This window comes from Castor canadensis, chromosome 15 (assembly GCF_047511655.1).
Source record: "Castor canadensis chromosome 15, mCasCan1.hap1v2, whole genome shotgun sequence".
Taxonomy (NCBI): domain Eukaryota; kingdom Metazoa; phylum Chordata; class Mammalia; order Rodentia; family Castoridae; genus Castor; species Castor canadensis.
The window spans coordinates 27,673,421-27,953,860 of NC_133400.1; the positions used below are offsets into that span (position 1 = coordinate 27,673,421).

Genomic DNA, 280,440 nt, shown 5'->3' on the forward strand with positions numbered 1-280,440 from the left:
CCCACAGAGCTAAAACCTTGCATCAGTCTCCCACTCAACTTGCTGTAGGATGGATGGCTGTTGTGTACAATGACCCTGACACTGGGGGGTTTTGGTTTTGGTTTCGGCCAGGCAAAATTTGCAAAATGTAAGCACTTTTAGATGGTGCAGTTCTACTGTATATATGTCCCCAGATAGGCCTAGATGACCTGAGAGGACACAGAAATGGTAGTGATTACATCTGAGCAGAATGGATTCTGTAGCACTTGTATACATTTTTATACTAAGAAATATTTTGGAAAGGTAAAATTTATGTAATAAAATTTCAAAGTCAAGAGCAAAAGCTATTCCAGACACTTGAGTTCCTCGACACAGCCTCTGGATTTGGTCTCACAAGAATGAGACTGGGGTCATGAATGCCAGCCATTTTGACTCTGAAGGTAAAAACCCCGAGTTCTGAAAGTTGTCATGTTTCTGCTTTTGGAATAGTTAAATGCCAGGGGAAGCCCTGCTCCACAGTCCTTCCCCTCTGAAGGGTGCTCTGGGAAAGCATGACCAGATCTCAGAGGAGGGTGGGGGTGGCCCTGTTGCTGCCTAATGTGACTATCACTGAACGTTCTCTTTAACCTGGCTGATTAAGGGCCTGATGCTCAGGCAGCTCATTAAGACAAACTTCCCCTTCCTCATGCTGCCTGACAGACGCAGCACATTTCTACAGGCATTGCCCTGTCATTTGAGAACCCCTGGTAGTCAAACATGGCAGAAAACTTCAGCCAGGTGACAGCTGCTCTTTCAGGGTCAACCCTTGTCAAATCTGAGTGTCCCATTTCTCCCTCAGACATACCAGCCTCATTTCACACCGTTAGACTCTTGTCTGTCTCCCTAGCATTTCAGGTTCAGAAGGAATCCCCTGAGATGGGGGGAGGGGTGGCTATCAACTGCGAAAGAACTTGTCTTCCTGCAGATCTGGAGTCCATTGTGGGATGAAAGATGCTTTTATTGGGATGAGAAAATCCAGATTGGCCTTTCGTCTCCTGGTGCTGGGACACCAGTGAAGTGCTCCTGGAGGCTCTGAGAAACAGAAAAGCTCTCTGCGCCACACAGAGCCCCTTTCACCCTGAGGCACTGGTCAAACCACGCATGGCAATTACCTCACCACCATCCTCAGTGGCAGGCAGCAGCTGCCAACTCCCCAGATGTCTCACATCCCTCTGAGAGGAAGTGAGGGGCACTGAGGGTGACTGGATGTGTTATCTACACTGGAGCCAGGCCAGCATGAACAGTGGCATCGGCTGCTATGCAGCCCCTTGCCTATGGCCTTCCAGCTCATCAGGAAGATGACAGCTGTGGGCTGGTTGGGGGGAGGAGGAAGGAAGCGCAGGCTGCTGGGGCCAGAGGCCTCCCTCAAGGCACTAGGGCCAGGGGCACAGAGAGCCTGGTAATTGGAGTGGCAGAGCTGCATTACCCAGCTCCTCAGAAGTCATGATGTGTTTCAGAAGGAATCACCTGCCAAGTGAGAGTGTGTGTTCCTTGGCACAAACTTGGAGCAGCGTGCAGCCATTCCCACCAAGGTGCATCATGGACAGAGTAAACCCACCATGGCCCCTACTTGCCTCTGGCCCAATGGCTGCTCCCTCTCTAGCCAGTCTAGGAGACTGGCTGCCCCTTCAGAAGTTCTGAGGAATGCAAGTGTTCCAGAAATGGCTTTCCCTAGCCCCTCAATGGCTTCAGCCAAAAGCCCTAAGTGTCAGGGAATTCACTGGAGAGCTCTTGTCTGCATCCCCGACTCACTCATTTTTACAGATGAGGACACTGGAGCTCTGGGGGAGACACAGCTGCCCCTCTAATAGTGACAGGAATGAGGGTCCATTCACCTGATGAGTCTTAGGCCATCCCTGGCCTTCCTTGCTTTGGTGTCTCCCTGCCTGAGGACCTGATTCAGCTCTGCCTTGGCAGAGATTTCTATCCTGGTTAGTCCCCGTGTGGTTGCATGTACCTGAACTCCAGGGCTGCGGCCAAGGACAAAAAGCAGGGGCACAGTTTGTGTTTCCTGAGAGATGGTAAAAGCAGTATATGCTCATGACTAATTTGAACCGTACAAAGAATCTAAGGTAAGATGAGTCACAGTCCCCCTTCCTCAATGCACTATGAGATGTAGTTGTCCTTCCTTCTGAGACTGACCGGGCCTTCTGGCACAAGCAGCCTGTTCCCACTCCTACCACTGTCACTTCTTGTTCTTGGGAGCCTGGGAAGTCCTGGCGATGGGGTATTTCTCAGGAAGGTGACACAGGCAGCGTGGTGCGTTGGGCGCTGCTTCCCGGGTGCTGGCATGCCTTCCTAGCTGTTCTACAGACGCCCTTAGGAGCCTGTCTGGAAGGTCAGTATGGGGGCCACCCTCACCCACAGATAGCACAGCTGGACTAGTTGGCATGGTTCAAATGGTAGAATGCCTACCTCATACGTGCGAGGCCCTGAGTTCAATCTCCCAATACCACAAAAACAAAAACCAGACAAGTACAACAGTCAGAGCTCACGTTGAGCGCCAGGGTTCAGACCACTGGCCACCTACAATAGCTGCTCATGAAGCATCTAGAATAGACTTGGAGGGGGGCACAGTAGAAAGCTCCCCACACCTTTCCCACAGGAAGCTGGATGTGCTGGATTTTAATTCACAGATTCTGTGCTGTACCGTGCCCCTCAACCCCCTTGGGGGTATGGGTTTGGGTGTGTGCAGGCAGCCGCTCTAAGGGCCAGTTTTGGAAGGGAGGGGAGATGTGCCACAGAGGATGGCGGGCGCGCACTTTATGTACTGGGTTTGGCAACACTGGTGGCTAATGGGTGTTGAAAGCTTCCAGTGGGCCTGGCAGCATTCTAAGCACGTTCTGTGTGCCATTTCACTAATCGTCCTAACACAAAATAGCAACTGCTATCCCCATTTTATGCATGAGGAGACCAAGGCAGAGAGGGATTAATGTGCCCAAGGTCACAAAGGGATCCCCCTTATGGTGAAAACAGATTTCAAACTCAAGCTGTTGAACTGCAGCACTCAGCTGATCTAAGTCACCTGCCATTTCCTCCTGGACTGGGAGAGCTGGAGATGCCTGTGAACATCAACTGTTGAATACTATACAGCAATGAAAAGGAAGAAATGGTGACGAGGTGCGACAGCATTGACGAACCTGCAATCTGTGTAGAATGAAAGCTAAGGCATGCCATAATAAGCACGGTTCCATTTACATAAAACTTTCGAACAGGCTAAACAACAGATTGTAAGATACAGCCTGGAGTTTAAGTTCCCTACACTTAGGACAATGCTCTGTCTGAAGGTGGTGGTGACAGGTGGGGACACAAGCCCTGGGAGAGCCACTTCGGCAGTTCCCAGTGTTGCTAGTGCTCTGTTGAGAAGTGTTCGCATGTGGATTTTTTAAATTACTTTTTATCTCACACACACGTTTAATATACCCTTCTGTCTGACAATACTTCTTGATTTAAAATGGAATAACATACCCTAAAAGACCTAAAAGCATATATAAACGCCAACACAGTGGTTGTGGGAGACTTTAACACTCCATTATCATCAATAGATAGGTCATCCAAACAAAAACTCAATAAAGAAATCCAAGATCTAAAATATGCAATAGATCAAGTGGACCTAGTAGATGTCTATAGAACATTTCATCCAACCTCTACACAATATACATTCTTCTCAGCAGCCCATGGAACCTTCTCCAAAATAGATCATATCCTAGGGCACAAAGCAAGCCTCAGCAAATATAAGAAAATAGAAATAATACCGTGCATACTATCTGACCACAATGCAGTAAAAGTAGAACTCAGCAACAAAAGTAAAGACAAAAAACATGCAAACAGCTGGAAACTAAATAACTCATTACTTAATGAAGAATGGATCATCGATGCAATAAAAGAGGAAATTAAAAAGTTCCTAGAAGTCAATGAAAATGAAAACACAACCTACCGGAACCTATGGGACACAGCTAAGGCAGTCTTGAGAGGAAAGTTTATAGCCATGAGTGCATATATTAAAAAGATTGAAAGATCCCAAATCAATGACCTAATGATACATCTCAAACTCCTAGAAAAACAAGAACAAGCAAATCCCAAAACAAATAGAAGGAGAGAAATAATAAAAATAAGAGCTGAAATCAACGAAATAGAAACCAAAAAAACCATACAAAGAATTAATGAAACAAAAAGTTGGTTCTTTGAAAAAATAAACAAGATCGATAGACCCCTGGCAAACCTGACTAAAATGAGGAGAGAAAAAACCCAAATTAGTAGAATCAGGAATGCAAAAGGGGAGATAACAACAAACACCATGGAAATCCAGGAAATCATCAGAGACTACTTTGAGAACCTATATTCAAATAAATTTGAAAATCTAAAAGAAATGGACAGATTTCTAGATACATATGACCATCCAAAACTGAACCAAGAGGAAATTAATCACCTGAATAGACCTATAACACAAAATGAAATTGAAGCAGCAATCAAGAGTCTCCCCAAAAAGAAAAGTCCAGGACCTGATGGATTCTCTGCTGAATTCTATCAGACCTTTAAAGAAGAACTGATACCAACCCTCCTTAAACTGTTCCATGAAATAGAAAGGGAAGGAAAACTGCCAAACACATTTTATGAAGCCACTATTACACTTATCCCAAAACCAGGCAAAGACACCTCCAAAAAGGAGAACTATAGGCCAATCTCCTTATTGAACATTGATGCAAAAATCCTCAACAAAATAATGGCAAACCGAATTCAGCAACACATCAAAAAGATTATCCACCACGACCAGGTAGGCTTCATCCCAGGGATGCAGGGGTGGTTCAACATACGAAAATCAATAAACGTAATAAACCACATTAACAGAAGCAAAGACAAAAACCACTTGATCATCTCAATAGACGCAGAAAAAGCCTTTGATAAGATCCAACATCATTTCATGATAAAAGCTCTAAGAAAACTAGGAATAGAAGGAAAGTTCCTCAACATTATAAAAGCTATATATGACAAACCTACAGCCAGCATTATACTTAACGGAGAAAAATTAAAACCATTCCCTCTAAAATCAGGAACCAGACAAGGATGCCCACTATCTCCACTCCTATTCAACATAGTACTGGAATTCCTAGCCAGAGCAATTAGGCAAGAAGAAGGAATAAAAGGAATACAAATAGGTAAAGAAACTGTCAAAATATCCCTATTTGCAGACGACATGATCCTATACCTTAAAGACCCAAAAAACTCTACTCAGAAGCTTCTAGACATCATCAATAGCTATAGCAAAGTAGCAGGATATAAAATCAACATAGAAAAATCATTAGCATTTCTATACACTAACAATGAGCAAACGGAAAAAGAATGTATGAAAACAATTCCATTCACAATAGCCTCAAAAAAAATCAAATACCTAGGTGTAAACCTAACAAAAGATGTGAAAGACCTCTACAAGGAAAACTATACACTTCTGAAGAAAGAGATTGAGGAAGACTATAGAAAGTGGAGAGATCTCCCATGCTCATGGATTGGTAGAATCAACATAGTAAAAATGTCGATACTCCCCAAAGTAATCTACATGTTTAATGCAATTCCCATCAAAATTCCAATGACATTCATTAAAGAGATTGAAAAATCTACTGTGAAATTTATATGGAAACACAAGAGGCCACGAATAGCCAAGGCAATACTCAGTCAAAAGAACAATGCAGGAGGTATCACAATACCTGACTTCAAACTATATTACAAAGCAATAACAATAAAAACAGCATGGTACTGGCACAAAAACAGACATGAAGACCAGTGGAACAGAATAGAGGATCCAGATATGAAGCCACACAACTATGAGCAACTTATCTTTGACAAAGGAGCTAAAAATATACGATGGAGAAATAGCAGCCTCTTCAACAAAAACTGCTGGGAAAACTGGTTAGCAGTCTGCAAAAAACTGAAACTAGATCCATGTATATCACCCTATACCAAGATTAACTCAAAATGGATCAAGGATCTTAATATCAGACCCCAAACTCTTAAGTTGATACAAGAAAGAGTAGGAAATACTCTGGAGTTAGTAGGTATAGGTAAAAACTTTCTCAATGAAACCCCAGCAGCACAGCAACTAAGAGATAGCATAGATAAATGGGACCTCATAAAACTAAAAAGCTTCTGTTCATCAAAAGAAATGGTCTCTAAACTGAAGAGAACACCCACAGAGTGGGAGAAAATATTTGCCAATTATACATCAGAAAAGGACTGATAACCAGAATATACAGGGAACTTAAAAAACTAAATTCTCCCAAAACTAATGAACCAATAAAGAAATGGGCATGTGAACTAAACAGAACTTTCTCAAAAGAAGAAATTCAAATGGCCAGAAAACACATGAAAAAATGCTCACCATCTCTAGCAATAAAGGAAATGCAAATTAAAACCACACTAAGATTCCACCTCACCCCTGTTAGAATAGCCATCATCAGCAACACCACCAACAACAGGTGTTGGCGAGGATGTGGGGAAAAAGGAACCCTTTTACACTGTTGGTGGGAATGTAGACTAGTACAACCACTCTGGAAAAAAATTTGGAGACTACTTAAAAAGATGGACATCGATCTACCATTTGATCCAGCAATACCACTCTTGGGGATATACCCAAAAGACTGTTACTCCAGAGGCACCTGCACATCCATGTTTATTGCGGCACTATTCACAATAGCCAAGTTATGGAAACAGCCAAGATGTCCCAGCACTGACGAATGGATTAAGAAAATGTGGTATCTATACACAATGGAATTTTATGCAGCCATGAAGAAGAACGAAATGTTATCATTCGCTGGTAAATGGATGGAATTGGAGAACATCATTCTGAGTGAGGTTAGCCTGGCTCAAAAGACCAAAAATCGTATGTTCTCCCTCATATGTGGACATTAGATCAAGGGCAAACACAACAAGGGGATTGGACTATGAGCACATGATAAAAGCGAGAGCACACAAGGGAGGGGTGAGGATAGGTAAGACACCTAAAAAACTAGCTAGCATTTGTTGCCCTTAACGCAGAGAAACTAAAGCAGATACCTTAAAGCAACTGAGGCCAATAGGAAAAGGGGACCAGGAACTAGAGAAAAGGTTAGATCAAAAAGAATTAACCTAGAAGGTAACACCCACACACAGGAAATCAATGTGAGTCAATGCCCTGTATAGCTATCCTTATCTCAACCAGCAAAACCCCTTGTTCCTTCCTATTATTGCTTATACTCTCTCTACAACAAAATTAGAGATAAGGGCAAAATAGTTTCTGCTGGGTATTGAGGGGGGGAGCGGGAGGGGGTGGAGTGGGTGGTAAGGGAGGGGGTGGGGGCAGGGGGGAGAAATGAACCAAGCCTTGTATGCACATATGAATAATAAAAGAAAAATGAAAAAAAATAAAATAAAATAAAATAAAAAAAAAAAAAAAAAAAAAAAAAATGGAAAATTCAGACTCCTTGGCTCTGCCCTACTAAAATGGAGATTCCTGGAGTCCAGCCTGTTAAAATAAAGATTAGTAATTGTTCTCTCTCCAAAAGATATAGTCTCATTCTCTTCCCCTCCCCCCTTACCCCCTCCCCCCCTTTTTGCTCTCCTTTTGTCTAAAGCCAGCCTAGAAACCTGCATGTCCACACCTTCTTCTGGGGTTTGGTGATTCTGTCACAAGAGAGCTTCTCCAGGCTGGAGTGAACAGTTGACGTGACACCTGTGAGTACAAACAGACCAGATGCTGCTGAGAGAGAAGAGAAACAAAGTGTCCCCTACACACACACCTCCCCCTCCCCTTCATTCCCCCCACACTCCCCCTCACTCTCCCCACACACTGCCTCCCACACACAACCCACCACACACACGCACACTCCCCGCCACCTCTTAAGTTCCCTCCATAGTTTCCATTTGCTGTAGCTTTTCTCTAACCTGAAATCATGGGGCGCTGGAAGGCAAGGGCAAGTGCATCCCGGTGTGGAAGGGGCCCCAAATTGTAAATCCACAAGGCGCTGAACATCTGGATGGAGCGTGAGCCTCGGAAAAATTGTGCCTCTTCGTATCCATGGTGTCCGAAGCAAAGTAAAATAGTGTCAGGGTGGGATGCAGAAACAGACTGAACACAAGCCCTTGTCAAAGGGTATAAGATGTCCCTGGAAGCCCCTGCTGTCTGTTGCATGACAGTAACAAATATTAACAAGCACCCCCAGGGATTTCCCAACCCTTGCTTCCGTAAGGTCTGGGATGCCAATTCTCCTGGCATTTGGGAGGAAATACAGTAAAATCAGTAGTCACTGTAAATCAGCCCACTAATGCCCTAGCCATCAGGTTCCAGGCTCTCTCCAAAGCCTCCTCCCATCCTCCAAGGCTGCCCACACGTGCACTTGAACATGAAGCATCTTGGACCTCCCTTCTTAATGTGGAAAGCCGACCTAAGCCGCCAGCCATGAGCTGCAGGGAAGAATTAGGGTCCCTCCTTCCCTCCACAGGGGCTGCCAGGGTCCAGTGGAGTCAAACCTCTGGGAGTGCAGGACAGATTCCATGCCACTTGTCCCTGAAGCTCCCTTCTGCTGCACTTCCGGGCTAGGTGTGTAGTGGACCAGATGGAGGAGAGAGTCAGTGTGTGTGTGGGAAGGGACAAGTTGCAGGTCCTGTAGGAATTCGAGACTGAGACATCCCGAACATGGCTGGGATCCCCAAATTCTTCTCCCTCATTCTAACAGGGCAGATGTACCTACATAAATGTTTCTGGCCAGACACACCTTTAGAATTCGACTCATTTAGCCAACGAAAAAAAAATGCCCAACATTCTTTCCCCGCACCCACCCTCACCGGCATCCTCATATAAGCTGGGCTTCCTGAGGCAGCTGACTCCCCACATACACACTACATGGGCCCCACTGTCCCTGTGGGCCTGGTCTCAGCTGTGCCTGCTGCACCCCACTCGACAGGGAGGCTGTCAGAGCACCACCCCTTCCCAGAAGGCTGAGCTCACCTGGTGGGGACATGTGGTGACACCCTTCCGCCCCCTGGGTGCTCCATCTGTGAAACCTCAACAAGGAGGACAGGAGCTGTGCACATCCCCTCGGAGACAGAGAAGAGGCTGGGCGAAGAGGCTGAGCTGGTGGCAATTTTCTCTGTTTGTGAACCGTTAGAAAGCAAAGTAGGTTTGAAGTTTCACTGTCCAACATGGTGCCACTAATCCCATGGGGGCTATTTAAATTAAATGTTTATTGACTAACATGAAATTAAAAATTCAGTTCTGTCACACTAGCCACATTTCAACTGCTATATTGGGCAGGGCAGATGTAGGGGATTTCAATTTGACAGAGCTGTTTTAAAAGCTTGCATTGAAGAAAATAAGACTATAGCTACCAAAAAGATGTACAAGGAGCAGAATTGTGTCCTTGATAAGCTGATTTGACCACAGCTTTCCCCACTAGTATGCACGTGAATCACCAAGTTTGTTAAAATGCAAATTCTCATCTAGCATGTCTGGGGTGAAAGCCTAGATTCTATATTCCAGTGCTGGTAAATTAAGGCACAGTCAGGAGAGAGCAGGTCATATTTATGCATTAACATATATCTGATCTCAGTTTCAAAAAGGATATGAGGTGCTTTACCAAAATCCATATAACATAAGCCCTGGGTGAAGGGGTGGGCAAGCTCCTCACCCCCACACCACTGCCACCTGCTCCATCCTGCTCTGTGGGTGGGGACTCTCTGGTTCCGGTCCCCACCCTAATCCCTTGCAGCTGTTCTCCAGCCCTGGGAAGCCACTTGTGGCAGAGGGAAGGGAAATGGTTATTTCGAGTGGGTCACTGTCTTCTGACCAGGAAACGTGGATGGCTAAGTCAAGGACTGGCAATGGGGTGGACCAGCAGGAAGAGAGCCAGGCCCAGGGGAGGGCACCCATGCAGCCATGATGGAGGCTGGGGTGGGGGTAATGAGGCAGGAAGGAAACAGGCCAGAGGTGGGGTACAGAGAATGGAGTTGCTGTCCTAGGTGTGATCTCGATTAGCTGGGGGGCGGGAATAAGATAGACTCAGCCTCTCCAAATGGGCTCCTGTGTCCCTGGCAACAGTGGTGTCTGTGACAGACACGGGGGCTGCTGGGAAAGGGGAGATGCCTCTCATTATGAAGGGCTGAGCTGGCTGGGCTACTGGGGTAACAGTCCCTCACTTCCAGGCAGGCCCTCCCCAGCACCTCCTTCCCGTCAGATGGCAGGCTTGGTGGAGACCTTACTTCTTCACTAATGTCTGCCCTTCCTGCCAATGGGGTCATTGCAAGGCAGTGAGCCAAGTGGATGTGACCTTCTGGGCTTGGAAAAGCCAAGTGGCCCAATGGTTAAGCCCTTCCCTTAGGGCATGCCAACTTGGCTTGAATCTGGGCTCTACCATTGACGGCTGTGCATCCTCAGGACATCATGGCCACCTCACTGAGCCTTCCCGTTTACAGATATGGGAGCTGTGACATAGAATGAATGTAACATGCTTGGGGCAGGACCAGCATATGGTAAGTGTGTCATGTGGGGCGTGTCCTGGTTGGCAGCCCTCTTAGGCCATGACGGTCTCTGCTGTCATACAGGGTACCAGGAGAGGAGAAATGATGAGCTCTTTGCTGGTGAAGAACATCCCAGAAATGCAGGGAGGACAGGGAGGAACACACTGGACTGTGTACCCCAAGAGGACAGACCTCAGCACCTGGATGGTACCCAGCACAGGGATAGCGAATTTTATGAACAAATGGAATGAAAGAATGGATGGATGAATGAGTGAATCCATGATGGTTCCCTGGAGTGTGGACCTGCCCTAGGTCCTGGCTGAAGCTGATTGGATGGTAAAATCCTGGGCTGGGCAGTGCCCAGACCATGGCCATAAGATTGCTCTCTGGGGTCTGAAAGGGGAAATAGAGAAGGCGGCAGTAGCAGCATGGGTTCTGGAGGTGGAAGTGAGAAATGGACCCACAGAGCAGAGGGTGGAGCTGGCCTCTCCCAGGCCTTCTTCCACCTCCCCAGCTGCCTGGAGTGGCCAGAGCAGGGAGGAGGTCAGCATAACAGACCATGAGACAGGAAGCCCCTGCTGTGTCCCCACCAGGCCCCCTCAGAGTGGCTTCCATGCGGGCAGGAGTCCACAGAGGTCCTGTTAACCCCACCATCATGGGGACTGGCAGGTGGACAGGAGAAGAGGGAGCAGTCCTTACGGTAGATAGTCTGAGAGCTGAGGGACAATACAGTTGACCCCGGAGAGAAGAGGGAAATGACTCCAGGCAATAGGAACAGCATGGTAAGGCCTGAAGGCTGGAGATTGTGTGACCAGGGTGCAGGATCAGCCAAAAGTTTCATGTGACTGCAGGGGGGAGGGGGAGGGTAAGAAAGGGGGTAGCAGGGCACTGCAGGAGTCCCCACTCCAAGCTTGCCCCAGCCCAGAGTGTCCACTTGGCACAACAGGGCACAGCTGTACCTGAATGACTTGTCTTCAGAGCAGAGTCAAGTGCCAGGCCTGGGGCCAGGCACAGCCGGGCTCCATCTCCACCACTGCCAGCTCTGCCATGGGTCTGCATGGCCCTGCAGCTCCCTGCTCTCCCTGGGTCCCATTTCCCCATGGGCTAGCTCCATGTTCTCCAAAGCCCTGTCTTTGACTCACAGGGGCCCTTGGGGCACTGGGGGCTAGTGGGGGTGGGCAGCGGGATGGAGGGGACATGACAAGTATTCTGAGGAGTAGGTAACTGTAAGGTGGGCGCCACGGTTTCTATAAACCCCTTCCACGGTCTAATGCACTCCAACAGAGAGCAGCCAACATTGCTCTAGATCCTTCCATCAGGCTCCAAAGAGATGATGGCTCCTGGCTGGGTGGCTGCTTTCCCCCAGAGACCCTCCCCACCATGGAGGAGGACCTAGGAGGCTTTACAGAGAGGCTGACTCCCGGCCTTGGCTCAGCTTTTCCAACAGCTGGGGGCCAGGGAGGGGGACTGAGCCCCTCTCTGGTGTCCTCCACCCTTCACTTCCAGAAAAGCTCCTTTGCAGAGGGTTGAGGGTCACATTTTACCTGTGGTCTTTCCTGCACATGTCCCCCATGAGTGCACCTGCTGGGCAGGTGCTGCTGCCCTTGACAGGTGGCGTGCTGAGGTTGAGGAGAGATAAGAAGTCTGCCTGATGGCACAGCTCTATGTTGTCAGCCCTGCAGGGGAGGCTTGGGGGGAGTGGTGGAGCAGCTGCCCGTTCTCAGGGTGGTGTGGTGTTTGCTGGCTGGCTTCGCTTGGGGACCTGGCATTGGGGACCACCCACCCAACCCACAAGTGAGGAGCCGCCATCCTGAGCTTAAGAGCTGCTTCCAAAGGGCACTCTAGAAATGTTCTCCAGAGGCCAGCCATCAGGGTCATATGTGGGGTGGTGACACAGGGGAGGCAGGGAGCATGCTGGCAAAAGACATGTTGGAGGAGTCAGAGCCTTGAGTTCAAATCACACTTCCATCTCCTCCTCTCTGCAAAGTTCCCAGAGCTTTGGTCTATAAATGGAATTGTGCCTCTCTCTCAGGGTGGGAAAAGACTAACCTAAGATGCCTTAATTGCTTATTCAAATAAATATTCATGGTGCACCTACTGGGTGTCCAGCACTGGGCCAGGAAGTAACGGAGCATGAGCTTCCCCACGGAATTTCCATGCTAGTAGGGAAGGAGGTGATGATGGTGGGGAGATGGATTGAAGCCAGCAACGGATGGAATGTGGAGTCTAAGCACCTTGGAGACGGTGGTGGGCAGCTCCCAGGCAACTCTGGGAAGAACATTCTAGATGCAGGGAACAGCATGTGCAAAACCAGGATGGACATGTGCTAAAGGGAGTCAAGAAACACAAAAGCAGAGTGTGTGGGAGAGAGTGGTGAGAAAGAGGTCAGGCGGGTGCCGGGATCAGCCTTCTCTGTGACAGTTCCACCAGGAAGTAGCTCTGGGCAGCTGTGGGAAAGCAGGCTGTGTGAACACAGGACACAGGGACTCTAACCCCACCCTTCTGGGCTAAGATTTGTGTCCTTTCTCATTTCCATTTGTCAGATGGACTCTTTCTTGGGTCCTTGGGCCAAGGCTTCCCCCACTGTGGCCTGTGACCCCCCATCCCAGGCAGGGTTCTGGAACTGGCGGCCACAGCCTCCTAAGTGGGGAGCTGTATCTGCTCTGGTGAGTTCAGGAGCATCACAAAGGGCCCTTTCACCAGAGGGCATTGTAGGGGACTGGGAGTGAAGTGACACCCTCCTGCCTGTGGGCATAAAGACCCCCTTTCTCTTCTGCTGAACCAGTTCTCAGGACGGGGCAGGAGAGTCTGTCCTTCCCTTTCAAAGGGCCCAAGACTGGGACCAGGCCAGACAATGGCAGTGATTTACAGTCTGCTTGGCTGCAGGGTGACTGCCGGGGTCACACTCACCAGCCAGAAGCCCCCCAGCTGCATGGAGCTCCCCCAGAAGAGAGCCCTGCAACAGATGGGGTGCCTGTCTAGGACTCCCCAGCTGTGGAGTGAAGGGGTCAGGTTATAGCTTTAGAGAGCTCCCCACTCTGCTGTTCTGCGGTTTGCATGGCCTCCCCTGGTAGAGAGATCTCTCCTCCCCCACTGGTCTACCTGGATTTCTTCCCCCTAGTATGTGTCAAGTCCCTTGCTGTGCTGGACAGAGACTGGCGCTTAAAGGGGGGCAGGAAATGGGGAGCACAAAGAGGTCTATCCAGAGGCTGGGTGAGGAGGGATCATGGTCAGGTATTGACCCAGCAGCTGAGTTGCCTGGGAGAGTGTGTATGGTGGGGCGATTACATGTGACCTCCCAGATGCAGGGACAGCAGATGCACAGGTGTGTGGGGGAGCCACAGTGGAGATGGGGCTGAGCAGGGAAGGACCACCTTGCACAAGAGCAGGGGCTTCTTCCAGAAGCAGTGGGTCCTCCCCAAAGGTCCAGCATGCATCCACACTTGATGTAGGGCAATGGGAGGGGGAAGGGGGGCCAAGGTTCAGGGGTGGCAAGAGTGGAGCCAGGAGGGCTCTGGGGAAGGTGAGAAGGTACAGGACCTGGTCAGTGATGGGGACCAACTTAGGACACACCTTCAAGTCTGACTTGAGCAGGAGCCACTGATGGGGCATGGGGTGAGCACAGCACAGGGAGAAGGGTGGTCTGAGGAGCTGGAGGTAGAGGAAGGGAAGAAGGGGCAGAGGTGAGGGAGAGAGGGAGGAGAAGAAAGAAAGAGCTGGAAAGCAAAGGAGACAGTAAGGGAAGGAGAGAGAGAGAGAAGGGAGAGAGAGAAGAAGTAGGAGGAGGAGGGAAAAGAGAAGAGAGGAGAGAAGAGGAGAGAAGAAAGAGAGGAAGAGAAAGCAATGGAAGGGGGAGAGGGAGGAAATGAGAAGAGATGGGAAGCAGGCAGAGAGGAAGAGCCCAAGGGGGAGGGAGAGGAAGGCATAGAGGAGTGAGCAGAGTGGAAGCAGAGCCAGGATAGCTGGGCTTCTTGTATCTTTCTCCCGTCCTCTCCTGCACCACTAGCCAGGCCCTGCCCTGCCTTCCAGTGAGGGACTCAAGACCTGGTCAATGCTGGCCTGCTTCAGAGGACTTTTGGGGGTGGGGCAGTCCTGCAGAGACTGGGTCCTCAGGGATAGAGTAGCTTAGGCCTTTCCAATGCCAGGAACTGGCCACTATGAACCCTCCAGGGGTGTGGGCTGCCTGGTGTTTCTGTGGGTTGACAGTATTCAGTGTGGTCTCTGCCTCAGTTTCCCTCTGCAAGGTGGAGCTGTGGTTAGTGACAATGACAGGGCAGGGTGTGGGCTCTGTAGCCCCAGCTGGGCTGGCATGATCACTGCCTATGTCCTATCCAGGTTGGCCTCCTCACCACCACCCCAGCCTTTGCTCCAGGAAAATCAAGGAAACGCTGCTGGAGGACAGGGGCGGAGGGTAGGAGCCCAGCTGAATGTTTCCAGGGAAAAACTGATCCTTCAATGGAACAGGCAGCTAATGCTACTGGGACCACTGCACCCCTCCACTCCCCATCCCACCCCTCCCGCCACAGCTACAGCCTCCAGTTCTTCCTTCCTCACATTCTGGCAGGGAGAGCCCAGCAGCTGGAAAAACCCTGTTCTTTTCCCCAGTGCCCACCCATAGTGCTCTGGACCCAGGGCGCCTGCATGTGTGCAAATATGTACATGAGTGTGCGTGAAAGTATTTTTTTTCTTTTGGCGAGACTGGAGTTCGAACTCAGGGCTTCGTGTTTGCAAAGCAGGTGCTCTACTGCTTGAGACACACCTCCACTCCATTTTTTCTTGTTATTTTGGAGATGGGGTCTCGTGAACTATTTGCCCAGGCTGGCCTCAAACTTCCTGATCTCAGTCTCCCAAGTACCTAGGATTACAGATGTGAGCCACTGGTGGTTGGTCTGTGTGAGAGTACTGAGTGTGAGAATGTGTGGGCATGTTTGTGACAATGTGTGTACATACAAGTGTGCAGGAATATAAATGTGTGTGTGCATGTATGTGTCGTGGGCATGAATGTGTTAGTGTGAGCATGGGAGTATGAGTGTATGCTTGTGTCACACGTGCACACCCACGTTGCTGCAGTCCAGAGGCAGGCGAGAAAGTGCAGGCTGTCTGGTCATCATAACCTGTGACCAGGGTTGGGACAGAAGCTGGGTGCATACAGAGTAAAGAAATGAACTTAAGCTGGACTTAAGCCAGGTACCAGTGGCTCACAACTGTAATCCTAGCTACTTGGGAGACTGAGATAGGGAGCTTGATCGTGGTTCAAGGTCAGTTGGGGCAAATAATTTACAAGACCCCATTTCCAAAAATAACCAGAGCAAAGTGGACTAGAGGTGTGGACCCAGTGGTAGAGTGCCAGCTTTGTAAGCTCAAAGCCTTGAATTCAAACCCCAGTCCCTCTGAAAGAAAGGAAGAAGGAAGGAAAGAAGGAAGGAAGGAAGGAAGGAAGGAAGGAAGGAAGGAAGGAAGGAAGGAAGGAAGGAAGGAAGAAATGGACTTAAGTTCATCACCTGGAGTCTGGTTGAGGGTTGTTGTTTTGTGGGGGGTTTTGTTGGTTTTTGTTTTGTTTTGTTTTTGATACAGGATCTTGCCATGTTGCCCAGGCTAGCCCTAACTTCCTGGGCTCAAGCAGTCCTCCCACCTCAGCCTCCCGAGTAGCTGGTACCACAGGCACTCCCACCACACCGGCTTAAAACCTCCATTTTGTTATCTGACATGTGAGAGTGGCATGTGTCCTGCCTCCCTAGGGCTGATGTGAATGTTGCAGAGAAGCAAGGAGGAAAGGGCAGGGCAGTCCCCGCACCCCTGGAGATAGGGACCACTGTCCCATGCCAGGATCCTGGTGCTCAGGGATGTGAACTGGCCCACAGTTTGCTGACCTGAGTTTGGAGCCCAGGTCTGACTGACTTAAGAGCAGTGGTGGCCCCAGGGTGTCTCTCCCAACTCCAGGGGTTGGACCAGGTAGAGAGCCTCCTACCTCTTCCTCCCTCTAGGGCTCTGAAACTCATCTCCTGCCTCTGGGAGTTGCCCTTCCCTTGCCTGTAGAACCCAACACCCTTTCCTAACAGAACATTCTGCTGGTTGTCCCAGGCTAAAACGTCCCCACAGGCCTCTGCCCAACTCAGGAGTTTGCCACACCTGAGGCCCAGGGCAGGGCTTGAGGTCTTGAAGCACATGGAGCAGAGCCCAGGGGGCCAGGCAGTGGGCTGTCTCTCTTCCCTCCTCCAAAAGGAACTGGCCCTGTGTTACAGAACACCTCCCTTCCACCCCAGTCCTCATCCTCCTGTCCTCCTCAGATGTGGGCCTCGACTGCATGCATGTGCTGGAGCTTCTGGTCTCTCCTCCAACCCTACCCCATTCCTGGGCATGGTTCCCTCCTCCCACAGGCTAGCCAAAGGCTCCTGGTCCTTCCCCAGCCCAATCTCTGCTCTGTGGCCCCTCTTCCCAGGCCCAACTTGCTTCCTCAGAGGACCTTCCCCCCTCCCCTCTCTATATAGGCAATGCCCTAAAATTTAGGATTTCTATTGCAGGACTTGGCGGGGGTGGGGAAGGCATAAGTATGAGGAAGGACTTGGATCCATTGATTCATCCTGAATATGCTTCTTGTGACCTTAGGCACAAGTCACACTTACTTGTGACCACTAACTTAGTTTCTCTGTCTGTAAAACAGGTACTTAGCTATTCATACGCATCCACACACTTATTTATCTATCCACCCATTAACAGATCCATCTACCGAATCATCCATCCTTCCAGCCAGCCATCCAGCCACCCACACATGGTACTGAATGTCAGGCCCTAGCACAGGGAAGCTGAGGCTTCTTCATGGCTCAGGAGAGTCAGATTTCTGAATCTTAAAGACCTTGACTTAAATGAGCACCATGAATACACGAAGGCAATGCTTCAGCCAACAGATCTGCATGCAGTCTCTCAACAGTCTTTACCCAGCCAAGCCCATAACAACCATCTTGTGCCACACCAAGGGTATCAGGTGTCACCAACTGACACAGGCCATAATGAGCTACCAGGCCACTGTGACCCAGGTAGACCAGACTCACTACCGGCACAGTGTATGGTTATAAAATTGGATGACCAAAAAGATCCTTTTATTTTTTAGTTTTTGGTGGTACTGGGATTTGAACTCAGGGTCTCATGCTTGTTGGACAGGCACTCTACCACTCAAGCCACTGCAGCAGCCCCCAAAAGCTCCTTTTAGAAAGATTATTCTGAAGGTTCGAGTATTTAGGCTTCTGCTAAACTCATCTTCTAGGGCTGGAAGTGTGGTTCAACAGCAGAGTGCCTACTTTTCAAGTCATGAAGCCCTGAGTTCAAACCCCAATCCCACTCCCCCTAAAAAAATAATCTATCATGCAAACCCTAAAGGTGTTGCCACAGTAGACCAGTTGGGGGAGGCTTCCAGGAGGAGGAAGGGTTGGGGTGAGCTCCTCACCAGTCGGAAGGTGACTTATATGGGCAAGAAAGGAGTGACAGTGGACAGGGCTGGAGAGAGGCCCTGCACACCTGCACAAAGGCCTGTGGCTTTCCCAGGGCCTGCCTGACCCCCAGCCATGCTGGCCCCCACCACCAAGAGAAAAAGAGATGGTCATGGCAGAGGGGATGAGGCCCGGGGCCTAGATACTGCCAGGCCTATAGGGAAGGTACTAGGGCAGGGGGTGACCACACTATCTCGGTGAAGGCCATGGAGTCAGCCAGGCCCAGACTTGACCTGTTGCCCTTCTTGGATTCCACTCAGTGTGCCTGATACTGTCAAAGTACCCTAGGGTGCCCATGCATTGGACACTTGGTGGATGGGAGCTCTCACTTGGTGGATGTGGACACTCCCCGTGGCTGATGCTATTCAAGTCTCCCCACAGCCCCAGGCTGGCAGCCCTCCCTTGTTTGCCATGCCTGGTGGTAGTCATTCCTCACACCACCCCAGAAGTCATTCCTCAGGTCACATTACTGGACAGACCTGGTGGCTTCTGAGCAATGCTGACGGAAGGGGACAAAGTAGTCTTGTCCCCTTGTGACTGCATTCCACGATAACTTTGATGCACTCACAGTCCCCAGGGGATCAGGCTGGGGCAGGATTTCTCCAGAGGCCACAGCTTTGTCCAGACTCTTCCTGCTCCATCTACCTCCCTCACTTTCTTACAGGATTCTTGAGATTCTCAGCAAACCACAGCACAGCTCCCATCCCAGGCTCTGCTTCTGGGGTTCTTGAACTAAGACACCCACAGAACTTACCTGCTGACTTCTCCTAAGGAATGATATCAGGGTGGGGGCATGGACCAGGCTTGGGGGCTCCAAAAAGCCTCCTGCAAGATGACATTTGAACTGGGGTCTCGAAGGTTGAGTGAGAATTGTTCAGCTCCACAACGTCTGTTATATTTGAGAAATTTTTCCTGATTTAATTTCTGAGGGGAGGGAAAAGAACAAGTTAGGCCAAAAGAACATCATTAGCAAAGACCCTGGGGCAGAAAAAGGCAGGCAGATTCCAAGGAGGGAGATGGCCTGCATCTGGACGGCAGAGGTAGGGAAAGGAGGAAGGGGGCGAAATTCAAAAGGAAGTTAAGGCCAGAGCAGAGGGACCTGTCACGATGCTGTGAGCTGGGCATGGCCGAGAGTCCAGGCCTCTGCCTTGCCCACACATGGTCTCTGAAGCTCTGTCATACTCAGAACCTCAGAACCATCAATCCTGTGCCAAGGCAAGTTAGAAATCTATTGAAGCTAGCACAAACAATGACACCCATTTACTGCCCCTGTCCTGGGGTAGGCCCAGGCTGGACCTGTTCTATGTGGTCTGAGTTCAGAGGCCTCCATTGATTGGGCCTGAGTACCGTAGAGGCCTCCCTGGGGAAGGAACCATTGTGGCCCATAAATAGGTTAGGTAGTCAGGAAACGGAAAATCCTGAAACACAATGAGGCCTGTAGCAGGGTTTCCTCTGGGCTGAGGTTGGCCAAGGAGGCTTGGGCTGAAGCTTCTTTGAAGCAGGACTCCCCGCAGTCAGCAGGGGCACTCAGGGCCCATCCTCACCCACTCAGCCATGAGGGCAGTTCAGGACAGAACTGGACAAGTCAAGACAGACAGGGAAACGCTGAGAGGACAGTGATTATGGGCCATTGCCCTGCTGAGCCCTGGGCAGCCAGGCTGGACCAGGGAACAGGGTGACTCCCCTCCAGGATCAGTGGGTACTTCTGCTGGGCCCTCCAAACACAGAAACCTGCACATCTCTGATGTCCCTGTCCTGGGCTTCCCCAGGGGCATAGCATGCACCAGACTGATCCTGCCTGAACCCCATCAATGGAGACCTGCTATGGCCCTCATCAGAGAACCAGGTAGTCTGCAAATGCAGATCCCTGAGAATTATATTAAATAACAAAAGCAAACCAGGTGGTTCATGCCTGTAATCCTAGCTACTTGGGAGGCAGAGATCAAGAGGATCGCAGTTCAAGGCCAGCCTAGGCAAATAGTTTATGAGACCCTAGCTCAAAAATACCTAACACAAAAAAGGGCTGGCAGAGTGGTTCAAGTGCCTAGCAAGCATGAAGCTCTGAGTGCAAACCCCACTAGTGCCCAAAAAAGAAAGAGAAAGAGAGAAAGGGAGAGAGAGAAGGAAGGAAGGAAGGAAGGAAAAAAGGAAGGAAAGAAGAATAAGAAAAGCAAGCTGGGGGCTGATGGAGTGGCTCAAGCAGTAGAGGGCCTAGCAAGCAGGAAGCTCTGAGTTCAAATCCCACTTCTGCCCCCCTCAAAAAAGAAAAAAAAAGCAATCTGGCTGTCCACACCTGTAATTCCAGTGCTCAGTAATCTGAGGCAGGAAGATTGCGAGTTCCAGGCCAGCCTGGCCTACAAAGGGAGACTCTGTCTCAAAAAGCTATACAGACACACACAAAAGAAAATAACCAAACATGATGTCCTATAGAATTCCGATATTATTGTTAAAATGCACACAAACTTACACGTCAGTGTGAATGCGTGTGTGCAAATGCGTGCACACAGGAAAGACAAGCAGGAAGGCCTACAAAACATCAAGGTTGTAAGGCTGCTGAGGATATGATTTTCTTTGTGCTTTTCTGTGCATTCCAATTTTTCTACAGTGAACTTTGTAACCCTTGAAAAAAGAAAAAAATACCATCCAAATCTTACCATGCCAGTTTTTGTTTTGTTTTGTTTTGTTTTGGCAGTATTGGGGTTTGAACTCAGGGCCTCCTGCTTACTAGGCAGGCTTTCTACCACTTGAGACACACCCCAATCCAGACAGAAAAATCCAAACCTGGCTTACACCTTGTGTGTGTGTGTGTGTGTGAGATACTGGGGTTTAAACTCAGGGCTTTGCACTTGCTAGGCAGGTGCTCTACTACTTGAGCCTCTCCAGCAGCCCTTTGCAGCTTTGACAGAAGCAGGGAAATACTGACCCCCTAATGCTGCAGGGAAGAAGGATACGCACTGTGCACATCAGATGTAAAGGATGAGAGGCTCAGGAAGGAACCACAGGGGAGAGGGGTGGCAAGGTGGTAACACTGCCAGGGTTGTTACCATGGCCCCATTCGCCTACAGCACAGGACAGTCCCCACACCGCAGTACACACTGGGCAGCGCTGTTCTGTACAATCTGGAGATTCTGGGCATGGAAGATGGTTTTATTTCTAACACATTTCAAAGTAACTTACAGATATCAATGTACTTCACACCTAAACAGTGCGTATCATTAACTAGAGTTCGGTATTTATTTATGGTTCCTTTTTGCCCCTTCTGAGTAAAATTTAGACATGGTAATATACTTTTTTTTTTTCATATTGTGGTACTAGGATAGAACCCAGGGTCTTGCACATGGTAGGCAGGTGCTCTACCACTGATCTACATCCCCAGCTCAATATTTTTATTCATTTATTTTGCCAGTTCTAGGGGTTGAATTCAGGACCTTGCGCTTGTTAAGCAGGTACTCTACCTCTTGAGCCACTTCGCCAGCCCTGCTACATCTCCAGCTCTAACTGCAGCAATCTTAAGCGTGTTGTTTGATTAGTGATGCCACATAGGCCCCTTCAGTTACCCTTTGCCCTCCTGCCCTCCTCAGTCACTCTCTGTGCCCCTGCCCCAGAGATCATCATTCTTATGTTTTCCTCATGGGTTAGTTTTGCCTATTCTGGAGCTTCTTATAAATGAGCTCATGCAGTTTGTGTGTTTGTGTCTGGTTTCTTTCATTCCACACAATGTCTGTGACATCTATGTCACTGCCATAGTTAGATATTTTATATCGCTGAATAGTGTTCCATTATAGGGAATTGCAAGTTGTTTATGCAGTCGCTCTTAGGAAGAAAGGGAGGGAGGGAGGGAGGAAGGAAGGAAGGAAGGAAGGAAAGGAGAGAGAGAGAGAGAGAAAGAAAGAAGACTGATTCAAGGCATGAGCTCTGTTCTCAGAGGTTTAGCAGTGTGGACAGACAGACACAGGCATCGGTAAGATTTGCTATGGTGGCTGGTAAGCATTCATTCATGCCTTTGTCATGCAGACTGTAAGTCCAATCACACCATTCCTCTGTTTGAAATCTTCCTGCTGCCCCTCCTCACTCAGGGTACAAACCAACAGGGCTTCACACGCTCTCACACAGTCTGGTCCCCTACAGCCTCTGTGACCTCACCTGCTGCCACTCTCCCAGGTCGATCTGCTCCAGCTGCTCTGGATCTTACTCCTCCATAACCTGCCAAGTGTGAGCCCTACCCTTTGTCTTTGAGAGTCCCTCTTTCTGGAATGTTCTTCCCCAGATTTTCATGATTTTTTTCCCCCTATACTTGATTCTGGGGCTGCCAAAACAAATGAACACAAAGTCAATGGCTTAAACAAAAGATATTCCTTTTCTCACAGTTCGAGAGGCCAGAAATCCAAAAATCCAGGTTGGCAGGTGCCAACCTGGCTCCAAGGGAGAATTACAGCCTCTTCCAAAGTCTACTGGCTCCAGGGGTTCCTTGGCTTATGGCTGCCTCTATCTTCACATAGCTTTTTCTTCCAAGCCTGTCCTTCCTCCTTCCCTCCCTCCTTCCTGCTGGGGATTGAAGTTAGAGTTTCAGTGTGCTATGCAAGTGCTCTACCACTAAGCCCATCCCCCAGCTCTGCTTCATGTGCTCTTATAAGAACACTTGTCATTGCATTTAGGGTTGCCTGAATAATCCAGGAGGATCTCATCTGCAAGAAGCTTTTTCTCAAATAAGGCTGCATTCATAGGTTCTGGGGACTGACAGGAGCATACAACTTATTTTGGTGGTGGGGGGGTGTGCACCAGTCAACTCACTACAGTCCACTCTCTGGTTCTCCAAAATTCACATGCATGGAATACATTCACCCCACCCCAACATCCCCCAGACCTCAACCCATTACAGCATCGAATCTAAATACAAAATTTCATCTGCCTATCATCCTCTCAGAAAAATCCCCAGTCTCATATCTTAATCAGGCATGGGTGAGACTTTAGTACATCCATCCTAAGGCAAACTCCTCTCCAATATGGGCCTGGGAAACTAGAAAACATGTTATCTGCTTTCAAAACACTATGGTGGGAACACACGGGGTAGATGTTTCTATTCCAAAAGGGAAAAAGAAGAAAGAAGGAATAAATGGGTTACTAGTTCCCAAGCAAGTCCAAAATCTGGCCGGGAAAAATCCCATTATGTTTCCAAGCCTGACACTAATTTCCCCAGGCATAGCAGCCATGTCCCCCAGCAGCTATCAGCCCAGCTCCTGTCTGTAGAATTTTTGAAGTCCAACAGCCTCCTCTCATTTTGCCTCATCTTTGTCCATTTTGGTCCAAACTTTCAGTGTTCTACTCATACAATGTTCTCAGAAACCTCATGGATCTCCCATGTATGTGGTGGGGAGCCATGCCACTAAACAAAGGCTTCTCCACAGATATTTCCTGGCTAAGTCCATCTCTCTTTCATCCCTGGCTTCTGCGGAGATGGTGGAGTGGATCCATGAGTCCCTTAGCAAGCAGCTTCAGCAAAACGTTTTCTAGCCTCTCTGCTGGCCTCCCTCCCAGAAAATGGTTTCCAACAGTGGATTTCATCACTTATTATTTTTCAGAATCTGGATAGGCCGAAAACTCCCTGAATCCATAAGTACTGGTTCCTTTTTGCTTAATGGTCCCCCCTCAATTTATTTCTTTAATCTCACACTTTAAGTACCAAGGAGGAATCAGGCCACACCTTCAATGCTTGGCCTGAAATCCTCCTCACCAAATATCCAAGCTCACTGCTTACAAATTCTGCTTCCCACACAAGACTGGAACATTTCAGCTGAATTTTCTGCCACTGTGGACCAAGGATCTTCTTCCCTCCATTCCCAATAGCTCCTTTCATTTCCTTCTGAGACCTCCTCAGAAATGCCTTTCACATCCTAGTTCCACCAACATTCTGTTCATAGCAAGATGTCTGTTCTGTAGGAAGACAAAATTCTATGTTTCCTAGCTTCTTTTTGAGCCCTCACCACATGTGTAACATTGTATTTCTACCAACAAACAGACTGGGCCAGGCAACACAAGCTTTTTCTGTTATGCATCTTCAAATCCTTCCACCTTTACTCACTGCCCAATCCCAAAGCCATGTCCTCATTTGTAGGTATTTGTTGCAGCAGCCACCCACACAAAGTCCCCAAATCTGTGCTGGTTTTCTAGGTATGCCATAACAAATGACCATGAATTTAAAAACAGGAATTAGTTTTTTCAGTTCTGAAGCCCAAAAGTCCTAAGTCAAGGTGTTGACCAGACCATGCTCTCTCTGAAGTCTCCGGGGGGCAAATCTTTGTCTCTTGCAGCTTCTGGTGGTTCTGAATTTCCATGGCTTCTGGGGGTTCTGGGTTTCCTTGGCTTGTGGTGGTTCTGGGTTTCCTTGGCTTCTGGCTGTGCCACTTCAGTCTCCGCCTTCATCTTTATATGGCTTTGTCCTTCTTGGTGACTCTGTGTGTGTCTTATAAGGACATCTGTCATTGGGTTTAGGGCCCAGTTGGATAATCCAGGGTGAACTTGGTTTCATTCACAGATTTTGGGTAACAGGATGTGCACACATCCTTTCAACCCATGACACTTCCTAGCATCTCTTTTGCCTTTACTCAAATGTTACCTTCTAAGGAAGACTGTGCACCCCTATGCCAGCTCCCATATCCTCCTTCCCTGCTCCATTTTCTCTATACTTACTCTCAGCCTGCATTGCGTGTAGTTGACTAATTTGCAGATTTTTATTGTCCACTCCTTTACTAGAATATAACTCCAATATAAAATTTTTTTGACCTTTTGAGGCAGAGTCTCACTATGTAGCCTAGGCCAGCCTTGAGCTTTCATGCCTCCTGCCTCCAGCCTCCTGAGTGTTGGGATTACAGGTGTGCCACCATGCCCAGTTTATGAAGATAGATTTTGACTAGCTGTCCTCTGTATTCTGAATGCCAAGAACATAGAAGACATTCTAGGTGAACAACAGGAAGCAAAGAAGGAATGGGTGAGCACATGGAGTGCCATGTTATGTGGTTTAAGAAGAACTTAAACCACAGAATGCAGAGGAAGAAGCTCTCATCCAGGCAGGCTTCTCAAAGAGGGTCTATTTGAGCTGGGCCAGGTGGGAATGGGGACAAATGGGGAGCCCAGAAACAAGTAAAGCACAACTGAGATCCAGAGGATGAGGAGCTGGTGGGCAGGGCCCCAGGATGGACAGGGAAGGAGAGAAAGGCAGGGTCCTCTTTAGCTTAAGGGCTGGCAGTCTCCCACCTTTGCTGATGTGACACACCCACCCCATGACACAGAGGAACATCCCTATTCTGGGCCTCTCCCATTGGAAGACCCAGTTTGATGACTGCCCCCAAAATGTGTGCAAGGAAAGCCCCACAAGTATTCTCATTGGCCATGTTCGTCAAGGTGCCCTGATGCACTGGTTGGCACTCCACTGGTTGCAAGCAAAAGCAACCCAAGTCATAGTGCCTTGGGCTAGAAGGGGTACTTATTGGCCCTGGTATCTGAAGAGTGCCAGGGCAGGTCTCCCCTGGTACATGAGTGCATTCAGGACTCAGTGGCACCAGTGATTGGTTTCAAGCCTCTGCTGAATTTTCCCGCAGTGGCTCTCAAGCAGTCCTTAAACCCAACACACACGCCCCTCAGGATAGCCAGATGGCGTCCATCTTATTGACCCACATGCTCATTAGAAAAAAGAGCTCCACCGGCCCAGTATCTGCAGCACACATTTCCACACGACCTTTGATGAAGGGGGCTTCAAGAAGACGGACAATTGACCGAGCTGTTTCATTGCACTGAAGAGCGCGGCATAACACACTCAGAAAACAACTGGAAGCAAAAAAAAAAAAAAAAAAAAAAAAAAAGAATGAAGATCATGTGATTAGCTCTGGACCAATCACAACGGCCTGCAGGATGGCGCCTGCTGATTGGTCAGCTCTGGACCATGTGACCTGCCTGGTCAGGGGGCGGGGCTAAGTATGCCCCACTCAATTGGTAGGAGAAGGAAGGATGGAGGTCTGCAATGACGCGGGTCAGAGCCAACTTGGGTCACTGTTTCTGGGGCTAATGGGACACCGACTTCCCGCACCTGCAGTATCCCAGGCCTCATCATCCCATCCAGGGAACTTCGTGTCGCAGAGTCGCAGCAGGTGGATGGCCCAGGGTGCACACGGCACGAAGCTCTGTTTCCACGCGTGCCCGGCGGCATAGCGCACCCTCTCGTGGGCACAACTGTTTGACAGAAATCTTGAGTGAACCTCGGCGTGGAGGGTAGTGGTGTCGGGGTTTTAGGGCAAGAGCCCCGGCTCTGGGAGTCCCAACAATCTAGGCCCAGCCTCGGGTTCCAATATGCCAATCAAAGAGAGAAGCAGGCCAGCACAGGTGGCTCACGGCTGTAATCTTAGCTACTCAGGAGGCCGAGATCGGGAGGATCATGGTTCGAAGCCCGGCAAATAGTTCGGGAGATCCTACCTCGAAAAAATCCATCACAAAAAAGGGATGGCAGAGTGGCTCAAGGTGAAGGCCCTGAGTTCAAACCCCAGTGCCGCAAAATAAGTAAAAACAAAACCTAACGGCACATTTGTGGACCAGTTTAGATCTATAACTTTTTAGTATGTAGGTTAAGAAATTGAACCTTAAAATATTCAATGGATCCGGCTGGGGATGTAGCTCAGTGCTAGAGCACTTGCCTAATGTGTGTGGCCCTGGGTTTAACCCACAGCACCATAAATAACTTAAACAGCACTTACGGTATTAATTTAGGGTCACGTATGCATTTTTTGGCAATACTGGGGATTGAACTCGTGGCCTAGTATTTGCTATTCAGGTGCTCCACCTCCTAAGTCATGCTGTCTCCCCAGCTCTTTTGCTTTTAGTTTGTTTTTCAGGTAGAGTCTTGAACTAACTTTGTCCTGGCTATTCTCGGGCCATGATTCTCCAACCTCTGCCTCCCCAGTAGCTGGGATTATAGGTATGCACACCATACCCAGCCACATGCAGTTTTAAGTCATACATTCAGTAGAACAGTGTATCACTTTAGAAATATAACTTTGTCCTTCTGTCATAATCCATTAAGCAATTATGATTTTTTTTGTTTGTTTGTTATTCTTCTGCACTCACACCTCTGAACTGGAGATGAACCCTGAGCCTCCCTTGTGAAGCAAGCATTCTACTAATCCCCCACCTTTTAAAAAATTTTGTGACAGGTCTCGCTATGTAGCCCAAGCTAACCTGAAACTCACAATCTTCCTGCCTCAGCCTCTCTAGTGCTGGGATTATAGGCATGAACCACCATGCCCAGTTAAGACAGACCTTTTGATGAATTCTCCAAACACAAGCCACCCACATAACCAGAACCCACCCAGCTCCCTTACACTTCTGCTCACCATCCCCTGCTCCAAGGGGAGCCGCCATCTTGACTTCTGACATTAGAGGTTCTTTTGGCCTGGTTTTTCTTTGTTTCCTCTTGATTGTATTTCCTTGTGATCTATGGGGTTTTTTTTAATGTTTTTTTCTTGTGGTTTTTATATAGTTAAAAAGTTGTCAATGTACAATATAAGCCTATTTGAAATTTTCACCATAAATCCCCACTGTACAACAAATACACCTAATAAAAATTTTTTTTTAAAAAGTTGTGCTGGCAGAGTGGCTCAAGAGGTGAAAGCAACTGTCCAGCAAGCATGAGGCCTTGAGTTCAAACCCCAGTGCCACCACAAAAAAAACCTAAAATGTCATGTTAGCCATTTTTAGGAGTGAATTCTATGGCAATATTTTCATTCTGTGTTGTGCTGCTCTGGCTGCTGTCTTCCACAGCCTATTACCAAACAGTGACTCTATAACCAAAAAGCCCCATCATGCCAGCCCTTGGTGATTTTTTTTTAATGGTGCTGGTGATCAAACCCAGGGCCTGTGAGTGGGTGCTTTTGGTGACTTCTAATCTACTTCCTATGGATTTGCTTATTCTAGAGAGCTCATACAATATTTGTACTTTTGTAGACGGGTGTGGTGGTACACACCTGTAATCCCAGCACTTAGGAGGTGAAAGGAGGAGGATCTCATGTTGGTGGCCAGCCTGGGCTACATAGAGAGACCCTGTTTCAAAAAATATTGCATGTTTGTGTCTATCTTATTTCGCTGGCATATTTTCTGGGTTCATTCATGTCGTGCGTACCAGAATATTTCTCTTACAGCCAGTGTACGGATGGACAGAATTTTGTTTATCCATCGCCAGGCATCTGGTGATGGATGCTTGGGATGTTTTCACCTTTTGGCTACTTTAGCCTATGGTTTGAATCTTAAATGGACCCAATAAGCAGTGTGTTAAAGTCTTGGTCTCCAGCCTGTGGTGTTATTGGAGGGATGTGAGGTCTTCAGGTACCTGTCCTTGAAGGGATATTGGGATCTCTCTCTCTCTCTCTCTCTCTCATGCTTGCACATGTGGTGCCGCCTCGCCACTGAGCCACAGCAGTGTTATCTCGGTGTTTGTTACAGAGAAGCACAGCCTGCCTGAACTTCGTAGCGGTGGCATTAGCAGCTCGTGGTAGGGAGCTGGAGTTTCACAAAAAAAAAGCTTTATTGCGTGCTGACGGATGAGGAGGTGAGAGGCAGGCAGCTCACATTTCTCTCCATTGGCTGGAGAAAAGAAGTTTAATTGTCCCAGTAGGGTAAAGGGGACAGAGAGGGCTGTGTGGTTAAAACCCAGAGCCTTTGTGGAACATCTGGACCCAGCATGCGGTCCAGGTGGGACTTGTGGGTGACTCTGATCTGTCCTGCAACTTTTGACAGCACCTTTACTTCTAATCTTGAACCACAAGGTCCTGTACCCCTTCCTCAGGTTCCAAGATCATTTTAGGTCAGGTCCTGGGGTGTGTGCCTGCATCCTGAAAAACAACTTCACCAGTTCTTAGGGTCAGGGAAGTTGCTGTTGGATGGCTCAGTTTCACCTGCACTCCTTTTCATCCGGGCCTCCCTTGCTCATATTTTTTATTCTTTTGTGCCATTCTACAAAGTTACAGCTTCTGCATTTTCAGTGCTATATAGTATTCTTTTGTTTGTATGTAATACAAATTGTCCATTTTGCTGGTGATGGACACTTGGTTTGTTTAAAACCATTGGCCACACAAATAGTACTGCTATGAATAGTCTTACAGTTCCTTTTCATGAGTAAAGCAGCTGGGCATGCGGTATGTCTATGTTTAGCTTGGACAGTTTCTATTTTTATCAACAGTATGTGAGAAGCCGGGTGTGGTGATGCATGTCTGTAGTATTCCAGTTACTCGGGAGGCAGAGGCAGGGAGATCGAAAGTTTGAGGCTAGTCCCAGAAAAAGTAGTGGAGAGACCCTGTATCAAGCAAAAAGACGACTGAGACCGTAGCTCAAGTGGGGAGCACTTGCCGAGCATGCACCGGATCTGGGTTCAGTTATCGGAATCACGAGAAAACCAAAAACTGGATGAGAGTTCCGATTGCGCCTCATCCTTGTCAAAAATTAGTATCATCTGTCTTTTGCACTTGAGCCATTCTGGTGGATAGGTTGTAATATTGTTGTGTCTCTCTCTCTCTTTTGGGTGGTCCTGGGGCTTGAACTCAGGTCCTTGCACTTGCTAGGCAGGCATTCTACCACTTGAGCCACTCCGCCAGTCCTCAGCTATCTTTTAAATGAAGTGTTAGCTCATCTGTTCTTACTACTATTAGTTTGTGGCAGTTCTCTACACATTGTGGCTGCAAGACTTTGTTGGACATGTGCGTGGCTCGTGTCTCCCCTCAGAGGCTTGCCTTTCCTTCTCGCAGTGGTGTCTGGTGAGTGGCAGTTCTTAGTTTTAAGGCATCGCTTTCTAAAGCACTCTTTAGAAAAACAACTTTAAAAAGTTGTTTGCAGTGTCATTTAACACTTGCAAATGTGAAGTCATATCCCCAGGAAAAATTACTCAATCTGTGTTAAATATCTTCCCCTCCATTTCTTCCCCAAGGAGTTCTATTGGGTGACCGCCATAAAAATCCCAAATTAGAACTCGCTGAGGTCATTTCAGGCTATTGTGTCTTCTCCAAATAGTACTTCCTTGTTTAAAGAAAAGAATCCCTAGGCAGCAGGTATTGGGAGAGCCTTGTGCCAACTTAGACACACGGGACTCTATCTTCTTCAAGGAATCTTTTTGGATATTGAAGCAAAAGCTTGCCTGACATTCAGGCCCTGTGGTGTGTGAGGAAGGACTCATTGCTCCACTGTCCTAACAAAAGAAGGTTGGAAGCCCAGGTGTCCTAATTGGGGCACATTCCTTCAGTGAGAGACAATAAGCCATTAAAAAAACAAGGTGAGGAGGGCTGGTGGAACGGCTCAAGTGGTAGAGTACCTGTGTCTAGGAAGTGCAAGACCCTGAGTTCAAACCCCAGTACTGCCAAAAACCCCAAAAAACAAGATGACTTATGCATGAGGATATTCTTAAGAGGAAAAAGGCAAGGGATGGGACAGCATGGGAACACTCACGCGCATCTCTTCTGACCTGCTTACCATCTCTTTAGGAGCAGGAAGGAGGTGATGGGGGGCTGAGGGGCAAGGGACAGTGTGACAGTCCTTTGCACACATGGGCCATTGAAAACATTATTGAATACATGTTCATTATTTACTCCAAAATTCTAGTGAAAGTTTTGAAATATAGCTGTTGGAAAAGGAATAAAGGTTTCATGCCAACGAAGAGGTGCAATCATTTTTTTCTGAGCCCTAAGTGGTTCCCTTCAAAGCCCTTAAAACTTCTCCCTGAAGGGGTGTGTAGTGGTGCACACCTGTAATCCCAGCACTCAGGAGACTGAGGCAGGAGCATCTCGAGTTCAAGGCCAGTCTGGCCAACATATTGAGACACTTTCTCAAAAACCCCAGAAGCCAGAACAAAATAACATAAACCATTTTTCTCTGCCTCTGTCCTGTTGAGGTAAGAACATGGTGTGGGACTTATCGGGGGGAGGCGGGAGTGACTTCTTTGGGGTCTCTTTTGCAATGGGAGGACCCTTGTGTAGCAAACTCAGGCCAACCTCTCCAGGGCTGCAGCAGTACACATAATATTTCTAGGGATCCATGGAAATAGTTCCAATTTTTTTTTTGGTGGTACCGGGTTTTGAACTCAGGGCCTCACACTTGCTAGGCAGGCGCTCTACCATTTGAGCCACCCCACCAGCCCTATTTTTCAAGATAGGGATTCACAAATTATTTGCCAAGCTGGCTTTGAGCCACAATCCTCCTGACCTCTGCCTCCTGAGTCGCTAGGATTAAGGCATGAACCACTGTTTTTAAACATCCATACTGGGTTATATTTGTTTTTATATCAACACAGTCACAAAATTTGTGTGTATGTATAAAAATTATACATTCACAATTTTAAAATTATGTGTATATATGTTTTTATGAGGAAGATGCTCATGACACACAGATGTGTCGAAAAAGACATAATGTGATTTCTGGGCAAACTTCCTGTATACAGAGTCAGGCAGTAAGCTTTTTAGATTTGGGGGATCATATGGTCTCTGTGGTGACCAGAATTCTTTGTAGCAGAAAGCAGCTAGAGGTGATATACAAGAGGCTGGGGACAGCCATGTTGCAACAGAACTGCACAAAAAGAGGTGGTGGGGGCTGGCATGGTGGCACACACCTGTAATCCCAGCTACTTGGGAGGCACAGGTAGAAGAATCTCCGTCCAAGGTTGATGGAAGCCAAGGGCGAGACCCTACCTGAAAAATAAAGTAAAGCAAAATGGCTGGAGTGTGGCTCAAGTGGTAGAGCACCTGCCTGGTACGTACAAGGCCTTGAGTTCAAACCCCACTTCTGCCAAAACCAAACAAAAACAAAAGCAAAACCCAGCTGGTGTGTGTGGGAACAACAGATGGTGGATACCCAGTAGTTTGGAGGACTGTGGTTTGTAACCCTGCAATTGGTGCTTGGTAAATGCCAGTGTTTATTGACTGACTGAATGCACTAGAGGGTTTGCTAAGCAGGCTTGGGCCCTGCCCAGTGACTGGTCAGGGTCAGTTTTCATGTTACCCCAGCTCCAGTTTTCTGTGTGACCTTAGACCAGCCACTCCCTGTCAGTAAGGAGGTGACACTGCCACTTGTTTGACTGTGTTGAGCATTGAGCCGTGGAAGCACCTGGAACTGGAACAGGAGATCCCCACCAGGCAGCCAAGGGCAGGAGCTGTGGGAATGCCAGTTGGCGAGAGAAGAAGGGGGTGGGGCAGCCAATAACAGTGACCCGAAACACAAACAGTCCCTAGAGAGGGGCCGAAACTCTCAGGCTGATGAAAACACACTTGTCAGGTTTCCGTCCTGCTGGGAGGCAGGACAGGGGAAGGTGGCCCCAGCTGGTCTCAGTTGGCAGTGCTGGCGGTGACCTGGCCCCTTCTGTGGGTGTGTGTCCAGCCAGAGGTGGCCCAGGGTGAGTACAGTGGATCAGCCAGGACATTCCCTCAGAGCCAGAGGTGGCATCTCAGGGGCCAGACCTCCTGCTGAGCAGGGAGCCCCATGTTCCCATCTTGCACCACTGCAATGGCCTGGTCAGGCCTGCTCTGTGGAGACCTGGAGGGAAAATTGGGAAGTGAGTGTGGACATAGACAACACAGTCCCAGGGGTTTGGGACCCTTTGTCCCAGCTGTATTAGGACACAGAAATCACGGTACATGGACCAAGTCACAGGCAGAGTGCTCCTGGGGCCACAAGGCGCACAGGATCCTGCATGGCAGCACTGCCACCCCCTCAGGCCTAGGGGACACGCTGGGTGGGAGGCGGGAAGGAAGGGTGTGAGCAGAGCCCAAGGGCTCCGTGGCCACAGGGGACAGAGCTCTGCTGCTGGGTTGGAGGAGGCGCCTTCCCCACTGGGGAAGCAGGACAGGGACTCCTGTCTCTCTGCAGCCCCTGTGTCCTGCCGGTGTCTCCCATGGTCCAACTTGACCCCGACCTGAGGGTGAGGGAACCCCTGGGAACCACAGCCCAGGGAACAGGCTGGGAGGTGGGACACCCTGAGGGAAGCAAATGGGACAAAACCTGGGAGAAACTGTGTTCTTGGTGGCACAAGAACCCGGCAGTGCAGGAACTGGATGGTACCGGCCGCAGGGAAGGGAGTGGGGTGGGGAATGGGATAACTTGTCAGGAATAATCCAAGTGAAAGCAGTACATATCCTTTGGCACACATCACTGGAATTCTGCTTGTTTTTCTTGTGTGGCTTTCTTTTTAGACAGGTTTATTGAGACATCACCACAATTTAGTAACATTCACTTTTTCATACACAATTCTGAATTGTGTCACATTCAGTCCCAGCCCCATAAAAGTGGGGCAGGGTGAATAGTTTCTTGTCCCCATCCTTTTGTAATCAGCCCCTCTACTCCATCGACTCCTGGGAAGCAAGCCGAGTTTTCTACTTCTCGTTTTTTGTCTTTTCTAGAATATTACCTAAAATAGAATCAAGCAGTGCGTGCAGCCTTTTAAGGCTGGCTTCTCTCACTTGGCACAATGCATTTGAAATCCACGCACTAGTGTTGCGAGCACCAGTGGAGTCTCCCTTTTCGTTGCTGAGTAATGTTTCATGGTATGGAATGGTTTGAACTTCTCGCCTCCACCCTGTATCAGTCAGGATCAGTGAGGCCAGGCTGCAGGAATGGCTCACCTGGAATGGAGGGGAGGTAGCACACAGAGCTGTTTCACTTGGGCTGTGCAGCCTCTGCAGGTTGTGGTCCTCTGCTCCATACAGACTCAGGGCTCAGGCCAAGTTGTCTCCTCCATCATGACGCCCACCATCCTGAGGGGCTGCAGGGGCCAGGGGCCAGGGGAGAGACTACAGGAGAGGAGAAGGAGGGTTGAAATCCACCTTTCTTCACCTGCATCACACTGCCGGTGACCCTTGTCACTTCTGCTTGTAGCCCGTGGGCCAGCCCTTGTCATTTGGACCTACCTAAGTACAAAGCAGTGGAGAGGCCTTCCTCTGTCCTCAGAGAGAGGGGAGAACTTGCTGCCTTCATCCTCAGTAATCTTTTGTTTTTTGAGACTAGGTCTCATTATGTAGCCTAGGCTGGCCTGAAATTCATGATCCTCCTGTCTCCACCTCCTGGGTGCTGGGATTACGGGTGTGTACCACCATGCCCAACCCCATCCCAAATGATCTTTACTATATAAATGGGTAGCAGATAAAAAGAATGAGGCAGATTTTTAGGGGCTCTGTGACATAGAAACACATAGACACATTCTGGAATGACATATTAGGCACGGACACAGAGGTTGCCTCTGAAGTGTGAGGGGCCTGGGTTTACCCTAACACAGAGCACGTGCACACATCGCACTTGAGTGATGAGGAGAGAGCCGTGACCTGCAGCCTCCTCAGAGCCAGAGACCCTGTCTAACTCTGCCTCTCGCTTTCTGTGTGACCCTGGGCGAGTCACGGGCTCCTTTTGGGCCTCAGTATCCCCAAAAAGAGAACAGAGCAGATGCCCCAAGGGGCCCTGGAGGGTCCTCCCTGGCCCATTCCTCCTGGCTTTGTGCGGCGGCAGCCCCTGGGAAGTTGGGCAAACAGAGAGTGAGACTCTGGCTGAACTCACCCTGTTCACTGTGTGCCTCCTCACGGGAGGACTAACCCACCAGACAGACAGTGGCACTAAGCCATTCTTTCTATTTGGGGATTTGCTCAGTGCTGGGGTTCCTTAGGCAAGTGACCTATCTCTGAACTACACCCCGGCCTACATTAGTCCATTCTTTTTTTGGGAGTACTGAGGCTTGAACTCAGGGCTTACACCTTGAGCCTCTCCACCAGCCCGTTTTCGTGATGTGTTTTTGAGGTAGGGTCTTCCTACCTATTTGCCTGGGCTGGCTTTGAACTGGATCCTCCCGATAGCTGCCTCCTGAGAGCTTGTTTGGAGGTCGTAGCAGGGGAGCACAGCTACTTGTATACCCTTGACTGAAGAACGGTCCTCCTCTATCGAGAATGGTCGTCCTCTTGACAGTGCACAGCTTCGGGAGGGACGCACATAGAGCGGTGAGGGAGGAAGGGGACATCCGCTTAGCCAGATCGGCCAAATCAACCCTGGCGATCAATGGGGTGACAGATGTCGCAGCCAGATCCTCTCATCCGATCTCTGCCTCCTGAGTAGCTAGGATTACAGGTGTGAGTCACCGGGGCCCAGCCATTAATCCATTCTTAAAGGTGCCACCTCTTGATCCCATAAAACGGCAATCACATGTCAGTATGAGTTTTGAAGGGAACATTCAAACCGCAGCACCCCCTCCCCCAGAAAAGCCCCGCTTGTACTTGAGCAGCTGACCCCTAGGTCTGCCACCCTGAGAACTCTGGTCCCCAGTAACGTCTCTGTGATCACCGTCCTTTGTGTTTTGACCCATTTTGATTTATACATCAAAGAACGCAGGCTGCCTTGTTCCCAGAAAGAGGCGAAGCGTCTTCTGCTTCCATGTCTGCGTGAAAGGCCAGTGAGAATCTGAAGAACAAAACAGTGGAGCTGGGGTGAGGCCGGAGATGGAGCTTGTGCTTTTACACCTTGCCTGACGCCCTGGGTTCCACCCCCAAAGCACAACCAAAGCAGAACACATTGACCTTTTCACAGTATCAAGAAAAGCTCGAAGGAGGAAGAAAAGCCACCCAACACAAAATCTAACCCCACCGCCTGGGAGTTTTCTTCCCAACTTTCTCCTGCTCATTTGCATATAAAAGCCACCTTGTTCCATTTCTTTCGTTCTGTTGTGCCTCTTTTGTTTGGATGGTACTGGAGTTTGTATTCAGGGCCTCACTCTTTCCAGGCAGGTGCTTTACCACTTGAGCCACTCCCCAAGTCTTTTTTTGCTTCAGTTATTTTTGGAATAGGGTCTCACTTTTTTGTCCCAGGACCAGCCTCATATTGTGATCCTCCTACCTATGCTTCTGGAGAAGCTGGAATGACAGGCATGCATCACCACGTTCAGCTTTTATTGGTTGAGAGCTGGCCTCAAACCACAATTCTCCTGATCTCCACCTCCAAGTAGCTGGGATTACAGGCACGAGTCACCACACCTGGCTCTATCATGTCTTTTTCATCTGCAATTGTAGAAAATCCATTTCCATGTTGCTGAATGAGCTATTTTCCAGAGTCTCCATCTCAGACTGTTGTGGGAGGTTTCTATTTCTTTTTTTTTTTTTTCTATTTTTTTGTTGGGGCTACGGTTTTGAATTCAGGGTTTTGATCTTGCAAAGCAGAAACTCTACCACTTGAGCCATACCTTCAGTCCATTTTGCTCTGATTATTTTGGACATGGAGTCTTGGGAACTATTTGCCTGGGCTAGTCTTGAACCATGATCCTCCTGATGTCAGCCACCCAAGTAGGATTACAGGCGTGAGCCACTGGCATCCAGCATTTTTTTTTTTTTGGTGGTGCTAGGATTTGAACTCAGGGCCTCATGTTTGTTAGGCAGGTACTCTGCCACTTGAGTCACTCTGCCAGTCCTTGTGTGGGATTTCATCAAAGACTATGCTGCACTTATTCAACTAGTGTCCCATTTTTGCTTATTTCCAGTTGCACTCCTTGTAAATAAAGCTGAGTGAAATTTTTTTGTACACAAAGCTTTCCCCCATTTTGGAAATTCACTTTCTTAGTGTTGATTTCCAAACTCTGCATTCATTTATGAAACCAAGCGAGATGGCAGGTTTGCAAAGCTGGGAGTTAACTAGTGAGCTAACTCACTAGGGAGGGTGAGCAGGGGTTACCCTTGTCCTAAACCAGTGGACCCCAGGGAGCTGGGCTGTGTGGCTTTCTAGGGCTCTAGCTCTGGCACTCACGTGTGTGACCTCACCCAGGTCCATTCCCTTTCTTGAATGCCAGACCTCATTCAGGGCCATTACATTTGGTTACACGTATTTGTTCAGTTACAAGCCATAGAAATATCAACTTAAACCAGTTTTGCTCCTACAGAAGAGTAAGAGGTACTGACTTCAGGTCTGGCTGCATCCAGGGGCTCAAACAAGGTCTTTTAAAAAAACAAAAAAGTCATCTTTTTGTCTTGTGACTCTGTTCCCTTGTGTGATGCTCTTTTTTTTGGCAGTACTGGGGTTTGAACTCAGGCTTCGCACTTGTGAGACAGGTGCTCTACTACTTAAGCCACATTTCCAATCCTTTTTCCTTTGGTTATTTTGAGGATGGAGACTTGCTTTCTTCTCAAGCTGGCCTCAAGCCATGATCCTCCAGATCTTAGCCTCCCAGGTAGCTAGGATTATAGGTGTGAGCCACCAGCACCTAGCTGTGCGATCCTCATTTTAAAACAGACTGTCCCCATGTGAGCACAAAGGCTAAAGATGACTTGCTTCAGTGCCCACCTCTGGCAGGGATGGTGCTGGGGGTCCCTCCTGTCTCTGGAGCTGGGGGAGGATCAGCCTTTCTGTAGGTCCTAAAGTCAGAGCAGGGGAGGAGCAGGGTGCAGCCAGGAGACGGGAAGATGGGAGCTGGGCAGGTAGAACAGAGGTCTGCTGTGTGCTCACATTTTAAGTCCACCTCCATGGTCCAACTCCGGGAACTGAGTGACCCCATTTTACAACAGAGGAAACAAGCTGACAGCCTGAGTAAGTTGCCTAAGCAGAGCTGGGCTCCAACTCTCCCCTCTGAGCACTGTCCAGAATTTTAGCTGGCTCACCCCTCCCAATGCCTTCTCTGATGTCCTCGAAGGTTCCAGGGCAACTCTTGCACCTGGCCCCACTCAGAGCAGACAGCTGACAGGTGTACCCAAATTCTATGGCCCTTCCTGGTGTCTGGGGATGAGGGGAAACAGCCCCCACTCTCAGGAACCAAAGCTGTTTGCTGGGCCCGCCCGCCGTGATGGTGCCTGCAGAATGGCTTTGTCTTGCCTGGGAACCTGGTGAGAGGCTCCAGGAAGGAGCTGGGGTGGCGCAGGAGAAAGCCCTGCAGATGGCAGGAGGGGACCTGAGGAGGGGGATCTCTTATAATGAGAGGTCAGTAGGCACTTTCTGCCAGAACCCATGTGGTTCCAGAACACTGACCAGGGCCGGAATCCAGGCTCCTCCGTGCCTCAATTTACCTACCTTCCCTGAGAGGCTTGAACCGAAACCCTCCTAGCTCTAAAATTCCTTGATTAGCAAAGAATCAACTGCTTTGCACTATAAATCAGTAAGAAGAAACTCCCTAAAAGGAAAGCAAAGGGGCCTGGGGCCCGGTGGGCAATCATCCTCTCCCCTTAAAAAAAACAAAGCCCAGCCCAGTGCCAGTGGCTCACTCCTGTAATCCTAGCTACTCAGAAAGCAGAGATCAAGAGGATTGCGGTTCGAAGCCAGCCCGAGCAGATAGTTCACAAGCTCCTATCCTGAAAATACTCAACACAAAAAAGGGCTGGCACAGTGGCTCAAGGTGTAGAGTGCCAGCTCAGCAGATGTGAGGCCCTGAGTTCAAACCCCAGTACTGCCAAAAAAAAAAAAAAAAAGGGTAAACAACTAACCTGTGAAAATAGGGTAATCAACAACCTCACCTACAACCCACCAAGTGACACTCATCACTCTGATGAAGATAGAAGCCTAGTCGTGGCAGACTGGGGACAAGCACTCAGAGACTCAAGGAGGAGCAGAAGCATGTCTCCTGGGAGGGAGACTTGTCCCTATATCCCTTAGGACACTGGCTACAATGTCACATCTAGGACTTTTTCTGAAGACAAGCATCTTGGGTGTTTGCAAAGGTATTTTATTTTTTTGAGACAGGTGTCACTATGTAGCCCACCCAAGCTGGCCTCAAACTCGAGATGCTCCTCCACCTCTGGAATGCCTTGCTCTGCAAGGGCAGTTTACTAAAACATGCAGTAGCTAGAGAAATATTCTCACAATCACGAGTCAGCTCGTGTTACCTGCCTCCCACTCCTTCAGATACCCCAGAGGTGTGTCAGCAGGTTTCAGCAACTCCATGTGGCCTCACCCTGCCCTCTCCCTCTCCCCGTGTCACCACCTCCTTGTCTCCTCTCTGGTGCTCAACTCCACAGCCTGGTCCAGCCTCAGGATCTGCCTGCTGGCTGCTGCCTCTATGTGGAGTGACAGCCCAGGAACGGCCTTGATGTCATTGCTCGCTCTCTGGCCTGACCCCCTGACATCAGTAGACACTGACTGAATGAAGGAAAGGTGTCCCCCAAAGGCCCCCACGTGCTAAAGGTTTGTCTCCGGGGTGTTGCTATTGGGAGTTAAGGAGCCTGTAGGAGGCAAAGTCTTAGGGGACATCTGTTGGTCACTGGGGCATATTGTGAGACCCCAGCTGCTTCTTTTTTCTCTCTGTGGCTCCCTGCCTCACAAGGAGGTGAGTGTTTTACTCTGCCACCACTCCCGCCAGGATGTGCTGTCACAGGCCCAAAGTAACCTGGCCATCATAGACTGGAACCTCCCAAACTGTGAGCCAAAACCGTCCCTTTCTCTCTGAAAGCTGTGTCTCAGCTGTTTGCTGCAGGACGGAGAGCCAGCTGACACGGAGGCCGGAGGCCGGAGGCCGGGACATGAGCTGTGGGGAAAGCAGCAGTTAGGAGCCGACTCCAGCCTGCAGCCCTGGCTGTGGCCTTGACCAGCTCCTTCCCACCCTGCGCCGCACACTCATCCCCTGTGGAAGGGCAGCAGCAGTGGGGAGCCCTGGAGACCTGTTGGCGACAGCCAGGGACATTTCCAGATACGACCTGTAACTGTCTGCTGTGGGATGAGGAGGCTGGGACATTGCAGGCGTGTCCAGACTGCATCCTCCCAAAGTCCATGAAGACTCCATGGAGGCCAAGAGCAGGGAAAGTTCACGGCTGCTCACCCATGTCACAACCATGGGCGTCTAATGCGTGCTCATAGAAACTCAAGCCGCCACCAAGTTAAAAATACCAAGTCCCCCCTCCCATCCCACAATTTCTCACCTAAGTGTCACGCAAGAGTAAGTGAATGAAAAGGCGGGAGACGCTATGCCTGCGCTGCGTGACCATCCCAGCCCCAAATACAACGTTTTAATATGCACTCCAAGAGAAGTCTGGACAATTTAAAGCTGTGAAGGCCAGCTCAGGCCAACGCAGGAGACCCTGTCTTAAACTGAAAGCACAAAGGGCTGGGGCTACCTACAAGCGTGAGGCCCTGAGTTCAAAACCTGGGTACTATCTCCACCTCACTCCCTCAGAAGAGCTGCGGCGTGTGTTTGGTGGGAAGGCAGAGGTCGCTGGTGTTTCTGAGTCTTTCTTGGCTTTTTGTGGTTTCCCTCGCAGCCTGAGGGTATTATCTTTGCAACCTGAAATACCCCCACCCGCGGCGCTGCTGTCTGGTACTTGCAGTCGGTTCTTGGAAACTCCAGATGTCCTCTGCTGTCTTAGACAGCACGAGCAAGGCTGCGGGTCCAGAGTGAGCCCCGGTTCCCGGACAGCATGTGACAGCTGAGGGGCACGAGCTCTGCGGTCCCGGGCTTTGCAGAGATGTCGAAGAGTTCTAGGTGGCTGAGAACATAGTAGGCTAAGCACAAGTCTGGATTCAAGGTGTCCTGGGACAGAAGTCAGGACAAAACAAAAACAAAATTCAACAACAATTCATACTGCCTTAAGAATAAAGGGAGTTTATTGCTTCATGCCACTGAAAACCTTAGAGCATCTGAACTTCAGGCATGGCTGGATCTAGGTGCTCAGATGAGGCCTTTCAGAATCTCTGTCTCTTCAGGGTTCTATTTCCCTCTGTGCTGGCCTCTCTCTGAGACAGGCTGTCTGTGTGGTGACAAGATGACCCATCAGAGGTTTAGCTCACATCCCAGCAGCGCAGCAATTTCAGGAGACAGGGTCAACTCTCCTAGCCAGGAAACCCTGATTGGCTAGATATAGGTTTCCTGTCCACTTTCTACCCCACTCTCTACTTGAGCGAGGTCTCCAGCTCCTTTTACTTTAGTTATTTTTCAGATAGGGTCTCATGCCTTTTGTCAGTTGGTCTCAGACCACTATACTTCCACTTCCACCTCTGTGTAGCTGGGATCACAAGCAAGTACCACCATACCTGGCTTGTTTGTTGAGATGGGGTCTCGCTAGCTTTTTGCTCCCACAGGCCTTGATCCTCCTGATCTCTGCCTCTGAGTGTCTAGGATTATAGATGTAAGTAACCATGTCCAGTCTTTTCTCGCTCACTATTTTTTTTGGTGTGATTGGGGTGTTCTTGAAGTCAGGGCTTCGTACTTGCAAAGCAGGTACTCCATCACTTGAGCTACACCTCCAGTCCATTTTGCTCTGATTATTTTGGAGATGGGGTCTTGTGAACTATTTTCCTGGGCAGGTCTAAACTGCGATCCTCAGCCTCCCCAGTAGCTATGATTTACAAGCATGAGCCACTGGCCCTCAGCTAATAATTTCTTTCTCTCTTTCTCTCTCTCAATGGTGGGGCTTGAACTCAGGGAATTGCGCTTGCTAGGCAGCGCTCTACCACTTGAACAACACTCCCCCCACCTCGTGCACTTCTGAACCATGCACTGGGTGCTGATTGGCTGGCCCCGGGTCACAATCCTGTCCACCACAAAGGGTGCAGGTTCAGTTCCCATGAACAGAGGGGCAGGGGGTTGTCCTCTCACATGGTGGGGAGCTCCTGGCAGAGGGAAGGGCTGCCCAGCAGAGCTCCCTTCCATCCAGTGGCTTGGGAATTGTTTTCTGGGAGGCATAGAACTGTCCTTCCGGGAAAGGCTGGGCTGGTCACAGCCCCCTGCCCTCAGCTTTTCCAAGGAACAGACAGGAAAGCCTCAGTGGGGTAGAAGGTGGGGAGTCCTGTCTGGGGGTCGGAAATGCAGTTCAAAGACTCAGCGAGGCCAGGCATGGTGGTGCACAGCTGTAATCCCTGCACTCTGGAGGCTGAGGCGAGATCACAAATTTGAAGCCAGCTGCATAGGGAATCTGTCTCAAAACAAAACAGTAACAAGAAAAACAAAGACTCAGGGAGGAGCAGTGACCAGACCTATCCTCTCTCTAGGCCTCCGTATTCCCTGTCTGTCCAAGGGGTTGATCTGGCTGAAAACCACAGGTTTTTGGATTGTGCTGAGGATGAAATTGTTGGGATACAGCTGCCATTCCCTCTCCCTGGATTCAGAATGATTTCTTCATGGCTTCCAGTTAGGAGGGGCCAGTAGCTGTGTGGAAGGGAAGAGAGGCAGCTATTTTTGGCCAGGCCTGAGGTGGGTGAGAAGTGGGGGTGAAGGTGTTGGGTCCTTGGGGAGGAAACCCGAGCTGGGCCAGGAGCCCAGGGGCGGAGAAGCTGGGCCAGGCTGTAGGGCTGAGCTTCGGGTGGGGCAGCCCCGCCCCCAGGGCCAGGCAGGGCAAGGCCTGGCAGCTGGGAGAGCGGGTGGGACAGGAATGTCCCTTCCCCTGGCACCTGTCCTCAGGCTTGTCGACTTTTGACCCCACAACACGGCCTGCCCCCACACCTACATTTCCAATAGGGGCATTAGTCATGAGGCACTGTGCACATGACTAAAAAAAAAAAAGTGTGCACACTTTTGTGTACAAAGTATAACTGTTAGTGCTGTTCTGTAGACTGGGACTTTAAGTTCAGAGAGGTGAAGTGACCTGCCTAAGAACATACAACCTGTGCCTGACAGAGCCCTGGTATCTGGGCTCTTCTAACAGTGGGCAGGCCCAAGGAAGGATGAAGACCAAGTGCTGGTGAGCCAGAGGTGGCAGGAAACTTGGCCACCTTGAGTAGGAACTGGGAAGCAGGAACCTCAAAAAGCCCAGCTATAATCTGGGCCTTAAAGAATCTGTGTAGTTGCATAGGATGAAAAGTGCAGGGAAGGGTTTTCAGAGGGAGGGAACAGCATAAGTGATAGCCAGGAGGCATGGAAGTGCAGGGGCTATTTGGGACAGGACAAGCAGCCTGGTAGGGGCCTCCTCTGCCAGTGTTCTGTGTCAAGAGTACTGGGCTGAGGTGGGGCTGCTGTGTCTGAAATGCCTTGAGGCCCAGGTTCCCCAGCATTTGCAGGATCACTGAGGGATGGCCTGCTGCTTGCCCTCTGTAGTTTCTTGAATTGGGGGGCAAGGTAGGGACAGAAGGCCTGGCAGCTCAGGGCCCTAGAGCAGGACTGGAGGACACACAGGGCAGGAAACCCTGCTCCTCTTGGATATACACGGAGAGTCCCGCTGGGCCTGGGCGGCTGTGGATGGACAGGAAGCAGGCCATTCCTTCCGTGGGCTGGAGAATAGCCTCTTGTGTGCACCACAACAAAAAGGCTTTTTTGCCAAATGGAGGGGAGGAAGTAGCCAGGCCAGTTCGGTCCAGACCCAGTCTGAAAGAAGGCTCTGTTGGAAGCCCTGGGGTCTTGGATGCATAGAACGGTCCCATCCCAATCTCCAGCAGTCCCAGTGGGCTGAGCTGCTGGCGGGTTGGTCTGGTCCCAGCACGGGATTCCCTAGCTGTGTGATCTTGGCCAAGTCATGTGTCTCTCTGAGCCTCTTTCCTTCTGAGTAAAAGGTGAGTGGGGAGCACACTGGTTGGCTGGAGACTTGACCACAACTTAGGACGTGCCCAGTGCCAGGCACTGCCACCAGCACCCTATAGTGTACCACCCTCGACTCATCCCCTCTGCCTCAGTTGGGGTGCATCGCTGCTTCTCTGCGGCTTCAGTACTGCGGGTTGGGGATAAGCAGGGGGTGCGAGCTGCACAGATGTGGAGAAAAATGGCTCCCAGGCAGCGCCACCCTGGGAACATCTGCTGGGGAGTTGTGGCCAAGCATGCGTCATCTTTAATATTTTAATCTTTTTAAAATTAAAAAAAAAATGTTTGGCGGTGCTATGGATTGAACTCAAGGCCTCACACCTTAATTCTCTTGAGAATTAGCAAAATGTAACCGCAATAAAGATATAAAGGGAATGAGGGCTACGAGGGGACCAAGGTGAGCTTAGGTCACAGTCACATTAAAAACAAAAGCAAGGCTCAAGCCGTAAGAGTGCCTGCCTAGCCGACGTGAGGCTCTGAGTTCAAAGCTCAGTACCACCAAAAACCAAAACAACTGTTTAAAGATGGAGGCTCCTGTGCAGTCCTGGAGCAGGGGCGTGGGAGAGAGGCCCAGCTCTCTGGACATGGAGGGAAGCAGCTCTCTTCTGAGATCCCCTCCTCCTGATGGAAACCCCCCAGTCCCTGGGGGAGGACAAACAGGGCTCTAGAGGTGGGTTGTGCCTGCAGCTGTGGGTTTCTCTAGGGGTCTCACAGAGCTGGGGGTGGGGTCACCTCAGGCAGTTTCCTGAGGAGCTGAGGCCTCTACGCTGAGCTCCAAGAACCTAGGAGAGAGAAACTGCTCCTTTCTTGTCCCTGGGACTACATTGCAATCCATCTATCAATGAGTGATAGATGGGCCACGGGGAGAAGCAGCCCTAGGTGGGGTTGGGGCTGAGAACAAGGTGCTTCCCTGGGTCCTCCCACCTACAGAACCAAGGCTTTGCAGGCCATGTTCTAGATGAGCTCAGGGCTTTGTGGACCAGCAGTGCTAACTCTCAGCCAGCTCCTGCACAAAGAGAGGAAGGGGTGGGGGCCGGGGACCCAGACTGCTCGTGATTGGGGTGAGGCCCAGCCAAGGACCATATGGGCTTGGCCAGACCATGGACATGGCGTCTAAGGCAGACAGTGGCTCACCAGTGGCCCACATGACAGCTCTGGGCAGCTCCTTCAAACATGGTCCTGGTGCCCCCCTCACCTTCTGAGCACAGTATGTGTCAAGAACTTTTGGAACCAAAGTGGCCCCATTACCTAACCCTGGGCTCCTGTCCAGGCTGGGTCTCAGAAACCCAGAACCCTGTCTGGCTCAGTGGCCTGGCCTGGCTCTTCCTACTTGTTCTAAATTGGACCATCCTCTGCCCATTCCCAGCAGGCTGACCAGGTCCCCTGCTGCTCCCCCCCTCCCCCAAGCCTTGGTCTCCAGGGCCTGTTTTCCAAGGCCATTGGGAAGGACCCCCATTGAAGTGGGAACACAGTCTTCCCTGTGTTGAGGGTTGGACACAACCCCCTGCCACCTGCAGGCCCTTCCCGCTGTAGCCAAGGCCTCCTACAAACAAGGCCACACTCGCCGGCTGTTCATTTAATCAGTACAGATTACAGAACTAAACGGATGGGGTGGACACCATCCCTTCCCCCAGACCTTTCTCCAGTTCTGCAGAGGTGGTGTGGCAGAGAGCTGCTGGGCCCCTACTCAGTGCCAGGTGATTATACTGCCACTTTGGGAAATGTCCCAATGACCTCGGGAATCCTGGGTGGCACGCCCCAGGGCTCAGGAGAAACAGAGGGGACAGAGCCGGCACATGGTACCATTTCCCACTGCAGCCTCAGCTGCAGAGGAAGGGAGAATCCCTCCTGGCAGTCCTCAGGAGGAGAGGACTCCCAGGCCACAGTGGACATTTTTTTTTTCTTGCGATACTGGTGAACTCAGGGCTTACACCTTGAGCCACTCCACCAGCCCTATTTTTGTGATTGGTTTTTTTGAGAGGGTCTTGTGAACTATTTGCCCCAGCTGGCTTCGAACTGCAATTCACTTGATCTCTGCCTTCTGAGTGGCTAGGATTATAAGCGTGAGCCACTGGCACTCAGGATCACAGTGGACTTCTTTGGGGTTCCACAGTCTGTGTGAGGCATGAGCTGTTGGCCTCTTTCCACAAGTGTCCCTGGCAGGGATTGGGAACTGGGGGGGAGGAAGCCCTCATGCATGGTACATGGGCACCTGTCTGTGGACAGTGTGGACACTGACCAGCCCCAAGGGTCCAGACAACGGCAGTAGAAGCCAGAGGAAGGGGGACGGTCTAAGACCCCCAGGTGGGCGGTGTGAGTGGGAGTGGGTGGAATGAGGCCCAGGAAAGGAACAGCTGGTCACAGCTGAGAAGGAAGTCTGGTTGTGGCACAGTCAGAACTGTCATTGGGGAGGCCTCTGTAGGCTCCCTTTGGTCCTTGGTCAGGCAGGCCAGGGCCCCTTCTCCAGAAACAGAAGGAGGCATGGCCCAGAGGTGTGTGGGATTTGCAGCTGGCCAGGGTGGGCATGGGTTCACTGGCACAGGGACCAAGGTTGCTGGAATCTCTTAGTGGGACCGGGATGGAACCAAACCTCAAGGCAACTCAGAGGCCAGTAGACCGTTCTCTGGCTAGGGGTGGCCCCTGGGTGACAGACACTTCCTAAGGGAGACCTGGGAGGATGGAGTCCCAGATCAGCCCCTTCAAGGCAAACACAGACACTGTTATGCCCTGCGGCTCAGGCTGAGGTGGGGCCAGACCAGAAGAAGCTGCACAGTCCTGTGCATCTTCAGAGGTGGGTCTCTGTCCTTCTTCCTCCGGCTGTGGCCAAGCCACAGGTGATTCCCTGTCTAGAGCAGAACCACATTTAGAAAACTCTAAGCAGCACCCCTGCTCTGGTCAGAAAAGCAGAAACAAATGCTCAGTTAAGGTGCCAGAAAGAAAAAAGATACCTGGGCATAAATAAACAAGAAGGGCAGAGCTGAGAAGGGGAGGTGTGCGGCCGGGAGGGGCCCCAGGGCTGAGGGAGCCCCTGCCACCACCCTGAGCACCAGGTGAGGAGGAGGAGCAGTGGGTGCGGGCGGGGTCAGACCCACTCCTGCAAGGAGCGCTTGCAGTAGAGCAGCATGCGGGGCGCACCCTTGCGCTGCATCTGCACCACCGCGTAGGCCAGGCCCAGCACGCACAGCAGCAGCAGCAGGGGAACGAGCACCATGACTACGTTCATTGTCCGTGCCACCTCCTCCATCTGCACCACCACACGGCTGCCCCCATCCTTGTCCTTGTCCCTGTCCTCGTCGACCCCGCCACCGACATCAATGTCTGTGCTGTCACCATCTGCCCCAGGTTCTGCACCCCCGTCGGGGTTGAAGGGTGGACGGGCGACATCAGGCCACCGGGGTCCAGGTTCCACGTGCTCCTGGCAGCCCATGAAGTCCCGGAGGATGGACTTGGGGTAGCCGGGCTCCATCCGCAGGCGCTCGTTGTCAAATTTCCAGTATTTGGTGCCCTTATAGAAGTAGGTGTAGGCTGTGGGGACAAACAAGCCAGAGTGGCTTCAAGCCAGTCCCACCCGCTGGCCAGAGACCCTCAAAGAAGACCAGGCCCCAGCTTTAAGACACCCTCCGTGGGACTGGGAGTATACATAGCCCAATGACAGAACATAGCAAATGTGCCCAGCCCAGGGTTTGATCACCAGCACCAAAAACAAAAGCCAATAAAAAAATCAGATGTGGTAGTGCAAGCCTACAATTTCAGCTACTTGGGAGGCAGAGGGAAGAGGATTTCAAATTTGAGACCAGTGTGGGTGAAGTTAGTGGAGACCTTATTTCAGAAACAAAATAGGGCTGGCAGTGGGTTCAAGTAGTATAGAGTCCTTTCCTGGCCCCAAGTTCAAAACCCCAGTACCAACAAAACAACAAAAAAAGCCAAATGAAAACAAAGGTGCTCAGGCAAAGCTCAAGCGGTAGAGAACTTGCCAAGCAATTAAGAGACCCTGAGTTCAATTCCCAGTACTGCAAAACAAACAAAATACCCTCTTTCCCTATGCATTTTCAAATTTGCCACTTCCCATCTTACAGCATGGAGCCAGACTGTGGTTCAGAGGGGCCTGGGTCCAGGGAATGACTAGAATCTCATACACAGAAGGGCCTACAGCTTGTGGCTAGATCTTAGGACCAGCTCTATACTATCCAATAGGAGCTGTGTGACTGTGCAACCTTGAGCCTGCACGAACCTGGGGTGGAACTTGACACTGCCCTGGCCTGGTTTTCTGGCCTTGGGCATCTTGCCTGCTTCCCACTGATGTTGGGAAGGGTCAGGTTGGGAAGCAAGGGGTGAGTCTGCACCCTGCTGAGCACAGTGAGATGAGAGCAGCCAGAGTGACACACCCACACCCAAAAGCCTATGACCAGCCTGGCACTGGCAAAGGAAGCAGTCTTCCCTAAGCCAGCACCTCTACAACTAAGACTCAGGGCTAATGATTTCCTTAACTACATTAAAGACCCCACCAGAGAAATAAGAGTCACAACTCCCTGTCACTCAGTGATAATGACAGAGACCAGGACGCTCTTCTAGGCGGATAGGTGATGCTGCAGGGGGACCCTGTCTGCTACACTCTGGGCCAAGCCCACCTCCCAGGCTCAGGGCTCTGACAGTTGCTGAGCTGTGCTGGTGACAGGGTGGTCTCAGCTGCAGCTCGACACAGGTCACCCTGGGGTGGCAGCTGTATCCCACAATACAGCTTCCTGATTGTGGGGTGGAGACCTTTTGCTCAAGCTGTCTGGTTTAGTTTTTCTATCCATAAAAAGGTGGTGGTAACAAGGCAGGGGTGGGGGGGGTGGCGGGAGAGCAGGAGGTCATGCTCAGGAAGTCCCTAGCCCAGAAGCTGACATGGCTAGCTCTCCTAGACACAGCATTGCAGTGCCAGGGGACATCAGCAAGCCCTGTCTCCTGTGCCTGTAGGGCTGGCCTGGTACCTGCATCGTTGCTCAGGAAGGCACCTTTTGGGGAGGCGGGGATCCCCTGCCAGACACTGATGGGCTTGGGGTAGCCTGGGTCTCCATGCTGCGTCTCCTCGTTGAAGCGCCAGTACCTGTGACCAGAAGCATCAGGCTTATCGGCCCACTTTGGCCGGACTCATCCCCCACAGACAGTGAGCTCCTTCTGGGTAGGCTAGAGGGTGAGGGGGTCCTGGTTAGGGTCTTCTCCCTCTAAGGGAAGGGACGTACTGCTCACCTGTCCTCTTGGAAGAAGAAGGTGTGACCTGTGGGCTCCCACCAGATAGCTGTGTCAATGCGGTCATATGGGATACCCAGGCCATAGCTGGTCAGTGGCTGGGGGTAGCCAGGCTCCAGGTTGGCTTCTCGGAAGAGCCAGTAGCGGTCACCTGGGAGTAGGAAGTCGTGTGAGGATGGGCCTGGGCTGAGGGGTGTGTGGCAGGGGAAGTGGGGGGGGGGAGGAGGGGAAAGGGATGTGACACAGAATCCATTCACATGCACTGTTGCCCATCTCAACAAACACATGCACACAAAATCACACTCATCCAACAGCACACCACAAAACTCACCCGCACTCATACGCTGGGCACTCGCAGACACCTGTGACCCGCCCGCTCCCATGCACAAGTCAGATGCTCACCCACTATACATGGGCCTTTATTCCCAAGGGAACCCGCACCCCCCCCACCCAGTTCTGGCGCAGAGAGTGGATGGGGTCTCTACCTAGCCTGAGGCTGAGGGCTGTGCCTCTGGAGCACCTGAAGAGGCCTCATGGGGCACAGCCCAGAGCAACCTTGCTTTTAGAGTGAGCCCAGCTCTGTTTCCCTGCTTCCCTCTGCCCTGAGGCCGAGGCTAGAGGTGCTGGAGACTTAGCAGACTGCTGCCTGTCAAGGCCTTTGTCAGTAGGAATTCTACAGAATTTCTGCCCAGTGGGCCCAGAGACCGTGAGAATCCATTCTTCTCTGCTGCTGTTGTTTTTTGGCTTCATGAGACAAGGCCTCACCATGAAGGCTAGGCTGGCTTCAGGCTCATTATCCTCCTGCCTCAGCCTCCCCAGTCCTGGGATTCTTGGTGTGTACCGCCACACTGGACTGGGAACCCATTCGTAGGAGAACAAGTGGCAAGGATGGAAAGAAATGAGGCTTCTGCAGCATCTTCTACTGCAGAAGATGGACAGATACTTTCTCCAATCTGGGTAGCCTCTGGACTCCAGGGTCCAGGACCTGCTGAACCTGCCCCTCCCTGCCCCCGGGCTGCCACCCACCAGCCCTCACTGTGCTGCCTGTGCTCTCCACACCCCTAGGAGTTCCCTCTTCCCACAGTGAGCCCACAGTGAGGTCTCTGGATGAGACACGAGCTGCAGCCCTTCACCCTCCTCTTCCCTAGGGCCAGGTGGGTCAGATGTCAGGGCCTGAAGGCTGGCAGGCCCCTCGACCCACACCTCCCCCAGCTCACCTTTAAAAAAGACAAAACGCCCATCTTGGCGCTCATATGCAGCACTGATGTCACTGGGCAGACCACGCCAGAAGTGGCCAATGGGCATGGGATAGTTGTCTAGGACACGGTTGTGCCGAACTCGCCAGAACCAGCGACCCTGGGGGTGAGGGGAGCATGTTGGTAGGCAGCATATGAAAACTGCCTTGGCTGGGGAGGCCCTGTTCTCACACCACCCCTCCCTAGGCCAGGAAGGGTCGGGGTGGAGGGGGTCACTGAAGTGCCACACAATACTTGGAGAGCCAAGACAGCCCCTATGGAGAGAGGTGGGCTGGGGAGTGGGCACCTAGGCTTGCTGTGTGACCCTTCGAAAGTCCCTTGTCCACTTGGGCTGATTTCTTCCTGGTCTAGGGTCTGATGTCCCCCAGGGGCTGCTCAGAGCAGGGATGGCAGGGGTGCCCGAGCAGCCAGGCAAGAAAAACTCCTGGCAGGCTGGGTGGGAGCTCTCTTGCCAAGCCTGGGCTGGGGGTTGAGGGACGCACTGGAGGACAGGGCCAAACCTTGAACACGAACATCTCCCCTCGAAGCATGGCCACCGTGTCAAAGTTGCCATCACAAATGTTGGGGCCATATTGGTCGGGTCGATCTGTGGCTCGGGGTTGGGCTGGGGGGCCTGGTTTTGGGGGTCTCTCTGGCTTCCCACCCGGAGGTGGTGGCTGTGGGGGCCGGGGTGGTCGGTGGTCTGGTCTGCCTGGCCGCCGGGGTGTCACAGTGGGGAGAGGCTGGGTGGGCTGTGGCTGACCATCTGGGGAGCCTGTAGAGAAAGGAAGAGAGCAAGAAGCCAGAAAGCAGCTTTCCCAAACCAGCCCAGATGTCAAGTTCTCCTACCTAAGAACCTGCAGCCCCAGGGCTCTAACCTGGAGAGACCAGGGCCCAGCGGTAAGCCCACCCAGGTGAAGGTCCTATGTGTCCATATCAGCTCCCTCCCACATACCCGCCATCATCCTCAGGCAGACCTGGACCTCTTCTATAGGGTCTCCTCCTTGGCCTCCCCACTGGACCCAGGAGGCTCAGAGACACCAGAACACCTGCAGAGGCAGGAGCACAGCTCTGGTACAGCACCGTGTTCATCTGGTTACCAAGTTGTGATTTCTGGGGATGCAGCAAGTGCCCACCAGAGGGGGTGTCAGTGTGGGCACAGAGCCCTGATCTTCAGAACCAGCCCTCAGGAGACCTCACCACTGCAGGCTTCTGGGGTGGGGCCTGGGTAGGGTGTGGCACCTGCCTCAGAGTCACTAGGAAGTACTAAACCAGAAACATTCAGGGGAGGCCTGTCACAGGCTCAGGCCAGGAGCAGTGGTAGAGGAGATGGGACCCAGGACACCCTTGGTCTAGTAGGAATACTGCAAGGTTGAGGAGGAAAGGAAGATTCATTACCTGTGACCCCCTGAGAGCCACAGCCTAGAGTCACAGTGTGGGCTCGGGGTCATGAGGCATGGCAGGGGTCAGGCATGGCATTAGCCAGCCCTGGGTTTGATTTCCAACACCACCACTTACTGAAGGACCTGGGCAAGTCACTGATGCTGACTGGGCCTCAGTCTCCTTATGGCCAGAGCAGGGACAGGAGTAGTACCTGTCTCACAGGGCTGGGGGATGAGAGAAGGCCACCATTGACACTCACTCACCATAGAGCTGCTGGATACCCCGGAGGTCATCCTCAGGCAGCTGGAAGTTGTCGGTGTCCATCCACTGGTAGAATGGTGCCATGATGGCACTGGGGTTGCTTGAGTGCTCCAGCCCTAGTGCGTGGCCCAGTTCATGCACTGCCACCAAGAAAAGGCTGTTCCCTGTGAGGGGGCAGATGGCACAGTCATTTTGGGCCATCCCAGGTCCTCCTGGTGGAGACCATCAAAGGCCTGCTGCCCTTTCTTCTCTATGGATGAGGCTGAGCTGCTCTGACTTGTGGCCTCTAACTCAACAAACCTTTGCTTTCCCATCTTCCCTGGGTGGGACAAGAGACCAAGGTCAAGTGCAGGGCTCCAGAGACCTGAACAGAGGAAACTCTCCCCTCCCAGATCGGCAACTGCTGAACTTGCTCAGAGGGGCCATGCCCAGCTGAGGGGCCATGCCTGCCCTATCCCCACCCTAGCCAGCTGTCCTCACCATGCAGGTCAGTGCTGGAGAAGGTCCAAGGCTCATCTGCATCGAAATGGGTGTCCCCACCCAGGCCAGGGCCGGGAAAATAGGCATGGGCCAGAAAGCCACCTGTGCCATCAAATGGTGAGCTGTCGCCATGGAAGCCAGAGGCAAAGAGTACCATGATGTCAGCCTCTTTCTGCCGCCGCAGCCGAATGTCGTCATAGGGTACCTCCTGGAAGGTCAGAGGTGTGGCCTGCTCCCACACTCGGAAGGCCCTGCGCACGGCCTCCAGCGAATTGTACCAGCCCAGCTTCTCCGTGTAGTTCTGGATGCTGCAGGTGGGTGAGGAGATGAGTGGATGCAGGGCCCTTGGGCTACTGTCCACTGCAAGCACATCCCCAGTGAGCACATAAGGCTGTCACTGTCAACCATTACTTTGATGTGAATTAGAACTTGGTCAAACCCAGTAGTCAACTCGAAGACCACTAAATAAGTTTGCACTGTGGCACACAAGCTGGTTTTAAGTAAGAAAGCCAGGAAGTAAGCAAAATGGGGTGCAGATGGCTGAGGGTAAAGAAACATGTGACATCATTTAGAATGTTGACCCCAAGATCAGGCAGACCTGAGTTCAAGGCTTGGCTCTAACTTTATTTGTGGAACTTAGTCTCTGAATTTCAGTTTTATCATCTATTAAAATGCAGAAGTGGGGGGAGTTGTCTTCAGGGGTCGCTGAGGATTAAGTGAATTAACTCATGAAGGATGTAGCCCAAAGCCTGTGCCCAGTGAAGTGTGAGAAGGCCACTACTCTCATACAAATCAGACTGAGCTTCTGTGTGCTGGACAGATTCTAGGAAACGTGAGGGGGACTGGCTTCTTGGATCATAGGTTCATTCCAGGACCTAAGGTCTAAAGTGATCACAGGAGGAGCTGTTATTTTTTTATTTTTGAGACAGTCTCACTATATAACCCAAGTTTGCCTCAAACTCATGATCCAACTGCCTCAACCTCCCAAATGCTGGGATTACAGGTGTACATCACTGTGCCTGGCAAGAGCTGCTATTTCTTGGGAGATAGAGATTAGAGTAGGCTACAAAAGAATGAAGCAGGAAGGGAGCTCTTGGGGACCAACCATCTGGCTGGAGGCACACTTGGCTCAGAGGCTTTTTGCTCAAGAACTCAGCAGAAAGGAGAACACCTGTGACTTATGGCCTGATACTTGATGGATGCCTGAACACACACCTGGCCTTCCCCCAAGAGCATACTGGTGCAGAAGCCCATGGAGCCACACGGGAAGGTCAGGGCTACTGGGAGGGACCGGCAGAGGCAGCCAAAGGGTCCCAGCCTTCCCTGGAGAGAGGCAGCCTAGACTGCAGCTGGGCCCATCAGCATGGGAGCAGACAGGATGGCCTTGGATGGCCCCACGGGGTGGGCTGCTGGGACAGGAAACATGAGGCTCAGCCCCAAGAAGGGCAGGACAGCTCCTTGGGCAGCTGGGCCCCTACCTGAAGGTCAGGCGGTAGTTGCTCCACTTCCTCCCGGTGAGGGCATAGCGCTTCCGCCGCCGCAGGTTGGCTTTCACGCGCACCCCGAACTGGTCTGGCACCCCACAGCGGGGCCGCTTCATCCACCTGGGCCATGGGTGTGGAGGGGTGAACTCCGAGCCTCCCCAGCATACCACACCAGCCTTACTGCCTCATCCAGGCAGTCACCTCCTGCCTCCCAAGGATCCCTCACAGGGATGTGACCCAGATGGGGAAGATGCTCAACTGTGATTTCTAGTCCTGAAACGATCCTGTTCTAGAAGACCAAGGTGAGAAGGGAGCCCTTCTCACCAGTGTCCCCCAAGCGTGGGAGGGGGGGCTTGTGAAGCCTCCTGTCCTTGGTGTGTCATACTCTGTGCCTCTCAAGGTCCTGTCATCTCCGTTAGAGTCAGAGCAAGGCTCAGCTAGGAGGTCCTGGCCAGGGTTGTGTTTTGTGCCTCACCTCCCGTTCCTATGCCTGTGGCAGACATCACTAATCAATCACTAAGCGCTTGCTTCCAAGCCTGGATTCCTCCTCTGGGGCTTTCTTAACACAGGCTTTGGGCAGCCATCAAAGCAAATCATTTCCTCATCTAGGCTTCTGTTTTCTGGAAACTCCACATGCTGTGGGGTGTGGGTGGGGGGGGGGTCACTGGAGGGACTCACGCCTTGGTCTCTTCATCGAGCACACCCGTGACGGGGATCCCATAGAAGCGCTGCATCTCTGAGAGGGCAGAGGCCAGGATCTGGGCAGAGCGCATGGTAGACATGTGGCGGCTGGGCTGGGGCAGGTAGCCATAGAGACGAAGCCAGTTCTGCAAAGAAACATGATGGTGTCAGCCAGTCCTGGCCCTCATACCTCCACACGTGCACAGCCTGCCCCAGTCACCGTACCACCTCCCCATCAGCTTGGAGGAGATGTCATGGACTCCCGCCTGTGACCATGTGAGCCTCTGCACAGACCTTCCCTGTCTGTTCTCACCCAAGAGAAAACAAAAGGCCTTGACAAGTTGGGTCCACTCAATTCTCTGCTTAGAACCCTCAAGACTTCCCAGTTCAGTGGAAAAGCCCTTTCTTCCAGGAGCTGCGAGGCTCCCCACGACCTGACCCCACATTAGTTCTCTAACCTCACTGCTACCCTCACTCCTACCATCCATCTGCCCAGCAGGCTCCAGCCTCAGGGCCTTTGCACTTGCTGTTTCTGTTGCTTGACTTGCTCTAACCCCCAGGCATTACTGGTGCAGCTTACATCCTCATTTCCTTCAGGACTCTGCTTCAGCATTGCCTTATGGGAGTAGTGACCTCTGACACCATTATGTAGAAAGGGTGCTGCTGGCTGTACCCTGTACTCCCCTCACCCCCACCTGTACTTATCACCGTCTGACATGCTACATGCTTCACTTAGGCTATTATCGTCCCTCTTCCCCATTTGGACAAAGCTGTGTCCATGAGGACAGTATATAGTAGTGACCTTGGTCACTACACTGGGCCCTCCAGGGTGGGTCCTTACTGCTCTAAGCAGCCTGCTAGGGATTCTCTAGGGTTCAGAATCTCTGCAGGCCTCACCAAGTAGGGAAACTAGCCCCATGACATTGCGCCCAGAAGACCCTAGCACTCCCAAGAGGAGGAAGATAGGCTCAGGCGGCCGCTCAGGCCCAAGAGGATGTGACAAGAGCCTGAGGTCAGTCCTGGCTCTGCCACTGGCTCTTTGTTGTCTCTGGGCCTCAGCTTCTCTCTGCAAAATGGGAACACTGGGGCCATTAAGGTGAGATCTGAGGGACCCAGCATCCAACACACAATGGGCATACTCGTTCCCTTCTAGAGCTTGCGGGGCAAATCTCATCCATCTGTCCATCCACTAGTCAGTGTGTCCATCCATCCTCTCACCCAATCATCCTGTGTTTCTGAGTATCCTGTCTATGTTAGGCACGGGGTCAGCCAGGGGCTATGGGGTACGTGGTCTTGCCCTCCAGGGCCCACCCACAGGGAAGATTTCACACTTATCAGCCCTAATGAGCCTAATGAGTCTGAGTAATGGTGAGAAAGGCAGCTCAGCCCTGCCCACCCCATACCCCCCAGGCTGAGAAAGCATTGTGGCCATAATGGGAGGTGGTAAGCAGAAGCCAGGGGCTGCCATGGGCCTTAGCCATGCCAGTGTGTCCTGCCCACCTTTCCTTGCCCATCTGAGTGACTCTGGAAAGGGAGGGCTCTACACTGAGGGCCCTGAGGCAGGAAAGAAGATGGACGTGTGGCTACGTGTTGGTTGGCCCTGCCTGTGCCCACACATTTGCCTGCCAACAGTGCTCAGTTCAGGTCCTTGGGTGACTGCTCCCTCTACGCCACCTGCTTACCCATGGATCCCAGCTTAGCCTTGCCCAGGCTTGATGAGCAGACAGAGGCTGAGCCAGTCACTGGCTGAGTGTGCAACCACCACTCTGAGGCCTCTTGAGGCCCAGGAAGCAGGCACAGCAGTTCTGGGAAGACAGAGACAGGCAAGGATGGCCTGGCCACACCTCCTTGCGCCTCAGCCCTTGGTCAGTAAGAGGAGGCTGACTGAGGGCCTGTGAATTTCTGCAAGGATTGATTACATGGGAAAGGGCCTCATAAATGTACAAATGACAGAAACCAGGGCCTGTCTCATTGTCCCTGGGCCTGCCTCCACCAACAATGCTGAAAGGCCTAGGCTCCCATGGGGGTGGGGTGCAGGGCAGCTGGGGAGGCAGGAGCAGCCCCAGCCCTTCCACCCTGCTCTTGTCCTGTGGTCCAGGTCTCCCCTTGGCTCTGTCAGCTGCTGGCCATGCCCTTCTTAGCATGAAACCCCCAAGAGCCCCTATGATGGGGCGGCAGGTCCATCTCTCTCATGGACACAGGTTTCCTGAGGATGTGTGCAGAGGGCAGTGGGCACCGCCAAAAGGTATCAAACAAGGTTAGGGGTTTGGCTGCTGACAGATGAGGGCACCTCTACAGCATCTATTTGCATAAGGTAAAAATATCTCCAGAATGCAATCACAGGCCAGCAAGGGGCTGATTAGCCCTGCCGCAGAGCAACAGGAGGAGGGGAGGCTCAGGCAGGGGTGGGATCCAGAGCAGGGGAGGAGGAGGGGAGGGGAGCTGGCCCGTCTGCAGTGAAGAGCCCCAGAGACAAGCAGAGGGGAATCCTTCAATTGTAGGGCCTGCTCAGGGACATCAGGACCATCCTCCTTAACACAGACAAGTACCCTGAGTCTCCAGGAAATAGGAGCTTCCATATTCTTATCAGCCTGGCTGGGAATCCTCAGCCTGCTGGTGACCAATGCCTTGCAACCACTGCTGGGGTGAAGAGTTAGAGGCCGAGAACAAGTGGCACCCCTTTGGGGTGGGGTTCAGAGGGTGGGGGGCAAGTAGAATGTTGGCCTTGACACAGCCCAGTGCAGCATCCAATGACAGCGCAAAGCTTGACTCTGGCAAACGTGCTCTGGCTGAACGCGAAGTGCCAATAAACCTGCCAGCAGACGCCACCATAGGGCTGTGGGCTTCTTCCCTTCCCAGTGTCAGGAGGGAATTTCCTACCACCCTATTGTGCTAAACATAACAGGCTCAAAAGGCGAGACCACGCTGGGGGCAAGACAGCTAGGAGGGAGGAGGTGAGGGGAGGGCAGCACACAGGTGCATAGCAGGCATTGCTGTCTCCTGGTGAGGGGGGATGAGGGGGGCAGCCTGCCCAGCTTAATGAGGTGCTTTGCTGCTACAGAGCAAAGGGCAGGACTGACCCCCAAGGTTGTAACTGTCTAGTCCCAAAGTGGGGGAGGGCTGTGTTTGGCCTCCCCTGCTCCTGCTGGTGACTGCAAAAACTGTTCCTTATACAAGGTGCCTCCTTTTCCTCTCTGTCACCCAGAGTCTCATAGCAAGGTGAACTATGCAGGTGAAGCTTTGTTTCTCAGGTGGGGAAGCTGAGGCTCAGGGAGGTCAGTAAGGAGCAGAGTAGAAGGAAAACCTGAACCAAGATCCATTGCCCCCTCCTTGAGGGCCACTGTCTAAGGAGAAGATGGGAGGTCCCTCTCTCCTGCAGGCCAGGGTAGGCTGCTGGAGACTTAGGATGGGGGTGGGGGGGGTGTCTCTCAACCATTTCTTCCTTGAGCTCCAGACCCCATCTAACAAGTGGTTGACCCCAGGCAAAAAGCCTAGGGCACCAGGAGTGACAAGGGGAATTCCTGGCTATAAATGCAGCCTGTGGGAATCTGGGTGGGCCTTCCCATCCATTCTCACCCACTCCTTTTAATGTCACCACCACCCCTGAAAGGTAAATATGAACCATTCCCATTATACAGACAGCAAGGTCCAGAGAGGGTGAGTTGCCCACCCAGAGTCACACAGCTGATATGAACTAGAACTGGGCCTGTCAGCCCAGGCTGTTTCTGAAGTGCCACCAGCTCCTCTTGGCTAAGGTGGGGACACTGGGCTCTGGCCCTTCTCAGGAACAGTGTCCAGAACAGCACTGGGAGAGGTTACCCAGTCCTCTCTGGCTGGGTCTGGGCACTGAGCCATGCTGGCCCTCCCCTAGGACTGCTGAGATAGTATGGACGCAGGCCTGCGGGAGGGGAAGACACCACCAGATCAATACTGTGCTGGAAATGGCTGTGGGGTGGGCAGGGAGCTAGAGCCTGCCACCACAGCCAGCTCCTCCAGCTCAGTCCCCTCCTATAGGGCCCTTATCAGGCCCTGGGTGATAAGCTGGGCTCTGTCTCTCACCAGAGCTCTCCCTGCAATCTGAGGAGCCAGGCACAAAAGGAGTCTTGTCAGGGCCACCAGCGATGGTCCAGCCACTAGATCTTTCATGGTCTTATGAGGTCCTTACTCGCAGTGATTTGTACCCCACACTCTGCTACTGAGGGCTCCTGGGAGCTAGCCAAGGCGCTGCGTGCCCCGTGCCCCGTAGTGCTAGAGACAGAGCAGGGGCAGAATGGAGTCAGTCTTGGGACAGCCGGAGTCTGTGCAAGAGGCAGAATAGGCAGGGCCCAGTTTCAGGCTGGAAAGGACTTCCAAGGCCATCGAGGCCAGCTTCCTCCCTGAGGCCTCCAGGGACCATCCAAGGACTCATCCAGCTTGCACCCCCACAGAGATGGCCAAGCAGAACTCATCCCTGAGGCCATGCAGGATAGGGCTAAGAGCTCAAATGACAACAAGGCCCAAGGCTAGCTGACCAGGCCATCCATCCTTGGTGGCAGCATGGTCCATGTTTAAGCCACTCTAGAACACATGTGCTTATTTGGGGCCTAAACCTGCCTCCCACTATGGGTCTTAAAAGAGTTGCCGGTGGGGACTGGGACTGGGTGGTGGGGGATGTCCAGTCAGGGGAAGCAGGAAGGAGGCAGCCGCCCAGCCCACCCCCGCAGGCCTTAACCTGAAGGAAAACAATAAGGTCTTTTGGCCAGTGGGCGGGCAGGGGTGGTGCAAGAAGAGGCCTTTTGTTTGCCAGGAGTTTCGAGGTTGGCTGGGGACCAGGCAGTGCGGCTTTACCTGCCCCTCCCTCCCAGGTGATGTCTCCTAATGGGACAGCCCATGGGGCAGGGCCTGGGTGTTGGTGGGTGGGGCCTGGGCTCTCACTGCTCAGGCAGTTCTAGCCCCACCCCTTAAACCTTTCCATCTGGCTCCAGCCCAACAGGCTCCTGCCAGCACTAGGCAGAAGTGGCTCTGACCTGCAGCCTAGCGCAGGGAGCTCTGACTCCAAGACAGATTGATCTGGATTCAAATCGCAGCTCTGCAGTCCCTGACTATGAAACTGGGATACCTTCTCTCAACTGGAGGGCTGTTTCCTCCCATCTAAATGGAGAAATGTAGCCCCTACAGGACAAAGGCCTCACAGAACCCCCTTGGCTATGAGAATTAGCATGGTGAAAGGTCATCGGAAATGCAGAAGCCTCTCTGAGCCCACTGTGTATGGCACTCAGAGTCTTGCAAGGAAATACAACACATTTCCCCAGGAACTGCATTAGGTAGAGACTGTTGATATTCCCGTTTTACAGATAGGAAAACTGAGGCTGGAACAGGATCAATGACTGCCAAGTGAAAATGCCACTTGCTTCTCACAGTCACTAGTTTTGTCACTATTTGGCATGTGCTTCCTATGTACCAGGTGACATGCTTGAAGGTGCTGGATATGGAGCTGGGGTCCCAGGAGAGTGGACCCAGATCCTACCCTCCAGGCATCACAGATCTGGCAGTTCAAGCATCTCCAAGGGCTGCCTCATGGCTGGTACTCAGGTTCTGATCCATCTATCCAGACCTATCCTATCCTGACCCCAAGGTCAGGTCAGGTCTTCCTGCTCATTTCTTCCTGTTCCCTCAAGGGGAATGGGGTCTGGTAAGAGGCATCCTGCTTTGTCCTTCTGAGCCAGGCCCAGCTCATACCTCTGCAAAATCTATGTCACCTCCTGCTGCAAAATCTATGTCACCTCCTTAAGAGGGCCTATTGCCATGGCCAATGGTCTCTAAGCATCCCCAGAACCCATTGCCTTCTGGGAAGCATCCCCAAGGAGCCCTATTTCCCCAGGCCTCAGGGGGGCTTGTCCACTGTGTCTCAGGCCTTGAGTGTATAGCTACCTTCAGGATCTCAGGTTCCAACATTTATCTGTGCGCTCTCCCAGGATACCCTTTTATAGCGAAGAGCCATCTGGAGTGTCCCCAACCCCTCTCTGCTTCTGTTGACTCAGAGTGTACATTGTCACACCCAGACAAGGCTGGCCATGGGGTTTGCCCCGCCTGAGTTCAAGCACTTACGTCTCACTTGGGACGGCACTGAAGATGCCAACTTTGGTCTGATCTAAGAAGCACTAACACCCCACAGTGACCACCATAGCCAGCCTCAGGCATGAGCCAGCTGGGCAGAAGCGGCAATGGCAGGGAATAATGGATCAGGCAACAAAAGGGGCATGGAGGGCAGCCATAACCAAGTGCTTTACAGGGAGGGGCTTTTCTATGCCCACAGCACTGCTGTTCTGAGCTGGCACCAGTTAGCTTTGGAGGAAGTCTTCATTGGGGGAGGGTCTGAATGTGTTTACACATGGCTTCCTGCCCACATTCATGGATGTCTCCCTCTTCCTTGGGGTGGGGCAGAGGAAGGTGTTTGTGTCCAGGGCTCACAAAGAACAGGTCAGGCCCATATGCTGCTCAGAGGAGCACAAAGGAGGTGGCTGGTGCATGAGGAGGGAGAGGGGAAAGGGCAGCCCAGGACATGGCAAGGGCTGTAGTAAACGCCAAGGTCCCATCAAATTCCAGTCCCCAGCTGGCACCACACCAGTTTTCCATGGGCCTTAACAGAGCATCTGGAGAGGAGCAGTGTGTTAGCAAAGAGAAGCAGGTGGGGAGGAAGGGAGAAGATTCAGTCTCTGTGGGTTCCCACAGACATGAACTCCCCTTTTCCTCAAGGGTGGGCACAGGAATCTCCACAGTTTCTGCTCTATAGTTGAGAGTATTGATACTAGGGGCCAGGGAGGCCACCAGGGGCCAGTAATGAAATGGGAGTAGAGATGAACACATGGAAGACATGACGCTGTGGCTCTCCATTCAGACCTGAGGTCAAAATGAGAACTCACAGTGACCTCATGCCTCTTTCACTCATCCTGCTAATGGCCAGGTAGAGGCAGGAAGACACTTGGGTCTGTTCAGGGAAGGTGGGTGTGTCATGCCTTTGTGGTGGTGGCACCACACCTGTGAACTCTGGCATCCTGAGTCACCTCCACAGGGCGGACTGAGAGCCTGAAGTTGTGCCTAGGGGGCAGGGAAAGAAACAGAGCTTCTCTGATGAAAACCAAAGGCATTTAAGTGGGTCAGGCACTGTAGGCAGAACAGGAGGACAGAGACTCAATGCGGGAGGGGGCAGGCTAGAATCTCTGACCATTTGGCCCTGAGCTACAGCTGGTACCTCAGCCAGGTGGACTCCAGAACACAGTGGCTGGAAACTGGGACCTGACATCCAGGGAGGGTGTGGGAGCAGACTCAGTGGTGGCTTCTCTAGGATGGAGCCTGGTGGATGCAGGTGTGCTGGCTCCTAGCATAGCACTGACCATCCTCCCTGATTCCTTAGCCTGGTGAATTCCTGTGGCTTTGACCCTGAGAGGGTGAAAGGGAGGGGAGAGGGGTTGGCTTTGGTTAAGCTGCCAAGGTGCTCCGAGGTGGTCCCAGCCATGAGCTGACCAGAGGTCAGCTGTGGCCACTCTGGGGTGAGGCCCAGAGCCCTTCTCCAAGGGGGGGGGGGCGGGGGGGGGCTTGTACCTCTGGACATGGTACAAGCTGGGCCCAGGAGTCTCTGAGCAGACAGCCTGGCCGCTAAAGCCACTGGATGTTTGGGCTTAGATCTGGCCAGAACTGATGGGACCCAGGAACAGCCTGCACCCCAAAGCTAACTCTGGGAGCTAGGGCAGCTTACCCATCTCCAGTCCTCTACCCAGGCCCAACCCAGGCCATCTCCCAGGAGTGAGGCTGTGCACATCAGAATCCCCAGCCAGGGCCATTACAGGTTTAGCATCATGGCCTATGGACACAATGCAGTCAGGACTCACATCAGGAGATGCTGAGCTGTGGGTACCCCCTCAGCTAAGGAAAGGTGGGGGTGCTAGAATTTCAGAAGCCAATGAAAGAACAGGAAGTGCCTTAAACCATAGATTCCAGCGCACCAGTTTCTAGTCCTCTAGAGGCCCACTCACAATGCAAGGCCACCAATTCCAGCTTGGTCCCATGGCTCCCATATGGACATGCCATCCCTAAGTAGATTACCAACTTCTTAAGGATGAACTTGTTACTTGAAATTCTTTGGTGCTGCACTCCAGTGGCAGATGGTCCCCACAGCCCTTTCTACTCAGTACCCGAGTCACAGGCAATGGGATCCACACCAGCAGGAGCCCCTTACAAGCCTCTGGCGGCTGCCTGGGTGAATAGTGGGGGTGGGAGGCAAGCTGGGTTCGGGCTGGGCTCCCTGAAGCTTTCCCTGGCCTTGTCTAGGAGGGAGGGCAGAGCAGGTGGGAAGCTGGTTGGGAGGTGAAACTGGAGCCTGGGAGGAATTCCCTGCCCCGTCCTCCAGGCTTTTATTAAAGCAGGGCGGGGAAGGGGCAGGCTTCTATCGGAAAAATCTTCCAGGCCTACGGGGGAGGTGGGGAAGCCGGGGAGGCCTGGGAGAGAGCACCCGCCAGGCTGCAAATAGAAACAACGCTCACACTTGCTGGGCCCGAAGCGGGGGCAGCCCAAGGGCACCCAGGTCGGAGCTTACCGGGGCCCAAGCGCAGAAGTGGCTCCAAGGTAGCCCTCTTATCTCCTGGGCAGGGAGCAGGGTCTCAGAAAGTCGGGGATGAACAGACCTTGCTTTTGCCCGGAGGCAACGGAGCTAGCACTGGGAGACCCCCCCTCACGCTGCCCCCGAACCGGAGGCGCTGGCCAGATTCCGCTCCTTGTCGGGAGACCGCGCCTGCTCACTCCTCCACCCCAACCAATCCAGAGAGCTGCCCGCGTTGGGACGTCAGACGGACTTCCAAAGAAAAGAAGAGTGAAGTCTATCCTCTCCCACCCCGGCCTCGGCGTAGGGAAACTAGTGGGAACAAGTGTCAGGAAGTGACAGGGTCTCTCACTCTGACCCCTCCCGGGCGCGGGGAGGCTTCCGCGCAAGAATACAAAAAAATCGCTAAAGCGCCTCTGCAATCCGAGTCTGCTACCTCGGCTGATCGCACCCTCCCCCCATCCTGATTAGCTGTGGGACGCAAGGTGTCACCTAGACTAGAGGCTACCTAAGCAAGAACGCTGCCCAACTCCTGCCTCGCCCGAGCGCCCCGGGTCCCAGCAGACCCCTCCCCACTCGCAAAGATCGCCGCGGCGCAACAGTCGGGCTCTCGAGGAATCGGCTGCCTGAGATGGGAAGGAAGGACCGGAGGCAAGGGATGGGGCGGCGGAAGCGGCTCCTGGGATTCAGGCTGTGGAGCGAGTCAGTGCCCAGGCAGCTGCAGGGTGGAGGGCGGGCGCGATCCCCATGCCCTCCAGGGTTTGGAAAGAGGTGAGCTGCAGAGGGCGAGCGGAGAGGGGAGCCTGCCAGCTATTCTTTTTTCCCAGTCCCTCATCGAGCCAGCTCAACCCCCACCCCGAACACTTCCCTCCTCCAGACCCCTGGCTGCGGGCGTGGCTCCCCTCCCTCAGTCCCCCGGCGAAGGGGCAGGGTAGGGGGTTCTTACCTCGGCATGGACTTCTGCGTCCTCGGCCGCAGCCCCACGGCCCAGGCAGCCCAGAAGCAGTAGTAGCAGCGGCAGCAGCCGGGGCGGAGTCCCCGCCTCCCGGCTGCCAGTCCAGCCGGGCGCGCTCCGATCGCTGCCCATGCTCTCGGCTCCCTGCCGGGAATGGAGCGCTGCAGGCGGTGCTCACTCGCTCGCCGGCACCGAGTCCCCGTGCACGGCTGGGCAACTTGCGACGCTCCCTGGCTCCCGGCCCGGGGGAAGGGGGGGTGGCGCGAGACGGACCTCTGGCTGCGGGTCCCTGCCGGAGCCGCTTAGGTCCCCTCGGCAAGTTCCCAAGCCGGCAGGGCAGGTCCGGGGGCGCCGAGCCCGCCAGCGGGAGAGGGGGCCGGCCCGAGCTGCCCGCCGCAGAGTCCTGCAGCCTCGGCGCGCAGCGCCCGGCCGGGCTCCCGGGAGCAGCGCAAGTCCCGAGCCTTTGTCTGGCTCAGCGCTCCGGCCGCCCGGTCCCGCGGCGCCCCCTGCGCGCCCCGCTCCCTCTGTCCATGCCCAGGGCCGGGCGCTGCCCAGAGCGCACGCCTCTCGCCAAGGGACTCTTGGCGCCCAATCGGGCCCGGGTCCCCAGACAGTCCTAGGAGGAGTGCAGGGGACCGGTCCGAGCGAGCGAGCGAGCCAGGGAGCAGGCTCTAGACGTCCCCGGTGAGTTCGGCGTGGCTCCTGGCGCTCCCAAGCCCTCCTCCTCGCGCGCTGCAGCGAGGCCGCTCTTAAAGGGCCAGTGTGCTCCCAGCGCCCGGACTCCGGAGGGCGGGGGATGGGGGCGGTACCCTAACCAGAGTCATCCTAGTAGCAGGTGCCAGCAGTGATGCCCCAGCAGGTAGGTGGCCCTTTTTCTCTTCCCTGGTGGTAGGCAACGCCCACCCTAGCCCGCACCGTGTCACTCCCATCCCTGCTTCGGGGGAGCGGGGGTGACCCCCTCCGTACTTGACCCCACTGGGAGGTAGGGCGCAGGGAAAGAGTAGTTCCCCTGCTTGGGAAGAATGAAGATTCCTCTCACCCGATGGTTGGGGAATGGAAGACACTGGAGCAGAAGTGGACGGGAAGGAGGACTGGGGAAGGGTCCCAAGTGCCCTGTTTTAACCTTTAAAAACAAAAAGCAAAAACAAAACAAAAACTTCTGGAAGTTGGTTGGCCCGAGGCCCCCTTTTCAAAAGCTCTACCGTGTCCTAGGTCCTTTTGACCCTTCAGTAACTTCACTCCGGCGCAAAGTGAGGGTTTGGGCGCAGGGCGGCGGACAGAGTGCAGGTTTAGGAGGGACGAGGTTCTGTGCCTGCGTCCCCACTTCCCTGCCTCATATGAGGATGTGGAAATTTACTTAATCTTTCTGAGCCTCCATGTCTTATCTGGAACGTGGGGCAAAGAGGGTTTGGGTAAGGAGTCTGGTTCCTGGTCTGCAAATATTAGGTTTCCAAGGAGAAGCCAGCCCCTACTTGGCTGGCAAGTGAAGTGCGACAATACGGTCGGAGGGTCGGCAAACCTTCCCATGGATCTTAAAGTGCCAGATTTAATTCGATTCCAGGAGCTTTCGAGATCCGGTGGGTATGGATGTCGGAGGCCAGAGCTACGGGGCCTGGGTCAAAAGCCCGCCGAGACTGAGCGTGCAGACCAAGGGCAGCCATGGCGCTACCGACTCGGGCGCTGGGTCGCTAGGTGAAGGTCACCAGCGGGCGCTAAATCAGGAGGCGGAGACTTCGCCTGCTCTCTACGGACCCGGAAATGGGAGCTTTCTTTACCTGAGGGCGAGATTCCCTAGAGGAGAGCGTCAGGACGTCCCCAACCCGCCCTACCTCCCGGAAATCGGAGACCAGGCCACACCAATGGCCTGTTGGAGCCTCGTGCTAGGTGAAGAAAAGCACCAATGGTAGACATTACCTGATGCCTGGATACATCTTCCTAGGGAAAGGAAGTTGGGGTTTGAAGAAAAGATGGAAGCAATTTCATTCATTTCCACCAACTAACGTCTCTGAGGCGTCCCTCCTGGGAAATGGGTTTCTAAATTCTCTACTTTGTAATTTGGTTTTGGAAAATGTGCAGTGGTCTTCAGAAATTAACAACAGGGGACTGGGGATGTAGCTTAGTGGTAGAGCGCTTGCTTAGCATGCAAAGCCCTGGGTTTAATACCTGTCCCCTCTCTCACACAACACACACACACACACACACACACACAGTTCACACAAGTTGTCTGTTTAACCACAACGCTTTGCCATCTTTTGCAACTTTATATCCAATTAAGAAGGCCAGGACAGTGGGCAAAGTTCTTAGAGGCCTGTGGTCAAACAGGTCTGGTGATTCTGGCGATTGTTTTCGCCCTTTGGAGTCCCTTTGGGGAGGTCAGTCCTGTCTTGAAACCGTTTCCCCTGTAGACCAGATGGCTGAGTTTCCAGTGATTGGTTCTGGCTCCTCCAGGTACTTTGGGGCTCCGAGATGGCTTTGTACCCCATTCATCATGGAGTGACTAAGTTTCTATCCTGTCTGGCCAGTGTCCAAGGCCTGAGGGGACCGGTGGGATGAGCTGGGAGAACACCAGCTCCTCCATCAACTAGCTTTAAACATTATCCACATTTTGCCAATATCCTTCATGTAAGGAAATACAGGCCCCAAAATGACCATGTGGAGAGGAGTGATCTGGCCAAGAGATTCTTTATTTCCAGGTGGGAGAGGGAGAGAGCAGGAGAGAGCCAAGAGAGAGAGGGAGAGAGGGGCAGGGGCTTAAATACCCCTCAGTGGGACTCAGCATGATCTGATTGGTTAGGATCTTATGGTTCAGGGCTGATTGGAGGTTGGGGCAGAAGGAGGGTTCAAGCTAGACTTGAGGCAGGACTGTGACCCTGGGAGGCAGGACCGTGACCCTGGAAAACAGAAGCTTAAGGGTGCAGTAAGAACTGAAACCTATCAGCGCCATTATTGCCAACACTTCATCTATACCCTGACCCCTCCACCACATAACACATACTTTTCTAGGAGCCTTTTGAATCAAAGCCTAGACATGGTATTTTATAGCACAGTTCCATTTTGGGACGCTGTTGTGGGGTGAGGATTTGTTTAGAAAGCTCTGGATTAGAAGCCAGGTCACTGGGTTCCTGCCTTAGCCCTAGTTTCCTGGGTGATCAGAAGCATGGTATCCCCTCTCAGGGTTTGTTTCCTTATTTGTAAAAGGAGGGTTCTGACCCAGCTAATGGGAGTGGTCTCTTGTTCAGTGAAAGAAAATTGCTGTGGGCTGAAACTAGGCCTTCGACCTGATTCCCCCAGCTGCCAGGCTCCAGGGGTCCCTCAGGCAGTGCACCAGGCCTACCATCAAAAATGAGTCTGAATCCAAGAAAAAACCAGAATAAACCCTCTGGCTTCACTCACTTTTAGTTCTTTGCTTTTATTCCAATTTTGGAGGTCACCTAACTAAGCAGTGTCCCCCACTGGTTTTGCTATAGATAACCTGCTGATGTTGGGTCATGACTGCCCAAGCTATTTTTCAGGACTCTGGAAGAGCTCAAACCAGTTGACACCAGGGGTCCATCGCTTGGGCCTACTCAGGTGCCAAATGAACTATCCATGTATAGGCCATGTTCAGTTCACTTTTCCCTGCCTCCAGCCACTTGTCCCCATGCCTCAGATCACCCTGCTTCTTTACCCTGGAAACACCCCTAAGCCCTATCCTTGGGGAGGTGGATTGGAGACTTGGGGCTCTTGCCTCCTCACATTTGGCTCATTGTTTCAGGGCAGGCAAAATGGGCCTGGTTGGGTAACAAGGCAGTCCTTGGGGCCCCTGGTGCCAAGACAAGGAATAACAAACAGGCCTAGGTAATTTCCCTCGCCCTTGGAAACTAAGCTGGGGTGGTCTGGAGAGGCGATGGAAAGGGCTGGAGTGCCAGGTGGAAACTAGCCAGTCAGGCTGGGAGATGACCATCCCCTGCCTTGAAAGGAACGCCAGAGAAGGAGGCTAGAGGTGTTGATTTTGTACCCTGCCTGGTGTGATGACTCCCTGTTAAGAGCCCTTTTTCTGTGGGTGGACCCCAGACCGCTCAGGTCTTCCTTCTGTCTGTTGGCTGCTGGCTTTCTGGGGCACATGTCCTCTTATGGAAGAGCGTGGCTGTTTCTGCACCGTCAGCGCGGCGCTTGCTGAGTGCTCCAGAGGCACACTCCAGGTCTGGGTGTCCGCCAAGCCTGGCCAGCCCAGCATCTGCAGGACGCCTGCCCGCCCCTCCCCCTCAGCAAGCTCTGCTTCCTTCCCCCATTGCCACCTTCCATTCTCCATTGAAGTGCCGCTTATTGATCTTGGCCCATTTCTCAAAGTGGCTGCACTCTAATTCTGTCCTCAGCCCAGCTGGTCATTTGGGAAACGCAAGGCTGGGGAGGATTCCTCCTCAGCACACCTTGCCTTCATTTCCCACTGTGAGCAGAGGGGCCAGACCTCAACTGATTCAACCAAGCACTCAATTCAAGGCCTGGCACAGGGCAGGTGTCAGTAATGAGGGTGGTGCAGCTGGAGTTGCCATATTGCCTGCAAGTTGGAAGACATGCTTGGCTCCTTGTCCCTCTCCAGCATGACCTCCAATGACAGAGAAACCAAGCAACTGACCAGGGTCAGCATGTCAGTATGGTGATACTGGGGAACAAGGTATGCATGAGTTCTTGGACAAGGAAAAGGCAGAATTGTGGGGGGCCCAGGGGAAGCAAGGGTGATGGGCCTGGGCAGGGCTATACCTGGGCTGCACAGAGCAGGAGGTGAGGCGAGGGCCATGTCAAGCCTTACAGCTGAGTTCTCATGCCCCAGGCAAGGCACTTAACCTGCTCGTCCAGTCGCCATTCCTATCCTTTCACTTTTCTCGCCTGGAGACCCAGATGAGAAGGTCCTAGAAAGGACTTAGTGGGGCTACAGCAGCAAAAAGTCTGTGTTTGTGCCCATGACAGATGCCATGCCTTAAATTGTGTGTTAGGTGCAGCCCTTTGTGTGCAGGCCTGGCAGACTGGGTAATCCCACCCTCCGTTTATTAAGGCATGTTGGTGCCTCTCAAGCCCATCTTGGGGGGGGCAGAGGAAGTAGTCTGTCACCTTGACCAGAAGCAATCCAAAACAAGACCCCAAATTTAAAAAGGCAATTTTTATTTGGTGAACATAATTTAAAATTATGTAACAAAAATATTTGTTCATCCATTACCAGAAACCCAGATGACATTTGGAGAGGACTGGTCCCCTTCCTGATGAAAAAATAACAAGCCTATGCATCCCAGCCCCTTCCGCATCCCTCTCCAAATGCCCCGGCCACTGCGGCTGTGGCAGAACTCTTGACTGGGGGAAGGCACCACTCTGCCTCCTTGGGAAAGTTGGTGGAAGCCAGAGGTCACAGAGTGTTGGAGGCCTGGCTTGCAGCCATTGCCAGGCCAAAATGAAACATCTGCTCAAGTTTCCCTAGGCACCTGGCTGGAGTGAGTGGGAGGAAGGAACGGAGAAAGCTGATGCTGACCACAAATTAGCACCCTGTGCCCCGGCCCTGAAATAGCCTGTGCTGGCACAGGGCAGGGGGAGATTAAAAGTAGATAAACAAAGATAGCTGAGCTTCAAGGGAGGAGGTGACAGACACAGGGAAGCCCCCTGTATCTTGGATTGATAAGGATGAGTCAGGGCATGATAACTTCAACAACTGGCGTGAAGCCAATGACATCAAAATACAAACCACTGCCAGGGAAGAAGGGGAGCAGGGCTGTTTTAGAGGGACCTCCCTGGGGATTCAGGCTGTGTATGGGCAGGCTTCCCCAGGACCCCTCAGTTTTCTCTTGGCATGACCACAGAGCAGAATTAGGAAGCTTAGACTGCCCTCTACTGGTGGTTTCTGGCAATGACCACAATATCAGCATCCAACCTGTAACCAAAAGGAACAGTTCTCCCTAACCAGTCCTCAGGAACAGTGAGGATGGTGGCTGGGGACTCTTATAGGGAGGCTAGGGGCAGCCCCATGGATGTTAGGAAGCTCCTCCACCTTGGCCTGGCTGCAGATGGGCCCAGGATAAGGAAGGCCTCTGGTGCTCACTTCAAAGGCATTGAGAAGAACTTGTTCCCAGACTTGCAGCGGACCTGCTCGGCATGTACACGTAACAGCAGCTCAGAGTCTTCAAACTCATCCACAATTTCCTTCAGCCAGCAGCCGAGAGAGGACAGTCATGTTAAAGGCGATTCTGAGACCCAGAGGAGGAGCGCTGGGCAATGGTGTGTGTGTGTGTGTGTGTGTGTGTGTGTGTGTGTGTGCGCAAACAAGCTGGGCAATGGTGTGTGTGTGTGTGTGTGTGTGTGTGTGTGTGTGATGACCCAGGTCATTCACTCATGCTGTGTGTGTGTGTGTGTGTGTGTGTGTGTGTGAGATGACCTAGGTCATTCACTCTGTTAAGTTACCTTGTCTTACCACCTCTCAGCCTTGTAAGGTCCAGTCTAGCCTATCGCTCCAACTTACAGATGAGGGTATGGATGCTCAGAGCTCTAGGTTACTACAACCAATGAAACTGAGATTGGGAGCCGGGCCACTGCAGCCCAAAACCAGAGCTCTTTGCTGCCTGGCATGGTCAGGCCAAGAGCAAGGGGGCTATTGATGATAGTCTATTTGACTTGCAAAAATCTTTTTAAAATCCAAATCAATTGCCAACATTGAAAAACTGGGAGTTTGCACATAAAAACCTGGATTTCTGACTTCTTTTGAAAAATAGAAATGCTAGCAGCACTGGGCCACATGGCTCCTTGGCCTCCCTGCACACTGCCTCCTCGTGTACACTGCTGCTTCTTCTCCCAGGCACTGACCAGAAGTTATCAAAATGTGACCGGCTCCGAGGGCTGGATGTTCCTTACACCTGGCACACTCCACTCATTCCCAATACCTGCCAGGCCCAAGCCTCTGACCGCTGAGTGACAGAGCCTGCAGCTTCCTCATAGACTAGTGTTCTAGGGCAGTGCACACAAATCCCTAGAGGTCATGTTAAAAATGCAGTTCTTGACTGGGTTACATAAGACTCCAATTCAGAAAACCTAGGGCTGAGGTTACAGGTGGCTCACACCTATAATCTTAGCTACTCAGGAGACAGATCAGGAGGATCGCGGTTGGAAGCTAGCCTGGGCAAATAGTTTGCAAGACTCTATCCTGAAAAAACCCAATGCAAAACAGAGCTGGCAGAGTGGTTCTAGTAGTAGGGCCTGCCTAGCAAGCCTGAGGCCCTGAGTTCAAACCCCAGTACTGCAAAAAAACCAAAAACCAGTAACAACAACAAAAAACCCCTAGGGCTGTCTAGCAAGTTTGAGGCTCTGAGTTCAAACCCTAGTATTGGCAGGGAAAAACAAACAAAAGACCTTGGGCTGGGATGCAGCCCTAGGTAAAACACATGCCTATGACATGCACAAGGCCCTGGGCTCCATACCCAGCACTGCAATGAACAAAGCAATTTTGCTGTTTCACTAGTCTGGGGTGGGCCAGAGCATATGCGTTGCTAATACAGTTCCAGGCACCGCTGATGCTGGTAGCCCAGGGTCCATGGGGGTGAGGGTCTCTGCCACATTCCTGCTTTCTAGGGGTACCCAATCCTTCTGCTCCCAGTGTCCATCCCAACATCTCTGGAGTTCAGGCCCTGTGCTCCCGCCTAGGAATTCACCTGTAGTTCCTGTAGGCATTGCCCTTCCAGCTGGAGACATGCATCACCCACACACCAGGCCAGACTGATGTGGAACGAAGGGTTCTGGAGAGGAAAGCAGGGAGGTGGGCCGTCACCCAGATGCCATGGCAGGCCCAGCCATCACAGCAGGTCTGTGGCACAGCTGTCAGGGTTTTCCTGGGATTTCCGGCCTGCCGTAGGTGAGACTGGACCCTCAGTGCTGATCCCTAGCATCTTGCACAGACTGACAAAATAGTCTAAGGCTAGTCTCTTGCTATGGACTGAATTGTGCCCCCGCTCCCATAATCACATATAGTGTGATGGCATTTGGGAGGTAATTACGCTTGGATAAGGTCATGAGGACGGGCCCCTAGTGACAGGATGACTGCCCTTAGAAGAGACACTGAGAGCTTGTGTACTTTCTTTTTCACCAGGGGAGGACACAGTGAGGGGACAGCTGTCTACAACCCAAAGCCCTGATCAGAAACCAGCCATGCCTGCACCTTGACCTTAGACTTCCAGCCTTCAACATGTGAGAATTAAATTTCTGTTGTTGAAGTCGTTTTCTGGTCTTTTATCGTGGCAGACTGAGAAGGTCTGTTTTCAGGGGCTTTCCTTTATGAATCATAGGAAGAATCATTAGCTCTGGTGATGTGGAAGAGAAACCAGGCTCTGAATCCACCTTCTGATCTAGAACATCTTAGCAGATGAAACAAACAAAACCCAAAAGGTCTTAAAGTTTTGAAGAAACAATAATTATCTCCATTTAAAATCATAGTTACGTTTCTCAACATGGTTTTTAAAAATATATCAACTAAAACAAAAATGGCTCTTTTAAAGCCTTAATACTCCACATACTCTGGAGGACACAGGGCAGATACAGTAAGTCACATGAAGCTACGACTCTTCCCAGAGAGTCAATTTTACTAAGTGTTGGGGACAATGACTTCTTAGGAACTATGAAACAAACATGGGTACATTATGGAGTAGATGCATATGGAAAGTTTTTTTCAAAATGCTAGACTTTGGATGGTTGCATCAGGCCACACCTGAATGCAAGGGTGTGTGGGCTGGCACCTGGGACAGTTTGCATGGGAAAGCTCTGCAGGGCTCTTTAGTTTGTTTCTAATGAGGGATTCTTTAAGGATGGTTTTAGTCCAGTTATTGATGGGCCAATGGAAAAGCAGTAGTCCTGTTGAAATAGTAATTGTTTCCATTCATTATCTGTAATCCTGTGCATTACCTGGTAGAAAGTGGTGAGGTCAAATTCCTCCATGACTCTGTCCACCTCTGAAACCAGGTCCAGGAACTGGCTATGCCCTGAGGTAACCTCGAGCCCAACAAAGGTCCTGGGGAGAGGCAGAGGTGGAGACAACATGGGCACAAGATACAACCTCCAGGAGCACAAGCCTTCCAAGCGGGAGCCAAGGATGCACTCAACAGGAAACCTAGAGGCCTGAGCCATGGCTGGCCTCACCCCCTAGTGATTTCCATGGAGCAGTCCCCATGCTGACTCTCAGACTCCTCTTCCTGTCTTTCAATCTTCCTCCGCCAGTTCCGATCGACCCCCATGTCTCCTTGCTTCTCTGGTGTCTAAGAGCCCTTTCAGGGACACCTTTACCTGCCACTGCTGTCTCCAGGGCAAGGGCTCAGGGTCTCTAGCTTGGCTCCTGTTGCTGCTGACTCCTAAGGTCAGCACCTTCTCAGGACTCTGCTCTCTGACACCTGCCTCCCTCCTATAAGCACTCAGCCATGCTGCATCTCATCATTAAACCTTCCTCTGAGCCCACATCCTCAGCCAACCCCCAGCCTCTTCTCAGTAAAACTTTTTAAAAATGTGGTTTGTCTACCCCCACCCCCTGGCTTTACTTCCTCCCCTCCCCTCTCCAACCCTTCACTAGAATGCCCCCGTCAAAGCGGCATTTGGAAACCTCCATGTTCTCAAAGTCCAGGGCACTCCTCTCTCCTTTTATGCGCTCAGCAGCATCTGACACAGCTGACTGCCCTCTTTGAAACCCTTTAGCTGAACAAGTCTGTGCAGCACAGAATGAAGGAAGCAATCAGCCCTTCTGGAGGTGCTGAGAGGAGGGGGAGGCTCAGTGAGTGCATTGGACCCAGAGGCTTGCTCTGAAACTGGTAATAATGATTTCCTCTTATGTTCATTTAACCTTTCAAAACCAATTGGTCTCATCTGAGCTTTACAACTGCCTAATCAAAGGGAGGTGTGTGACGCATGGAAACAGGAGGTCACAGGGGGACAGTTCAAGCCAATGGTTACACAAGGGCAGAAACTGGTTTCCGACCTTCACAGGCTTTTCCCCACACCAGGACCAATTTCCCTACCATTCCACCCCTCCCAACGCTCCCCAACTCTGTTCTTTTTCTGAATAAAAGTTAAGATTTGGGGGCAGCTGCCTTGTAGTTATAGACTTGGTTAAAAAACAAGTCAATCTTTGTACCAAAGAATTCCTGTAGTGACTCAGGCAGACTCACCTGGTTTTCTCTTGATTGGTATAAATCTTAACCCGGTTGGCAGTAAAGAAGAATCTGAAATTTAGAAGACCATATTTCAGGAAGGATTAAAAAAAAACAATCAGAAAAAAAATTTAATGTCTTAAAATAGCACTCTTAGCTGGGTATTTTGGTGCATGCCTATAACCTCAGCACTCAAGAGGCTGAGGCCGGAGGATCTCGAGTTTTCCAAGGACCAGTCAGGTTACGCCAAGTAAATGTTCTCCATAACCCAGGAAATCTCAAGGGACAGACTGGCTTCCTGTCCCTCCGAGACCAACTTGACAAGTCCCATCACAGAATAGGATCACTCATGGCCTCCAGGCCAAAGGTCTCAGCCCCAGCTGGGAGAACATGACACATAAGCATGCTGGGTATTCTCCCAACTTGTCCAAGGCACAAAATCAGGCAGTCCATCTTTGGAGCCCTCATCCGGCCTTCAGCCTCCTAATACACCTCTTTTGCAAGAAGAGAAGGGATGATAGAATCACCAGGAGCTTGGTTAAAATAATTTTAGAAAGAGCTCATTAAGATGTGTGAAAAATATTCTGCAGGGGACACTGGATATTTGTGTTCAGCCACCACCCCTACTTCATAGGTGAGCATGTGACACAGGTGTGGCCAATCAGAGGAAAGCATTCCCTCAGTCACAGCAAGAGAATGAGGGATTTGCTGTCCACTCTTGGTCAACTTGACAATCATACTCAGAGAGGCGCCAGTTGGCCCAGCTTCACTCAGGATGCAAGGCAGGAAACTGGCCAGCAGGGCGCACCAGATGCATGTCTCCAGAGGGTGTCAACCTTGCAGGCTTGGGGGCAGGTCTTTGGTCCCCAAGTAAGCAATGGAACAAGACACATACATTCTCCATGGGGACTAAAACTTCTTGCTGTGGCCCTTGGGCAAAGTTTCTGGAGGTCTCAGTAAGGTGCTTGCCTAGTTAAAAAATCAGTGTAAAGCAGGTAGGCCCAAAGCATGGCTTCCCACTAGGGGCCTCATCCACAAATCATTTTCCAGTCCTGATGCTGTGTGCATGCCAGTCATTTTCACTATGGGGGATGTTGCTGCTTACCCAGCTGGCTTGCCTCCTTTGTCTAAGGAACAGACCTCCAGCAGGATAAGGGACACATTCTCACATGGAAGGAGAGAGGGCTTTTGAGTTCCTTCCTTACAAAGGGAGAAAACGACACATTCAGTCATACTAAGGAATCATCCCCATGACTCCTGCTGAAAAGATTAGTAAACACCCTGAGAATGCTGGTGGCTTCCTTTGTCACTGTGAGAAGGAAGCCAACCCTAGGGGAGAGAGCAAGACAGGAAGAATCAGGTGCCATCTGACATCTTTTGGTCCCCTCCATCCACTCCTGCATGGAGTGTGACCTCTGAATCTGTCAGTCACACCCGCTGTATACTCCCCTATGTGTTAAGCCAGTTTGGGGTGGGTTCTGGTACTTGTGATCAAGATAGAATGAGTAATGTACATATGGCTCAATCAATTTGATAGTGGAAAAAAAAAAAAACACAGGAAGGCTGGGTGAGGCTGAGAGAAAAGCTTTAGTCCTGATTCTCTGGCTAACTGACTGGGCAAAGCAAATCCTTTCTCCTCTGGTCCTCAAAGGGCTTCAACTAAATGGGCAGTTTTCCAACTGGGCAGAGTTGCTCTTCAGAAGTCCTGGGCAAAAGGCCTCCTTAGCTTTAGGGGTGGGCACATCTAGAAGACTTTTATGTCACATAAAAAGCAAAATCGGAAACCCACCACCTGGATGGCTTCTTAGGCTCTTGCTAGAACCAGCCTTCAGAAGACCCAGAGGAGTCTAACAAAGATGTTCTCCAGGCTCCCTTGTTCCTTTCCATCACTCCTCCAGCATCTATTTGATGGGGTGCTTAACCTGAGCACCTGGGTAAAGTTATGGGGTCAGACAGAAGCTATAGTCCTGCTTAGGCTCTGAAGGGAAGAGAGACATGGGAAGAGCTGGACAACAGGATGAGCGAAATGAGCTCCATCCAGGCTGTACATAATCACAGGACACGATGACCCCTGGGTCTGAGGGATTCTCAGGGAGATGACAGCTGGCAAAGACTCAAAGAAAGCGCAGGAGTCTGATCTGATAAAGTCTAGCAGGAAAGGTAGTTCTGTAGAGGCATGAAAATAGTTAAGGGGGGAAAATGCCCTAGGCTGAGACAAAACAAGAAGTGTGACCTGTTCTGGTCCTTTATCAGCCACCATGCTGAGGGCACGCATGACCTCATCTTGTCCGCAAGCCCCTCTGAGCAGCCACCATCCAGCCATGACCTGAATACAGATAGAAGGTAATAAAAACTATATGTCTGTCTTTGTGCCAGCTCCTGACATAGAGCTCCTGAGACCATGTAATTTCCTAAGTAGATGGGGTGCTAAGAGCATCTCTGCTGTTATGTGGTGTATGACTCTGGTTCCTGACACAGAGCTCCTAAATCCTTTGGAATTTTCTGGGTTTTAGGAGTGTCTTTTGTTCTAAGGGGTTCCTTGATGACAGATGGTCACTAGAAAAAGCAAACAATAATTAGAAGCTTGGAATGCTCAGCCCTACATCCCCATCCTTTAGGGAAGGGGGAGGAGCTAGTTAATCCATTATGTCTACACACTGAAGCGTCCATAGAATTCCCTCATGTACGGGGTTGAAGAGCTTCTTCTGTGGAACAAGAACACACCTACGGTGGGAGGGTGGCATATTCCCTAAGCTCCACAGAGATAGAAGCTCCTGCACTTTGGACCCTTCCAGACCTTGCCCTTCGTGTCTCTTCGTGTCTCTTCATTTATATCCTCCATGGTAAGTTGGTAATGTAGTAAGTGAACTGGTTTCTTGAGTTCTGTGAGTCAATCTAGCAAATGATCAAGCCTAAAGAGGGTATCATAGGACCCTCTAATTTGTATCAAAAGCAGATAGAAGTTTTGGGTACCTTGAGGACCCAATGTGTGTAGTAGCTATGAAATGGCAGGCAGTCTTGTGGGACTGAGTCCTTAACCTGTGAGGTCTGCACTAACTCTGGGTCATTAGTGTAGAATTTAAATTGTAGGCTACCCAATTGGAATCTGCAGAGTTGAAGCAATTGTTGGTGTGGGAAACGTGTGTGACATCTGGTCACAGAAGTGTTGGAAACACCAAGTGAAAGTTTAGAGAAAGCTAGAAGGATTTCCCTAGATAGCACTCGAGGGACTGGAGGTGTGAAGAGCTTTCAGTGTGCCCTTCCACACTGGATGAGAGGTACAACCTCAGATGGTCCGCCTTCTATCCTTTAGGTCTGGCCTACTTGCTGGAGTAATGCACCCCAAACCTAAGCCTGCAGCAGCTCAGAAAAGGAGGAGCACTTGGAGGGGGAGCAGAGAGAGAGCTAACACTCACCTCTGGAAGGAGGTCATGTGATCTTTCAGCGCCTGCACAAAGGGGAGGATCCAGTGGTGGCGCAGGACCACACTTTGAGACAGGCTGAGGTGGAACTCCTCCATTCGTACCAGACGGGGCACATGGGTTTGGGCATGGGGTAGCAGCACGTCAAGCAGATCCAGGAACTCCTCAGTGGCTTCATCTGCAGGGAAAAGTGGGGAGAGAGGACCACTGTCTTAGCCAAAGGGCCATGGCCAAATGAAGAAGCCCAGAAGGCAAAGAGAAGTCCTTATTCCTCTGGCTTTGAGAGAAACCTATGTCTGTACAGCCTAATAATATTTTAATGTATATTTCTGGCTATAGAAGTAACATGTGCTCATTGTAAAGACCTCAAGTAAACAAGAAAGATATAGGAGACTTCTGATTTCCAGTCAGCACGATGTAAGAAGCTTAGAAGGTGTCACCCATGCTAAAAGAAGCAAAATGCTCAACAAGATAAAAAAGCAACAGCTCTTACATCTGTAGGAGAAGCAAAAGACCCACAGGTGAACAGAAACTCATGAACTACGTGAGCTGGTACTTCTGTGGGAACAAGGGCCAGGTAGGGAAATCTAAACTGTAAAGGACAAGGTGTTGGACAGTCAGGGCATACAAGCCTGACAGTTCAAACCCCAGTCCCCGACACAGCACAAGAATCTCCTTGTGGTTCTTGCAGGGGTAGAAAAGGAGCCATTAGAAATACATGAACCATCTGTTTTTCTTAATAAGGTCTTGCCCTTAGAAGAACTTGTTTAACCAGGGCCTAACTAGATAACTTGCTGGGTTTTATCAGAGCCTACTTGACCCAGAGAAGGGAAACACTCAACCCTAGCTGACTCTTATTCCTCCTCTGCCACCCGAGGAAGGGAGAGATCTGAAAAACACGTGAGAAGGCCATAGTCCAATGGCACAGGCTCACCAAGACTGGGACCTAGGACAGGCATGGTGGCTGACACTATAATCCCAGCTACCTGGGAGATGATCAGGAGGACTGTGGTTTAAGGCCAGCCAAAACAAAAGTTAGTGAGACCCCAACTCAACAAGGCAGGTATGGTGGCACACATTGTCTATCATCCCAGCACTCAGGAGACTGAGGCATGGGTTCATGGGGTCAAGGCCAGCCTGGGCTATGTATCAAGATACTGTCTCAAAAAAACCAAATATATAAATAAATTGAAAATGGGAAATAGAGGGAAAAAAACCCCACAAAACAAAAGGTGATAGCTATGGTTTGAATATGGTAGTATCCCCCAAAGGTCAATATTCAGACTGTTACATTGCTTACTAGTTATTAAGAATTGATAAGATAGATTTCATTAAACTTCATCAAACTGATCTGCTGTGATAAAGAATATAGAAAAATATAGAAATCTTAAAACTCAACAAGAAAACAAACAAAGTGATTAAAAAACAGTCCAAAAAACCTTAACAGGCACACGAAAAAATTCTTAGTATATATCCTGGCAAAGAAGAGATACAGATAGCGGAAAACACATGAAAAGGTGTTCCACTTCATGTCGTCAGGGACCAACGACACACCCACTCGAATGACTAAACTCCAGAGTGCTGACTGTACCAAATGCTTGTGAGGATGTGAACCACCAGGAGCCCTCACTGCTGGTTGAATGTCAAACAGGACAGGTATTACAGGAGACAGATGGTAGCTTCTTCTAAAACCAACCATATAATCCAAAAACCATACTCTTTGGTATTTACCCAAAAGAGCTGAAAACCTATGTCCACACAAAAGCCCGCACACAGATGTCTACAACAGCTTTGGTCATAACTGCTAAAACTTGGATGTCCTGTAGTAGGTGAATGGATAAATAAACTGCAGCACAGCCAGGCTATAGAATATTAGTCAGTGCTTAAAAAAAAAAAAAAGCTCACACCTGTAAATCCAGCTACTTGGGAGGCAGAGATTGGGAGGATAGAGGTTGGAGGCCAGCCTGGGCAAAAAGTTATCAGACTCCATCTCAACACATAATCTGGACATGGTGGTATGCCCCTGTGATCCCAGCTACTTGGGAGGCTTAAATAGGAAGATCACAGTTCAGGCCAGCGCAGGCAAAAATGCAAGACCCTATTTGAAAAATAACTGAAACAAATGGGCTGGCTTGAGTGGAAGAGTGCCTGCCTAGCAAGCTGGAGGCCCTGAGTTCAAACCCCAGTAAGACACACACATGCACACACATACACACAAAGCTATCAAGCCATGACAAAGATATGGAGGAACCTTAAATACACATTACTAAGTAAGAGAAGCCAGTATGAAAACACTCATTTGAATGATCCCAACTCTGTGACATTCTGGAAAAAGCAAAAGGATGGAGACGACTAAAAGATCAGTGGTTAGAGTGGGTTGGTTCAGAGAACAGAGGTGAAGCAGCAGAACACAGAGGACTTTCAAGACAGTGAAACTACTCTATATGATGCTATAATGGCCAATACGTATCTTTATAAATTTGTCCAAACCCACAGAATGTACACCACCAGAAGTGAGCCCCAATGCAAATTACGGTCTCTGGGTGGTTATGATTTGGCAATGTAGGCTCATCCATCATGACAAATGTGCCACTCTGGAGGTGGATGTTGACAACTGGAGTCCACACAAAATACTAAGAGCAACCACTTTGTGTCCTATGCTAAGGACTTGACACAGATGATCTGATTTAACCTTTCTAGGAGATAGGTGTTACTTCACAGGTGAGGAAACAGACTGAGAAGTCCAGTAACTTTCTAAAGAGCACCAAACAGTAGTGAGTAGTAGAATGATGCCATCTGCTCATCAGGACTGGGGTGGGATGTGAACCCAGCACAAGGAGCCGCTGGTTTCTTCCTCCCAGTTGTGGCTAGGAGGCACCTATTGATCCCAGCCCTTTGCCTTCCATACAAGACTTACATGGTATGTAGATGTGAGTGGCCCAGTTGCCCCGCTCATGGGGAAAAGTGCGTATCCGACCCCCATGTTTTGCGCTATCATCCTCAGGCCCCTCCTCGGTGTTGGGAAACATGTTCAGCACACTATCAGGTACTGGCAGTCTCTGACTAGGAATGGAGCCCTGGTCACTGCAAGAGAAAAAAAAAAGAAACAAGCACATTCATTCCTCTGGCATTCTCTATCTCTGTACAGCTAACAAAAAGTTGTAACCACTTATACACAGTGGCTCTGAACGTCCATTTCCAGGCAGGTTCTGGAGGCAACTTCTGGAGAGCCACGAAGCTCTCTCTCTCTCTCAATATTTGTGCTGGAATCGCCTAACAATTCTGGGAGGCAAACCGTGGCAGGGTGCTTGGTCCCTGTGAGAAACATCTGGGCGGGGGCAGCAATATATGCTTGGGAGCTAGAGTAGCACATTCTAGCTCTGTGATCTTGGGCAACACATGTGCCCTCTTGGGGTACAACAGTTTCCTCATGTGTAAAGCTTATTTCTACCTGACAGAGCTATTGTACGATCTACCGAGAAACTGGTTCTAAGGATAGGTATTTGAGAATCCAAGGCCCTCGTGAGAGACTTAACGGTTTTTGTTCACTGGAGTTCTCAGTCTCCAGTCTGCTCCAGTGGGTGGTCAACGATCATTCACTGGATGAATGAAGCTCTCCATGCGCTCTAGCCATTATTGTTACTGCAATTGTGTTCAAATGAGGAAACTGACCTAAGATGGTACAGCGCAGCGCGCATTCACTATCCTGCCTCCCAACCTCACCCTAGCCAGGTGGTGGCACTCTAGGGCTGTGTTGAGGGTGTCCTCTGGATCCTCCCACCTCCCCAACTCTCATTTTCTTCACTAGCAGCGCCCCGCACCCTTCCCGCCATCCCAGACGCTAGGGTCAGGCCGGGATTTTCAAGCGAATCCCGTTCTCGCAAGACTTCTAGGCTCCTCACCGGTGGGCACCCCCAGCCCCCGGCCTGCTCCGTCCAGAACTCGTGGCCTCGGCCTCATCCTCGGAGCCGCTGCTGCTGTAGCCCACCAGGAGAGCCGCGCTCATGGAGCTGTCGCCAAGATTGCAGGCCGGGTCCGCCCGCAACCTCACCCCGCACCCGGAGTTCCGCGGAGCCGGAAGTGCTCCCCGGGGGCGGGGCACAGTGTAGCACCGCCTCGGGCCTGCACCAGGAGGTGCCGGGAGGGGCGGGACCCAGCGAGACAGTAGCTCAGGCTGCTCTCAGTGACTGCGAGCTGTCTGGTCGCCGGCTGCACGTGGAGGGCTGCCTGGCACTTCCCGGGGTTCCCCAGCATCAGCGTGCCCGTTTCACAGGCCTTGTAGTCCCTCCAGAAACCCGCCAAAAGTCCGAGACCCGGACACCTTCCCCTGAGAGCCAGCTCCGGGGTCCAGGAGGCTGTCAGGTGCCGGAGTCGGGCGCCTCCTCCCCTAAGGCTTGAGTAGGCTGGGCGGGAGCGGGGCGCCCTCCCTCGGTCAGCTGAAGCGATGCCTTGGCGGCTCGAGCCCAGCCCTTCGCACCCGGCCGGGCTGCGGGGTCCCCGGCAGGGGGCGGCCTCGCTCCGCGCCGCCAGCTCCTCCGCAGCCGCCGCTGCCGCTGCCGCTGCCGCTGCCGCCGCCGCCACCGCCTAGGCTGCCGCTCCTCCCCGGCCCCGCCTCCCTGGCCCCGCGCCGCCCGCCCGCCCGCCCGTCCGTCTCCGCAAGGCCATCCGTCCGTCCGCCCGCCCTCCCGGCGCTCCTCCGCCCCGGCCCCGCTAGCCCGGTCGCGCGCGTCGCTTCCCCTATTCCGGACGCTGCAAGCCCGTCCTCCGTCCCCGGGCCGCCGCTACGCGAGGCCGAGGATTGGCAGCGCGCGTAGGCCGCGCCGCCGCTGATGGAGCCGGAATAAAGGGGCTTGTGAGAAAGCAGCTGGTCGCCGCCCGCCCCCGCGCCTGGCCCCACGGGCGGTCTGGAGCAGGTGAGCGGCGGGGCACCCGGGGCTGCGTCAGGAGGCCGCTTCCGCCGCACCCCTTCCCCAGCGGCCCGGTCGCTTCCCGCCCCTCCGGCCCGACCCGGCGGCCTTCCGAGCTCCGGGGAGGCTCAGGCCGGGCCTCGAAGCGTAGCCGCTTTCCGGGCCCACCCTGCGGCCCTGGAGCTTTCTACGGGTCCAGCCACCAGCTCTTGGGCTGCAGCGGCCCGGCTGTCCTGGGCGAGGACTGACAGGAGGCAGCCCAGCTGGGCGAGCGGGCCGGGCCGGGTGGGAGGTGATCGTCTTTCATTCGGTTTCCCAGAGAGGAAGAAGGGCTGGGGTGGAGCGCAGATGGGGGCCTCTCCTTGCCTCCCCTACCCTCCTCTCTCCTCCTCTTTGCAGAGTGATCAGAAAGAGTTCCTGGCTGCACCTTGTCGAGGAGGATCAGAATGGACAGTGGGGTTGTTGCGGGGAGGTGGGGCTGGGGCTGGCAGCCATTCATGCCAATAAAAACAACACACAGTTGAATTGGTGCAGCCAGCCCTAGATGCGCTCAGAGCAGCCCACCTTCCTCCTCTCTGCCCCATGAGGGTTTAGACAATCAAGCTTGCTCATTCAATCTGCTGCCTCCACCAAGAACAGCAGATCCTTCCTTTTTTTCCTCCCTTCCAGAAAAATGCTGAGAATGACAGCTTTTAGTTTGACACTTATGTGTCTTTGGCAGAACAGTTGGAAGCCAGGCTGGCCTGTGAGGGTATCCCTCCCTTTCCTCCTTTCACCAGCAAACTTAAAAAGTTTTAAATGTAAGAGGCAGATGAGCTGGGAACCTGGAAGTAGGCTGCCTTTGGCTCTAAAAGTTCCTCCCTTTCTCCGATATTACTTTCTGCTGCCACAAAGTGGTGAGTGTGAGATTTGCCTGGACTGGGTGGGCTTTTGCATTGATTGCCCAGAATGTTATTTATGGACCTGGAGCAGAAACACTGTGTGGTTACCATGCTACATCCTACATCTCTAAGGCAGACCCGTGCAATTTCTTCTGTTTTCCTGCAGGCCTTCACAGGGATTTAGGATTTGTGTGTGTTTCTCTGGGAAGTGACTAGAGTGAGGAAGTTCTGCTGGGTGGATATCCAGGCTGGGTGGGTCTGTGAACCTGTCATGTAGCCTGCATTGCCCATGGGTTCAGCTCCCTGCAAGGCTGTCCAACCTGTTATATGGAGAGAGAATAGACATGTGGCCAGGGTGGAAAGCCTGGGGGATAGGTGAAGGGTGTTTTGCACCCAACCCTCACAGGAGAGGATTTTTGAGATGGACTTCGAGTCCATGTATTTGTCCCAAAACTGCCTGCCTCCTTGGACCAGCAGACTGTTCCTCTGTCCTGAGTGTGGATTCAGGGTAGCAATGGAAGAAGGGTTGGCAGGTCTCGGGCACAGATCACTCCACTCTCATTCTGTGAGGCATCTGGCTAAAGGAAGTCAGCAGGAAGTGGGAGGGGACTCCTGGGGGCTGGGGTGTCCTGGCTTAGGGATGGGGAGTTGAAGTGGCTGGGAGTGGAGACAGCTTCCCTCTCCTTTGCCCGAGGAGCTAAGCTGCTAGGAGGCTTCTTTGGTGACATGTGAAGGAAGGGAGCTGGTCTCTGGCCCCTGAACATGTCCCTTCTGGATATGGCTAATGTCCACTGTGGGGAGTGCAGAAGCACAGGGAGAGGACCCAGGGAAGGGCTGCTTGTTCCTGCCTCAAGTTCACCATGTCTCTCTTCCCTACAGAACTGATCACTGGGGAAGGCAGAGCCTCCCTGCCATTGCTGGGACCCTGCCTTGAAGAGCCCCCTGTCCTGTAGACACAGCCTGTGGTCTGTCTTCTTGGTTAATGACTGGGGCAGTCTGACTAGTCCTCTGCTGTGCCTTGTCTGAGGTCCTTGACCATCCCTGAGATCAGGCAGCTTCTCTCTCTGGGTTGGGTCACCTTAAGCGGGAAACTGAAGCCATTACTCTCCAAACCCTGTTTCATCTTCCCAAGTATGTCGGAAAGTTGGCAGCAGCCGCCTCAGACACAGCCCCAGCAGCCACAGCCACCGCAGCCCCAGCACCATGCAGAGCCACCCCCAGCCCTGGCTGAGCATGCGCTGCCCCCAGGCACAGCTGAGAATCCCCTGGGCTGTGCTGTCTATGGCATCCTCCTGCAGCCGGACCCCGGCCTGCAGCCCCCCCAGCATGCACCTCTGCCAGCAGCAGGCGAACCAGGTCCCAAATGCGGTGTGTGTGGTCATGACCTGACACACCTGTCCAGCCCCCATGAGCACCAGTGCCTGGCTGGCCACGACCGCTCATTCCAGTGCACACAGTGTCTCAAGATCTTCCACCAGGCCACGGACCTGCTGGAACATCAGTGTGTGCAGGCCGAGCAGAAGCCTTTTGTCTGCGGCGTCTGCAAGATGGGTTTCTCACTGCTTACCTCGCTGGCGCAGCACCACAGCGCGCACACTGGCCTGGTGAAGTGCTCCATCTGTGAGAAGACCTACAAGCCTGCTGAGTCCTCGGAGCCCGCCACCACTGCTGCCCCCTCTCTCCCCACAGCTGCCCCGACTCCAACTGTCGCCCCTGTGGAACAGCCTGAGAAGCCCTATAGCTGCCCCATCTGCCAGAAGCCCTTCAAACACCTGTCAGAGCTCTCTCGGCATGAGCGTATCCACACTGGCGAGAAGCCGTACAAGTGCACGCTGTGCGACAAGAGCTTCAGCCAGTCGTCCCACCTGGTGCACCACAAGCGCACGCACAGCTCGGAGCGGCCCTACAAGTGTGCGGTCTGCGAGAAGACCTTCAAGCACCGCTCGCACCTGGTGCGCCACATGTACGCGCATTCAGGCGAGCACCACCTGTTCCGCTGCAATGTGTGCGAGTTGCACTTCAAGGAGTCCTCAGAGCTGCTGCAGCACCCATGCACCCCGAGTGGCGAGCGGCCCTTCCGCTGCGGCGAGTGCCAGAAGGCCTTCAAGCGGCCTTCAGACCTGCGGCAGCACGAGCGCACTCACAGCGCTGAGCGGCCCTTCAAGTGCGACCTGTGCCCCATGGGTTTCAAGCAGCAGTACGCACTCATGCGGCACCGGCGCACGCACAAGACCGAGGAGCCCTTCAAGTGTGGCCTGTGCGAGAAGGGCTTCGGGCAGCCCAGCCACCTGCTCTACCACCAGCACGTGCACACTCTTGAGACGCTCTTCAAATGCCCTGTGTGCCAGAAGGGCTTCGACCAGTCTGCTGAGCTGCTGCGGCACAAGTGCCTGCCGGGCTCCACCGAGAGGCCCTTCAAGTGCCCCGTGTGCAACAAGGCCTACAAGCGGGCGTCTGCCCTGCAGAAACACCAGCTGGCACACTGCGCAGCAGCCGAGAAGCCCCTGCGCTGTACCCTCTGCGAGCGCCGCTTCTTCTCCTCCTCCGAGTTTGTGCAGCACCGCTGCGACCCGGCCCGCGAGAAGCCACTCAAATGCCCGGACTGCGACAAGCGCTTCAAGTATGCGTCAGACCTGCAGCGGCACCGGCGGGTGCACACGGGCGAGAAACCCTATAAGTGTCCCAACTGCGACAAGGCCTTCAAGCAGCGTGAGCATCTCAACAAGCACCAGGGCGTGCACGCACGAGAGCAGCAGTTCAAGTGCGTGTGGTGTGGCGAGCGCTTCTTGGACGTGGCCCTGCTGCAGGAGCACAGTGCCCAGCACAGCGCTGCCGCTGCAGCTGCTGAGGGTGCCTACCAAGTGGCTGCCTGCTTGCCCTGAGGCCACGCCCTGGCCAGGCCCAACCCAGCCCAGCCTGTCTCCTTGCAGCTGTATCGCCCCACACCCCCATCCAGCTCCATGTTCTGAAGGCCCCAGAGAGAAGACAGAAGGGTCTTAGGAAGATGGAGGGTGGGTGTGCCCAGTCCTGGCACCAGCCTGGCAGCAGGGGAGGCAGCCAGATTGCTATAGCCAGTCCTGACTCTGTAAACCTCTTTCTGGTCACAGGATTCACCTTCTGAGAGCTGTCAGCCTCCCTTATCTCTGAGGGCCTAGAATCTCATGGGACTGTCAAGTGACCTCTCTGCTCCAGGGTTGGGGGTGCCAACCCAATATCCCCCAACTCTTTCAGCCTCCTTAGAAAGCAGATAGTTTCTCCTCTGGAAGGAGGAGGAATATGCTAGGGCCTGCACCCCTGAAATGGGCGGGTGTAGGGGATCCCATGCTGTTTAGGGGAGAAGGCCAGCTTTGTAGCACAGCCCTGGGGACCAGGAAGGCAGACCATGAGCAACCGCCCTCTGTCTTCCACAGCCAGGGGTGATGTTCTCCCTATGTTTCTGACAAGTGAGACGTACAAAATAGGGGTTTATGAGCCCGGTCTCTTTGGAGACCAGGGGACCCAGCCAGGTGGAGGGAAGCAGTGACTTTCCTGTGACATCCTCAACTAGGACAGTGCTGTCAGTGGGGAAAGGAGGACGAGCAGCTGTTTGTACCTGGGGTCAACTCCTCACTTTGGAAGTTGCTTGGTTGCTGTGTAGTTCTGAACTGTGGGGAACGTGCCCTCAGCCAGTAAGAGCTGCCGATTTGAAGGGAGGAGACTGCTAGACTCTGGGGCTGGGAGAAGGTAGGGCCAAGCCCATGATCTTTCCAGCAGATGCAAGCATTCCCCCCCAACACACACACACACACATTGTGTGAACCAAAGTATCCAGGCTCAGGGACATGGCCCCAGTCAGCCTGCCCCAGCCTTGCCTTAGAGCCAAAGCTAGGCCTAGGGACCCAGGGTAGGGAAGGTTTCTAACTCCACAGTGCCCTTCCAGCCCGTGGGAATACCACCCTTCTATCAGTCTGGCTGCTGGCCTGGACCTGAGGGATCTCCTGTTGCTAAAATTCCCTGACATGTCTGGCTACATTGAGACCACTCTAGGGCTCTGGCTACCCTCAGGGCTATTGGAGCATCAGGTGTCCAGAGTACAGGGAATGGGGAACAAGTAGAGTAAGGAATACAGTAGGCAGTATTCTTGGCAGATGCATGGTCAGCCAACGTTTCTGAATAGCCAGGACCCTCTCGGGAGCCCAGCCAACCTTTATTGTCTAAATTGCCATTCTGAACCCAGCTCTGCGCCCTGCCCTCTTCCAGCCCTACCTCTCTCTAGTTGTGGGTCTTGAAAGAAGACTGAAGAGTACAGAGGCCAAGGGCACTGAGAGGCAGGAAAATGCACCACCTCACCCTTCTCACCTTGGGAAGTCTGAACAGCCACACCCACCTCTTCTGTCTGACTGGATTCTCTCTTGTGCCCATAGAGAGGGGCTGGCACTCAGTCACAATGCCTCAAGACTGAATCCAGGCTTGCAACTGTCCCAACTACTAATTTTTTCCTTTCACTTTGCTTTCTAAAAGCAGTTTGTTACACTATTCATAGCATTGTATAGTTTAATTTCATGTCATTTTGGATCTTATATATAAATGTGGGAATCTGGATTTTTAAAAAGAATGACTCCATTTTAGGTAGCCACTTTCGATGTTAATATATAGAGAGTCCAATGTATGCTTTAGAAGTAAAGACATTGACCGTCACAGGCCGAGCTCTGCTTGTCTGCTCATTCTTCACAGGGACCATGTGGACTTGGAGGGCTGAGAGAGGTGTGCAGACCAGAGTGGCAGGTTGGGTCTGGGATGCAGGGCTGGTTTTGAATCCCGAGCTTTGAGCGTTCTGGCTGTGAGACCTTGGGCAAGTCACTTCACCTCTTTGGGGCTCAGTTGCCTCATCCATTAAAAAAAAGAAAAAAGGTTAACCCTTGCCTTGCCCAGCTGTTGTGAGAATTAAATGGAATCATTGGTGAGGCCCTGGTAGGGAAGCTGTGAAGATGCTGGCAGGACCCCTGGAGGCCTCAAGAGTGGACCTGCCCCTCCTGACTTCATGGTTTAACCACAGACCCTGAGGAGGGAGCCAGGCTGTGAGGGACCAGCAGCCCCTGGAAGGCTGGACCCCCAGGACAGGCCCTGATAAGCAAGAAAGCTTGTTCAGCTGCTCCCTGGCACAGCTGAGGACCCAGCCAGCAGGGCCTTGCCCCTGAGGCTGGCCTGCTCTTGCCCCTGCACTGCCACCCACCCTGTCCCACAGAGATCCTCTCCATGCCCAGTCCAGCTACCTCCCCCCTCAGTGCCTCTACACACCTTTTCTGTGCCCCATTCCTACCCCTAGTGGCTCATCTACCATTCAAAGGACAGGGTGGAGCTGGGGAGGGAGGGAGAAATAGCCCCCCAGATCTGGCATCTGAGAGCTAGGGGGACCCTGGCATGGATGGGGAGCGGTAAGGGCAGAAAGTTAAAGGGACAAGAAGCTGCTTGCACCGAGGGCTCAAAACTGGGTACAGTAGAACAGGGGGCTCCAGTTGTGACCCAATCCTGTGCTCCCTTGTATCCCCGTGTGGCCCTGGGAGGGACACCCCCCCATTGCAGGCCTCTACCTCTCAGAGAGGGGGTGCTCAGCGCCCCTTGTGTCTGCACTAGGCTCAAATCCCAGCTTCATTTCCAGTCATGTGACCTTAGGTAAACCCCATCCACAAGGGTGGACAGGAAGGATCTGAATATTATTCTCTTTGTGCAGACCTTTCAGGGACCAAGGGGTTGTTCAAAGCCACACCACGGTGCAAGTGGCCTGGGATTGGTGGGAGCCAGCCAGATGAGCCTGGTGCCTGCACGCAGAGGACAGGCAGTGAGGTCCTGATAGTTCTGGGCTCTGAACCACATATGACTCCAGCTCTGGCCATGGACACCTGGGACTTGGCTCCAGCCTGTCCTTTGCTGACCAGGAAGCTGGAAACAATGGGCAGGACTGGGCCTGGCACTGGGTCTGGCCAGGGGAGCAGGAAAGCTCTCCACGACGGACAGAGAAAGGCCATCCTCTCCAGCAGCTTGACTGCTTTATGAATGGAAGCTAGGATGCTCCATTTCTCTTGGGTGCCGAGGCAGCTCTGAAAGGCACTATGCAGGGCTATGCTTCCTGGGCACTATGTGGGGTGGCCTCCATCCAGCCCAACATTTCCTGCTTCCCTTCCTCACAGGCCTCATGCCGACCATGAGCTAAGCTACCCAGGCTGCGGAAACTCACCCAAGGCCTCCCAGCCAGACTCTCCTGGGACAAGCTCTGAGTCCCATCCACAAGCAAGTGGTTTCTTTGTTCCTTGAAGGTCACGCCTCCAGGAAGAGCCTGGGCCGCTATTGATTTTCTCAGTCTACAAAGATTCCAGCTGGAATGTCCTGAAAAGAAGGTCAAGTGTGTGTGTGTTGGGGGGAGGGTCCTGGGAGGTCTCGCTCTTCACTGCGTGTGTATCCCCTGGTCCCACTCTGGGTCTGCATTCCTGCCTTTGTTCATCCGTAAGCATTACTGAGCACCTGCTATTTGCCAGGCACAATGCAAGAACTTCAGATGACAGTTTCGAGGTTTCATGAATCAAAAGCTAGAGTAAGAAAATGTCAAACTACTGATATCTAGGATAAAATATGTGCACAGGTCCTTCCCCACCTTCACCCCATCCCACCATTAGTTCATACCTCACCCCATTCCTGAAGCTACCCAGGTGCTAGCCCCAGGGCACAGGCTATGATGTGTGTTTTGCATGTTGCTTGTAATAAACACCACTGCTAATTTATAAGTAGTCAGTCATTTAGTCCAGATCTGTGTGTTGGAAGACCCCAGTCCCTGTTCCTGAGCACCAGTTCAAGAGGAATTGGCAAGAAATCCCACTGTGGGCCACAGGGCATGAGGGGAATCCCCTGAAACAGGTCCCTGTCCTTGTGATCTTGGGGAAGGAAGGTGGAAGAGGGAGGACTTGAGAGGGTTCCTTGGAAGAAAGGGTGGGTCTTGGGGAGGAGAGGTGGAAAAGCATGTCTGGTGGAAGGACAGCTTTGCACAAAGGTTCAGAGGCAGATAAGAGCTTGTGGGGTTGGATGAGAAAAAGTGAGGGCATGGGTGGTAGGGTTTGTGTTGTGGTAAAGGATCAGGATATTGGATTGGGATTGGGGCCTGGAAGGCCTAGAAGAGAAGTCACAGCAGCTAGACTAGCTGGACTGTCCCCAAGGTTGTGTCTGGAGTGAAGACTTCTTTTCTTTTTCTTTTTAGGGATCGGGTTTAACTTGCTAGGTAGGTGCTGTACCAAGTGAGGCACAGTTCCAGCCTTATTGCTTTTTATTTTTCAGGTAGGGTTCAAGTTTATGCCCAATTTGGATCACATAGGTGTGATCCTCCTACCTTAACGGCCTCCCTGGTAGCTGAGATGACAGGTGTTTGACACCACACCTGGCTTATTGATTGAGATGGGGACTTTTGTCCAACCAGGATCTTCCCAATCTCCATCTCTTGAGTAGCTGAGATTATAGATGTGAGCCATTGTGCCCAGACTGCAATAAAGATTCTGATGTGATCCATTTATGAACAAAAAACCCCTGGAGACAGAGGAGCCAAGGCTAAGAGGCCCTCACCAGCAAGCCTGAGAGCTTGCCTTTTGTTTGTTTGTCTGTTCATTTGTTTGTGACAGGGTCTTGCTATATGTTGCCCAGGCTAGCCTCAAGCTCCAGGGCTCAAGTGATCCTCCTGTCTCGACTTCCCCAGTGGCTGGGACTGCAGTTGCCTGCCACCCCAGCTCCACATCTGAGAGCTTTTTGCTGGGACATCCTATCCTCCTCCTAAACCCTAGTCAGATGCCTCCAGCACCAGGAACTTCTTCCACCCTGTACCCTCACACCCCCGCCCTGATTTCCTCCTTCTTCTTGGCTTGCCTCTCAGAGCAGGAGGGGGCACATATGGCAACCACAGGCTTGGGGATCAGGCAGGCTGGCTTCAACTCCCATCTCTGCCAAGTTATCAGCTGTATGATCTTGGGCCAGTCACTTACCCTCCCCTGGTCTACATCAGCTGGCCTACCTCCGGGGGCCTGCAAAACAATGCATGTTCTTCCACTGAATACAAAGTACACACTCAACCAGGCCCATTCATGCCTTCCGCTCCATATTTCCTTTGTTCTTAGGCACAGTTTGTTGTATCTGTGAAATTAAGAGTAGATGTACAATGGGCAGACAAGAGCCTTTGATTAAATTGCTGGTGTGGGTTGCCATCTGCCCTATCCTGAAGTAGAAGAACATGGCTTCAGGTTTGAGTAGGCTGGGCCTCTGTTCTCAAAGGCAGGGATGGCATCTTGTCTGTGTCTCCCAGCACAGCACCAGCCCAGGCAAAGGCCTCCAATGTTTGCTGGGCCACATTCTGGGATGGACTTGCTCAGTCAAACATTCAGGAAGGGCATCTTCCTGCTAGACCTGGCAGGAGGCTGGGTACATCCTTACCAGCCCCCCACCTCCCATGGAAGAAGAGGCTCTGTGATCTGCCACTACTTCCTGTCTGCTCTTCTCCAGGCTCTGGCCTCCTGCCATTGTCAGCAGAGCTCCATACTTGAGGCCAGAAAGATGGACATCCCTCATCTCAGTCTGATGGGGTAATGATGACACCTTCACCCCTAAAAGAAATTACAATTAGCATCTAGTTGATAAGCCAGCTTCTATCAAACCACAACACAACTCATCTTCATGCTTATTACCCAAAGTTAAGCAGAAAAACCACCATCCTGAGAGAGAATTTACTCTATGAAAGTTGAGCACATACCATATGAGACTCTGTGCCAGGTGCTGGGACTTATTTAAAAGCTAGGTTTGGCCTAAGGCTAACTATTTGCTTGACCTGAGTCTCTGTTTTCCCAGCTGTGAAATAGGGAGCCTTGGTTTGGCTCACTTCCTGGGGTGCTGCTGAACCCTGTAGGCAACGCTCGCTCAGATGGCAATATGGTCCCAACTCAGTTACTCAGCAGCCAGAGTGAGGGGCTGGCATTCTTTAAATTCCTTTTTCTTGGATGGCCTTGTGTGCCATCGGTGCTCAGTAAACATTCAGGACAGGAAGGAGAGGGTGTAGACTAGGAATTCCTACCCTTTGTGGGCCTGGCTTTCCTGAGACTCAGATGGAAACAATGGGCCTTCTATGGAAAATGCACAGGGTTTCAGATCTACAGATCACTGAAGCTCCAGAGCCCTGGACACAATTCTTGTCCAGACAGTTCTTAAGCTTGGTGGCCCTTTGTCCCAGTGGGGGCCTTTCCTTGAAGCCTTCTCACAGATAGGTGGGTTAGGGTGTCTGGAAGGCCCAGGAGCAAAGCACAATGACTAGCTGCCCTAACCCCATGCCAGGCTGAGCCCCTCTTCCCTAGGACTATTCTGCACCTGACCAGGCTGCCATGGTTGCCTTTCATAGGAGAGGTTCAGGACTCAGACGTTGGAGTTGGTGAGGGCTGGTCCTGCTGCCCTGTGGACAGATAACTTTTTGCTTAGATGGTATGTTTGTTGGTGGTACCTTTGGGAGCAGGGAGCATTCTCATCTCATACATTCCATCAGGTTTATGCTCTACATTCTGCTGGTTCATGGGAAATAGAAGACACAGGCCTTGCCAGCCTCCCAGAGTCTGCCTCTTACCTCTTCAGGGAAACCCTGGGGGCCAGGAAGCCCCCAGGTCATACTTCTATGGTAAGGGTTTCAGAAAGAGGGACCAAGGAATCCATCCCAGGCCCCCTCTTTCTCCTTGGGGGTTCAAATGCAGGACCTGAAGGAGAGGGGCTGGGGTATGGGGCTGCAAGCAGGGGACAGGAAGGAGCACCACCAGGAAAACCCAGCTCCCAGGCCCATCCTGGCTGGGCTTGAGGCTTAGACTCCGACATTCCACCAAGGTCACCAAATGTCCTTCAGTACCCCCTCCACTCCCCAAGGAGTTGGTAGAGGGCAGAAAGGGGTAAGACATAGTTATACTATGGTCCTGGCCCCTCCTGGCCTGTGCAATACACACAGACAGACTGACAGACAGACACACAGACACACACATACACACAGAGACAAACACACACAGACACAGACACACACAGACACATACACACAGAGAAACACACACAGATACAGACACATACACACAGAGACACAGACAGACACACAGAGACACACACAGAGAGACACACAGAGAAACATACACACACACACACACAGACACACAGAGACATGCCTAGGATCTTTTTGAGGCACATTAGGTTTATTTCTAGACAGGCTGAACTGAACTTCTGGGGAGATGGGTGGTGCCACATATGCCCTCTGTCCTTCTGGGGGCCCAGCTGTCTGGGGATCCAGCCTCCTTTTCACAGATTAATGCCAGGGGGTCAGGTAGTTGACACAACTGTGGAGAGAAAGAAGGGTGAGGTGGGGGATTCAGGGTGTCCTTCTGCCCAAAGTTGACTTTTGTACCCTCAAGGCTCTGAAAACACAGTCTCCTTCAATCTGTTGGTGGCCTAAAGGCTTCAATAGCTCCCTATTTCCTTATACATGTTTTTGGCTGTTCTCCTTGGCTTTCAAGTTCTACCCCCTACATATCCAGTTTGCCTCATCCTTATCTCCCACTGATTCTCAGCCATGAACTGCTTCACTCATTTTTCAGTCATTTAGTGAATCTACTCAGGAGTCATATAGTAGCAAAACTCAGAAAGTTTTCCCCTGTGTGGGGATGGGGAAGGGAATTTTCCACCAATAATGATAAAGCAATAGTATGGATGCTGGAGCTAGGGTTACCAAATGGAACATGAGCTGTTGGGGAGAGGCAGAGGGCCAGGAAAGACTTCAAGGAAGATGGGACATCTGGGCTGGGCTTTGAACAGTGAGGAGTTTTCCAGGCAGAGGAGGAAGGGCCATCTAGGTGCTGAGACAGCAAAAAGGTTTAGAAAGAATTGTGCTGGGTATGCCTGGTCCACCCAAGGAGTCTGGTGCTGCAGAAGTGTACCGAGCAGGGCTTTTATGGGCAAATTACGAAGATGCTTGAATATCTCACATCACTGCATCCTTGGCTCTTGGGTGACTCTGCTGAGAGCACCCTCCCTGACAACTTGTCCTCATCCTGAGAGGCAGATTCTTGCTCCTTCCTTCGTGTTTCTTGTATGTGCCTCAGATGGCACCCCCTCTTTCTAGCCTTCTCTGGCTCAGTCCTGGAGGGATAAGCTTCCCTTCCCCGCTCCCTGGGAGCTGAATTTTGGCCAGGTGCGGATCTCAGAGCCCAGGTTCCCCACCCCTCCGTGGGCCTAGCGCGGGGAGGGGGCTCTGCGCTTGCCCCGCGCGGCGGGACCCGGGCGTGGCCGGCTGCGGGCGCGAGGGGTCCTTCCCTACCTGTAGTGGGAGCCGAAGCGGCGGAAAGCGTTCCTGTGAAAGAGCGCCAGGGGTGAGCCCGGGTGTGTGTGTGGGGGAACCGCTGTCCCCATCCCGCCGCGGGACTGCGGGGCGCCTGCTCCCAGCTTAACGCCCCCGCTCCGAAAGCCGGCAGCCGCCAGGGACTGGAGGACAGGGCGCTTCGTTTGGTAGGAACTGAACATGTGTTCATTTTGAAATTTCAACTTTCCTGTGCTGTATTGGGGCCAGTGGGTCTCACGTTCCCAAGGGTCATTGGGTGCACTCTAGGGAAGAGGCCAGGACCCCACCTTCCCTCCTCCAGGGACGGGGTCCCGGGGCGCGTGGCGTCACTCACAGCGTGTTGTAGGGTAGGGGCGTCTGTCCGTAGCGGTCTAGACTGGGGTTCTGGTTGAGGCAGTTCTGTGCCGGCCACAGGGAGGGAGCCGATATGCCAGGGGAGCAGGACCCCCCTCACGCCCCAAGGCACTTCCTACTGGAGATCTTGGCCCTGGGCACAGGAGGCCCCTGGCCTGGGTCTCCTCTCTCTCCATCCCTCCCATGTTCCCCGCCTCGGATCCCTGCTCCCCACCCAGGAGCCCGGGGACCAGTCTGCGCGAATGTTTCCCTACCCTCCAGCTCTGGGTCACATCCGGCTTCAAGTGGCGCACAGCGTAGCCGCTGAGACTCTCCACTGTAGAGAAAGCCCATCTTGCGGGTCCAGAGGGTTCCCAACAAGCCCCGCCCCTCATCGCAGAAGCCCCGCCCTCATCGCAGAAGCCCCGCCCCTGCACTAAAGCTCTGGACCCAGAGCAGCAGGGACTCAACCTCCCAACCAAGACAAAGGCCCGGCTCCGCCAGTTCCAGAATCAGCCCCAGCCGGGTCCGGGGTGTCTCCCCTGGCCTTGAGCTAGACCTGGCTCCCCCGCGCCTCTCCAAGATGAGCGCCGCCTCTGAGCCCCTCAGCCTTCTCGGGCTCTGCTGCTGCAGGTGGCCCAGCTGCTCCCCGGTTGCCGGACCCCCGCCTGCCGCCCTCGCTGGCTGCTGCACCTCCCCCGCCCCAGGGAGCCCTCCCCTGCCGGCAGACTGACCCCTCTTGCTTGGGCAGCGCAGTTTGAACTCCCCAGTCGTAGACACAAAGTGGGACCAGTCCTCGATGGCACGCGTGAAGCAGGGCCAGTCGACCCGTTTGATGCCAGGCACGATGGGCACCAGTCTTCCTTCGCGGCACCTGTGGTGGAGCTTCTGGCCGGTCGCCGTGATGTCCTGCCAGGGTGATGGGAACCATAGCAGAAGTTGTAAGAGTTTGAAGACCAACCCATAGGCCTGGCTGACATTTGGCCCATCTGACTGAGGGAGTTCCGGAAGCCCACGACCTGAATTGAGTGGGAGTGGAGGGTTCTAAGCAGGCCACTGGGGACATACTCAGAATGTAGAGCCCAGGCCCACAGGGTACATGGGACTGGGTGAGGCTGGTGCCCCTGAGCAAATCCAGGGCCAGGGCAAGGGGCACTCACCAAGCACTGCAAGGGTTTGTTGGGGACCCCCAGGAGTGTGAAGTGGGCGTTGTCAAACTCATCTGTTGAAAGAATTTAGAGAAGAGGTAGCTCCTCACCGGCAATCACACACTTTATTTTATTTTTGGCGGTATTGGGGGTTGAATTCAGGGCCTTGCACTTGCAGGCTCTCTACCCTTTAAGCCACTCCACTAGCCCTTTTGCTTTTTGTGGTGTTGTTTGTGCTTGTTTTTGTTTTGAGATAGGGTCTTGCTTTTTACAGATGAGACAGTGATCTGTATGGAGTTTATTCTATTGTGAAAGGTGAAATATGGTGTTTTACTTTAGAAATTTAAAAGCCACTAAATATTTTATAAAAAAATTAAGGCATAGACAGGTGTGATGGCTCAAGCCTGTAATCCTAGCTACTCAGAAGGTGGAGATGGGGAGAATTATGGATTTAAGGCCAGCCTGGGTAAAAAGTTCTTGAGACCCCTTCTCAACACACAACAGGGTGAGGTGGTGCCTATTCAGGGAAGCATAAATAGGAGGATAAAGGTTCAGGCCAACCCCAGCAAATAGTTTGCAAGACCCTATCTCAAAAAAAAAAAAAAATCACAAAAAAGTGCTGGTTGAGTGGCTTGAGGTATTGGCCCTGAATTCAAGTCTCCATACCACAAGAAAAAAATTTTCTTTTTTTTTTAAATTTGATTGCGAACAATCTAAAAGGTACAGCAGTTGTAGGAAACCGGGTGTTTGTCATACATTGCCAGAGAGCTGTAAGTTGCTCGGTGCCTTTGCAGTTAGCACTATCTATCAGGATTAAAAGTACACACATGCCTTTTGCTCCAGCTGTCCCCAAAGGGTGCAAGTGATGGCACAGGAAGTTGACCCATTTCAGGGTTGTTTGCAACACTAAGTGACTGAAAACAACTTGAGTGTATCATTAAAGGGTTGGTTAGGACTGGGGACTTGACTCAAGTGGTATAGCGCTTACCTAGCAAGCAAGAAGCCCTGACTTCAAACCCTAGTACTGCCAAAAAAAAAAAACAGTTAAATAGCTGCACAGTACATCTGCACTCTGCGGCTGCTAAAAATAATTTGACACACACCTGTAATTCTAGAACCTAGGGGGAAGCAGGAGGATTGCATTTGAGGCCAGCCTGGGCTATGTAGCAGGTTGAAGGACAGCCTAAGGTACACAGTAAAAGCTTGTCTAAAAAACCAAGGCCTGGGGAGTGGTAGAGTACCGGTCTAAGCCTCTGGGTTTAATCAGCAGCACACACACACACAAAAAGGAATAATTTGAGACCACTTGTTTAAAATCTAAAGCTTATAAGATCACTGGAGGCAGAGAACAATGTACGTGCAGGTCACCTTAACGACATTGTCAAACACAGCAGCATGCACGATGGGACAGCCGAGGGCCCCTGCTGCAGCTTTAAGGCAAACATGGCATCCATACCGGGGAGAGTCTGACTGACTAGAACTCTGCATCTGGCTTCACAGAAAACAGGTTAACCAGGTAGAGAATTCCATGAGGAAATGATTGCTCAAATTCTCTGTGTGGGACTGTCTACAACACAACCGTTTGGGACTCTGTAAAAAGACTGTTAGCTGGCAGAGTGGCTCAAGTGGTAAGAGCACCTGCTTAGCAAGCATGAGCCCTGAGTTCAAACCCCAGTGCTGCCAAAAAAAAAAAAAAAAAGGAGGCAGAGTTAGAAAAAAAAAGAAGAAAAAAGGCTGCGTTATGGGGAAAGGGAAAAGGGGTGGATTGTTTTAGACTAAGGCAAAGACTAATAACCAGTTGCAATACACAATTCTAGATTGATTCCCCTGTGTTTCCAGCCTCTGACACCTCACCCACCTGTCACCCAAGCTGGGACCTAGGAATCGCCCGTCTCCTCCTACTCAGCCTGGCACCAAATCCTGTTGACTTTATCTCCTAAATATTTTCTCAGTCCATGCACAGGAGGCCTGTTTACATTCACACTCATGGGAGTGTGCCCATGATGCAGGGGTGGCTGAGCAGAAGTTGCTCTTATTATTCCTACGACAGCAATGACCCATCACTGCACAATTCCCTCTCTGTTAATAAGGACAGTAAGGTGCACACTCACGTGCTCCCTGTCTCTCAGCTATCTGGGTGTGGTGGTGCATGCCTGTAATCCCAACACTCAGGAGGCAGAGGAGGAGGATGGAGAGTTCAAGGTCAGACTGGGCTACATAATGAGACCCTGTCTCAACCAACCAAATGAAAAAAGAATGCCATTACCAGATGTGGCCTTTGACCTTGTACCTCTGTAACTGAGAGCCAAAATAAACCTCTTTTTGTTAACAGTTTAAAAAAGCAGTAGCAGGGCCATCTTGACCTTTGCTGAGTGCATATGTGTGCTGAAAAAGCACTCTCAGTGCTTTTCCTACCGTCTTTCATTTGAGCCTCACAAAAACCCCAGGAGGCAGGCTCTGTCTCCAGCCCCATTTACTGCTAAGAACGCAGAGGTTCAGACCTTGCAGGAGGTTTCTGGACAGCGAGGAGCAGAGCTGGACGGACCTGTCACTCTTTCATCTGCCACTCTCAGCTTGTCCTCCAAGATCTCTTTCCTCCACTGCCCACCCCTTCTCCAAAGTGGCAGGCAAGGTGGCTGACCTTTGCGGCAGTAGGTGGTGGACTGGCAGTGCTCGTCGGAGAGGCAGGCCTTGACCGTGTCCATGTCCATGCGACGCAGGGTGGGCAGGGCCGGGTGGTAGAGCTGCTGCTTCACGCTGGCCAGCTGGTTGCACTGCCTCTCCAGTGGGAGCAGGACAGCCGGGGACGTGTACAGGTGGGCACACCCATCTTCCCAGGGCACCAGGTCGATGATACGGGCCATGGCTGAGGAGCAGGGGGGACAAAGGGGCTCAGCCTGGGTTCCTGCCAGTCAGATACCTTCTGTGTAGGAACACAACCTTGGCCTGTACTGATTTGTCTGTGAGTCAAGCATTTATTGAGTACCTACTGTGTGCCGTGTCGTTATTCAGGATCTCCTCACGTGGTGGCAGGGACACTCAAACAACACCACACACCCACACACACAGCCTGCACCACGGGCTGTGAGGGGGTGGGTCTGGTCTGGAGTTGGGACACTCAGGGAAGGGTCTAAGAGAGGTGGCTGTACATCTGTTAAATAATGAACCAGAAAAGGCAGCCGTAGTGCGTTCAGAATAGTGCTCAGAATGGGAGCCAATTCCCAGCTTGCCTTTGCTGAGGTCTCCAGCATTTACCCAAAACTACAGAGAGACATAGAGCTGTTAAAGAAGGGGAAGAGACAGGATGAATTTGAACTAGAGAAACATTACTGGTTCAGGTGCCTCTCTTTCAGTGTAAAGCATGCTTGCATTTGAATTGAAATGCTTACTAAACTAGAAACTCCTTTCTCCCTTTTTTTTCCTTTTCTGGGGATCAAAAGCAGGGCCCTTGACATGTGGGTAAGCACTCTGCCACTGAGCTACACCCACAGCACTTGGTGCTTCCCTTTTAAAAACATATTCCTTACAGCCTCTTTCAGTCATTTACACTTTAGTAAGAATTCGTCTCTGTTTGCTTTCTTCCTGACCCCGACTTAGAGGTGAAAAATGGAGGTGAGAGCCAGAGGGGGCAGGAAGAAAGAGGACCTTGGACCATGGATAAGATGGGAAGGGGCACAGTGACAAGGCATGGGAAAGCTGTCTGGGGGTTGGGACGATGGGGGGACAGCAGGACAGGGAAGTGGAGCATGCAGAGGAAGGAAGAGAAAGTTCCATGCTTCCCCCAACCGACAGTGCTACCTTGTCTCAGGGCACAGGTCTAGATGCACAGGCTTGTGGGGACCTTCTGCTCTTCCACTGCTCAGTGGACAGGAGGGGGAGGGAGGAGGAGACAGCAAGAGGATAAAGGAGCACTGTGCAGAGACAATGCCCACTGCTGCCTGATTGTGAGGGCACTGCTCCCGGCAACCTGGAAATGCTGCCAGGGTTCTAGGCACCAGGCACTTCTCATCAGCCTTCTTGTCCATCTTCTTGAAGGCTGGTGTCTCCTGAGTCAGTCTCAGCACAAGCTGGGCAGAGAAGGAGCTGGGGCTTCCTGGAAGTGGAAGTGGCCAGTCTAGGACAGGCCAGGGGTGGCTGCTAAGCCCAGCCTGGGCCATGTGACCCTGAACTAGGTGCTGTCTCTCTCTGGGCCTCAAGGCTCCTTTCTGTGTTAGACAAGGATCCTGAGCCTGCATCAGGGCTGCCTAGGAGCTGTGAGGGCTGTCCCCCTCCCGGAAAACCTCAGGGAAGACCTCGCTGCACTGTCTGCCAGCCCTTATGTGCCTAGGGGTGGAGATTAGCTATTGCCTTACCCAAGGTCAATGTGGAGATCAGGGAGAGTGGTGGCCTCAGCAGGCCAGGGATTAGCAGCTGATACTCTACCCCAGCCACCTGCGAGACTATAGGCTTCCTCCCTCCCAAGAAAGTCAGTCTGGGGGTGCCTGAGCCTGGTTTAGAGATTGGGATTGGTTTCCAAGATGAGGAAATCTGGGAGAGCCTAGCTCATTTGCACATATTGGTATATGCTTTGCATATGTATGCCTGCCCAAGTGGTGAGCCTGATGGGTCCTGGAGCCCCTAAAGTTTGATCCAGGCAGGATCTGGCTCCCCTCACAGGGACTCCAAGCAGTATCCCCAAGTTCTGCCCCTTACAGAAAACTCCTAGCGTTGACTCCACTTACCACTCCACCCTCAATTTAGTGTTTAACTTTTAAAATTGTAAAATACAAGAAAATACAGAAAGCATATAAATACATAATTGAACTAGTAATTGATAAATTGAGACCTCCTATAACTAATACTCAGGTCAAGACCTCAGGTACTAACTTTGCAAAACAGTTTAGCAACTTCTTAAAAAGTAAAATATGAGCTGGGTGTAGTGGGGGGTCATTTACAATCCCAGCACTGAGTCTGAGGCAGGAGGATTGTGAGTTCAAGACCAGCCTGGGCTACATAGTGAGATCTTGTCTCAAAAACAGCCAGAAGAAGAACAACAAAGAAGTGAAACATAAACTTACAGTATGATTGAGTCATATAGAAAATTCTAACCCTAGGAATTGTCTCAAGAGATGTGAAAATATGTGTCCTCATAGAGACCTGCATGCAAATATTCATAGCAACAGGATCGATGGCCAAAAAGTGGCAACGAGCCAGGTACCCATGGACTGGCAAGTCGATAAACTGTTGTGTCTACACCATGGGTACTCTTGGGCAATGGGCAGAAATGAAGTCCTGAGATATGCCACAGGGTGGCGAACCTCAAAATCATGCTTTGTGAAAGAAACCAGAAGTGTCCACACAGGATGTGAGCCAGTCACATAAGATGACTAGACGCAACAGCACATTGACAGTTTCCCAGGCAGAGGGCAGGGATGGAGACTGAGACCAGCATGTGGGTTCCCATGGGGACACGGAAATGCCCTTCACGATAGGTGGTGATAGCTGCTTAGTTTCGATTTACTAAAAATCATTGAGTTGTGTGCATAAAACAAGTGAATTTTATGACATATAAATTATAACTCAATGGAGTTTTTTTGGTTTTGTTTTTAAATAGATGCTGGCTAAGTTAACAAGAGAAACCAAGAAATGGGCCCTACCAGTTTCTAGAAACCTCCATCTGTACTCCCTTCCCAAACACAGTCGCAGAAGAAGCAACCAAGTACTCGCTGCCTTTTGGTGAGCCACCAGTTGCTTTGCAGTGTGGCCATCTGCGTTTGCGGCCGTAGACAGGTCAGGTTAAGTCTGCGCTCAGCTTCTGTGTTGGCATGGATCACAGGGGCCTTCCTGTCTGTGTATCTGCACATGAGGTTCACCCTAACTGTGGCATGTGGTTGTGGTTCCATCATTTTCCTCACTGTGCACCCAGGCCCATCTGACATTGCCCTCTTCCCCCAGCTCCACAGGGGGCTCTGCCTGCCTCCAGGTTTCTCAGTAGCCAGTGTGCACTAAGACAACGGGCTTCCTTAGTCTATCAGCTAAAATTCAGGGGCCCTGTGAGGTCCAACCCTGCCCACTTCTCAGTCTCATCTCTCCCCACTCTCCCCTGCACCTGACAAACTCCAGGCCCCATTCCCTCTCTGGTCCTCAAGTTTCCAGCCTGAGGACCTTTACTGTGGCTGTGTCCTCCAGTCTTCACAACAGTCTTCTAGCTGTTCACATCTAGCTCAAGTGCACACCTGCTTTTCCTACCTACCCGCTCCCCCAGTCTGTGGCTTTGCCATGTGGCTTTGTTTGCTGGCTTTTTCACAAGGTGTGCAGTACTTATTTCTTTTTCATCTTCATCTCTGCTTCCACGCTGGAATTTGAGGTCTGTGTGGGCAAGTCCTAGGTCTGTCTTGTTCAAGGTGCCAAAGCTGACCTGCTGCCGGGCACACAGGAAGAGCTCCAGGACTGTCACAGAGGATCAAGTGCAATCCCTATCCTTCGTGAACATCCCTTGACCCCATCCCCCATCCATGTCCTGCCACCTCACTGAGCCCCTCTTCTCTGGGCTTCTTGTCCCTTGTGCCCCTCCTCCTTGGTCTCTGTCTCCTCTTGAGAGTCCAGCATCAGTTCACCCTACCAGGCCTTGGGTCCTGTATGGCTAAAATTAGCCCAAAATTGGGTGTCAGCTTGACTAGATTGAGGGATGTCTGGAGAATTGGTAAAGCAGTCTTCTGGGTATGTCTGTGAGGTGTTTCTGGAGAAGTCTAGAGTGTGGACCAGCAAGCTGAGTGAAGAAGAGCTCCCACCCACGTGGGTGAGCACCATCCAGTAGCTTGGGACCCAGATATATTAGGAAAGTGAAATAAGGGACAAACTCTCTCTCTGGTTCTTCCTCCTGGCGTGGGTAGTTTTTTCCTGCAGCTGCCCTTGGATATCAGACTTCAGGTTCTTTAGACTCTGGGACTTGCGCCAAGCCACCCTAGTGTGTGTGTGAGGTGACTGTCAGAGCTGAGACCTGGCACTGGGGCTGCACCGTGGGCCTCCCTGCTCCACAGGCTTCATATTCTTTCCATTGGTCTTCTTTCTCTGGAGAACCCTGTGAGATGCAGATTTGACCTAATGGCCCTGTCCTGGGTCCAAAGCCATTCTGGTAGAGCTTGACTACTGAAGAGCACTGACCACAGAGAACACCGCCTAGTCCCAGTGTTGGGGCTGGAGAGCTTCCTGAACTGCTGAGCCCCTGCTGTCTTGTAGCATCTTCCAGAACCTCACAGGGCTCCATGCAGTTGCTCTCCCAGAGCTGCTGTGTGACTTGGCCAGGTTGTGTAGGGAGCCAGGTCCTGGTACCTGGACAGGTAGTCCATTGGGCCCCAAATCTGAGTGAGGCTCAGCTCTCTTCTGGACATGTGGGGGGTTGCTGCTTGCTCGCAGGGTGTCAGTCACCTCTTTTTTACCCCACCCTCCCTCAGCACCTACTAATCCTTTGCACACTGCCCCACTCGACTACTGACAATTAATCTTCCCTGCTGAGTCCATCTGAGAGGTCAGCTGTGAGTGGCAGCGAGAAGGTACTTCCTGGCTGACAGCTGGCATCTGAGCAGGTAACTGAGGTCAAGGCGGTGACTCGGTGGAACCCTGTGAGGACCCCCCCCCACCCTAGCTCAGCTTCTAGCAGGGCATTTAGTATTAGCAGGCTTTAGTGTGCATCAGAATGGTCAGGACGGTTTGTGAAGTGCAGACGCCAGGACCGCCCTGGAGGGTTTGGGGGACCGAGGAATCTACATTTCTCCAGCTCCTCCAAAGATCCTGAAGATGCTAGTTCCTTAGGACACCCCTCCCCCGTCCCCTTCTGACCTGAGCCTCTCTCATCAAGGTAGAGTCGCCAGGGCTGGGGCAGTAAGATGGGGGGAGAAGGCTACCAAAATTCCTATCCAGGAGGAAATGGCTGTGTCTAGGGAAAAAAGAAGAAAAATTAAGATTGGAGGTGGCTTCCCTAGTCACTTCCAGAAGTGACTTTCCCGCTGGGAAAGGACCTACAAGCCTGGCCTGCAAAACAGTTCCACACCAGACAAATGTCAGACACTGCTCCCCTCCCCACCCTTCCTGAGCAGATGTGGGTAGCTGGAATCGGGCAGACCTGAGTGTAAACTTGCTTGGCACTTGTTGGCTCCATCACCTCTGGCAAGTCTGCTGGTCTGTTTGTTCTCTATGATGAAACTATTTATCTTACTAGGGATGCGGGTGGGCTATGGTGGTAATATCAGGGAGGTGGAGGTGCTCAGCTCAGTTCTGGCTTCTGGGGCTGCTTGTGGCTTAAATCTGCCTTCCCAAATGCATGACCTTGCGAAAGCTGTGTCCACACCTTCCGCCCACCTAACAGGAAAATGGAAAACCAGAGGGACCATAGCTGGTCCAAGTTCACTTTGTTGGAAGCTGGTCTGATTCCCCACTGAACTCTGCCTCTACCACAGCATCTCCTTGGAGAAGCTGCGCTGCCAAGGGCAGAGCAGGGACAGAGAGGTCAGAGCTGCGGGTAGGTCAGGCAGCCTGGTGAGGGAGCACTGTAGCAGGGTCCTCAGGCCCTGGGTCTGCCCTTTTCAGCCTGGGGCCAGGATCTCTGGCAAAGAGGTATGACTTAGTATGGGCCTGAGTCCAGCATGGCCTTGGAAAGGGCTGCCCAGGGTGGGCCAACTGCACACATTGACCTAGATGGTGCCAGCTGGAACAGGGACTAGTCACACTGGTCAGGATCACCATCCACTGAACCAGACAGGAACTGAAGGTGTACCATGTGGGACTGAAATGTCACCATAAACCATGAAAACAGGTTAATGTTATCTTAAACAAAACAGATTTGCCGTTTCTAGGTTACTCATGAGCATGTTTTAATTGGTTTTCCAATGTCTGATAGTCTACAATTAGTGTGTCCGCTGAACACCTCAGTACCACGGCTAACTTTTACGAAGCCCTCAGCAGGTGCCAGTTGCTGTTCTGAGCATATTGCACTTATCAACTCATTTTATCCTCACAATCTGTCCAGAGCACTCCATCTTCTCATGTAGTTCAGACAAATTCACTGCTTCCTTTGAAATGGGTCCACATATTCCATCATTGGATGGGCAATTTATTTAACACATGCCCTCTTCTAGGAAAACATACAGATTTCTTCCAATATCCAGTCTCCTTTTGGATGTTTTCATGTTTTGCTATAACATGGTTGCCACCCAACCTCTTTATACACATAGGTTTCTGGCCTTGAGTAATTCTTTAAGATAAATACCTGGGGATATAATTGTAGAGATATTTTTATGATGAGTGGAAGAGGAAACATGTAACCTACAAAAGTGGCCCATACACGATGGATGCAACCACGAGTGCTGTGGGGCAGTGTAAGGACTCTGTCCCTTACAGGTGTCAAGATGTTGAGCTGGGTCCAGAAGGTGCTACCTCAGCCCCCAGGAACCCCTCAGAAGACCAAACTGGAGGAGAAGGCGGAAGGAGCAGAACCACAGCCCGAGCCAGAGCCAGAGCCAGAGCCGGAGGCGGAATCAGAGCCAGAGTCTGAAACAGCCCCCAAGGAGGCCATGCCAGAAGAGGAGCCCCTGGTGAGAAGTGGAGGGCCAGGCAGGCCTCAGGGACTTCCCAACTTGGGCCACATGCTCCCCACAAACCTTGTACAGCAGAGAAAGTTGGTGCCAGAGAAATGTGGTGGTCACCTGGTCCAGCACTCAAACGAATGAGGCCACTTAGGCCCAGAAAGTGGGCAGGGCATGCCCAGGGCTGTTTCTGTAAAAGGCTAGATAGGAACTATTTTGGTCTTGCCATCTCTGTTAGTTACTCAGCTCTGCCATTAGAGTGTGAAAACAGCTAGACTAATGCTTAAAACAAATGAGCATGGCTGTGTGCCAATAAAACTTTATTTACAAAAACGAGCAAAAGGCTGTACTATGACCATAGGCCATATTTTATCAGTCTTTAGAGTAGAACAGAGCTACTCAAGGTAGCCAGTCCAGATGTGTTTGTTACCATTCCGTGATGAGATTAGGAAACTGCTCAGGAATACACATCTGCTGTGTAACTAAGTGCACTGCTCAGGTCAGGGGTGTTTCCTAGTGAACTTCTCTGGGAAGGAAGCAGGGAGTTACAATCCTTCTGGTGCAACCTATTTAGCCATCAGGGGCCAATACTAGTTTGCAGAGTGGCACTGGTCCATGTGCCACATACCAAGGAGCTCTTCTCTAGAACGTTCCTCCAAACATATCAAAAGCTGGCCGTTCTGCATCCCATCCCTCCAGGAGCCATGGTAGTTAATTCAGCACTCAGTTCCACAGAATTCACTTAGCTTCTACTTATGCTCAGCCTGTGCTCAGAATGAAGGCATAAGGATGAGTAAGGTGTTGCCCTGGGGGTCAGCAGACAAATACCCAGACAGCTCGTTCTGCGTGGTAAGGGAACATGGGGGAGCTCCAACATGGCGTCGGAGCTCTTCCAGAAGGGCCAGACAAGACTGACTGAGAACTATGGAAGCTCTAAAGAGAGTCATCTTGTTTGGGGATGGGAAGCTGGTGAGAAGTGCATCCTAGACATGGAGGGCTGGGCAGAGATTTAACCGAGGGCGATGCATAGCCCAGGAATTCTAGCAGAGGAAAGGCCATCACTTGGGTCGTGCGTGGTGTGTTTAGGAAAATAGGTACAGGATGTGTGTGTGTGTGTGTGTGTGTGTGTGTGTGTGTGTGTACACGTGCATGTACGTGTGTGTGGTGGTCGATGATGTTATATCTGTGTGCACACATGCATATTTGCAAATTACACGTGCATGTCATTTAACATGCTTCATATATGTTGGTTGTGTGCATGTGTGTTGCTGTGTGTGTGGTTTCATGTGCATGTGTGACATGCTTCTGTGAGTATATGCACATTTCTGAGTATGTGAATACATTCAGGTGTTTGTGTATATGCACGTTTGTGTTCATGTGAGTGGTTTGTACATATTTGCATGACGTGTACATATATTTATAGTGTGTGTCTACTTGTGTATGCTTGTGCATGTTTTGAGATGCAGAAGCTCGTATATGTGCGTGTACACATGTATGAATGTGTGTGCCTTGCAAACGTGCATATGCCTGTTCGTGTGACTGAGAATATATATGTAGACACAGATTCCTGTGTCACATACATATGCAAATTCCTCTGCATCATATGCACTTGTCTGTGTGTCTGTGCACTGCGGGGTCTATGCATTTATGTGTCTACAAGCACGCATGGATGTGCACATGGTTGCATTGCCACTATGTGTACGTGTGCGGGAGCGTGCATGTATTTATGTGCAAGTGTATACAAGTTTATGCTATGTGTCTGTACATGTGTATGCACAAGTGCACTTGCTTACTTTGCATGTTGTGCACACATGTGTTCGTGTGTCACTGTTGTGTGCATGCTCGCATTTGTGTGCCTGTGCATATATAGATAAATCCACATATGCTTGTGTGTGCATGTTTGGGTATCTGTATGTTTGCACGTGTGTGTTTGAACATGCTCACAGGTGTGTGCAGTAGCAGGCGGTGTGACTGCAGAAGCAAGGAGAGGCAGATGGCAGAGGCTGGACTCCACAGTCTGCTGCTGGAGAGGAAGGAAACTTTGATCCTGAAAGAGAGGCCTGGTTGGGGAGGTGCCTCTCTCTCCTGTCCCAGGCTTCAAAACACTAATCTTTCCTGCCTCTTCTCTGGTCACCGAAGTGCAGCAGCTTCCTGGGGAACTAGGAGAGCCCTGGGAGGCCACCTTGGGGATGGGGGACCCCATTCTGGGTGAGAGGACCCTGGGCCTGGGAAGAAGGGCCTGTCCCAGTTGGAAGGTGAGGCCAACAAGACTTAGTGATAGTGAAACCAAGTATTCACCTTGGGGATCTGTGGGTCACTCATGGGTGAGTCAGGCAGGTGTCACCTAGTGCTCACGTGATCCTGTTTGAATCCTCTAGCCCCCCAACGAGCCAGTCAATGTGGAGGAAGTAGCTGCAGCTGACCCAGGCCTTCAGGGTGAGTGCAGGAACCCAGGCTGAGTCCTGTCCTCAGAGCCTTGCAGCAGCCTACTGTGTGGATGAGGAAACTGAGGCTTGGGAGGCTCAGGGTGGGTTCCTGGAGACTTTCCAGCTGAGCTGAGCCCTGGTTTTCTGACCCCTTAGGGTTCTCCCCATCCCCTGCTTCTGACTTGACCTCCCCAGCAGGGTGGAAATGGGCTCTCTGGGTTCTCTGGGAGCCTAGATCTGAAGGACAGGGGACTCTTTTCCAGAGATCCACGAGGCTGCTCCTCCTCTGCCCACAGCCCTCCAGGCCCAGGTCACCATGGCTCTAGACAGAAACAGGTATTGCACCACCCTCTCCTCTCCCTAGGGCCCATGCCCCACTCTTGGGCACTCAGTGAGCCACTGGGGCAGAGCAGGGATGCACACCACATCAAGCCTGCCGTTGTTCTGAGGGGACACCCCAGGACATCTGGGAATTGGCTGAGGGAGCTTCAGACGGAGAGTAGGGCGTCTCCTGGGCCAAGTAGGCAGTGTGACCAAGGGAAATGGAGGGTGGGGGCTACAGTAATGAGCACCCCCTCTGTGGGGTTTGAAGTGTCTCATTGCTGGGGCAAGTTCACCCCAGAGCCAGAGCTTCTCGTTTTCCCAGGAAGTCAGAAATCCAGACGGACTCCAAGCGATGGGGCTTGTTCAATCATGACCTTCAGGCTGGGGCTGGGGCTGGCCTCAGGCAGGGAGCCTGGGACTTTCCTGTGTAGCTGACCACCCCCCAGGGTGCTCCACAGGATGACTTGGCCTTTCTGAAGCACCAGGCAAGGGAGTCAGTGTGAGCCAGGGCAGTTAACAGGGCAGAGATCCCAGAAAGAGACTGACTGCACTGTGCTGAAGAGCTGGCCCCTGGGCTCCAATAGTACTAGGTGCACCTGGCCTCATGAGAGTCTGATGTCCCCCATTTTCCAGAAAGGGACATGGGGCTCGGGAGGGAGTGATGTGTTTAAAGTCGCACGGTGGGTAAACAATGGTGTGACTCAAGCCAAATCCTTTGGGGCACTATGGACTCGGGGGCGGGATTTAGGGTGGACTGTGGCTCTGTCCCTCAGCAGTCCCAGTGACTGGTTGCTGACCTGGCTATGGAAGGGAGTGGAGAAGGTTGTGCCGCAGCCCACCTGCAGCAGCAGGGCAGTCCAGAACACCACTGCCAGAGTGGACATCCCGGCTCAGGTACTGTGGGGGCTGCAGGTGGGAGAGGGACAGGCTGGGGAGGATGGGAGGGAGGCTGCCCCTGGGCTTCCTGCCATGTCTGTCTGTCTGTTTCCAACAGGCTGGAGAACAGATCCCAGGGCCCTGTGGTGCTGGGGACATAGGTAAGACCAAGAGGCAGGATGGCTTTTCAGGGATGGAAGTCGAGGGGCCACTGGAATGGGCCCTGTCCTCTGGAGAGTCTGCCTTGGCAGAGCTTCCTATTGACTGGTCCAGGGCATAAACCTGGGTTTGATTGGCTTCTTCGTGTCTGCTCCAGGCTGCAGCCGTCTCCTGCAGTTGAACACTCTTATTTCCTTTCCCTTCCCTCCCCTCCCCTCCCCTCCCCTCTTCCCTTTCCTTTCTTCTTTCCTTCCTTCCTCTCTTCTACCAATTTTATGGTTTCATTTGTCATTTGTTAATTTATTCTTTTATTTTTATTTTTTACTGATACATAAAACACAAAAATTATGCATATGACAGGGATAGCACATATTGCTTCGTTACATATAGACTTTGTGTGGTAAGGTACACCTAGCCACCTCCTCAGACATGAGATGAGAACCTCAAATTTCTTTCCAGCTTTCTGAGCTAGACAGCTGTCTATCGTTGCCCTACTGAGCACTAGCACACTAGGACATCTGACTTCCCTCCAACTTCAGCTTAGTATATACTGAACACTTTCTCTCCACCCCTCCCTCCCCACCTTTCCCTATTTGTGACCCAGCAGGATCTGCAGAAGGACCTGATGAGTCCACCAGAGCCCAGGATGCTGGGTGAGCTCATATCGCTGTCACTGTCATCTGTAGTGTGTGTGGTAGTATGAGCACTGTGGCCCAAAGCCAAGGTCCCTGAATTCAGGGCCAGGGTCTGTCACCATCTCCATGTGACCTTCAGCATGCCTCTCCTCTTTGGAACCCCACTTTTCTCATCCATCCAATGGGACAGTGGTTTTTTGTGTGATCACCTTCTGAGAGGGGGAGGAGCTCTCAGAAGAGAGCTGTGGAGCCTGGAAGCAGGGCTTGGGCCACCCTGGGGACAGTGGGGTTCTCAGTTGGTTCAGCCTCACAGCTGGCAACAGGGTCTGACTTCCCAGGGCTGACTGAAGCAATGGCAGTCAGTGAGAGTGGCAGGCTGTGTGGGGACAGTAGTGACACATAAGGAACCCATACCCTGCTCCTGGGAGGTAGGGGTGCTACTCAGTTCCAACTGTGTCTGCTTGGCACAACTGCAGGGCCAGAGTGGCAGAGCTTCCAGCATTTTCAAAAAAGTCAGAAATCAAGCCTGGCATAGTACATACCTGTAATCCCATCACTCAGGAGGCTGAGTCAGGAGGATCCTGAGTTCAAGGCCAGTCTGGACTATATAATAAGACCCTATTTCAGACAAAACAATGACAAAAGCCAAAAGTCCAGGGTTTTATGTAAAATAATTAATTTCTAGATGTTGCCAAGTAATGGAGAAGTTCTCAGGACACTGTGGGCCCCCAAAGTGAGCCTGAAGTTTCTAGTTTTCATCTCTGCCAGAAGAGTCACGCACTCAGCTCCAGCTACCCCTCGAGTCATTCCTTCGCTCACTCAGTCCTTAGACTGTTGGCTCCTTCCCTGGGCCAGGAATGCTGGCAAGGCCTAGACCCCACAGTGCGCAGTCAGGGTAGTATGGCTGGCCCCTTCTGGTCACCTGTTCAGCTAACCACTGGTCCCTCCACAGGCAGGGTCCATGGCTGCTCAAGTGGCTTGAGCAAAATCTGGAAAAGGTGCTACCTCAGCCCCCGAAACCCACCGAGGTGAGTGGACAATAGGAGCAGCAGCAGCTGACCCCCTGGGAGGGATGGGGGCGCCAGGGGCTGCACGTTCAAGCAGACTATCCTCCCACTGGGACCCACCAAGGGGTGCTCTCCTCCAGGAGCATCCTGGATGCAGAGGACTAGGGGGACTCAGGAGCAGAATAGTGCCCCACCCCCATGCTGGCCTCAGGCCAGAGCACAGTGGAGGTGTGCTCAGGGCTCACTGTGACTCCTGACTTGGCTCTGTGTTTATTATCTAGGCCTGGGGAGCTGAGCCTGTGGATGCTGTCTTGGGCCCAGGTACAGGGAGGATCCTGGGAGGGGCTGCCTGGGGTGGTCACAGGCTGATTTGGGGGATCTCAGGGGAGGCCCTTCTCCCCTTACCAGTCCTGGGGAGGGGTTCAAGGCTTGGCAGGAGTGGGTGGTTATGGGGGGCACTGGAACCCCTTCCCTAGTCCTAGCTGGGAGACAGACTTTCCAGGTTTGAATGAGCCCCTTTCTTGGTCTGTTTGGTGGGGTTGTTTGGGGTGGTCCCAAGGGGCTCCCCAAAAGCTATCTGAGTGCTTCAAATCTGGCCCTTGTGCCCTGGAGGGGTGGAATGAAGCCTCGAGTTGGGGTCTTTAGCTCCTGTTCTCCCTGATGCTTAGAGTCTTCAGGACAACCCCTGGAGATGGAGCCCACAGACAGCCCCTCCCTGCCCAGTCCTGACCCCCTGGAGCCTGAGGAGGAGCTGTCTCCAGACCTCCAGCCTGGCTTCCAAGCCTCCTCCCTGCCACCACCCAGGGACCCTGCCAGGTGAGCCCCTGAATGCCACACCTCCCCGCAGGGAGCAGGATTGGTACCTTGCTGCAGCCTGACATCCAACCTTCACAAATCTAGTTAGCTAAATGATAAAAGTTAACACATGCACCTGAGAGGAAATGCAACTGCCCTCCAGGGACCTCCCCAGCAAACGCACCAGCAATTTCTTGTCTTTCCCAAGCTTCCTCTGTGCATGCCTGTGATCCTAGCCATGGAGACTGAGGCTGGAGGAATCATGGGTTTGAGGCCAGCCTGGGCTACATAGCAAGACCTATCTCAAACAGAACAAAACAAACAACAACAACAACAACAAAAAACCCTTAAACCTAGCAAGTGCAAACTGCATGTATTTTTCTGCACCTTCCTTTTTCACTTAAAAATTTACCTTAGGACAAAAAATTTTTAAAAATGCACCTTAGACGCCAGGTATGGTGGCTCGTGCCTGTAATCCCAGATTCTTGGGAAGCAGAGATCAGGAAGATCACAATTTCAGGCCAGCCTAAGCAAAAAGTTATGAGCTCCCCATCTCAACAAATAAGTCAGGCATGATGATTGCATGTCTGTCATCCCAGCTATGCAAGGGGCATAGGTTTGAGGATTGCTGTCCCATGCTGGCTCAGGGAAAAACAGGAGACCCTATCTGAAAAATAACTAATGCAAAAAGGCCTGAGGGTATGGCTCAGGTGGCAGACTTCCTGCTTAGCAAGTGCAGGTGCCCTGAGTTCAAAATTCTATACCATAAGAAAAATGTGGTTGAACTGCAGGTGTGGCTCAAGTGGTAGAGTGTTTGCTTTGCAAGCACAAAGTCCTGAGTTCAAAACCTAATCCCACCAAAAAAAAATATTGTAAGAAAACTTTACAAAGCACTAATAATTATGAACTGGAGGTGTGGCTCAAATGGTAGAGTGCCTGCTTTGCAAAGCCCTGAGTTCAAACCTGTCATACCAAAAAAAAAAAAAAAAGAAAAAAATGTGGGCTGAAGTGGCCCAAGTGGTAGCGTGCCTGCCTAGCAAGCATAAACCCTGAATTCAAAACCCAGGTATCGCTCTTCGCGGAGCCGCTCACTGCATGGTAGTCTTGGTGCCCCGCCACCGCCAGCATCGCCTCCGCCGCCGCCTCGCGACGAGCACCGCCGCCCTCTTCCCTGCAGCCGCCGCCGCCTGTGTCGCTGTATGATTAGGCCACAATCTTCAATGAGTAGACATATTCCTCAGTTCTGTGGTGTTCTTGGTCACACATTTATGGAGTTTCTGAAGGGCAGTGGAGATTACTGCCAGGCACAGCACGACCTCTATGCAGACAAGTGAACTGTAGAAACTCATTACTACTCCACCAAGAAGCCCCCATAAGAGTGGTTAACCTGGACACAGAAGTGTTTTGAAATCTGCGAAGCCTTTTACAAGTGTTGTGACCTGGATGGGGTAAAGCTCAGTGCCCTTCCTTCTATTGCCTCAGTATTACTGGATTGAAGAGTTGCTGCTTCTCCTTAGGAGTTATTTCATTTACCATCGCTCCCAATTTCATATGCAAAGCACTGAGAATTTCAAGTGGAGTATATTGAAGTAGACTTCAGTTTCTGCATCATTTCTGTATTCAACTTTTAAATTCTTTCATAACCCTCTTGAGTGTTTTTAACTAAATTAACATGGCTCGAATGAACCGCCCTGCTCCTGTGGAAGTCACGTACAAGAACATGAGATTCCTTATTACACATAACCCAACCAATGTAACCTTGAACAAATTTATAGAGGAACTTAAGAAGTATGGAGTTACTACAATAGCAAGAGTTTGTGAGGCAACTTATGATACTACTCTTGTGGAAAAAGAAGGCATCCATGTTCTCGATTGGCCTTTTGATGATGGTGCACCACCATCCAACCAGATTGTTGATGACTGGTTAAGTCTTGTGAAGATTAAATTTCGTGAAGAACCTGGCTGTTGTATTGCTGTGCATTGTGTTGCAGGCCTTGGGAGAGCTCCAGTGCTCGTTGCCCTAGCATTAATTGAAGGTGGAATGAAGTACGAAGATGCAGTGCAGTTCATTAGACAGAAGCGGCGTGGAGCTTTTAACAGCAAGCAACTTTTGTATCTGGAGAAATACCGTCCTAAAATGCGGCTGCGCTTCAAAGACTCCAATGGTCATAGAAACAACTGTTGCGTTCAATAAAACTGGGGTGCCTGATGCCATCGCCTTGCAAATGGAACTTGAGATGGACCTAATTTGTCGTACATAGTAGTGGACATTGGCTTGGGGAATAAGTCTAGTGGAACTTCCACAGGAGTATTGAAAAGCAGTTTTACCAGGCCACACTTGACAAGAGTGGTTTGGGTTATGACCATTAGCAAAAGATTCCTGCTATTGAGCATCTGAAATGTGCTTATTTATCCCAACTGACCTTTCCTAAAATCATTGCCTTGTCATTAAATCTATCCCCATGTCAGAATTTTATCAATATGTAAGAGATTTAGAAGGATTAGGTGCCAAAATATCCAGCACAATACTTGTATATTTTTAGTACCATCCAGAACCAAATTTCCAGGAACTAGCAACACTCTAGATCTTATGTGATTTATTCCTTCAGTCATTTCAAACATGTAGGGCCTATATGGTTATTTGCCTGCTCGTTTATGTTTACATCTCCCATGTTTGTACCAGTATACATCAGGTTTTTTTTTTTTTTAATTTTTACCAAGTCTCGTGATTATTTAATGTCTTTCTATATTGTCTTGTTTGTGCAGTAGGGGAAACCTTCATTTTGAAAATCTTCATTGTTACAGAAGCACATGTTTTTAATAACGTCTCCAGACAAAAAGCCTTACAGTTAATTTAATGTTTGCACTCTGAGGTGCATCTTTAGGGGGAGCCTGAAAGAGTGGGAGGGGCTATTAAATATTTTTTGTAGCGTTGCTTCTGTCTTGTGCAGAACACGTAGAGTATCTTTAATTTAGTAAATATTTTTACTACTTTGTTATTGTAGCTTAACAATTCTTAATCATAACATTTCTGAAATTCTTATAATTTTTTTCATGCTTATCAGAAGTTGTTTACCAACTTATTTTTTGTTTGAATTGTGATTTTTCTTTTTCCTCCCTCCCCAACCTCTCTTGCAAAAAAAGAAGTGGGTTTCTGCTAATGAATTGGGCAGACATCTAATATTTTATATGCCTTTTGAGCTGTGTAACTTAATATTTGGATACTTGATAATTTGTTTTATTATGTAATTGATAAAATGGTGATGTGTATTAATGTTAGTTCAACCATATATTTATACAGTCTGGGAATGTGTGGTTATAGTTCTGTGGGAGAAATAAATTGTCAGTGTTCACCAGCTTGTAAAAACTTAGTGTGAGAGCTTAAACATCTAAATAAATAATGAAATGCAAAAAAAAAAACAAAACCCAGGTATCACCAAAAAAAAAAAAAAAAAAGGAAAAACCATAGGGTGATTTTATACATATAGCTCTATTTAATTTTCAATACCTGTAAACAGCTTCCCAGCACCCCATTCTGTGGATGCCCAGCTTTTTCTTAACGCCCAATAGAACATTTAGATTTGTTTCCAAACTTTTGCTGCAGTTAGCAGCCTTGCACATGTGTCATTCCGTCTAAAAGCAGAATCTGAGAAAAAAAAAAAAAAGTAGATTTGTAGGATAAACCTGTTGGGGCCAAAGGCTGCAGCATTTAAAGTCGGGATGGGTGTTGCCAAATGTCCCCACCCCTGCAGCAAGCGAGAGACCTGCAGTGCTCTTCTGGGGGTGAGGTGCAGGGTGGGGAAGCCCAGCCTAGCAGCCTGCTGGGGCCTGAGCCACAGTGAGCTGGCCTGGGGAGGGAGGGGGAGGGCAGGAAGTGGTCTTCAGGGCTCGAGACATGGGATTGGTTTCTGGCAGGCTTGTTATCTGCCTCAGGAGGGAGCTCACCCTTGCCTCAGTTTCCCTACCAACCTCCCCACATGGACGCATCCCCCTTCTGTCCCCCTGCAGGTTGATAGCGTGGCTCCTGCACAGGTTGGAAATGGCTCTGCCACAGCCAGTGCTCCGCGAGAAAGCCGGAGAACAGGTCAGTGCTGGGTCTGGGGGTGGGGGAACCTCAGGAGTGGCAGGAAGGGTCCTGGGAGCTCAGGTGAGCAGAGGGGGTCAGCCCAGGGTCCAGGACTGGGAAACAGCAGGAAGGGAGGACTTGCAATCTGCCTGTCTGCACATGCTCATTTGTTCCATGGGACTCTGGCTGTGGTGCTGTGGCTACAGGTGGAGAAGTGGGCCCAGCCTCACCTATCAAGACTTCACAGCCTGTGGGGGATGTGCTTCCATAGAAGGAGGACAGGGGGTGAGGCTCAGAGATGGAGCCTCCTAAGATCATCAAGGAAGGCTTCCCGGTGGAGGCAACTTCCAAGCTAAGGCCCAGAGACAAGAGACCTGGGGTATTTTGAGAAGGAGTGGGGCTCACAGGAAGCCAGAAGACCCAGTGTGCATAGCCAGGGGCTCCAACATGGATGAGTTGGGAGCAGGGTCTTGGTCACCCTCTTCCATCCTTTCCTTCCCCAAGATCCTTCTTTCTTGGGAACAATTGGTATCTTCATAGAAGTACCTGGAGCTGGGAGGTGAGAGGCTAGGATCAGTGCTATCTGTGGGACCTTGGCCTTGGCTCTTGGCCTTGGTCTGGGAACTTCAGTTGTCTCGCTTCAGGGTTGTGGGCAAGAGGACAGAGTTCCGTAAATGAAGGTGCCCTGGCCCAGGAAAGAGGAAGTTCTGGCCAGTTCTGAGCCTCTGGGTGGCTCAAGAGCAGAGACCTGGTTCCTCTGAGCAGGTGATTTGCTGTCTCAGAATGTCTCAGAGTACCCCCACCTTGTCTAACTCAACCCCATTCCCTCACTGGCTCTGGGCACAGCAGGGACCCTCTTCTCCATTTCATGAGACAACCAAAGCCCCCAGAGGTGAGTCAAGGTCACATGGGGGAAGTCAGACCCAAGTGTCTGGAGTCACATCTGGCCTCTTGCAGCCTCACCCACCTGCCCCCTGGCTCTGTGATCCTGCCATCTCTGTGGGGGCAGATGAAACTCCTTTCGTTTTCCAAGGGTTAAAGTGAGTTAAGCGGTGGGCATGCCCTAGGGAGAGGGGCCTGAGGACTAGGGGAAGCAGGGCACCTTTGAGGTGCTGGAGCTTGAAGACAACCTTTTGGAAGGAGGGTTTCATATGGAGTGCAGGAAAGGGCAGTCCAGGCCGAGGCCCCTCCCTGGCACAGTTTGGGGACCAATCAGGGGTCCTGGTGGGAAAGGGGTGGGAGCAGGGCTGCCTCTGAGGCCAGAGAAGTGAGGCCAGCCTGAGGGGAGGGGAGGCGTGTGTTGGGGTGAGGAAAGTCCCTCTGCCACCCTCATGGGACACGCGGATGGTGGTGGTGGGTGAAGCAGGGAGGCAGGTGAGAGGGTCACTGCAATTTTCTCTTTTCCTCTCCATGCAGCAGCCTGGCTCCCCTGGGACGTGTGACGTACAGACCAGTAAGTGACTCATTAGAGGGTCCTTGTGCACATCTCCTGAGGGTTGTTTGGTATCTGTGTGTCTGAGTTTGGGGGCACAATTGCTGAGAAAGATCCCTGCTCTGCAGCCCTACCTCAGGTCACACTTTCCAGGTAACCAGAGCTAGATGGTGTCTGGAGCCCCTGCCCAGGCCTGGCTTCTGGCTTCTGTCCAGAGGAAACATCCCAAGGCTGAGTAGATGTGTCACCCTTGCTGCTGGTAGCAGCCCTGGAGAGCTGGCCCCAGGCCCTGGCAGCTGGGCAAATGTGTTTAGCTAAGTAGAGTCCAGGTGGCAGGGACAGGTGAGGGGCAAGGCATCCCCAGGAGACCAGATCCACAGACTCCAGTGCCATTGAGCTGGAAGGTGTCCCTCATCTGTGGCTGGGGTGGGAAGGTACATGTTGCCTTTTATCCCAGCCCTGAGTGAGGACTGGGGGCAGAGAACTGAGACCAGGCAGGGTGGGCGAACGGCAGAGCCTGTTCTCCTTTGCTTCACGGTCTCTGGAAAGGGTAAACAGGCATTCACTCACTTACTCATTCATTCATTCATTCAACAAATAGTGATGGATGACCATGCGCAGGTCCTAGTGCTGAGCAAAGTTGCCTGTGGCCTGTGCGCAGTGGCAGCCTCTTTCCATCCTGGGCACAGGCCCTTTGCCCTGGGTCAGGGCCTCCCAGGGCTGCTCCACACTGGGTCTACAAAGCTGTGTTCAGACCCAGCCCCGCCGGGCCAATGGTCTTCATGAGCACTCTGAAACCCAGGGACCACTGTGACCAGGGACACAGACAAGTGGCCTTGGTCTGACAGACAAGGCATGGGAGGGGTTAGAGCTCACAGTTGTCATGACAACATGAGGAGGGGAGGAGGAGGAGAGCCTGATGCCTCAGGGCGGGGCTCACAGCCATCCTGGGGTGTGCATAGCAGAACCCCTATTGTTGTTGGGGCAGACAGGGGGCAGAGCTTAGGAAACTGGAGGTCCCTGCCCGGGTCACAGAGTGAATCTTGCAGAGCGGTGACTGGACTGTGTGTGGCTGACAGCAGTCGGGCCGAAGTTAAGGAAATGAAAGTGATTACTGGGGCGGAGGCCTGCAGAGCACCCAGTGGGCTCAGCTCAGGGCACCTGTGCCCTCTTGTCTTCCTCTGTGTTTTCCTGGAAGGGCCCAGGATCCTCAGCCCACTGAAATCAGGGCCTCCCGAGGTTCTTTGGGTGAGCAGATCGTGGGCAGGCACGGGGCAGAAGCCTGGGTGGGCTCATCTTCTGGGGCCACTGGAACAAATGAGCCCAAACAGGGTGACCTGATACAGTAGAGCTGCTTTTCTCCACAATTTGGGGGCCAGAAGTCCAGAGTCGGGGCATCTGTCTCCTGGCCACCCTTGAGGTCCTTGGCTTCCAGCTGCCTCCTGGCTCTGCTCTGTCCACACATGGCCTTTCCCTCTGGGTCTCTGCCTAGCAACCTCCCTCTCCTCCCCTTGGTAAGGACACCTGACCCTAAATCCAGGATGAGCTCATCTTGAGATCCTTAACTATCACATCTGCCGCAATCCCATTTCAAAATAAGGTCATATTCACAGGTAACAGGGCTAGGACTTGGACATACCTTTTTTAGGGGTACTATTCAACCTACCACATAGAGCAACTGAGGGGCTGGGGAATGAGTGTCTTTCTCCTTCTCCTGCGCTGTCCCCTGGCCTCCACATCCATCCATCCTCCATCCTCCATCCTCCATCCACCCCTTCCTCCCTCCTTCCCTACCTCCCTCTCTCCCTCCATCCCTCCCTCCCTTTGCCTGTCCACCCAGCCACCCACCCTCTGTCTTCTTTGTTTCAGGGGTGGCAGCAGCTGGAGGCCTCTGAAACAAGGGAGAAGGGGATCTAGGGAGCATAATGGACAAACGGATGGATGGATGGATGGATGAAGGACAGAAGGATGCCCTGAAGAGAAGACCTTGCTGGGGAGGGGGAGGAGGTGCCCACTAACCCCCACCACACTTGAACAGTGAACCCCTGGTTCTTCCTGTATTCCCAGGGAGCCAGTGTCACCACCAGCAGCCCAAGAGTCTCCTCTCAGGGCTCCTGGCCAGGGGACAGCACCCGGACCACAGCAAGGGCAAGGTCAGCCATGGGAAGCCTGGAGACTTAGGCTAGACAGCAGGAGGACTTCCTCACTTGAAGGCTGTGGAGACTCCATGGAGGCTGTGATGTTGAGCGTCTCTGACAAGAGGCTCGCACAGCCCTCAGGAGGTGCCCGGCATAGCCAGCATCCCCAAGGGATCCAGTTCCTCCAGAAGTGGCTCTCCCAAGGCCTGGCCAGGTTCTTTCCCTGGTCGAGGACCATCAGTGGCAGCAGTAAACATTTAAACTAGCATTAAAGAGCCTCTTAGCACCTCACACCTGTGGCTGCATGGTATTCTTTCTTAGAGTAATGTGGTAACAAGCATTTAGTTTAAAGGGTGGTGGACTCAATGAAGAGGCCATACTGGGGCTACAGGAAGGCAGGAATTATCTGAGGTCCCAGAGAGCCCTCACACGTCTTTGTATGGGGGGGCTTTCATTTTAAAAATTAGACTTAGCCAGGCACTGGTGACTCACTCCTCTGTAATTCTAGCTACTCAGGAGACAGAGATCAGGAGGATCGGGGTTCAAAGCCAGCCCGGGCAAATAGTTCTCGAGACCCTATCTCAAAAAAAAACTTTCACAAATGGGGGAGGCAGAGGGTGTGGCTCAAGGTATAGGCTCTGAGTTCAAGTTCAGTACCACAAAACCAATTAGAATTAATTGCAAACATTTACAAGTCAGGGGGCTTTACACAGAAAAGGCCTGGCTTTCCTCAGGAACTGGGAGCTGTCACATGCCGTGCTGTGCTCATAAGGACAATCTGGGCAGCAGCTGCCACCTGTCCCTTTATTTGTAGCCACCATTGGAGTTTGATTTTGAGATTCCTGATGTCTCAAACTGGAAGGGGGGAAGTGGGCAATCTTGCTAGAGAGAAGAAAGTGACGAAATGTCTGGAGGTAAGAGGGAGGACATAGGGAAAGTGGTGGGCATCTCAGCTAATCTGGAGCCTGAATCCTTGATGCTGAAGATAAAGCTTGAATAGTTAGAGGATAGGCTGTAGGTAGTGGGGAGCCATTGAAGGTGGTTGAGCAGGGGAAGAGACTTCACAGAGTTACTCTGGGGCTGAACCACATTGCAGACAGGAAATGCAATCAAAGCAACCAGGGCAACTTTGCAGAACGCCCCATCCCCAGCCTTATAGTGAGCAGGTGGGCAACCTGGAAGTCTGCCTTACTGAGAGGCAGACGACTCTGACTATGGGAACGGGGCTGGGATGATACTTGGAGAAATGTCCAGTGAGAGTTTTAGTGCTTCTGGGCCAGGTGGGAAGGGATATCGTCTGGACTAGGGAGAGGCAGAGCAGGCCTGCCAGAGAGGACGCTTGGAGCCAGGCCTGAGGCTTTCCAGGTATCTGGGGTCCAGGCAGGTGGCTAGGCCTAGAACCCATGTACAAGGGCTCTGGTCTATCTGTCACTGGTAGGGGTCAGAACCGATTTCATGGCTCTGGTTGCTGACCAGGAAGTAGTGTGTCAAAATTTAAGTCTCTGGGTGGGGTCCTGGAGAAGCAGGAGAATCGGACAGCTACAGAGAGGGTACAAAGCTGCAGTGGGGACCAAGCTCCTCCCCCAGGTCTGTGTGTGCAAAGACTCCCCCAACCCATCCTGCCCTTCCTGGCTGGTGACCAGCCCCTCCTCTTCTCAGAGCTGGGGCATCTTTGGCTGTACAATGGGGACAATGTAGGGCACACCTCACGGGCCTTCCTCAGGGAACATTTATCACCTGGGATGCTGCTCCAGGGAAGCAGGAGTCAGGAGACCTGGTTTTGCCACCAACTTCCTATGTGGCCTTGGCCAAGTTCCTCAGCCTCTTGGAGCTGGCCCTCTGGTCTAGAAAATGGATGTGAAAGCTAACGAGCTCCCAGCCAGAGAATGTTCTCTCCCCAGGTGTCACTTGTTCATGCAGGGATTGCACCCCAGAGGCGCATATGGACAGCAATGTAGAACAACACGCAGAGCACGCCCCACCTCTGGCTAAGGAGTTGCACTTGGAGGAAGGAGCCCCTGGTCAAACCCAAGCGACATTTGTAGGCCTGGGGTAGCCAGGACCAACCGTGGAAAAGGATAGTTCAGGGTGGGGCATGGATGGCTTCCCTGAGGAGGGACAGGAATAATATCTGTGCTTCGAAGCTGAGAACCCCAGGCCTGGACCGTGGGAGATACCCCATTAAAGAAAGTACTAATCTATGTCTCAGTTGGTCCATCTGTGAAATGGGAATAAAACCTTAAGGAGGAGAAATGAGAGTTATTCCCACCTCAAAAGGTTGGTGTGATGGAATGGGGATGGCTCAAGTGGTAGAGCATCTGCTTAGCAAGGATGAGGTTCTGAGTTCAAACCCCAGTATGGCCAAGAGGAGGATAGAGTTGATCCATGTAAATCACTTAGCACATAGGAAGTGTTCAGGAAGGTTCCTGAGTCACTATTTCGGTTATTACAGTGGCAGTTACACTATACCATGAGCAATAACTTCCAAAGTCATGGATGACACAGGTGAGGCCATTTAAATTCACCACTACTCCTGGAGCTTTGGGGAACACCTGGTAGGAACCCACACAGTCTCCCCCTTTCTCCCTGACACCTGCCTGGGTGGATTAGGTTTCTAGTGAGACTCCCCTGCACCCGCATCTGCAAGAGCAGGCCCAGGGTGTTTTGTTGTCAGGAGTCTGGGGACCATGGAAGTGTTGAAAGTTACTTGTGTGTTGGGCTAGCAGAGTGGCTCAAGCAGTAAGAGTGCCTGCCTAGCAAGGATGAGACCCTGAGTTTAAATCCCAGTACTGCCAAATAATAAACTAAAAAAGAAAGTTACCTGTCTTGATTATCCACCCCATGAGAGGAGAACTCTCTTGGAGAGTGGACTCTCTCAGCCCAGGAGGAGGAAAGGACTCCCAGAAGCAGGAGTTGAGCTGGGACACACTGTCACCAAGGGTGGTATCTAGAGAACAGGTGGTGGGCAGGTCACTTGGTATTGCCTGGATCTTTTTGGCGTTACCTGTGAAGCTGTGGGTAGAAGTACTCTTTCTGTTCCAGCACAGATCTCTAAAAGGGAGGCTCTGGTGAGAGAGCGACTTCAGTGATAGGTCTGTCTTAAGGACAAAAAAGGAGGAAGTAATGAAAGGTAGCAGGAAGAAGAGAGCACTGGACAGTCGCAGGAGTCCTGCTTGGGTTTGTTGATGATTGCCAGCCAGGAGCTGAGACTCCCCAACATGCTCCTTCTGTGTCCCCCATAGTCAGCATCCTCCCCATGGAGCAAGTGGAGCCTGACCTTGCCCTGGAAGAGGTGGACCCCCACTGGGAGGACACCGAGGAGGATGGCAGTACCAGTCCACAGGAGACAGCAGTGGCTCCAGCTTTTGAAGAAGAGAATGAAGCAGTGGTGGAGATGCCCAGGTAAGGAGCTGGCAAAGTCCCTAAGAAAATGAATTACTGCTGGGGCACAGTGGCTCACACCTGTAATGCCAGCTACTCTGGAGGTAGAGACCAGGAGGATCAAAGTTTGAGGCCAACCCATGCTAAAAGTTAGTGAGACCCCACCTCGACCAATTAACTGGGCGTGGTGGCATGAGTCTGTCATCCCAGCTATGTGGGAGATGGAGGTAGATGGATAGTGGTTCCAGGCTGGCAAAAGCAAGAAACACAAGACCCTACCTGAAAAATAAACTAATGCACAAGGGCTGGAAGTGTGGTTCAGGTGGTAAAGCACCTGCCTTGCAAATGTGAGCCCCTGAGTTCAAATCCCAGTACTACCAAAAAAAAAAACCCTGAGTTATTGTTTGAGAAGGTAATAGGCACATAGTTAAGAATTCCAAAGGCACAAGAGACCCAAGCATGCCTCCCCTCCCCCAGGCACCACACCCTCTCCCTATGGGCACATTGGCTACCAGGTTCTCGTGCACCATTCCAGAGACAGTCTGGGCACATGCAAGTATGCATCCTTCTCTTTTTTGATTTTCACAAAAAATAGTATATCACACGTACCTATCTGTATTTTGCTGCATTTGGTCAATAGTACACCTGACAGCTTCCTCATTCGGTACATGGAGCTCATCCTCACTGTTTTCACAGCTGCATAGTTCTCCATTACATGGATATACCATCATCTATTCAGAACTGTGCTTTATTGATGGATACTTAAGTTGATTCCAAAATGTTGTGATGAACAATTCTGCTACAAACACTCTTGTATGTGTGTTTTTGCCTATGTGTGAGGACATCTTTGGGGTAGATCTCCAGGGGGGATCTGCTGGGCCATCAGATATGGAGACCATGATGGTCATAGCCAAGTCATCCCCTGCGGGAATATCACCACCTGTATTCCCACCACTGACGCTTGATGACAGCCACTTAGCTGGCAGGTCTCAAGCCCTCAAGGTCATGACCCACATTGCTAAGATAGGGAAACTGAGGCCCAGAGGAACTTGGGGATGACCTAGGGTCACCTCCAGGACAGTGCAGAGGGCTGTGGATAGTGGAAGACCAGGGATGCTCTGTGTGGTTCCCCAGGCCAAGCTTTGGTAGGGATTCAGGTCTCAGGAGTCATGGGACAAGCTACAGAAAATGGGACAAATCCTGGACTTGGGCGGCTGCTGATGGGCTCACGTTCTGCCTCTCACCTCGACTCAGGGATCCTCCAACCTTTGCCTCCTAAGTAGTTGGGATGACAGGTGCCAGCCATCACTCAGGGAAGTTTTGAGACTCAGGCCCAGGGAGGAACAAGGGCACTGTGGGGACAGACCCAGTGATCCTAGGCCATGGACACAGGGTGTGAGGCCTGGGACAATTGGAGCTGGGCTGCCACTGTCTGGGGAAGGATGCTCTAGGCTAGCTTTGCAGAGGCATAGGTTACCGATGACACGAGGGCCCTGGTTACACAGATGGTCACCTAGCAACCCTGTCTCTGCAGGCAGTGACTTGGCTTTCCTAGCAACCATGGCCTTATGGTTCCTACCTGACCTCCCTGGGGGCATTTCTGCAGTTCCCCACACATCCTCTCATATCGTGAGGTTGGAAGCAGGAAAGATTGGTGGCTCTGCTGCCATCTGAGCCACACTGGCTCTAGAGCTGCTGTCCTGGCTAGGCCAGAGCTCTTCAAGCCTCCACTTCCATGCACCGACCCCAGGCTGGGGGTGAATGTCACAGTCAGCTGAAGTTCTGAACCATGGGCATCCTTGCTGGCAGAGACAGAGACATACAAGTAGGTGGCTGCTCCTTCTTTCTTTCCTCTTCCTTCCTCCCTTCCTTCCTCCCTCCCTTCCCTTCCCTTCCCTTCCCTTCCCCTCCCCTTCCTTCCCTTCCCTTCCCCTTCCTTCCTTTGTTCGTTCGTTCCTTCCTTCCTTCCTTGCTTCCTTCCTTCCTTCCTTCCTTCTTTTCAGGCAGGGATTCCATGACAATAATCAACTGAAGATGATCAAGAGCCTTAATGTGGGGGGCACAGTCTGCTGGTGGTTGGGGGAGGGAGTAGACTGGCAAATGCTTGCAAGCTGGCTATGGCTATTGAACCCTGGCCTTAACCTTGGAAGTCACGGGTCCTGCAGGAAGCCCACCTCATCCAGTCTCTGACTGCTCCTCTGCTTGGAGATTCCTGGGACTTTGGAACTTTCTGAAAGTTTCTGGGCTGATGCTTGTGGGCTGAACAAGGGTAACAGCCCTTGGGGATGTTGACAGGGCCACCACTAAGCTTGTTGAGTGCCTTGATGGCTGAGGCTGTTTGTAAAAACGTTCCCCAGTCCACATGGGTGATTTCCTAACCCTACAGATCACTGCCTTCTCTGGGATTAATAATAGTGACAAGAACAATAATGATAACAGCTGCCATTTAATTAGTACTATTTTCTATGCCAGACACTGCCAAGACAGCCACAATGGCAGCTTCTGTTTTTAAGTCCATTTCACAGATGAAAAAACTGATGGTGAGAGTTAGTACCCTTTGTGTCCAGGGCTGCCCTGCTGGGAAGTGAAGAACTGGGTTTCTGTCCCAAGCCACACTGGCTCCGAAGTGAACACTTCATGCTGCAGAGAAGAAAAGTCGCTAACTATGTTCAGAGATAAAGAATCCAGAACAATTATGAGAACCCCACCTGCCAGTCTTTTTTTACTTTTCCATGAGATTCTCACTGTCCCTCTGCTCTCACTCAAAGAAGCTGGGCTGCACAGGCTGGGTGAATAGTCATTTTGACAGCTAAGGAGACAGAGGTAGACCCAGGATGGCTGGGTGCCTTGCCTGAGGCCATACAGTGGTTTCCTGGCCTGTTACTGGGAAGGAAAGGACCCAGTAACAGGAACCTGTGGCTGGGGCTGAAGCTGGGCCTTGTGCTGCTGGCTGATCCCAGAAGGGCCCTGTCTCTGCTTCCAGAAGGAGAATCCAGTCAGGATCCTGCATCATGACCTCCTATGCCAGCTGACTTGGCATAGTGAGCCCAGTGCTCAAAAGTATTCTTGAGGCCTGTGAAAATGTTTATCTGTTTGTTTGTTGTAGTGCTAGAGATTGAACCCAGGGCCTCACATATGCTAGGCAAAGGCTCTACCCCAAGAATGCCTTATTATCTTTTAAAAATCAAACCAAAATTAAAAGAACTTTTAGCTAGAAAATATTGTAAGAAGTGATATTAACTTATTAATCTTCATACAAATGCAGGCATAAAAATAAGTTTAATATATTTTTAGGGAGGAAAGGGCCCAGAAAGGCTAATATGCCTGGGATCTGTGAAAGTCACAATGTGACCTTGCTCTTGTGTGACTTGAATCTCTGTAAGAAAATTAGTCTCTTCCTGGGTGAAGTGCAATGTTTATACAATGAAGAGGGCTAAAGTGAGTTGGGTGTTTGGATCATTCAGACACCTGTCCCACTCCTCCATGTCCCATGGGCTGTGTAGACATTCATGGGCAGGCAGGAGAGCAGAATGGTAAGACACCATGTCTTATCCTGCTCACATTGCACAGGCTGTGTGATGATGGACCAGCCACTGGCCCTCTCTGAGCCTCTGTTTTCTAAGCTAGTGTGGTCTCAGCCACAGCCCTGGGCTCTCAGGTTGTTTGGACGAAGTTTCAGGTGACTCTGCATGCAAAGTGCTTGGCATCATGCCTGGCACCCTGTCCCTGGGAGCCACTGTGCAATGTGACTTTGAGCTGCCTCCTGTTCCCCGCTGACTGGCTGCTCTCCTGTCCCCACCTGGTCACCCACTTAGGGAGGCCTGGGACTTGGCCCTCTGGGCAGAGGACGGTGAATCCAGCTTTTCAGGGTGGCCGACATCCTGGAGCCTTCTCCGTGAGCTCCTTGGCACAGAGGTCTGAGGAGGAAGGCAGGGCTATTGAGAAGCAGGACCTAACTCTAACCACGAAAGTCACATTTGAAGCCAGGCATAGTGGCACATGCCATCATTTCAGAACACAGGAGGCTGAGCAAGAGGGTTGTGAGTTTAAGGCCAGCCTGGGCTACATTGCAAGATCAAATCTCAAACACACACACACATCACTTAGTCCCTGGCCCCAAGCCATCATTTTAACCCGGAAGTCAAACATGACTCTCTAAGGACAGGAGGCTCTGGTCCTTACTTTTCTTGGACTCCCTGCAATGTTAAGGTTGCCTGGAGACTGTCAGGGGAACAATGTGATATGTGTGTTGTGCCCTTTGGGCTACATCCTGGAGAACGGCTTCTCCCACCTTCCTCCATGAGCGTCTTGGTACATTCTGCCCCCTTCTTGGATACCCTTCCTTGTTTCAAAATTGTCATCCTTGAGGCCCAGCTCACAGGCCACCTCCTCTGGGAAGTCCTCCTTCCTCAGGACATGCTGTGGCATGTCCTTTGCAGTGCATCTCAGATGGGGGGGACTGTCACCAGGATGCTGCCCTGGGAGCCTGATGTGGGCGGGCATCTCTGCCCAGCTCCCGGCCAGACCACCACCTCTGTAGGGCTTAGGAAAGGTGAACCACCCTAACCGAGACGCTTCTTCTGCCCCTTGGAGTCACAGTGTCCTGCTGGATAGCTGCTTGGTGGCACAGGCAAGTGGGGACCAGAGTGGAGTAGAGGAAACGCAGCCCCGGAAAGCCTCACCGCAGGTAAGGGAACCACAGGCCTGGGGCACCCATGGCTGGGCAGGCACAGGCCCGGGTCTAGTTTACTGCAGCTATAGGGACAGAGGATCAGGGTAGAGGGTCCCATCCATGCCAGGGGTTAGACGGTGTCAGGAAGGGCCTTGGCCACAGGGGCCAAGGTTGAGTTCAGGTGGGTTCATACCTCCCTGCTATGGCCCCGTAGCCACCAGCGTAAAGCACACTTCCAGCGCCTCCCGGGGGTGTTAGGAGGGTCCCGAAGAGCCGGTACCCTGGGGTGGGGGTCCAGTGGTGGCTGCATTGATTACTGTGTCCCCCTGGGCAGGGCTAGATGGGGAGTCCCCTCAGCATATGTTTCAAGTCCAGGTGGTTCAGGGTGGGGATTCGTGGGTGCACCGCCCTCTACAAGTTGTAGACCACTGCCCTGGGTGGCTCAGGAGATGGGCTGGCAGGGCCTCATGGATTGGGCTGGGCAGGAGTAGAAGCGGGACCAAGAGAACCCCTGAAGGAGGGTCCTGGGCAGGGGTCAGCTCCACCCAAGGCCAGGTGGCAACCCTCAGCTTCCCTCCACTGTGTCTCTGCAGGAACTGCAGGAGGCCGAGGCCAGCAGCTCGGCAGGTAGGTTGAGGGCAAGGGGGTGCTGCACGGAACATCTGGCACTTTTAGGCCTGGGGCAACCTCAGAGGCGGGTAACCCTCTTCCTCTCCTCCATCTTCATCCTGCCCTCGGCAAAGCTGTCCTCTGTGTCTTAGAGCCATATTAGCTTAGCTGGATGGTGTCTTTTAAAGGCCCTAGGGGGATGGCAGTGAGTCCCTGGGACTCCTTGTAGAGAGGGAAGCCCTCCTGCACCCCACCCCTGTGCCACCTCCTCTCCATGCTTACAGCTCTTCAGGCTCCTACCCGGACAGTGCTTCATTCAAACAACCTGAGTTGTGGGACCAGGCGCCTGTGAGCAGTGTGCCCTGGATCCCCATTTCTGTGAACTTGGGGATGCTGGCTGGGCCCTCCAGGCTGCACTCAGCAATGCACTTTGTATTTACCACTGTACCCCAATTCCTAGAATCCTAGGAATGGGGGTGGGGAGTTTAAGCAGCCAAGCAACAGACAGGCCTTTGCACCTGGATGGATGAACACCAATTCCTGGCCTGAGGTTCTGTGTGCCTCATACACCTCCATGTTCCTCAAATCACCAGTTTTCAGCCACCTGGTGAGGCAGACAGAACATTTTACAGCTGACAAAACTGAGGCTTGGTGTACACTGGGCTTGGCCAGAAAAGTCAAGGCACAGACCTGCATTTCACTCCTGGGTCTGCACAGCTTCTTCCTTACTATGTGACCCAGAGTTAGTTCTGTGACCTCTGTGAGTCATAGTTCCCAAATTAAGAGAAATGGAACAAAAACAGTACTTAACTAACAGAGCAGAGCAGATAGTGTGTCAGCATTGTGGTTGCCCTGAGGGAGGAGTCGATAGTAAAGACAATGACAGTTGTGTCCCAACCAGCCAGCAACTGGCTGAGCTGGCTGCCCTCTGTCTGGCAACTTTGATGTCCCCCAGGAGATGGTTAGAGATCAGAATCCCAGGCCTCACACAGCCCGACTGACTCGGAATCTCTGAGTTGTTTTGAGAGCTCCTGTGACCGGCTGCACATCAGCGTTTGAGACATCAGAACCTTGAACGCTGGTGCTCCAACCTTGATTCCACATAGGAATGAGAGGAGCAGGGACTCACTTACACCATTACACAGATCCCCCAGGATAGGCCCAAGCATCTGAAATGCCCACATCTTCTCAGGTGATTCATAGAGCACTAGGTGCTCTGGTTGGAAGGGAAACGAGTTGACTTCCAGAGTTTCTTTGGACTGGAAAATTCTACTGGGCTAAGAATATTTGAGTCTAGGGTTTCTGTGGCTCTTGGAGCCTGAATTTGGGATTCTATGAGTCTGACTTCTTTTAAGTCTATGATGGGAAATGCTGCTGTGGTTGGTAACTGGAGAGAGCATGAGAAGTTGGGGGGGCCCTGGGCTGCCCCTTGGAGCTGCTGAGTGAGCCAGCCATATGACCTGGTCAGACTTTCTATGTTGAGTTTCAGGAACAAGAGTGATGCTTCGAGCTGGGTTTGGTGGCACACATCTGTGATCTCAGCACTTGGGAGGCTGAGGCAGGAGGATCACAAGTTCAAGGCCAGCCTGGGCTACATAGTGAGATCTTGGCTCAAAAAAAAAAAAAAAAAACAGCAATTCTTCGGGGCCGCTGTCAACTCAGGCAGGCACCAGGCTGCTCTGTGCGGGTGCTGGGGAGGAGCCTGACACTCCCCCCACCGCTGCTCTTGATTGCAGTTCTTAGGGTCGTACCTTTGCCTGCCACCTGCTGGCTCCAGCACCATGGCTAAACCAGGTCGGGACATGGAGCTGAATCGCCTGGTCCAGGACCAGCCACCTGGCCAGATGGCCCCCAGGCCCGCCCCCCAAAACCTGGCAGAGCACCTCCCCAATGTGCCCAGCTACCGTCCCTCGGTCACCCGCATCCCTGTCCTCATCTGCCGGAGAACGACCTTATCCAACTCCAGCTTTGCCAAGGGGACCAGGAGCTCCATCCGTTGCCTAGGTAGCGTGATCTCACCCCCAGCATGCTGGTTGCCTGTGGCATGCATGGTGCTTCTGCATGGCTTGAGCTGTCTTCCTGAATGGGCACCATGGTCAAAGTGTGTGACCACACGTTGTACTAATGGAAAACCTACCGTCTTCCTCAGGCCTTTCTCCTGCTTTGTGCTGGTGACTTGGGGTGCTTTGGTCCCCTTCTTCCGATGCCCAAAATTAGCAATTCAGCTCTTTGAATTACACATTGCTTTCTGCAGATCATCATTTTTTATGCAGGCAGTCACTTGCACTCTAGTTTAAACAAGCCACTCAGCATTCCAAGCCATGAAGCTAGGGCAGGGAGCTGATAGAAGGGCAAGGGCAGTGAAAGGAGAGAAACAGACTAGGAGAACAATGTGCAGATAAATCTCCTGACCTTGAGAATTTGCTGGGAGCTGGACTTTCTGAGGATGAGTGACATCTGCTCAGCAAATTCCATTTTAGGAAAGGAGTCTGGCAGGTGCAGGCAGGAAGGCCAGGAGGAACGCACCCTTGGGGGCCAGGGAGAGCAAGGCCCTGTCTGAATGACCTTCAGGCTGCTGCTGCTCACCAGCTGATGACAAAGAGCTTGGGGCTATCCTGGAGCCTCTGGACTAACCCCAGTCACTTCCTGCCTTAGCTCCAGCCAGCCCCACCCATTCTGCCTTTTGATGTTTCTCTTATTTTTGGTTGGCCCTTGTGCCAGGCTGCCTCTGAAATCAGTCTGGGCAGGTGGGATGGAACATTTTGTGATTAGAGACCTGCGGTGTCCCCACCTCCCGTCTGTCTGGCTCTCCAGGTGCATGGAATGGGGGTGGGTGACATCTGGGTCATCTCTGCAGCAAGAGGCTAGGCGCAGGCTCCACCCTAAGTCCCCCCACCCTTGTGGACCACTCCCCAATTCCCATTACTACTATTCAAGTGGAAAACCAGCATTTCTTGCCAAAAATACAAGGTGTAAATAGAAATAACAACAAACACATTGACTATGAAACAGTGCTGAGAATTGCCCGTGAGACACTAGGGCCGGCTGAAGGCTCCCAGCCTAAAGAAGGCTTTGGCGGTGTTGGAGAGACATTAGCTAAGGCCATCATGGAACTAACCTGACCCCCTCCCCCCAATGTACTCAGGGTCAAGAGAGAATTAAAAAGGAGTCATGCTCTGTTTATGTTAGCCTCTGCCTGCTCTGTGTGTCTAAAGTCATCTTTGTGCCCACCCTGGGTCCTGGGGGTTCCCACACTGGGAAATGTTCCCAATGACACACTGTGACAGTGGCTGCCCCAGCCGTGGCTTAACACATGATGATTTTAGACGCTATAGACAAGGTCACAAGAAAGACAAGGTCACGAGAAAGTAGAGCAAGGATGCTGTTCTCACTTCAGTGATGCCCCTTGACGCCTTTGGAGTAGGGTCTGAAAAAAAATCACACATTCAGTTATTTTAAGATGCTCCCCTGCCTTGAAGTCGTCCGGACCTGTACCGGGCTGCCACCAGGTGGACCCCCAGGTGTGTTGAGGGATAGAGCACCAACTCAATCCTGACTCTGCAACTGATTTCTTGGCCTCTCTGTGCCTCAGTTTCCTTATCCACAAAATAAGAACAAGGATGACAACTACCTCATAGAGCAACTAAGAAGGTTAAAGTGTTACTATAGCCAGGTACCCCTGTAGTCTCAGCTACTCAGAAGGCTGAAGCATTCTGATCACTTGAGTTCAGTTGGAGACCAACCTGGGCAATATGAGAAAAAAAAAAAGGCTGGGGGTGTGGCTCAAGTGGTAGAGCACCTGCCAAGCATACGGCCCTGAGTTCAGATTCTGGTACTATAAAAAAACGCTAGTATATATAAAATACTTAGAGTTTAGTAAAACCAATATCCACCTGCAGGCACATTGCAAGTGCTTCACAGTAAATATTATTCTTTAAACGAGTTTAATAATGCAATAGTATTGTTTATATTTCCGATAGCATTCTTCTTAGTCTAAAAGTCCATATAATAGCAACCAATACCATTTCCATGTTAAACTCCAGCTCTGTGGAGCAGAAGAGACATGAAAACCAGTCTTTGAGGTTTCCCTCCTGTCCTGGGGCCAGATGGAGTTGCAGGTCTTAGCCAGGGTAAAGGATGAGTGGGGAAGCAGTCGCCTACCAGGCTCCTGTGACAGCCTTGCCACAAGCTGAGCTTCTGCTGCCTGGGGCCGTGCTGGGGTGTTGCTGGGGTCCTGAGCCTGTTGGAGAAGATTCTGTGGCCGGGCCGCCTCTGGCCACCCCTACTTCTATCTTCTCCTTTCCAGGACTGTGGGGCAGTAGGGTGCAGGCGCCCCTGCCTCATGCCCCGCCCCTGGAGCCTGGGGAATTTGTCAGTCTGCTAAAGTGTCTCCTTTACATTTTTTTAAATTCTTGACAGCCGACATTTATTACACACTTTGTATCACAGTAACTTGCTGATTCTTTTTCTCATCTTAACTTTGACCGACAGACTCCAGAATTATTCTGCCATAGCATATTCTGAAGGTAGATATATCTTGCTTGTAAAACTTCCATTCCTCTCATCACCTTTTCTTACATATATGCTTTTCTGTTTACAATATTTTCTACCCTTCACTTCCTTTCTGAAGATTGATCCTTTTCTGGGTCCTAAAAAAACTACAAATGATCTCTTCCAGAAGTCTTTTGCCACTACCAGGGGCAAATGCAGTAGGACATCCACACCTCCTCCCTGTTTGTTACGATTTGTTGCCTGAAGATCAAGAGGCAACAGGACTGGAAAGTGACAATTCTCCACTCATCCAGCCTGACCCTCCTTCCTTGTGGATTTTCTTCTGTATCTTCTTTACATTTAAAAAACGTCCCCATTCCTGCTCATCCTCTTCCCTGGAGGGCTTAGTAAACAAGTGCCCCAAAGTCTTGAGGCCCTCTGGTTCCCTTCATCAAGCTATAAAATAGGTAAAAGCACCTCCACAAACCGCCAGCTTCCCCATGGCCCCTAAAGGAAAAATCACAAAGCCCATGAGTTTCACGTGCTCCCACTCTGTCTTGCTGTGCTGGGCCTGAGGCTAGCTGCCACTGTGTGCTCCCACTAAGTGTGTGTGTAGTGGGGGAGGGGGCACCAACCCAGTCCCCAGCATCCTCTGAACTTAGACTCCTCAGACCTGTCCCACAGTGCCTGAGGTGGGGAGGCAGCCTGATTCTTGGGGTGAGGGACTTGGCCCCAGGTTTCTCAGAGGCCCAGAACTAGGCTTGCTGATTGCTGAGTGTCAGGGACTCCACTTATCCAAATTGGGTAACACAGGCTGCAAAGGCAGGAGATTGTGCTTGGTGGGAGGGAACTCCAATGTCTGCACTTGACACTCTTTAAGAATGTGAGATCCCCTGCCATCATCTATGGGAAACTGAGGCTCAGGGAGAGGAAGCAGCCTCAGCCCAGGCTGTGCTAGGGTTCCACGCTCACGTTCCAGGTGGGGCTTTGGAGAGGTTTTGGTGGCATGGTGGCTTCTCTGCGGCTCCTGTGGTGCCCTGGCTCTCAGAGGCTAGCATGTGGCATCTTTGCACCCCCTCCCATGAGCTTTCCCATGGGTTTCTTTGGAGGTGACACCCCTGAGGCTCTTCAGACTCATGCCTGTGAGCCACGGGGACCTGGTCTCTTCCTCCATGACTCTCTCCCTCCTCTCCCCAGTGCCCGCCACCAGCGAGCACCCAGAAGTGCAGGTGGAAGACACAGATGCCGACAGTCACCCCCTCATCACTGAGGAGACGGCGCCCTCGCCCGTCCAGCTGCCAACTTCGCCTGCCAAATCTGACACCCTCACAGTCCCCGGCTCGGCTGCCAGCACCCACAGGTCACCTTCTATTCTTCTTTTGGGCTTTTCTCAGCTGTGCCACCTGTCCATCAGGCAGATGAAGAGACGGAGGCCAGAGAGGGGAAGCAGCTGGCCCAAAGGCACTCCACCAGTTGGTGTCAGGAACGGGACTAGACCCCTTCTCCTGGTCATCCTAATTCCTGGGTTAGGGTTTTTAATAAGGTCTCTAATTAAGAGCAGGGGTTGTCCCAAATAACCTCAGCTGTAGGGTAGGTGGAGTAGAATAATAATAATAATAATAATAAATATTTATATAATAAATGTAACAACTAATTTCCATCCCCTTTTTGAATTTTATTTTACTTTATTTCATTCTGTTTTTGGCAGGATGCTGTTTGGTAAAATGTACATATAATTATAAATTGCCAGGGTTGTTTTGGTTTGGTTTGGTTTGGTTTGCTGGGGATCAAACCCTGGACCTCACACCTGCTACACATGCGCTCTGTCACTAAGCTCTGCCACTCGCCCCCGTTAACAATTTGTTTTATTGTTGCGCTGGGTAGGGCACATGTGGCACTTAGAAAAGTTCTTACAGTGTATCAGATATATCATTCACCCTCCACCACTCTCCTTTATCTCCCCTCCCCCATTCCTGGATTAACAATGCTTTTAAGCGTGCAGAGTTGTTACCTGTGTGCACATTGTCCTTCAGCAGCTGTCTGGAAGTTTTCATCTCCCATGACAAACTCTATGCCCATCAACGGCCCCACCCTTCCCTGCCTCCACCCCTTCCCAGCCCCTGTCCCCACCCTTCCCTGCCTCCATCCCTTCCCAGCCCCTGTCCCCACCACTCTACTTCCTGTCGACAGCTTGACAGCTCTGAACACCTCGGAGCAGTGGAATTGTGCAGCACTTGTGGTTTCAGGGTAGTTGTTGTATCACTGTCATGGCTATAGGGTGGATGTGACAGGATTTCCTGCCTTCTTTCATAATATTCCATTGTGGCTTTACCACGTGTTCCTTGTCTGTTCTTCCAGTGGTGGACATTTAGACTGTTTCTGTCTATTGGTTGTTGTGAATGTGGGAATGCAAACAACTTTTCAAGATCTTAATTTCAATTTCTTTGAAAAGTACCCAGAAGAGGAAGAGGATTGCTGGATCATATGGTGGTTTTATTTATTTATTTTTGAGTTGCCTCAAAACTGTTTCTCATAGTAGCTGTACCATTTTATATTCTCCACAACCACACAAGAGTTTCAAATTCCACATACTCCCCAAAACTTGTTACTTTCTACTTATTTTTAAATTATTATTATTTTTGTGGGGGATGGGACTGGGGTTTGAACTCAGGGCTTTGAACTTGCAAAGCAGGTGCTCTACTGTTTGAACCACACCTTCAGTCTATTTTGCTCCAGTTATTTTGGAGATGGGATTTCACGAACTATTTGCCCTGGATGGTCTCAAGACTTGGTCCTCTTCATCTCAGCCTCCCAAGTAGCTAGGATTACAGGTGTGAGCTACCTGCCTCAGACTTTGTGTTTATTTTTTTAATGATCGCCATCCTAGCAGGTGTGAAGTGAAATCTCACTGAGCTTTGATCTGCATCTTTACCTGATGACTAGTGGTATTAAGCACTTCTTCCCTCTCTCCCTGTGTCTCTTTCCCTCCCTCCCTTGCCTTCCTCCCTCTCTCTTCTCTTCCTCTGTCTCTGTCTCTGTCTCTGTCTGTCTGTCTGTCTGTCTCTCTTTCTCTTTTAGTGCAGGGGATTGAAGCCAAGGCTTCACACAGGCTATAAGAACTCAACTACTGAGCTACACCCCCCACTACCAGGATCTTTTTGTATACCTGCCAGCTATTTGTATATCTTCTTTGGAGAAATGTCTGTTCAGATCCTTTACCTATTTTTAGTTAGATAATTTTGGATTTTTTTTCCTTCCTTCCTTCCTTTTCTTTCTGCTATTGAGTTGTAGGATTCCATGTTTATTTTGGATATGAACTTCATAGCAGATATACTATTTGTGAATATTTTCTTACATTCTGCAGGCTTTCTTTTCTTTTTGCTTTTTCCTTTGCTGTACAGAAGCTTTTTAACCTTATGGATTTCTACTTGCCTGTTGTTTTTTGTTTTATTTTTTGGGTGGTACAGGGTTTTGAACTCAGAGTCTTGAGCTTGCTTGGCAAGTGTTCTATCATTTGAACAATGCCCTCAACCCTTTTTGCTTTAGTTATTTTTCAGCCAAGATCTCACACTTTTTGCCTGGGCTGGCCTCAGTCTGTGATCCTTCTACCTGTGTTTCACAAGTAGCTGGGATGACAGGTGTGACTATTGTTTTTATTACCTTCATTTTATTCCAAGATGATCTAATGAAAACTTCAAGAAAATTAGGAGAATAATCACAGATTATCCCACTGTACTAGATGATTATTTTAATTTCTCTCATTTTCTTTCATGTCATATAGATAGGCCCATGTTTGTGTGGCTTTAATTGAAGGAGTGATACAACTTGGGGTTTCATGTCATTCCATGGATCCGTTTCCGCCTTGCCAGGCTGTCTCCTTTATGCTCATGTTGATGGCTGTGTGACATTCCTCCAGCTCTGTGTGCCAGAATTTACCCTCCCCCCTTGTCATCCATAACAGAGTGTCACCATCTCAGTCTTCTCTGTCCTTGGGCTCCTCAAGGGTGGGGTTTCTGGTTGAGGCTGTGCACATTTTCATCTCTCTTGAGATAAATTTGTTGCTGAGTGGTTTGATTTGCTTTTGGACAATGTGAGCCAGGCAATGTGCTCTGCATACAGCAGTATGTAGACTGTCAAGTGATGTGCAGTGCTTTGTCAATGGCTGTATTTAGTTAAGGGGGAGCTGTCAGTGTTCCTTGTGCACTGGCTGGTTGAAGAGATGGTTCCTTTTTCTTAATTAATTTTTGCTCTCATGAGCTCTTGAGTAATTTCTCAGCTGAGGTCGGGAGTCTGCCACAATGGATATAACTGGATGCAGCAAACTGAGGACTTAAAAGTAGAAAAGAAACAGTCTCACTGATGTTAAGGTCCATAAATGGTTCTGTTGTGGTCACAGACATTTGGTCTACCTACCCCTGTTCCCTTCATATGGGCAGGGAAGCTATATAGTGAGTAGGGCAAAATTCTATGGGACTAGAATCCAAGTCTCTGGCCTTCTGCTTATGAGAGTCCCTGTCCCTGTCACTCTTCCATGCACAAACATTTGTTGGCATCTCTATGTGCCGGACTCTGCTCTGGGTGCTGGCACTGCATCAAGGAGAAGTCTGACAGGGCCTGACCTCAGGGAGGTGATATTCCAAGACACACAGACAAGTGCTAAGCTAGATGTGGCTGGCAGACAGGTAGGAGCCTCTCATTGAGCCTAGCCCAAGAAGGGAGGATTTTCTGAGGCCTGATGAGAGAGGCCAATGGGGCTGACGGTGGCCATGGACAGAATGAGCACCAGGAACAGCGGAGGGGGGCCTAGAAGCCACAGAAGTCATAGGCCCTGATCAGGGCATGTGGCTGGGCTCCTCTCCAAGCCTAGGCTGGGTTGGAGGGCTAAGGCTGGGGTCTGGAGTGAGTTCAGGTCACCGCGTACCAGATGTGGTGGTCCTAAAAGCAAGTTATATAACCTTCCTAGGCCTCCATCTTCCCGCTGTCGGAGGGGAAACATCACATGCCTACTAGAATCGTGGCGAGGGTTGAACCGACTGCTATCACGAGGTGCTCAGCACAGAGCAGGCACTGAGTGTGGTTGGGACCTGAGACTGCTGGTTTAGCACCACACACTGGGGTCTCCAGGACACCAGGTGCCCTCTAGGCCTGGGTGGGAAGGTGGCACTGGACTAGGCACAGGAGGATGGGTTGTGGGTCCTGGTTGTGGGACCTTGGGCCCAGTCCTCTCATATTAGGTCCTCTATTTTTGGCAGTGTGGAGCTTGAACCTGGGACCATATGCTTGCTAAGCAGACACTTTACCACTTGAGCCATGCCTCCAGGTATTTTTGCTTTAGTTAGTTTTCTAATAAGGTCTCACATTTTTTCCAAAGCTGGCATGGACTATGAGTCTCCTATTTGTGCCTCCTGAGTAGCTGGAATTACGGAAGTGAGCCACCATTTTACTCAAGAGTGTGAAAAGTGACTCTAAGCTTTTTGATCCTAGTCAGCTTAGCACCTTCTGGGATAAAGATGGATGCTGCATATCCATCCTCCTGTGTTCCACCAGAAACCCTGATGATGGGATCCTGAATCAGGTGGTTAAGGCTGGAAAGAATGCTGGTCAAAAAGTCTGGCAGGACAAGGGTTTGAGGGCCAAGTGAGTGTTGCATGTATACAGTGAGAGCCTCAGCTCCAACCCCAGTGCTGTCCTTTCCCCAGCCTGGGGCTGGTCCTCTGGGTCTGGCATGGGACCCTTGCTGATGGGAGCTTCTGGTAAGAGGTACAGATTTGGGAAGATCCAGGCATCCCAAGGCTTGGGACTTTGCAGCTCTCCCAGAGAAGGGGCAGAAGGAGGTCTCTCAAATTCTGCAGCTGGGAGGTGGAGCGGGGGACACACCTGCATTTTTAGTTCCATCAGGGACTGCTGAGTAAGCCCTGGTTCCAAGGTGAGGTCCCCTGTGGATTCCACTTCTGAACAAACCCACTGGAGCGAGCGCCCTGGTAGACAGTAAGCAGATCCTTGGGAGATCTGACCCCATGGCCTGTTTTCTGGAATTCAGTCACCCATTTTGTGTTCACAGAGTCCCAGCCAAAAACCATAGCCAAACTATCCTGTGTTCTCCAAAGCTGATCACAGTGCAATGGGATTTAGCACACGACCTCCCAGCCTTCCCAGCAGGCTAGCTTCTGTGACCATTTTCTGGTCCTGACACTCCCAACTTGCATTTTGTTTTCACGTCCCCAAGTCTGACCTACCTGTGAGAGTCCATCTGTGTCCGTTACCATGGAATACCTATTTTTAGCACACTCGAGTTCAAGTCCTACACTCTCCTCTTCACATTACCTACTGTTCTGACACTTGTTTTCATGAGCTAACACAGTGCCTGTGTGCACTAAGACTCATCTTCATGCCCCTAGACGCCTGGTATCACGTGCTAATGCTGAGCATTTTATGTTTACACGCTAACACAAGTCATTAACAATGGCCGTTCTTCTCTACCAGCATTAATTCTTTAACTCATAAAATGTTGTTCCTAAACTGGGCCTGGTGATGCACGCCTATAATCCCAGCACTTGGAAGCTAAGGCAGGAAGATGGAGCATTTCAGGCCAGCTTGGAGACCTGTCTCAAATATACAAAACAAAAGAAAATGCTCCTACTGGTAGATATTGGCCTGGCCTGGGCCCTCTAGACCCAATCTTTGTGTTTCTACATCAAATCATTCTATGTCATGCTGAGCAGGACTCTGTCTTTAAACCTGGAGTTAGCTCCCTTGGTGGTGGTAAGAAATTCCCCTCTCTGCCTCTTTTTCTCTGCTCCAGGTTTTTGGGTTCCCCATAAAGCAATTCATTCATACCGTTGAGATGGAGGGTGGGAAAAGCAGACAATGGACCCCTGAGATGCCAACGTCAAATGGCAAGCTGGATCACCCAGTCCACCCTACTGACCTCAGGCCAGGGGCAGGCTGGATGAGAACCTCCTTATCTCTGAGATCAGGTGGATTTCAGACCTAGACACCATTGTCCAAGACACGAATGGTTCCAGAATGCAGCATTCGGAGCAGACGTGGCCTTCATGAAATGATAGGGAACTCTTGGGTCATTTAGTTTTCATTTGTCAGACAGGGAGGGGATGGGACTTGCCCAAGGTCATAGCATAAGCTGGACACTGGACTCCACAGCTTCTGGTAGCTTCTGTGGTAGAAAGGGGGCGCGTGTGACTTCAGACCGCGGGTGGGAGGGGCTGGAATATTTAAACTGAGACTTGATGAGTAATAAGTACCTTCTTACTTAGTTGGATAGATTTAGCTCCAGTTTATAGAGGGGTCAATGGAGGTGGCTCATCTGTCTAGTTGAAGTAATTTGCTAAGGTCACACACTGGCAAGGGGCACAACTGGGTACAAAGTCAGTTTGCCTGATGCTAAGTCATTGTTGTTTGCTTTGTGCTGGGCCCTTGAGCCCATGTGGACACTGAGTCCCGAGAGTGCTGTACCTTTCTCTTCTTCTTGCCTCCCTCCAGCCACCAAGAAGCTTAACAACTCCACCCTCTTCCCCTCCATCCTCTAGGTGATCTTCACAAAGTCGTTTGCTTCCCTGGCACTAAAGGCCCTTTGTGCATCTTTGTCCCTGCAGGAAGAGGTTGCCCTCTCAGGATGATGAGGCTGAAGAGCTCAAGGCACTGTCTCCATCTGAGTCCCTGGTGGTTGCGTGGTCGGACTCCACCACCCCACAGGAGGCTGAGTAAGTGGGACGCTGGGTGGGGATGCAAATGAGGAGAGGTGGGGGAGTGTGGATGTTTTTAGAACTCCACACAAGACAGGCAGCCGGGGCTTCAGAGTCATAAGTCAGGACTGGGTCTCCTGCCTGGGTCGCTCCTTGTTGTCATGGAAGTCCTGCAAACATAGCAGAATGGGCATGGACTCAGCCCTCAAACAGCTGGCATTGCTTACAGAGAAAGGCAGAGGTCCTTGGGTAAAGGTGACTGGCACTAAATCCTTAAAGAGTCAATGGAGAGATCTCCAGTGGGTCCCAGCTTGGGGGATGTTTTTTGTTTTTGTGTTGTTTTCTTTTTGGTGGTGCTGGGGTTTGAATTCAAGGGCCTTGTACTTTTGTGCTTACTAGGCAAGTGACCTACCACTTCCAGCTTTTTTTTTTTTTTTTTTTGCTTTTAGTTATTTTTCAATAGGATCTCACACTTTTTGCCCAGGGCCAGCCTCCTACCTATGACTCCCTTGTAGCTGGGATTACAATGTTCTACGGTGTGGCTTGTTTGTTGAGATGGGGGTCTTACTAACTTCTTGCCCAGACTGGCCTCAGACTGTGATCCTCCCAAACTCTGCTTCCTGGGGAAGGGGAGGGTGTTATTTAAAATGCATAGTCTCTGGTCTTACCCAGCTGTGCTAGATCAGAGCCCCCCCAGAGGCCCTGGAGGGTCTGCATTCCCACAGCTCCCTGGTGGTTCTGTTGCAGCTGGTGTGCAGAGCAGTGGTTAGAGACCATAGTGAAGACACTGTGTCTCTTGCATCTAAATCTCCCCAGGACTGGGCCAATTGGAGGTATTCTCTTGAAGGGTTTGAGTAGCTCTGGTTGGTGGTGAGTGCCCAGGGTGACAGACACTGGCCTAGACACTGTGTCATGATAGCAGCCATGTCTCCTGCATTAGCCACAGTAGCCTTGCCTTCCTCCTTCTAGTCTTTTTTTCTCTCCATAATTTCATGCAGTTTGAGCTTAAGTCACAGAAATTTCAGAGACGATAAAGAAGCAGGAGTCCCCCCTGCTCCCCCTTCCCACAAACCTCATAGCCCCTTTGGCACAGTGGAGTCACATTTTATGTCATAAGGCAGGGTTAGTATTGGGATTTACCACTATAAAATATGGCAGGATTTGTGTATAATAATAAAAATAACCCTTCTGATCACATAAAGAAGTGCACATAGTGACCCGTGTATCAGCTCGATTGGGTAGGATGCCGTAACAGACTCCAAAGTGTCAGCAGCTGAAGGAACAAGATGTCACAAGGATCGTAGTCATGACACTAACTAATTGCTTGTTTAGGTCATTGGAAAGCTCTGCTCCATGCAGTCATTTAGGGACCCAGGGATTAGTGGCTGTGTCACCTTCTCCATGTTGCTTCCAAGTTCCCACTGGTTACCACTAGGGAGAACCCCAGGCCTCTCCTCAGCAAGGCTGGAAGTTGTCTCCTAGCTACTTAGCTGGTCGCACATGGGAAGTGTCGTCCCTGAGTCCCTGAGTGGACAGCCACATCCCAACTCTTGCTCACCAATGGGTGCATCTTTACCATGCCATGTGCCATCTGTCATTAAGACCCATGCATGAGGGTTGGGGATGTAACTCAGTGGCAAAGCACTTGCTTAACATGCTCGAGACCCTGAGTTTGACCCCCCAGCACTGCAAAACATAAAACAAAAAACCAACCCCTCCCCTCACACTGGTTGTCTCCTGCCATCTTCCTTGGTTGAGCACAGAGGAATAGTTGGCTTGAGTTAACACATACTGGGATCTCGAGACACCAGCATTACACCCGGCTCAGCACAGTATGTCTGCTCAGAGAGCCCTTCGTGTGGCCAGTGCCAATTCCCCCAGGGCACACACCCACACTGGTAGAAAGTCAGAAGGCTCATATTCTCTCTCTCTCTCTCTCTCTCTCTCTCTCTCTGCCACTGCATAAACGTTAATTCGTGTAAGTTAAAGGGATCTATAATGTATCTAGCAACTGTCTCCTAATTCCTAAAACATCCCCCTGATCCCCTCTGTTCTTTTCTGGATGTGTATCTCATGTGAACCTCAAGCTGGAAATAAAAGCCTGATTTTTCTGAACTCTGAACTGAGTTCCAGGAGTTTCCGCCCTAAATTACAAATGGGCTGAGAGGTTTTTTTCAGAACTGCCCATCTGAATCAAGCAACATGGCGCATTTTCTAAGAGCCGGGCCAGAGCACCTGGGCTTGATTCCTAGACTGAATTTCCTCCTGGGGGACAGTAGAGTGGGGTCTCACATGGTCAGAAAGAAACCGGGGCAGGATTTACCTTCTTTGGGCTCTGCTAAGAGGTGTGGACACAGCTGCCTAGCTCTGGGCACAGGGCCCCTTCCCACTCAGCCACTCAGCCTGGGCCATGTTCCCACAGTGGCCAGGACCGCTCGGCCTCCTCTGCCAGCCAGAACAGCGCCATCATCAACGACCGGCTGCAGGAGCTGGTGAAGCTCTTCAAGGAGCGGACGGAGAAGGTGAAGGAGAAGCTCATCGATCCCGATGTCACCTCAGACGAGGACAGCCCCAAACCCTGTGAGTGGGGGGTCGGGGGGGTGCCCCCCATCAGCTAATGGTGAGGGTGAGGGTTGCCCAGGCAAGTGGTTGGCATGTTTGAGAGACGCCCACATCCCCACGCTCTGGATTAAGGGTCCTGTGTACAGGTTTAGGTATGTACCTGGGAGGAGAAGAAGGTCAAAGTTGTGCCTGACAACCCAGGTGAGCTCGGCTCCTGCTTCCACAGGCCAGTGCCTCACAGACCCCTCTGCCCCTTTCCCCGAGGCAGGTGGCCAGGGCCCCCTGGGGACCGCCTTCAATGGCGTCCGGTCCTGCCCTGAGCTTCCTGCTCTCAGCCTCCCTGGTCCTATTCAGAGGCATCGGAGCCTCCATGGGGCCACCTGAATGCTTTGTTTCTTTATTTTTTCTTTTTGGTTATTTTTGAGTCTCACTTTATCACCCAAGCTGGCCTAGAACTCGAGATCCTCCTGCTTCAGCCTCCTGTGTGCTGGGAGGCATGCACCACCATCCCTGGCAACATTTCCTTTCTTTAAGGAGTCAGCAGGAAATAAGAAGCATGCTCTCTTGTCAGGAAGACCTTCTAGGTCTTTCCAGAGAAGGATTGTGCCTTGGGACGCATAAGTGGTCACAATGGTCCTAGTAGAACCAGGCGTCTTGGTCCCAAAGCTAGAAACAGCCATCATGAACCTAGAAGGGCTGAACCCTAGGAGGCTGTGGCCCCAGCCAGTGTTCCTGCAGGTGAAGGAGCTGAGAAGCCTGAAGCAACATGACCCTGACTTTGCCCTTGACATTCTGATGCTGGGTGATAGAAACACTGGGTGCAAAATGACCCCAACCCATCAGAGCGAACAGGGGGTCCAAACAGACATGCGCCAAAATTGAGCTGAAACATTCAGCTTTCCCAGGAGAACCTTATTTGGGGAAACAAAGAAAGGAATATTCAGGTGACTCCATCAAGAAGTAGCTCCAGGTTGATTACACCTATCTTACAGAGAAGGAAAATAAGGCAAAGCTTCTGGGAGGCAGCCAGGCTTCTGTGAAAGAGCGGGCTGTAGGGTTTGCTGCTGGAGACACATGGGCTGCTGCACATGGAGCTCACAGCAGGTCGTGGGTGGGTCCCTCAGTTCTGGCTCTGCAGTTGGGACTCATCTTCCTGTACCCTCTGCCTGAGTCTCTGGCCTGGGTCAGATGATCACCAATGTCATCCCACAGCCCCAGCCAAGAAGGCCCCAGAGCCAGCCCCTGTTGCAAAGCCTGCTGAGGCAGAAGAGGAAGAGGAGCACTATTGTGACATGCTCTGCTGCAAGTTCAAACGCCGGCCCTGGAAGAAGTGCACATTCCCCCAGAGCATCGACCCACTGACCAGTGAGTCCCGCTGGGAAAGGGGGATCCCCGTGCAATAGAGGACAGAGGAGAGTGGGAGGGGTGGGGTGAGTGAGGCAGGCAGGGAGGCTGGGATGCCCTGGGTTCATGACTTATTGGATTTTTCCGAAAAATTCCATACCTCCTTGCCTGAGTCCTAAAACAAAGAACAAGAAAAAAGTCCCTGAAACTGGAGCATAAGAGCACATTGTCTTGCAGATGAAGAAACTTGAGGCAGAGAAACCATCCAGCTTAAAGATGCAGCTGGACTTGGCCAATCTTCCTTCCACTGGGGCTACACTGGCCGCCTTCCAGAGCCCCTGCTTTGAGCAGGGAAGGGGGAAGCTCATAGTGTCCCCAGGGAATTCCTCTCGCTTCCTTTTAAGCCGTTCCCTAGTCCTCGGAAGCAACACCACTTTATACAGGTCACAGAGGACACCCGTCACTCTTATCTGACATGTTCAGGTGCCAGAAAGGAACTTTCTCAAGGTCACATGGGAAGTTAAGTCCTTTAGGGGGCAGGACTCCAGCCCTGGTATCCACTGGGCTTCTAAAATGACCAGATGACCTACAGCACCCCTCCATGCGTGCATCCGTCCATCACCTGTCTGTCTATCCACCTCTCCAGCCTCCTGAGCATTGTCTACCACTCCGGATTTAGTCAGGCAGGAAATGTATTGTTAGAAAAACTTCCGAGAGAGAGAAAGTGAAAGGATTTTCTAGCTAGCTGTCTTTTCTGTAATAACGCCACCATACCCCATCCTCATTGCGCTCTAATTCATCAGGTCCTAGTGACCTGCAGTGTCCAGCCACCATTCATCTACCCACCTGTCTGTCCATTCGTCTGTCCATATTTCATATCACAAAAGCCCTGCCTGATTGCACAGGCAAAGAGCCCTTCTCTGGCTGACCTTCTAGCACCTTCCTGCCCTCCCTGCAGACCTGATGTATATCCTGTGGCTGTTCTTTGTGGTGATGGCCTGGAACTGGAACTGCTGGCTGATTCCAGTGCGCTGGGCCTTCCCCTACCAGACACCTGACAACATCCACCTGTGGCTGCTTATGGACTACCTGTGCGACTTCATCTATCTCCTGGACATCGCTGTGTTCCAAATGCGCCTGCAGTTTGTCAGAGGCGGGGACATCATTGTGAGTTACAGGCAGGTGGAGGGGGTGACCAGAGCAGACCCTACAGGCATAGCTCTCAGGGGAGTGACCCCCGATGCTGTGATAGAAAAGGAAATGAAGGAACAAGAAAAACCCAGGGACCGCCTGGTTGCTTATTTTTCACACCTTTGATCAGTTCAAACTGCACACATCAAATATTGTTCAGAGGTAAACTGGTTCCTGGACCCCCTGATGGAATTCAAGGTGGAAAAGTGGTCCAGAGAATGGCCTTTGACACAGGGGCACCTTGTTCAGCTGTACCACAACAGCTGAAATGTGTCTCTGATCCTCAGTTTGCTTATCTGTAAAATGGGTGGTTCACACAGTTCTCCATGATGGGTAGCATTGCTGGGAGGACTGACTGAGATGAGGCAAGCAGGATACTCAGCTCAGGTAACTGCTGGCCATACCCGGCATCCCTGCAGAGCACAGGGATGCTCTGCTACTCGGACCACTCTGAGACCCCATGTGCTAGGCCAGCCCTACTTGCCAGGGAGGAAACCAAGGCCCTGATTGTGACTTATCAAAAGCAGGTGGACAGTCCCCAATCTCCCTGTGTAAGTCACTTTCTAAAATTCCACCCTAAGTACTGGAAGTGGGGCTCAGGCAGAGTCTAGCATATGTGAGACCCTGGGTCCCATCACCAACACCAAAAAGAAAAAACAATTCCCCACTGGCAGCACCTGCTCCGCTGTGTACAGACAGGTGAGGTTCTCCTCTAAAATGACCCCTGGCGACCTCTTTCCTGACCTAATGGGAGCCATGATCAGATGCTCAGTCAAGACAGTGAGGCCAGGGGAGAAGAGGCATGCTGACAACAAGCTCAGAGCCCTTGCCTTCCATCCAAGACCTCGGAGTCTAACAGGTGACCTTGGAGTAGGCCTGTCCCTGTCCCCGGGACTCACTGCCTCAGTGGTGCAGTTGTGTATCCAGTCTCACCCTGGAAGCTGGGTTGTTACCCTGATGGGAAGAGGCTTCTTCAGGGAATTCCATGGTGGCTTCCCGGGTCAGGACTTGAACTCTGACACCATTTCACTGTCATTATCATTTTCTTCCAGACTGACACAAAGGAGATGCGAAATAACTACCTGAAGTCTCGCCGATTCAGGGTGCGTGCTGTGCCCAAGTGGTCCTCCGTGGAGTTTCAGGGGGCCTGGGTGCTTTGGGGGCCCTTGTGACGTGGTTCCAGCCCATCTCCCCTGGGATTGCTCTCTGGGCTACAAGCCCCTGGAGACAGCATGGACTTTGGGGCTCTCAAAGGCCACCTTCTTTCAGCTGGGCACTGGTGGCTCACACCTGTAATCCTAGCTACTCAGGAGGATTGCGGTTCAAAGCCAGCCCCAGGCAAATAGTCCACAAGCTCCTATCTCAAAAATATCCAACACAAAAAAGGGCTGGTGGATTGGCTCAAGGTGTAGGCCCTGAGTTCAAACCCCAGTACTGGAAATAAATAAATAAATATTTTAAAAGGCCACCTTCCTGTGTGCCTGTGCCACTTCAGTTCCTGCTAGGCAGCACAGTGGCCATTACAGTGGTTCTGGACCTGCCCTTTGGATGGGCAGCAGTGACTTTGAAGTCACATGGGGCATGATGGCAGGATGCCCCTGCCCTCTAGTCTGAGGCCCCCTGGGGTACTCTGACCTTCCTTTCCATGGAAGGTGGTGCCCTGCTCCTCCCTCTCCACCCCTTCAGCCTTGGGGAGTGTGTCCCTGTGACTGACACACTGTGGGGGGCTCCTGTGATTGCAGATGGACCTGCTCTGCCTTCTGCCCTTGGATTTTCTCTACTTGAAATTCGGAGTGAACCCCCTCTTTCGCCTGCCCCGCTGTTTGAAGGTAAGGCTGGCAGGTCTGGCCCCCAGGTCTTCAGCTCACTGGGGAAGGGGAGGTGTCCACAAGGCTCCCCTTCCCCAGTGAGCAGGGAGGGCTGCTCAGGGAAGGTGCACGTGCTCCAAGTATGTCTTGGTGGGAAGTTTCTGCACTTTCTGTGGCACACCTGTCAGATCCTGGTCCAAGGTTTAACTCATGCTGGTTCCTCAGCCTCCTGACGAGACACAAGAGGAGATGGGGGGTGGGGGCACAAAGAGGACACCCAAGGTCACGCAGATGGCGGAATGGTCGAGTTTGAATGCAGACAGGCTGTCTCCACTCTCAGCTCTTTCAGATAGGGTTTCTGCTTTGTGATGGTCTCTATCAAAAAGATGGGGAAATTGGCACTTGGAGAAGCAAGGTGACTTGTCCAAGGTCACAGGAGCAAGGAAGTATCAGGGATGGACTTGAACACACAGCTGCCATCCATTTCCTCATAGGTTGGTCACAGTGTCACTTCTAGTTGTTCATCTGTCACTCACTGGGCAGAGTCAGGGTTCCAGTGAGGCTCTTGCTAACACAGAGTAGACTGGAGGCCTGGCAGAGAACCTCGAATGTGATCAGGATGAATCGCCAGTCAGAGCACTTGGGATCACCCAAGTGGATTTTTGCTAGCCACCAGTTAAATTCATTCTTTTCTTTCCATCATGCCTTGTGCCCTTCCTCAAGAGAGTAGATGGGGGGATTTACAACAAAGGTAAATGCGATAGTGTTAGTGACCTGGAGAAACAGCCTGGAGACATGGAGAGGAATGCAGGGGCCCTGGTGAAAAGAAAGCAGCCCCGGATGGAATCGAGCACAGATGCTGCTTCTGAGCATCCTGGCTGCTCAGAGGAAACAGGAAACTATAAATGACACCATTCTTACCTGACTCATGCCAGCCTCCTGGGGCTGCAAAGGTTGCATTAGAGCCAAACATCATTGTGAAGGCTTGTGGATCCACCAGCCAGGATTTGCCCCAAATGTGAGACCGAGGCCAGGATTTGCCCCAAATGTGAGACCGAGGCCCATTCCCTGTTGAGTACATAATCCGTGGACTTGGCACAACTCAGAAGGTGCAACTCTTTGAAGCTAAGGTGAGGGGTTCAAGGCCATGGTCCTTCTGTATCCAATTTAAACTCTAGATGGAAATGAACAGGAGCACCTGGACGACAGCTACCGAACCCCTTACGAACTCTTCATAAGCACTAAATGTGGAGGTGGTCTAGAGCGGGGTCAGCGTATCAGAGAGAGCTGGCAGCTTTGAATCTTATCTGGGTTCAGAGGGGACTGCCTCCCATCCTGCGCTTTGAGTGCCGAGTTCCTCCGTCAAAGGGGAATGGTATGTTTGGGGATGTAGCTCAGTGGCAGAGCGTTTGCCTAGCATGAGTGAGGCCCCGAGTTCCATCCCCAGCACCAAAAAAAGGGTATGGGGAGTGACAACACATACTTCCTAAGTAAATAGGGAGTAAGTAACTATAAGGTGCCAATCACATGATAGGAGCTCAGTAAGTAAGAGTAGTTACAGCCGGCACCAGTGGCTCACACCTGTAATCCTAGCTATTTGGGAGGCTGAGATTGGGAGGACTGTGGCTCAAGGCCCCCTCAGGCAGGAGTTAGTGAGATTCTATCTCAAGCAATAGCTGGGTGTGGTTGCATGCACCTGTCATCCCAAGCCACATGAGAGGCTGAGATGGGGAGGATTAAGATTCTAGGCCAGCCCAGGGGAAAAATGTTTGCAAGATCCCATCTCAATGGTGTGTGCCTGTAATAGGATCACAGTCCAGGCCAACCTGGGCAAAAAGTGAGATCCTGTCTTCAAAACAGCCAGAGCAAAATGGGCTGGAGGCATGGCTCAAGTGGTAGAGTGCCTGCCTCGCAAGCTAAGAGGCCCTGAGTTCAAACCCCAGTACCATTAAAAAAAAAAAAAAGAGTTTTACTCATAAATAAGCCTTTGGAGGATGTGAGGGAGGGAGGGAGGTTAGAGATGCTGTTTCTATAGAAAATTGTCCTCCTTGTCAGTAGACATTCAAAACAGTGTCCTTAACCTGGGACCCAGGTTCCCTTAAAACTTCGCAATGGTATTGGCAAGGTCTTAGTCCCCAAATGGAGCTGTGAAGACATGGTCCTGTGTAATTTCTGAGGGAAGCTGGGTCAAGGCTGCTGTCAGATTTCTCAGTGGAGTTTCTGGCCCCACCTGTCCAAAGTCACACTCAGGCAGGAGCGGTCTGAGTTTGAATGTGGGCAGGGTGTCTCCACTCTCTGTTCTTTCAGAGCTAAGGACCTCTGGTGTTAAAGGCTCACTGTGTAGCTCCTGTCCCCAGGGAGGAAGGGCCTCAGTCCTGGCACACTGGGGACAGGTGAGGAGGCCAGGCAGCATGCCACCTGCAGACAGGGCTGACCCTGATGTCTTCCTCTTCCTTCAGTACATGGCCTTCTTCGAGTTTAACAACCGCCTGGAAGCCATTCTCAGCAAAGCCTACGTTTACAGGTGAGCCACCCATGCATGCATGTGCATGTACACACACACACGCGCACACACACACACAAACACGCACACACACACATGCACACATGCACGCATGCATGCATTCTCTACTCCCCCCCTCCAGTTGCTTCCCTTCCCTGCTCCCCCACCTCCATGTCCCACCAGAAGCTAGGCCTCTTCATGGCTGAGATGTTTATTTCCCAAAGAACCAGGAATGTCCTCCTTCCTCCCACATTGTGACAAGGGCACATGCAGCACTTGGTATTAGTGCAGAGAATTGAAGCCCCAGCCTAGCTCTGACAGAGGGGACCCTTTGTAAGGATACCCATGGTGGGGCACAAGACCAGCCAGGCCAGGCTCAGCAGCGAGTAAGGCTCCTTGCACATCTTGTATGGGGCACATGGCCTATGCGTCATTTCTCTGCATGTACCTGTCCCCCTCTGGCCCCTCGGTCCCCCAGCACATGTGCAAAAAGAGAGCTCAGCTACCTCCCAAGCCAATGCCAGCCCTCAAATGCCACCATTCCTAACTGGCACAACCTCAAAAGAGTGGCCAGACCAACTACTGCCAAGCCCCAATGTCTGGGTGTCACCTCTTCAGGAAGTCTGGGGGGGGCCATGGTCTCCACTGGGGACTTCTGAAAGGGCTTCAGGGAAGCTGAGAACTGACTTGTTCCTGCAGTCCCGTCCCCGGGGGCAAGATGCCACCAGCACATCTCACGGCTGTGTTTGCCCTCTGCCTTCCTCTGCAGGGTCGTCAGGACTACCACCTACTTGCTGTACAGCTTGCACTTGAACTCCTGTCTTTATTACTGGGCATCGGCCTACGAGGGCATTGGCTCCACTCACTGGGTCTATGATGGTGTGGGAAACAGGTGAGCCAGCTTCCTCCTGGGCTCACCTGGCTGACGGGCTCCTTCTTCATAATTCACAGCATGAACTCCTGGAAAGAGGAGCATGCCACTGTGTTCCCAAGGCAACTTTGCTCCTAAGGAGCCACTGACCTGGGACTGGAGATGTGGCTCAAGCCGTAGAGCATCTGCTTTGCAAGCTTGAAGCCCTGAGTTCCAATCCCAGTCCCACCAAAAAAAGAAAAAAGGAATGCCTTGATTTCATGATTTTACAAAGTTTAATGATGAGCTGGGTGGGAAGGTACGTGCCTGTAAGCCCAACACTCAGGAAGCAGAGGCAGGAGGGTTGCAAGATCGAGATCAGCCTGGGCTACATAGCAAGACCCTCTCTAAAAAAATCATTTTAATGATGAGGAAAATCCACACAATATCTTACATGTTGTTGGGGACCTATTTTTTTTAGATTTTAACATTTCTAAATTCGGGATGTATCTTACAACCCAGGAGTGCACTTACCGTAGTATTTCTTTTAGTACCAAAGGCTGAGTTAATTCCATGATGTAACGTGCAATTAACATCTTTGGATCAAAGAAATGTCAGAGGATAGTATGTTCCTGGTCTTTTACAATCGGAAAAAAATACATATGACATCATAACGTGACAAAGGACAAAAAAGAAACCTTTGCCTAAGGCACTGTTGTAATCCACATGTGCAACTTAAAACTACTAAAGCCATGTCGCTTAAACACTGGAAGAAACAGATGAGAGCGATCTCAATAACCTATCTTAGTTAACCCAAAATTTCACAGTGATCATTTGTGCAGTGTGACCACCATATCAAGCACGGTAATACTGGCTGACGTGCCTTTGTTTCCTCGTAAGAAATTCTTACAAGAGGATGGATGGTAGGACCAAGGGTACAAACATTTAAAAACATTTTAATTTTTTTTTTTGGTGGCACTGGGATTTGAACTCAGGGCCTCACACTTGCTAGGCCACTCCACCAGCCCCTAATTGTGTTGGGTATTTTGGAGCTAGGTTCTTACAAACTGTTTGCCCAGGTTGGCCTTGAAATTTGATCCTCCTGATCTCTGCCTCCTGAGTAGCTAGGATTACAGATGTGAGACATTGGTGCCTGGCCATTTTAAATTTTTAATTATTTGAATTAATAGACTTTTTTGTTCACAGCAGTTTTAGTTTTATAGAAAGGTTTACACTGGTGAGTAGAGAGATTCTGGACAAAAACTGTCTCTTTTTCTCATTTTTCTTTCTCTCTTTGGTGTTGGGGATGGAGCCTGGCCTGGCACAGGCTAAGCACTGAGTCACACCCCCAACCCCTGCTGCCTTATGCTGAAGGCTGGATGTCACTGAAAGCTCTACCCCGCCACTCTCCCTCTCCGGGCCTTTCAAAGCCTGTAAGCAGGAGTTTGACCGTGAAGGGAGGGAGATTTCAGGTTGCTTTGCTGGAATGGGAACATAGGCAGGAAGCAGGTAACCAGTGAGCTGGAAGTGGTGCTGGTGTGTCACACAGAGCAGCAAATCCCACACGAGAAAGGGTTTGCTGGATCTGGGGGAGGGAGGGCAATATGGGAAGGAAAAACCAGGCACATGGGGTCAAGACCAGGCTGAGCCTGGAGAGTCAGAGCACATGTAGGCTTTTGGGACAAGAAATCCCAAGTGTGACTCATGGAGCTGCCACCTGTTGACAGCCTCACTTTTCTAGGCTTCCGTTTCCTCACCTTCAAACTAGGGCTGAACATAGGACTCACCTTCTGAAGAGGTATCTCTGAGGAGCCTATGTATCTGAGTTGCTTCCCCAATGTCTGGTATAGTGGACACTTGGTGGGCTGTGGTGATGAAGAAGAGGAAACATCAAAGTTGGGTCAGTCACTTGTATTAGTCAGCTTTCTGTTGCTGTAGCAGAATACCTGAGATAATCAGCTTATAAAGACAGAAGTTTTATTTTGGCTCACAGTTTCAGTTGGCCTGGGGGAAGGAAACACATCATTGCCTGGAGTGTATGGTAGACCAGTGTTGCTCAACTCATGGCCAGAAAGTAAAGGACAGGAAGAAGAGGAGCTGGGCTCCTCCTGTTCCCTTCAAGGACATGCCCCAGTGACTGGAAGACCTCCTACTAAGCCCCACCTCTTGAAGATTCCACCACCTCCTAATAGCACCAAGCTGGGAACTAATTTGTGAGCACATAAGCCTTTGGGAGATGTTCCAGAGCCAAACCACAGCGTGACCATAAGTGGCTGTGCCGACCCTGGGCTGTGCCCACGAGTCATACGAAATGTGACAGTCAGCTGTAGACACTGCCTCCAAGCTCCTGCTCCTAGTGCTGAAGCCGACCAGTCCCTGTATCCGAAGCATCTTCTTTGCAGGGTGGTCATTTATTTAAAATGTCCCTTTCACAGTACTGATGCTCAACCTTGGCCACTACGGCCATGGCTGTCACCTTCTGCAATGGGCCTGCAGCCTGAGGGACAGCTACACCTTTAGAGATGTTCCAGGGTCCAGGGCATCCCAGATAGGCGTAAGGGAAATTCCTGATGTCCACTGTGGTGTGGAGTGTGTCAGGGATGGAGCCAGGGCCCAACATTCCCCCACATCACCAGTGTCCTGCTTTCTGCTTTCCTCGGCCTCCCCACCCACAGCCCTGATTCCATGCCCGGGTCTGGACCTTCCATTCATTCATTCATCCACCAGGTACAGAAGGAGGTTTCAAAAGTCCCTTCTCTGTGGATGGAAGGGCACCGTCCCAGTCATCACGGGACCCACCCTGGGACCTTGACGAGGCCCTGATACCCTCTGAGACTCAGTTTTCTCATCTTCAAAGTGGGAGTGCTATCACATTCAGGATTGTTTTTGTGGGGTGCGGAGGGAATGAGGCAGGGTCTCACTATGTAGTCCAGCTGGCCTGGAGCTCTCCATCCTCCTGCCTTGGCCTCCCGAGTGCTGGGATTATGTGTCACATTCAGGATTCCAGTGAGGAGCGATGAGGCACTGTGTGTAAGATGTCCACCCCTGTGCCTGGATGTGGGCTCAGTGCCCGCTTCCTACTTGTGGCTATTGTTATGGGGAAGACAGTGTGCCAGGAAAGGGTTCAGAACTTCAGGTCCAGAGATCCAAGTCCCTCTGGAAATTGGTGCTAAACTTTGAGAATTTAGTTTTTCTAAGGCTTTTTTTCTTTGTACTGGAGTTAGGCTCAGGGCCTCACACTTGCCAGGCAAGCATTCTACCTCTCGAGCCACATCCCCTGTCCTCTAAGGTTTTTAAAGGAAGCTTCCTGGCTTCCCCTCAGGTCTCAAAGACGTTTGTGCCCAGGAAATCTAAGAACCTACTTCCCGGGTGGGGCTGGGGCTGGGGCTGGGGCTGGCAGCCCTGAGGATGGAAGGCAAGCAGGAAGGGGAGGGAGGATTGGGCTGCACTCTGGGGCCTCCTGAGGGGACCCTCCACAGTGGGAAGGGCACACTTCCCGGGGAGCAGTGTTCTTTCCCAGGTGGAATCCTACAGGGATTTTCCACAGTGGGAGAAAACTCCTCAAAAGGCCCATTGGGTGTTGGGTTTGAGGACTCACGTCCCCACAAATGCTGGTCCCCCACCCTAGTCCAGGCTGTCCTGCTCTGGCTTTGCCCAGCCTGGGCATGGGGGGGAGGGGTCCACAGATCCAAGATGTGCCATGCCAATGGAGGATTCCTTGAGATAGAAGTCCTAAAGGACAACCAGCTACATGACAGCCAGTTTCCCCGCAGTGATGGGAAGGGTGGAGGCTGCTCAGGCCCACTAAAGGCTGTTGCGTGCGCCCTCTGCTGGCCAGAGCCAATATAACAAGGACCCCATAGATGTCCCAAGACTGACTTCCAGGCTGCAGGTGACCGTAAGGTACATCCAGTCAAGGGTAGGGGCTGCACCCCGGTCCCCTTCAACCTCTGCTTCCCCTCAGTGCACATTGCCTGTGCCTGTTACAGACACAGGCAGGGCTGTCTGTTCCCCACTACAGACACACAGCAGGTGTCTCAGAGTGAGGGTCTTCACAGCTGACATCCTGTGAGCCCAGCTAGCGCTGGGGACTTCTAGCAGCTCATTTTGTCCTTATGGTCACCTGTGGAGGATGTTCCACTGCTGTCTCATTTTATGGAGGAGGAGATTGAGACTTGAAGAAATTTAGAAACTTGTCCATGTTGTGCAGCTAGACAGGACCTGTGCCCAGGAGGTCTGGCCAGGACACTCGCTCTGGCCATGAGGTTGCATAAACAGCTGGCGGACAGAGCCTGAGAAGGCCAGGAAAGCTGGCCTCCCTCTTTGTGGACTCCTGGTTGGGGGCGCCCAGCCTGACAGTGTGGACAAGCACGTGAGGGGGTTTGTGATCATTAAACAAGCTCTTAACACACAGTAGGACCACCATCACCCACCCCTGTCCTGTGGGTTTTGAGCCTGTGTCAGGGTTACCTGATGACCATGACAGCTCAGAGAAACAGTGCCCAGGCTCTCTCTCGTCCCAGCTCTGGAACTTACCAACTGGTGACAATGGGTGCTCCCTTTCCCTTTAGGGGCCTCAGTTTCATGATCTGGAAAATGGGCAGAGAAGGGGAGGGTCAGGAACAATGGGTTGTCAAGATACAGTTGTCCATCGGTGTCCATGGGGATTGGCTCCAGGACCCCTGAGGATGCCGAAATCTGTGGGTGCTGGTTATGTGAAATGGGGTAGCACTTGTATACACACACACACACACACACACACACACACACACACACACGTCAGCCGACAGGATCTTTCAACTTTTTTGCTCTTGCTTTCCGTGAACCAACACGATGCAGACAGCAAAGGAAGAGACTGTGGAAAGTGAAGGAATGTTGAAAGGGTGAGGGTCAGGGCCGTCTACCTCCGCCGAACCCTCCTGGGTCTCCTGGGTCTTAGCGTGTCAGTCAGACCTTTCACCATCATGACAATACCTGAGAGAGCAACTTAAGGGTGGGAAGTTTATTTGGCTCCCGTTTCAGGGGCTCCAGTCCATGATTGGCTGGCTCTGTTGCTTGGGCCTGTGGTGAGGCAGAGCATCATGGCAGAGGGGCAGTCAGGAAGGAGTAGGGGACAAGATACATCCTTCAAAGACACACCCTGGTCATCTGCCTCCTCCAGCCAGGCTCCACCCCCTCCCCTCAAGTTATGAGTCCATCAATGGATTAATCCACTGATGAGGTCAGAACCCTCGTGATCCAATCACTTTCCAAAGCCCCACTCTGAACAGTGCCCTCATCAGAGACCAAACCTTTCTGGAGGGACATGTCATGTCCAAGCCTTGTGAATGGTGGTGACAACATGTCCCTACAGGGTTGGGGCAGAGCCATGCCAAACCAGATAGCATTTCCAAACCTGCTCTACAAACTGCAATGCACTCTGCCCAAGTAGGGGGCTAGGCGCTGTAAAGGGGTCCCTCTTGCACCACGTGTGTCTATCAGAGGTATCTGACTCCAGCCCCCAAGTACAGGAGGGTGGGTCCTGTGGTGACCAAGGCCCATTTCCCCCTCTCTCCAGTTACATTCGCTGTTACTACTGGGCTGTAAAGACCCTCATCACCATCGGCGGGCTGCCAGACCCCCAGACGCTCTTTGAAATTGTCTTCCAGCTGCTGAACTATTTCACGGGTGTCTTCGCTTTCTCTGTGATGATTGGACAGGTAGCTGGGGCCCTGCCCTAGCCATCCACCCTGCCCACCTGAAGGGCCCATCCCACCACTGCCAGAAACACCCCTCTGTGCCCATGGGCTCTGCACCGTGGGGAGCCTGGAGTGGTGGGGGAGGGGAGGGGTGGTCTAGGTCCCATCCTCTCTGTGTGTCCTGTCCGCTGGAAATGCCAGTGCCTCTGGGTGGCTGGGCTGCATGGCTTTCCCACTGGCTGAGGACTTGGGTGGTGCTCGTTAGAGTTTCTGATGTGCTGGGGGAGTGAGGTGACAAACAGGGTTCTCAAAGCAACCTTTGGAGGTTCCCGTTCCTCCTGAGGACCAGGGCTCTGGGTCCCTATTTCCTCCAGCAAGGGTGGGCAGAGTGGCCACGGCCCCAGAATCAGCCCAGTCCCTGGAAGCGTCCCCCACATGCATGGTCCCAGGGACCCAGGGCCACGGGAGGCCTGGCAGCCTGGTTTCTCCTTTCCACGTCCAGGCTGGAGGCAGGACTTGCTTCCACCGGTGAAAGCTCTTGTGTGGGTGTGAGGACTTGTTTCTCCCTCTCTGTTGAAGTGACCCAGGGTTTCCCTGTCTCCCCAACCTCTTGCCCCAGATGAGAGATGTGGTGGGGGCCGCCACTGCAGGACAGACCTACTACCGCAGCTGCATGGACAGCACGGTGAAGTATATGAACTTCTACAAGATCCCCAAGTCCGTGCAGAACCGCGTCAAGACCTGGTATGAGTATACCTGGCACTCGCAAGGCATGCTGGGTAAGACTGCACCCGCCTCCCCCAGAAAACTCTTGTCCCCCCATACCCGGTCTTCTGGGCTCTTCCCTCATCCTCTGGATCTCCGAGGACCAAGTACTGAGTTCTCCTTGGCTGAGGCCCCAACTTTGATGTGACAGGGGCCTGTGAGGTGCCCTAGGCTGGCTGCCCTGAGACAACTGAAGACTCAAGGACCATGTCTTCCTTTCTCCCACCTTACCTGCCTTGAGATGCAGCCCCATCCAAGATGGAAGTACAGTTTAAGTCAGGCAGGCAGAGCTGGGTATAGTGATGCACGCCTTTGATCCTAGCACACGAGAGGAAAGATGGCAAGTTCAAGGCCAGCCTGGGCTACGTAGAGAGACCCTTGTCTTGAAAAAAAAATTAAAGAAGGAGGAAGCCCCCCTTCCTCCCTCCCTCCATCTTCTCTCTCCTCCATCCTCTCTTTCTCTCATGAGCACTTCAGAGCAAGGGTGGTGGCCACAGTGCCCTGCTCTCCTGGGAATGCTCTGGGCTACAAAACCTGGGTGGACCCTGCTTCCCTTCCTCTCCCTGGCTACATGGCCCTGGGCAAGCCATTGCTCTTCCGGGAGGCAGGGTGGGATCCTAGCAGATTGCAGCCCTTCTTGGGCTGCTGGAAGGACTAACATGATCTTTGGAAAACACTGTGTAAACCCTGGCCCACAGAAAGTGCTCAATAGGCCAGTTCTTGCTGGTGACTTCCAGTGTGAGGGGAAAACAGCCCATAAACAATTGCAATGGGGGTGACAAGTACTTCAGAACAGGAACTGCTAGCTCACAAGATGGAGGTATTGGGGGCAGGCTTCCTGGAGAAAGGCACATCAGTGCTGGGTTTTGAAGAACGAATAGGAGTTAGTCAGGGAAGCACACAGCCCTGGCCTCACCTCTGAGCCCTGCCTGGTGTCCTTGACAGACGAGTCAGAGCTGATGGTGCAGCTTCCAGACAAGATGCGGCTGGACCTGGCCATCGATGTAAACTACGACATTGTCAGCAAAGTGGCACTCTTTCAGGTACCTTGCGGGCACCATCACCCTTGGTGTCAGAGGCCCCAGGTCTGACACTTCTGTAACGGGGCTGTCCCCTCCTCCCTTGGTTGGGCAGGGCTGTGACCGGCAGATGATCTTCGACATGCTGAAGAGGCTCCGCTCAGTTGTCTACCTGCCTAACGACTACGTGTGCAAGAAGGTAAACGGTGGTGCTGCACGAGGAGTCGGGCTGGGGGCTGGAGGCCTGGGGGCGGAGGGGGGGCAGCTGCGGGGTGACAGATGTGTCCCAGGCTCTGCCAAGGGCTTCCACAGCTCCCCCCACCAGGGAGGGGGGCCCAGATGAGGGATGAGGAGCCTGCCCTTCAGAAAAGGATGGGGAACCTTGACTATGAACATGAAATGACTCCCAAGGGCTCAGCCTTCCCATCACAAAAAACACGCACAACCCAGTCAAAGGCTGCAGCTGGTGGCCTGAGGGAGGGTTCAGCCCAAGGTGTTTTGTGGAGGGGTTTTTTTGGTAATCTTTTTTTAAAAGTTGAATTAGTCCCTAACCTTTAAAATTGGAAGATTTAGACCTGGCGTAGTGGTACAAGCCTATAACCCCAAAACGTGGGAGACTGAGTCAGGAGGACCTTGAGTTCAAGGCCAGCCTTGGCTACATAGCAAAACCTTGTCTCAAAAAAAAGAGAGGGGACCGTGAGCACAGCTCAAGTGTAGCGCACTTGCCTACCAAGTGCAAGATCCTAAGTTCAAAACCCCAGTAAGACCAAAAAAAAAAAAAAAAAAAGGAAACGGGTGAAAACATTGTCTAAGCAGGCACTATAAGATGCAGGATCCCCCAGTCTCAGGAAGGCCCCAGTCTCTCTGTGTAGCAGTGAAAAGCAGAGAGCTGGGGAAGAGAAAGAAAAAGATGCTTCAAAGCTGGGCGCTGGTGGCTCACCCCTGTAATCCTACCTATGCAGGAGGCAGAGATCAGGAGGATCGTGGTTCGAAGCCAGCGAGACCCTCTTTCGAAAAACCCTTCACAAAAATAGGGCTGGGGAGTGGCTCAAGGTGAAGACCCTGAGTTCAAGCCCCAATACCACCAAAAAAAAAAAGAGACTGAAATGGCTGAGATTTTTTTGTTGCTTTTAGTTTGTTTTCTTTTTTTGAGTCAGGGTCTTTCTATGTAGCCCAGCTGGCCTCTAACTCTCCATCGTCCTGCCTCTGCCTCTAGAGTGCTGGGATTATAGACACGTATCACCATGCCCAGCCTGATGGCTGAGAACTTGCAGCTGCAGCCTTAGAGACAAGGAGGGGTTTGGGAATAGGAAAGTGATGTGTCTGACATTGGAGCCATTTTCTAGCTATGCAGCCTTGGGCAGGTGGCTTGCCCTCTCTGAGTCCTGTCCTCATGGATGAAGTGGGGATTTTGTAGTGCCTTCCTCTTAGGTGTCTGTGAGGACTAAATAAGATGTACTCACAGTTTGGCACGGTGTCTGGCACACAGTAGGCACAATTGCTGTTGCTATTATCTGTGTGGTCATATAGAGTTTGCTTTAGGTGAGAGGAGGTGAATGAGGTATTGGGGAGCCTATAACTGTGATTCGAAGTGAGCTTTAGGGGCACATGTGCAAGCAGCGCCCTCTGCTGCCTGGTTCTGCTGTGACACAAACCCCGAGACTTGCCAGAGCTGGTTGGTGGGTAAAGGGAAGTCCATGGCCCTCACACCTTGCCCTTGTGTCAGACAGACCGAAGAAACAGGGAAAACAGCTCTCCTCCTCTCTGGGAAGAGGGTCTTGTGTGTGATATGCACAGGAAATGTCTGTTGAGTAGATCAGAAGCACAAGGGGAGGCCAGGTGCGGTGACGCACGCCTGTGATCCCAGCACCTGGGAGACTAAGACAAGAGGATGACGAGTTCCAGGCCAGCCTGGGCCACAGTGTCCCTTTAACCACACCAAGAGTGAGCTGGCGGGCACCAGGCCTGTGTTTCCAAGTGTAGCCAAAGCAAGCTGTGCATCCATCCGTCTGTCCATTCCTTCATCTGTCCACCTTGGGATCAAGTCCACTGTGTTAGTTCATTAAGGCCACGGAACTCAAATGGAATGGCTGCTCCTGGGCTTACAGATAGCTGTTCTCTCTCTGGTTTCTTCCCATCGTCTTCCCTCTAAGCCTGTGTTTGTGTCCAGATTACCCTCTTGTAAGGACACCAATCAGATGTGGTTAGGGCTGCCCTACTCTGGTAGGGCCTCGTCTTAATTTAATTACATTTGTGACAACCCTGTTACCAAGTAAGTAAGGTCACATCCAGATTTCAACAGACGCATGGGGTGTGGGGGCCATGAACTCTGGAACCAGACTGTTAGGGTCCAATTCTGTCTCTGCCTCATCCTCACACTATGACCTTGGGCCGAGTGTAATCCTGTGGTCAGGGATTGAGTGGTACAGTGTCATAAGGCACTCAGAACAGTGCTGGCACCAGGAGTCACAGACCTATTGGCCGTCATCAGTGTTACCTTTCCTGTGAGTTAGTAAACCCTGACCGGCTCCTGACAGGTGCTGGCGTAGGTACTCATTCATGGTACAAACGTGACCCCATTTGCTCAGTCTCCCTTGGTGACCATAATTGGGAGTTTGTAGAACACCCTCACACCTGCGCCTCCCAGGTGAGCTGGCGCCTTCCAACCATGCCACTGCTACCTCCCCATCAGAACCTGTCAGCTGGGCCGGGCTGGGTGACTCCTTTCCCCAGGGAACAGAGGAGGAGGCTGGGGCCGAGAGGGAAGTGACCAGCCCCGCTGGACACACCAGGCTGTGGTGCAGGTCTGGACTGGGTCTAGGGCCTCCTTGCTGGGCAGCAGCCTCTGGTCTCTGTGGGGGTGGACAGAGGGACTCAGCCATCCTCTGTTCTAGGGGGAGATCGGCCGTGAAATGTATATCATCCAGGCTGGACAGGCGCAGGTGCTGGGCGGCCCTGATGGGAAGGCCGTGCTGGTGACGCTCAGAGCCGGCTCTGTGTTCGGAGAGATAAGGTCAGAGGCGTCCAGTAAAGTGCTGGCCCTGGGCAAGGGTAGGGAGGGAAAGGGGAGTGGGGGAGGAGGTGTCTGGGAAGACCTCAGCCCAAGCTCTCTCATGGGGGGACAGAATTGAGTGTGATCAGAACCACAGCCTCTGGAGGGTCTCACCTCCCTCCTTCTCCGCCCCAGCTTGCTGGCGGTCGGGGGCGGGAACCGGCGCACGGCCAACGTGGTGGCTTATGGCTTCACTAACCTCTTCATCCTGGATAAGAAGGACTTGAATGAAATTTTGGTGCATTATCCTGAGTCTCAGAAGTTACTCAGGAAGAAGGCCCGGTACGTAATTCACTTTTCTTTCATTAAAAAAAAAAAAATGCTAGAGCTAGGTGTGGCGGCTCAAGCCTGAGTTTGAACCTGTCTCAAATATTGGTGGTGCTGATGACAATTGCTAAAGTCAAGGCGTCCCTCCTATATTACCACAGCGTCTTTATCAAAATTGGGATGTTCAGTGTTGAAACGATGCTGTCATCTCATCTTTGACCCACAGGCAGGTTTGCTAACCGTCGCAACAGTGTCTCTTACAGCTGTCATTTTCTTTTTTCCTCCCGGGTCGAGTCTAGGGTCACACACGGCATTAGGTGTTCCTCTGATCGGGGTCAGTTTCTCAGCCGGCTTGACTGCTTTGTTGTGCAGAATGTCCCTCGGTTTGTGTTTGGCTGATGTTTTCTGGGCTTGCCTTCAGGTTGTGCGTTTTGCACGAGTGACCCGACGTGGCGGGTGTCCCTCCGAGTGAGTACATCAGGGGCACGTGGTCCCTTGTTTAACCAACGCCAATGCTTTGGTTCAGTTGCGTGGCTGAGTTTTCTACACCATCAAGTTCCTGGGTTTGTCTGTAATTAGTAATTGGTGGGGTGTCGCTGTGCTCACACGCATGGGTCTACGTTATTTCTTGACAATCCCGTTACAATCTTGTGTGTGTGTGTGTGTGGTACTGAGGATTGAACTCAGGGCCTCATGCTTACTAAGCAAGAGCGCTGCCACTTGAGCCACGCCCCTAGCTCGTTTGCGTTTGTGTTTCAGATAGGGTGCAATGCTTTTTCCCAGGCTGCCCTGGACCTCAATCCTCCTACCTCCACCTCCTGAGTGGCTGGGACTATAGGTGTGAGCCACCGTACTGGCTCCAATTGTTTCAGTTTGGCCAGTGGGCACCTCTTCAAACTAACTCTGTGACCCTTTGTTAGGTTACCACCACACTGAAGCATCTCCTTGCTTCCATGGCGAGCGATAAGCCCAGGAGATCCTGGCTCAGCTTGTGCTGTCCCTCTTGCATCACAGGAGATGGTCGTTTTGTCAAGGAGCCTGGATTCCTTTTAGTGGGAAATGGTTTTTTGCGGGAGAGGGAGGGTGTAGGTTGCTGAGGGTCAAACACAGGGCCTCACATGCACTAGGTGTGCTCTGAACTACTGGACTGTACCCCAGCCCAGAAATGGTTGTAGAAACCGAGGTCTGAGTCCTGTATGCAGGCCTTGCTCTGGGGTGTGCCAGGCCTCCCCAGGGATAGAGCCAGGAAACACCATGCACGCAGCTGACTATGTAAACACAGTGTGCACTCACACTCACTCACCCTCACTCACACCCACAATCTCACTCACTCACGCACACACTCACACACAGTCACTCACACACACTCACTCACACACCGGCATGAGTTTTCTGTCTTTACCTATCAATTGATCAAGCTGTCCCACACTGGGAAATCAGCTATCTTTGTCCTTGTTACAGTTATTCACTTTTCAATTCTGCAGTAGGAAGTAGTTTCAGAATTATTACCCTATACCTGTGTTAGAAAAGCCTGCTGGCCCGTCATTATCCCAGCACTTCAGAAGTGGAAGCAGGAGGACCAAGAGTTCAAGGCCAGCCTGGGCTCCGGAGTGAGACCTGACTCAAAGCACTCAAAGAAACTAGAGTAAATAAGCCTTCAAAGTGGATCTCAACATTGGTTTTGATTTTGTTTTTGCAGCACTTGGGATGGAACCTTACACAAATGCCAGGCAAGGGTCCACACTGTGCTACAGTCCCAGCCCCAAGTTAAAAGTCAATGGGGTTCTTTGTGTCCTCGTCTTGAGGGCATGTGGGGGACATATTGTATCCACGGTGTTTGACTTAGGGGCAGTCTGGAGCGCTCGCCTAGTGTGTGTGAGGCTGTGGGCTCCATTCCAGCACCACAGAGAAGGAGTGATTCCAGTAGCTCTCTGCGCCTCCCCCCACCACCATGGTTATTTTTCCCCTACAAAACATGGCCGGCTTCCCCTGATTTGGCTTGTCGTCCATTAGAGGGCTCTGCCCCACTCTAATCTTTACGGATTGAGAGTAAAAAACATTAACATGGTTTCAAAAGTCAAAACTCTGCAAGTCCATCTACTCAGAGAAGTGTCCAACTCCTTCCCCCGCCACTGCCACCCATCCATGATGGCGGCCTAGTCACCTCAGCAGACTCTGATTTTCCTTGCTGGGCTGACTTTTGCAGGAATAGGCAGACCCAGGCATCCAGCTGCTTCCCTATTTCCCTCCCTTTTTTTGGCGGTGCTGGGGTTTGAACTCAGGGCTTCACACTTGCTACGCAGGAACCACACCCCCAGCCTCCCCTTGTTTCTTACTGTAGGTTCTTGTTTATGCCTTATTTTTTTCCCCCACATGACAACAAGTGTTGGAACTTGGTCTCCAGCAGCCCCCAGCCTCCCACCTCCCTCCTGGTGACAGTCACAGAGCTCTCCTGTGAACCGGAAGTTCAGTATTTTGCAATTGCTGCCTGGAATAAGCTTGGGTGTCTGTATTTTGCAGATTCGGGGATAGAGTTTTGCTTTGTTTTTAGAAAAATGGGTTTTTTCTGTCCAGTCCTTATGATCAGGTTTCAAATGTAGTGACCGAGGGAGCACAAGAGGCTTGGGAGGCTGGTGGGACTCAAATCCCTTCTCTGTATTTACTGGTACTTATTTACAGTACTTACTGGCTGTGTGACTTTGGGAAAGTTACTGAACATTTCTGGTCTCAGTTTTCACCTCTGTGAAATGAAGGTAACCACCCTCTATTTGCTGTTGTGCAGAGTAGATGAGGTGGTGTGGGAGAGGGTCTCCCATGGGTGCCTGGAGTCTGGCGAGCTCCATTCACATCAAGAGCCCATGTTCCTGTCTATCCAGCAGACTCACCCCACGGTGTTGCTATTGAACAGAGCCTTTATAATCCTCCTATCTTGTCTCTCTCCTTTGCCCTTTTTTTGGTGGTGGTGTTAGAGTTAGAACTCAGGACCTCAAGCTTGCTATGCAAGTGCTCTACCATCCAAGCCATGTTTCCAGACCTTTTTGCTTTAGTTATTTTTCAGATGGAGTCTCGTGCTTTAAGCCTGGGCCAGCCTCAGACCGTGATACTCCTCCCTATGTCTCCAGCATAGCTGGGATTACAAACATGCATCATCTTGTCTGTTGAGATGAGGTCTCCCTAACTTCTTGTCCAGGCTGGCTTTGCACCTTGATTCTCCCAGTCTCAGCCTCCCAAGCACCTGGGATTATAGGCATGAGCCACTGCACCCAGCCCTTTAGCCCTCATTCTTTTTTTCCACTTCATTCTATGAAATGATGCCATAAGAAACCACACATAGCGGGTTCATGATAACAGGAAGGAATCACCCATCCCCACTCCTACAGTGCAGTGATGGATTACGTATGTAATTCTGGGCCCTGGGGACATGGCGGGGACCAGAGAAAGCTTATACATTAGTCAGAGAGATGCACAATGGAGCATGAAGATTGGGGGGTGTGAGGGCTCATGAGGAGACACGTGGTAGAAGTCATCTGCTCAGGGACGCTGTCCTGAGGAGGTGACATCTCAACCAAGACCTACACAGCATGAAGGAGTGAGCTGGGGGGCCACCCACAGGGAAAAGCATTCCAGGCAGAGGGAACAGCAAGTGCGAAGGCCTGAGGAGGAGCAGACTCAGTGTGTGCGTGAAGGAAGAGCATGAAAGTTGGCTTAGCATGGTGTGGGATCAGAGAAGTCAAGGCGAAGAGATTGGGTTGGGTCTTGTAGGTCAGCCAGGAATGACATGGACTTCTATTCTGGGGAACATGGGAGTCGTGTAGGGTTTTATACAGAGGAGGGACTTCGTGTGACTTAGGTTCCATGGGGTCAGGTATAGTGTCCCTAGTTCCCTAGGGAACTCAACTCACACAGGCACTGTCAGGAGCCCATGGAGCCCTGCCAAGACCAGCCCACTAGGACCTTCCTCACAAAACCTGCCCACTCTCCCTGCCACATGGGTTGTAAGCGCCACACCTCCTCTCCCAAGGGTCAGGGGAGCAGAGTAGACCTTCATTCTTCACATGTTCCACATTTGCAAATTGTCCTTTGCACTAAAACTTACGTGTCATCTCCAGTTCAATGCTCACAGACTTTTGTGGTCACTTCAAACAAGCACAGAGTGGCCACAACTGAGTAGCCCAAAGTGTATGTCCCAGCTGAAACCAAACAAGGCAACAATCTGCCTTCCTGTTTCAGCTCTGACTGCAGACGACTGCCAGCTGCCCATCTCTAGGACAAAGTGCCCGAGAAAATCAACTGAAAAGGCTCAGAGGTTTCCATCCGTGGTCGTGTGGCCTGGTCACCTTGGCTTGTGGTGGGGCAGAAACTCAGGGTGGGGAGCACAGACTAGAGCAAAGCTGCTCTTGTCATGGTGGGTGGGAAGCAGAGAAGGAGAGGAGAGGGAGAGAGAGAAGAAGGAGAGAGACAGGGACTGGGACAGGGAGAGGGAGAGAGGGAGGGGCTGAGACCCCAATATTCCCTTCAGTGGCACGTTCCCAATGACCTAGCTTTCCCCCACTAGGCCTGACCTTCTAAAATTTCCGCCACCTCCAATAGCTCCACAGGCTGGGGACCAAGTCTCCAACACACAAGCCTTTGGCAGCCATGTATGCAAACCATCGCAGGTGTCTTTTGTAGTCTGTTTTTCTCAGCTTTGTGCTTTTTTGTTGGTGAGTTTGCGTTTCAAATGGCCCTGAGAAGTACAGAGGCTCTGTCTCCTGGCTCTGAGCACAAGAAGGCTGCCACATGCCTTATGGAGGAAATACATGGGCTGAGCTTCATTTCAGAACAAGTTCCATGCTGTTGGCCGTGCATTCCGTGTAATAAATGACTGTATAGTGACTGGAATGTCTCAAAACTGAAGTGCACACACAGGTTGCGAGTCAGGAGCTGAGGAAGCCATGATGAGAGGTGCACAGGACCTAATCCTGGGTGCCCTGGAGCAGTGTCTCCATGTTTGCTAATTCAGTGTTCACAGAGACCTTAGAGAACAGAACGACTGCAAATCACAAAATTCATGAATGTCAAGTCTTAAACCAGCCCCAGGTCCTCCTTCCAGCAAGAGAGATAAGGCTCCAGGAGGCCTTGCTTGAAGCAGTCAGCCCATCCTCTGGATGGATTAGGAGGGGGGTTGGCAAATCCACTGGGAACCTCCAGGCTGTCCTAAAGGTAGTCAGGGGCCCCTGTTCCTGACTATGCCTCTGACCTTATACCGGGCCTGCAGCGGGCAAGGTGCCCTGTGAGGCAGCCAGAAGAAGGGGAGGGGCGATGGACTTCAGCCTGGAAGGTTGAGATTGGGGACCAGCCTGACCCACCAGAGTGGTGGTTCTCAGAACAGGCAGGCAGAGAGAGAGAGGCAGGGATCGTGTAGGTGTGAGCTTTGCCGCAGAGCTGCCTGAGAACCACAGGGCCCAGGGCATCTAGTTGGTGAAGGCTGCCCAGAGGGATTCTGTCCAAGACCCCTTTATGGATGGGGACCTGAGACTCACAGAAGCGAAGGGCTCAGGTCTCTGACCTGACAACAGTAAGAAAGGAGACATAATCCGAGCTACTCAGGAGGCTTGCGGTGGGCAAATAGTTTGAGAGCCCCTATCTTGAAAAACACCATCACAAAAAAAGGGGCTGGTGGAGTGGCTGAAGTGGTACAGCACCTGCCTAGCAGGTGTGAGGCCCTGAGTTCAATCCCCAGTACCGCTCCCCACCCCAAAAAAAAGAAAGGAGACAAAAAAGGTCTCACCCGGGGATGATTGCTGGATCCTAACTAGAGGGACAACATACCCCATCCGAAAAAGAGGGTGAATTCCCTTCACCTGGAACCGTCTGGAAGTCAGCTCAGTGTTTCAAAACCAAGACAGCCATCGGCAACCAGCAGCAGCCCTGAACATAAGTCCTTTTGTGTCATCTTGTACCACGCTGAGCCTTCCTGCAGGCTGTCATGCTGTGAATTATGGACTCGAATAACACAGGTGACAGAGCAGTGTGGGGCTGTGTGTAAGAGACCTCTGATGAATGATCGTGTTTGTGTTCTCTGGGGAACCCAGGGAGAAAATGCAAATCTTGGGCAATTAATATCAGTGTGTACAGTTTAAAGCCATTGCCTCTGATTAGATAAGCAGCCGGTAATGGCCTCGTTTTTAAACAAACAAGTTATGCTGGCAGGCTGATGAATGAATTTGCCAATTAGTAGTCTAGGTCTGCTAGATTGCAGGCAAAATTCATTTGTTCTTGGGCCAAACCACTCATCATGTATTCATAGCATGAAAAATTCCTATAAAAGGCAGGGTTCTGTGCGATGATAGATCCTAGACTAATTTAGAGAAACTGGGGCTGTGTTGCATTACAACTGCACTGTGATTCTGTCTCTGCCACTTACTGGCGACTCATGTTACCACACACATACACACACACACATATGCTGAGCCTCAGTTTCCCCACCTGTCAGGAGCACAATAATCTCAGCCCTTTATGGCAGAAGTATCCGTCAGCATCCAAGAAGATAAATGACCTATGTTGCTTTGTCATCATTAAGATCTGGGGCTCTGGAAAGAGAGATATGGGCTTGAATTCCAGCTTCACTACTTCCTAGCTGTGTGGCCCTGGGAAACTTACTCCCCAGTCCTCTCTGGACCTCCATATCCTTATTTGGAGATAAGGGTAAATAATAAGACCTACTTGCCTGGTGTGGCAATGCACACCTTTAATCCCAGCACTCAAGAGCTGAGGCAGGAGGATGGCAAGTTCCAGGCCAGTCTAGGCTATGTAGTAAGACCCTGTCTCAAAAAACAAAAACAAAAACAAAAGAACCCACGCATACATAGTGGTTCACACCTGTAATCCCAACTACTTGGGAGCCTGAGATTGGGATGACCACAGTTCAAGGGCAGAGAGCAAGACCCCATCTCAATTAAAAAGCTGGATGGTAGTGGCCAGGCACAACTTGTCATCCCAGCTATGCAGGAAGCACAAGTATAGCAAATGCAGTCCAGGCCAGCCCAGGCAAAACAAAAAGCCTATGAAACCCTACCTAAAAAGTAGCACTGGGGGCTGGCGGAGTGGCTCAAGTGGTAGCATGCCTGCCTAGCAAGTGTGAGGTCCTGAGTTCAAACCCCAGTACTAAAAAAAGACCTATTTGGGGCTGAAGACTTGGCTCAAGCAATAAAGCATCTGCCTAGCAGGCATGAAGCCCTGAGTTCAAACCCTAGTGCCACCAAAAAGTAAATAAATAAATAACCTTTTTTTGTAAGGATTTTTGTGAGACTTAAGTGAGAATGTGTTTGTTACTTATCATTGTATCCACATGGGTATTATTCCACCGTACCCCAAAAAAGATAGTACCTTAAAACCATACACATGTGTCATCTCAGTTTCTCTGGATCAGAAGTCTGGGGACAGCTCAGCTGAGTACTCTACAAGATGATTGTCAAGGTGTCAGCCAGAGCTAGGTCTCATCTCAAGTCTTCATGGGAAAAGGACCCACTTCAAAGATCCTTGTTGAACTTGAAAGTAGGTTGGCTGCTGACCAAATCCAGATTCTTGCCATTGTAGGATGGATGCCAGCTCCTAGCTGGTTGTTGGCCAGTGTCTGCCCCCAGGCTCCTGCTACTCAGGCCCCTCCAACATGGCTGGTTGCTCCAACAAAGCCAGTGAAGGAGTCTTCTTGCAAGACAGGGATCAGCCAGCCCTAAGTGGCTTATACACATTACCCTGGTTGTGTATGAGTTCTATGAGTTAAGAGTAAGCCACATGTCCACTTTGTCCTCAATGGAGGAATCACACTGGGGTTACAACTATGGGTCCAGGAAGGAGGACTATGAGGCCACCACACTGTCTATGAAGGACCCAGCCCAGGCCTGACACTTGTAGACACTCAGTGTTGACATTGGTAATGGTGGCGATGGGAAATGACAATCACGCAGAACAGGAAGGAAGCACTTTGGGTCCTTTTTCATCTGGTCATCCTGTTTTCAGTTCCATGTGTTAAACTCTCTGTATTAGACCACTTTCTGTCTTGGGCTGGGATGTAGCTCAGTGGTAGAGCGCTTGCCTAGTATGCACACGAGTTTGGTCCCCAGCACCACACACACATAAAATTACTGTATTATGCAAATGAAACCCACCAGGATGGCCATTATGGGGCTTAGTGGGTGACTCAGTGGTAGAGCACTGGGCTCCACCCCAGCACCTCAGAAGCAGAGCACTGAGCTATGGGAGTGCTGCTGTCTTTCAGGCACATGCTGAGAAGTAACAACAAGCCCAAGGAGGAGAAGAGCGTACTCATCCTGCCCCCACGTGCCGGCACTCCCAAGCTCTTCAACGCGGCGCTCGCTTTGGCAGGAAAGATGGGCACCAAGGGGGCCAAAGGTGGCAGGCTGGCCCATCTCCGGGCCCGGCTCAAGGAACTGGCCGCCCTGGAGGCAGCTGCAAGACAGCAGCAATTGCTGGAGCAGGTAATGTAGTGACACTCAAATGAGCTTGAAAGAATAGGGAATTTGAGGGGCCAGTAATTAAAAGATTCAGGTCAGGCTGGATCCAGAAGCCACTCAGTGGTGGAGTGCTTGCCTAGTGTGTCCAAGGCCCTGGATTTGACCCCCAGCACTGAAAAAGTAGGGGGGTCAAAAGAAAAAGTGCCATCTCCAGGCAGGTCCCTAAGGTTACATCCTCCTGTGTGGCAGCTCCAGCAGAAAGTATATCAAGCAATTCAAGCAAAAGTCCCATTGGCTCATGCCTGTAATCCTAGCTACTCAGGAGGCAGAGATCAAGAGGCTCGAGGTTCGAAGCCAGCCTGGGCAAATAGTTCTCGAGACCCTATCTCGAAAATACCTAACACAAAAAGGACTGGTGGAGTGGCTCAAGGTGTAGGCCCTGAGTTCAAGGCCCAAGTCCCAGGACTCACAGAACTGGGTCACCCACCAATTCCTGAGCACTCAGTGTAGCCAGGGGAATGTGTCCAAGGCTGGGAGTGGAGGAGGAGAGGCACCTAAAGGGGAGTCCTGATGCTATTGGGGAGGTCCAAGGAGAGAGTGAGGCCAGTGACTGTCCCTTCTCTGGTAACAGTGATGTTTTCCTATTTATTACTGCATCCATGACAATTGAAAAGAATTGAAAGGAAAAAAGCCCACAGAACAGGCACAAGGCCAACTGTCTCCACTCCCATAAATCCAAAGGGAATATTCAGATTTGTTCTGGGACTTTTTTCTGTGACTAAAGCCAAGAATGACAATCAGAATAATTGCACTAATTATGTGTATTCATGAGTGTCCTTTAGGGAGGCTGCTAGGAAAGGAGGGGCTGGGGGGCAGGGAGGCAGGCACTCAGCAGCAGGGTGCTTTGGGGGAGGGGACAGCCATCTATGTGACAGAATTCAAAGGAGCCCAGTGAGCTAAAACCTCAACCCAGGTTGCTGTAAGTCAAGTCACCAGGTTGCTGGTGAGTGACATCAAAGCCACCTACGGCTCTAAGCATTCTCCAAATACAACCAACAATGGTACCAGTCTGAGGAAAGATGTGATTGCTTGCCAAGGTCAAGGGGGAGCCAGAAGGTGGGGTCTTTTGTGCTGTCTGCTGTGTGGGGCCAAGTAGACACGAACCCAAGAGGCTCTCGGTACAGCAGAAGGCTAGTTGCTCCGAAGTGTTAGCACCTCCTTGGGATGTGAATTAAATCTGTACGAGTGTTCTAATCAAAGGCTCCCCCCATCCCTGCAATTTAGAACAACCAGGACACAGTGGCAGGGATCAAAGAACTCGGTGCTGCAAGTCCAGAGACACAGGTCCAAATCCCAGCTCTGTCACCTGCTAGCTCTGCAGCCATGGGGAAACTACCTAAGCTCTCTGAGACGCAGACGACTCACGGTTGCCACATGGGCTGTAAACGTGAAGAAGCTGCCTTGAATGCCTTTTATCGAAGCATTTGAACGTGGCAAAGCACTGTACTAGCTTCCCCATGATTCTTTTGGCTCTGTTCAGGGCTACATGCTTCGGAGGTCCCATCTGAGCATTCTGCCTGGGAAGGATAAGCAGGTCCTCAGAGTTGCTTTGGCTTCTGGGAGAAATCGCCCTGACACCCCCAACACCTTTACCTCTTTGCCCCTAGCACTGGGTGGATTTCCAGGGCTCTCTCTTCCTCCCAAGCACGTGCACTGCTCTCCCAGGGCTCTTGGGCACCTGGGGTCCCCTGGCCTCACCTGCTCGGAGCTGCTTCCTCTCCAGTTTCCTTCCTCGGGCAGAGATGCAGTCACAAGGATCCCCAAGGCTTGTTTTTTTTTACTTGGTTTTTTTTGTCTATAGATATGCAGATCATGCATTCCAAAGCCTTTGGAAGTAGCAAAAGGTAGAGGCTGTAGGTACCCATCAAGTTCCCCAACAACGGTCAGCTCAGCTTATGGTCAGTGGTACCCTGCCCCATTCTTCCCAGAACCTCAACCTTTGAGACCTTCCAGAAAGGCCACCTCATCCCTTTTACCATGTGTGCTTAGAGCTTTTCTCACTTGCTCCAGGGCCATCCAGTAGTGGTAACAAGAGAAGGGCAGGGCACGATGGCTCAGCCTGTGAGAGTTTTGGTTTGCTGAGACTGGGTTTGAACTCAGGGCTTCACGAAAGTATGCTGCTGCATACCCACCAGCCCCTCACCTGCCCTGCTTTCTGGATTTCAGGCCAAGGCCGCGGGAGAGGCAGGCTCAGCCACGGAGGACCAGCCAGCCGCCCAGACCGGGGCCGCCCCGGGCCAGCCCGCGCCGCAGGAGCCCCAGGAGCCCCCAGCCCCCAGCGCTCCGCCGCCGGCCTCCTCCGGGAAGCCCGAGGGAGGCGGGGAGGAGGCAGCCGGGCCCTCGGAGCCCTCGGTGCGGATCCGCATGAGCCCGGGCCCAGAATCCGGCGAGCAGACCCTGTCGGTGGAAATACCCGAGGAGAAGAAGGAGGAGGTGGAGTGAGGCGTCGCCAGCGGCCAGCGCGCCCGCTGGGCAGGTGTGCCCGCCGCAAGTGCGCTGTGCCCAGTGCAAGTCCTGCGCACCAGGCCGGGACGCCTCTGCGCCCTAGAGGCCTCACGTGCATCGCGTTAATCACCCGGCCAAACTTCTTGGCCCACCTCGGGGTAGGCTCGGTGTAGAAATCAAAGGTCATCAAATGGTGGTGTCCCCAAGCTCCTCGCTGTCCCTAGGGAACCCTTACATCTCCCCACATGGTTACTAGTTTTAGGAACAAAATCACTTTCCATGTTTAAAGTTCATAGACAAGGGACACAGTGGGGCTTGGACGCTGTGGGAAGCTCTGTTGGAGAAGTGAAAGGTTAGTGAATTCTGTTCCAAGGCTAGGAAACAAGCCTGGTGTGGTGGTGGACACCTGCAATTCCAGCCCAGGCTTGGAAGGCTGAGGCAGGTGGATTGTGAGTTTGAGGCCAGCCTGGGTTACATAGTGAGACCCTGTCTCAAAACAAGCAAACAAATTCTAGGAACCATTTTGGCAGGTGGGCTGTTCAGCATAGCAGGAACCCTGGCTACTCAGGCAAGACTCTCAGAGGTGTTTTCCTTTGCCAGACAGTCCCTTAGCAACAGGACAGGAGGCTCCCTAGGGGTCAGGGCTAGGGTCTGAGGCCATTATCTCTGAACAGATGAAAGGGAAATGGACTTATTGGCCAGGAACTGCAGTTTTCCCTGGGAAGGAGACAGTACTTGAGCGTTCCCTGTCACCCTGAAAAGTCCACTTTCTGGTCCACAGGGATCAGGCTGTTATTTTAATTACTCATTTTTTATAAACAGGGTCTCTATGCAGCCCAGGCTGGCCTTGAACTCATCATCCTCCTGCCTCAGCCTCCCAAGTACCGGGATTATAGGCATGAGTCACTAGCCTTGCTAGAGAGATGGTGGCAGTAACGTCAATAAAGTCTCAAAAATGAAATCTCACAGTGACACCATTTAAGTGGTAGAGTGCCTGCCTAGCGTGAGGCTCTGAGTTCAAGGCCCACTACCAAAAAGAAAAAATAAAAGTCCCTTCACATCTCTCCAGACCAGATCATGCTTTTATGATTAAAAAAAAAAATAAAGGAAGAAGGGTTATTCAGTTCATGAATATTCACTGAATTTGATTTGCATACCAAATGGCTCGTAGGGGAGCAACTGATTAATAAACAAAATCTAGTATGAGCTATTTGTCTCCACCAGCAACAATGAACCCAGAGTCCGGAATTCCAGTAGGTACTACCTGCCTTGTAGGGAATCACGGGAGCATGGGGAGCGCCGAGGGCCTCTAAGGGCGTGCGACCATATGTATGTGGCTGGCCACTGCAGACAGCACTCGTCTCCACTGGAAAGAGTGAACCCACCTGGGAGCTCCCAGGTTGTCTAAGCATTTCCAGAACCCAGAGTGAAGAATACATCTGTCTAGTTGGCGGCATGTCACGTGATCTGGGCAGTCATTGCTTGACTGTGTGACGGTTTGCATAGTCATTGTCGCCATTAGAGAAGCTTACCTCCATGAGTAAAAAGAAGCCTCGGTAAGAATTCTCCATCTCATCCCTGGAGCCTGTTGGCAGCCTCTGTGTGCTTTCTGAAATATTCTATTCTAGCCAGGAGCCAGTGGCTCACGCCTGTAATCCTAGCTACTCAGGAGGCAGAGATCAGGAGGATCAAAGCCAACCCAGGTAAATAGTTCGTGAGACTCTATCTCAAAAAACCCCTCACGAAAATAGGGCTGACGGAGTAGCTCAAGGTGAAGGCCCTGAGTTCAAGCCCCAGTACCTAAAAAAAAAAAATCTATATTTACACAAGGAATTGTGCTCATTCATTCTCACTCCCTTCCTTTATTTATTTATTTATTTATTCTTGAGACAGTCTCACTGTGTTGTCTCAGCTGGTCCTGAACTCCGTGATTCAAGTGATCCTCCTGCCTCATCTTTCTCTCTGAGCAGCCTCCCTGAGTGAGACTACAGGCTCACACCACCACACCCAGAAAATTTTGTCTATGTAAATTTTTTTTATTTTTTACTTTTATTTTATTTTGGGATTTGAACTCAGGGCCTTGAGCTTGCTAGGCAGGCACTCTACCACTTGGGCCACACCCTCAGTCCTTATTTTGTCTTAGAAACATATGAGGGCCATTGTTATTTTCCACTTAATTTATTTGGGAGATTGTTCCTATCAATGCATAAAGAGTATGCTTATAGCCAGTTATGTTGGTGCACACCTGCAATCCCAGCACTTGGGAGGCTGAGGCAGGAGGATTGCAAGTTTGAGGCCACCCTGGGCTCAGAGTGCTGATGTGTTCGTGATGGCCAGCTAGCCCATTGTATGGCTATATCATGACATTTATGACACTCTCCTTTGGTAGGCATTTGCCTTGTTTCCAATCTTATACTGTTCAGAATAATGCTACAGTCAGGCACCAGTGGCTCATGCCTGTCATTCTAGCAACTCAGGAGGCAGAGATCAGGAGGATTGCAGTTCAAAACCAGCCAGGACAAATAGTTGAAGAGACCCTATCTTGAAAAAAAATCACAAAAATAGGGCTGGTGGAGTGGCTCAAGGTGTAGCCCTGAGTTCAAACCTCAGTACTGCAAAAAAAAGAAAAGAAGAATGCTGCAATTAAAAAAAGTCTTGTATGGGGTTGGGGTGTGGCTTAGTGATAGAGTGCTTGCCTAGCGTGCATGAGGCCCTGAGTTCAATCCCCAGTGCTGAAAAACCATCTTGTACAGATGTAACTTCACTGGTCCGATCTAGTTTAAATGAGCAGATTTCTCCCTTACCATCCTCACTTACCACCCCCGTATCTGTGGTGTGCATTCTAAAACCCAAGCATAAAGACTGCTTCCACCTTTAGCAAGTATTTCAGATATTCCTATAAGATAAACTTACTGCCTTCAGTAGATGGCAAAATGCTCTGACGGCACCTTCACTGTGAGATCCTATTTTATAAGGAATCTTTTTTACATGAATGTACTCACTCTCTTAGATGTCGACCCTTGAATATATACTGCTTATTATATAAAGCGAGAGGTTCTTGTGGTTCCCAAGGATTGTGCTGGAAAGAACATTGATTTGGTATTGAGATTAGTAGGGTCTTTTCTCACTGAGCTATCTCACCAAATGGAACACTTTTACAAAACGTGGGCGTTAGGTAAATTGAGTTGGAGACTAGCGTTATTCTCCACATTCAGTTAGATGGTTGGTTGCGGAGGGATGAACACGCAGTCAGAAGCACTGTAAATCTACAGGCAGAGAGGACTTTTATTTATGTGTATTGCATCTCTACTCATTTAAAGGTCTCAGCATTTCCTGCATTTTTGGTAGAAAATGAATAGTTATTTTTTTAACTACATAAATATTTTCAATGAAATTAAAAATCAAGAAGCTGTTTAAAATTTCATTATCAAAATGTGTTCAGCTAGCAGAACTATTTGAATCTGTTTTCTTAGTAAACATGAATATTTTATGTACACTCAGCCTTTCATATTACAATGCATTTTATTAAAGTATTTAGACAAATGTTCCTGGTTTGTGGACTCCTTTTTAAAATGCGAGGTGCGTTCTAATACCTTTGTGAGAAATACCGATTGACTTTCCAGCTCAGGCTCCTTGGCTGATCCATTGACATCCTTGGGACTATAATCCACCCTGCACTCCTGCCCCTGGGCGATGTCCTTATCAAACCCCGGACCCCTAGGATCCTAGGCCCCTCCAATCAAGGGCCTCTTTTTGTCTAGTTTCACAAACCGGTCTCACCATGACTCAGCTTGCTAATGAGTGTGGACTGGGATTTCAGACTTCCTGGCTTCTAACCCCAGTTTAGCCACAGATCATGGATGACCATGGACCTCTGTGAGCCTAGAAAATGTCCTCTGTAAGCTGGAGATAAGAACATGGTACCATGTAGTACCACACTATGGTCAAATGACAGACTGGCATTGTGAAACCCAGCTTGTCACCCCCCTTACTCTCTTCAGTTGGGGTAGATTGGAAACCGCCAGAGAACTCTGTTCTCTGAATTCTTCCTTTGCTCAGGGTTGTTCACACAGAATGGGCCAGATCACCTCTTTCTTGGCTTTTTACGAGAGTCTGTCCAAAGGGCTGGGCATAGGTTAATTACGACAATTTAAATCACAGCTTTCTCCAGCATCCTTTAATTTCATACAAAATAGACCTTAAAACATATCAGCAAGGTTTACTCTTCTGGGACACTCACTCCATTCTGGGATAGGCCCCGGGCAGGTTTTCTGGGTTTGTGACCCAGGCAGTTACAAAGAACCCCTGCTGAGAAGGACCCTGTGTTTGAAATTCTTAGCAATCTTTTAACAAGTGTTCTTGCAATTTTTTTTATTTACACTGGGCCCCACAAATGGCATAGCTTGTCCTTATATTGGGGTACCATCTGTATCTGAAGAACCCAAAAGGAAAAGGAGCTAGAGATGCCTTTCTGCACTCAGCCTCTCTCCCTCCCCAGGGTCTTTGGAAATGATCCTTCAGTCATATGTGGTGACTTAGGCTTGGTGACCTCAGCCAGGCCCTTTGACTCTCTGCTGGGAAGCTGAACCGTGAGAGTTCTTGGCCCTTCAGCCTTGTTCACAGTTTAGTTATGGGCAGCAACATGAGGGTCCCAGGAAATGAAACCCTGGTCTAAGCCAACCCCTGCTCACTGCATTCTTGTCTCACACTTGCCTTTGCAGCCTACTCTGTAATGGGTTTGGCCATTTGACCCACGATGAATTACAAAGAGAAGGAGGACAGGCGCTTCTTTAAGAAAAGGAAGAACCCCACCATTGTTGTCTTTTCCTTCCAATGTGAGAACATTTGTTGCTGCAGCAGCCTTCTGCTAATTGAAGAGCCAAAAATCAGGGCTGGGGATGTAGCTCAGTGGTAGAGCACTTGCCTAGTATGCCGGAGGTCCTGGATTTTATCCTCAGCACTGTAACACAAAATAAAACAGTGCCAGGTATAGTGGAATACACCTGCAGTCCCAACTACTTAGGAGTTAGGTAGGAGGATCTTAGTCCAAGGTGGAAAGAAGGAAGGAAGGAAGGAAGGAAGGATGGATGGATTAGAGAGACACAGATCATCGGATATTTGACTTGCCAGACCAACCCCAAGACCACTCCAGATCCAGACTACTGGTTACAACAATTTCATATTGTCATTTAAGCCATTCTTCACCCCTGCTGTCAGTAATGAGATGAAAAAGGTAATGAGGAAAATGGGAGCAAGTGTGTCACAACTTTGACAACAGTGACCAGGCTGGACTTTTGTTCCTATTCTTCACAGCCTGGTCCTCAGTCTCTCCCTTCTGCTGCCTTATGTGTTTTTAATAAATTCAGCTGGTCAGATTTGGTTTCCATTGCTCACAATGAAGACAAAACCCAGAGTTCCCTGATAATTGAAATCTCAAAATCTAGGCCTCCTGCTCGGGGTGTGACTTGGTTTCTGTTTCAAACCTGCTTATAAGCAGCTCTTGATTTCTAAACGCAAACAGCAGAAAGAGACCCTCAGAGAAAGGAATAGGGGGAGAGGAGGAGATTTTGATCAAGACCAAGGTCAAATACTTTTCTGAGGATGGTCAACCAATGAGGAAGAGAGGTCTTTGTCCAGCCAGGTGAACTTGGGCATCCAGCCTCATTTCCCACAGGCTTTTGGCATTCCTGTGCTGAAGAAGGACTCTCAGCAAAGGCCCAGGTACAAAGCCCTCTTCGTTAGCAATCCTTTAGACTGATCTGCCCTCTTTGCTGTCTTTTCTAATCCTTAAGTGCTAAGAACAGAGGTGACTGGGCTTTGGGGCAACAAGGGCTTTTCCACCTAACTGGTCTCATCCACTACACTCCTGCAAGGTAATGAAAAGACCACATATAGATGAGGAACTTAAGACAGATAAAGGAAGCTAGGCAGGGGAGTAGGAGGTGGGGGAGTGAGGTGCACATCTGTAATCCCAGCACTGAGAGGCTGATACAGGAGGCCAGCCTGGGCCACATAGAAGACCCTGTCTCAGAAACAAAACAAAAGATAAGACAGGCAAAGGATTTATTCTTGGGGAATCAGCACCTTGACTAGAGACAGAAGCAGCTTCCCAGAGGCCACCATCCTGCCTCTGCCACTAACCTGCAGTGTCACCTAAAACTGAGTCACCTTTATTCATTCAGTAAGTATTTGTAAAAATTCTTTCTTTGGGCCACCCACAGTTCTAGTTGTTTCTGGGCCTCAGGGGTTTCATTGCTAAATTGGAAGGAATACAGCAATTCCCTCAGGGTTGTTGCAAGAACGTTCATAGGATGTTTGATGCACTAACTGTAACCAAACACTTAGGGATGTTAACATTTCCTGGATTTGGTGTTACGGGCAAATTTTCCTCCACCATCCTGGAAATGAAGGGCAAGAAGGTGTGATCACTGATCTTACTGTACTCCTTCGGTGGGCATGAGATGTCTGCATCTCCAAGGATCTTCCTTGTCACCATGGAACAGTGCCAGATTCAGCAAAGAAAACATAGTTCATTTGAATTTCAGAGAAACAACGAATGAGTTTAAAGTGTATCTCCGCAGTATTCAGGATATACCTGTGCTAAAAACAACAACAACAAAAAATGGATTTGTTATGTCTCTGAAATTGAAATTGGGCTGGTGTATTTTATCTGGCAACTCCAGGCAGAATTAGGATGCACCCTCCATTCCAACCTTGGCCTTGAGGCCTCTTCCACTCCCCATCTGGTCTGCCATCAGTGTTCTGTATTTAACATTGATCTTAATTAACTTTTGTCCAGGGTGCACACAGGAGGTGTTCTGAATCAGAAACAGACTCCCTATTAATTACGTTAAAGTAATAAATCCATTGCCCCTTTGCTCTGCCTCCCATAGGCCTTACTGCGGGCCAGGGGACATCCAATGCAATTAGCTGGTCACTCCGTAGGGGAAGGACAAGGAAAAATGTTTCTGTGTCTGTAAAGTGAAAGGAGTTTGTCCCCTGAGAGGGTCTTGCTAGAAGCTCCAGCCCTTTGGTGTGTAAATGAAGTCTCTTGCCATTGTGTGTGGGTGGGGGGAGCATACATAGAGCTAAGTGTCTCCCTTTAACATTGGGAGGTCTTGGACTTCAGGCCTTTGCGGCATGTAATGACTAGGGAGATAGCTCTGGAATTCTCTGGGCATCTTGGGGGGTGACCTAGGGACCTCAGCCCAGCTGCTGCCATATGTCTCTCTCCCAGAGGTAGGGGGAGTTTGTTACTCTTTCAGATGAAAGCAATTAACTAGACAAATGACTGCAGAGCTAATTACCAAGGTGCATGAAGAGTCTCAGGAGACCAGTGCCCCCTCACATTTCCTATTTTCTGAAACCAAAAGTGTTACTCCTTTAAGAAGGATGGAGTAGAGGAGCTTGAAGTGTTTCCAGACAGACCCAAAAGAATGATTTAGATAATGCTAAAAGCTTCTATGTGTAATTCTAAAATAAGTAATCAGTTTTCAATTCAGCTTGACCAACTTAATGGAGGGTAATATATTAGATGACTTTTGGCTAATTCTTCATGGACAGCACCCACCAGGAAAGAAAGCAGGAAGAAGTGTGGACCAGACAATAAAACTTTGTATACTCTCAGAATCGACGTTTACTGGAAAGGGTAGACCTGGGGATGTAGGGGCTGGGGGCTCAGCGGTAGCTGACGACACCAGGGGACAAAGAACTAGGGATGTAGGTAGATCCTTTATTTATTTTACTCCCCAGGAACGTTATCTGATGACAATAGAGAAGAAATTTTTGCAGGCTAGAAAAAGAGGTTAGAAATTTTGTATGATTCAGATTTGAAGCATCCATTGCAGTCTGGAGTAATCATTGCAGATATGAGTAATACCTCTGAAACGATGAACTGAGAGAGACAATAATGCTACTGAATCACAGGATCTCTCAGACTTGCTTAGAAGGAAATCACAGGGCACCCGCCCAATTCTAATGAGCTAGAAATAGCTGCCTGAGAGTGCTAATTTAAAAACATAGGACTATTTCTCTTATTATCATATGATTCTGTGTGATTCAATTCACAGCACTCAAAACGGTGTGTGCCTGAGAATTCTGAGTCGTTCTACTTAGTAAATTTATTTTGGAAGTTTGTAGAACACCTGGCCAAAAGATTCACTATAGAATTATCAGACACAATGAATCTTTAAAACAACGTGAGGAAGTAGTCAGCTACTTTATGCTTTAAAGCTTTGTTTGCTGCAGTGTTCCTTGGTTTCTTTTTTTTTTTTTTGGCAGTACTGGGATTTGAACTCGGGGCCTCATGCTTGCTAGGCAGGCGCTCTACCATTTGAGCCACCCCACCAGCCCTTGTTCTTTGGTTTCTGCTGAATATTTGTTTCCATCTGTATTTCATGCATCTGTCTTCTACTTATCAAATCTTCCTTTATCTTTCCTCTACTGCTTCCGGTTGAGTGTCAGATTACCCACACTTCTCGGGCTGCTGTTCTCTTGTACCCACAGACTAGAGAATTTATGGTGATGTCCCATAGGACTCCTTACCTTGTTGGTTTGTGGAGATTTCTGGTTTTGTTTGTTTGTTTTTTGCAGAGCTGGGTGTTGGACCCAGAGCCTCAAGCATGGTAGACAAGTGCTCTACCACCAACCCAGTCCCCCACCACCACCCCAGCTTTTTTCTGAATTGTGACATTTTTGTCTTGATATTGCTCAAATTTGGTATGTTGGTGCTATGGTTTGAATGCCCCTTCCAACTCATGGTGAAATTTAACTGCTACTCTAATGGCGCCGACAGGTGAACGGGGTGATGTGGTCCTGAAGGCGCCGCCTTCACGAACAGACTAAGGCTGTTATCTCATGAATGGGTTTGTTATGAACGCAAATTCAGCCTCCTTTTGGGAGTTCTGTCTCTTGCTGCACTGTCTGGCATGAGACCACCTCTATCGTGCTATGACACAGTAAGAAGGCCTCCAACAGATGTGGCCTTCAATCTTGGACTTCCTGGCCTCCAGAACTGTAAGAACCAAGTCTCTTTTCCTTCTAAATTTTGCAGTCTGTGAGACGGGGCTACAGTAATGCAAATGAACCAAGATAACTCATGACTGGGACTGTCTGTTTCTCACTTGGCTTCCAGTCCTTGCACTTGGCCTGGTGGAACCAGCTCTGCCAGCCCTGGAACAGCCCAGTGCTTTCTTCTCGCTGGCTACTGTGTCTACCGACCTCGGCTGTAGATTTACCTCCCTTTCTTATTATTTATACCCTTTAGGATGTTATGGTTGTGGAAATTATGTACTCATGTATCTATACTCCAGTCTTTGCTTCTTTGAGAGCACTATTTTGCATATATGCCTCCAGGCACTGAAAAAGTGGGGGTTTTGTTTTGTTTTGGAGACAGGGTCTGGCTATATCTCCCAGGTTGACCTTGAATTTGTGATCCTCCCACCTCTTCCTCCTGAGTGCTGGAATTAGTTATATGCCATTATGCTTGACTAGGAGTTTGGCTTATTTTTGCTTTCATTCATTCATTGGAGCTCCAGGCAGAATTTGATGATTATGTAAGTACTTAATTTACATTGTGGAACAGAGCTTTGGGATTGTCCATTGTTTTACAACTTTGGGATCACTTGTGCTCCTAATCTTCTTGAAACTGATCCTACTCAACAGTGTGTAATTTTTCAAGGACACTGTCTATCCAGCAGTGTGGAGTGGCCCAGAATTCTGCTAGCTACAATCTGAGAGTTCAGTTCCTCCACTGAGAATCTTACCAACTGCATAAAAGTGCCTTGATTATCGAAGCACACAACCTTAACCTTTAACTACAGATTCCATGTCTGTGTGTGCGTGAGTGTGCGTGAGTGTGCGTGTGTGATGCTGGGGATGGAACCCAGGGCATCCCACATGCTAAGCATGTGTTCTACCCCTGAGCTACACCCTCGGCCTTCTTTGACTTATTTAAACAAAATATTTTCATTTAAGGACCTCCCCCGACACCAAACAACTCTATCATTGCAAGCCTTTATCTCCAGGCAGAATCTAGAAAAACGATGTTGTTTAGATTGATCTATATACATTGATTTAAGTGGTTAAGTAGCCATATAGCTGCCAGGAGTGAAAAACGGAAAAAAATAAAAAATAAAAAGTAACACGTAGGTAAATGAAGCCATTATTTAAACAGAAGAAGCTATTTCTATTGGATTAAATGATTCTGGATCTACTTCAATTTGTTAATAATAAGGAAGCCCCCTTTATTCATAAAACCCAAAGTGAAATGCTAGGTGCTTCTGGAAGGTTTGCAAAGCTCAGCAAACAGAAGGGCTTGGACAACCAGGATAAGAAGTGACGTTTTTCTGGCTGAGCCTCTGTGGGTGTGATATCGGCTCATGGAGTTGACAGGTCCATTAATCAAGGGACACTACCATCCAGCAGGCTGGAAAGAGTGATTGGACTGCAGAGTATTCATTATAGGAAAAAGAACTCTTACAAAAAGCTCTACCCAGAGAGTACTTATCAAGGGGGAAAGAGCTAATGACCAATGACCGTGACATCTTCGGATAGGCAGAATTCCCAAATGGAATTTCAGGATAATGGCACCTCATTCACATTTCAGTGGCTGTGAACACAGGTCATTTTTCACGTGAACCTAATATTTTAAACCAGGCACCCTGAGATCCATAGTGGGTGTTTCTCTGACTGGATTTTATTCCGAAGCTGACCACTTTGCACTGGGTGGACTACAGAAGCCTCTGCTGTGTTTGGCTTACCTATTTAGTCATTAATAGAATTTACATTGTTTATGTACTTAAAACTTGTTTTTCAGTGGGACATGGTGGTACCTGCCTGTAATCCCAGCACTTGGGAAGCTGAGGCAGGAGGATAAAGAGTTCAAGGCCAACCTGAGCTAAATGGCAAGACCCTGTCTCAAAAATAAATTAAATAATTTTAAGCCAGGAGCACTGGTTTGCATGTACAATCCCAGCTACTCAGGAGGCAGATAAGGAGACCAGCCCAGGCAAAAGTTAGTGAGACCCCATCTCAACCAATAAGCCAGGCATGGTGAAATGCTCCTGTCATCCCTGCTTCTTGGGAGGCCTAGGTGTTGTGGCTGAGGCTGGTTCCAGACAAAGCCACCAAACCATACCTGAAAAATAACTAAAGCAAAAAGGGCCTGAAGCATGGTTCAAGTGGCAGAGCACCTGCCAAGCAAGCATAAGGCACTAAATTCAACTTCCAGTACTGCCAAAAAACAAAAAAATAAAAAAGTTTGTTTTTCAACTCTGTGTGTTTGAGGAGCTGGGGCTGTAGCGCAGTGGTAGAGTAACACACACACACACACACACACACACACAACTCTGTATATTGGAAACTCTTTTTGAGTTTGTCAGGTAAAACTGAATGGATCCAAATGGGCCATACTGTTTTTATGTAACTGAGTGAGCCAGAGAGAGGCCTAGAGAGGGAGTGTGCAGGTCAAGGCACAGGTTGAACGACAGGTAAAATATAAAACATCAGGCACGGGCCTGCCTCCCAAGTCCACGGCCCCTAACTCATGTGTTTTACATCTTTAGTGTCTGACACACCTGTGAGCGAGTCGTCCTCGTCCTTCAGAGCTGTCTGGAAGACCTGTTGGAATCCAACTCCGGTCATAAAAATGCTCTCAGTTTTCTCTTCCAGCAGTTCTCTCTCTCTCTCTCTCTCTCTCTCTCTCTCTCTCTCTCTCTCTCTCTGTGTTTCTCTTTCTGTTTCTACTCTCTCTCCCTCTCTCTGTTTCTCTCTCTCTTCCTCAAGATGCTGGGGATAAACCCAAGGCCTTGGGCGAGCTCCACCCCAGCCCTCATGTTCTCTCTTTCAAGCAGTTTTAGGCTGCATACACACGCATCAACAAGGAAGCCATGCAGAGGTGACATTTACTGGCCGCCCCTGTTCTCCTGTTGTTTCCATGTGCACATTCTTGACAATATGGGACACCGCCGTGATTGCTCCAGGTTCAGTGTTATCTTGTGTTTGTAGGGTCATGCAGTAGGAATGACTGCACGTGTAAGGCATCACTCCATAGATACTTAACGAGAGCCTGCAGAGCAGATCCATCAGACGGTCGTTCATGGGTGTGCGACACTGTCTGCAAACGCAACCGTGCACTGTAATGCCATAGACGGCTTTGTTTTGCTCCCCACTCAAGGGCCCATTCTTCTCCAAGTGTCTATAAAGTACCTACCTTTTTAATTTTCTGCTCAGGACATGGGTCCTCGGGACACATTACACAGAGCCTCCTCTGGTAAATTGTCAATGTTTAAATTTTTTGTTTGTTTGCTCAGTTTGTTGTTTAAGTCAAGTATAGTGGTACATGCCTGTAATCCCAGCACTTAGGAGGCTGAGGGAGGTGGGTTGAGTTCAAAGCCAGCGTCCGATACATAGTGAGACTCTGTCTCAAAAAAAAATTTTTTTTTTTGGCAGTACTGGGGTTTGAACTCAGGGTTTCACACTTGCTAGGCAAGCGCTCTACACTTGAGCCACTCTGCCAGCCCTCAAAAAAAATTTTTTTTTAATGTCAGCAAGTTTTAAAGAAATTTATTCATGAACGTTGTGTAGACACAAGAATTTTGTTACTTCTCTCAGAATCTTTCTTAATCTTTTCTTGTTTGTTTATTTGTTTGTTTGTGACAGGGTCTTGTTATATAACCAAGGCTACCCTCAAACTCATGATGCTCCTGCCTCATGCTGAAATTACAGACATGCATCGCCATACCCTCCTCACTCGTGAGATTTTCTGCAGTGCAAATTGGTCATACCTGGGTTTATTATGTTTCCTATTGTACACCAATGAAGATAAAGAAAGGAATTTGAATAATAAGTATATACTTTTTTCTTTCCTTCTTTTTGTGGTACTGGGGCTTGAATTCACTTGGGGCTTGAATATACCCTCAGCCACTCCACCAGCCCTTTTTTGTAATGGGTTTTCTCGAGACAAGGTCTCTTGGACTCTTTGGCTGGGCTGGCTTGGAACCATGATCCTCCTGATCTCTGCCTCCTCAGTAGCTAGGATAACAAGCATGAGCCACCGCTCTTGATCTGAAATTTAATTGGTACTTTCATTGAGTCTTTAGCATCCAGCGCTGCAGGTTCTTTCTTTGGAAATGCATTCCTGGGCTGGGAATGGGCTCAGTGGTGGAGCTCTTCCCTAGCATCAAAAAGTAACAAGCTGTGAATTGGTAAAAGAAGAGGAGGCGCAAAGCACACAGAAATTGCCTTGTCCCAGTTGCAGTACCCGTGTTCTGAGGTTAATCAGCCGTGCTGGCTAAAGTTAGGCCTATTGCTTTACCCTCATCTTTGCAGGTTGGACCTCCTTTCTGGCTGCCTCCTAACACACTGAGCCTGGGGTCCCCTCCCACTTCCTCGCTGTCACGAGCAGTTGATCACTAGATGGTGCTATGACTCAGGTTGTCAACAAGAAGACTCGAGGGAAGCCCAGTAGTCCAGAGGCAAGCAGGCTTATTGGGGTGGGGGTGGGGGCTTTTGTTTTACAGCTGAGCAAACAGAAACTCAGGGAGAATAAGGAATTGCCAGGGCTCCAAGGATCTCTCCCTCTTCTCCCGTGGTCTGTCAGAGGTCTCCAGCATTGCCTAATCTGTGGGGAGGGGTCACATCAGCTCTGCTGGAAGCCCTTTGGCTGCTGTGTGACTCCATGCAGTCATTCAAGAAGCAGTAATCGAGGGCTGGCAAAGTGGCTCAAGTGGTAAGCACCTGCCTGGCAAGCACAAGGCCCTGAGTTCAATTCCCAGTACTGAAAAAAAAAAAAGCAAAAATGGCATTAGCAGGACGCCAGTAGCTCACACCTGTAATCCTAGCTACTCAGGAGGATCATGGTTCGAAGCCAGCCCGGGGAAATAGTCCAAGAGACACTATCTCAAAAAAACCCATCACAAAAATAGGGCTGCTGGAGTGACTCAAGGTATAGGCCCTGAGTTCAAGCCCCACTATGGAAAAAAAAAAATCCAAAGAAGCAGTAATTGGGCTAAAGTGTGGCTCAAAACACCTGTCTAGCAAGTGTGAAGCCTGAGTTCAAGCCCCAGTATGCAAAAAAAAAAGAGAGGGAAAGAGATGCAGTTATTAATTACCCTTTGCTTTGCAAAGTGCCAGATGGAATAAAACACATGAGTTAAGTGTCCTAAGAACTCACTTTCTCTTAGGAAATGAAAGAAAAAGTGTCCTAAATTAAAGACGTTATCACAAAGATGATTACAGTATAATCTGGTCCCTTAGGAATTTACACTCAGATGCAGAAGGAATTTTTGTTGTGCTTTTTGGTGCTGGGGATGGAACACAGGGCTTCAGTGATGTGGCAAGTGAGCCACAGCAGGAAATTTAAGGGAAGATTTTGGTGAGGCAACAGCGGAGGCTGAGAATGGGAGGCAGGAGGTTCCAGGCAGACAGGGTCCTATGAGGGCTTGGCCAAGAGGTGAGGCGGGCTGGAGAACAGCTGGTTGTGGCTGATGGCCAAAGGGTGTGGGCAGAGGGACCAGGGCAATCCTGCGGAGGAGGGAACTGTCAGCAAAGTTTCCTGGGAGAGGTTCTGCCTAGGAATTTGTACTTTACCCCAAGGCCGAGGGGCAGCCCGGGAAGTAGGCTAGCTGGGAGAATGGCCTGGACACAGCTGCTGTTCGGAAAGAGCCCTGGGGCAGCTGCAGGGAGGCCCAGAGACAAGGACGTGCCCGGACTGGAGGCTGGGGTCGCACAGCAGTGTGAGGTGAGGTGAGGGTGAGGACCCTGGGGTTGGTGGGGGGGAGGCAGACAGGCTCCTCTGCAAAACAGGGACTGGTTACCTTGGAGAATTGCTGTCTGCCTTACTTACAAAGCATTAAGGGAATTAAATTTTAATTCAATGCACATCTTCCTTGGATAAAGCTTTTGAAATTATTTTTTAAATGCAAAATAATGGCATTCCAAATGGAAGTACAGAAAATGGCCCTGTAGAGCCACTCTCACAGAGCTAAAAGGAACCAGAGAACCCACTTCTCCACCCCACCCCACTCTCAGCCCTGACTGCTGAGAGCTAAGAAGAAACAGACCTTCCTTTGGCACTTTCTTCCTCCTGCTTTTTTTTTTTTTGCAAAGCAGGAGCTCTACTGCTTGAGCCATACCACCAGTCCATTTTGCTCTGGCTATTTTGGACTCAGGTCTCGTGAACTATTTACTGGGTCTGGGCCTCAAACTGTGATCCTCCCAATCTCAGCCTCCCAAGTAGCTAGGATTATAGGTATGAGCCACCACGCCCCACTTACCTCCTCCTCTTAATGTTTTCCTTTTAATGATCAAAATCCTGTTTCTACTAGGGCCCTCTTCCTCCAGCTCTCACCACCAACGAGACTGAGGATATTACATCTGTCTCCTGGGCTCGCTGTCACCCAGACCAGCCTGAAGTGGCCTTCATGGCGGCAGCTGTAGCTGCCTTTGTGGCTGGGACTAGCCCAAGCAGGTTGCTCTGGAGAGGCCCCAAGGGCCTCTTTCTCTAAAGATGATGTGTCTTTTGAGGAATTTCCCAGACCAGAACCATCCTGTGATCCCTTGTTCCCACTCAAGCACTAATTCTACTGATAATACTAAGAATGTCACTTGCACCCCAAAATAAAAGTCCTACAAGCTCAATCACATTTCAAACATGTCCAGGGGGCTGTGAGTGAAAAGAAGTCCAGTAAAGTCTGGGGCAAAATGAGGCCCTTATGATAGATAAATGTCTTTGTTTTGTTTGCATAGATTTCCATGTTTGAAGCAAGCTTTCTCCTTTCTTTCTTTCCTTCCTTCCTTTCTTTCTCTTTTTTGGTGGTGGTACTGGATACTCAGGGTCTTGGTCTTACTAGATAAATATTCTACTACTTGAGAATGGTTTTTGTTCCTTTTTAGGTTATTTTTTTAGATAAGAGTCTTAAGTTTTTGCCCAGGGCTGACCTGGATCTGGATCCACCTACCTATCGTGTCCCACATAGCTGAGATTACACATACACACCACCATGTCCAATTTATTTGTTGAGACAGTATCTTGCTAACTTTTTGCCCAAGCTGGCCTTGAACCTTAATCCTCCTGATCTCCACCTCTTGAGTCACTGAGATTACAGGTGTGAGCCATCACACCTGGCCAAGTTTGGAGGTAGTGATCCTTCCCATTTCTTGAGGGCTTCCCATATGCCAGGACATCTGGACTGGGCTCTCTGTTTTGCAACCTGGGGTGCCCCAGAGCCTGGACACAATGGGGGCTCCCTTGCCACGATGGAGTCCAGTGTGGCAGTGCAGGTCCCCCTCCTTACAAGTGAGGAATCTGCCTCCCAGGGTAAGGGCTGCATTTCTGCATTCATACATGAATTAAACTGGCTCTTAATTTAGTTATGGATGGTACAAGTTCTCTCTGACGGGGTGAGTGAGGCCGAGGCCCATGTGTATAAGGGACAACCCAAGAGCTCCCAAGCATCAGAGGAAGCCCAACCTGTGGGGATTTGATCCTGGAATCTTGTCCTCATTCTCTGATGATCGAGACACTCTACTGACTCCCTGAGCTTGAAAATGTCTTACCTGTAGGAAAAAGGGTCACATGGGACCCTCTGCCTTCCTGGCCCTTGGCACCACCATGCGCAGCCTTTCATGAGCGTCCACTGGGAATGCTCCAACTGCCTGGCTCAGTCCTTCCAGCCCCTGCAGTGTTTCCTTGGGAACTTCCAGGACAGCCATTTGTCCTGTTCATCAGCAGCATTTGCTTTACTTACTCGTTTTTTTTTTTTAATTTGTGGGCATGGGGTTTGAACTCAGGGCCTCACACTTACTAGGCACGTGATCTACCACTTGAGCCACTCTGCCAGCCCTGCATTTGCCTCATGAGAGTGATAAATGATCTCAGTTTGCACAGAGACAGGACTGGCAGAAAGGCCAGTGAGGCTGATAGTGTGGCCAGTGAAAATATGCAAGTTTGTTTCATTTGGGCATCCGGTTTGGGTTTGCCTTTTGAAACTTTACTCTGCATTTCCACATTTCCTAGCAGGGATTAAGAGATCGTCATCTGAGCCTGACGATCTGGCTCACAATAATCCCACCACTCAGGGGCTGAGGCAGAAGGATGGAGAGTTCAAGGCCAGCCTGGATTCATAGGGAGACCCTACCCGCCCCCCCCCCAAAAAAAAGCTTCATCTCTCACATTTCTATTTTTTTTTTTTTCAGATAATGTGTTTTGAGATGAAACGATAGCTGAGTCTTGGTTTCCTACATAGTCACCCTCCCATTATAACTGGGGTTACTTCAGAGTTTAGATGGAGAATTACATGAGGGAAATTTCTAAGGTCAGAGTAGATGACATAGCGGAGTGGATGAGCCCTGGGGGAGTTCCTGAGAGCTCAGCAGAAGCAGCTGTAATTGGTATTTCTTTATGTGGCACTTTTTTTTTTTAACTCTGCTTTTTGGTTTTGGCGCTGGGGATGGAAGCCAGAACCTTGTGCATGCTAGGCAATGCTCTATCATTTTTACTCTGAACTAAAGTCACTCATGCCAGCTGGGTGCCCAGTGGTTCACGCCTATAATCCTAGCTACTTGGGAGGCAGAGATTAGGTTCAAAGTCAGCCCCAGGAAAACAGTTCTCTTGACCCTATTTCCAAACTATCCATCACAAGAAAAGGGCTGGTGCAGTGACTCAAGTGGTAAGAGTGCCTGTCTAGCAAGTGTGAGACCCTGAGTTCAAATCCCAGTGCTGCCAAATAACAAATAAATAGAGTCATTCGTATAATTGCCACTGCAATGGCTTTAACGAAATCTTTGGAGGAGAGAGGGTGAGCAACACAGCTTAAACCTGGGTGGAAGTGGGAAGAAACAGTCAGGCAGAGACCGTATATTAGCCAAGTGTCTATTTTTGGTCTGTGGAAAACAAATGTTTTTAGTGTAGTCATTTCTACAAGGGCCCCAGGTCTTCTTGGGATTGGCCAAACGTTATCTTTGTGGCTCCCCGGGGTAAAGTTGTGTGGGAGGCGTAGCTTTAAGGAAACTTCTGAAATAGGAGATGGGTATAGTCCTATAAATTATTTTAAGACAAGAAGAGTGAATAGCAAAAGTATCATTTTATTTTCCTTTTTTAAATTATAAGCCAAATGTGTGTAGAATATTTTTCTATGTATTTGTCTTGAGAATCAATTTTGTTTTGAGAATTCAATTATATATGTTCATTTAAATTCGTTAAAGGACAAGAGAATTCAAAAAGAGCCAGGCACCTGTGACTCACACCTGTAAGCCTAGCTATGCAGGAGGCAGAGATCAGGAGGACTGAGGTTTGAAGCCAGCCCAGGCAAATAGTTCGTGAGACCCTATCTCAAAAAAAATCCTTCACAAAAATAGCGGTGGTGGAGTGGCTCAAGGTGAAGTCCCTGAGTTCAAGCCCCAGTATGGAAAAAAAAAAAAAAATTTGAAAGAAAGAGAAACAAAAAGGCATGCTTGTGATTTACTGAGCTAAAGAAAGTAAGTGACCTTAAGTAGACACCTGGAGCAGAACAACAGCAAAATACAACACTAGCTGGGCATGGTGGTCGTGTCCATCCACCCAGACTGAGTCTAGACGATAGAGAGTTTGAGGCCAGGCTGGGCTGCATAGTAAGACTCTGTCTCAAAAAAACCCAACAAAACAACAAAAAAGACACACTGGCTATCTCAGTGTGCACTTTTATTTTGTATGAGTGGTTCATGGACCTATTTTTTTTTTTTTTTTTATTCTGGGGTTTGAACTCAGGGCCTCACACTTGCTAGGCAGGTACTCTTTACCATTTGAGCCACTCCACACCCTCTTTTGTGATGGGTTTTTTTTGAGACAGTATCTCAAAAATTATTTGCTTGGGGTGGCTTCAAACTGTGATCCTCCTGATCACTGCTCCTGAGTAGCTAGGATTACAGGTGTGAGCCACCAGCACCCGGCTTTTCTGCTATTCTTGAAGTATGACAGGGAGGAGAAAATAAAGACAAATAAAAAATTAAGCAAAATTAAACTTGGCTTCAGCTGCCTCTGTGTCTCATGGAGGGAAGGCCTTACCTGGGACCGAAGTGCTCTCTACCTGGGCAGCTTAATGGTGGGTTTCTGGATCCTGCAATGAGGGCCTGAGACTAATAGAAGCTAAATTTCCATGCTTGTTACATATCAGAAAGTTTGAAAAAAGAGAGAGAACATTTGAGGGGGCGCTGGGAGACTCAGGAGAGTGGGCCTTCCCGAGTGGGAAGGAGTGGTGTTTCAGGTGTGATGCTTGCTGACTAACTACAAGTTCACTCTTTCCTGGGGAGGGTGGCAGAGAGCAGAACATGAGGTTTTTTTCTGGGGATCCTTAGTTGGATACATGTTACACAGGAGAGTGTTAGCAGGAAGACTTTTGCTTTGTTTTTTTTTCTTTGTGGGTGCTGGGGTTTGAACTCAGGGCCTCATGCTTGTAAGATAGTGCTCTGTCACTTGAGCCACTCCACCAGTCCAAGGGAGGACTTTGTGATGTGTGGTCAGTTGTGTGCACTTTCTAACAGCAATCTGTCAGGTTTGTGAGTGTCAGGCTAATGCTGGTCTCCAAATGATTTGGGAAGTTTTTCATCATCTATTTTCTGACATTGCAAAGAACTGATTTTGTGTCTTCTTTAAAAGTTTCAATTCACCATTGAAAGGGCCTGAGCCTGGAAGATTTTGACTATACATTCAACTTATAATAGAGACAGGAACTGTTTAGTCCTTCTATTTCTTCTTGAGGGAGTTTTAGTAGTTGGTGGCTTCAACAAATTGGTCCATTTCACCTAAATCATCAAACTTATATGCACCATTGTTTATAATATTTCCTTGTTATCTTTTTAATGTCTTCAGACTCTGAATTATAGCTACTATTTCACTTTTGATATTTAATTTCTGTCTTTGTCAGTCTGGCTTGAGGTTCATCAGTTTTATTGATCTTGTCAAACAACCAGCTTTTGTTTTGTTTTGCTGAGATGGGACACTCCCTATACTGTTTGTGAGCTCAAGTGATCCTCCTGCCTCAGCCTACCAAGTAACTGAGACTACAGGTGTACATCACCACACCAGCCTCCACTTTTGTTTGCATTTGTTTTTCTCTATTCTCTTCCTATTTTCAATGTTACTGATTTCTGCTTTTAGGTTCATTATTTCTTTGCTTTTGCTTGTTTTTGGATATATTTTGTTCTTCTCTTAGTTTGTTAAGGAGGAAGTTTGGCTTTTCTGTGTGTGTGTGTGTGTGTGTGTGTGTGTGTGTGTGTGTGTGCATGTGTGTGCATACACACATGCTGGAGCTTTGAGGTGATAGAGTCTTGCTATACAGCCTAGTTTAGCCTCCAACTCTTGGTCTTCTTGCCTAGGCCTCCTAAGTGCTGGAATTGTAGGTGTGCAACCACGCCTGGTCTAGAGAACTTTTTTTTGAGACAGTTGCCTCTAGTAATATAAGCATTTAATGCTATAAAATTTCCTGCATCCCTCAAATTTTCACATGTTGTGTTTTCATTTTAATTCAGTATAAATATTTTCTAGTTTCTATTGAGGGCTTCTATTTTGAGGACTGGGAAGGTAGCTCAGTGATAGAGAACTTGCTTAGAATGCATGCATAAGACATGAGTTCAATCCCCCACACAGTGGGGGAGGCAGGAAGAGAAGTGGGGAAGGAAAGGAGAGAGGAGGAGGGAGAGGGAGAGAGAGGGAGAATTTGAGGGAGGGAGAGGGAGAAAGAGAACGAGAGGGAAGGAGGGACGTTTAATTCATAGATTATTTAGAAGTTACTGTTTAATGTCCAAGTACTTTAAGATTTTCTAGGTATTTTTTCTACTGATTTCTAATTTAAATTCCTTTGTGCCCAGAGAATAAGTGTTCATCATTTAAATTCCTTTAAGTTTGTTGAGACATTTTTTGGGTGGATGATGGGTATTGAAACAGGGTATTGCTCTGTAGCCCAGGTTGGCTTCAAACTTGAGATCCTCCTGCCCCTCCCTCCTGGGTGCTGGGATTGTGGGCATGGACCATGCTCATCTGGGACCATCCAGAGTTTGGTCTAATTTAGTGTTCCATGTGCACTTGGAAAGAATGTGTACTTTGCTGTTATTGGGTGAGGCATCCTGGGAATATCAATGTGACCCATTTGGTTGGTGGTGTTATTCAATTCCATGTCCATGATAGTAATCTTCTGCCCACTTATATCAATTGCTGACAAAGATAACATTGATGTTTCCAACTATAAATGGAATTTTTCCATTTCTTCTCTACGTCCTGCCAGTTTTTGCTGCACGTATTCGAAGCTCTGTTGTTAGGTGCATGTACACTTAGTATTGTTATGTTGTGGACCCAGGGCCACTCATCTGTGCAAAAACCAACATCCAAGAGAATAGTGTTGGGGAGAAATAAAGTATAGTATTAGGGGATAAAGAAAGTTCAAAGAATAGAGAAGGGACTTTGCTCACAAACCAGTTTCTCCTATCTCATTAGGTTAGGAACAATAGGGAGAGAAATAGGCTAGTAAAGGGAGGAATATTCATGTCTTTTCTGGGAATAGGCAGAGATCCTCCAGGATCTCAGATGCCACCTCTTTTTACTCCTTGCATGTCTGGTGTTTCCAGTCATGGTGGCTGGTAGGTGCTATAGGTGCTAGCCTTGAAGGTTGGAAGAGAGACTAGGCAAGTCTAGGTCAAGTTAACCCTGTTTTGTAGTGTTGATCAAAACGGTTCTCAAATAATCAACACGTCTACATGCAGAGCTGAGTAGAATCTGACCCAAAGGTGAAGGCAGCAGAACAGGCACAGTATAAAGACACAGCTGTCAGGCCTTTCACCCTGTTCCAGTCAGCCAGCAGACATCTGCAGGCCCAAATGAGCAGTCAATGTTTTTAGCAACAGTGGCCTTCATGTCCCTGAAAAGTCACCCAGGGAGCCGTTATCATAACCCACTCTGCAGAGGTGTCATCTACCACAAGGTTAGTGGGGAACTAGTTATATATACAGTCCAGCTGTATGACCTCCAAAATTAGTGAGTTTTAAGTCAATTACGACTTAAGCTTTTTTTGCAGGGGGGCGGGGGCAGCATTGGAGTTTGAACTCAAGGGCCTCATGCTTACTAGTCAGGCGTTCTACCACTTAGACTTAAATTCTTGAAGCTAGAGGGTTTGTTTAGGTTTGTCCTTGGCAACACCAATGGACACTTCAACATTTTGCTATGAAGTGACTGATTTTGCTCTAATGGATTGCCTGACATTGCAGTTGATTCTCAGGGCATTTCATAGGACAAAGAATTTTATTCTTGGTAACAACTGACCCTTTTATCATTATGTAATGTTTCTCTTTAGCCTGCTAAATTTCTTGACTGTGATATTTACTTTATCTGATGTTCATATAGCTTCTCTAGCCTGTGTGTGTGTGTGTGTGTGTGTGTGTGTGTGTGTGTGTTTTGCTGGGAATGGAACCAGGGCCTCATGCATGCTGGGCAAATGCTGTACTGCCTTACTGGCTCTGCCACTGAGCCATACTTCAGCTCCCCTCTAGCTTTTTGTGTGCATGGTACATATTTTCCATCTTTATGCTTTTAGCATACCTGTACCATTATATGTTGTTGTTTGTTTTTGTGGTACTGGGGGTTAAACTCAGGGCCTTGTACTTGAACCACCTTATATTGCTGAATGTAGAATTAAGTCTTTACAGCATGTAACTAGGTCTTCTTAAATATCCAGTTTAACAATTTGTGCCTTTTAATTGGTGTGTTTAGACTATTTACATTTAATGTAATTGTAGTATTTGAATTTAGGTTCATCATTTTCTTGTTTTCTGTTTGTTCCCTTTAGATTTTGCTTCCCTATCTGCCCTTTCTTACTGTCATTTAGATTATTTGTAAATTTTTAGCATACTCTTTTAACTTATCTATTGGATATTAGTTTTTGTATAATTTTCTATATAAAGAAAGGTAGTAACAGGAATAAGGTGTCCTGATATACTATTGCAAATGAGGGTAACTACAGAGAGTAGTGGACGGTACATTTTGAAAAGCTTTGTTTTGCCATAAACAAATGGTGAATATTTGAGATGTGTTTAACCTGATTTAAATATTACACCATGTATACATGTGTATACAGCACATGGAGGCCGGGCAGCAGTGGCTTGTGCCTGTAATCCTAGCTATTCAAAAGGCAGAGATAAGGAGGATCATGGTTTGAAGCCAGACCAGGTTAATAGTTCACAAGACCCTATCTCAAAAATACAAAAAAAAAAACCCAAAAAACAAAACAGGACTAGTGGAGTGGCTTGAGTGGTAGAGTGCCTGCCTAATGAGCATGAGGCCCTGAGTTCAAACCCCAGTACTGCCAAAAAGCAAAAAAAACCTTTCATTAAAAAACACATGAAAGCTAGGCAAAGGTGGCTCATGCCTGTAATCCTAGCTACTCAGGAGGCAGATAGCAGGAGGATCAAGGTTCAAAGTCAGACCAGGCAAATAGTTCCATGAGATCCTATCTCGAAAAACCGTTCACAAAAAAATAGGGCTGGTGGAGTGACTCAAGGTGAAGGCCCTGAGTTCAAGCCCCAGTACCACAAAAAAAAAAAGTACATTACCTGTCATGACATGGAGGGAAGACCATTCTTAGAATTCCAGTATTAACATTTGAGGGGGAAGAGAAATGAAACAAAATTCCCTGAAAAAGCTTCATTGATTGAATAATTTCCACCCTGAAACAAAGGGTGGATTTTTTTTCCCTAACAGAATGTGCAAAGTGTGTCTAAAGCACTGCACTTTTTCTTTCCTGCTGCGTGGAAGCCTCACAAAGTCATAGGACAGGCACCATCTTTTAGCTAAAAACACCACACAGGGTAAATCTGATCAAAGCAACAGGTTAGATATAAGCGGAGACCAAGAGTGGAAGAGAGGAAAAATCACTGTAATTCAACTTCCCAACTTCACTAGCCTCTATTTAAGATCAGGTGGTGAGAGCCCAGGGGTTACCACAGGCTGTTTTGAAGTTACCCACCACCCTAAAGCTTAACCCACTCTTTACCCAAGCGTAATCCACATCTTAAACACGATCCAGGTCTGGTGCTGGATGTTTTCACAGATAAATTTAACAAAACAAAGACCCAGACCTAAGATCTGGATAGAGCAACAGTTCCGGATTTCAGTGTCTCTTATTTGATGAGGTAATGGCCAGCTCCCTGGTGGCTCACACCTGTCATCCTAGCTACTCAGGATACAGAGATCAGGAGGACAGGGTTTGAGGCCAGCCAGGGCAAATAGTTCACAAGACTCTATCTCAAAAACCCACACGGAAAAAGGGCTGGTGGAGTGGCTCAAGGTGAAGGCCCTTAGTTCAAACCCCAGTACCACAAAAAAAAAAAAAACACAATGACCCAAACCCAGGAAATCATCCCACAGGCCAAAAGGACACAAAGCTAAGAGTTTCTTAGTAAACATTCCAACTTTAAAACCAGACTCATTGTTCTCTCTCTTGAGGCAAGCCACTTCCAGTCTATACAAAGTGTGTTTCTTTCCCAATAAACTTTATTACTACTTTTACTATAACCTTTGAGTCTTGTTTGAATTCTTCTCCTGCTGGACACAAGGACCAAGGTAATTATCAGTACTATTTTTTCGGTAACAAAAATACAGTATAGTCAGGTGTCAGTGGCTCACGCCTGTAATCCTAGCTACTCTGGAAGCAAAGATCAGGAGGATCATGGTTCCAGGCCAGCCCAGGTAAATAGTTCTTGTGAGACCCTATCTTGAAAACCTTTCACAAAAATAGGGTTGGTGGAGTGGCTCAAGGTGAAGGCCCTGAGTTCAAGCCCCAGTAATGCAAAAAAAAAAAAAAAAAAAGTACAGTATACACATGTGCAGAAATATCACAACAAAACTCCTTCGTACAATTAATACATGCATATTAAAGCATAGGAAAAAATAAAAGCCCTCTGCAGGGACTGGGAGTTTAGCCGAGTGCAGCAGCACTCACCTAGCATGCATGAAGCCCTGGTTTAATCCTCAGCACTGCACAACAAAAACATCCCCCAAATAAACCAGAACGTGGGGCTGGGGTGTACCCTGTGGGACAGTTCGTGCTTTACATGAGTGAGAACCTGGATTTGATGCCCACCAGCAAATAAATAAATATAAGAACATTCTGCAGTTACTCCTAGACCTTTTGATCAGTGAGCAAGACTCCTCTGTGGTTTCTATACAGAATTGGTAGCTAGCTTCCTAAGACATCTCTTTTAGTGGTTTGGGGGAGGCTGGGGATGAACCCAGGTCTTTCCACATGCCAAGCACCTGTGGTATGCTGATTTCCCCATAATGCATCTTTATGTTGGTTGTGATTTCAGCTCTCTGTGTGGTCCTCCTTCAGACAATTAAATTACTTCCAGCTTTCTATTAAAGAAAACAAGAACTAAATAACAGTGCCAGGACATCCCTGCTTTCCCCAGGGCACCATAAAAACAAATGAATTCTCATCTGGGCAAAGTGAGCTTGGAGCTTCAACAGACTCCCCAAATGTACGGCTGTCTGCAGCATTAAGACAGAAAATAATGACTTCCTAACGAAACTTTGGCTTCCGATTTTCTAGTTAACAGCAAAGATGTTCCAACTGTAATTGCTCAGAGTATTTTTAAACTGTTTTTGCAAAGGACTATTCTGGCATCTAGACTTAATTTAAAAATACAGCCTCTTGAAACGGGGGTGTAGCTCAGAGGTAGGGCATGAGCTTAGCCTGCTTGAGGTGTTGGGTTTGATCTCCACCACCAAAAAAAAAGGTATATATATAGTCTTAAACTCTCAGGCAAAAGGAAGGGAAAAAGCTCCAATCTTCTCTTAAATTCCCACATCATCTCCAAATCCCTTTCAGAAATCACCTTTCTTGGACAGCAGGGAATTGGGCAGCTCTACCTATGTATATTTGACACACACAGACTTAATTTGGAATTTCTGGCCTGTTTCTACCTATAAAACACTCCTGATGCCAAACATGGGTGGTTTTCGTTCCCACCAACCAATTCTCTGTAACACCAGCTGGATGTCCTACAACTGAATTCCATTCTGATATTCAGGGGGTTCCCCCAACCCCCTCTTCAGGTTGGGTAATTTGCTAAAACAGTTCACAGTGCTCAGGAATGCACTGAACTTAGATTGACTATCTTATTACCACAGATGTTATAAGGGTGGAAAGGTGGAAAGGACTGGGAGTCAGGGGACATCACCCTCTGAGCCTGGGATATGTTCTTCAACCCTTGTCAGACTTACAAAGCTCTGCTGCCACTAGCTGCCTTCCCTGTGATTGGGCAGACAATTCAAATCCTCCACTCACTAGCTCTTTCTAGTGAGCAGTCCTACCCTGAAGCTATCAGAGGTCCTACCCTAAGTCACCTGATTAGCCTTCAAATATGATCGAAAGACACTCCTATCGGTCAGGAAAATTCTTGGCTTTAGGAACTCAGTGTTGAGAATCTGGGACAGACACTAAATATAGTTCTTATACCACAGAAAAGGAAACACAAACCTTTTTCATAGGTCATTTCTTTGTCTTGCTCATAAAAGTTACCCCAGGTCATAGTCAGGAAATTCCTGTAAGCAGAAAGTTTCTCAAAACCCAGTATCCGGTCAGGGTGCCGGTGACTCATGCCAGTAATCCTAACTATTCAGGAGGCAGAGACCAGGAAGATCAGGTTTGCAGCCAGTTTGGGCAAATAGTTCAAGAGACTCTCTCTTGAAAAAACCCATCACAAAAAGGGTTAGTGGAGTGGCTCAAGGTGTAGGCCCTGAGTTCAAACCCCAGTACCGAAAAAAACAAAACAAAACAAAACAAAAAAACTCAGTGACCGAGAGTTTGGGAAGGAAATGGGACCTGTCACAATAGAATGAGCATGAACTGTGGTGCAGCCTTGAACTAGCCACATCGTGACATTTCTAATCTGCTTTGCTCTGTCTGTTAGCAATCAGACAGGGTAGGAGCCCAGCTCAGAAGGGGCTCGGAAAGAGTCTGCTCCCATGTGGGCTGCTGCACTGCCCAGCATGGCTCTCCAGACCCAGGTGGCTGGGTTTCCGAGTAGCATGCTGGGTCCAACACCTGCAGCTAGCCCCGGCCTTCAGCGCTGTCACCTTGTTTTTAGCAAGCCTGGAAGACCATGTGTCTGGGCCAGAGGCAGCTGAGAGGCCACAGTTAGGCAACAGGGTCATCCTTCAGTTCATCTCTCCAAGCTGGGTGTCAGGTCTGAGGAGGAAGGGGTCTTTCTGAGACCCTAGACTCTTGAGTGATGGGGGTCCACAAGCCCCAGCCAAGGACAGGGGTGGAGCAGCCCCTCCTTCACCTTCACTCTTTCCTCACCTCTGGAGGGGTGAGGTGTGGTGGAGCTAGGCTTGCAAGTGTTCTACCTACGATGGAGTCGGTGTCTACAGGCTCTCCATCCCTCACCACATCCATCTCCCTGAGGGGCAGGGAAGTCAAAAACACTTCCTCTGTTCTCCTTCTCATCTCTGTTTCTAAAGTGCCACGCCTTTATTTCACAAATCTTTGCAGAGCCCCTGCCAAAGGCCAGGCTGTGGACCAGGAGCCATTGGTAAACACTGTAGACAAAGCTCCCAGACTTACAGAGCCTTCTGTCCCCAACAGAGGAGGACTGATAGCAAACCACAGGCACAGCAGACAGCGCCTACTCTATGCTAAGCAGCTTACTGTGCTGCTTACTGGATCTTTTTTGGACCCTCAGGTTCGACCACTTGCCCTATACTCCAAATAAAGAGGCATGGTGAAGGAAAAGAGGATTCTTACACAGCCTGGGAAATGCCCGAGGGAAGAGGCAAAATAAGCAACATCTTCAGCCTTCTTCAGGGCACATGAGCTTTGGCTTAAATATGCAGAGAATTAGGGCAGGGGAGGAAGGTGTGCAGAGTTAAACAGTCCCAGTCACAGGTGTGGCCTGGCTGTCATTATCCCAGTCCTGGTTCTGCAAGAGGTTCCAGAGAAATTGTCACTGCTGTCATCACTTGAGGGGAACAATCTGGTTTCCATGAGATGTTAGCTCCTGCTCCAGGGTACAGCCTCACTATCACAGGTGTTTGTCCTCATTTGAGGGCAAGGACCTGTCTGTCTTGCAGGTTTCCACTGTTGCTTAGTGGTAGTTTTAGTCTCTTGTCATAAAGATGTTATCCATCCATCAGTCCTCTCCTTTGATTCCCAAGTGACTGTAGGAGAGAAAGGCTCGGAGCAAAGGACAACAGGTACAAAACGGAGGAGGGAATGCCACACTTTTCTCAAGTGGACCCAAGTAAGAAGTCAGTGCTTTCCAGCACAAGCAGTTTAAGCACCTCTTACACAGTGACAAAAAGATTGGAACCACAGAGCAAGAGCAGCAGAGCTGGGGCGCAGAGGGAAGATGAGGGCTGAGCTGGGAGTTGTGATTCAATGAGAAGGTCCAGCAAAAGGGAAAGGCCACCTGAGCAGGTGAGGAGGTCAGGGAGGCCGACAGCCATGAGCACCTGGTGGACTTTAGAAGCAGGGTAGAGGAACAGAGGAGTAGTGGAAGGCTTGGGGCAGAGGGATTAAGGGCCACTGTTTCTGGTGTGGCTTTTACGTGGAGTGATGTGGGACCATCGAAGACTCTGAGCAGGAGAGAAACATAATTTAGCTTCGATTTTGACAGGGTCACTCTGGCTGCTGAGTCAAGAAGTGGTGTAGAACCTATTGCAAGAGTCCAGGTAGAGATGGTGGGGGCCGTGGAGGTGGTGAAACTGTCAGGTTCAGGATCATATTGGAAGGCAGAGTCCATAGGAATTGTGAATGATCAAAGGCAGGGTGTGAAAGAGAGTAAGCCAGGTGTGGTGACACACGCCTGTAATCCCAGCACTCAAGAGTCCTAGGCAGGAGGATGGAGTGTTCAAGGCCATTCTGAGCTACATAGGAAGACACTGTGTGTGTGTGTGTGTGTGTGTGTGTGTGTGTGTGTGATATGTGTAAAGTTTCCACCTGAGGCATTGGTGGATACAGATGCTGTTAGCTGGTGGGAAGGCTGGGGAGGGGGGAAATGGGATTTGGGAGGGTGAAAAATTAAAGTTCAATTTTCAATGTCCTGAGTCCCCACTTGGAAATCAGGAGCCCTTGACTCTTTCTGAGTGTGCTGTCACAATTCTAATTCTTCTCAGGACTGTGTAGATGGACTGCAGAGGAGACACTGGCTAACTCATAAGGGACCACATTTTCCAACCCTTGGTTGCGACCCAGGTCATTCTGTAGAAGCGGACGTTGATCCAGTCCTCAAAGCCTTTTAATTGCTGAACTAAAGACTGAATGCCTGCCTTGTTCAATGTCAAAGCCACTGCTGGGCCCAGCTAGGATTGGTGAACCAAGCAGAAAATTCCAGGGCAAGGCTGCAGCCGGCTCTGGCCCGGCGATTGTGCTGGAGGAGTGGCGGGAAGGCTAAGGGTGCCATGTTTGTAGTACCAGCCCTGGTGTGGCTGAGCTGGAACAGCTGGGTCCTGCAGAGGAGAAAGAGGGAGAGAGACCCCAGCACAGACCCGGAGGAGGCCCCTGGCTGGCACTGGTCCATCTCTAGCACCTTCGAGGAAGATGTTCCAGCTAAGCTCCAAGCCCCCTCCCCAGGAAGCATCCTGGGCTCAGAGATCCTGAGCCCTGGCCTACAGGTAAGGAGCTGAGGGACCAAACCGGGCCTTACCAAAAGGTTAACATGGCCTTGAACTAAAGGACAAACCATCTCTAGGGCAGGGTATAGGTATTTTCCTTTAAGCCCTGCAAGATGTCTGAAGTATACTATATTTAGGTAATTCTAGAATCTTCTGTACTCTCAGAAACTCCTGCCAGTTGCCAGGATCTTACCCACAGAGGTGTTTGTAATGGTCAGTATCTACATAGCCAGGGCTAAGTTCAGAACCCAGCTCTGTCACTTTTTATTGAACTAGGCACGACTGGCCCTCTGCACAGGGTGCCAATCACTGAAATGACAAGTTTTGCAAAGAAGAGTTTATTCAGGAGGCAACAAGTCACGTGGAGACTGGAGAGCTGGTCTCAAATCTGCCTCCCCAAGGATGGGGTTTAGGGGTGTTTGTGGGGTGAAGAAGCAAGGTAGAGGGAAGGTGATCAGAGGCAGGGGAAAGTGAAGTCACCCATGGACTTCATAATCAGACTTCACAGGACGCACGTTCAGAGAATGGTGGTATTGTCATGGCTGAGGGTGGACAAAAGTCTGTGTGATGTCAAAAGTCACCCACTGGATACTTGTGCAGGCCCAATTGAAAGGTTGGTGGCTACAACCAGTTTGAGATACAGAAATGGCCTCTGAGTTCCTGATAAACCACTTTGGCAGCCCTTGTTACCTATGGCGGAGCTTTGGGGATGTAGCTCGAGGAGAGAGTGCCGAATCAGGGGGTCCTGGCTTCCATCCCCACTGCATAAATAGAGAAATAAGTAAAATCAGTGACACAAGCAAGTTACATCAGCAAGTGAAGCTGGAGAGTTTACTCAGGCTGTCACTGGGTCACACCTCAGTTTCCACATTTGTGAGCTGGGAAAAAAAAAAAGCATTGTGAAGTGCATAGCCCAGATCCTTGTTGACAAGAAGCACAGATAAATGGTGACTATGCTCACACTCTGATTGTGCCATGGTTGGAGCTCTGTCAAGTGGTTCAGAATTCATGAGAAAATCCTTTTATCTGGAGCATTTTACTCTGGTTTGCCTGTGATTTCATATGCCTTTGAAATCTTTGCTTACACATAGGCAGCCCAATAGGGGCTCCTTGATGCTTATTTACAGGGATTTGAACACAATTGTGTGGCCTGGAGTTAGGACCCTTGCTCTGCCCCACGATGGCTTTTAGGAAGTACAAAACCTAAGTTTGGAGACCTGTCAATGAGGGAATGACAGTCTATCCCTTCCATGGGTGTTGTGAGGATTTAAGAGAACTTTGAATGGCTGTCCAAGTTATTAGTAGAGCGAAGTTATTGAATGGAATTATGAGATTAAATTCTTAACTAATTATTGAATTGTTTTTATTGCTATTGTTCTTGTTGACATAATGGTAAAGCCTGATTTAAAACAATTTTTTTTTTTTTTGGCAGCCCTGGGATTTGAACTGAGGGCCTCATACTTGCTAGGCAGGCACTCTTACCACTTGAACCACTCCACCAACCCAAAATCTGTAACTCCTTAAAGATGAGTAAGGCAAATCGATTTTTTTGGTTTTGTTTTGTTTTGTTTTTTGGCAACACTGGGATATGAATGGTAGACCCTGAGATGGGGGTAGGAGGTGGGGTTTTGCGGGATTCCAGCTTCGCCAGGATTGCATTAATTATTTATTATATTGTTATCTAACTCTGTTTGATTGATTGACCCCTGCACTCCATCAGCATGCATTGGAATGTTTGCTTAGTCCCAGTCCTCCTCCAGGCATGGGGGATCTGACCCTGAGCTGACCAACCCTGGTCTGCCCCCTCAGAGCTTGCATTCCTGGTTGGGGGTGGGGAGCAGACAGAAAACCAGATAAGGTCCAGGATGCCATGAGATTAAAACCCTGAAGGGAGGTAGGAGTGGTCAGGGAGGGCCTCTCTGTGAAAGCCCTTGAGAAGAGGGAAAGAGTGGGGATGGGCTGTGTGGGGGCCGAGGGTACAGATGAGGTCACCAAGGTTGACATATGTCTTGCACAGTGGGGACTACTGCACTTGCTAATGGCTGTGGTGTGAGCTTGAGTGAGACAATTCAAGATGCTAACTGTCTTGTAGGGGTGGAGGAGGTGCTAGGGATGGAATTCAGGGCCTTGTGCATGCTAGGCAAACACGTCTCGAGCCCCCATACTAGCTTCCTTCCTTTCTTCCTTCCTTCCTTCCTTTTTCCTTTTTTTCCTCTTTTTATCTGTACTGGGGCTTGAACCTAGGGCCTCACGGCTTGCTAGGCAGGTGCTCCACCACTTGAGCCATGCCCCCAGAACCCGCACCAGGTTTCTGATGTGAGCAGCCTCTGTAACTGGGAAGGCTGGGGAGGGAGAAACCATCCAATCTAAGGAGTCAGTGGAAGTGGAGTTGTCAGTGGGAGAAGAAGGAGATGAAAGGAAAATGCTTAAAAGAGTGGAGAAACTGTCATACTGACAACTGTGAGTTGCTCAAGTATGAAGGAATTTTAGATCCAGAAAAAAAAAAATTTTAAACCTAGAGCTGAGCAAGACTGAGTAAATAAACCTGTCATACTACATTTAAATACAAAAAGCACTGGACAAGAAGGTCAGTCAAAATGCCTACATTTTCAAGTTACAGGTAAATTTCAATGAAATGTAAAATAAAATGAAATAAAATGAATGATAAAGGGAAAGGTCTGCAATTTATACATTTTTGTTGTTTTTCTTAAGAGGCCTTTCAGTTACAGACATTTACAAATAAGATTACAGGGTGCATCCCTGTAATCCTCGCTACTGGGAAGGTGTCGATCAGGAGGATGGAGGCTTAAGGCCAGCCCAGGTCAAAAATAATAATAATAAAATAACTAAAGCAAAAAAGGGCTGGGAGTTTGGCTCAAGTGGTAGAACACCTGCCTAGCAAGCCAAGCACCAGGCCCAGAGTTCAAAGTCTTGGTACTGCCAAAATAATGTCTTAAATTTTAATTTATTTACTTTTGTTGATGGAGGTTGAACCCAGGCCATCACATGCTCAGAAGGTGCTCAATTATAATCTTTATATTTTAAGGGAGGGTTCTGGGCATGGTAGGACACACCTGCAATCCCAGCTACTCAGGAGGCTGTGGCATAAGGATCTTAAATTTGAGGCCTGCCTGGGCTGCATAGTGAGTTCAAGGCCAGCCTGGGTAACTTGGTGGGACCTTGTCTCAAAAGAAAAATGAAATGTGACTGGGGATTGTGTAACTCAGTGGTAGAGTGTTTGCCTAGCATACATTGGCCGTGGAGTTAATCCCCACTACTGCCCCAAATTAATCAGTTAGGGTTAAGTCCCAGAAAGCTACTCTCACTTTTTAGGAAGAGGCCCAGTCTGTGTGCCCTGCTGTTCAGGCCTCCCTCTATCACTTCCCAGGGGCCACTGTGCCCAAGTCGTCTACCAACGGCTCAATGCACCTGTACCTGGCAGAGCCTTTTTCTTTGGTTTTTCACTGACACAGACACTATAGATTTTTCTATGGTGAGAGTGAGGAGTGGTTCAGGCAGCAAAGCTGACGTGGTGCAGCCTGTGGAGAAGTTATGGAAACCAGGATGAACCCTGTGAACCCCGGCCCACCAGGATGAACCCCAGAACCGCAGCCCGATGGGCTTCTCAGAAGCACTGAGACTTTTGCAAGTGCCGGCTGCTGCACCACCATGATTTCAGCCCATCCTGAATTGACGGGAAGGTCACAACAGCAATATTTTCCACCTAACAACTTTCCTGTCCCTGCAAGAATGATTTGCTGCCAGCTGACATTTTCCCATCCAGAGCTGTGCTTTCTTGAACGTCACCTCATCTCTGTACACTTGATGACACACACGCATGACGTCTTGCCTCTGAGAGGCAGCGCTGCAGACAGGCACTGGCAGGACTATAACCAGGTGGCCGTGTCTGGAACTTCCTGGGTTGCATTTAGTATTCTGTGTGCGTTGTCCTCAAAAACCGAGTGACTCTGAGGACCAAGCCAGGACTGCCTGTCTCTCTGTTGCTGTGCAGCTCAAGCTGCTGGAGGTCTGTAGTGAAACCAGCTGCCCTGACAGGTGAATCCAAGTTCAACTCTGTCCCCACTGCTGCCTGGCCAGACAGCAATCGCCCTGTCCCCTTTTCCTGCAGCAAATGACTGCTCTTGGAGGAGAGAGAAGGGGTCCTGCATTTTTCATGGATTGAAGCTGTGCTATGCCGCCTCCTCACCCCATCTTTTTCCAACATCCCTCCTCCCAATAACTTGGCTCTGCAAGCCAGCACAGAGCAGCTTACCAGGTGTCCCTGGGCTGACTCTACTGAGGCCACTGCATGGCACTGCTCCTGAGCCTCAGCGTCCCATCCATGCAAGGAGCGAGCTCAGGTACGCTACTTTCTACACTGACTTTGCAGGGTGATGTTGGCCCTGATGGTAGCAGATGCCTGGAGATGGGGTTCTCTGTGCACAGACCGTTAATCACCCCAGTTCCCAGGACCTCGTCTGGAAGTAGTACAATTTCCCAGTGAGGATTGCTGACAGGGGGAATGGGGACATCCTCATCCTCACAGATCCCAGAGGACATGTGTCTGCCCCACCTGCCCAGAACAAATGTTGGGGAAATGAAAATGTCAATTAAGTGGTTGCTATGGCAACCTCATCTCATGTTTGCTGCCACATTTTCAGCACTGAGTTGTTTTTTGGGCTTTTTTTTTTTCTTATTGAATTGGTTGAATTCCTCATTTGTTCCCCTCCCCAACTCTGTCACTCTTTCCAAAGACATGCACACTGGTTTGTAAAGATTAACGCAGGGAGTGCCGCCCCTGCAAGGGCTGAGGTGCAGGTGTGGCAAATGCTTTTGGAGTAAGAGCATGTAGTTTTAGCGCCTTTTTGAGGTAATACAATGAGAGAGAAGGAATGTTCAGCCTGAGCCCCCATTGCTTCTTGTCTCTCTCTCTTTTGGCAGTACTGGGGTTTGCTAGGCAGGTGTGCTGCCATCTGAGCCATGCTTCCAGCCTTTTTCCTCTGGTTATTTTGAAGATAGGGTCTTACTTTTTGCCCAGACCAGTCTGGACCAGATCCTCCTATTTTACACTTTCTACCATGACTGGATGACAGGAACAGCCACCACTAAACCCAGATCAGGTCTCTTAAACTTCTTTGACTGGGCTGGCCTGGAACTGTGATCCATCTCAGCCTCCTGCATAGCTTGGACAGCAGGTGTGTGCCACCGCACCTAGGTATTGGTTGAGATGGGGGGCTTGCTAACTGTTTGCCCAGGCTGGGCTTAAACCAGGATTCTCCTGATCGCTGCCTCCGAGTAGCTAGGATTACACTGTGAGCCACCGGCGCCTGGCTCATTACTTCTGTTCTTGACCTCAGACATCTTTTTGAGCCCGAGATTTAGCTGTCTTGATTTCTGCCTCAGCCTCCTGAGTGCTGGGATTACAGATGGAAACTACCACACAGGATTAGCTGTTTATCAGGAGAAAAATCTTGCTCTTTGCCCCAGGGGCTCTGATAAGAAATGCCTGCACCAACCTTTGAGTTCCCCAGAAGAGCAGCCTAAAGGTCAGGTTCAGGCTTGGAGTTGACTTTCACTCTGGAGTCCAGTGCATCAGGTTAGGAACAAAGTCCTAGAGACAGCCTGGGCTGGCACGGATGTGTATGTGTGGTACTAGGGTTGAAATCGGGGCTCTGCACTTGCTTGGCAGGAGCTCTCCTACTGAACCATGCCCCCAGCTCTTTTCTGTGTTGGTTATTTATGAAATAGGGTCTTGTTTTATGCTTGTGTCAGCTTGGAAGCCTGATCTTCTGGACCTCAACTTCCCACACAGCTGGGATGACAGGCTCAAGTCACTGGCCCCAGCTGGCATCAAGTTTTTGTTTTTTTGTTTTGTTTTGTGGTACTGGGGTTTGAACTCAGGGTCTACACCTTGAGTCACTCCACCAGCTCTTTTTTTTTTTTTTTTGTGATGGTTTTTTTGAGATAGGGTCTCACGAACTATTGGCCCAGGCTGACTTCAAACTTTGATCCTCCTGATCTCTGCCTCCTGAGTAGCTAGGATTTCAGGCATGAGCCACTGGTACCCTGCTGGCATCAAGTTTTGTTGGGCACAAAACATTGGGTAAATCACTTATCTCCTCCAGTCCTAGTCAATGAAATGGGCTGATAAAAGTAGTGCTTCCTGGGCTGGGAGTGTGGCACAGTGATAGAGCACTTGCCTTGCATGTCTATCCCCAGCATGGCTGAGGGGGCCGAGAGAGAATGGGGGAGAATGAGAGAGAGAGAGAGAGAGAGAGAGAAGAGAAGAGAGGAGAGACAAGGAGAGGAGAGGAGTGGAGAGGAGAGGATAGAGAGACAGAAGAGAAAAAGAGAGGAGAGAGGAAAAGAGAGGGATGGACAGGGAGAGATGGAAAGGGAGGAAGGGAGGGAGGAAGGGGAGAAAGAGAGAGAGAAAGACAGAGAGAGAGAGAGGAGACAATTCTTTGCAGGATGTTCTGGTAATTAGATGAAGTACTGTAATAGACAATACTCACTGTGAGCACAGAGCAGGGAAATTTCTTTTTAAATCCAGCCCAGGGCCTGTACACGCACGCTAAGGTGCACCATACTCCCGAGCTTTACCCTCAGTCCCTATTTTTCATTTTACTTAAAAGCAGGTTTAGGGCTGAGGGTGTGGTTCAGTGGGTAGAGCCCTGGATTCCGTCCTCAGCACTACAAAACAGTTTTGTTTTTCCCTGATGAAGTCACCTATCACCACTCCTCAAGTTTTGGAGCTCACTGAAACCCCTTGGGGGAGAAGCAGCATCTCTCCCATGACTGTTCCCAGGAACAAAGAAAGAGTCCTCGTTACTCACAGGGTGGAGGGGCTGCAGGGAGGTAGCCAGCCTTGGCCAAACGGAAAGCCGGAAAGCTGTGAAGGAAGCTTTTTTATTTAAAATTGCTTTTTCCCTCCTGAATTTTAAGTCACATTCAGGTACCTTCCGCCACCTCCCAGATCCATCCTTCCAGGAAGGTCACTGTCAGCAAAGGCAGAGTGGTTCTAATTAATCATTGCTCTGCAGAGCCCAGTGTGGGAGACACCAATAGGTAGCACCCATTCTGTGTGGCACCCAATGGTATTTTTATTTCACATAGACTTTAGAATTTTACCACTTTAAAAAAAGAATCAAGGCCAGGCACTGGTGGCTCATGCCTTAATCCTAGCGGCTCATGCCTTAATCCTAGCTACTCATGGGGCAGAGATCAGGAGGATCCAGGCAAATAGTTTGGGAGACCCTATCTTGAAAAAAGCCATCACAAAAAAGACCCTGCTGAGTGGCTTCAGTGGCTCAAGCTGAGTGCCTGCCTAGCAAACATAAGGTCCTGAGGTTAAAGTTCTACTGAATAACAAATGAGGTGCTATCATGAGTATGACCTTTGTGGGGTTATACGGGGATGTATACTTTTGTACTGGAGTTTGTACTCAAGGTGACTCGCTTGTTAGGCAAGCCCTCTACCACTTGAGCCATACCCCGGGCACTTTCTGTGCTTTGGCTGTTTTTGAGATAGGGTCTTGACTTTTATACCTCGGCTGACCTGGGCCTCGATCCTCCTGTTTACACCTTCCAAGTAGCTGGGATAATTAGGTATGCGCCACCACACCAGGCTATTGGTTGAGATGAGGGTCTTGAGAACTTTTGCCCAGGCTGGCCTTAGTCCTTCTGACCTCCCCCTTCTGAGTAGCTAAGATTATAGATGTGAGCCACAGTGCAGTTTGCTCAGGGTCAAAGTCATATTCCCCAAGCCCAAACAGTTAACATAAAGAGAGCCCCACTAAGAAATAGAAGCCAAGAGTGGTGGCACAGGCCTGTAGTTCCAACACTTGAGAGGCTAAGGCAAGAGGATCATAAGTTTGACGCCAGCCTGATCTATATAGTGAGACCCTGTCTCTAAAAGCCAAGGGCTGAGGGCATGGCTCAAGTGGTAGAGCACCTACCTAGCAAGCACAAAGCCCTGGGTTCAAACCCCAGTACCTCCAAAGAAAAGGTAAAATGGTGAACACACTCCTAAATGCAGAATCTCATTAAACAAAGCATACAATGGGTACATACAACCTTAAAAATTGCAGTTGGTTTACTTTAGGTCTAACCCCAAGCTCCTTTGAAGAGGGGTGACCGTAGGTCCTTTCCAGTCATTTTAGATCCCCTCTCCCTCCCAGGTGTCACCCAGAGTTGGGACTGGAACTCTGCCCTTCATGGTCTGTGATGGACTCCATTGTGTCCTGGCCTTCAGGAACTGTTTGCAGGAGCAGTGTGCATGGAGCCAGAGCCCAGGCTGTTCCTGAAGCTCCCCTGAGTTCCAGCCCTGCCAAGCTGCTTCAGTGGTGTCCCCACCTGTTCCCCAGTGTGGGGACTGGTCCCTGTGGGAGGGAATATGCCTTAGGGTTTGTAGAGTGCTATGGTTAGGCTGTCATGCTCAGGTATTAGGTCCTGGGGAGGTGATGGGGAGGCCCCCTAGCTTCCCTGTAGGGCCCTATCTTCCTCTTATTCCTTGACACTTCTTGCACAGGACCAGAAGTGAGGACATCTGTCTACCTCTGCCATCCTGGCCCCTGGGCTTATATTAAAAAAAAAACAAAAAAACCCAGTCCAAGGTGATTCTGTCCAAATTCCTCTTCTAAAATACTTTCCCAGGGTTGGGAGTGTAGCTCAGTGGTGGAAAGCTTGCCTAGTGGGCTCGAAGCCTCCCTAACACTCCTCCCCCCTACAAAAAAAGCAACCCTCCCCCCAAAACGTTCTATAAGTGTAAGAAGGGAAGCCGTAAGGTGGGAGCTAGGAGCAGAGGTGGTAGGAGACATCTGGGCTTCATCTGGGCCCTGATTTTTTTTTTGTTGGCACTGGAATTTGAGCTCAGAACCTCATGCTTGCTAGGCAGGTATTCTTACCACTTGAGTCATTCCACCAGCCTTTTTTTGTGTTGGGTTTTTTTGAGATAGGGTCTAGAAAACTATTTGCCAGGGGCTAGCTTCCAACCACGATTCTCCTGATCTCTGCCTCCTGAAGAGTTAGGATTATAAGGATGAGTTACAGGCGCCCTGTTGACCCTTCTGTTTTTAAAAGGGTCTGACTATGGTCATTAGTTGTGAGTTTATTTTATTTTTATTTTGGCTTTTTGAGACAGAGTCTCATTATATAGCAGAGCTGGCCTTGAACTGGTGATCTCCTGCCTCAGCCTCCCAAGTGCTACAATTCTAAGTGTGGACCCTCACGCCCAGCTGTGCAAGAAGGTACCAAGGGTCTTGCTACCTTGCATACCTAGTGTATGTGGGGATGGTGGTATGCTGGGAGAAAAAAATAACCTTTCAGTAAATTAAACTGCAACAAATGTTAACATTAAATTCATTTTTTATACTACCCCACAAAAAAGAAATCCTGAGGGAGTTTATAGCAGTGCTGTTGATTTCCAAGTTACGGAGGCAAACTGACCCGGGCTCGCTGGTCTACCTGGGTGTATGGCTTGGGGTGGGGTGGGGGGAGTGGGGGGTGCAGCCCAAGGTGTCACTGGGACTGCATCAGCCAGGACCTTAGAAATGCAAAATCCTAAGACCCACTGGCTGGGAGCTGCCTTTCAGTGACATCCCAGCTGATGCACACAGCAGCACAGGCTGAGGACAGGGACTAGCTGGTGCTGTCATTGGAGGAAGTTTAGAGTTTGGGGATCTGTAAGAAGCTTCCCTCCTGGTTAGCAGGGCTCTGCCAGCCTTGGGGGTGAGCAGACGGGGTTCCTGGTAAGACAGGCTCACCTGAAAGTGGTTTGTTTTTATTTTTTAACTTTTGGTAGTACTGGCATTTGAACTCAGGGCCTCATGCTTGCTGGGCAAGCACTTTACCACTTGAGCCACTCTGACAACCCTAAGACAGGCTCACCTGCTCAGCCACAGCGAGAGGCTCACCTAGACGCAGCCCTTGGGTCTGTTCTTACTCAGACCTTTGTTCTCATTTCACAGTTTCTGCCTTGGGTTGAGTAATCCTGGGCTTGCAAGTCACCAAGTCATCCTGGCTGATGGTGACACCTTAATTCCAGCTGAGCCTCCCCTTTCATTAGCAAATCACTACCTTCTGTCTAAAGTGTCCCCTCAAAGACCTGGAGGGATTTAGACTGACCTTGAGGTGTGGCTCCAGTTATGTGGCTTTGGTGGCTTCTCCAAATTTGTCAATGTCTCTGGCATGCCCATGGCGTAACAATTATTCAAGGCCCTAGGGATGTTGGGATTGACTTAGTTTTCTTTCCCAAACAAATGAATGAATGTTCTGCCTTTTACTCAGGTAATGGTTAATTACTGTACAGAAAGCCTTTTATTTCAGCCATTCTCACTACAACTGGATAGGGCTTGGGGTTGTTATTAGTCCCATTATACAGAAGGGAAAACGGATTCAGAGACGTCAAGTAAGTTTCTCCAGGCCAAAAGTAAACTAAACAGCAGAGTGGGGCTCAAACCCAGGTCAAAGCCAGTGCTCTGTGTTTACCTGGACTGTCAGACACAGCTCCTATGGCTGAGGCTGCTTCTGTTTTCTTTCATGGGAGGAAGCAGAGGTGGAATGGAATTGTTCTTTATCACTTTCCTGAGCTTGCATTGTTACTTTCCTTCTATGAACGACTGGCTGCCCCATACCTTTTTGGAAGGTCAGGAATGGAGCCTGGGCTGCCTGCCTGCTAGGGATTGTGGCCAGTGGGCAAGTGACTGCACTGGCTGTGGCCCTTCCAAGGACAGGTGTAGACTCTGCAGTTCCCCAGGTTGTCCTGGCTGACTCCTCTCCGTTGGGAGGAGTCTTTGACAGACATGGCCTTTTGAGGGAATGGATCTGGGTTCAAGTTATGCTCACTCACAGCTGCATGATGGCTTCCTTGAGCCACAAGTGCTTTGCTTTTATGAGTTCTTTTCTTTACTGAAAAGAAAACATCTAGACATATTTTATGGCTATATTGATATAAAGATGAATGTCTTAATGTTATATATGAAAACATTTTCTTTACCCTAAAGGTTCATTTTATACCCTTTTGATTTGAAGTGAAATTAAAAAATTTTGTCACTATATAGTCCAGGCTGGCTTCAAACTTGAAATCCTATTGCCTTAGCCTCCTAAGTGCTGGGATTACAGGTATGTACTACTACTCCCAGGCTAAATTAGAACATTTTCATGGGCCCCTAAGAGTATTATGGGCCCTAGGCGTTGTGCCCATTGCACCTACTGGCCTAGCTGGTCTTGTGGCTGGGTGTGTGGTTACCTTGAGCAAGTTAACCCTCCTCTTTATGGGGATTGAACCCAAGGAGTCCCAAAGGCTAGGCAAGCTCTGTACTGCTGAGACACACCCCCAAGTTGCCTCTGTTGAGCCATTTTCTCATCTGTAAAATGGCCACGGTGACATGTCTGCTTAACCTGTAGCATGGAGGAGTCTTCTTCAGTGATGGTGTTGTCTGTGTCCTCTGCCGGGTCAGGGGCTCCTGTGTGGAGGGCTGGGCTTGCAATGAGCCACTCATGGAAAGGATGCGATAGGCTGTGTGACCTGCCACCAGCCTTGCTTCCTGCTCCCAAATCACAAATCAATAGGGCCAGAGGGTCACCAGGGCCCACTCTCTGCCCAGGCCAACCAGAGTCTGGATCCATCAGGCAGAACTGCGACAAGCAGCCAGGTTCAGACCCCAGCCCAGTGCCAATGGTTCTGCCTGGCTGTCTCCAGAGTGCCACCTCAGGCACACTTTTTCCAGCAGATTGCCTCCCTCCCATCACCCACATCACCTCCTTGGCTTTACACTGCCCCCTCTGTTTTCTCACGGCCACAGCCACCTGTGCACATGGGCTGCCACAGGCAGTACCCAGTGAAGACTTTGACAGCAGAATCCTGGCTCTGCTTCTCACTTGCTGGGCAGGTAACTTCATGCTGGCTTCCTCTCCTGGGAACGGGACATGTCAACTTCCTAGTTCACAGGGTGGTTCACAGGCTGCAAAGGTGACTGCAGATGACACAGGTGGAACAATCCCACAGTGACACTCCAGGGCTTCATCATGAGGGCGAGGAGCATATAGCTACTCTGACTCCTCCCCTGTCCTTTCTGGAGGCTGCTGACAAGGTGGAAGGGGGAAGCCCCAAAAATGATCCTGAGCAAAGTTATAGGGTGACAGATCCCAACCCTGCTACTTACTAGCAGTATGACTTTAAGCCAGTACTTCACTTTTCTGTGCCTTGGTTTCCTCACCTGGAAAACAGAGGAGTTGTCACTAGGAGTGGCTGGGAGGAACACCCGTTAACACATCCGAGAGGCTCCAACTGGTGTCTGGTATGGAGTGTGAGTCTAAGCAGCTGCTAGGATTTTGGGTGTTTTTGGTTTTTTTTTTTTTCATTCTTTCTTGGAACAAGTCACAGTTGGAAAAATGACTTTAGTCTTCAGGACAGAACTTTCTAGAACTGACATAGGTCAGTTCCAGAAATGGGAGTTATCAGTCTCTTCTCTGAAGTGTGAGAGACCTGTTCCCTGCCCACTGGAAGGTCTGTACCTCAGGGGGCTCAGGCCTCCTAGTTGCTGAAGTCCCAAGCTATTGGTCCCTGGAGGAACTCAGAGGAAAGGGAGTTGGAAGGGAAAGCTAGCAGGACTCCAGCGGCTCCATCCCAGGCACTGGGTTTGTGGAGACTGTCCTGAGTGAGGCTTCATCAGGTGGGTGGCCCAGCAGACAGTCAGCCAGTGTCCTGGGTTCTCGGGCCTCAGCTCTTGGAATGCCGTGGAGGACAGCGTCCTCACACATACAGCCAGCTGGACACCAAGATGTGGCCTGTGGCCAAGGGAGGCTCCTGGCCTCATGGCACTAAAGTTACACCTGAGCCCACTGGACTAGGCTGTTCACAGCTTGACTTCCTTTTAGCTTTTTTTTCTGTTGGAATCCCTTCAGCCTAAGGTGGATTCCGAACGAGGCCAGTGGGGTTGGTGCTTTCTGTGTGGCGCTTTCCTGAAGTGACTTTTGTCTCCCTGAGTCCTTACTGGCTGCTGCCATAAAATATTAATGCCTAGTGGAGCGTGCGAGCTCCAGAGCCTTCCTTAAGCTGGGTCTGGTTTCACAGACCAAGGCAGCAGTTGCTGGCGACGGGGTCTGCAGCAGGCCCCAACCTCAGTGCTGTGTGGAGGAGCCTGGGCCAGCACTTCTGTGCAATAGTCACATCCTGGGAGTCTAAGGCTGGAAGCACGATGTCACTGAGAGGTATGTACCCTGGTGGTGGAGCGACGTCTGGACTCTATTGACTGTCATGAAAGAACAAGCTGGTGGCTTCCTGAACAGTGACCAACTCGAAACGCCCTTCCTGCTAGAAGTGGTGGTCAGATGCAACTTTCCTATACTTATTCTAGGCCCCTGTCCCCAGACTTCTTTCTTATTTGGTGGTACTGGCATTTGAACTCAGGGCCTTGTTCTTGCTAGGCAGGTACTCTACCACTTAAGGCAAACCCCAAGCCCTTTTTGCTATAGTTATTTCTCAGATAGGGTCTCACGTTTGTGACTGGGCCAGCCTGGACTGTGATCCTCCTGTTTATACCCTGTAGCTGGGATGACAGGTGTGCCACCAGGCCCAGCTTTTTATTGGTTGAGATAAACTTCTTGTGCAGGCTGACCTTGAACTGTGATCCTCCTGAGCTCTACCTTCCAAGTAGCTAGGCTTACAGGTGTGAGTCACTGTGCCTGGCTATCCCAAGACTTCTTAATGTGGGCTCTTATTAGCCTCCAAACAGACATCAAATGCAAACTAACTGCATGGGGTTTTTCCATTCAGTTTTCTCAGAGGTGGTGGTTCTACCTAAAATTTTAAAATGCTAATACCAGAACTGAGGTTTAGCTCAGTGGTACAGTACTTGCTTAGTAAGCATGAGGCCCTGGGTTCCATCCCAGCACCAAAAAAATAAAATAAAATAAAAAATATGATGTTAGTCATTCCACTTTTGGACTACCTATTAATGCTTATAGGTGAGAGCAAAGCTCCTGGTACAAAGACTTTCCTGGAAGCACCATGGTTGCGAAGGACTAGAAATAGCTCAACTATCCATACAGGGCTGGATAAACCAGTTGGGTCCAATCATTCTTTGAAAGAAGCACCGTCATGGGGGGTGAGGCTGTACATGTGACATGGAGGGCTCCCAAGAGAGTTAAGTATGAAGAACCAAGTACAGCACAGGATGTGAACTGTGCTGACATTTGTGGGGACAGGGGACAGGGGCAGTTTTCAATGTGTGCTTACAAATGGAGACTTTCTGGAAAAGAAAGATCCACCATCCACTGGTGGCAATAATGGTCCCAGAGGAGGAGGAAGGAGGGCAGGTTAAGTAAGAGAGAAAAGTAAGAGGTTATTTTTCTTTCTGCTGTTTGAACCTGGATGGCTTAAAAGCAGTCAAAGAAGAAAATAGCCTCATAACAATGTGCTGACTTGATTTTTTTTTTCCCTCTGCACATCCAACCCCCCTCCCCACCCCGGTGGGACTGGAGTTTGAATTCAGAACTTCACACTTGCAAAGCTGGCGCTCTACCTCTTGAGCCACACCTCCAGTCCATTTTTCCCTATTTTGGAAGTGGGGTCTTGTGAACTATTAGCCCAGGCTGGCCTTGAATTGCAATCCTCCTGATCTCAGCCTCCCACCAAGTAACTAGGCTTGTGGGTGTGAGCCACCACACCCGGCTTTCCCCATTTTTTAAATTCTGGTACTAGGGTTTGAACTCAAGGCCTACACCTTGAGCTACTCCACCAGCCCTTTTTTGTGAAGGGTTTTTTTGAGATAGGGTCTTGTGAACTATTTGCCCAGGCTGGCTTCGAACCACAGTCCCTCTGACCTCTGCCTCCTGAATAGCTAGGATTATAGGCGCAAGCCACCGGCGCCAGGCTGGCTTTCCCCATTTTTATGAGTGCATATTAATTGTACAATGTAGGGGGTTTCATTATGATATTTTCATATTTGGATCATATTCACAGCCTCTATTACTCTTTCTTATCCCTTGTCCTCCTGCTGACTTGGTTTTCAAAAGAACCGAAGCAGATAGAAGCCTGTGAGACTGGACAGGCGCAGCTAATTTGGGTGGGCAGCTGCCACGCCTCTAAATTAAGCAGGCAATTGAGGCCAAAGAGCCTGACTCACAGCTGGCCCCATGGTGCCTCGGGAGTCAAGTGGAGTGGCGTCCTCCTTGCTTTAACAGCTTGTCGCACGCACGCTCATATCCTCGTTATAATCACATGTATGGAGGCTTTCATGAATGAAGCTCAAAGCTGGTGTGCAAACCCCACTTTCCCTCCTGAGAGGCCGGGCCAGGCCAGAGGCTCAGTGGAGGGCAGATGCCTGGCTTTTGTGAGAGATAAAGAGGAGGGAAGTGGACAGTGACTCATGAGGCTGACATCTGTCTCTTCCCTGCCTCATTTAGGTGTGAGCTCGCTCCTCACTTGGTCACAGGAGGGAGGTCCCCTAGGAAGCCATCTGAGTTGGAGGGCAGCTTGAGACTGCCCACAGGTGGGCTGGGCTGAGCCACATTCCTTGGTCATGGAGTGTCATGTCCATATTCGTTCATCTTTCATGTTGGGTTCCAGTCATGGTGCTGGCTGGGTAGGTTTGAGATGCCTGCCCTGGTCAGGAGGTGCCATGGGGTGGACTGGCCTCTCTGCCGGCTTCATTCCACCCAGGGCCTTAGGAGTGACACAGCTAAAGGGAGGGCTGCCTAGCCACCTTCTTCCATACAGGGAGCACCTTATTTTGCCAGGAAGTCACTGCCCCAGCAATTGGGTAGGCTAGGACATCTCTCCTGTCTGTACTCGACCCACTCACATCAGCTCTGCCCCTGGCTGAAGGTGCCACTGTGGTGGCTCCGCTGGGGCCGGGAGCCTCTTTTGGGCCCACTGGAGCCTCATTATACACTGGGAATTTTCATCTGCTGGTCGAGTAGCCCTTGTTTGAAATTCTTGGACCAGAAGTGTTTCACACTTTTTCTGGATTGTGGAATATTTGCATATACTTAAGGCGCTCTCTTGAGGATGGGACCCAAGTTTAAAATCCCAAATTCATCTGTTTCATATACTCTTTATACACATTGTCTGAAGGTCATTGTGTACGATATTTTTAGTGCATCTGCGTCTGACTGTGACCTGTCACACGAGGTCAGGTGTGGGATCTGCCAGTTGTAGTATTATGTAGTGAACAACAGAGTTCAGCTAAGCCAGGCATGAATGTGAGGGCACATGCCTGTGGTTCCAGCACTCGGGAGGCAGAGGCAGGAAGATCAAGAGTTTGAGATCAACCTGGGTTACAGAGTGAGACCTTCTCTCAAAAAAAAAAAAATTTTTACAGATACCTCCCACACAGCACCCAGACTTCCTAAATATCAACATTTTACTAATTTGCTTCATCTTTTCTTCTCTTTCTCCTTCTGTTCTTTCTTTTGAGACAGCATCTCACTATGTAGCCCAGGCTGCCCTTGAATTCACAACCCTCCTACCTCAGCTCCCTCTGTCCCCTCTGCACTGCTGTAGGAAGTTGCAGGCATTGCGCCTCTTTCTCATTACCTACCATGGTGTGCATTTCCTTAGAACAAGGCATTCTCGTTCATAACCAATGTGCAATGCCCACACTCAGGAAACTGATATTGAAACACCATTATCTAATCTACAGACTGTGGGATTTTGCCAGTTGTCCCAAGAGGGTCCTTCCAGGCAAAAGGAAATCCAAGATCTGGTGTTGCACACAGGTGTCACATCTCTTTCATCTCCTTCAACCCAGAACAGTCCCCAAGGGTTCCTGTGTATTATCATGACATCAACATTAGGGAAAAGGCCAGGCCAGTTGTTCTGTAGAATGAAGGAGCCTCTAGCAGTGCCTGGACTACCACTGGCACCTAAGAAATGCCACCAGGTGTTAAATACCTACTGTGCCCTGGGCTTTGGTGTATGATCTCATTCATCCTTTGACATGTCTTTGAGGGACAAGCGATGTGGTTTTTTTCCATTGTGCACAGGCTCTGAGAGGTGGAGGGCTTGCCTGAGGTCAGCCAGCCAAAGAGAGGCGGCCCCAGATCTTAACCTCCAAGCACATTCTCCTAATCACCAGGCCACTGAGCCCTGGGGGAATTTCCTTGTAGGCATCTCTTTTAACTTCTAGAACTGAGGTCAGCAAATTGTCCTTGAAGGCCATCGCCTTCCCATCACTGTCCCCATCCCCAAACGTACCTCTAGAGAGATACAGCTGACCTTTCCAGGCCTATAAGAAAACGGGAGCCGTTTGCCTTCAGCACTTTGGAGAGGTTCCAGCAAATGGACAGGATTACAGGGTGGAAGTTTACCTTTCGGTCTAAAACTGCCTCCTAATCCAAGTGGCTGATGGGCTGAGCAGGACGACATGGACAAGGGTCCTCTTCCCTGCCTGGTCTCTGAGGTGGTGGTAGCACCTGAGATAGCAGAGGGTCACCAGGCTCCCCTTCCTGCCCCGGCCAAAGGCCACAGCCAGATCAGAGCATTCTCTCACAGGTCTGGTCAGTGCCCTCCAGGAAGCCCTCCTGGCTTGCGGCCCAGCCACCAAAAATTCCCTCCAGAAGCTTCTACCTGGGCCTCGATGTCTGGGTTTTCTTCCCCGACACATCCAACTGGTGGCCCAGACTTTGAGTTACCCTTGTGTCATCTGTTTATTCAGCGACTATCCACACGAGGACCTGTGTGTGTGAGGCACTGTGTCAGGGGCTGGGGTCAGCAGGGAACAAGAGCAAGTCCCAGCTTCACAGGAAAAAGATGGTTAAGGAGCAGGGGAGAAAGACACAGGCTCATTGCAGGTGGTGGCTAAGTGCTATGATGAAGCTAAAGCAAGGAGATAAGACAGAGTGACTGGGGCTACTGACCAAGGTGTCCACTGTCAGAGGGGACAGGGGAGCTGAGATCCAGAGGCCGAGGAAACGGCGTGCAGGGTGCAGGGAGTTGCATTGCAGGCAGAGGGACCAGCAAATGCAATGGCCTGTGGCCTGTCTGAGGAGCCAGAAGGAAGTCTTGTGGCTGGAGCTGAGCTGTGGTGGAAGAGGGCATTGGGCCAGCCCTATAGGGCCTCATGGATCACAGTGAGGAGCTTGGGTTCTGTTGTAAGCAAATTGGGAAGCCACTGGACTTTTTTTTTTTCTTTAAATCAAAAACAAAAACAGGGCCTTGCTTTGTAGCCCAGGATGGTCTCAAACTTGAGATCCTCCTACTTCAGCTTCCTGAGTGCTGGGATTACAGGTCTGTAGCACCACACCCGGCTCTCGTGGATTCTTGACCTTGATCTTTTCTACTGGGTAAGCACTCACACAGCTGGCCTTGTAGTGCAGCAAGGGAAGGCTGAAACCTACAGAGGCAACTGGACCTGCAGATTTACAGCACTTTTATGAGCTTGGCAGGTGTAGTAGAAGTGGTGTTATCAGTAAGCGTAACGATGCCATTGATCGTGCTGGGTAAGTAGCCTCAAAGCCTTGGAATGTTTCTGTTAGATCCCCTGGTATATCAAACTAACAGGGGAATGTGCCAGGCCAGGTCAAAAGACCTGCCACACATTAGCTGTGTGAACTTGAACTTGGTCCAGTTAATTAATGGAGCTCATTTCCTTTGTAACCTGTAATGTAGGCCCCTCAAGGTTGTGCAGAAAGAATGAAAGGTAATGATGGGCAGGAGGGGCTTTGTGAGTGATGAACTGTCTGTCCACTGTGAGGTGGTCATGATGATGACATAGTGTGGGCTCTGGAATCAGAGAAGCTGGGTTCCCAGGCTTGGCTTAACCTCTGGCAAGTTGCTTAACCTCTCTGAGTTTCTTATTTGTAAGATGGGGATGAAAGCATCAGACTTTAGAAGATGACATGTGATGTATTGGGATGAATAAAACATGCACCTGGGACCTGTGAGTTTGATCTTATTTGAAAATAGGGTCTTTGCAGAGGTTGCAGAGGTCATATTGGACCAGAGTGGGCCCTTTTCTAAGAAGAGGGAAATTGGGATACAGGCAAACAGAGAGAACGCTGTGTGAGACAGACAGGGATGGAGAACTCCATCATAAGCCAAGGAAAAGCCAAGATGTCTGGCCTCCCCAGGAGCTGGAGGAGGGAGCATGGTCCAGCAGATAGCCTAAGATTTGGACTTCCAGTCTGCAGAATTGCTAGAGAATACATTTCTGTTGTTTTTTAGCCACCTGGTTTGTGGTTGTTTTGTTACACAGCCACAGGAAACTCATACACATGGTGGCCCTGAGAAAGTGCTCAGTGTTGTGGAACCTGGCCTTCTAAGCACAGCATAAGGCTTGGCCATTGTTCTTGTTACCATTCTTAGTGTTGCCTTATTTAGGGTTCAAGGTAGGCTGTCACGGCTGCAGACTAGTTTAGGGGACCCTCCAATCCCGACTCCAGTCTTGCTGAGGGTGGGGCAGGATGGTGGCCCTGGGAGCGGTAAGCTGACCTCCAGTACTCCTGGGGTTCTGTTGAGGTTTGGGGGTCCTCCACGTGTCTTCGTTGTGAGGAGGGCGGTGGCTGTCCTGTGTTGTGCCTGCTGCGCTGCCTGGTGTGGCAGCAGCCCAGCCTGGTTTCAGAGCAGCTCACAGATGCCTCATAAACCTGTCTGGCAGCTACATTCCTCTGATACTGACACCGTGCAGAGCCGGCTGTCACTCCTCGGACTGTTGTGGTTTTGTAAAAGCAGACGGGACGGGGACGGGCAGCTGCTCCCTGGCGAGGCTGTGACTCACATCAGCAGATCTGAGCCCTGGTTTCCCTGGTGGCAGCCAAAACCCTCGCCTCTGCCCAGCTGTCAAGAGATCACAGGTGGGTGGGGCTTCAGGGACCTCCCCCAAAAGGATGCTGGAGGAGGAAAGGTCTGCCTCCGCCTCCCCACTCCCCCATGGTTGGGTTCAAGTGGGCTCACTACACTTGGGCAGAGGACAGAAACAGCCTCAGAAGACCTGGTTCTGGTCCTTTCCTTGGGCTGGCCACTTCATCTTTGACAGCCTCAGTTTTTTCACCTGTAATGGAAATGTTTTGAGGACTTGAGGGGCTACTAGAAGTGGGGGTACCCACCATCTTGATTCATTGACTAAATATGGGTAGTAGGTCAAATGGCTTAGATCTGCCAGGCAGATCCCATGGGCACCTGTTATGGCCTCAATTTACACCAGGATGGACAAGGCTAGACGGCAGGGGAAAGAGGCAGGACTCCTGAGGTCCTCAGCCCAGCTGAAATTCAAGAATGGGAGTCCATTTGCAGCAGGGATGGCCTGCCTGAATCCAGGTGCAAATGACAGCTGAGTCTGGAGCAGCACTCATCCTGGGGCACAGAACTAAACTAGGTGCCAGCTCTGCATGTGTGTCCACCAGGGGGGATGTGGTAGGAATGACATCTGGGGATGTTTGGGGTCTTGGTGGTGAGACGGAAGTGGCCATGGGCTGAGTCACAGTTGGGCAGAGTTGAGGAAGGAGACTGACCTGGTCTCTCTGTCTTCTCCCAAGGAAGTAGCTCCTCGGGGCGCCCACCTCCTTACAGTTTTGGACCTTCCACTTCCAAGTTCAGGTGCAGCACCCAGCTGGCGCACCTCAGCCTCTCTGGGGAGGGGGAGAAGCTCAGGTGTCACCTTGGTCTCAGAAGGCATCTGATAGAAGAAGTAGGACAGGTACTGGTGTGGCCCTGCTCAGCCAGGCTGGGGGTTGATGGGTAAAGAACACTGCAAACAACCCTGGGGCTTTCGAGAGATGTTCAGAGAGGACAGACATTCTGGAAAACACTGGCAGGTTGGAGGTTGGAGCCCAGAGATTCTGTCCCTGTCACCAGGACCCCCACAGCCTGTTTGCCACGGGGCACCTCCCCTGACAGGGTTGGCTTCTGCAGGATTTGTTTCTGTGGGCTGAAGAAGTGAAAGCAGGCTACCCCTGATCCCTGGCCACCACTGTCTACCAGCCTAGACCCCAGCCAGGCCCAGGGCTGGGCCTCAGCATTCTGAGGTGTGTGCTGGGCTCTGTTTCTGGGACTCCTTCCCATCCAAGGCCCTCCCATCTCCATCCATATTTGAATTCAACAGACTCTGAGTGTTCACTGCTAGGCTTTGTGATAAGCAGAAAGAAGAGCAGCTAATGATAATGGTGCCAGTCTTAACAGCAGGAGTAATTTCTTCACCTGCATCATGGATCATAATTCTACCTGCTCACTGGGTGCTGAAAGGATTGTGCACATGAAGTACTTAGCCCACAGTACCATGTACAGAGTAAGTGCTCAATAAATGTTAACCATTTATGAGGTCACCAAGGCTCAAAGAGGTTAAGTGCCTCACCCAAAGTCACAGGAAGGTCCAGTATCATAAAGGAAGTGAGTTCAGTGCTAAGTGAGCTGAGAGAAGGGAAAACTTCTCACCAGGCGGTGTCGGGAAGGCCCTGTAAAGGAGGTGGTGTCTTCACTGAGTCCTGCAAGGTGAATGGGCTGTTGCCATAAAGGTAGCCATAAGTGCAAGGGCAAGATGGCAGGACAGTGTAAACTCAAGCATCAGGAAGAGGGTGTCTTGGGTGGGTAGCTGCAGGTTGGTGGTGAAGAACCTGTGATACATGCTGCAGAGTGATGGTGGGACAGGGACCCCACTATCTACCTTGAGAAGTGTGCACCACAGGGGTTCAAGACCTGGCTGGAGCCAGTCTGCCTGGGGCCGAGTCCATAGAGGGCCGACTGCGTGCTACCTGTGTACTTCTTGGTGGAGCAATGAGGTAGGAGTGCCAGAGCCCTCCACCTCTGCCAGCCATCTGCCAGGCACCAAGTGGCTTGTCTGTTCTGGAGAGCATTGGTCCTATGGCGCTCTTCCCTCTGGGCACATGTTTCAGAGGCTGTGAAGGTGCCGAGCCCACAAGCGAGCAGCACCTGGCTGTTGGTAATTGAGTGCCTGCAGGAGGACACCAGGCTGGAGGCGCTCAGGCCCATGGGATGGACCCAGGGCTGGGTCCTCAGAAGGTGGCTATGGCCTCCAGGACTTTCTCCCTCTGCCCACCCAGTGAATATCAGTGACCATGGGCTCAGGGAGGATGGCTGTATTGACAGAGAGGTCAGCAGGGGAGACTTAGCAAGTGGTGCCTCCAACACCATCTGGGATTCTCTTTCCACAGCAAGCAGCCCTAACGGGGGAAGCCAAATGAGCGCCTGTCTGTCTGTCTCTTTCTCCTTCTTTCCCTCTCTCTTTTTTTTTTTTTTTGGTGGCACTGGGGCTTGAACTCATGATTGCTAGGCAGATCCTCTTATCATTTGAGCCACTCCTCCAGCCTGAGTGCCTATCTCTTATTGGCCGATTCTGCCTGCCCTCTTTGTGGGTCCTTTGCTCCTGTACCCTGGCTCAGGGTCAAGACTGGGCTGGGGTGTCTTCCTGAAGGGCTGCACCTGTCTGTGGTTGCAAGTGTTGTCACACAGCCACGCTGTACCTGCTGGCAGGGCCCTGGAGAGCACGGGTATTCCCACTCTCATCCCCACTTTCTGGAGCGAGTTGCATGCGCCCTGGCCAGCCAGGTTTTCCAGCCCAGGCTCTGGGCTTACAGGCCCCTGCTAAGCAACACCTGCCCTGATTCTCGTATGGAGCCTCTGCTGCTCAGGCTCTGCCCATTTCCTCACTAGCCTCCCCCATTCCTCCAGGTCCATACCTGCTCTTTGATTCTCAGGAGGGCAAATGGCAAAGGCCAGAGCCGCTCTCATCCCCTGCTGGCATTGCTTATTACTCGCGTGTCTCCATACTATTCTCCCTGGCTCTGGATTAGAGTTCCTAGGGGGGACTGGGGGGGGACTGGGTGCTGAGCCCCCCAAGGGAAATCCTTGGGTTGGTCTCCCTCTCTCATGGCCTCCTTCCTCTCCCCTTAACTATAGCTATAGCCATCCCTCCCCTCCTAAGTGACCACTTGCTTCCCTGGCAATAGTGCTGGAAAGACCATCAGGCCACCCTACTCGTTAACCCAGAGAGGGGCATGAGATGGACAGAGAGGAAGAAACCTGCCCCAGGTCACACAGTGGTTGGGGACACAGCACCCACCTTTTCCAGTACTTTAGCCACTTTCCCATGATGACCCCCTTATACCTTTATGGGCTGTCCCTCCAGCCATTCTTATAATATTGTGCCTCAGTTTCTCTACCTTTAAAACGGGAATGAAAATGCCTGCTGCACCTTGTGAGGACGATGTGAGCAGAGGCAATGGTGTGGGAAGAGTGCCTGGCTGGGCAGGGCAGTGCCAATAGGAGGAGCTGAGCTGGATGAACCCCCACCCCGGCATCCCAGACCCCACCCATTCTGGCTGTGGGGGGCGGGAGGAAGCTCATTCCTCCCCTGGCCCGGTCGGTGGCAGATGGAAACCACTGAACACAGGGATCCAATCACTTCTTCCCTGTCACCTGGACACTGGCAAAGTCCCATGCGGAAGGTTGAGACTTGCGGGGATGACTAAGCCCCGAGAGCCGTGGGAGGCTGGTTAATCAGCAGCGTCAAAACTTCCGTTGCTGTTTGCAAACAGGGGCCAACCCCAGAGGAGGGCAACCAGCTGGCACGAGGCCTGGGTAGCAAGTTTAAGGAGAGTGGCCATGGAGGAGGGCAGAGGAGGTGGCAGGGTGGTCAGGGACTAGGGCTGTGTTTTCTAGGTACCCAGGGCTTCCCTGGCGCTGCTGCTACCTCTGCCCCTGCCCCAAGCCCCAAGTGGTTTTCTTTCCAGGAGTGACTGATTGACATATTCCAAGAAGCCAGTATGAGGTGCGGGGTGGGGTGAGGGCAGGAAAGTGTCAGCATTGCTAGTGGCTGTCTGAATGGAATCCTCCATCCAGGATTTCTCAGTGACTTACTGGAACCTGAGAGGGTGGCTGAGGGCTTAAGAGCAGGTGGGGAAGGGGAGCCTAAGCCAGTGCCCTCAGCCCACCTGGCCCAACTCAGATGACAAACGCTCCTGCCCTGTGGAGCCAGACACACCCTTCTCTTTACAGTCATGGCTAGACATCTCTTTATGTGCCTGGCAGGAGGACCAACCAGGAGGAGAGCTCCAGATCCAACCTAAGAACTGTAAATTAGCATGAAAAGTAATTCCCATCAAAGAAGCTGCCAACGGCAGAGTAAATTTGGTACAGCCCCTCTAAGGGCAATCTGGCAACTTGTGTAGACAGCAAAAGCCAAATGCTCAGGCTCTGTTCACAAAGACTTCATGAAACTGACAGCTCCTCTTCTCCCACCCCTGGCCCTGGGCTGTGTGTGGGGAAGTGTGGATAGCCATGCTGTTTATAGAGTAGAAAAGTGGGAGCCATCCAAATATTGGAGTCTGTTGAATGATCAACTCAGTTGGGGTGCGGCCACTGAGTGGAATATTATGCAGCCATTTAAAACAATAGTTCTGAGTGGGAGAACACTTGCCTAACATGTGCAAGGCCCTGGGTTCGATTCCCAGCCCTGCAAATAAAGAAGACAATGATTCTTTTCACTGGGACCTCAATGCTGCTTGGATCTCAGGCTCAGCCTGGGGTCTGCAGAGGAAAGCAGGTCTGAGTAGGAAAAAGTAATTCAGGAAATGCTAATCGAATGACTCAAAGTGAGAATAGGTAGCATTTTCTACTCTCCTTCCACCAACTGCAGCTTGGTGTTTGTGAAAACACCAGTTAAATGCCAGATTCAGGGTAAAGGGTGTTAGGTGTCTGCTCTGATTCATACCTCATAACAACCCAGTCCTTAGATACTACTACTCCTGCCTCCCCCATGTTCATAGGAGGAAACTGAGGCACCGAGGAACCCCAGGCTAGGCTTCAAACCCACATCCACCTGGCCCCCAAACCCACTTCTAATGATTGCACTCTACTGCCTCTTTTTATTGTAGAAATGATGTCTGTTCAAGGTTGGTTACCAGGAAGAAACTCTGGGCCAATGACAAAAGTTAAGTGTAGTGGGATTTTGGGGGTGGGGGAGATTTCCTCTCTTGGTTTCTATATTTGTGAAGAAAAAACACTTAAATTCTTTTATAGTTCCAGCTACTCAGGAGGCTGAGGCAGGAGGACCCCTTGAGCTGCAGATGGAGACGATCCTGGGCAACATGAGTGCATGTCTCAAAACAAAAAACAAACCTGCTGGGCACATAACGCAGTGCTAAAGCACTTGCTTAGGATGCACAGGGTCCTGAGTTCAATGCCAGCACCATAAAAAAAAAAAAATCTCCAAACACATAAGGGAAGATGAATAAGAAGGTGGAGAGAAGTAGGAACGTCTTGGGTTTGTTTTTTTGTTTCGACGGTAGTGGAGTTTTGAACTCAGGGCTTCACACCTAGGAGCGAGGAGTTGGTAGCAGGAAGTGAAGGGGCGGGGCATTGGGGGAGGAGCCAGAGGCTTCTGGCGGTGTGGGGCGGGGCTTACCCAACCGTATTTCTTGACTCTCTCATGGCCACTCTTGCTAAATCTTTTTATTGCCTGGTGCTGAAGTGCATTATCTGCCCAATGTTTGCATTCCTCTCATTTTTGAGACTACAGGAAACGATAAAGGGAAAAACAATCTGTTTGCTTTCCACCGCAGAGCGCAGAGCACAGGAGGGGATCTTTGCCAAATTCCTTAGCAGGTCATAAACAGGTTTTGAGTTCCCCTCACCTGACAGTCAAGCAGCTCTGTTGAGTCCAGGCTCCTGGGCAAATGCAGAAAGGCTGCCACTGTCTGGGGATTTTAAAGCAAGGTGGTTTGGCTGGAGGGAGGGCTGCCTTAGCTCACTGCAGGGACTTCTGAAAATGAAGAATTGTTTTCAATGCAGTTTTTAGGAGAGGGGACAGGGGAGACAGGGTGAAAGGTGCTGTTTGGTCAAATACCTGCTGAATCCCCAGCGTCTGTGGGAGGTTGGTCTACAGGAGACAAGAGTTGGAGGAATTTATCACCCAGCCAAGGGCTGACTGTGACCACCCTACCCCTTCATGTCCTGAGGTGTGTAGCTTCCCCTCATTCTTAGAGGTTGGGTGATGCGCACAGATCTGCAGCTGGTGGGGTGCAAAGCTGGAAACCAACCTCTTGATCGTGGGGCTGGATATAGACTGTCTTTACCTCCCCCTGGTTCCCTCTAGCTCTTCCTCTGGGCTCAGGATGGATGATTTTAGGGATATTGGAAGGTATGTGTTCTGATTAGCAACTTATGCAGTCAGGATTACTTTAATATGAAGCTCTTAACTCCAGAATGTTCACTTTAAGAAACTGTTATCTGGGCACAGCTGTAGTTCCAGAACTCTGAGGCAGAAGTTCAGGGCCAGTGAGACCTGTCTCCAAAAGGAAAAAAAAAGAAGGAAACCGTTCCCCAGGACAGAGAGACCTCATAGGCAGGTGTTCCCACTGACCGCAGTGGAATGCTTCTGTAGGCATTACCACTAGTTTACATGGGGAGAGGTCTGTCTGGATGTGGATCATACATGCCGTTCTCCTCTGAATGTTACATGACCTGTGTACTGAGTGAACATGAATGTGACACGCTGGCCCTGGGCTGAGGCTGTCTGTCTTCATGTCAGGAAAGGGCTCTATCCTCCAGGAGGAGATGGGGTGGGCAGGGAAGGACATTGCAATCCAGTGTGGAGATGTCATTGACTCAGAGAGGGGCAAGGTGGGGCAAGGAAAGTGATCCCTAAGTTTAAAGTACTCACAGCATTGGACGGATTGGTCAGATTAAGGTTAGTGGAGGCAGGGAGGAGCAGGTGGAGGCTAGAGGCCTTCTGGACAGGGAGGACAGCATCTGCAAAGGCCTGGAGGCAACCCCTTGCAACTGGAATGGTGTGCATCTTATCTGTGCTGGGCGCTGAGCTCCTAGGAAAGTCAGAACGACTGCCCTGTGGTTTTTCCTCTGTGGAAAAGCACACTTGGACCCACCTCTGTGGTGGACATGTGAGACGTTGAGGTTTCATGCCCTCTGAATACCAAGATGGCACTGCTGACCCCTGCCAGGGGATGGGGTGGGCTTGGGTATGGATGTGCAGTGTTCTAGCCATAGCCTTTTGTCTGGCCATGGCCTTGAAATGGCTGTGCCTCTACCAGAAGGTGGGTGGGAAGGGTCAAGGCCAAAGACTCATAGCCAGGTTTGGCAAATCCTCCACCTTGCCTGTGGCCAGGAGAGAGTTGGCAGCCTCTGCGTAAAGCCTGGGTGGTTTCTGAGATAGAAATGACCTTGACCTTGGTAGATAGTTCCTGGTGATACTGTGCGTTCCTAAATTCTCACATTTAACAATCAGTTTTTACATTTCAAGCCAGAGATTTGCTAGAATTTAAAAAGTGACCCCTGTAAGCCTCAGTTTCTTTTCCTTCACTTTGATCTCAATAAACTCCTGTATTTACTTACATTTGATGGTTTGTGTGTGCATGTGTGTGCACATGTGTATACACATTACCTCTTCTGGGCTTATAGCTCAACTCTGACACACACTGGGTTTGCAAATGAATTTACTGATGCTGTTTCCTCTCCTGAACAAATGGGGTTAGAATGGTGCTCAGCTCAAAGGGTGGGCAAGGTTAACTAGGATTTTATTTATAAAGAACTTGGTGCAGTGCCTGGCACAGTGTTAGCCTTGCATAAATGGCATCTTTTATGTGCACTAAAGAAGAAAGAAAGAAAGAAAGAAGGCTGTACTGAAGTGTTGGCAGCGTTTATCACCAGTGGATGGGATTATGGTTACAATGAACATCTATGACTTTCGTAATCAGAGAAAAAAGAGCAATATATGTTATTATTAATTTAAATTTCTGGGTTTGGCTTTTCCGGAAGGAACCTACAGTTAATATCAGTGTCCCAATCCTCAAGCAAGACAAGGCCTCTGGTTTTGTACTTCAACTTTAAAGACCAACACCCCACCCCACCTCACCCCCACTCAAATAATAGGGACTGTAATGAAGGAGATTCTTGGTTAGAAATCTCACACAGTTTTGTCTTGTAGACCTGTCTGGGGGGTGGGGATCCAGAAGGACACTCTCTCAAAAGAAGATTGTCTCCACCAGTTGGAGGGCTCTCAGTATCATTAGCTAGAAATTCAACTCTCCAGGGAACAATTCCAGGACATCAGCATTTGCCATCTATTGGCCTGCACTCAGGAATCTCAGAAAATAAAACACTTCCAGCTAGGGGATTTTGACTGTCCTGCTCTGGCATCCAGGACCTGTGAGGCCCTGGGCCTTGGCTGTGTCTCTGGTCTAGATTCTTGACTGCCAGCCTGTCGTCTGGGCAGCAGCAAGAGACAGGTTCACCAGGAGTTGCACGACCCCTTCCCCTCTTGTCTCTGGGGTCATGCCCTGCGAAGCAGACTGCCCACTCTCCCCCGGCTATCTGTGAGCCATCAGCCTGCAAAGGCTGGCTCCTTCCGCACCCTGGGGGGGATGGGGGGGAACACTGCGGCTGACTCTATGCCGAACTAAATGTCGCCTCTGTTCCGGAGACAAAGAACAGAGTGGCTCCCTCCGGGTCAGCTGTCTCTTTTGGCTGGCTGGGCCTGCTCTCCCCCATGCCTCTTCTGGGGCTCCCAGGCGCTGCGTGAGGAGGTTTTAAAAAGACGGGCTGGGAGCTGCTGCACTTCATTCCACTGGAGCTTAAAGGAATGCGTTACCTTAACAAACCCCAAGAAGCAGCTTCCCGGCTCTGGAAGACGTTCATTGGCTGGGGGGAGCGGGGTGAGAGCACGCATGTCCGCTGCGGAGCGGTGTGAGTGCGTGTGAACTAAAGCACGAGTGAGCACGCGGCCGTGTGCACACGTACGATCTCGTGTGCAAGAGCATGTATTGAGTGCTAGAATGGAAAGAAAATATGTACTCGAGTGTGTGTGAGCCTGTGTGCGAAGCAGAGGTGTGGATACTAGCTGGACTGCGTGAAAGTTTTGCTCGGGTTTGAGGCCGTGCGTACTGGCGCGTGTGTAAAATGTTTCCAAATGTGCCACCTGGAGTGGGGATGTGTGAGGATTGTGTTCACGTGCGCTGACAAGTGCGAGGCCACGTGTGCAGGCACGCGCTGCTTAGTGACGGGCGCGAGCAGGTGTGCCGGTGCGTGTGCGCCAGAGTGTGCGGGAGCTTGCGCCCCGGCCAGCGCGTGCGCGACAATGCGCGCGCCCCTTTTCCCGGTCGGTTGCTATGGAAACGCGCCGCTGCCGGAGTTAATCATTTCCTGTGGAAAGTGTGCGGGGGGTGGGGCGGGAGCGGGGCGGGCCGAGGAGGCGGCGGCGCGGAGCTGCCTCCCGCCAGCGGGCCGAGCCCCAGGCGCTGCGGCGACGCCGGGATCCTGCCTCCACCAGGCCGGTGAGTCGGGGCCCTGGGGCGGACAGGGGGCGGGCTGGGCAATGGGGCTCCGCCCGGCCTGCGGTTCCGGGCGCCGTGTTCTGGCCGGCCCTGCCCGCGGGACCCCTCCGTCCGGACCTGCTGGGAGCGCGGAGAGGGCCTGGGCCCCGAGACCCAGCCGTGCGCGGGTGTCCTCCCGGCGTCATCCAGCGCGAGACCAGAATCTTGCTGCGAGCTGGGCGTGGGGGCTGCTTGTCCCCTCGGGACTGGTTCCGATTTCCTCCTGCCTGGGAGAGTGTAGACCCTACCTTGGAGCTGCATGTCAGTCAGCGCCTGGCAGCTCGCCCCTCCCCCGCAGGGGTCTTCACCTGGAAGGCTGCGGTTTTGGTCTCACCCACAACGTCCCCCCGCAGTTGCTTTGCCCCTGCCAGGCCCAGAGTGGGGTGCACTAGCCCAAAGGTTAGGAGGAAGGGCCTGGGCCGGCGTCCTCCGGGACAGTGAGGCATGGACCACTGACAGCTGCTGCTGGGGAATCCCGGCAGGGAGGGTGAGCTGCTTAGCCCACCATTGCGAGTTAAAGCCAAACTCTGGTCGGCGCATGAAGGGCCTGGTCCTGGAAGATTTTAAAGAGGAAGCTGTATTTAAATTCTCAAGTATCCTATTTGCACCCCCTCCTCAATACTGGTCTCAAGCTTGGGGGTTGTAACCACCCCTGGCCTTTCACCTCCCTGGCTTGCCCTCTGCTCCAGGCCAGGTGAGGACCCTTCCTTTCCAGACAGACGCATTCCCCATGCCCTTGACAAAGTAGTCTCTCCTTGGCCCTGGAGAGTCATTTGCTAGGAATGCAGCCTCAGAGTGAGGCGGTGTATTTGCTACGACTGGACTTCAGGGGCATGGGGTAGTGAGTTCTGTCTGTATGGACACCAGAGAGCAGAGGGTTTAAAATCTGGCTGACCAAGAAAAGCCAGGACATGTGACTGTATGGCAGGGAAGTCCAAACCCCTGCCTAACCTCGCTGATTGCTCTCCCAGGGGTACCAAGTCCTCCCTAGCAGCAGTCTCTGGGTGACTGTCAAGTCTGTCCCCCAGTTTTTACAACATCCCTGGTCTAGGGCAGGGGGCAGGCTGCAGCTCCGCCATCGTTGCCTGAACTCTGAGGGGCACAGGCCTCTTCCCTGGCCAGCCCCTGTGTATTCACCCACCACTGGAATGAAGGCACGGAGAAATAAAATTCTGAGGTCTTTGTATATACCAGTATTGTTCTGAACGCTGTATGCACTGCCTAATCTTTATACCAGCCCTATCTGGTGGAGTTTTCCCATTTTACAGATGGAGATAATGAGACACAGAGTGGCAAAGTAATTTTCCCAAGGTCACACTTATGCTAAGTGGCAGAGCCAGGGTCTGAACCAGTCCTACCATCCTACCTCATGAATCCTAGGTTGGTAGAGGTCCCAGGACACCAGGTTGGGAATCAAATGAGGAGAGAGGGTGCTTCTTTCTTGACCTTGGACCCTGGACTTATTTGAGATTCCTTGATACTTTTGACCTTCATACTCTTCCAGCAGCTAAACTCAGCTGCTTTTTCCACTTGGGGATCTAGCACACACCCTTCCTCTTTCTTCCTGACATCTTCCTGGCTGCCTCTCCAGCTTCCCTTCCTGATAGCACAGAAATAACCTCTCCTCCTGCCCCTGCCTGCCCCGTGAACTGTGCTGATCTCCTTTGAACAGCTCAACCACGGAGTCAGCCTTCGGTGCTGTCACTGCAGGGAGCTGGGCACACAGGAGGACCTGCCTTTCTCCATCCTTGCCCATTGGTCTGTAAGGTTGGTTTTGTGCTCAGCTTTGTGCCTTGAGACAAGAGCGTGCCTCTGCTCCCCTTGGTTCTTCTGTTCTGCACTCTTCCATCTCTGGCATCGGTGGTGCTGGCCATATATTTGGATCAGCCTTTGTCCTCTGGCCCACATTCTGGTCCCCTTCCCAGTGAGACTGCACCAGGAGCCTCCTCCTCCAAGTTGTCTTGTCAGTCAAGGAAGGAAGAGACCAGGAACCTGTTCTCCCAGCCCTGCAAACACCAGATCCCACATCTTCAGGTCTCCTGCTCCTCACTGCTTCATTCATTCCTGCTCCCCTCCCCCCTTCCCACCCCCCTCCCATCTCCCCAACATGTCGCTTCTCCTGTATTCTAGTACCATATCCTCTCAGTTCATCCCTGCCTTCCCATCCTAGCTAAACTTCCTCAAAGAGAAGGAAGTGGCTGCTGGCTCTGGCCCTCACCTCACTTCTTAACCTTCCTTAGCCTGCCCTCTGTCTGCTCAGTTCACCTCTCTTAAAGGGCCTGGGGCTTTCTGCCTGTCTTGGCTTCCACTTTGACATGGCCATCTGACCATCCTCTCCTTCCCACTCACTTTGTGGTCATTGCTAAGATTTTTGTCCGTACACCTGCTACTTCTCTGACCTTCCTTCTTCTCCCTTTACCACCCAGGCAGAACCCTGTCCTCACCTAGTTCCTCTACTCTTGCTCAACCATAGTGATGTGATTGCGTTCTCACCTTTGGTAATGGTGGCCTTTAGCTCCTTGTCTCGGTGTCCAACCCTGTTGGAGCGTTTATGTGTGTTTGTTTCGGGATGTTCACCCAATAAGCCACCATGGAGCACTTGGTGTGGGTGTAGCTCCGGCTGCCAGCTATGGGGCTATAAAGATATGTGCCGGGAGCTCCGCCCTCAGGGAGCCAAAATGGGTCAGGGGAGGAGGGTCTTGTCCAGGTAGATGTTTTTGCTGGCTGGTAAGAAGTGGTCACTGCAGTAAAGGATTGGGAAACTCAACGCACGTAGTTCCATAGGAAGTCTCAGCACATAGCTGAGGCCGGCTGTTCAACTCACTATTGCCCAGGCTGGCTTTGAACCCACCATCCTCTGCCTCAGCTGCCTGAGTGCTGGGATTATAAGCATGCACCCTCATGCATGGCTGCAACTCATTCTCAAAGCCAAACTCCATGTTGCCTCTCCACACTGACTTCACTTCTGTTATTAGCACTGCTGTCTGTGTAGACTGGGACTACTCTCCTGACACCCGGGTACATGCCAGGCACATAGTAGGCACTCGTTATTAACTGAAGAATGAGTGAGTGAATCTTTGCATCTCAACAGCTGGCAGGGTGCCTGCCACACCCTGGGCACAGAGTGAAGGCTACTCCAATGCATGAATGAGCTGGCATTAAGAGAATTTGCTGTGTGTAAGCCCAGCTTGTACTGGCCACAGTCCAGGCCCTTCTGAGCCCCTCAGAGAAATGCCAGTTCTCACTGCTGTGCCACAGGCCTGGGACAGAGGAGCCAGCAGGCTAAGGGTTGAGCACGTGTCTGAGTGCAGTTAGAAAATGCACAAAAAAGAAAATGTGTAATAAATGAGCAATTAGAAAATGCCTTGGAGAGAAAGAATTAAGACTTACCACTGGGAGGCTCCTGGTGCTTCCTCCATGGGGGACTCTGACCCGGCAATTTGCTGCTAGGCTCCAGGAGGACTCAGAGGTGGGCTGTCCACCGCTCGCAGCAGTCGCACCTGACATGCTCCCTGCCCGCCTACTTCTGAGCCTCTGTATTCAGAAACAAGCACCCCCAAAATGGAGGCAGGGCCCATTTCATCCTGTGAACTGGGGAGCCCTTAGGGGACGCCACAGCTAGGGTTGCTGCCCTGGTTAACAGGTAACCCATTGTCCCCAGACCATCCCAGATGGCCTGGGGTGCCGGCCAGGCCTTTTCAAGTTCCTCTCTCCTTGTTCTCTCCATAGGCTTCCCGGACCCCAGAGGAGGCTACTGAGCCCCGGGCCATGGTCCCCTCTCGCAGGACGTGGAACCTGGGAGCCACGCCCTCACTGCGGGGCCTGTGGAGAGTGGGCCGGGCCCGGGAGCCCGAACTGGGGATGGCTCGCCCCGCCCCAGCCCCAGCCAGCCCGGCTGCCCGCCCTTTCCCACACACCGGCCCGGGGAGGTTGAGAACTGGTGAGTCCGCATTTTTAGAATGCCTCTTTATTTCCCTTCCTTCCTCCAGATCCCAGAGATGAGACTGAGGTTTCTTGGTTCTTAAACTCAGAGCTGTCAGGTAATTACAGGGTAGCCGGCAGCCCAGAGCCAGGCGGGTGTGGAGCAGAGCAGAGCAGAGCAGAGCGTCAATCTCGGCGGGATGTCTTCCCTGCGCCCTGCCTGGAAGGAGGACAAGCCCTGGGAGCAGGTTAAACTTTAACAGTCTGTAATGCAGGGAAGCAGCCAAGCTTTCCCTGGCCAAGCCAGGTCGGGGGTTCTGCAGTCTCACTGAGGGCTCGGTCAGGTCTCTGCCAGAGGCTGGTAAACAAGGTAGGTGAAGTGACTGCCTTACCACGCCACTGACACCTGATCCCGCCCAGGCTCGCCCTGGACGGGAGTGAGATGTGGACCCAGGCTGCTTAGGGAGCTCGCCTGGCAGGGTGTGGGTGCCTTGTGCTCTGGTTAGGTGTCTCTACGAGACCCTAACTGCAGGTATACCATGAGGGGGTCCTGGAGTCTTAGCCCCTGATGTTCCCAGGGGAGCTGTCAGCACCATCTCGCCTTTCTGGGTCATGTCCCAGGTGCTGCTAGCGTGGACCAAGCAGCTCCCCTGATTCTGCGTGGGGGCTGGATTGGATTGCTGGGGCAGGAGGCTGCGGTGACCCTGTTCTACCGCCTCCAGGGCAGGTGGCCCTGGTCATGTAGGGGGACAGAGCTCTACATGTCAGCTGCTTTTGGGGTTTGTTGACTGTCACTCTTGACCTATAGGGAGAGGGGGTTCACATTAGCAGCCTGTCCCCGTGGGCCACAAAGTCCAAGCCCCTCAGTGTACAGAAGAGGAAACTGAGGCCTTGAGAGGACACACAGGAACTTCCTGTCTCTCCCTCTCCCACTATATTGGCTCTGTCAGTGGCAACCAGAGCCATGCCTTCCAAGGTCTCCAGCCTCTGACTGCCTGGAGCTGTGGCTGGCCCATGCTCTTATACCAGAGCCAGGCTGGGAATGACTCTGGGGCCTCCAGGTAAACTAGGGGCTTGTGGGCCAGGGAGACCTGGTGGTCTGAAAGAGGTAGAGGACAGTGTCTGCCCCAGGAGGTTATCATAAGGATTATACCTACAATATGAGTGAACATGACTTTTCTGGTTGAAAAGAAAGCAAGAGCATTGTCCTTTGGAAAGCTCTTTAAAAAAAAAAAAAAAGGGAAAAATTAACAAAGAGCTGGTGACCCTTCTGCATAGTTCCTTCCAGTCTTGTGCGTATGCGTGTGCACATAGGTCTTTGAAATGAGTGTAACGACCATGTAGATTTTGTGCACGTTAAAACCTTAAGACAAAGGTTCGATGAAGCACTGTGTAACAATGCAGGACCAGTGCTGGCCACTGGGGAGGGTCTCAGCCAACTCGGCTCCCCCTGGATCCCTCTTAGTGCCCCCACTCGCCCCTCATTGCTGTCCTGAGATGGGCAGGTGGCAAGGGCTGGTTGGCACGTGGGGTTTGAGTACTGGTTCTGTACGATGCTGGGCACACTGTTAGCCCTCTGACTCTTTGCCTGCCCGGGTGGTGGTGGTGGCAGTTGTGCTCACAGTCTGCGTTGTGGGCACTCTCTCTGTGGGTGGCACTGAGCAGGCACTTTATGTGTCTCATGCCATCCGATCCTCACCAGACGGCTGTATGGTGGGTTGGTTATCCCCATCTTATACAGACAAGCATACAAAGGACCCGGAAGGGCTGCAAGGCCTGGAAAGCATGGCTCAGTGGCTGGCTTCTGATGGCGCATCCTGGGGCAGCAGCCCCACAGTTTGCCCCGCTTTCTTGCACTGTCCAGCTGTGATGGTGGGGAGGCTGGGACAATAGTGTGTACATCCCAGTTAGGCGGCCTGAGGCCCAAAGGGGACATGAGTTATCTGGTCCATAGTGTGCTCCTGGAGACAGCAGGGACCAGGCCACACAGTGTGGGTTTGGTTTTAATGCAGGGCGGGGAGAAATTGCCACCTAGAGGCGGCCTGAATAATAAAGCCACGGCCAGTGGTGCACCTGGCAGGTGAGGTCAGCTCTTGTTGCTCTCTGCAGAGGGTGCTAATGAGCAAGTGTGGGCCCCAAGGCCACTGTGGGGAGAGGGCAGCCCCTACAGAAGAGAGTCCTGGTGCATTTGGCAAGGAAGGAGGGCAGGCCCGTGCCTCTGTATGGGACAGGCTTGTCAGGGTGTGGAAGCCCTGCTGGCCATGCCTGGACTGCACAGAGGTAGTGAAAACTGAGCTCAGCCTGGCCCTAGTCAGTGGGCTGTGGCCAACAGTCCAAGTGTCTCACCTGTCTCTCTGTCCTGGGACAGGGCGTGGTAAAGACACCCTGGTCAGCGGTGACGAGGACTCCAGTGCCCGAACTGCAGCTCGCCCGGCCCTTGCACAGTGCCGAGCCCTCAGCGTGGACTGGGCAGGCCCTGGGAGTCCCCACAGACTCTACCTGACTGTGCAGGTAAGCGCTGGGGCCTTCAGCAAGTGTGGGGTGAGCCGTGGCCTCTGGCAGAGTCCCTGACAGGCTTTCAGGGAAGAGCCAGGGATTTACCTCTTTGTCAGGTCCCCAGCAGCTGGTCCATCTGTCCACTGTGAGCTGTGGGGATGTGGCAGTTTTCTGTCTGAGTTATCTTAGGGAAGATCGCTTTGGAGATGACAGGAGCTTTTTATCTGTCCTGGCTGAGGTGCTGAAGTGACAAGTTTGGGGCCTCTGCTGAGATGGACAGGAGGTATTGGGAAATCAGCCCGGTTTGGGGTGGCTCTTTGTTTCTGCTCGGGTGTGTGAATCTGGAGTGGGAAAGGAGGCAATGCTTTGTATTCCTTGTTTGAAGTGACAATCTAAATCCAGATGGGCTTCACCAGAGTCTGGATTCTTTCTCCTTGCCTTCATCACTGATTGTTTTTGTGTGTGTGGGACTGGGATTTGAACTCAGGGCTTTGTGCTTGTAAAGCAGGTGCCCTAGTGCTTGAGCCACATCTATCATTGACTTTTAAAAGGTATTCTTTACGTATATATGTGTATTTGGTTGAAGAAGTAGTACATAAAGATAGGAGTAGTGATGGCTACTGTTTATTGAACACTGTTACTGAACACAGGCATTACATATCACATTGGTTTTCATAATCCTCATAATAGCCTCAAAACAAAGATACTACTTCACCAGTGTTTATAGGTGGAGGGCATAGAGGCTCAGAGAGGTTAAGTAACATGCCTCTGGCCACACAGCAAGCTGGGATCTGAACCACTAAACACAACTGGCTTTATAACCCATGCCACAAAGAACTCACATACAGATATACAATACCTAGAAACCGAATTCCTCTTGTGGTCCTCTGTCTTTGAGAAATCCACTATGAAAGCTTTGGTGTTTTTCCACTTACCTTTCCTGTATAACCACTTAATTATATTTTTATGACTTTTATTATTTATTTTTTACATGTTACCATGTGACTAGCTCTTTCCCTCAGTAGTCATCTCGGTAATCTCTTCATGCGTGTCAGCATGTAGAGAACCACCTCATTCTTTTGAATGCTGTATAATATTCCACTTGAGGACTTACCATAAATTATTATTGGGATGTGGTGGAGTACTTGCCTAGCATGCTGGAGGCCTGGAGTTCGATCCCCAGCACCACAAAAGAGAAGCAAATTATTCTCTTCTCCTCTGCATTGTTCCTGATTGCCACAAGCAGTTACAGCTCCAAGTATTCCCGGGCAGTTGTCATTCATGCATCCATTGAGCAGACACTTACAGAGCGCCTACTGTGTGCCAGTGTGTCCTGAGAACAGGTACAGGGACACTGGGAAGGAAAGAGAGAGGGATCGGACAGTCTAGCAGAAGTCACCAAGCGGTCACAGATGCATGGATACAAATCAGGCAAGGATGGCAAATGCAGTGGGTGATGCTCCAGGGTAACACGAGCTGTTGCCAAGGTGCCCTGAGAAAGGCGAGCCTGAGCCGCTCACAGTTCCTCAGGCTCTTCTGCCAGCCACTTGCCTCTGTGGAAGCCACCTGTGCAGAGCGCGGCCGTGCACTTGAGAGGGCAGGATGGGGTGGGAACATGTACCTTCGAGCACATTTTCCCTCAGGCAGACCCAGGTAGGGTTGACATTGCTTCAGGGGACAGTCTTGTGTTCTGTGGTTTCTTGATCCTTCTCATGTTCTTCTGAAAACTGAACCAAACAGTCCTCCTTTTATCTGAAGGGTCATGGAGGACAGCAGGACTGGAGAGAGAACAGTTAACGACACCAGAGAGCCGCTCTCTGCCCTGACTAGGTCACTAGCAGTTAAATTGGGAGGCTGCGGTCAGGAGGCTGCAGCCCCAAGCTGGGTGGTGGCCCTGAGCTTGAATTTTGATTATGGGGTGTTGGGCTGTGGCTGCGGCTGAGGCCTGGGGTCAGCAGATCTGCTGAGGTTCCATCCCAGAAGCCGCCGCCAGCCTCCACGTTCATGTCCTTTCAGGCCCCTACAAAACTCTGTTGTATTTATGGGTGCGGCAGTTTCATAGATACAGGACCAAAGTGGGTTCCAAGCATGGTGAGGTGACCCAGAGGTCGTAGGCTCAGTGACCCCAGCCTCCGTTCCAGCAGTTAAAACCTGAGATGCCCTCCTCCACCCAGAGGCACTGCAGAAATTCCCCGTCCCCCAGGCCCTCTGCCCTTCCTGTCCCTCGGTCAGCAGCCCAGAAATAGTGTAACCTTTGCTCCTGTCAGTCGGCAAATGGAAACTTCCAGCTGCTGCGACCGCATGCCTGCTCGTGATGGTGTGGCAGTTGGTCCAAGGGTGGGGACAAAAGAAGGGTTGGGAGCATTTTCTTAAATGCAAGAGGTAAGGGAGGGTGAGAGGGGAAGGCGATGAGCTAAGGAGCCCTGCCGAGGTTGCTCTTCTCTTCTTTGCAACTCTTTTGATTGGCTTTTTGCTCTGCAGAGTAAAAACAAGGCACAATTATAGAAATGCTGTAAGTTTCAGGACTTTATGTCTGCTCCTGCTGTGCAACAGACACTTCACAGCCTATGCCTGTCCCTGCAGTCACACTGCCCACTAGCGCCAGGAGGCAGCAATTTCCTTCCTTCCTTCCTTCCTTCCTTTGATGGCACTGGGGTTTGAACTCAGAGCCTCACACTTGCTAGGCAGGCATTCTTACCACTTGAGCCAGTCTGCCAGCCCTTTTTTGCAATGGTTTTTTTTTTTTTTTTGAGATAGAGCCTCACAAACTATTTGCCTGGGCTTGCTTTGAACCGTGATCTTCCTGATCTCTGCCTCCTGAGGAGCTAGGATATAGGCTAGTTATTATCCCTTCTAGACTAAGTAGGGAAGAACTTCAGGGATGGTAAGCCGCTTGCCCACAGCCACACAGCACATAGGTGGCAGGCTGCCCACTTGGGTCTCACCCACTCTAGTGTAAGTGTTCTTAAAAACGTAACACTTGTTTCTGTTTTGAATATAGAAGGCACAAAGACACAAAAGAAACCTGTCCCAGTCTCTCCTTCCAGTCACCTTAATGGGTGCTAAAAAAAAGTAAAACTGGAGGTTTTACAAGGAGAAAAACTGAGCTGTCACAATGACACGGATGGCCACCTCCTTTCTCTCCTTCCCTTCCTGTTGTGAAGTTTCATTTTATTCCCCTGAAGTTTAACTGGGGCTTGTTTCTACCCTTGGGCACTCTGCCATCTGTCCCATGCCTTTGTAGAACCGCTGGGTTGTTTTCTTGCCTGTTTCACGGCTGTGGCCCTCAGTTGACCTGCTCTTCCCATGCCTCTCTGCCACTCACCTGGGCATCCTTCTGGATAAGCTGCAGGTGATGTCTCTAGCTGAAGCGTCCCTCTCTGCCCAGCCTCCTTCACCTCAGTCCTTTGTTGACCTGGAGATGGGTCCCATGACCCCTGGACAGCCTGATGGGGCAGGGAGAGTGAAGGAGGAAAGGCGGGTGGACTTGTGTGTGGCCTCCCAGTTATGTGGGTGCCATCTGGAGGTGGGGAGAGTCACTTGCCAGGGGTGACATGGGGAGTTGCCCTGAGATTGATGTGTGTGTGGTGGGGCTGGAGAGGTCCTGTGAACAGTGTGGTTTATAGGCTTGAAGTGAGTAGGTTCTGTGCTGGTGCCTCCCACCCCATGGAGCCACAGGGATGGCTCAGGCTTCACCTGAGGACTTCAGGTGGTGCTGAGGGCCCCAAAATGTACACTGGCTTGTTTTGGGATCTCAACACGGTCTCCACCAGATGCCAGACCTCATCATCCCCACCTGCACAGTCAGGGCTTAGGCCTGCTGGGCCCTGGTCCATATTGACCCCAGGACTGCACCATCCCAGGCTCAGGATCCCTCCCCAGCGCTGTCCCCTTCATGTGAGGATTCTGGTTGTGTCTTGGCAGCAGGCCCTGCAGGACAAGGGGTGCGAGAGCAAGAGTCAGGGGACGAAAGAAGACAAACTCCTGAAGAGGCAGGCGCTGGCCCCCAGGCGGGACCGGGAGGCCCCAGAAGCTGGTGGCAGCATGAATGTAGAGAAAACAGGTAAAAGAGGTTGGCCCACTGACCTGGAACACTGGCCAGGCCAGCACAGGAGGAAGGCTCCTGCAGAGTCCCAGATGTCCCCACTCCCTGTCCTTCCCAGCTGGAGGTGGCCCAGCCAGACTCTGGTTACCCGTCACAAACTCAAGGCCCCGGCCTACCTCTCCCAGATCTAGAAACAGCATTGTGTCTGTCCCTCCCTTGTCCCCTCTGCCCCTCCCAGGACCACCAGGGCCCTACCCAGTGATAAGAGGCCTTGGGCAGCAGGGGCTGGGGTTGGATTTCTTGGTATTTTGTCTTTTCCCAGTGCCTGTCAAAAGCAGGGCATGGGTAGTAGCTCCCAGACACCACAGCCATCTGTAGAGAGGCCTGGCCTCCTCCCCATGTTCTGGTCTAGGGGTCTAGAGACCCCTCTCTCCCCAGTGCAGACAGGGCTTTGGTTCTGCTGCCTGGAGAACTGAGGAAAAGTTGCTGGTAGTTCTGTTCTTCTCTGACAAGGTCTGGTTCTAGAAAAGTCTGTGGACCCTTTTGTAGTTTTGGGGTCTGTGCAGGGGTTCCCAGCAGTAAAACTGAGCTCAGTGTCCCTAGGAAAGTGCATCCCAGGGAGCCACGGGAAGGCTGGGAGCATGTGGAGGAAAGTACTGGTCTTCCTGTTCTCCTCCTGTCATAGGGTTCATGTGTGTGTCTAAACTTGCTGGCTGCTGGTGGGAGCGACTCCCTCCTCTGAGGCTGTGCCAGAGCTATGTCCTCCTGTCTGGGCCCAGGCCCTCCTATGTTCAGGGAAGGTGTGAGGGTCTGGCTGAAGTGTGGGCAGCCAGGCTTTGGGAAGAGGGCATCATTGTTCAGCCAGTTCGGTGGGCTTCCTTGACCCAGCACCAGAGACACTAAAGAAGAAAGCAAGCTCCCCTCAGAGCGTGGACTGGCCCATGGCCCCTGAGCCCTGAGTCCCGTGACAGGCAGCACCTTTGAAAACCGACCTCCTAGGTGGTGTGCAGCCCCCTCAGCACGGTACCCTTTCTGCCCAAGTGCCTTAGATCGCCCCCGTCCTTCTTCTTCCCTTTCCTTGGCACTCCCTTAGCTTCTTCGAGGTCTTTCTCCCCTCCACGGCCCCCCAGCTCCCAGCACCTGCACAGGGCACTGTGCTGAGGTTCTGTGGGCTCCAGGGTGTGTCAGAGCCTCCTGGGACAGTCCCTGATGACAGGGCTCTCTGAGGCCTCTGACACACCTACCCCTGGGTGTCCCCCACAGGTTCCCAGCTCTGGGCTCTTTCCCGAGGCTGCTTTTGGGGCCAGGTGTGTTGTCCCCACTTCACATAGGAAGACCCTGCAGGGCCATGCCACGCGTCTCAAGAGGCAGAACCGTCTTTCAGGCTGAGTCCAGTGCATTCTCTACTATACCACAGCAGTCTGAGAGGGCCACGCGGTCACATGCCACCTGTGGCAGCCCCGTGTGCGGGCCTGGAAGCATCTGCCTGCCCTCACTTTCTCTAGAACAGATCATAGAAGCTCAGCCAGCTCTGTGTGACTTGCACGCTGAGTCAATGCAGGCCCCACAGCCAGGGTCACTGTCCAACCAGGGACTGCCTGGCCACAGCTCTCTGGAAGGGAGGAGACCAGCTTGTGAGTGCTCCTCCTGCCCATCTAGAAGGGAGCTGGACTTCACCCATCTGCCCCTGCCAGCCAGTGCTGGGGTTGTTCTGTTCTGCCAGCTGCAGCTGCTGGGCCACGGGCTCTTCAGAGCAGGGGACACATTTGCTACCTCTTAGGCTGCTGGTAGTGTAGTCAGGCACAGGTGGAGCCCTTGACCCCTGAGAAAACCCAAGCCAAGGCAGGGTGGGCGGGCTCGCTGACCATCAGGTGCACTCCAGGACACTTTTTGGGCCACTAGGAGGAGAAGGGAAATCTCTGCAGCTCTCCTGCTCCCCCTCTCCTATGAACTGCTGTCAGCTACCTACCTGAAGAGACTGGGCTCATTCTTGGCGCTCTGACCAAGCTATGACAAGTACCCCAGGCCCCACTAGCAGGTCTCAGGCCTTGAGTCCCTGTCTTTGTCCTTTGTCCATCTGTCTGTCTCTCTCTTACTCCTGGTGACAGGACAGTGAAAGGCGTGGGAGGAGGAGGACTCAGTCTGAGGCCCCACCTGGCTCGGTATTTACCTCTTCCTCCTGCCTGTGTGGTCCCCATGTGCAGGCGTCACCCTCGGGGCTGGCCTGGCTGCTCCTGCCCTCTGGGCTGGCCTGTTTGTGTCCTAGTCTGTTGTGCTTGCACATGCTCCTCTTGTCCCCTTTGCACGCACGGGTGAACACCGCCTGCAGGGGCAGCCGGAGAGCTCCTTCCTGTCCCCTGTACTTTTGAGAGGACTTGGGGTGTAAACCAGTCATTTCCCTAAGCACAGTTGTTTTCTGGGTGAAATGCCTTTTTCTTCCTCAGTGGCAATTGCCTATAGGCTGGCCACAGGGAGGGGCTGGCCTTTCTGACTTGGAACCCACACTTTGAGGGGAATCAGTAAAACTTGCTTTTCTAAGTCTTGGTTCAGGCGATTCCATTCTCTCTCTCCTCCCCCCCCCCGCCCCCCCCGCCCCCCCCCAGGCTGCCCGCTGAGTGACTTCCCCTGAGGCAGGCTGGAGGCCCCTGCTGACCCGTGTTGCTGCTGTCTCCAACCCCCATCCCCCTTGCTTGCACCCCTGTCCCATCCCCAGCCATCTCCCCTGACTTGCTGGGCTCCTGTCCTCAGCTGGGGCAGAACCGCCATTGCCCTGCTGACCCATCACTACTTTGCTTGTAGGTGGGCGGCTCTTTGGCAGCGGGAGGTGCTCAAGCCTGTCGGGGTCGCCAGGTGCAGCCCCCGTGGTGCATAGGATGGTGGAGGCCATGTCCCAGCTTCAGGACGAGAAAACCCAGCTTCAGGAGGAGCTGGAGGTCTTGCGGGAGAGGCTGGCTCTCCGCAACAGTGACCAGCAAGCCACATCCACCCAGCTGCAGCACCAGGTACCTGGGGAGGCAGGGATGAGCAGAGGCCACTACCCACTGTGGATCAGGTCAGAGGACATTGCTGGGGAACCTGACCCTGCCTGCCCACTGGCACACTAGGGTCTTCTCTCCTGGCTCGGGAAGATGCCGGAGGGTGATGTGGCAGGAATCAGAGGCCTGGGCTTCCCCCATCATCCTCCTGGCTTGAGGCCCATGCTCCAGCCACCCCATCTTCCATGCTGCCCTGTGCGGGACAGCTGAGTGGATAAAACTCACTGCAGTCCGTATCCCGTGGGTGCCCGGCAGGAAATGAGAGTTTGTCTTCCCATGAAAGGCAGAGGCTGGTGAGTGTGAGTGAGAGGAGGGATTGCCCCAACCTCTGGAGCATCGTCTCCTTTGTTAACTGACCAGGAGGATATTAGGGAACCCTGGGCTGGGAGTTGCATGCCCCAAGGGGTTGACCACTGGCCACATCATCCCCACATGAGCTCTGCCAGGCCACTGGACCCCTGACTCTGGGCCCAGGGCACTCTCTTGACAGCGCTCTGTACCGTGAGCCAGCAGCGGGGTCACCTAGATGTATGGACTGTGTGCTCCAAGGAACGTCACTGGTTCAGGGCAGCAGAATATTCACGAGCTCCTTCTGCATGTGGCATTTCTTGCTCTCCAGAGCTGCTTTCCTGCCACTCCCACCCCCTACCCCTTCTGCCCCTGGCTGCGTTGAATGGGCCTCCTCAGGCATCCCTAGTGCTGTCCTGCCTCTCTGCCCTGGCCGCATTGAGCAGGGTTCCTTGGGGTATTCTTTGGGCAGAGTGCCCTCTTACCCTGTTGCTTTGCTGTCTCTGGTCCTGTCTGCCCCACCGATTGAAATTTCCTGCAGGACAGCTTGGTTTTCTTCCTGTTGGCTGTGTGCCTGTCTCCCTTCCTCATCTTTGTGTGACTTTCTAGAACTGGACATGGAGCTGGCAGCAGGAATACCCAGGTGGACAGGCAGGTCCTGCCCCGTGGAAGCTGTAGGGGCTGGACATTTTTTGCAGCCATATAGAGGAGGAAGAGTGACAAGGGCTCTGCAGCACAGGTGCTCACACAAGGACTTCTCTGAGGACGGCTTCCCTGAGAAAGCAGTGCTGGAGCTGAGGTCAGGCACAGAGTAGAGGGAAGTGCGTTCTGAGCCAAGGGAACAGCCAGTGCAAAGGGGCAGTGGCAGCAGGAGTGAGGCTTGAGGTGCTGCCCTGGGGGCGGGGCTTGGTCCAGCACCTGCCCTGCAGGACACACATCCAGTGCAAGGCAAGAGCTTAGCAACAGCAGCTCTGCCTTTCCAGCGTACGTTGCCTAGGCACTGCTTTTCAAACTGGTGTGTTTTTGTTGTTTTGAGATAGTCTCACCATGAGCTTAGGCTGGCATTGAATTTGCAATCCTCTTGCTTCTGCCTCTTGAGTTCTGAGATTATAGGCATGCACTGCCACGTCTGTCTTGATGGGTTTTCCTTTTTTGACATTTCATATAAATGAAATCATAATATGTGGCATTTTTTTTTGTGGGGAGTACTAGAGTTTGATCTCCGGACTTACACCTTGAGCCACTCCACCATCCCTTTTTTGTGGTGGGTTTTTTCAAAATAGGGTCTCATGAACTATTTGACCGGGCTGGCTTTGAACCACAATCCTCCTGATCTCTGCTTCCTGAGTAACTAGGATTACAGGCATGAGCCACCGGCCTGGCCCTAAGCAAGTGTTTTAAAAACATTTTTTTTTCCTTTGACAAAATCCACTTAGAAGGGGAAGTTGAGGGTGTCCTGGAGCCCCAGCTCCTGCTCCACCTGTGAGGACCCCATCCCACCTCACTCCCCTGGGTGACTTGGGAATTCAGAATGGCCCCCGATCTTTGCGCAGGTTTTGTCCTGGAACTTTCTGACTACACTGCTCTTCTGGAGATTTCTTGAGGGGTCTCTGAGTGAGTCAGGGTCCGACCCCATGGAGATGTGGCCAGCCATATGGGCCTGGAACAGGAATCCAATCCTGACTTTGTTACTGTGCCTTAGCTATGTGACCTGGGGCTAGTTAACTATCCCTCTGTGCCTCTGTAAAATGGAGTAGTAGCACTCAGAAGGACGATCCCCAGTGAGTGACTGAGCCCGTCATCGCCAGGAAGAGTTTCAGGAAGAGTCCAGGGGCACAGTCTAGTTCTGGCGGTGCCGCTCACCACTGTGCAGCTGTAGGAAGCCACCTCCTCTCCGAGCCTTGTTTCCAAGCCTCTAAGCTGTGCTAATAGATGTGACTTGTGGTTATCCATTGGATCAGTTGTGAGAATGGACAGGGAAGTGGATGGCACACTGTCCACTGTGCCTTGTGGGGTGCCATGCTCTGTCTCCCACAGGCTTACGTGGTTTGACGCTGGCTGACTTCCCATGCATTCTGAGCATTGCTTCTCTTAGTCGGAAAAGCCCCTCCACACACGCACAGCTGGCATACCCCACCAGGTGTTCCCAGCGCTGCTCCCAAAAGGCCAAGCAACCTAGTGGTCAGGGTGAGGGCAGCCAGGCCTGAGTTCCACTTAGTGGTCAGGTGACCTCAGGGAAGTCACTTAGCCAAGGCTTACCCTCTTGGAACCTCAGCTCTTCTTCTTGCACAGTGGGGGTAATAACAGTACCTGCCTCATGGGATTAGGGGTTCCGGTTGTTGACCTCACAATCCCTCCCCCTGGCAGAGCTGGAGGTGTTTACATTTACTGGGAGCACTTGGGACAAGGGTCTGCAGGCCTCAGGCACCTGGCTGACCCAGTCCTCAGGGCTGCTGTGGGCCATGGTTGAGTGGTGGAGGCTGTGGCTGGACCTGGCGACCCTCCCCTACATTGGCAGCCCAGGTCACATCTGCGTGGCCGCCAGCTCCCCTGCCCTTTGTGGCTGTCCCTGGAGCCACAGCTCCAGGTTCCTAAGGTTCTTTCAGTGTACCCACTGCTGCTCAGCCACCCACCCCTTCCCGCCTCTGCACCTCATGGTAGAACCTTACGCATCGGCCTCAGTGGCCAGGCCAGAAAGCTAGCTCTTGCCCGCAACTGTATTTTGTTTGTTTGGCGCGCTTTCTTTTTTTTAAACCATTTTCACCTTTAAAAAATTTTTTTTCTCGATTTCGGGGTTGGAATTCAGGCTCTTGTGCTTCCTAGATAAGCGCTCAACATTTGAGCCATGCTCCCAGCTCCCATTTTAACCATTTTTTGAAATTGCAGTACAATAATATAACACAAAGTGTACCATTTCACCATTTGTAAGTGCAAAGTTCATATTGCCAAGTATGGTGGTACATGCCTTTAATTCCAGCACTTGGAAGGCAGAGGCAGGAGGGTTGCAAGTTCAAGGACAGCCTAGGTTACCTAGAGAGTTCCAGGCCAGCCTGGGTTATACAGCAAGACCCTGTGTCAGAAAACCCAAAAACTAAAAGCACATTCCTACTGTAGGAACCATCAGCACCTCCTACCAGTGTCTGTCCTTTTGTGACTGGCTTATTTCCCTTACTATAGTGTCCTCGAGGGTCATCGTGTCGTAGTCCACGTCAGGATTTTCTTCTTTGTTTTATTTTCTTTTCTAAGTGTTGGGGATCACAGCACACTACCATGAGCTACACCCCCAGCTGTTTATTTATATAGGGCTTTTTTTTTTTTTCGGTGGTACTGGGTTTAAAGTCAGGGCCTCACACTTGCTAGGCAGGCATTCTTACCACTTGAGCCAGTCTGCCAGCCCTTTTTTGTGTTGGTTTTTTCGAGATAGGGTCTTGCAAGCTCTTTGCCTGGGCTGACTTTGAACTGTGATCCTGATCTCTACCTCCTGAGTAGCCGGGATTACTGGTGACCACCAGCACCCGCTGTTGTTTACTGTTCTGACTCTGTGCTTATTCCTTCAACACTTTCACAATTTCCTGCTCCTCAGTAAGGAAAGCACCCTCCATTCTGCCACAGACACATGTAGCACACATAGGCACACCGTAGTTCCTGGTGACATGTTTTAGATGACCTTGAAAGGGCTTTAGGCCTTACAGCACAAACCCTTCAAAATGGGCCTCAGCACACAGCACATGCAGATTCTGGTGCTTTCCCGACCTTCTTGATATAAAGGTAAACAGTTCTGTTGCCCGGGGTTTGGGATAGGTAGGCAAGGTGTGTCAAACGCTGGACCATTCTGAATGTCTTGAAACATTGTCCCCAAAAGAAGAGAAAGAAAGCTTATTTTGTTTTTCGAGACAAGGTCTCTTGCTGTTCAGCTCAGGCTGTCCTCAAACTCATGATCTTCCTGCCTCCACCTCCTGAGTGCTGAGATTATAGACATACACCACCATACCTGGCCTCCTCTATTCTTTATTTTAGCGTTTGTGTTTTGTGGGTCATATCCAAAAAAAAAAAAAAAATCATTGCCAAAATCAAAGTCATGAAGCTTTTCCCGATACTTCCTTCTAAGAGTTTTAGAGTTTTTGTCTTTGATCCATGTTGAGTTAATTTTTGTCTTTGGATTAAGGTAAGGGTCCAGTTTCATTCTTTTGTATGTGGACATCCAGTTTCCTAACCCCATTTGCTGGGCGGTCTCAGTACCCTGGTCAGAAACCATTTGAGCATGTGAGCCTGTGCGTGAGGGTTTATTTCTGGGCTGTCTTGTCTGTTTTTCTGCCAGCACTTTGTGAGTTGTGAAGTCAGGAAATGTGATACTTCCCCTTTGTTGTTCTTTTTCAGATTTCATATGAATTTTAGGAAGGATTCTTTTTATTCCTTCAGAAAACGTTACAGGGATTTTAATTTTGAATTTGTAGATTACTTTGGATATTACTGAAATCTTAACAGTTATTATTTTTGGAGTGCTGAGGATTGAATCCAGGGCCTTGTGCACGCTTGACAGGCGCTCTGCCACTGAGCTCCACCCCCTGCCCTGAAATCAGAATATTATTTAGTGTTCCAGTCCCAAACAGATGTCTTTCTGCCTAGTGCTGTCTTTCTCCTCTTTTCAGCAAATTTTGTAGTTTTCAGTGTGTAAGTCTTCCACCTTCTTTCTTAGTTCATTCCTAAGTATTTTATTCTTCTTGGTGACATCGAAAGTGGAGCTAGTGTCTTTTTTTCATTATTCTAGAAATGCAGTGATTTTTGCATATTTTCTCTCCTGCAATTTAGCTGAATGTATTAGTTCTATTTGGCCTGATTTTAAAAATCAAATGAGTTACCAACGTTTAAATCTTTAGTTAAGCTTACATGAATCAGGACTTCCTTTTTGTTAGTTGGAAGATGTGACTCCTCTGGGGTGACATTCCCATGTGACAGCCACTGCCTGGGCTGCTCCGGCCTTTGGTGGAGTGAGCACACTCAGAGCACCCCCACCCACACCCCTCCTGCCTCATGCTGTGCCACCCTCCCCCCGAGACCTTGCTCTTCCCAGTGTTTTCTGGGCACCTACCATGTGCCAGGCACTGGGAGTCCAGCACTGAGGATCACAGACTAAAACCCCTGCTCCACAGACCTCTCACTCTAACGCAGGCTCAGCATCCCAGCGTGGAAGTCCCAAGTCCTTGGTACTCAGGGTACACCAAGTTTATCTGGTGCACGAAATCGTTAAGACAACATATAAAATTCCCTCAGGCTGTGTGTCTAAGCCATGTGTGAGGCACAAATGAATCTTGCGTTTAGACTTGGGTCCCATCTCCAAATATCTTGTTATGCACACATAAACATTCCAAATCGCAAAGATCTGAGCTATGTAAGACTTTCTGATGCCAAGCATCTTGGATAAGGAATTCCCAACCTACAGTAGAACACATTAAGTGCCCTTCACGTTATCTCATTGAGCCTTCAAGACAACCTCGATGAGGTGGCCTCACTAAACAGATGACAGCGAAAGGCACAGAGAGGTAGAGACTCGTCCAAGGTCACTGACGGGTAAACTGAGGTCTGCAGTAGACCTGGGCAGTCTGGCAGAGAATCCATGTTCTCAAATGCTACTCCAGGCCCTTGGTGGCAGCAGGACCTGGATATGACTATTTGGCAGGGGAGACAGCTCTGTGGACAGAGGCCAGACAGGCCAGGCCTATAGTCATATGGCCAGGATCTGGCCTCCTGGGAGGAGGGGTGTGCTGGGGTGGGCACCTGGAGGAGGGGTGCTTGCCTGGCCACCCCTAGGGCTTCTGAGTTGGGGCTCTGGGCTGTTTCCTGTGCTAGCTCAGCAAGGCTTGGCAGCACCTTTGGGAGAGGCCGCTGCTGACCATGCTGCCCCGGCGTGCTGGGAGGTAGGGGTAATCAGCAGGTTGCTTGGTAAGAGGCTGCCTTGGAGCAGACAGCAAAGGAAATGCAGAGCTGAGGGTGCGCCCCACCTCTGCTGAGCCTGCTCTGCTGCCGTGTGTAAATGCGGGTTTGTGTTGGGTCAGCAGACAGGCGGGCCCAACACCCTCTGCCTTAGCAGGGCAGAGCTGAGGCCCCCTGAGCATGCCTCAGTTTCTCTAGCTGATGAGGAGTTTGTAGTAGGAAGGAGTATCACCTAAGCCCAGGCCAGCACCCTCTTCTGCTTTGGGTTGACCTCTGTGTTTTCCTGGGATATGGTGGCCTAGTAAGCCTGTGTCCTCTTTCTGGCTCAGCAATGTGCACGCTGCCCCTTTGCTGTTGTTTTCCTGTATTTATTGAGCACCTGCTGTGTGCTGTCCACATGCTGGCTTGTGGCCCTCCCCACATAGTCTCACAGATGCAGACGCCCGTGTGGGAAATGCACATGCTTTCTTCCAGGAAGGCCATGACTCTGGCAGGGCCAGGGAGCCCCCAGCTCCCCACTCTTTGCTGTCACCGCTCCAGCCCTGTCTCCTTCCAGTGCTCTGTGTGCTCCATTTGTTTGTGACTTCTTTCCTGCTTTCTCTAATTGGGGGATGTGCTTTCTTCAGGTTCAGGAGAAAGCTGACAGTGCACCCCACTCTCCTGCAGCAGAGCCCTAGATGGAGGCCAGGGTCCCTCTCCCAGATGGCACGTTCCTGTTGCCCAGCCCCAAATGGAGCCCACACGGGCCACTGAGCAGCTTAGTGGTTTTGTGTCTGATGTGGCTGTGGCCACCTTGCCAAGGTGCCCCACAGGATCTGTCTTCCTTTCAGCTGGGTCCCTGCTCTGCTACCCTAGACAAGCCCGAGGTAGCTTAGTGTCTTCCATCCTGACCAAGGGACCTTTTATAGCCACTTCCTCAGTGCCCCTTCCTCCCTCCTGACCAGCTGGCCCTGTGGCAGCCACAGTAGAGGGGGAGCACCTGGGTTTCCATTGTGATGTAAGAGGGGGACCAAGCTGGCTGCAGGTAAAGTGGGGGGGTTCCTAACCCCCACAAACACCTTGATCCCCACCTTTATGGCACTGGAGATGGCTGAGGTCAGAGCTGCAGCCCTGTAGAGTAGGGGGCTGACCTTTTCATAAGTGGGAAGGGCTCCTCTGATTTCGGGGTGAGGGAAGTTGGGCACATAACCTTGAGATGGAAGCATCATGGAAAAGCATAGAGAATTTGTCGGCGTCACCTGCAGCCCCGACACCCTCTGCTTGCTTGCACCATTTCCCCTGTGTTTTTCTTTTACTTAACATGTTGATGAGCTGTGATGGGACAGGGTCAGGAGCTTAGGGGAGGGAGGCAGAGTTGGGGAACGGACTGTAATGGACCCCTTTGCTCAGAGATGTCAGATACCAAGTCTTCTCTGGGCTTGTCATGGACTGCAGGCAGCAGGGCAGGGGACACAGCTGAGAGATGACACTTAAAACTTCCAGTCTTCAAGCTTCACTCTTGAGATCTGTGATGAGCACACAATGGTCTGTGCAGTAGACAGACACACACCCCATAGTTTATCCCACTGTTCCCCTAATGGTGGCTGTTCAGTTGTCCCCAATTTTATGGCTAAGGAATGAAAGGCTGCCTGGTGTGAACCTCCCCTTGCTCCTTTCTGGGCCGAGGGCTCTCAGTCCAAGACCTGGCATTGGCCAGAGCTTGGCCTCCCTGTTCATCCCATGGCCCAATGCACTGCTAGGAAGGAACATGATGGAGGTGTGACAGAGGTGAGTGACCTACTCAGGGTCAGCCTTTATGTCACCTGCTTGTCCACCAGGAGGCCCTGGGCCCTGGTGGGCCTCTCAGTGCCTCTGCTGCGTCTAGTGTCATGTGAGACCCCTCCCCACAATAAAGTGGCACTGGGGTTGCTGGCCTTTTCTCAGAGTTGGGGGCAGACCCCAGGGCTCACTTCCTCCCCAACCTGCTTGGAGATGCAGACTTGGTCAGCCAGGAGAAAGTGACCTCTGAGGCCAAGTGCTGCCCACATGCTTGTTTTTCAGTGTCTCAGCCATTACAAATATATAATGGGGAGATTTAACACATTTACCCAGGAAATTGAAACATTTGGCCTCCCTTAAAAGATAAGTTTGGTGGGGGCATAACTTAAGTGGTAAGATTGCCCAGCATGCTCAAGCCTGTGGGTTCAACTCCCAGTACTGCAGAAAAGAGAAAAGAGAAGAAAGAGAGAGAGAGATAGGGGAGAGAGAGAGGGAAGAAAGAGGGAGGAAGGAAGGGAGGCGAGCAGGAGGAAGGGAGGGTAGGAAGGAAAGGAAGTTGGTGACACTGACTGTGTGGGAGGCACATTGTGGCTGCCTCCTCAGGTGGCTTTTAGGTGTCCAGTCCCACGTGGCCCCTCACCTGCCTTACTTGGCTGGTACCTGTAGGTGATGGTCATTGTCATCTGTTATTTAGTAATCAGAACCCAGTGCTTTTGTGACCCTCCTAACCCCAAGTCCATCTGCCTCCCACTACACCTTTTTTACTGTGATGTGGTCATCCCACAGGCTCTGTAGCATGCACTGGAACACCTGCCTTACTTCTTGAGGAGAGGTTTCTGGGATGGGCTGATGTGAGCCCAGGATCTGGGGCCTTTGGGAAGGAGGACCAGCTGGAGGACAGCTCCAGGGACCTGTCCGCATGGGTCTGGCGCCACAGTTGTCCCCCTTTGCTGGGCACCTAGCTTGCTGAGGGGTGTTCATCCTCTTCTCTCACAGCCTGACTGGCAACTGGGGAGCAGGGATGGACACAGGTCCCAGATGTGCCCTGGCTGAGGGAGACGTAGCTCCACAGGCTGACTTATAGAAACCACTCAAAGTGGAAAATTGTGGGGGTTTGGCAAGAACAGAGCCTGAAGTTTGTACAGTTTGGGGGGGTGGTCCTTGTTAAGAAAGAGAGTATGAAATTACATGTAGTAAGGCAGGTCCAGGGCCTCAGGGGGGGCCTGCACAGTGAGGGGTCCTGAGTCTCCCTGAGAGCTGCCCCAGGGTGGCGAGGGGTTGCCAGATTGCACTTCTCTCCAGACCGCTCTGAGGAGCCCAGCTGGCTCTGTCCTGCGGGAACAGGGTGCTGACAGGTGTTGGGAGCAGACTGGCTTTCTCTCACCTGGAGTGCCAGGTACAGCACGGTGCTTGGCTGCAAGGAGGCCTGAGGCTTTGGGGTCATGGGCTGGGAGGAGCCATGTTGGTCATTGCTGGGGCCAGGAGAGGCCTGGGTGTGGGACCCAGACTCACTGTGCCCCTGCTTCATGTTGGCAGGTGGAGAATCTGAAGGAGAAGCTCATTAGCCAGGCCCAGGAAGTGAGCCGACTGCGATCTGAGCTGGTGAGTCTCCCGGTGCATTCCTGGAAGGGGGGCTGCTGCCCGGCCACACTTGACCCTTCCACCCAGGGGTGGTGCAGCCCATCTCTTGAGTCCTTGATCCCTACGGAGCAGATGCCACCCTGCTTAAACACTTAGCAGGCCCTAGTCCCCTCTGCAGACGTGTGAATCCTGAAGGCAGGGGGCTGGATCTTGTTTGCTGACATAAGATGGGAGTGTGAACTTTGCATGAATGTGACTTCTTGTTACTTTCACACTCAGGAAAATAGACCAAGAGGGGCGGGAGGCAGCAGGGAGCGTGCTTCTGCCTCACCCTGCTGCTTCCTGTCCACTGTCTTTCTCTTGATTTCTTTCTCTGAGCTCCTGGCCTCTTCTCTCTCCCTCACTCACCTTCCCTTTTCTTTTCCCCTTTTCTCCTTTCCTGTCTCTCTCCTCAACTCTCCTCTGCCCTGCTCACTTTGCTTTGCCTGCCCTTGCTCCATGTCCCCCCTGGGCCGTGGCTCTTTGCAGGGAGGCACAGACTTGGAGAAGCACCGGGACCGGCTGATGGTGGAGAATGAGCGGCTGAGACAGGAGCTGCGGCACTGTGAGGCCGAACTGCAGGAGTTGCGGGCACAGCCAGCAGCGCCCTGCGTGGGCTGTGAGCACAGCCAGGTGAGCTTGCGGGACAGGTCCTGACCCTGGGCCCAGGGTGTGTGTGTGGGGGCGGGGAGCTCAGCTCCTCACAGTGACCCTCCCTTCTGTCTGTCCCCGGGCTTCCCTACCGCCTGCAGGAGAGCACCCAGCTCCGCGACAAGCTGTCCCAGCTGCAGCTGGAGGTGGCAGAGAACAAAGGCATGCTGTCGGAGCTGAACCTGGAGGTGCAGCAGAAGACCGACCGGCTGGCTGAGGTGGAGCTGCGGCTCAAAGACTGCCTGGCTGAGAAGGCACAGGAGGAGGAGCGACTCAGCCGGCGTCTGCGTGACAGCCACGAGACCATTGCCAGCCTGCGGGCCCAGTCCCCACCAGTCAAGGTGAGCCACCAGCCAGGTGGACTGAGGTCAGGACTGGAATGGAAAAGGGGCTTGTCCCAGTGAGTTATCAGGTGTGAGCGGCTGAGGGGCTCCTTCCAGTTCTGTGCTGTGTTGTCCTGTGTCTGTCCCCTCCTGCTGCCCAGGAGCAGTCAGAGGGAAGAGTCCAGCACGCAGTGCTTGAGGTGTCTGTCCATTACGTGCCAGGCCCAGGTGCAGTGCAGCTTTGAGAATCAGCCCTGTCTTTGCCCTTTCTGTCTGTTCTGTGCCCGGGCTGGGCTGCAGCCAGGGCTACAACAGTGTGCTGTCATTAGGCTGAGACAGTCCCAGGAGGCCCACAGCTGTCTGGAAGCTAGGGCCTGGAGTTTTCACCAGGCACTGTTAATGGGGTGATCCCATACTCCCCTCCCATGGCCAGCTGCGTTGGAGGGTACCCATGTGATGCCCCCCACCAACACCTTACAGTACGTCATCAAGACAGTGGAAGTGGAGTCATCCAAAACCAAACAGGCCCTCAGCGAGTCCCAGGCCCGGAACCAGCACCTGCAGGAGCAGGTGGCCATGCAGCGGCAGGTGCTGAAGGAGATGGAGCAGCAGCTGCAGAGCTCGCATCAGCTGACAGTGCAGCTCCGGGCTCAGGTGCGCGGCCCACAAGGGTACATGCCAGCCAGGGGCCAGAGGGAGGCCCGCAACACACTGCGGAGGCTGAGCACACGGGGCCCCCACACACCTCGGGTCCAGTCCCTTCCTTTCCCAATGGCCGCATGGCCAAGGGCAAGTTTTGCCTAAGTCTCCATTTCCTCATCTGTGATGTGACCTGGTCATAGAAGCCTCTTCCCAATGGGCTCAGGAAATTAACAGCAAGAGACTGTTTGCTGGGGGCAGGAGAGGGGTGGCAGCACACACTCAGTGAGACTGCTGTAGCTGCCGTCACTACAACACATGCTTTTCTCAGTCCCCTAGGGGCAGCATGTGACTTACACACCTGCTACGTGCCTTGAACAGGGTTGGTGTTGGGCTAACGAGGGGAGGCGTTTGCCGTGGAGAGCTTCCAGCACCACTGAAGGGTGGGGAGAAGGCCATTCCACCCTTGTATTTCAGTGCAGTTTCACCAGCTCGTGGAGGTGGGGGCAGGGCTTTTTTCTGCATTCCTGTCCCTCCCTCTCTGTGCCCAGCACTGAGCTTCTCCTGGCCTGGCCACCAGATTGCCATGTACGAGGCAGAGCTGGAGCGGGCACATGGGCAGATGCTGGAGGAGATGCAGTCCCTGGAGGAGGACAAGAACCGGGCCATCGAGGAGGCCTTTGCCCGAGCCCAGGTGGAGATGAAGGCTGTGCATGAGAACCTGGCAGGTGAGCCTGCCGACTGGGCCCTGCCCACCCAAATCTCAGCCTCACGCCCCACCGGCCTCATGCCTTGCTGGCCTCACGCCCCTTGTGCCCTCTCAGGTGTCCGGACCAATCTATTGACGCTGCAGCCCGCGCTGCGGACCCTCACTAATGACTACAATGGGCTCAAGCGGCAGGTGCGAGGTTTCCCTATGCTGCTGCAGGAGGCTCTCAGGAATGTCAAGGCCGAGGTGAGCAAGGACAGTACAGGCTGGGCTGCAGAGAGGCCCTGGGAGCCTCCAACCTAGGGCTGCCTTCCAACACCAACCCCCTGCCTATAGCCCCCACCTTACTTCCAACACACACATTCCTGGCTGGGCCGGCCTTTGACGATAGACTGGTTGGGGAGGTATTAAGGTGTTTGTCTTACTATGATCCTGTGGGGTTTTTTTTATTGTCTTCCTATGTAACTGATGCTAACCTTGAACTCGAGATCCTCCTGTCTCAGCCTCCTGAGTGCTAGAATTACAGGCTGTCCCACTATGTCTGCTTTCTTATTTATTTATTTTCTTTGGTGGTGCTGGGGTTTGAACTCAGGACCTTGCACTGGCTAGGCATGTGCTCTACTACTTGATCCTCACACCCAGCCCTCTCTTGATTTTTCTTAAAACCAATGTTTCGTGTATCTCAGCTATGGTAAATATAGTCTATTATCTGCTATGTTTAACTCCGTGTTTTCCTTTTTCTTTCTTGGTTTGTTGAGACAGGTTCTCATTGCATAGCCAGTCTGGCTCTGATTTTATGCAGGTCTTATGCCTCAGCCTCCTGAGTGCTGGGATTGCAGGCATGCACTACCATGTCCATCTGCTATGTTTAATTTAGGTTTCCCCTTCCCTCATTGCTGGGATTGAGCCCAGGACCTCACCTCTGCTAGGCAAGCACTCTGCTCCTGAGCTCCATCCCCAGCCCCAGTTTAGTTTTTGTAAACCGTATTTGTGCAGTGTGAGAAGAGCCAGTGTCTCTTAAGTGCCTCCTACACGCTGAGCCTTTTATAGCCGTTGGCTCCTTGAGTTTGTATGACAGCTCTTCAAAGACTAATGTATCTGGGGAATAGAAAATAGTTTTTCTTTAAAAAAAATTATGCCACTAATGCATAGACATGGTGAAGAGTGCCACTTGGCAGAGGAGCACAGAAAGGAAAGGGCTCTCTGCCCCTCCACCCCTGCTCCCAGGACTGCCTGACTCCCCACATTTCGCCCAAGGTGTTGGAACACCTATAAGCCCATCACTGGAAGTGAACCCAACAAAGGGGAACATACCGAATGGGTGATTTTGCATCTCGCTTTTGTCTGTTGTGAAATGTAATACTGAGATCTTTACCTACCAGTTCCTAGAGTCACGAGCATCACCCCCATGTGAGAAGACGGAGGCTCAAAGACACTGAGGCACTTGTCGTTTCAGATCCCCCTGCCACTCAGGCAGGGGCAGAGCTAGAGTTTGAGTCCTGCTGAATCCAGTAGCCAAGTGCTATTGCTATGGATGGAGGCCGAGTCCCACCCTTTGCTTATTCTCAGCCTCTCTGAGGCTCAGTTTTGTCGCCTATAAAGTGGGGGTACTTGGCAGTACCTACCCAGGGGGGCTACTGAGGTATTTGATACACTACAGTTGTTCATGTCAGTACTCAGCCCAGGACAGGAGACAGCACGCTGTCAGGCTGGACGGTTGGTCCACTGAGGTGCCAGCTCCCTGACGGCATGCACGTACCCCCAGATCGGCCAAGCCATCGAGGAGGCGAACAGTAACAATCAGGAGCTGCTACGCAAGTACCGCCGGGAGCTGCAGCTACGCAAGAAGTGCCACAATGAGCTCGTTCGGCTGAAAGGTAAGCACAGGTGGCCCAGGTGGGTCACAGGGTCCTCAGCCTACATGGCAGGCTTCCTTGGAACTGTGCCCTATCCCAAGGAGCCATCCCAGTCCTCTTTATAGACAAGGAAATAGGCACAGAGAAGTCGGGGAACTTGCTCAAAGCTGTGTGTCTAGTCAGTGTTCCACCATGGACTTGAAGTCCATGCCCCTGGCAGACTCCAGGTCCTGGGTGCCTGAGATGTGTGGCAGGGCAGCAGTGTGCAGTGGCTGGTGTGCCACTTGTTCTGCCCTGGGGCCTGGTTAAGCCTGAGGCCCACCATTCCCTGCACCAAGCTCTAGGGAGCATCTGCTCTGTCTGGACACCGTCCCTGCCCTCTCCATGCTCACCGTCACTGGGAAAAGGGGCGTGATTACTAGTCACCCAGAGAACCCCAACACTGTCCCATCACCAGGACCAGGAGAGGCTCTGAGAGCCCCTGGGTCCAGGGCAGATGAGGGTTTTGGGACTTCCTGAGGAGGGGCAGCCAGAGCTGGAGAGGAACTGGTGGAGCGGGAGGGAAGGGGCTCCTGTGGCTGCCTGTCAGACATGGCCAGTCTTATCCCTGCTGCCTGTTCCTATTTGCCCGTTGGCTGCCCAGGCCCCATCCTGGCATCCACGGTGCCCTTCTAGGAAGATGGAGTCCCACGGCTCCTGGAGCCCACGTTCCTCATTGAGTAGGTGAGGACACTGAGAAAAGTGCCCATTTTGGTGTCTTACCAAGGCCCGGTTTAGTGTATGAACCCCACGACTGACCTTTCCTCACTGTCCCCAACAAAGCTCCCACCCTTAGTTGCTCTGCTCTGAGAGAAAATACGCTAAGCATTCATACCGTAGTGGGAGTCACTAATAACAGCTTGGTGAGCCACCTTGCCCTGGAGGTCTTTGCCCTATAGGCAGGGGATTCCGGGGCCATTTCTCTGTCACCACCCAGGAAACATCCGAGTGATTGCTCGCGTCCGGCCAGTCACCAAAGAGGATGGGGAGGGACCTGAGGCAACCAATGCTGTGAGCTTCGATCCTGATGACGACTCCATCATCCACCTGTTGCACAAGGGCAAGCCCGTGTCCTTTGAGCTGGACAAGGTCTTCTCCCCGTGGGCCTCACAGCAGGATGTGAGTGTGACCCTGTGCGTAGGCCATATGCAGGGAAAGGGAAGGACAGACACCCAGGGAGAGACAAAACAATGTGCGTTGGGGTGTGTGTGTCACAGGAAGGAGAAGCACGGAAGAGAGGAGACCAGGAAACTAAGACTCAGAGCCTCGGAAGGACAGATGCATGGCACCCAGGGATGGTGGCCTGGCCACCCACAGGGTGGCCCCTCCCAGGCTGGCTTCCCCAACCAGGAATTCCACTGTTCCTGTCCTATAGGACTTGCTAGAGACTCTACCACTGGGGCCCTCAGCATGGAGCCTCAGCTGTGTGAGCACGTCGTGGCAGCTTCTCTCTTTCATCTCTGCCCAGGGCCAGCCTGCCAGGCCTGTCAGGCCTGTGTCTTCCAGTCCCATGTCTGGCCCTTCCTTCACTCTGTCCACTGGCAGGGAGGCCCAGGCCAAAGAAGGTGCCAGGTTTCTCTGAGCCCTTCTTGATAGTGGAGCAGGGGGAAGGAGGGCCCCTGAGCTCTGTGCTGGGGTCGGCAGGCAGAACCAAGCTGCCCGCTTGCTGTCCAAGACAGTGGCTTCTTAGTTGTGACTGATCTGCAGTTAGCTGGTCGATGAGGTATTCATGTGCTGTTACCATTGAAGGAGGCAGTGGGCTGGAAGGTGACTGGACCTGGAGCTGGTGGGGCCCCTGGTCTCAGCAGTCCTTGAAGTCCCTCACTCTCTACTCCATGCCCTTCCCAGGTATTTCAGGAGGTGCAGGCCCTGATCACCTCCTGCATCGATGGCTTCAACGTCTGTATCTTTGCCTATGGCCAGACGGGCGCCGGCAAGACATACACAATGGAGGTGGGTGCCTGCTGATGGGGCTGCAGCCCAGGCTCCCCCATTGGTCTCAGGGTTTTGCAAGGTACACATCCTCACACACACCCCTGGGAGCAAAGGCTGTCATTCTCCACATGGTTCTGAGGCACAAGACCTGAGGAAGGGCAATTGCGGGAATGGGGGAGGAGCACACGTGCAAGACAACAAACCACCAGAGGGCTCTTGGCCTGACCTCAGAGTCCAGGACAGGTCACCCTGATGTCTCTCACCCATACATTCACTAAGCTCCCTCCTGCTGTATAGCTGGCTGCCTCATGCTGGGCCTGGAGATCCCGGGATGAATGAGGTGGGGTCTTGTCCCTTAAGGAGGTGCGGGGGAAGTGCAAGACTGGCCAGAGAGACTGGCCATGTGACCTCCCTTAGAGCAGGGCCTCTTACTGCCAGCCCCATACTCCCGTGAGGCATGGTGGGAGCACATAGGATGGCCAAGGAATGGGCACTGAGAAGAGGAAGAATCCAGACCATAGGCAGAAATGGAAAGCCAGCCTTGGCAACTGGTGACTTGGTTGGTTAGCATTTCTCTGGCTCCATAGAAGGTGCTGTGAATTTCCCAGGGAGGACAGGACAGCTGGTGTCCCCGTGTCCAAGCAAGAAGAATGAGAAGTTTGGCTAGGGGCCCTGCTGGTCAGGCTGCTGGGCACCCTCTGAGAGCCTGCCGTGGCAGCCCTCTCTACCTCATTCTGCTCCCCATGTCCCCCCAGTTCTGGGACTGGGGAGACTGGTTGGTGGGGGCAGGCTAGGCGAGCTGGGGAATATGGAGGGGCGGCACTTGTGCAGTGAGTACCTCCTGAGCTGCATAGATTTGAGGTGCCCCCTGGTGCCCCCAGAGCATCCATCCAGAGAGCTCTCTGCTAAAGCCTGAGGTGTGTCAGATGCCAGCCCACCTGGCAGTGGAGGACATCAGTGAGCATAGCAAGTTAGGTGGTGGGGATGAGGCACTAACAGGAGGGATGGAGTGTCTGGGCACACAGGAAGCCTTCCTGGGGAGGGGGCATTGGAACTCCGGAGGTTGCTGATGGAGCCAGCCCTGGGGTTCTGGAAAAGCTCTGTTGGCAGGGAGAACACAGATCCTTGAACCAGTGGGTGGTGCACTTAAGATCAGGGTGACAGCTCTTTGGCAGATATGGAGGGACCAGGGCACATCAGAGGGAAGATAAGACCTCCAGGGCCCAGAAGGCTCGCCAGATTTCTTCTAGAAAGGGAAACTAGCCCACTGACCCCAGGCACCTAACACCTCTGCTTCCATCAGCACCCAGAGCCTGGCTTATGACTTCCCTGACATCAAGCCCCTAGGTGGGCAGTAGGAGGGAATTCATTCATTACTGCTCCCTCCCAGGCAGCCAGCATGGACTCCGGTGCTCAGCAGCCAGATGCAGGCCTATGCCAGGCCTTCACTCCACTGTGCTAAGTCTCAGTATCATCCTGGCAGAGTGATGCCATCTTAAAGGTGGGGAGACTGAGGCCCAGGGAGGTGAAGTTGCTTGCAGCTGGTGGAGGGTGTTTTGACAGAAGACTAGCACACAGGCAGGAGCCTCAGGCAGGGTGACTCACCTGTGAAGGGGATATGGGGGCAACAGACGCCACATGAGCATCAGCAGGGTTAAACAGCCTTTCTTTCCACCTTCAGGGGACACCGGAGAACCCTGGCATCAACCAGCGGGCCCTGCAGCTGCTCTTCTCTGAGGTGCAGGAAAAGGCGTCTGACTGGCAGTACACCATGACCGTCAGTGCCGCTGAGATCTACAACGAGGTCCTCAGGTGGGCCGGACTCAGACGGCAGCTGGACCCATGGGGTGGGGAGGGAGGTGGCTGTTGTCAAGTGGGATGGGCAGAGTCCAGGTTCCGGCTGAGGATAGGAAGGGACCTTGCCCCAAGTGTGTCCTGACTCAGTACAGGAGACCAGGTGATGGTAGTGGTATCACTATGGAGGCAGTGGGTTCTCCGTCAACAGGACTTCTGGGGAACTGTCTGTCTTTCCCTCTTGTGCTGACTACAGGGGAGGGGCTGGAGGAGAGGTGGACTTAACCCCATGGTCTAAGGTGTGATGAAGGACACATTCCAGGCTGGGGCAGGGTGCAGAGCTTGGAAATGGGAGGAGGGTGTGACATCCCACTGGCCCTCCAGGGACCTCCTTGGGAAAGACCCTCAGGAGAAGCTGGAGATCCGGCTGTGCCCAGATGGCAGTGGGCAGCTGTATGTGCCAGGACTGACTGAGTTCCAGGTGCAGAGCGTGGACGACATCAACAAGGTGAAGGAGGGGCTAGGGGCTTCTGGGGGTTGGTGAAGTGCTAGGAAGACCCTAACCACAAGCAGAGCTTCTCTGAAGCAGGGCAGAGCCAGACTTGAACCTGGGCTCTGCCACAGCCTGAGTGCAACCTGGGGCAAATCCCCAGTCCCTCTGAGTCTCACTTTGCTCCACTAAGAGGCACAGGGTGGTGTCACTCTTTAGAGGGGAGCTCGGGCGGGATGATCCCCAAGTCCCCATTCTAAACCTACGCCCCTGTGCCCAGGTCTTTGAGTTCGGCCACACCAACCGCACCACGGAGTTCACCAACCTGAACGAGCACAGCTCCCGCTCGCATGCCCTGCTTATCGTGACAGTGCGAGGCGTGGACTGCAGCACAGGCCTCCGTACCACGGGTGAGGGAGGGCAGTGGGCCACCTGGCCTGAGGAGCCCACTCCGTGGGAGACCCTTGGACAGCCCTGACCGGACACCCTCTCCACAGGGAAGCTGAACCTGGTGGACCTGGCTGGTTCAGAGCGTGTGGGCAAGTCGGGGGCCGAGGGCAGCCGCCTGCGGGAAGCACAGCACATCAACAAGTCCCTGTCAGCCCTGGGTGATGTCATTGCTGCTCTGCGCTCCCGCCAGGGCCACGTGCCCTTCCGCAACTCCAAGCTCACCTATCTGCTACAGGACTCGCTTAGTGGTGACAGCAAGACACTCATGGTGGTGCAGGTGAGGGGTGGGGCCAGCCTCAGTGTTGAGGGGCCTTCCAGGCTGTGCAGGGTAGGGACTCTTGCCATCAGCAGCCTTGGAATCCCCTCAGCCCTGCACAGACCTGGTCTGTTGCACCTGTGTACCTCCCAAATCCCTCCTCTGTATCTCTTCAGTGCTCATGCTCTGTGCCCCTCAGTCATCGTCCCCGGGGTGGCCAGGTGGCCTGGGCAGGGCCTGAGCTCTGGTGTCCTCTAGGTGTCTCCTGTGGAGAAGAACACCAGTGAGACTCTGTACTCCCTCAAGTTTGCTGAGAGGGTGCGCTCAGTGGAGCTGGGTCCGAGCTCTCGTCGCACAGAGCTCGGGTCCTGGTCAAGCCAGGAGCATCTGGAGGTGTGGAGCCCCTGCAGTCCTGTCCCCATGGGGCAGGGTGGGGAGGAGGGAAGCTGCCTAAAGGTGGTAGAATCAGACTTGAACCCAAACCCAGTGGCCCTTTATTTGGCTCCAAAGGTGATATGGGGGGTCCTTAGCAATTCAGGTAGTTTACAGTCTGGTGCACAGTGGGAACTAGTTTCCTTCTTCACATCTGTGATCTCACAAGGGAAGCCCAGTGGGTGGCAGGAGAGATTGCCAGGGCAGCCCTGGCCCCAGCCCATCTGCCTTTCCTGCTCACAGTGGGAACCAGCTTGCCAGACACTACAGTCAGCACGAGCCCATTCAGCCCCCAGCTCTGGGACCAATAGCCGCCCTGGCTCCATCCGGAGAAAGCTGCAGCCTTCCGGTGAGTCAGTGGGGAGTGGGCAGAGAGAGGGGTGAGCACTCTCCCCATGAAGGTCACAGCCGACAAGACTGCCATGCCTGAATGGATTCTTTCCTTTTTAAAAAGTTTATATGCCAGGTGAGGTGGTGCACGTCTGTAATCCCAGCACTTGGGTGGCTGAGGCAGCAGGATCGCAAGTTTGAGGCAACTTAGTGAGACCCTGTCTCAAAATCTTAAAAAGGCTAGGGATATAGGCCAGTGTTAGAGGGTTTTGCCTAGCATGCATATGGCCCTGGGTTCTAATCCCAGTACCAGAAAAAAACTACTTACGAAACTTCAGAACCTGTGTTATACCATCCCCTGCCCCTGGGAAGGGGTTGGGCAGGCAGTACTGTGGAGAGGGTGGAGTCCAGCCTGTACCCTCCTAGCAGTAGCTGCTGATTCCAGGCCCAGGTCACCATTCTCAGGGGCTGGGCAGGCTGGCTTCTGGAGTACCCCCAGAAAGCAGGCTCAGCATCTCCCATCCTGGGCCTCACCTCTCCTGGGCTCAAGGTGTACCCCATGTCCCATAGTGGGCCACATGACAGGTCTGCAGCCCCTGACTTGGCCCTTTATGGGAAGGCCGAGTCCTTGGGTCCAAAGGGATAGGAGCAGCAGGTCCTGCCAGGGTCAGGCTTACCAGTGAGACACCTGTTACTTTGATTTCAGCCTGACGGCTAGGGCTGCAGTCTCTAGGTGAGTGGGGCCAGTGGCCCAGGCTGTCTGCCTGCTTGCCGCCCACTGCTGCCTGCCTTGGGTTGCAGGGCTCCGTGGGAGCTCTGCTGCTCGGGTTGCCCTTGGCTGTGTGCTGTCCGTGTGCTTCTGCTGGTCTGAGTTGCTCTCTACCTGCTTTGGGTGTGCCCACCATGGCAGGAGGAGGCTGACAGCCTGCCTTCCCCTTCTGCAGGGAGGTCAAGGCCCGTTCCTGTATGAGGAGGTACCATCCCACTGGGCCTGAAGGCCTTGCCACCTGCTCCTGCTGCAGTGCCGACTCTCCTCAGGAGTGGTGTCTCCGTGTGGCTCTGGGCACATGGCGTGGGCTGGAGGGCAAAGTTGGCCGCTCTGCCTGGCAGGCCCTGGGTCATCGGAGCTGGGCCCTCAAGGCCAGGGCAGGAGTGTGTGGGTTGTGGGCTCTCACCTGGGCTGGCCCACTCTTCTTCCCAGCCCAAGGGCCTGGTGGCCCTCAGGCCCAGGAACCATGGGACAAAGCTGGGCTGGTGGCAGCCAGGGGCAGCCCTGCCCTTGCTCCCCTCCGAGGGGGGACCCCACAGTGGGGTGTGTACATAATGTTCCTAGGTGTACATAGGAGCCTAGCCCCTACCACGGGCTGGGCTGTATTTATGGATGGCAGAGGCCAGTGGGCAGGGTCCTGTATCCCCTCATCTGCCTGGTACCAGGCACACTCTGCTCAATGGCTTCTTGACATGCTTCTCCCTCCACAATCCTATTTAAGAACTTTTGGAAGCTTAGCCATTTGTACTTATTAAAATAAAAGTCTTTTTACACAAGTGTGTGTAGTCTAGTTTGGTATTGGGCCCTTATCATGCCATCACTCCCCATGGCTGGCTGGTCACTGCAGCCCTGCAGGACCTGTCCTCCTAGTCACTGAAGAACACACATCCTGGACCACTGGGGGCCAGGAGTCCTCACTGACCCCACCCTCACCTTGGTCAGTGCCATTCTATTTATGGTCATATTTCCTCTATGAGGTACCTACCACGTACCTGCAGTAACTGGTTGTCGCATCTCACAGTGGTGTCACCTCCATGTTGTAGGCTCCAGGGAGCTTCAAAGACCTGTCACAGGCTCCGCTGGTGTTCCAGCCCCCTGCATAGCTCACTACTCCACTCTGCCCTTTCCTCCTGGGGTCTCCCTTGCAGCTTCTGTGCTGCCTGTACCTGCTCCCAGGCAAGGATTTCAAGAGTTCCTCCCTCCTAGCTGGCTGCACTGGCAATGTCTGCCCTGGAGAAGGGTGAACCTATAAGGGATGACAGAAGGACAGGGCCAGTTCTGGCCACCCAGCTCTGCAAGTAAAAGTTGTTTGGATTTCTCAGAGGACGTGCAGCTGTCCTGTCCTGTCTTGGAGGCATGCTGGGGCCCTGGCACCAAAAGTGCACAGCTGTTGGTCTGGGCAGCAGCTGGTCTTGCAGGGGTCCAAAGGATAACTAGGAGCTTGGCTGAGATGATGATGGACTCATCTGTTCTGGCCCTGAGAGGAGAGCTTGCTGCTTGCTCCTCTTCCCCTAGGAAGCCTGAGCTGGCCCTTTCCTGCACTGCAGTCACTATTGCCCCCTGCTGGCCAGACAGCCTGGAATTGTACTCCTGAGGCTTGGAAAGGGTGTGGTGTCATCTCAGAAGAGACCAGGTAGGCCACCATAGGCCTAGGAGAGCCCTGTAAATCCCAGGGCAGAGGATGCCTGTCTCGCACGGAAGTCAAGCAATAGTTACAAATTTAATAAATTTCACCTTATAAATTACAGCAGCAGCCCCAGAGCTCAGTTTGCTGCTCCAAAAAGCAAGAGATGGGCAAAGCCGGGCAGCCACTGCCAGAGAGGAAGTTGTCTCAGTTCAGGGCTATGGAGGTGGCCAGTGGGCCCGTGCTGCCACCTCCAGGATGGCCGCAGATGGCTCATAGGCCAGTGGGCACACGGGGAATAGGAGTAGGGATGGAGGCAGGGCATTGAAGGCTGCTGGGTGCCCCTCCCACAGGACTCCTCAGTCCAAACTGGCCATGAGCAGGTGCAGCTCTCGGAAGGCACTGCCGTGGCGGCCACTCAGGCCCGATTTGCTCTTGACGAGGCCACTGATGCTCTTGAGCTGCTTGTAACACAGCCGACACTTGTGTAGCCTGTGGGCCAAGGGGCAGCACCTGAGGAGACTGCCAGGGACCACCATGACCCCCACTCAGCCTGGGGCCTCTGCTCTCCTGATCACTCCTGTCCCTCTTTCCAGAGGGGCAGTGGACCAGGGCATGCCCTCCACACCCAACCAGGGCCCAGGGGCATAGCCAGGCCTAGGGGAGCCCAGGCTCTAGATCTGCCCACCCCACCCTGACCCACTCCCCCACCCACAGGGCAACTCTGTAAGCTGTTTCGGCGGGGCAGAGCAGGGCCATCACCAAGTGAGGTCCAGCCACAGAGTACCTGCTGCCTCGCTCTCACCTCTCCTCCCGGCTGATGTCCACGCCCACCGAGGGCGGGGCTGCCAGGATGTCAGTGATGAGGGGCAGAAACCGCTGCAGGATCAGCTTCAGGGAGGTGCAGCCCGTCTGGACATAGCTTCAGGGTCGACAAATGGACAAGGCGGAGCCACAGACAGATAAACAGCAGAGTATGTCAACAAATGGACAAGGCGGAGCCACAGACAAACAGCAGAGTATGTAGATGGGGTGCAGGACCACACACACACACAGGACTGCACACACACACACACACACACACACACCCGTAGCAGGAACACACACACACACACACACACACCCATAGCAGGAACACACACACACACACACCCATAGCAGGAACACACACACACACACACACACACACACCCATAGCAGGAACACACACACACACACACACACACCCATAGCAGGAACACACACACACACACACACATACATACACACACACACCCCCACAGCAGGAACACACACACACACACACACACCCTGTACAGTCATACACTGGTCTGGTTCCACTGCAACTGCCCTGGGATGTGTTGGGGCAGTAATGCTTCGTGGCCACCTCAGAACCCCTTCCCATCCACTGCAGGCAGGCCAGCTCCCTACCTCTCATACTTGCTCTGCAGAAGTTTCTCGATCTGTGGCAGCACCGTGGTACACAGGTCCAGTTTCCACAGTGAACTGGGGAGAGGCCAGGGCACAGTGCATCAGGCTGGCCCCACCCACCCCAGCCCTCCCCTTGCGGCCACTTACGCTTTCTGGTTGACAATGTTCAGGAGGTCCACAACCACCGACAGATCATTGATGGCCACAGCAGAGTCCACTGACGTCTGCAAATAGAGTTCCATCGGGGTGGGAATGGGGTGGGGGTGTAATGAGGTGTTACCAAGACCATACCTGCGAGGAGGGCAAGGCCTAGAAATGGGTGCCCACTAAATGGCAGCCTGTGGTAATGCGGAGCAGAGCTGTGGCACAACCACAGGGCCTGCCTGGCCCCACCCTAGCCCCCATGCCCAGGAAGCAGGTGAAAAGGTCAGGCCCCAGGGCAGGGCTGGGCACTTGCCTTGATGTCACTTGTGGTCCACACTGCCCGCACAGTGTCCAGATTCTTGTGGCGGCTGGTGAGCACCACGCACATGGTGTCATGGCCTTTGCGAATCTGTGACATGGCATCCTCATCCACTAGCTCTGCCTGCTGGGAGATCTTCACGGCCTGCGTGGAACCGGTGGTCAGACACTAGCATGGGGACAGGCCGCACTGCTGTGCCCTTGCCCTGGGCCTCCCCACCCTCTACCCCAGGCTGGTTCCCTACTCACAGGCAAGAATTCGGAGGCCTTCAGCCCGATGGGTTCGTTCCTCGTGGCAGGAATGATGGCGGGTTCACTCTTGGGTGCCGGGGTGGAAGTGACGACCGGGGGCCGGGGTGGGATCTCAAGCTAAAGGGGTCTGAGGCTCAGCAGCTGCCAGCCTGAAGCCCCACTATTTCCTATGGAGGGAGGCCCTGGCTTGGGACTCCAGCCCTCTCCAAGCCCCACACCATCCCCCTCCAGCTGGACCTACATTTGGCACTGGGAACTGCATGTCCATGGCTGGGCTGGGCTTTGAGGCGTCCTTGGCTGTGGCTGTGTCTGAAGGCAAAAGGAAAAGCTCACTGATCAGGTCAGGAGAGGGTCTGGCAACAAAGGCTTGGGATGGGCCTCTGGATGATGAGGCATCTGTAATGAGGGAGAGCAGGAGCAGGCTGAGCCTGGCTCTTCCTGTCCTCAGGTCTGTGGATGGGAGTTTCAGGACAATCCTGCCAGTAGGAATGGAGTGTGTGTGGGAGCAGAGGGGCGGAGGTGAGTGGGTGGTAAGCAGGGAAACGAAGAGGGCGAGGCTCTTAGGAAACTCAGCACCAAGAGGGGGAAGGAGAGGACATGGTTCCCTAGGGAAGCCAGATGGAGGAGGTAGAGCAGATCACACTTGCTTTCTTTTCAAATCCCATAGTCCTAGCCAAAGTCCCCGGGCCTAGCCTCCAGCTGGGCTTACCACTCCAGGTCCAGACCTAACCTTCCTGTGCCGCTCACTCACACTCTGCTCTGCCTCTCCTCACAGGCCCTCAGGCCTCCTCAGAGCCCTATTCCATCTCCAGGGGACCCACTGGCGGCCCTCCTGCACTGTCTACTGCTTCTCTCCACGCACTTGGCATGGGCGCAAGGAAGCACCTGTCTCTCTTGCTCTCACTCAGTTACCAGGTCCTTGTCTGGGGCCTGGCACATAGCAGGTACTTCTAGGCAGGTAAAGGGAAGGCTGGAGGTTGTGCCAGGAGAGGGGAAGCCTAGGGACAGCCTGGGGCCTAAGAGGTCACGCTCTGGCCCAACTCACCATCCTCCAGGGGTGCTGGGAAGGGCTCGCTTCTCCGGGGCGGTGTCCGGCCTGCCAAGGCAAAGGAGGCTGATGACTTGGGTTCCCCGGGAGCCCTCCTAGCTGGGTCATCTGGAGCACAGAACCCAGTCAGGTGAGATGATTCTCAGGCATACAAGACCCTTCTCTGACCCCATGAGCTCTCAGCCCTGCCCCTTTCAGCCCACTTGCTCCTATAGCCCCTTTGCTCCTCTACCTGGGAGCTCCTGGTTCCTGCCTTCGGTCCCATGAAGTCCAGCCCAGCAAGGCCCTGAGGGTGTGGGGCCCAGGTGGGGGCTAAGGGACACAGAGCCACAGTGACACTATTTCTGAGAAGGCCCCTCGCCTCTGCCTCACAGTCAGGGGCACTGGGTTGGGGCAGGAGAGCAGCCTCACTGATGCTGTTCTTGGGCTGGAAGATCTCGTTGTAGTCCTCAGCATTCTGGATCTCTGCCCGAGACTCCCGCTCCTCCCGCTCCTCCTCACTGCTGGGGCTGCGCCGCTCGCTCTCCGAGTTATGCTTCACCCTGCCAGTGCAGGACAGAGCCAGAAGGAAGCTGGCACTCCAGTAAGGACTGGGCCAGTGCCCCAGAGCCTAGTGGGGCGGGACCACTGTCTGTGCACCCCTTGCTCTCCTGGGCAGGAGCACTCACCTCTGAGGCTTGCTGCATGTTGTGCTGGGCCGCTCATAGATGCGCCGGAGTGGGGCACTGGGGTGAGGCAGCTGCTGTGTTATGGGCCGGCTGTCCTGCACAGGGTCCTGGGCCACTGTGCCTGTCCTAGTGACCCGCGTCAGGTCCACCACATAAGAGGAGACGTTGCTCTGGGAGAAGGCCACACCTATCTGCAGGAAGCAGCAGAGCTGGGGTGGGGCTGGGACTGGAAAGTAGGAGCAAGACCCCAGTAGGGCAGGGTGGGAGTGAGGGGGCCTGAGGCAGAGGATGGGCAGTGGGTGCCTTTGGTCCTCTCACCAGCTGGTCATTGCAGATGGCCAGGTCAGCCACCTTGCCCCAGTTGACAAGCACCACATCAAAGCAGCGCTCAGGCTCCCAGCCGTAGACCCGCAGTGAGTCCTGGCAGCCGCTGTACAAGCAGCAGCCATCAGGATTGAAGAGCACGCTCCTGGGCCAGGTGAGAATTGGCTATCAGTCCTGGGGCACCCAGCCTCCCCCACACCCCCAAAAACCAGGAGAGCCCAAGACAGAAAGGCCCACCCTCTCCCAATTGTGTTGCCTTGGCAAGAGGGACAGGGTCTTCCTACTCAGCTGCCCACATACCTAACAGGCCCCGGCTCTCCTTCAATGCAGCTCACCACCTGGAATTTCTCCAGATCCCAAAAACGGATCGTCCTGTAAGGACAGCCATATTGTACTGGGCAGTCAGTCCCCCAGTCTGGCCTGAACCTAGGCCAGGGCCTGGAAAGTCAGCTTCTATCCAGAATCCTCTATCTCAAGGAGAGCCAAGAGGAGCAATGTCTGGGGCAGGGACTGGCCTCATAGGCAGAGGGAAGGTGGATATGACCCACGCTGTTCCCAGTGGCCCTAGGTCACCTGGGCCTTGGATCTTGACAAGCCTAGGGAATCACAGTCCCAGACACAGGCCCAGCAACCAGAGCTGGAAAGAGATGGGATCAGGATCTAATCTTGGCTTGAACTCAGTCCACACAAGCATGTGATACACAGGCCAGACACACAGGATGGGGATGCAGAGGGACGACAATCACAGGCATTGTGCCCTGCTCACCTGTCAGAGCTGCCAGAAGCTAGAAGGTACTCATTAGGGTGAAACTCCACCACGTTGACAGGCCCCGTGTGACCAGGGAATTCAGACATCATCTTGCCAGCAGTCAGATCCCAGAGCTGAGGCAGGGCAGGGGAAGGTCAGAGTCAGGCTGGGCACCTGGACGCCCACTCTCCCTCAAATCTGGCCTGAGCACTCTGTCCACTCTGGACAGGCCTGGGACACATGAAACCGATCAGGAAGAAGACGGGTGTGATCAGCGGACCCCTGGCTCCAACCCCTAGGCCCAAGTCAGGTCGGGAGCTACCTTCACTGTGTGGTCATCTGCAGCTGATGCCAACCACTTCCCATCAGGGCTGAACCGGAGACACCGCACAGCCTGGCTGTGACCCTGAAGGAGGAGGACAGCGCACCAAGCTCACCAGAGACATCTGAACCCATCAGGCGCTCCCCCAGTTCCTCTGCCTGCCCCAACACACAGTGCCTTCCTGGGGAGCAGCCAGAGGCGCAGAGGACCACCGCTGGGAGACATGAGAAAAGGGCACTTCCCATAGTGTGGCCATGGACGCCCAGCCCTGAAGGACTCCAGGAAATCAAGCCTGCATGCTCATATGATTTAGGAAACCCCTGTGGTTTAAGCCCCTTCTGGAAATGTAAATAAATAAATGCCCTCTTAATGTCAGAGACTCTGATAACTTCTGAAAATAATCTTGGTTAAGCAGTGCTGTCAAACTCTTATGAACAGGAACACTTTATCCAGCGATGCCAGTCAGCTGCCTGCAAAATCAGTGTGGAGCGTGGCCTGATAAATGGAGCTGTGGGGGTTTGGTGGTGAGTGGGAGGCCCAGGTGCACTCCCTTGCACTCAATCCACATTTCATGCTGTTGCTCTCAGTGGACCACAGCCTCCCACCTCTGCAGAGGCCTGGGCTCATGCTGTGCTCCATGCCATGTAGTGCTCCTGGAGTGACTGACAGAGGGGCTGTCCTTACCCTGTACCGGAAGACACAGCCTTTCCTCCTTATGTCCCAGAGCTGTGGGAAGAGGGACAGAGGGGCAATGTTAGGAGATCACATGGCAGTTGAGCCAGGCCATGGGGCTCCAGGAACTGCAGGTCATGATAGCTACAATGACAGATGTCAGGATACCACTCTCTCAAGGTGGGCATCCTGGGCCTGTCCTGAAGGCATGGATGATGCTGCTTCACAGGAAGGACCCTCCAGACACAGGTGGAAGCAGGTTGTCTCTTCCCCAGGAAGAGACATGGGAGAACAGGGCGATGGGAAACAGGGTGGTAACTCACCTTGATGTTTGTGTCTTGGGAACCGGAGGCCACGAACTCACCATAGGGGTGGAAATCTAGGCTACAGATGTTGGCTTTGTGTCCCATAAGCGTGCGAAGAACTGCCAAGAAAAAGACAGCAGAGGTGATTGGGTGGGGTGGGGAGGCAGAGACTATGAGCAGAAGGCAGTCACCAGATTCATCTGTACATGCTGGTCAGAATTCACGGTACCCATTTCAAAATGGGAGAAACCAAAGTCCCGCCACCCTAATAAGGAACTTCTCTGCTGTTCTCTTGAACAGGTAACAGCCATGTCTATCATTACTCAAGTCTCCAGAAAACGCATTGGACTCTCCATGGCTTGTGTAAGAGAAGACCCAGAAGGTGCAGAGCCTCTTATCCCTATACTCAGAAGAGATTCTGGTAGAGAGAGGATGCTTGGCTGAAAAGAATCAAGAAAGGCTTTACGTAGGTGGTGGCATTTGAGCAGGTATCAATGGATGAAACATGGGCACATCTAGGTGCTTCTCACTGCTCTCTGGGGTGACTCTACTTGGGGACACCTTAAAGGTGGCCGTGAGGGCAAGTAGAAGAGCTGTGCAAACTGAGAGGACATAGGGACTCAGTCAGGGGAGGACCGATCACCAACCATTGTCCTAGAAGTCACGTCTCCCACCCTTTCAGACATGGCAGGTAGCTCAATGGCCAGGCCTGGAGGCAAACCTGTATTACTGTCTCAGGGAATTCTCTGGTACCACTCCAACTTGTCTCATGACATGTGTGTGTGTTTTGGGTTTTTTTTGGCGGTACTGGGGTTTAAACTCAGGAACTCCTGCTAGGTGGGCACTCTTACCACTTGAACCACGCCCTACTGTTTTGCTTTAGTTATTTTTTCAGGTAGCAAATCACGTTTATAATCTAGACTACAATCCTACTTATTCCTCCAGTGTAGCTGGGATGACAGGTGTGTACCACCACACCCAGCTTATTGGTTGAGATGGGATATTGCTACTTTTTTTGGCCTGGGTTGGCCTCAAACTGTGTTCCTTCTGATCTCCACTTCCCAAATAGATGGGATTACAGGAGCCAGCCACTGAACCCAGCTTCGTATGTCATGCTTTTTGAAAGATTTCTACTTCCACTGTCAAAGAAACCAAGCAGCCTACCAGTGCCAGGGTTGTAGGTGTGGGAGTCCAGCCATCCTTAGGTTTGAGCCAAGGGGAAATAAGGTGACTTGTGAGGTAGTGAGCTCTCAGGTGCAGGAGGTGTTCAAGACTCCAAATGTAACACGTCAGGGACAGAAACATTAAGCTCTAAGCCCAGTGTGTGATGCTCTCCACTGTCCACATCAGGCCATGGGCTCAGGAGCCAGACAAAACCAGGCTGTCCTGGCTCTGCTCCTCACTTCCTGTGTGACTGTGGGCATCACTTACCCTCATGAGCCTTGTGTTGGGTTATGGTCAGCACTAAGTAAATGAACACATGTCAAGTGCTCAATAAATGCAGTTGTAACCATTCCATTCTAATCTTCCTGCAGAAGGCCTGTCTTCATTCCCTCCTGGCTGTCCTCGATGGGACCATCCCACCTCCTCCTCAACACATATCCTGCTTCTCCTTCTTCTGCCCCAGTGACAGTGCACTACCCAGGGCTATGACCACTGGGGCATCTCCTTTGTCTCCACAGTATATACTAAGCACTTCTGGTGTTTGGCGAGCTCAGGAATCTCACTACTCTAGGTCACTGAGTCCCTCTGACCATACCAGGCAGTGGCTGATGGCTCAGAGAGTGAAGAGGCCTGCCTGAGGCCAAACAGCAAGTGCAGGGCCAGAAAACAGACCAGGGTCTGCAGCTTTTGTAGCCTGGGCCAAGGGAGTGAGACTGGGCACAACTGCTGGCTCAGGGCCAGGCATAGGGATGAGCAGCAGGAAGGAGCTGCTGTGGATTAGTCACTGCTTAACCCAGCCTAAGCACCCTCTGCAGCTGGCCCTCTCAGGCAGTGGATATGGGACCGTGCCTCCGTCCCATGCCCAAGGAGTCTAACAAGGCATCTGCCATGTCTGTCCAGTGAAAATCCAATTCAGCATTCAATTCAGCCACTGCCCAGGTGGGGCACAGCTTTTGCTGCTCTCCACTGTTGTGTGCTGCTGGGGGCCCAGCACTGCCGAGGAGATTTCAGTGCATGCTGCCCAAACACACACTGGATCCGGCCCCACTCACGCTGCAAGATCCTCCCTCCCTGTGGCAGTTACACCCTGCGTGGGCCGCCTTCCTATGGGGATGTGCTGGGCTGAGTGCCCTTGCCCTCAGGCTGTGCTGTGGAAAGCTGGCAAGACCACATTCCTCTGCCGTGACTTCTGCCCTCACTCGTCCATCCCAGAGATGCCAGACCCAGCTACAGGATCTGGGACCAGCACACTGAGGGGCATTTGGGGCTTCCTGTCCATTCTGGGACCTCCAAGCCCTTCCTTCACTCCACCAGAATCCTCCAGTGCTGGCTGCTTTTGGGGCATCCAACGTGACAGGCAGATTTCTCAGACTCCTTTGCAACCTGGAGCATCAACTGACCTTTCGTCACTATCACTTATGCTCTGGTGAGTGCGGAGGAGGTAGATCTGAGGTCTCTGCTCTACCTGCTAAGGGCCAGCTTTTGAGAATCCCAACTCAGGGCAGTAGATGGCAGAGCCAAGAGCACTGGAACAGGAGTTCTGACACCAGATTCAAGTCCCAGGCTTGGCCACCTGCAGCCACAGGATCTTCACCAAGAGCTATTCCCTCCCTGGGCCTGTCAAATCAGGGGACCTGCTTGTCTGGCTCTACATTGGAAGCATCTGGATGCTTCCTGAAAACATGATTTGTGACCAGCCCACTAGCGTCAGGCTCTAGGGGAGGGGTCTGGGCCATGTGTTCCTCACGAGATCCTTGTCCAGTAGCAGCCCCAGAGCCCAGCAGCAACTAGTTCCCACTCGTCACCACCTTAAGCAATCACTCACATTTCCCTGGTGAGTGAAATGCTGTGGTTGAGGAGGCCTGAGCAGGGCCATGGCATCCTCAGCCTTTGCTGTTCATTGAATGGTGACTGATCAATGGTGTCCACTGGAATTCAGGTCCAGGCAGAGCCTCCCAAGGGACTGACCACCTTCTCAGTCAGAGCCCCCATCGTGGCCTGCTCCTGCCTGCCCACTCAAGTCCACAATGGCTGAGCACATGCCCTGGGTTCAGGTGTGGCTTCCAGATGTGGCAAGGCAGCAGGATCACAGGCTGAGACACAAGGAATGCAGCCCTATTTGTCATCAAAGACACTCTGGGGTTCTATGGTTCTTTGACAGATCATTAGCAGTGGGCCAGTGTCCCTCAAGGCCCAGGGACACCACCTTTTCTGAGGACCACTGACCTCAAAAGACCACTGTTCTCAAGCAACATGAGCCTCACCACTAGACACATATGGCCAGAGGCCATTGTCCTGAAGCAGTTGTAGGGCATCTGTTAGCAGGGCCTCTAAGGCTCAGCAGGCACCAGAGTCTCTCTGGAAAAGGCAGGTTGGGCAAAACCCATGCTCTTCTAAGCAGCAGCAAGTGGCCTCCTGCCTGGCACACCCAAAGGTCCAGACCAGAGGCTGGCAAGAAGCACCAAATAGGCTGTTTGGATCTCCTAGGGTTGGCCTCCCCAGTGTTCACAAAACATGTTGAATTAGCTGTCAACACCGAAAGATGGGTGGCTTCCTCATAAATTTCTAGGTTCTTTTGACAAATCTGCAGAGTTGGCTGCACTATATACCACACTGCCATATGGTGACAGCCTGAGCCTGGGAGGTGGCCAATCTGTAGAGGAGGCGAGACTCCTGAGTGGCTAGAACTGAGGGCACAAGTTTCCAGACTGAAAGAACCCAGTAAGGACGCTGCTCAGGGATGAGAACAAACCCACACCAAGGCTCATGGCTGTGAGACCTCAGAAAGTTGGGACACAGATCCTACAAGCTTGCAGAGAAAAAGAGGGGGAAGAAGCAGATCCTATGGGAAGGGTCAGGTATAAGAACAGTACTGGGGCTGGACATGGTGGCTCACATTTGCAATCCTAACTACCTGGAAGGTGGAGGAGATCAGTATAATTGTGGTTTCAGGCTAGCCAGGACAAAGTTAGCAAGACCCCATTTCAACAAATAAGCCAAGTATGGTGGAATATGCCTCTAATCCCAGTTAAGTGGAGGAAGGAGGATTGCAGTTTGAGACTGACTCTGAGCAAGAACATAAGACCCTGCCTGAAAAAATAACTAAAGCAAAAAGGGCTGGTTCAAGTGGTAGGGTAACTGCCTAGCAAGCTTGAGGCCCTGAGTTTTTGCCAGTATCCAGAGAGAGAGAGATTGAGAATGGGAAGGAATGAGGCCAAGGCTTCCTCTCTCCACTGGACTAATTCTAAAACTCCTTGACTTATTAAACTGTTACGACAAACAGAACATAGGCAAACAGATCCGGCCACCCCAGGCTCACTAATTGTGCGCACACTCCCCAGTTCTTCACAGCTCTCCCCATTTGGCCATGTCACTTATCCTCATGCTCTGGGGACCCCTCCTAGCTTCTGATGTCCCTTGAGTTCTAAACCCACACCCCACCAATGTGCCCATCCCCCCATTGTTCATTCAGAAAGACATTCCCTAGGCACCTCCTCAGAGCCAGCCATTCCAGGGACAGCAGAGCTCACAGGGGCGAGGTAGATACCTCACCACCTGCTTGGGGCTCCAACAGCGGGGCACACAGGCTTCGCAGAGGAAGCATATGGCGGGCACGCAGGGGAAGCAAGCATGGAGGCCTACTTTTGGCAGCTTCCAGGTCCCAGACGCGGATGGAGCCTGACTGGGAGCCGGCCACGATGAGCTCCTCGGGGGTATTGAGGCGGACACTCTCTACGGGTGATGTGTGACCCGTCAGGCTCTATGGAGAGAGGGTGACAGCTTCAGTGCACTGCAGGGACACCTTCAACCACTGCCACAAATTCAAGGTCCCTGGGGATGGCTGCAGCAAGCAGCAGCAGTCCCTCAGGGCCCAACCCGTGCCCTGCAGACTGTTTCTTCTAGCCTTAGCTCCTGGGGCTAAAAAGTAGCCAAATCCCAGTTACTTCCCATGATGCTCCTGGCATGGGCATCACCTGCAGAAATGGCCCTGGGCACCTTAGAAGCACAGTAGGCCAAGATAAGGTGATGCTGACCCTTTATCTCTGAGTTTAAATAACCTCTGTCTAGGCTTCTCCCATCTCTACTCTGCCTGATCCAATCCCTTCAGTCATGGTAGGCATATACCCTCCAGGTGCCTGGCTCTCAGAGGCTGCCTGCCTCAATGGGTGACCTTGCCACAGACCCTAGCGGGCCTGGGAATGACTGCAGGAGAACAAACGAGTTCTCTCAGTGTAGGCAGCAATGGGCAGGGCTGTGCCTGGTCCCAGGTATCCACTCTGAGGGTAGGAGGTGCTGGCATTCCTTAGCTTTTTGGAGGGAAGGCTGAAACCAAGTCCATAGTGTTTGTCACACCCTGCCCAAAGCTGGCCCTAAGGCATGGCGGCCATTCCATCAGTGTCTGTCAAGACAGTGTTCCACCTGGGGGCTGGGGCGGCTGCTCCTCCATGGATGACGTGAAGGCCCAAGAGTTATAAACAGCTTGCTGGACTCCTACCCTGCTCTGACAGACGTCAAAATGGGCACAAACCCTCCCAAGCACAACTGAAAAATTCACCCACAGGAGGAAATACACATTCCTTCAAACCCACAATTCCACCCACTGATCTGTTCCTCCCACAAACTCACACGAGCAACACAAACCAAAGGTTATTTGCTGTAGCAAATGTTTTTAAGAGGCTGGAGACAATGTCAACGCCCACCACAGGACACTGTTTAGCTAAGTAGCAGGTCCCATAGTCATCCATGTGATAAAAAACCATTTAGTGACAGAAATGGATGAAGCAACCCACATATATCTTGGGCAGAGGTGTGGCTCAAGTGGTAGGGCGCCTGTCTAGCAAGCAAGCATGAAGCCCTGAGTTCAAATCCTAGTACAAAAAAAAAAAAAAAAGGAAAAAACTAATCTTCTCAAGCTAGGGGCATGGCTCAAGTGGCAGTACACTTACCTACCATGCCCCAAACCCTGTGCTCAATCTCCAGTACAGGAAAAAAAGAGGGATCTCCACAGTGCTTTGAGGTGAAATAGAATGGAGGATAGTGTATGCAGCGTGACACCACTTGTGTGAGAAAGCAAGAAACAGGACAGTGTACAGATTTGCTCACCCATACACAAAATAATTCCAGTATGTAGAAGGAATTTGGAACTGTGGTCACATCCAGGGAAGGATGTGGAAGTCAGAGGAGGAAGGAGGACTTCGTAATTCACTCTCTATCTTTTGGATGCTGAGCCATATCAATGCATCAAATATTCAGAATTAAACAAAAACAAAAGTGGACTGCCTATACAGCGAGAACCACGGGCCCATCTCCCCAGGCGTGTGGCACTGAAAGGCCCAAGAGGCTCATCTGTCTGGGTGAGTGAAGGGACAGAGACACAGGAGGAGACCAGATGGAGACTTGGAGGCTGAACCAGTGTCTGAAAAGAAGTCTGAAGCCAGACCCCAGAACCCCCTGGCTACTCTGGGACAGAGCATGGGTTGGTTCATACCCTATGTTTGCTACATGTTTGAATCTTTCTCAACTTGAGTATGCTAATTTGGCATTTCAGGGAGTAAAAAATACATCTGAGCCCTACAAAGAGTAAAACAAAACAAAAAATCTCAATTCCACTCTTACTGAGTCATTGCCCATTGGCTGTGACCAGGTATATCTCAGTTGTCCCATGGATCTCACAAAATATGAAGTGGTTGAGTTTCTACTAACATGTATCACCTCCTACCAGTTTTTTCTGTTTATTTGACCAAGAGTCAAAAGAATGATAATTCCCTGTGGTGGCAAGGATTCAGGGGAAAGGACAGTCTCCTGTGCTGCAGGTAAGGGTGCAAACGGGTTTCTGGAGAGCAGTTTGGCAATATGTTTTGAAGGCTTTTAAAAAGCACACACCCATGATTAAAGGCAATGGTCAGAGCTGCTCAAAGGCTTGGAGGATGGAGATGTTCACCACAGTGTGGTTCAGCAGAGCCAAAACACTGGGAGTGGCCCCCCTGCGGATGGCAGGGCGTGACTAAGCCAGCTGCAGCACATCCCTGCAATGGAACACCAGACCAAGAAGCCAGTAAAAAGTGTGTTGTAAGAGAATATTTGTTGACACAGGAAAATCCTCATGGCATTGTTATTCTAAAAAGTCAGGTTACACAAGAGTAAGGATGATAGTGTTCAGAGATATATCTGTGTGCACATGTGGATTGGCATGTACATATGCATGCATCAACACATGCGTGCCTCAGACCAAAACACCAACTGTGGTAGCTTTGGAAAACAGAACATCTGAAATGAAATTTTGTATCTGTCTTCTTTTATGCTCTCCTGCCTTGGAGAGCAGTTTCCAGCCCTGAAGGTGATTGTGTAACTGGAGAAACTGCTCTTAAAGAATGAGCCTCCAACCAGCCCAAACCAGGTCCCCTCAAACCCTTTCTGTGAACTGAGCTGGGATGAGTGAACATCAACACCCAGTGCAGGTGACAGGCAGCAGACAGGCAAGTGGGGCGGGGTACATGCCTTCCTTCTCAACCACAGGCCCTGGCTTATTTAAACCTTT

The 280,440-nt window shown here is 51.4% G+C and overlaps 7 protein-coding genes and 1 pseudogene across 21 annotated transcripts in view; 4 read left to right on the forward strand and 4 right to left on the reverse strand.

Moving 5' to 3' along the window:
• Positions 1–45,007: 45,007 nt before the first annotated feature.
• On the reverse strand, positions 45,008–64,321 carry Mmp15 (matrix metallopeptidase 15). The gene is made up of 10 exons (XM_020164646.2): positions 63,724–64,321; positions 54,200–54,348; positions 53,516–53,641; positions 52,038–52,345; positions 51,560–51,721; positions 50,435–50,688; positions 49,896–50,034; positions 48,679–48,829; positions 48,420–48,535; positions 45,008–46,971 (listed from the first exon to the last, which is right to left on the reverse strand). Exons 1-10 carry the CDS (start codon positions 63,862–63,864, stop codon positions 46,529–46,531), a joined length of 1,989 nt encoding a protein of 662 aa, XP_020020235.1. The 5' UTR covers positions 63,865–64,321; the 3' UTR covers positions 45,008–46,528.
• Positions 64,322–68,854: 4,533 nt separating this feature from the next.
• Usb1 (U6 snRNA biogenesis phosphodiesterase 1) lies at positions 68,855–81,418 on the reverse strand. Of its 2 annotated transcripts, XM_074055920.1 has the most exons (8): positions 81,196–81,418; positions 80,211–80,377; positions 77,288–77,471; positions 76,105–76,197; positions 73,890–73,943; positions 72,640–72,745; positions 71,397–71,480; positions 68,855–69,897 (listed from the first exon to the last, which is right to left on the reverse strand). In XM_074055920.1, the coding sequence occupies exons 1-8, from the start codon at positions 81,297–81,299 to the stop codon at positions 69,793–69,795; spliced, it is 897 nt and encodes a 298-aa protein (XP_073912021.1). In that variant the 5' UTR covers positions 81,300–81,418; the 3' UTR covers positions 68,855–69,792. The 2 variants fall into 2 exon arrangements, with proteins under 2 accessions (XP_073912021.1, XP_020020163.2); XM_020164574.2 differs by lacking the exon at positions 76,105–76,197 and having other exon boundaries at positions 81,196–81,404.
• Positions 81,419–81,936: 518 nt separating this feature from the next.
• Positions 81,937–87,766, forward strand: Znf319 (zinc finger protein 319). The gene is made up of 2 exons (XM_020164643.2): positions 81,937–82,206; positions 83,961–87,766. Exon 2 carries the CDS (start codon positions 84,215–84,217, stop codon positions 85,961–85,963), a length of 1,749 nt encoding a protein of 582 aa, XP_020020232.1. The 5' UTR covers positions 81,937–82,206; positions 83,961–84,214; the 3' UTR covers positions 85,964–87,766.
• Positions 87,767–93,223: 5,457 nt separating this feature from the next.
• Positions 93,224–98,785, reverse strand: Spmip8 (sperm microtubule inner protein 8). The gene is made up of 7 exons (XM_020164645.2): positions 98,563–98,785; positions 95,934–95,995; positions 95,508–95,682; positions 95,049–95,110; positions 94,775–94,839; positions 94,420–94,452; positions 93,224–93,442 (listed from the first exon to the last, which is right to left on the reverse strand). The coding sequence occupies exons 1-7, from the start codon at positions 98,783–98,785 to the stop codon at positions 93,412–93,414; spliced, it is 651 nt and encodes a 216-aa protein (XP_020020234.1). The 3' UTR covers positions 93,224–93,411.
• A 2,740-nt stretch (positions 98,786–101,525) lies between these two features.
• Positions 101,526–175,621, forward strand: Cngb1 (cyclic nucleotide gated channel subunit beta 1). Its single transcript, XM_074055386.1, has 34 exons — positions 101,526–101,636; positions 105,297–105,490; positions 107,860–107,917; positions 108,171–108,243; positions 109,005–109,125; positions 109,226–109,268; positions 109,874–109,919; positions 110,854–110,929; positions 111,190–111,229; positions 111,577–111,724; positions 115,712–115,787; positions 117,186–117,222; positions 122,582–122,741; positions 127,160–127,256; positions 127,376–127,407; positions 127,986–128,019; positions 129,738–130,005; positions 133,690–133,852; positions 140,106–140,213; positions 142,618–142,775; positions 143,970–144,122; positions 145,060–145,268; positions 146,345–146,395; positions 147,035–147,121; positions 149,560–149,624; positions 150,373–150,495; positions 156,011–156,152; positions 156,751–156,910; positions 157,842–157,939; positions 158,031–158,114; positions 160,810–160,928; positions 161,103–161,249; positions 169,495–169,714; positions 171,917–175,621. Exons 2-34 carry the CDS (start codon positions 105,305–105,307, stop codon positions 172,190–172,192), a joined length of 3,858 nt encoding a protein of 1,285 aa, XP_073911487.1. The 5' UTR covers positions 101,526–101,636; positions 105,297–105,304; the 3' UTR covers positions 172,193–175,621.
• Positions 113,370–114,684, forward strand: LOC141417401 (protein tyrosine phosphatase type IVA 1 pseudogene; annotated as a pseudogene).
• Positions 175,622–186,778: 11,157 nt separating the features above from the next.
• Kifc3 (kinesin family member C3) lies at positions 186,779–265,658 on the forward strand. Of its 8 annotated transcripts, XM_074055923.1 has the most exons (22): positions 186,804–186,935; positions 201,336–201,833; positions 234,845–235,055; positions 237,405–237,547; positions 241,457–241,595; positions 244,377–244,579; positions 254,126–254,191; positions 254,699–254,842; positions 254,962–255,201; positions 255,664–255,837; positions 256,403–256,550; positions 256,647–256,777; positions 258,297–258,408; positions 259,364–259,545; positions 260,275–260,379; positions 262,043–262,173; positions 262,540–262,663; positions 262,926–263,055; positions 263,143–263,372; positions 263,610–263,744; positions 264,027–264,132; positions 265,058–265,658. In XM_074055923.1, the coding sequence occupies exons 2-22, from the start codon at positions 201,621–201,623 to the stop codon at positions 265,081–265,083; spliced, it is 3,093 nt and encodes a 1,030-aa protein (XP_073912024.1). In that variant the 5' UTR covers positions 186,804–186,935; positions 201,336–201,620; the 3' UTR covers positions 265,084–265,658. The 8 variants fall into 8 exon arrangements, with proteins under 8 accessions (XP_073912025.1, XP_073912024.1, XP_073912026.1 ...); XM_074055924.1 differs by lacking the exon at positions 201,336–201,833 and having other exon boundaries at positions 186,779–186,935; XM_074055925.1 differs by lacking the exons at positions 186,804–186,935; positions 201,336–201,833 and adding an exon at positions 230,926–231,076.
• Positions 265,659–266,583: 925 nt separating this feature from the next.
• The window catches only part of Katnb1 (katanin regulatory subunit B1), a 19,909-nt gene continuing 6,052 nt past the window's right edge, over positions 266,584–280,440 (reverse strand). For 3 of the 7 annotated variants that reach the window (XM_074055930.1, XM_074055929.1, XM_074055931.1), the window contains exons 4-20: positions 277,545–277,662; positions 272,757–272,857; positions 272,446–272,487; positions 271,762–271,845; positions 271,458–271,573; positions 270,992–271,063; positions 270,686–270,836; positions 270,368–270,558; positions 270,111–270,241; positions 269,697–269,807; positions 268,893–269,047; positions 268,649–268,768; positions 268,395–268,544; positions 268,085–268,161; positions 267,938–268,012; positions 267,312–267,428; positions 266,584–267,028 (exon numbers count right to left, since the gene is read on the reverse strand). In XM_074055930.1, coding sequence (XP_073912031.1) covers positions 266,866–267,028; positions 267,312–267,428; positions 267,938–268,012; positions 268,085–268,161; positions 268,395–268,544; positions 268,649–268,768; positions 268,893–269,047; positions 269,697–269,807; positions 270,111–270,241; positions 270,368–270,558; positions 270,686–270,836; positions 270,992–271,063; positions 271,458–271,573; positions 271,762–271,845; positions 272,446–272,487; positions 272,757–272,857; positions 277,545–277,662 — 1,974 coding nt within the window. In that variant the 3' untranslated portion in view covers positions 266,584–266,865. The remainder of the gene's footprint in view (positions 267,029–267,311; positions 267,429–267,937; positions 268,013–268,084; positions 268,162–268,394; positions 268,545–268,648; positions 268,769–268,892; positions 269,048–269,696; positions 269,808–270,110; positions 270,242–270,367; positions 270,559–270,685; positions 270,837–270,991; positions 271,064–271,457; positions 271,574–271,761; positions 271,846–272,445; positions 272,488–272,756; positions 272,858–277,544; positions 277,663–280,440) is intronic. The other 4 variants (XM_020164570.2, XM_074055933.1, XM_074055934.1 and 1 more) reach the window with 4 other exon arrangements.

Bases quoted from the DNA above. Each gene is read 5' to 3' on its own strand.
- Mmp15 (XM_020164646.2), bottom strand. From the start codon at position 63,864: ATGGGCAGCGATCGGAGCGCGCCCGGCTGGACTGGCAGCCGGGAGGCG. The intron at 52,346-53,515 runs GTAGGGGCCCAG...ACCCACCTGCAG, and splicing joins AACTACCGCCTGACCTTCAG to CATCCAGAACTACACGGAGA. The intron at 48,536-48,678 runs GTGAGCAGTACG...TTCTGGTCACAG, and splicing joins TTCTTCTTCCAAGAGGACAG to GTACTGGCGCTTCAACGAGG.
- Usb1 (XM_074055920.1), bottom strand. From the start codon at position 81,299: ATGAGCGCGGCTCTCCTGGTGGGCTACAGCAGCAGCGGCTCCGAGGAT. The intron at 80,378-81,195 runs GTGAGGAGCCTA...TTTCTCTTGCAG, and splicing joins GGGGCTGGGGGTGCCCACCG to TGACCAGGGCTCCATTCCTA. The intron at 69,898-71,396 runs GTGAATTCCTAG...TGCTGGCTGAAG, and splicing joins AATGCCTACAGGAACTACAG to GAAATTGTGGATGAGTTTGA.
- Znf319 (XM_020164643.2), top strand. From the start codon at position 84,215: ATGTCGGAAAGTTGGCAGCAGCCGCCTCAGACACAGCCCCAGCAGCCA.
- Spmip8 (XM_020164645.2), bottom strand. From the start codon at position 98,785: ATGGCCCGTATCATCGACCTGGTGCCCTGGGAAGATGGGTGTGCCCAC. The intron at 95,111-95,507 runs GTCAGTCTGCCG...CTTTCTCTACAG, and splicing joins GCGCTGCCCAAGCAAGAGGG to TGGAGAGTCTCAGCGGCTAC. The intron at 94,453-94,774 runs GTGAGTGACGCC...GCTCTTTCACAG, and splicing joins CCCCTACCCTACAACACGCT to GAACGCTTTCCGCCGCTTCG.
- Cngb1 (XM_074055386.1), top strand. From the start codon at position 105,305: ATGTTGAGCTGGGTCCAGAAGGTGCTACCTCAGCCCCCAGGAACCCCT. The intron at 156,911-157,841 runs GTAAGACTGCAC...TGTCCTTGACAG, and splicing joins GCACTCGCAAGGCATGCTGG to ACGAGTCAGAGCTGATGGTG. The intron at 160,929-161,102 runs GTCAGAGGCGTC...TCTCCGCCCCAG, and splicing joins TCTGTGTTCGGAGAGATAAG to CTTGCTGGCGGTCGGGGGCG.
- Kifc3 (XM_074055923.1), top strand. From the start codon at position 201,621: ATGTTTGTAGTACCAGCCCTGGTGTGGCTGAGCTGGAACAGCTGGGTC. The intron at 201,834-234,844 runs GTAAGGAGCTGA...TTCTCTCCATAG, and splicing joins TCCTGAGCCCTGGCCTACAG to GCTTCCCGGACCCCAGAGGA. The intron at 255,838-256,402 runs GTGCGCGGCCCA...CCTGGCCACCAG, and splicing joins CAGTGCAGCTCCGGGCTCAG to ATTGCCATGTACGAGGCAGA.